The sequence below is a fragment of the Cinclus cinclus genome, chromosome 2, assembly GCF_963662255.1.
Source record: "Cinclus cinclus chromosome 2, bCinCin1.1, whole genome shotgun sequence".
NCBI lineage: Eukaryota > Metazoa > Chordata > Aves > Passeriformes > Cinclidae > Cinclus > Cinclus cinclus.
In genome coordinates this window covers 67914823-68203180 of record NC_085047.1, presented here as the reverse complement: position 1 = coordinate 68203180, position 288358 = coordinate 67914823, and the positions used below count along the sequence as shown (strand labels likewise).

At 40.0% G+C, this 288358-nt stretch overlaps 1 protein-coding gene across 1 annotated transcript; it reads left to right on the top strand.

Annotated features, from left to right (window-relative positions):
* The first annotated feature begins 73284 nt into the window (after nucleotides 1-73284).
* KLF12 (KLF transcription factor 12) lies at nucleotides 73285-196437 on the top strand. The gene is made up of 6 exons (XM_062514792.1): nucleotides 73285-73350; nucleotides 128171-128714; nucleotides 142376-142511; nucleotides 154894-154953; nucleotides 192775-192932; nucleotides 196295-196437. Exons 1-6 carry the CDS (start codon nucleotides 73285-73287, stop codon nucleotides 196435-196437), a joined length of 1107 nt encoding a protein of 368 aa, XP_062370776.1.
* Nucleotides 196438-288358: the final 91921 nt, after the last annotated feature.

The window sequence follows — 288358 nt, the reverse complement described above, 5'->3', positions numbered from 1 at the left end:
GTGAGATCTTGGGTTTTCCTGCAGAAAAGCCATGTGTTTGTCTGGTGGTTGTAGTGCCATGGCCATGAGGAGTTGGCAAGGCACAGTTTTTAAGAAGGTATGATGTATTAGGTTGAAAAGGTAATGTACTTCGAAAGAATATGAAGGTGCAAGTCCTGTGCTTCTCTTTTAGACCAGGGTAAGACTTTGTGTCTCAAGCCATTGGTTCTTTTTCCCCAAGATGTCTTTCACGTTTTATACAAAGTATCATTACTCTTTATGGACTGTGCTTTGCTTGGAGATTATAAAGGTTTAAGGTGGCCTTATGTAGCTAATTAAGGAAGGATGAGCCTAGTTCTACCTTCACTTGGCCTTGCAGGAGGATTTTACCCTGGAAGTAGGAGGTGGGATGCAGGCAGGTGGCTGTGCAGGTGCTTGTAAGGATCAGATCCTCAATCTGCAGGGACATTGGTGGTGTAGGCAGACAAGGACTGCTGGAAGCTGTAGGTCAGTGTGTCAGATGACATGGCTGTGTCTGTGAGCAGTATGTCTTCTGAGACAAAGGACTGAGAGCAGCTAGGACACCACAGAAACCTCCCTGCATGGGCCAAGCAGTGCTACTTTTCTCATAAGGCCACTTGAACTAAGCAGAAATGCTTTGCCCCCAATAGTTCTGTAGATTGTGTCTAACATCCTGAAGGCTGCAAAGCTGTTTATCTCTCTGGATGCTAAGGAAGGATTCGTCTGTATTGTTTTTCAGTGGCTGGTTCTAGCTGGTGAGGGCAGCTTGCTCTTAGCTTACTCCATGCCATGGCTGTGGATTACAGTGGAAGAGGCTGTGAGGAGGCAGAAAGGTTAATGGACAGGAGGAGGGAATTAGGGACCTGTGGAAAGGAAGTTCATATGGAGAAAATATACAGAAAAATAGAAAATGGCAATGTTGCAAACTCCCAGAAAACAGTGGAGACTTTTGTTGGTAACTCACGTGCTGAAGCTTTAAGCTGAAGGGGTGGTCCGTAAACTGCAGAAAAGTCTTCTTTGGTGTTTGCAGAAGGAAGACTGAGAAAGGGCAGCGCTTGAGTCTTAGGGTGGGGTGCTTGTTTTGTTTGATTATTTTTATCGTCCACAGATAATCAAAGCAGAAGGTAGGGTTGTGTGTGGCTGAAGTCAGAGCAGGTATACAGAATTGTTCATTGAGGAATGTTACCATGCCTCAGAAATTGAGTATGAAGGCTTAGGATGGCAAACATAGGAAGATAATGATATCACATGAAGTCTAGTTCTTTGTGTAACCAAATAAACTACATGGATTACTGTGAAGCCAGTCAAGATGGGGACAAGGGTTTACAGCATAAGATGTTTCACTATTGGAAATCCAAAATCTATTGGATTTTTCTGCTAAAATTAGGATTGTTTTTGTGTGAAACCATTGTGCCAGTACAAACTGAACATCATATTGCAGGATTGATTGTAAGATAAATACTTCCAGAGCAATCTGGAGAGAAGACTAAAACTTAAAGACTTCAACTTAGAAGGACAAAGGAATAACTGCAGTGAAGGTGTACAGAGAATTCTTAGAATACGAAAGTAGAAGATAAAAATGTATGAGATGGCGGTGTGATACTGTTTTTATTATTCTGGATTTTTAAATTTCATAATATGATGAGTGTTTTCTGAGTATCGCTCACTGTAAGTGATTAGTAGCCATATAAGGTATGCAAACTCTAAGGGAGAAGCTGGGAAAAAAACACTCTTAGGCCTATTGCTTTTTACTGATTTTCTAGGGCATCACCAACTAAATTGGTAGTTGCAAACACTCCTGTAGAAACATCAAGGAACTTCATATATTCACCATTTTTCTAGCAGAATATTGATATTATTTTTTAGTTTTAGACTCCTTGATGTTTTTAGCACATATAGGTACATTTAGAAACAGTTATGTTATATTTATTTAGCTTTCTCTAAATAAATATTTGTATTTATTAGTACAGTAATTTATAATATAAATATTTACATTTAGTGTTGTATAATACTGGAGGTGCTGAGTGCCTCTCATCTTTGTGGTGGCTCTAAAGCAGCTCCAACCCAGCATGTGTGTCAGACCTCAGATACAGCAGCTTTTACTCTAGGTTGTATTGACTTTTGTGAATAAGGTGATGAAAGAAGTGAGAGATGACATTAGGCACAGATAAAGAGAAATATCATTTCAAGTAGAAAATAGGTTTCTCTTTCTTGCTTCCTTCAGCCTGTAAGGTATGTGAATCTCTGATGTCAGCTAGTTGTCTTACCGGGCCTGAGAGCTGCAAGGTGTTAAAGCTTTCTGGACAGAGCACTTGTGTTATCTATAACCCGATTATGAAGGAAAGAAACAGAGCTATTTCTACTAGAGGTACATGGAGACTACTGTTTTCAACTCCATGATAAGATGTTCTTCATGTTGAAACTGAGTTCACCATTTGAAGTGTTCAAGGCCAGGTTGGATGGAGCTTTGAGCTGGTTTAGTGAAAAGTGTCCCTGCCCGTGGCAGGGGGGTTTGGAATGAGTTGATCTTCAAAAACCTTTCCAATCTGAGCAATTCTGTGACTCTACATGAGAGAAGCTAGTGTGGAGGTAAACTGGAGATGCCAGGTCCTTCGAATCAGAAAGGGCTGTTTGATGTCTGCTGTTCTTTGTCTGTCACCAAGCTGTCATTGCTGAGTGTGAGGTTTGAGCCAGTGGCAGATGGCTTCCTCTGAGAAGAGGAAGGGACGACGAAGAGGAGTTATGGTAGAATTGGCAAAGCCCAAAAAGTTCTTCTTACTGACTGAAAGGAGCTAATTATTTTGGACTTGTGTTTCAGATTTACTTGTTCTGCTCTCAGATCTGTATGACTTAAAAATACATTCACAAAACAACAATCTACTGGACTGGGCATAGGTAAACAGTTCCTGGGAGAACAAAAATTACTAGGTTTAAGAGAGAATGATTCAATTGTCAAATGGCGAGTTAAAACAGCCCAGTTTTAATGTACTCTTAAAAAAACCAACACCACATCTGAGATACTGCCAGACACCCCCTTTAGTTAGCAAACTGCAGAAGCATGTCTGTGCAAAATGGGAAATGTGTTTACTTGGCTAGCATTTTTGAATTGAAACATTATAGGTGTTGTGAAACAACTGCAGAGCGTACAAATGAGCATGTTGTCCAGAAAATCACATTGCAACACATGGGGCGGTTCATACGCTGTGAACTTAGTCACCTCACTTAGTGGTGGTCCCAAACTAATGAATGTTGAGATTTTGTGGACAGGACTTAAGAATCTGTTCTTAACTGGAGCATCATGAGTATTTTTCTGTCTGGTGGGGTGAGATAGAGGTGGGAATGGAGAGGAGGAAGAAGAATCTGCTTCTTACTGAGTTAAAGGTGTTTTGTTTTTTTGAAATTAATCAGTAATTGAATTAAAGCAGGGAAGAGTTGGGGATCAAGGTGAGCGGTTGAGAGGGGGAGCTGCGGGAGGACCAAGGTAAGGGTGCAGTGGGAGGTAGAGTGGCCCACAGCATCTCTTTATCTTCCTAGTGAGTCTGAGAACTGGTTGGGTTCCCACTTGGCAATAGGCTGTTTGGGAGAATAAGCGATAATAACAGAGCAAGGGCAGCAAGACCCAGATTCACTCACTGAATAGCATGGAATGAGGGAGTAAGGCTGTGCTGCTCAGAAGTCTTGAACTACTGGAAGTGCTGTGCTGAAAGTGCTAGGGTGCCATCTGTGTTGGTGAACAAGGAATATTGAAGATATGTGTTGGGCTTTGTAATTCCCAGCTGAAGAGCCTATGCCTCTGCAGGAGTACATCCAGGTTGTTTGGGCAAAGAGCTGCTCTTGCAACCAGAGTTATGCACTTGCACAGCATCTGACTTTTCTGTGGCTCTATCTCACTTTCCACTCATTAGCAGAAGCTTCATCCTTTCAGGGGACCGGAGAGCACACTTCTCTGAACCAGAGGTTCATCTCAGCTGGAGCTGAGATGCTCTACAAATACACAAAGACTGTGGCATAGGGGGAAAAAAAAGTGTGTTAACTTTGGATTTACTGAAAGTTTAAAGAGTGAAGTTTTCACTGTTTGCACAGTAGATAGTAGAGTATCTATTCAGGGAAATAAACCACTTCATGTCAAAATCTCAAATGGCCACTGACGGATTTTTTTGAAACAACTGTGCTTTTGAAAAGTCAGGTTTTTTCAACGTGCAAGCAGCAGGCACGCTGCGAAGTGGAGTTTCGCTTTCAGTTCTGTCACTAGCAGCTTTTTGCTTGGGGCATTAACTTTGGTGTGTCCTGAATGTCGCTACAGCTAAACTGAAGTAGTCCTTCATAGTTTCGTTACAGTGTTAGGATTTCCAACAGTGAAAAATCATCTAGTTTGTAGGTACTCTGGAGCCTTATTTTCTAACTTTTCATAGATACTTAAGCTAACTTTCCTTCATGCAGATTTTCATATTTTATCATTTTGTTTTTGGCTTCAAGTTAAAAAAAGGATTACTTTTTTTTTCTTTTTAATACTTGACAGTTTGAACTGCTGTTTGCTTCCTTTTCGTAATAAAAGCCCAACAGATAAATAGAGGCCTCCATTCACATGCAGGTGGTACCAAAGGAATTAAATACAGACTGCTGCATTGTCTACTTTATTTCCCTGTCTAAGAAAATAGCAAACTTCATTGGGAAAATACAGGAGCTCAGCATTGCTCAACTTGTCGAAGCATAATATGTAGAAGAAACTATTAATTCAAGCTTGCACTTACATTCTTCATAGCATGTAGAATTTCCTCCTGTCTTGTTGCCAGCTGTTCCCTCTTAATTAATCTCTGTGTGTATAATTTCCTTTTCACTTTTTTTGGTGGCGTTGTTACGCTGTCCTTTATTGTTTGGTCTTTGAAATCTAACCAGGTAATTGGGGAGCAGCCTTCTCCAAATTCACTTCCCAGTGGCTAACTTCTCTAGCTGATGCAGTAGTGTACAGCAGAAGATAAAGACTGGGGAATGTGGGAGTGTAAGCAAGGGCTTTCCCTTTCAATCCCTGATACAGGTTGTCTGTGTGAATCTGGAAATGGTATCACCATTCATTTTTCTCTTATTTAAATATTGATGGTAATACTTGAGGGAGATGAGTGTTGCTGTAAAGCTGCTAAGACTGGGAGTTATATTAGGCTAGATTGAGGCAGTCTGAGTGCAGACTAGAGATGTAGAGTTTCAGTGCACTTACTGAAGTGGTAAAATTAGCCTGAAAATGTACCCATAGGGAATCTTGTAGTTGGGTACTGAAAAAGTGCATCTGCTTCTGAAACAGAACAGATTCTGGTGTTAGTCTTCATATTGACACTTTGAAAAATGGGGGTATGTATTTATAGATAAGCATAGGATGTTAATGAGCAGTATGCTTTATAGATGGCTTTCATTAAAAGTTCTTGTGTAAGTAACTGGAGATAGTTACTACCCTTCCACATTTGGGAGGTACTGAGAGGCAACCAAAGAAATTACTACTTTTGCATCATTTTTGTGTTCACAGGCATAAAACTTGTTTTAACATCAACAGAAAGGAGATAGTAACTACCCCTTTCTCAAGAAGTGTTGCAGTCATTTTCATTAGTACAGATTGTGAATGGTACAAGATGTTCTTCACCTTGTGTCACTTAAAGGTTTACAGGTTTTACCAGGATAATACTTTCAGACAGATGAACATGTGCTTCAGGTTTTAGCTCTTGCGAATTGTTGCATAGCAGAGACAAGGAGCTGAAATCTTGGAGAGGCTGACTTTGGATAATATGGGATTTCTGTCAGTGTTTCTACTAGAATGAAGGGAGGAAGAACAATTTTTATCTTTGTCTTTAGATACCAGCTATGTGAGCATGTAGCACTATTTGTGATTAGTGTATCAGAATTCTTTTAAACTGAAATCAGAAAAGTAAAGTTTTAAAAGTATTTTTTCTGTCTTCATACTGAGTTATATCAGAGTTACAGTGCATCCAAATGGATTATTCCTCTTCAGTAAGTCTTTGAGAAGATGTGTGAATACTATAATCAACCTGTTTGCCAAGATCGTTAGCACTGGATTTTTTGTAACTAATCAGTACTCAAAGCACACTTCAATTTTGCTAACAGTAGTGCTTCATCAGAAAGCCATGAAGAGTAACAAAAAATACACGGGTGGTCCCTTCCAAGAGAAGCTGATCTCTTCATTTGGGTCTATCCAAAGACTCAGTGACTGTAAATTGTCATTTGCTTTGAGAGCACAAAAGCTGTTCAGTTATGTTAGTCAGCAGTTCTGCATCATCACAGAGTTGAGCTGTGCTTTTCTTGTTCTGTCAGAGAATTTTATCTATGAATGTGTCATAAATGTTCAGTTTTCAAATAATTTGTTTTATTTGCACAAGACATAGATCAGGATCTACTTACGATAAGCATTTCACAAAGGAATTTTTAAGAGTCTTTGGAGTAAGACATCAGGGAATAGATGAACACAAGCAGACACACAAGAGAGCAATGAGACTGATACCACAAACACCCCAGGTCTTAGCACGTCAGAATCATGCTGAAAGTTTGAGTGTGGATGAATCCTTGTGGCTACAAAATGCACTATGTAGTGTTTGTGTGTGTGTGTGTGTGTGTATGTATATATATGTGTGTGTGTTCTGTAGATATTACACTTACATATGTAGATAAAGATGGTCTTTTCTGTGTGTTTCTTCATTTCATTTTTGCTGTGTTGTATATGAACTGCCTTGCTCTTTTCTGAGTGTTTGTCATTTCAGTACAACTTACGCTTGCGCAGCAAAGGAGCTTGTTCGTAGCAGTGATGGTTCACTGCTCTCACTGGCTCTTTGCCCTTCTTGACCTCCTCTTGTTTTTACTTGCTACTTAGAAAGCAGTTCCTTGCATCAAATCAGCCTGAGATGCATCAAAATTATTTTTTTCCTTAGCTTTTAAAATAATTTGCAACCCGTTATGGTTGGGGTTAGTTGGTTGGTTTGGTTACCTCTGCCCCCTCAATCCTGCCATGTCTTGTCCGTGTTGTTGCCATTCATTTTCCTCCTAACTGGTTGGCATTCAGACCAAAGGATACATACATTCTCATCTGTCATATGTGCTCAGTTTTTTTTTTGTGAAGGAGACAACTTTGTCCCTTACTGTGTGTTGGGTATCTTCTGGTCTGTGTCTTTATTGTGCCTTCTTTTGGAGACTTTGAGTCCTTCTGGACACAGACTTAATTTGAAATTGGGCTTCATGATGAGTGCTCAAAACTGCTCCCCTGCTCCAGCAACCTGTTAACCCCCGCTCATCAGTAAAGGCTGAAAGAAAGACTTAAGACTGCCAGAGTCTGGTGAGGGGAGACAGGAGGCACAGAGTTAAGGGCTTTGCTGCCTCTGAAAGTGGAGTGCTCTGTGCCTGTGGCAGCCACTGTGCTCTTGGCACACCTTTCATTTTGGTGCTCTAGCCTGCTCTGTGCATGGGGAGGGTGCTTGCAGGCAGTACTGTCCTGCTGTTTTTGCAGCCCTCTGCACAGGAGAAGAGTGTTTGGGGTGGAAAAGAGGGTTACCAGCACAGCACTGCTGTGTGAGCTGTGAGAGTAAGAAAGGTGAAACGTGATGCTGTGTGGTCAGCAACTTTGAAAACAAGAAAGGGATGGCAAAGATGGTGCTAACAGTTTAATGGCAACTGGGAGGTTTTTGCAGAAGTCTGGGAAGTTTGACAGTTGTTGATAATAGCATGCAAATCCTTATGCTTAACAAAGCTTTAGCCAGCTATCAAGTGACACTAGCTACTGACATAGTGCTTAACTCTTATGCCATAACATGTATAGCTGAACAGAAAGCGTAAAAATGAGGTTACTTCATGTCATTTGTGGCGGAAAATGCCATCAGAGGTTGAGTGCTTGTTTTTTTTTTTCTTTTTTTTTTTTTTTCTTTTTTTTTTTTTTGTGCATTACTGTGTATATATAGAAAGATCTTCAGGCAAGAGTGACTTGCCCAGGCCTGGTTATTCAGCCAGGGCATTTTCTGTCACGTGCTGTAATTGTTTGGTCCCTCTGGTTCTGTGGTGTTGGTGCTTCGTGTGCCGGAGCTTCCAGCATCCTGTGGGACAGCCTTTGCACGGGCAGGCTTCAAAGCTCACTCCTTCACCTCTGATTCATGCAGCAGCTGGGGCACTGACATTGAATCCTGCTATGTTGGAAGTGAAAAAGAAAGTCAGTTGTTGGAATGTTTTTAGAGAAAACCTTTAACAAGAATTTCCTCAAGGAGCCCAGAACAGGATTTGGTATTTCCATACATCTTTGTGGGAAGGAGTGGTCAGAGAGAGGAGCAGCATTGGGCATGCTAGGGCCAGCATGTATTTCAGGGATCACTTACATTTTCACTGATGGTAACTTTGTTTTTTGAATACATGACTTAAAAATTGGGCAAATAAATTTCTAGTATTTCTTGTGTAGTTTTGGAAGTAAAAATGATCCTGGAGTAGGTGGGGCTTTTCTGCATCTCTGTTTTTCACCTCCGTTTTTCTTTGCCATTCGGTTGTCTTACACAGGTGTGTAACTCCAGTTGAAGTTAGAAACTTGGATAAGTTCAAGGTCAAACCTTTCCAGATCATGACCTCCGCTGTCTGGGGCATGAGCAGGCTGTGCCAGATAGATTCTTACTTGGCAACTGTCTGCTCAGCAGTAACAAATGTAGCAAGGTACTAAAGAGTTTTTAATGCTCACTTTGAGCAAGCTGATAAAACAAGGTGGAAATAAGCCAGAGATGAATTGAATGCAGTTTGTTAATAGTACTGCAGCAGTTCACAGTAGCTTGAGTGTTGCCCATCAGCCTGGTTCCTCCTTCTTCTACTCAAAAGTACCTCTGCTGTGCTGTAGAGAAGTGGAAATACTGAAGTATTCTTCTTTACCTTCCTCTTTATCGTGTCCACTATCGTCAGCCTTCATCATCCTTGAGTTTTTGGCAGCATTCTGCTTTGATCAGTCAGAGCCAAATCCCGCAGTTACTCCTTTGCAGACTGTAGGAAGGTGTGTTGGTGGTGACGGGTGTCCCTCACCACGCTCTGAGCTCGTAAACGTTGGAAGCATGTGGCAGGAAAATATCTAACCTCTTAGGTGTTTACGTAATTTTGACTTAAGAATGAGCCTTAGATGTAACTGCTAAAAGTCCTTCCACTAGTGGTTCTTGACCTGTGTATTCATCCCTCTTTGTCCCCCAAGAAATTAAAATTCTACGTATTTTGTATGTTTTCTCTAGGTTATTTTTTTCCAAGTGCTCACTAGTTCTGTCACCTTGCAGACTGGGAGGGTAAAAGTTTAGGAGGCTGATACAGAAAATACTGAGTAACAAAACCCCAAGAGGGTGCAATAGTTTTGGCATTTGATGTATCTGCACAACAAGGCCTGAGTAAAAGGTGAAGTTTCTTGGAAACTTGATTTACATAACGTGCAAGGGATGGTTATCAGATCAGTCAGGAACTGAGGTGAACATGCATGTGTAAAATTTCTCATTAGTCACTCTTTTCTTTCCTTTTACTCTGAATTCTTGTCCTTCTGTTCCGTAATTTAGTGGAGCTATTAAAAATCAAAACTAATTACTTGCTTTTTTCTTCTTTTTTTCCCCCCTCTGAATTTCCTCCCCACTTCTGATCTACCTCTTTGCAAATCAGATTTATTCTCTCACTCCCTTCATTCACCGGTAAGTATATTCAATCTTGGCTGGGGAAGAGGCATGAAATTGTCTCTTCCTCTCTTCCCTCTGAAAAGTTTATTTGGCAAGTTAATGAATTTCCTTTATTCCCAAGAGCAGCTCATAAAGGGGAGATTTCTTCTCTCAAGGGCAGTGAATGTGAGGTGATTGCCAGAGCATTGTTCTTCTAAATAGTTTATTTTTCTCTGTGGCTGGACCCTCCCCCAGCTATTTTTAGAGTACTGATCAAGTGATAATTTGTGTTTAGGCTTCCTTGAAGTACCCAGTAAGTTAATGCTGATTCGCCTGTGGGTTTGGTATTCTGGGTGGAGCATGAGCAAACTCGTTCACTGAAGCTCAGATGAAAAATGTAACCCAAGCTTTCCCAGGAGGGTTCAGGGATCCCTTAGCCTATCCATTCCACTGTGCAATGTTGCCAGTATTCAGCTGGGCTGTTTAAGGTGGCAAGGAGAAGATAGATCACCATGGCGAAGTGGCTGGATCAGGACTCTCAGTTCACATGTAAGCAGAAGTGTCCAGCAGCAGGGCTGTTCTGGCACAGAACTTTTGGATGACTGGAGTGCACAGCTGTAGGAGGAGGTGAGCCAACAGCCTTTCCCAAGTCTGATGTTTCTGGACTTTGTCACACAGAGCAGTGCATCCTGCGCTTGAGAATAAGACTCCCTGAGATCCACTGTCACCTCCCCACAGCTCCTTCAAGGCTGATGTGCATGTTCTGTGTTCCTCAGAGCACAGGGCAGTTTGGTATGAGGGCTTGCCCATTCTGGCCTGCCTGCCTTGCTGCCTCCCTGGGGAACTTCCTCCCCTCTCCTGCACTCTCACTCAGTGCAGCTGGGTTGTGCCCTGGCTGCTGCTTCTGCCTCTCTTCCCTGCTCTGAAAGCCTTGTGAACCTTGCTCTTGGCCTCTCTCCTTTGCTGGAAAGTTGATGCATCTCCAGCACAGTCTCTGTGTCCTGGGAAGAAGTGTTGCTTGCCTTCCCTGGCCAGCAGCTCAGGTAGTCACTGGCCCGGTTGCAGAGTGTGCTGAGATTAAATAATTCGTGCCAATGAACCATTTCAGAGGCTCATTGTGAAGGTGTGAAATTACTCCTTAGTGGACAGTTCCCAGCCACTTTCCAGTGTTCTTCTAGTAATGTTTTCTAGGTGTTGTAAAAAGTTTGCTTCACCTTGGGCTTGCGAGTGATCCTGCTGCATGGCTGGAGACAACTGAGCAGTTCTATTGTGTTTTGGTCATGCTGACTCTGAGGAACTCTCACCTGCAATAACCTGCCAAGTAATTGCTGTTGAAAATTCTACCAATGCTGTTGGGCTGTCACCTGGGATTAGCTTCTTTTGAATTACAGAACTCTCAGAAGTATTTACAGCAAAGGTACAGTCTTGGAGAATGTTCACAGAAGTCATCTAGCAGTTGTACAGGAGACTGCTCTCACAAGATAGCCCTAAAGCATGGGGGTAAACAGTGATTGTTTTGTTAAAAATAGAAGTGTCTCCTTAGGAGCACTTTCTTGCAAAAGGCCCTTTTAGTAGGGAGGAAGTGAAGGCCTGTGCAGCCATGAGATAGATGACCAGGACACCCTTCCTTGCTGCCATAGTGATGAATTTCTGGCATAAATGTTACAGCTGATTTTAAAAACATTTCCTTGTCCATTTCCTTCCTATTTCATGGTTTCTCATAGCCAATTTTTCTATTCAAACCACTCATTTTTTAGTTTATTTCTGGATATAGTGAGTTAAAATTTCAAAAAGCTTCTTGATAAGTTTGAATTAGAATGAGAATAGGCTCCAAGACCTTGCAGCTTTAGCAATGCTTCTGAAGCATCTGAAGTGGAGTGATGATTGGGAATATGACCTAGGTGGTAGTGAAAGAGTTAGCATAGATTTCTCACATATGCTTAGCTCAAATGGTTTTGCCTTAGAAAACCTCCTGTAGTGCTGATACCCACCAGCATCCAGAGAGATTATCATGACCACACCTGGGCTCAGGTTAATATTTTATATGGGCAACATCTTTGGTAATCTGATCCTGAAAAGATGTGGCATGGTCATCAGCCAAAAAAAGCCTGTTGACCATGCCACCTCACCTGTGAACACAATTGGAGGTTGCTCCTCTGCATCTTGAGGTGCACAAGGAAGATGCTGAAGTCTCCCAAAACACAGCTCTGCAAGCTTTGGTGGTTGGGGCAGATGCAGCTGTGGCAGCATTGGTCTTCACCCTCTCTCTGGAGGCAGGGCTGTGAAGTTGTGATGCATCACAGGCACTTGCACTCTGCATCAATTTGTGCATTGAAATGTAAAGAATTGATTGTAAAATATTGCCCGCTCATTTACAGTCTTGTTGGAGCAAAGCTTACAAATGTCCTTATGGTGAATTTGCTGATAGGCGTTTAAGTTTAAGAAAGTGTACTGAATTTAGATAATCTTCCAGATTATCTTGTACTGTTTAGCAGGCTGAACATCATCACCTTGTGTTCCCGGTTGCTTTGGTGGTGTTTTGAGTGCTTTCAGTCCTGCACGATTTTCTTAACTGTCCTGTTTGGTGTGCCCCTGTAGCTCTTTACATCTCTTTCTAGTCGGCCTCTCCAGAGTACCCTAAAGTTATGGGAGAATAGCAGAAGTGTGAAATTTGGGCTTGCTTGTCATTTTTGGGGTTTTCCCTGGGTTTTCTGGACAGGAATGCTTTTGCTCTGAAGTGGTGCAAAGAATTAGATCAGCAACACTCGGAGCATATCTGTAGCTCATTGCTTTGCTGTATACTTGCTCATGTTTGGGAAGTTATCTTTGCAGTAATAACTTTCAGGTTGTCTTACTTTTGGAATAAAAGATTATGAACCAGATTATACTGGTGAAGTTTTTTACTTGCCAGGAGTAGGTAGATGTTTGAATTTCTCAGATTATGTGTTCAAAAGAGAAATATTTTCTTCTTTTTCCCATGTAGTCAAAATGAAAGTGAACATTCAGACTTGGGGAACAGGAAATAATAAATTATCATTTTCTACCCGGAACAGCACTGCTGTTTTTGCCAACTGACCTCTCTGAGAGAGCCACTGAAGTTCTCAAGCCCATCTGTTTTCATCCACTGACAGAGTGCACCAAGGCAGCTGTAGACACACAACAAGCTAGGGAGGGAGGGTGGGGTTTATTTTTCCTTCCTTTGCTCCCTGAGCAGCAGAAATGTTTTCTTACTCACTGACAGCATCACTGTTTCAACCCTGTCAGGATTTTGGTAGATGGAGTGATCTGAAGCGGGGATGGAAACTTCTCAGCTAGAAGCGTTGAAGGGGCGCCTCAACATTTGTCATCTAAAGAAGCTGGTCTCAGCCTCACATGCATTTGTTTCAGTGCCAAGCTGCTGTTACTGACCGGCTTCCTGGGAGTAGGTGAAACAGTGACCATTAGGGGCTGCAGGCAGAACCCTTAATTTAAACAGCAGAATGGTCATTTTTTTTTTTATGAAGTAAGGGTCAGAAATGCTAAGGTTGTTATTAGCTGACTCAATCCTGGAAGAGATAAGAAAAGTGGTACTACCAGAAGTAGGACACACATAATTTATAATTTATCAGTGTATAGGAAAACACATTTAATGTCCTGCTGTGCAATAAATGTATCCGCTACAGGATCACCAAAGTGCGATAAGATGCTCTGCTTGTTCTTTCAATTCACCTTTTTTCACATAGTTAAGAAGAAGTTGCTTTTGTCCTTTATTGTCCACTTAATCTAAGGGCTTTATTTCCTGTGCTTGTATCTGCGAGGTTAGAGGAATTAATTACGAATAGGAGCCTGCCTTGAGGATTACATATTTGCCACCACAGCATATTTAAAGGTGTACCATGAAGTTCATATTGTGGGCAATTAAAGAAAACTGTTATTTCTGAAACATGAAAATGTGATTAACTGAAGGCAGCCTGAAGGAGTGCGCTGGCAGCCTCTCTGCTGGCTTAGGGAAGAGGCAGGATGGTTTGGAGGTAGGCAGAGAAGTGCTATCTCACTGCAGTGTAGCTAATGGAACTAGACAGAGTTGTGGCATGGCTGCGTTCAGAGGTCACAGTGGTGAGGGATGCCATGATTCAACCTGATGTAGCAAGGAAGCCTTGGCAGGAAGCCGCTGTGTTTATAAGAAGCGGAGTAACCACAACTGCCAGCGGCCTTGAAAGATTCCGCTGTGGCTTTTGCTATGAATAGCAGGCACCGCTGCTGAAAGCTCGGGTTAAAAAAAAAAAAAAAAAAAAGAAAGTAGATACCAGCCAGAGACACTGTGTGAAGGGGACATGAGTTCTGTCTCCCAATAACAATAAAAATTTGTGGTTCTGCACCTGTCATGGTGGTTGTAAGACAGAAAAGGCTTGAAGATCAAATAATTCCAAAACACCAATTATGCTGATGTGTGGGAGGAGTGGGGAAAGAGGAGAGCCACCATAGTTCTGGTTTGTTTCAGTAGACTTGGAAAAGATGAACTCCTTACAGTCTGTTGCTCACTTTATTGGATTAAAAAACCTCTCCTACCAGTGGTTTTGTTCTGCTGCAGAAATCAGATAGGTTTGTTTTTATTTTATAGCGCTTTCTGAAAATGATAGGCTGCATTAGCCTAGCTGTAGAAATAATGTCATAATCATTTGACTGCCACACAAATATATCTCACTTGCAGCCTGACTTGGAATTTAGATCTAAACTGTTAAACTCCAAGTTGTGCAGTATTTTTTATTTTATACAAGAGATGTGCTTTTCTGTCTTAAGGGAAATGCCTGGAAGTTGCACACCTCAGTTAAGGCTGACTATCCCAGTGTGTTTTGCAGTGTAGGTAGATTATATTTATGCATTGAGCATCAGATGTAAACTTCCTAGTCTGTGGCTGTGATAACAAATGAAGCATAAGAGCCAGGATTTTTGGCTGATGTGTTGTGAAACAAAAGTGTCAGTCAGTTTTGCCTTCTCAACCTAATTTATGTGAAAATGGTATAAATTGCCAAAGATAAATTGAGATTTTTTTGGCCAAGCTTTTTGACTGCAAATCTGTTTTGCTACCATGAAGGAGACATGAATTTTGCTTTTAACCTACTATATTATTGCACATGAGAGGTGGTATAAATCAACTTTCAAAAGAAGTTTTGTTTTCTTTGTTGGCTTTTCATTCTGCAGCCTGTTAATCTCTTTACTCTTTCAAGTCTTGGGTATCTTTCTCTGGTGCATTACTGGGAATGCTTAAAAGGATGCTGAGCCGTTGTGGCACCAGGTTCAGTACTGACTTTTGTTTTTTCTCTGTTAGTATCAACTTTTGTGAGATTCTTCCTGTTTTGTAGCTCTGAGCTGGGCTTGCCTTGATCCTTGTAGGGCTGGGTACCTGGTTGCCAAAACTTAGTGCCTTGTGCTGCTTCTACTGTGCCTGGGACATCTATTCTGGCTTTGCTTGCTCCTCCCAGGGAGTTAGGACAAGGGTAGTCTGGCCCTGCCACCCTTTGCTAACCTGCTACAAGGTTATTTGTGATGAATTGCTTAAGCACAGCGCATGAAATCAGTGCAGAAGGGAAGGGGTGGGGTGGGGGGAGTGTAGGGAAAGTTGCTGCACATTTGTAGTTTTGTTCTTAATTGGGTGCTTCTTGGTGTTCTGTATTAGAGGGAAATTTGGCAAAATGTAGTTAGATTTGAACTTCAGTGGTGTTACCTGCTTCTTCAGGAGTCAGGAAAAACAAAACTTGAGCTTAGCTTGGTTGCTGGTGGGTTTGAATTACTAGTATGGCATGTGGGTTGGGCTTATGAGGAACCCTCTAGCTGGGAAGGGAGGAGCAAAGAGATGGAATCTGGCTGGTCTACACCTCATTTTGTAACAGAATAATTAGTCTTTTTACCTGGTACCTTGCTCTTGCCCAGCATTCACAAATAGCATGCACTTATGGGTGGTCTAGATTCCCGATAACTTGTTTAAATGTAGTGGCATTGTCATAAAATATCTTGATGGGTTGCAGAGATGATGATGGCAGTCCCCTGTCTTGTGATGTCTTTGTAGAGAATGTGAAATTTTCTTATATAGGTTGTTTACGTGGCTTTTTGTTTGACTTATCATGTAGTACATCTCTGGGGAGCAGCATGTGTAAGAACCCCTTTCTCTTCCTCTCTGATACCTCTGCTCTTGTGATGAGAAAAATTACTCGAACTAGAGTCCTTGCCACATTGAGACTGTTAATTAACAAGACATTTTCCATGGGAGCTTTGGACTTGATGAATTTGCCCAGATCGCTGTTTACTGTAGAGCACAGCGCAAACCACTCATGCCTGGATGTCTTCTGAAGAGCAGGGATCATTGTAATATGCGTGCTAAGAAATTAATTTTGCAGCTGGCTTGGGTTTTACCTTTGGAACTCCAGTGAACAGTTCCTGGCTGCTTTCTTTTGTTTGTAAATTTACTGGACTGGGGAAGTACCTAAACTATGTAGAGGGGTTTGGTTTGTTTTGTTTGTTTGGGTTTTTTTTTTTTTTTGGGGTGGGGGGATGGGTTGGGTATTCCCCCCCCATTTCTCCCCTGTGATACAGATCTGAAGCTGCTGTGTGTCAGTCTGTAGGGGACTGCGATGCCATTAAATCTATTACACCAAATTAGTCTTGTAATGTCTGCATGGAAGAACTGAAGTTCAGAGTGCTGTTTTGCATTGACTCCCAAGCTTTCTGAAAGCCACAAGAGTCTTAGATTTTTTAGCCATTTGCTTCCAGCCTTAAAGACTAGCTTTGAAACGAATAGCAAACAAAATCTTAACCACTTTAGGACCTTTGCAGTTGGATGCATAAGTTCTGAGAAGACCAGCCTCCTCCAAAAGTCCTGACTGACAATGCAGGTTTTGTTACATTTTTTTAATGTTCTTGTGGTTTGGATTTCTGTCTGTAGACTCCAGAGCTGGCAAAGTTGAGACCATAGGTTTTGCAGCAGCCTTTAAGAGCCCTGTGAAGGAGTCAGGGATGCACTGGAGATTGGACACCCTTTCTCTTCCATGCCTGTGTCTGTCCCCAGCACCAGGGTTTTGGTGGAGCACTTCATCTGGTGAAAGAAGCCTGGGTTTACTTTCTTGTTTCTGTGATGCAAGTCAAGGGATGTGTAACTGGATGCAAAGACCTGAGGGTGCTTGGATCAGGGAAGATGAGAAATCAGCAGGCCCAGAGGACTGATCTGTCTGAGAGATGGGGGAGTGCAAGTGGGTCTGGGGAATGGTGGTGTAGGGGGGTATTGCACCCTGTCACATCTCTAAACATTGTCTTCCAGTGGGAAGGAGGGGGTTTACAGTCCCTGTGTGCTGCTGGCCTGCCTGGAGAAGGTGATAGCTGACTGTGAGAGCATGAATCATTGGTCACGAGAGGGGGTTTTCCCTCCTAAGAGAAATTTGTCAAGTTCTATGATAAACTTCTGGTTTTGGCTGCTCCCACCTGCCTGTCCAGAGCTTTCTATTTAGGTACCTAGCTTCAAAAGGCCTTGAAGAGCTGTTTGTGTTTGGCCTCAGAGACCTAGAACTTAAAAATGGGCTGGTAGACCAAGATTTGATCTTTGGAAATTCAAAGTGACTTCTCTTACTTTCCCTGAAGTCTAAAGGCAGGAATGTGCTATATCTTAAGAGCCTGTGCATGAAGGAGAAAGGTACAACCCATTTGCCAAATCAAAGAGGAGGTGGTCTGATGACAGGGAAGCCCTGGAAAGTAAGCACAGTGATTCAATAAAGTTTCCCAGCACAGATGTTTAATTAAAATGTGAGGGTTTTTTTCAGATGGGAGGAGAGGAAGAAGGTAAGATCTTAGAAGATGTTTTGGTGGTCATGGTGCAAGTCATGATTGAGTAGAATTAATTCAGTGGTGGGCATTTTTGCCTCTTCTGTGCTTCAAAATTGGGCAGAAATCTGTAATCTTTGTCTTTTCCAAACCAAAATCTGCTTTCCAGGCACAGTGTAAGCGTGGGAACTCTAATGCTGAATGGTAGGAGCTTCCTGCTGAAGTGGCTGCAAGAGTTCATGTGGCAATGCTTGTGTGCCTCCCGGGCTCTCCAGGATTAGAGTGTCCAATTTAACACTTTGTCATTAATAATATTACCCACTTTCCTTTTTGAGTATTTTCTGTTCTGAAGAGAGGGACATTAAGTTCATACTGCTTGGTGACTGTAAGTATCTCCTTGTGTTTGGGTCTGTGATGCGGTAGCCAGTTAACAGTTGGGTTATTTTAGAATTACCTACAGTGCCTGAAAGATGAAATAAAGCCTATGTGACTTTCTCAGGTGTTGCCTGGTGGTTGTTATCAAGTACATTGCAGTTTTGTCTTCCTCTTCTGGCTGTTTCCTGTTTGAATGTGGTGGGGTTACAGCAAGAGACTTAGGTACTTTTTTGTCCATTTATAGATCTCAAAGAGTGGGAACTTCAGGTTCTTTTGGGAACGGCAAGAGCACAGGAGGGAGGCAGAGCATTCCTTGTGCAATATATGGAAAGCAATTTTGAAGCTTGGAGCTACATTTCCAGATGCTCAAGTTGTAATTGCCTTAAAATATTAAGGAAAAAGAAAGGGAAACTGCTTTTATGGTGAGAGGTGATTGAAATTAAATAAGCATGTTCAGGGTCTATACCCTACGACAGTTAGAAAACCCTGAAAAACTTGATCTTCCCCAATATAATCCTTTTTTCTAGTCATTTAGAAAACTGAAGATCCACATAGTGTGTGTTAATTTTTATACAGCTAGGCATCTTGGATGAAGTGAGTTGGCGCTTACCTTTTCTTCTTTTTGACTTTGCTCAGCTTCTTGCTACAGACCATCTATTTCCTTAATGATACTTAGACTCATCTAGTTCTTGCTGATCCATCGTCTTCCCTGAGGCCATTATCAAATCATCCATGTTCTCATGACTAAGGATAAAACAAATGTGCAGATGCATGTGAGGGAAAAAAGAAGGAAAAAACTCCAAATCCCCCAAACACTGCAGTGAATATGTGGCTTTTCCCAGGAGAGATTTGATAGACTGAGCCTAAGATGACACATGTTAATTATGTTTCTTTGCATCCTTTTAGAAGATGCTCAAGCGCTGTAGAGCAAAGGACCTGAATTAATTCTTTTTGTTTAAATATACTTGTACCTTTTGCATTTTGCTTTCTTTATGATCAGTGGACTTGAGATTGTTCTATAACTGCTTGATCTTTTTTCTGCCTGAGGCAAACATTTTAAATATACTAACAACATGTGAAACCCTTTTTGAAACTCTTTTTTTTTTCATATTTAGAGCTACCCATGCACAAAAAAAACCCAAACCACCCAACAATAAAACAGTATGTTGTAAGAGAGGCTTTCCTCTTAGTACATTGATCTCTGCAGTTGTGAAACCTTTTACAGGATAATCTAAAATTTCTGTGACAAAGATTTGGCTTCTTAATGCCAAAGCATTTCCTGGATTTTTTACCTAATATTTGCCTAATATCAAGACACTGGCATTTGTTTTGATTTCAGAACAGCTCAGTTTTCAGCGGGAAGAAGTCCAAAGATGTATTTTTGATTCCAGACAAAAAGCTGGAAGGCTAGCAATGCTTTCTTCCTTCTGTGGCAGGCTTCCTATAGAAAGCTGCTGAACTGCTCAACTCTTTTGCACTTTACTGTGTGCTTTGGTAATTTGAAATGTTAATGCTCTGGAAATTATTACTTTGGTAATTTAACTAAATTTGGAGATTATTGCATGAAGGTGATCTCGTGCAGTGTTGATATCTTTGTGATATAAATATATAATTTATATAAATTATATATACTCAGTGCCTTATATTTAAAGGTAAATATCTTAGCAATAAATGGCACTACCTAGAAGAGATGGGTTTTTAATCTTTAAAATTCAAAATTATTATTTTGAGAGCAGCTTACCATTTGCTTGTGATATATCTTGTGTTTTGGCTTTCAGAATTCAACATAGGTTAGTTATGATTCTTTTTCTCAGCCATTACTGGGGGATGTGATAAATACTTCACAGCTGGGCGGTGATGAGAAAGAATTGGAAAATAAGGGAGGATGGTTCAAGGAGGCAGTGGGAGCCAATCAGAGTAAAGGGAACCATAAAATAACCAACAGATACTGATCTAATAATATTAAAGAGCCATATGTCTGTCATGCAGCATGAATTCTTTTTAAAAGGGATTTGAAGTGGTTGCAGGACCTTGAAATTACCAGATTAAGACTTGTTTTTCCTAACTGTGTACTGGAGGCCATGTCTACATGAGCAGGTGATGTGCAGCAGCAGATGGAAAAGAGGGGACTAGTTGTTACTGCAGGCCCTTATCACCTTGTTGGGGTTTGGACTATATTTCTGTGCTGCTGGAGAGGGGCTTCTGGTTTGGCTTCCTCCAGAAGCAGCCTGATCTATGTACGCTACGGTTCTCCTTGGAACCAGGGTGAGCTGATAGTCCAGGCCAACGTGCTCATACAGAGGTGGTCTCTGTTGGAAGGCATCTTCAGAGATGGACACATCTGGAGGGGAAGTTCAACTCTTCTGTCTCTCTTGACTGTATTTGACAATTAGGGTTACTAAATTAATTAGGATGGTTTGGCATTCAGAGCTTACATGTAGTGGAGCTCAACTGCTTGAAGATAGCTCCTTTTGCTGCAGAGTTTGTGGTCCTGTGATAAACTTGTTCTCACTTGTTTTGATGAAAGATTTCTTGCACGCTAAACTTTCTGAAGTTTAGAGCTGACACAAATTTACTTAAAAATGCTTCTTCCTCTTCTCAGACAGGTGAGAGGTCTCACTCCATTTATTTACTCTGAACTTGGTTTGTGGAGGGATTGTCTCTATCTTTATTTGGCTTGAGTATTCCTCAGGGTACATGGATGAATCATTTGTCTCTGTACTAGATGAGACACTTCAGTTTTTTAATGAACAATATTGTGGCAGAGCTTGTGTTTTGGGGTTTTGTTTTTTTTTTGTTTCCTTGGAAATTGCTGCTGCATAGAAGATTAACCAAATAGGATGTAGCTATATAAAAACAATTCACCTCGTGCCTTGCCATGTACTGGAGGATGTCTCTGGGGGTCACAGTGCAACATGCCATATGCATGCTGTCATTTAGGATGTAACCATTCCCCCATGTCCCTCACTTGGGGTCACTGTCCCTTTTGGCACCTGGAGTCAGTTAATTTCATCCTTTAGTGTTCCCGTATCTCCTATGAGCAGAATGTGTTACCTTCTAGTCAGTAGATAATCAGAACTTCAGGTGTGTTTTATAATTTGTGTATCTTGCTTAGTGTGTCATCATATGGACTTTCTTGCCCATCTGATAAATGAGCTGTAAAATTGTATAATTGTTGGCTTACACCATAATTTGTGTTTTATTTGTGCCTTGGACCAAAAGGCAAGGGAAGGCTAACAGTTATGAAGGGTTTAAAATAATTGGACTTAGGTCAAACCCCCAAAAAGTTTATGCTCAGAGAATATTGGGACAGGAATGTGTTTGAGGATTTCAAATGCAAAGACTTGCGCCATGGCTAATTATCTTAAATTTAATTTAAAATATCTTAAAATTTCAGTTACCTATTACATGCAAATTATTGTTTTCTTTGTGCTATTTGCAGGTTTTTGTAGCATGAAAGAGATTGACTGCCCAAGTGGATTAATGCTTCTCACATCTGCAAGTCTTAGTTCAGGTCAAAAGTGGAATAAGCCATACGTGTTCAGAGCAGACATATGCATACATCACAAATGCTGCACAGAGTGGCCTGGTTTCAGGGTTAAGAGCTCCTTTTTCTGTAGGAAGGATTCATGCTAAAATCCAAGTGTTTCATAAGCAGTACAGATTTAGCCTGAATTGTTGCTGTTTTTTAATTATTATTTGGATTAATCCCCGAATTATTCTTATTGGAAAATTTCAGTCAGTCTTTTTTCCTTTTTTAAAAAGAAATTTAAATGTAGGCTACAATTTTGTAGTCGTATAGCCACAGGATTTGAAGGACTTGCATTGTCTGGCACTGCTCCAGCTAGTCCAGCTGTCTTCAGAGGAGCAGAGTAGGTTGGCAAAGTGTGGTGTGAGCTCCTTTGTTAAGTGCATCAGAGAGTGAGAGAAACAGGCAGTAGCTGTGGTGAGGGCTTTATTGTACGAGTACTTTCTGTCTTTTCATCTTGATCTCCTAAAATGCTCTCTTCTTCCAAGGCTTCCCTTTTTTTGTGCCAGGTTTCATGAGGATGTTCAGATGTGGCAAGCCTGGAGTTACTGCTCTGCTGTCTTCTCAGGAGCTGCTGGGGGAGCAGCATGAGGTTCTGTTACATGTTACTCTGGTGTGTGTCATGTCCTGAGATGTCCTGCAAAAATGTTTGGAGCAGGCTTTGTCCTGAGGGTTTCCAGCTGCAGGAATGGCCTCTGAGTATCCTTCTGGAAGGCAGGAGCAGCTTTCTCATCTTTCGGTCATGATGTGTGAGGGATAGGATTTCTGAGACTTGTTAAGACCACTGGTGAGTGTGGGACTGGGACTCTCAGGTGCTTATTTGACATGGCTTACTTGGAAGTATGGATGAACAAATACAGAGATTAAAGCAAGCAGTGAGCTGCAGGTGTGGACACTTCAGCAAACATAGGCGAGAAAAATCAATTTTTCACAAATGAAAGAGGAGGGAAAAAATCAATAGGGAAAGGACTGTTATTTTCAATTTAAAGCCAGAGGACTTAGGGTTTGATCTCGGAGTTTATGCATTCCTGTTCTCATTCACATGTTGCATGGCTCTTTTATTGGGAGAGCTGTAGACTGTTGTATAGAGATCATTAAATATAAATGGTTGAAAGAATGTGAAATGCTCCCCAACCTTATTCATTTATTTACTTGTCTGCCTGCAGATACTTCTCCCACCGTAGTTAACTCTGGTGGATGCTACCTCCCTGTGTAGAGTATTGGAGTGCATTGAGATTTCTGTGCTGTGAAGTCCACCAGCCTTTTCCTCCTGCATGTTTTGACAATATTTAAAGCACACAAATCAGACTGTAGTTATTGATCTGTGTTTGTTTCTTTTCAACAGACTGTGATTCCATCTGTCTACCTGATGGTGTGTGAGTGCCCTACAAAAACATGACCAATATTTTAAGTAGAAATACAGAACTCAACTTTGCAGTACAGTCTGCATGAGGTCTGGTAAATGCAGCGTTTGTGGACAGAACCAGGTGGAATGCAGAGGACCCTCTTGTCTCATTTTGGTGCAGCCTGCTGTAATGGCAGGGCAGAGTGCCAGTTTTTGATGTTAAAAACAGAAGTGAAGCAGTATTTTTGGCTGATTCCTAATTGCTAGATTCCACATTGCCAAATGCGTGTCTATGATCAGTAACTGTGTGAGAGCCGTGCTACCTTGTAAATCCCCTTGTCCAGGAGGTAGTAGGCAAAAGCGTGTACTGATTCTTCTGACTCTTTCTGTACTAAAGCTCTGCCTGCTTGGAAGCCTGTGCTTGCTAGGCCTTTGCTCCCCTGGCAACTCAGGAAAGCAAGCAGAAGTTATCATTAGGAAGGTACTGCCAAATTCATGAGTGATCTGCGAAACTACACATCTGTCACTCTCTTTAATCTATGGTAACTACTTTTTCTAGAATATATTTTTTAACTTAATTGGGATTATTTCTCTGCTGTGTATGACTCCAGCTATGCCAGTGTCAATGTCTTTTGGGAGAAGGACCCTCACCCACTAAATGTTAAGAAGTTCTGTAAAGGTGGGTGGAAGAAATAAGACTGTCCTGGCTTATATCAGTTAATTTCTTTGCTAAAGCAGTTTACTGCTTGGGTGCAAGAATATCAAGAGCAGTTTTGCTGAGGAATGTGTAAATGCCTGTATATGTATGTATTTGTATGTACTCATTCATGAGGATGTAGAGCGTGTGTAGATGGATATGAACTATATCAATAAGGGAAGGTGTGCTAGGCTTATTACATTTAACACCTGGTGGAGGTACTGTGCTCGGGTCAATGTGTAGCCAGCACAATGCTGTGATCAGAGCACATGCTAAAAAGAACTAAAAAATCCTTGTAGATCTCGTGTGGGATGTGACAACTTCCAGAGATGCCTGTTCAGTATAAATTGTAATGAGAGTCTAGGATGCCTTGGGTCCCCATCATTACTTTGATTAGATGCCTAGGGGCAAACAGGCAGACTAGGATACCAAAAAATAATGTGAAAGGTAGGGATTTTCAAATTGAATGGAGGCAGCTAAGTTTGACTCTCGGCTTGCAGTGGGGTGTGTCTGAATGGCCGAGATGCTCTTAAAAGTGCCTCTTAAGCTGATAGATAAGGGCTTTGAAACTAAGCCATAATAAGCATACAGATGGCAAACTAATTACCATGTGAGACCACATTCCCATATTCTAGGACCTGCATCTTAAACCTGATACCTGAACCCCACCCCATCATAAGTTGCTACATTCTCAAGTGTTTGGGGTATTTGAGTGTGTTACTGTTCCCTAATGGGAAATACTGGATCTGAAGGAGGGGTACCCACTAGCTGGGGCAGATGTGCCTGAACCCTCTGGCACATTGTGTCGCTGTGTGGAGAGTGGTGGGAAATCACAGCTCAGTCCTGTGTTGCTCTCCCTTCCTTGGCAGTTTCTTGAGGCTATGCAGGTTTTTGTCCCTGTAACTTCTGATGTGAAGCTGACGCATCTAATGAGGGAGAGTTGTTGCAGGAAGAAGGAAAGGTGGCTTTATCGTTCTGAATTTTTTTTTGGCTGGAACTGAATGAAGATGTGAGAGACAAATGGGGAGGGTGGAAATGTTGGAAAAGATCTTTAAGATCATTGAGTCCAACTGTTACTCTTCATGAACATTCAGATGAACATTTTTAGGGAATTCTTATAATTATTATATGTGTATGCAACTGGTGGGAAGACAGCCAAAGAAGGTGGAAGAAAACAAGATGTTTACTAACTTGAGAGCAGAAAATACAGAAGTGTGCTGGACCCAGAGTGCTGCTCCACTTCTAGGTGAGGTTAATGGTGGAGGGAATAAAAATAGCTCAAGGCTCTAAAAGCAATCCTCAGCTTTAATTGGCTACTGTCAGGTAGGTGCTGGAAAAAGCAAAAACTTCTCTAGGATAGCACAGATCTCTCCTGTGGTGGGGTTTTATCCCTTCCACAGAGGTTGCTGTAGTAGCCAGCAAGTGAAAGTACTTCCAGTAAATTGTTTGAGTTAAGGAGCAACCTGTGTGAAGGGAGCATGCTCCTGCAGAGCTGGAGCATGAGTACAGTAGATGTTACTTCCTCTCTGTCTTGCTCCTGGTTTGCTGAAACCCAGAATAGCCAGAAATACTGGTATAATGAAAGTATTCCTACCGTTCCTGTCACAGTTTTATTATGCTTGTAAATATAGGATAAATGCTTGTAAATATATGACCAGATATGTGTACTGTAGGAGCACAAACATTATAGCTGCATAACTTGATATTCTGCATTTTTCTGATTTTTTTTTTGTCTTCTCATTTCTTTGAGCACTTTTTATCTTTTTCTGCATCTGGCTCATCTTTGTACTAGTGTCCTTTAATTGTCTGATGTTGATGCTTTGGGAGGCTACCTGGAACAAAGGCTAGACAGTGTTAAAGTAATAAAGTAGGTATTTATTAAAGAGGTCTTCAAAGTGTACACCTTGGGCAGTACAAGACCCTGGCCATGGCTCTACCCAAGATGGAGCCCAGTCACAAGTTTTCACACTTCTTTAAGTTTTGGTCCATTTACATACTGGGGCCAATTCTCCAGTTACAGCTTTAGGTCATGAAGGTCCCATCCTCCCTGTTTGCTCTCAGTTCACTCTTGTTTATATTTTTTGGGCTTGGAGCTGTAATGGTGTCCTTGGTTCTCAGGCTGGAAAAGCATTGTTCTGAACTGTGAGGAGAACCTGCTAACACTTTATATGAAGGTTGGAGTTATATACTATCGCTGTACAGAATCTGGAAAATATGAAAGCTAAAATTTAAGACATCAGTGGTTCCTTTTTATGATTCACTTACCTTTTTGTCTCTTGCTCATTATAGCCTCTTGCTCATCATATGCAAGATGCTCTTTAAAAACTTGTAAAATCAATAGGTACAGCTTTTCTCAATGACTTTATTTTACTTCCTGATAGTGGTTAACTCACTCCGTTTTCTGATCCAATTTTTATGTAAGCAGAAGCAGGGAAAACCCCCCCACTATACTTAATAAAACAACTGCAACTGAAAGGACTTTTTTCATCAGAGGAATATTCTGGAGCTTCTTAATGTACTTCAAAATTTTCCATATCAGAAGAGCAATTGTAGTGTACACCATTTCTTTTGTATTTTGTCTCTCCATCTCTTGGCCTGTTCTACCTTTTGCCCATCCATTTTTACTTTGTATATTCTGTTCTTGCCCTCATGTTTATCCGTCTAGTGCACTTTTCCCTTCATTTGTCTGTCATTTTTCTTTTTAGAGAGAAGGTTGTACTGCTGCTGTTCTTCCTGTCCCTAAAGGTAAGTGCTCCTGCTGCTATCTTCCTCTCTTTGTTTTCCTCTGTTAGTGAAAGACCTGGAGGACACTCCTCTCCTCTTGTGCAGCTGCGTTCTTTGTTGCGTGGCTGATGTGCTTTGTCTGTTCATCTTCTTCCTTCAGGGTAAAAGTTTGTGAGTGCCTAAATCCTATTGAAAAATCACTGTATCCTTATGTACTGATGAAATTACTGCCCCAGTGGCTGTTCTAGGAGCTTCAGAGAAGAGTCTGGTCTAATTACAGAGCAAGGCAAGGCAACTTGGTGTCCACTAGGGATGGTCATCCAAGGTATGCATGAGGCCAGACCTCAGTGATGGATTTAGTGACTTTCTCCAGTGAGTATCCAAATGCATGAAACAGCACTGGGAAGGTGGCTCTGCCTTTGCTGCATGACTCGTTGTGCTGTCCCATGTGACTTGGTGCCTTCTGGAAGAGTGAATCTCTTGTTCCTGGCTGGGAGAAGTTAAGTGTGGGTTTTGACCCTCCTGACCCAAGAGGAGCACCTTAGTCCTCTCTGCAGTTTCTGATGGGTGTGTGGTGCTGCTGACCCCCAGTTGCTGCTGCTCTGTTTTTAGCCTAGAAGAATGGAACATTGTCAGCTCTTCTCAATGTTCTTTGGTTGTAGGAACCGCCAAACTGGTACCTTGTGCAAAGGATTTGGGTTTAAGATCAGCCTCTTTTTGGTGCATTAGCAGTTTGCTAATTCTGGTCAGCTCTTAAAAGTGTGGGTGTGAAGACTTTGATCTTGCTGTGAAGTGCCTCTCTCTTCCCATGCACAAAATCCCCATCATGGGCTTTGGGTGCCAGAGCCTGAGGACTGGGTGCCTGTGAGCTTGGAGCTGAAGTGGGGGATGTGTGGACACTGCTGTGTACTGTATCTGATCTTCAGGTCTGTTTGTAGTTGCCAAATAATTCCAAAAAAATGAGGAAGTTCCTTTAGCCTTTCCTTCTAAGCATCATAGTTTGTAGGATCTTTTTGTTTGTGGTTCTGATACTAGAAGGCAGTTGGGATTATGAACAGCTGGCTGGTGGTGAAAAATCATTGGGACAAAGTCAAAATGAAACAGTTTGATCTGTAGTTTGAAGGATACTTCATTGCAAGAAGTCATAAGAAAGAAAAAAGCTTTTAAAATGAAGGTTGAGATAAGTGCTATCAGTGAAAGGGCTTTAAAAATGTTGCAGCTTGCAGTCATAAAGATAGAACATGTATGGAAGCAATTGTAGATAATGGTTTACCTTGAACTGTCCATTTCTTTTTATATTGTTACCATAAAAGTTTTTGATAATTTAAGTAACTGAAAGCCCATATTTCTTTTACCTTCTCAAGTTGTGTGCTGGAAATCCCTGTCTTCAGGGACTGATAAGTCTCAGCTGTAAAAATGTGTTCTGTTGTGTTGAGGATAACTCAACACAAATAGTCACGTTGGGTATAAATTATTGGCTGTAGAAAACAAATGTAGAAAACAAATGAATAGCGAAGATGGAGAAGATCCATTGTACTGTACTGCAAGGAAGTCCTCTATATAACAGAAATTATGTAGTGTCCAGAAAAGGAAGCTAATGGTCTGGATGTGAGTGGAGGTAAGTTGTTGCTCAGTAATACTGGTAGCTTTGAATTACCTTGGAGGGATCAGCTTTGTTAAAGAAAAAGGAAATGTTACCTGTAGAGACTATGCCAAGCTATTCCTAGATGTATGTAGGAGTGTGTGCTCACCATTGGCTTAGCAATTGGGTCCAGAATACTACTTCTCTTTTGCTGGACCTACAAGCAAATCTTGGAGGTTTCATTGTAATTCTATTTTCTTTTCCTCAATAAATAAACACGTAATTGAAATACAACTTTCGTGCTGTTTGCTGTCAGAGGCAATGTATAGATTTGAACATGTTCACTTGTATGGAAGTCAGGTCCTCAAAATCATTGCAGCATATTCTACCTGGTCTCTGATTGTCTGGTCTTTGTTAAAGTGCCTGTTGGCATTGTATCTGACAAATAAATAGCACTCGTGGGTTAATTCAGTTTGCTTCTGAAGTATATCTGTAAAGAGAGTGTTAAGAAATAAAAATACTCCTGTGTACCCTTAATATCCCTTTTTTGATAAGAGTTCTTTTTATGTTTCACTTAATATTTTGGGAGTTACATTAAGGGTTCATCCCAGTGAAGTTTAATGAAAAAATGTATTGGTATCTCTGTCTACAGTAGATGAGTCCTGAGACAATTTCAGCATTACAGGAAAAACAAAGTGATTACAGAGTCAGAGAACACAATTCTGCCGGGTCTTGCTGATGAATTCTTGATATCTCCATCTTGATACACCAGTCTAAAGTTTTGTCCTACATGATTTTAAAAATACATGCCAAAGATGAAGAATGTAAAAAGTTCTGGGAAGTTTTTTTCAGTTCTGCAGTAACAGCAATTTGCATGTTCTCCAATTTGTTCACCAGTTATGGTTTTGATGAGACTCCTAGGAAACCCTGCACCTTGCTGTGCTGGAAGCTGCACTTCTCCTGCTACTCATACTCCCTTCTGTGTGTTAGTTCCAGTGGTGATTTGGCCTCTGGGCAAGCAGAGTTCACTAATCTGGCTGAAAACTAATTATTTTTAAAAGTCAATTGTAGATTTGCCCATTTGGTGACCTCCAGTTCTCCAAAGCATTCAGTTCAGCATCAGAGCTGGGGAACCTCTGGGGAACCAAGAGTCAGTGATGTTGGTTGAGAGTAGGGGGTGGAAAGAAGGAGCTGGTGGCAGCATTGTTTTTAGATGTGTCCCTCTGTTTTGATGAATTGTGCTCTCCACCAAGAGTATGACTGTCTTCTGGTAGAGTTGTTGCACTGTTTTACAGATGAGGAGGCTATGGCTGGGATGGACAAAGGATTTCCTAGGTGGCACAACATGAAAAATGTTGTTGAAGTTGGGGACTAGCTCGTGCTGGGTCTGGCACCTCACACAATGGAGGCAGTGGTTTTGTGTGTGGATAAAGGAAACACTAGGCCTGTAGCATTGCCAGTACATTATCTTCAAGTTACAAATTTCTGATATTAAAAATCTGAACTAGACCAATGCAGGTTTTTTACCTCTGCCTTGGCTTACATTTATGCAGTTGTAATAATTGTCATAAATGCTTTTTTCCTCTGATTTTTAGTGAGAGCTAATATGTAAAACAGTGTTTGCCATACTTCCCTTATTACTTTTATTACTCACCAATGTAATAATTAAATCACCTGTGTTTTCCTCTTCAATCCATGAGCGTGCAACTGGCTTTGCATTTCATTAATAGTAGTGTGACAATGAATGTGTCAATTAACAGATTGTTAAGATGTTTTATGCAACATGCTTTTATCCTCCTACTGTCCATCCCTCCCCTGGAGAATATGGGTTAAAAGTTAAAACAGCTAAGTCTTGTGACTATATTTTGAGAAAGAGGAATCTTTGCTTTTGCTGTTGGGTTGTGTTTATTTCTTTTTTGGTGGTATAGGTTTTTTTGTTTCTTTTCCCTCTTCTGTCTCCAGAGCTGTGTATTTTTGTTAGCAGATGATTTGATAATTTAAAAAATGTGGTGTTTCTCTTTGAAATTACTGTTGCAGTGCACAGATTGTTATGGGGCAGAGAGCTGGATGTTTGGTGTCAGCTCTGGGATTTTTTTTTTTTTTGTTGTTGTTGGGTTTTTTTTTTTTTTGGTTTTTTTTTTTTTTTTTTGTTTTACACTGAATACTGCTGGCAGTTTCTCGGTTGCTGCTGGCTTATAGAGAAATGTTGAATGCTCATTACCCCTGGTGTGATGCTACATGGGGAGGAAGGTATGGTTACTTGCCCTTGGGCACCTGATGATGTAGTCCATGGAGAGCCGTGCTGGTGAGAAGTCATTGCTGAGGGCAGTGGCTGCTCTGGACAGATGCCCAAAGGTGTGGTGTATAGTGAGGCAGAGCTACTTTGCTTCCTTTGAGATATTTCCGAAGGATGGATCTGTCTCACGACCCAAAACCAAGCAAGACCTTCATGATTTGCGGTTGAAATGGGGGCAGAATTTTCCACAATCTGCTTTGTGTTTATTCTTGCTGTTTCTCTATGGAATCAGTTATACCACTGAAAAAAAAATTAAAATTACTGATGCTGAAAACCACAGTTTTCATGTGGAGTTAAGTGTTTTGGAACTGACATACAATCTGGACACTGTTATCTTTCAAGAATGGAGGAAGAATACCATCTGAGGCTGTACTACTTTTGAAATGAAAAGGGAACTGAATGTATCCTCTCAATGCTGTGTGGAGTCTAACTTTAGCATCAAAGTATAATAATAATAATAGTGGATTCCATATGTAATTCTGCTGATGCAATCTGTGGAGTCTTGGGTGACCTGGTATGTGTCCTGGTACTCTGTTCACAGATGATGGGAGACTACAGAAATCTGTTGCTCCTTCTGTTTTGTCCCATGATCTGTATTCTTTGTACATAAAAATATGAAACTTTAAATTTCTTTCTGGCATGTATTTTGTGTCTCAGATGGATCATACATGCTAACATAAACATGGATTGCATAGATTAAATCAATCCAAACTGGTGGAATTTTACTTTGCTTGAAAGTTTATGAAGTCTCTGATAGAGCAGTTGATTTGAGCTACTGAAGTTCCCTAGATGCAGTCTAATAGTATGTACTAGTGGTGGCATGTGATTTAGCACTGAAGTAATGCAGGTCTCTATTTTCAGTTGAAAACATTCTGTCACTTTTCTGGTGTCTGTACGAGCTGTGGCTATAGTTCTTGTTACGCTGGTTGGCATCACGAATATAGGAAACCCATGACACAGGAACTGATTAAAAATACAGTTTGTTTTATGGGAGAGCTGAATTGTCAGTAAGATAAATAATAAACAGTGAGAATTAACAATGTGATTTGTATTTCTGTGAAATAGTGCTTAAATATGAAGCTGCTTCGTTTTTTTGCCTCTTCAGAACCATGAGTATTTGGAGGCTTCAAGATATGTTAGCAAATGCATATAAATAGATACTATATATTTTTGCATACACACTTACCTGCATACTTATGATCAGGTGTTCTGAAGAAAAATTGCATTTGTTTTTGAACAGCTTAGAAGGAAAATAGAATTTGGAGGGGGTTTTTTCATTCCAGCTGTAGAAATGCTAAAATTTGGGTGCAGCTCCCCTGAACTTTGGGTTCTAAAAATTTGTGTCATAAGAATGGAATCTTTCTATGCTCTCAAAACCTACTGTCAAAGTCTTAATGCTTGGAGAAGGCTAATATACACAGGGAAAAAAAAAAAAAACCCTCTGAATGGCAGGCTGACATAGGTTGGAGTGTGTGTCTGTAAGACCATGCATTTGGTCCAGTCCCTGCTCAAAGCAGGGCCAAGTTCATTGAGGTTGCTTCAACCCTTGGGTAGTCAAGTGTTCTGAGTATCTCCAAGGGTGAAGATTCAGTGACCTTTTAGTCAATCTGTTGTAGTTTTTGATAACCTTTATCATAAAAACTTCATTTTCTAATTTCCTTAATCAAAATTCCACTTGCTGCAGCTGTGGCCTTTACCTTGGATTGTGTTCCTGCCTGCTTCAGAGAGGAGTTGGACTCAGGTGTCCTTGCACTGTATTAAGTAGTTGCAGAGACCGCTGAGTTCCCCACCAATTCTTTTCCATCCTGAGGCTTGACAGCTCCAGCTCTTGCTGCCTGGCCTCAAGTACTCCCATGTGTTTCAGCTTGGTGACCTGTCCTAGATGCTGCTGTGTTCATATCTGTTTTGTACTGGGAAGCTCAGCACTGGACATGGTATTCCAGATGTTTCACCGGAGCAGAGAGGAAGGATCATCTCCCTCAGCTTGCTGATGATGCTCTTCCTGATGTAGCCATAAAGCTGTTGGCCTTCTTTGCCTGTATCTGGCTGATGGTCACCTGTTCATCCACTGGGACCCTAGCTCCTTTTCTGCCAAGTGTCTTGTTGGCCCCCAACATGTACTGGGGTTATTCTGGGTTTGGGGTTATTCCTCCCTACGTACAGGACCTGCCGTATTTGCCTTTGCTGAATTTTGCAATGTTCCTGACAAAACATTTCTCTAACTTGCTGAGATCGCTTTGAATGGCAACACTGCCTTTGAGTGTACTCTGCCTCCTCACATTTTATCACCTGTAAACCTGCTGAAACTTTGTCCTGTCATACCAGTTTTAATGAAGCTATTGTACAGTGTTGGCACCCAGAAATTGGCCACTATTGGCACTTTGACTAACTGGTGAATATATCATGAGGCCGAAGTGATCTGGCTGTGCTGTGTAGTCCAGTAATTGGAGGTGAAAGACAATTTATCTGGTGCCTGTGATAAATCATAGTGGGGTTTTTTGCTTTGCTCTAGGTAACAGTTTTAACCCTTCCTCTTCTAGACTGCTTATCTCTTAACTCATTTCTCTGGTTTTATGTGAAAATTCTGTCTTGGCCATGCTTCTTGCTTGTACCTCTCCCTGTACCCTTTGCAATTTTGGAGGCAGGGTTTCCTGTTGGTATGTGGAAGAAAACAAGCTCAGGCTTGTTCACCCAGGAAGGATTCACTAAAAACGACAAAACTGGGGCACTGGAGTGTGAGGAAAAAGGCAAAAATTGATAGATACACCTGTTTTAAAGGCTATAGGAGGGCACAGTCACAAAAGAGCAGTCAATTTCTGGACTCATCTGCTACTTCCCTGAAAAAAACTCATAAAAATATTAGACTTGGAGAAACTAGCAAAGCAAAATAAATGTAATTTGTGTTTTTCTGTTAGTTGTATTTTGCATATCTTTAATGTTTCAAAAGAAGTTTTGTGTAGCACCCTAGTTTTACACTGTAGGGTTTGGAGATTTCTTCCATGGCGGCAGTAAGCTTGATGGTCTTCCCTATGATTAATACACCTATGTTTCCATTTCTGAGGAGTGAAGAAAACACATGCAGTAAAGTGAGTTGCAGCAAACGTATTTGTTTTACTTCTCAGCTATGTTTGAGTAATTTTTTTTCCCCTTCTTGCTATTTCCTTTCCATTCCTGTTAGTCTTGTCTTGTCTTCCACAAGTGTGTATTGATGTTTGTTACTGCTTTTAACAGCGTTGTTGTCACATGTGACTGTAACATAGAAGATAATTGAAAGTTACATAATTGCTCTGTACCAGTGAAAGCTTATGATAATGGATTTACTAATACCCTTTTCAGGCAGTGCATCCCTATGCCACAGTACAGCAGTGAAGCATTCTGTCTGACCATTACCCATCTAAATATCCTTATAGCCAAAACTATATTAATACTGTGTGATCAAATTATAGTAATATTAAATAAATTAGCTTGTAAGGTCTTGCAATTGAAAAAAATCCTGGTATTATTTGTGATGACTCTCTAGGTGTGACTAATCAGATATAACCAAATCCTAAGAGATCAGAGGTATTTAGAAGTATCTGTAGGTATGACTTCTGCATGTGGTTTCCTTGCGAGTGTCTACATTTTCTTGTGTCTTGTTACTGCACTAAAAAAATTTTCATTGTAGTTGTGAAAATAGTGTTGAGTGCATTCACTATTAACATATTGCTAACATACAGACTTGAGTTTAGAGTTACACTCACAGATTTACATTTGTCTTTTTGTACCTTGAGTTGAGATGCATTGAAATTAAAAAAAAATCGCAAAAACAAAAAATAAAACAGAGCACGAACCAAGTACTGATTCATATTTCGCTAGGGATCAAAACCACTTAGATCATCAGCTCCACAGATTTTATAATGACCTAGATGTGCCAGTATTAGAGCTCAGTGGTATCTCAAAACTTCATCTGACTAGAGTTAGCAGTGGCCTTACCTCTCTGGAAAAATAAATTTTAGCCAGGGAAACAAGGGCTTCTTCATGAAGGAACTGCCTTTTGTCACGCCTGTTGTTTTTGGGGGCATAGATCACAAAGGTATGAAGTCACTATTGAAAGGAACTGGAGGAATGATTGCTATTGTATACGGATTTTTTCTTTTCAATTTAAAAGAATTTTATCTCGTACTGAGAAAACATATTTTTCTTACATTCCCTCTTGATCTTCACAGCTAAAACTTTTATCATAGAACTTCATATTGCTTTCTATCTTCAAGTAATTTTGCAGACGTCTGTGATAGTTGATCTGGAAAACATCCTTAAAAGACATTAGTCATATTTTGTGGGGTGTTTTAATCCTAATTGTGTGTTGAAAAGTATTTACTTCAATCTTTACGAGCAATTGAAGTAAGTATCAGAGCTCTGGCAAACTCTCAGCTCCATGCCCTGAATGTTGTTCTGTTTGTGGTCCTAATGGTATGCCAAAGCAGATATTCTGCCTTTAGAATGAATCAGGATGAAGTCTTGGTGCTTTTCTTTGCAGGTTCAGTGACTATTTTCCTGAAGCTTGTCTGTAATAGATATAATAAAGATGGAATGATTTTTTTGAGGTAATCACAGTGGTGTGAATTGCTACGGAAGAGACTAGATGATCTTTTGAGGTTTCCTCTATCCTAGTTTGTACAATTTGTGTGAGTTTTCTATTGATGCCTCTTTAGGTGGCAACAGAGAAGATGAAATTGTGAAAGCAAGAGAGGGCCAGGTGATGAGGATCCTGATGTGGCATACTGCTGGCAGAAGCGGAGGAAAAATTCAGGTACTATTCTAGCTATGCAATCCCTTTTTGATCAGTTCTTTCAGTTTGGGAAAGCTTGGGAAACACAAACATGGTCTTGTTGGATCTTGCCTCTGGAGTGGTTGCAGCTTCAGCTCAAGCTGTAGTCCAGCTGCTTGAAGCTTAAGGTTTGCTTAATATAGTGTAAATGCCCCTCACTTCTGTGGAAGAGAGGTTTTATCTTGGTTCAGCTTGTGAGATTGAAAGGGGGAAGATGACTTAGGTGGGAAACTGAGTCCTGGAGAGGTTGAACTCAACACCATTATGTCTTGTTCTTGTTTCCCCCCTCAAGAGGAGGCATGTTAAGACTGTGTACTAAGTCTTCTGTCTTGAGAATTAGTCTTCCTTCTCTTTCCCAAATCCACAAACAGTGCTAGTGTGAGCACACTGGGTGCAGGATATGAAGAAGCTCATAACAAGAGAGCAGGTAGGGTGGTTGCCCTTTCTGGCACGCTGGTCCTCAGGAAGCTTCTCAAGAGCAGCTTCTGTGAAACTTCTGCATCACTGATACAATGTAGAGATACTTGTTTTAAGGGTATTTACAGGATAGTAGGAAGATGTCATCCCTGCGGCATTAATACAAATGTACTTCTGTATTTAGGTAATATGCTCCTCCTGAACTCATTCAGTAGAATGCTTCCTTGTGGGCTCTTTTCAAATGCAGATAAGAAAAACAGCAATAAAGAAAATATGACATTATTTCTTTTAGTACATGTATTTGTATTACTTGTATTTGCTGACATACTGCAGGTTAAGATGTTTCCAGTTAAGCTTGTGGCTTTTTGGTGAATTTGCTTATTAGGAAGCCAGACCTCTCTGCTTTTCATTTTGAAATGGTGCTGGCTTGTTCTAATCCTTCTCTGCTTGTCAAAACCCTTTAAACTGCTGGCTCCAGTCCATGAGATTTTTTTTTTCCATAAAAGGGGATGACTTAACTATATTTGATGCCCTTAAGATGAGGGGCTTGTTGAGATTTTTTGTCTGTTTGACACTTGTGTTTTAGTGTGCTGGCTGTGCGCAGCAGGATGTGGAAGCAGACTGGAGGAAGGATCACTGGACTGGTCTCACATTGTTGTCAGTTGGTAAGGGAAAGACTGATGAGAAAAGTGGGCTTTCTCCCTGTATCAGGTTGGGAAAGCAAAATAATCTGACTAATGCATGAATGGGATTAAGAGTAAGAGTGGTGGAGCTGGTGAAAGTTACCCTTAAATGTGAGAAGCATTTTCCTGTTCACCCAGGCTGTAAGCTTTGATTTGGTACCAGAGCCTGATGGGCCAGGGAGGGATAGTGTCTGTGTTGAATTAGGCCCTGTTGGGAGAAGTTTGGGTTTTAACCCTTCATGTGTATTCCCTGTGTGTGTTTGTAGAAATACTTGCATGAGTTTCTTAATTTACTTTTTTCCCCCTTTTTTTTTAAAAAAAAAAGCAAGCTGTGAAGGGTCTAGTAGAGCGTAGAGCAGACATTGTTTTCACCTTCATATTTTCTCCCATATCAACTTCAGGCCTATAACACTGATTTTTGTTCTGTTATTTTAAACTGTAAATGCACACTTAGGGGGTTCTTATTTTCAGTGGTTTACTTTTTTATTATCTGTAAGACTTGGTCTGTGTAACCAAAATTTATGATTTTTATTTTTATTGACTTATATTACCTTTTCCCATATATACTGAAATTGGTTTGATTTCCTTCCCCCCCGCAAGAGGCTAAACTTTATTTGGTTTTTCTTATCTTTAATTCATTGCGTTATGAAAATCATCAAGTTACAACCTGCTGCATATTATAAGTCTGAATTAAAGTTAATTAAAAATAGATATTTGTAATGGGTATTTTAACTGAATCTTAATTGTGATAACTCTACAGGATGCAACTCGGTAGGGGTTATCATTAGGATGATGACATTTGCTACTTGTGGGAGTGTAAGTTGTTTGCAGTGTTCCTTATGTTTATTACAAAGACTATTGCAGCTATCTCTGCTTTTAATAAGACTCTTCTCAGAATGTCTTCCAACATGCAGTGAAATTTGCTGTTTGCTTCTGGACCACAGTCAGTACTTTGTGTGTGGTGGTATTAACTGGAGTTTGCTCTTGTGGTCGTGCTCTCACAATTGCTTTGTCTTTGGTAACAAAACCTTTCCAGTATGAGAGTATTGTGTGAGACAGGTTCAGTTTCATGGTGTCTTGGAGTAGGTAGAACCAGCCACCTCTACAGCTAGCAGTGAATTCAAGATACTGGAAACTCGGAATGTGGAGAGCAGAGAATATTTGTACCTAATGAATAAGCAGGAGCACAACTTAGGATATAGAGGAAATAGTAAGCTTTTGTAATAAAAAGAAACCCAACCTTGAAATCTTTCATAGTAATGGATTAAACAGTAGATTGGAGTTAGGATTTGACTTTCTAGTGGGAGTAAAGATGCTTTCAGTGAAACTGAGAGGATTTCTTGTTGGATTAGTGCAATGGTCTGCCCAAGACTGAAGCTCAGGGAAGAGGGTGAAGGGGGAGCTATGGGAAGAGTAGTGATGAGGGTAGGTGGGACAAGTCACAGAGGAGTGTTTGGCTTGCAAATTCTACATCACCTTGTTTCAGATTATAATTTTAAACTCTTTTGAAGTCAGGCAGTGGAACATGAGACTGCTCACTCCATGGGGTGAGGACAGGGTGTTTTGGTTAACAGGTTCACACCCCTGAAGTGTGGGGCTGTGAAGGTTAAGGCACCAGTGCTGGGGTGTGCATGGAGGCAACTGCATTTGAGCTGCAGAAGCTGTCAGTTCACCTACCAGAAGCCTGTTCTGGAAGCAAGGGGGGTGGAAAGGGATGTCCAGTGTTTGAGAGGGGAGTGCTTCCCTCCTGGGCCAGGACCCTGTGTCTCAAGGGTGGCTGAAGGATTCATGAACCTGAGAAAGATGGGAGGATCCTTAAGGCTTGAGATGGACAACTGCAATATTTCTGTGCGGAGTAATATGGAAAGAAGAAACTGTGTCACCAAAGTGGGTAGTTGATAGAAAAGACAGGGCAAACTTCAGGACACTGACAGTGGATGATGGGCAACTGTTTGAAATTGGTAAAGTAGCAGAAGCTATGTTGGCTATCTCTTAAATAATCAGCTTACAGAAATATTTTTCAATAGTTAATCTAATTTAGGACTTGCTCATAATGACAAAATACCAGATGGGTGTATTCTTAGCAATAAGCTGAGAATGGGTATGGCCCCACTGCATCTGCAGCTAATGTGTCTCCGATTGCGAGGTGAACTACTTTAAGAATATGAAGTCATGTATCATATCAGGTGTTACCTGCAAGTCAAAAAATTAATCAGAGGGCACTGATAGAAAAACAAAAGCTTTGTTTGTCAAGGAGTTGTTGAATTTAATCCTTGGGGCAGCGGTGACTCTAGTTGTTCATGTAATTCATGGTATTCTGAGTTGGGATAGTTTGTGGGGGTTATGGATCATGGAGGTAAGGAAAGGATAGTTTTTTGGGTAAGAAGGCATGTGTAATTCAAAACAGCATCCATATTGCCACATTGTTTTTGTTATACCTGGAGTATTTAGGAGGAAGAAAAAAAAAGTTTCTCCTCAGTGGTATTGCCTCTGGTTTTCGCGTCTCTTGTGATTAATTATTTTTATTAATTTATTTGTTGCATTCTCTTCCCTGAGAGATAATTAGAGTCCGCTTTCTACTATAGCAGTGGGAATATTGGGAACATAAACTTGGGGTTGATTTGTTTCACTGGGGTGATGCAAAGTATGGGATCAGCAGCCTGGCCAAGTTCGTGAAAAACCTTAGTCTTTACAATTGTGTGTTTCCCTGTGAAATACAGGATCTTTTCGTTGCAGTGTTTTTCTCTCATTTAGTAAATCAGGCAATGTGACTTTCTGGCCATTCTCAGTTTCTGATTTTTATAATAGTTTTTTTATGGTGGTGTCTATACAACTGATGATCTTTGGTGTACAGGAAACTTAGCATGGCTGGTGTCACCAATTCCTGCTTGACAGTAGTATTTAACCAGCTCAAGTTACTTTTCCTTTTTTCCTTTTTTCCCTCTCTAAGTGCTTGTAAAAATGGGATGCTTTACCAAGTCCTTCTGGCTCCATTGGAATGGTGTCTTCTTAAATCTTAAAATGTAGGGTGTTTGATTAGGAAAACAAAAGAACCCAAGACTGGTTAAAAAAACAAAGCTCTTAAAACTCTTAACCCTTCACTTTGCAGACAGCTAAGTACTGTTTTATTTAAAATTATTTTTGGACAAAAGCAGCTGCTGGACTGCAGTGACAGTGACTCAGGCCCTTACACTGACTCTTTCTGCCCTTTAGCTGCAGATCTGTGAAGGGCAGCTAGTGCAGGTGTAGGTGTCCGTCAGTAGGTGAAATGAACCTGCCACTTGGCAAGAACTTTAGCTGCTAAAGTTGCTCTTCAGCTTATGGTTTCTGGGCTGTGAATGTGAACAATTGCCAAGCCACTATTAAGGGGGTTGTTTGCCTGTGTTGGTCTGCAGAATGAAATGTCACTGGCTTGCTGCATGCAGATGGCGAGTCCTGCAGGCTGATGCAGTCATCTCAGTAGGAGACTGGAAAGTACAAATTACTTTTGGAAATCAGGCTACTTTGGATTTTGGACTTACGTGGTCAGATTTGCAGATTAATGTCCCCCTGGAATACTACATGAAATTCTCCAAAAGGGAGAAGCAAATATATTTCTGTCTAAGCAAGGTCAGGAAAATAATCAGAGCATCTGTGTGTCCTATCAAAAATATGAGGGCTGTTGGAACAAGGAGAAAAATGATGAGGCCTAGGGAGGCTGATGGAATATGATACAGGTATGTGTTGGGTGGATCCCCAGACACACGTACCATTTCCTTAGATTAATGATTGTTTTTGCTGAGCTTTACCATGTATTGGGAACCTTGAAAAGCTGAGATAGAGAGTTTTTGGTGGAAATTCTCTAGGATCAGAAGAGAGATAAATTTTATTCTTCTCATAGCTTCCAAAGGTATCAAGAGCATGAATATGCTTCAGTGATTTTTTTCTCTGGATTTCAGATTGCTACTAAAAGATTTGTCACTGCTGAATCTGGTAGTGAAGCTGCTGCAAGCTGGTCAGTGCCTGATGGGAATGTTGTATTGACAGATTTTGGGATTTCTCCCTTTTCTGTACCTTTTACCTCCAATACGCTGAGAGATGATTATTAGTAGTAATGCCAGTCTGCACTTTTAAGGAAGGGCAGACTAGGAGAAAAGACATTAAAAGTTATTAATTGGAACGCTTGTGGTCAATTGATCAATTTTAGAGTGTACTTTCATATTAAAATAAGACACTCATCACCCACATTTGTAGAAGGCCAGCCAAATAGGCTCCTTACATTGATCAATGGCATCACTGGTGTCATGTACTGCCCCTCATTTAGAGCCTGATTATGTAACTACACAGTCACATAGATACAATGCCGTAGATACCATGCTGTTTTCTTGAAAAAGCATTTTATTGATACATTTCTAATGGAAAGCAAAAGAAGGGGCCTGAGTTGTCAAAAATGCAGTGTTGGAATTTGTTGTGGGTTGTGCATAGGCAGGAATAGGACCTGAACACTATTATCCACTATGTAGAGCAGGATGCATTCAGTTTATGACTTTATTTCTTGGAAGCATAACTCTGAGCCTAGAAGTTGGATTTCTTCAGTGCGTATCACAATTTGGAATAGCATTTGCTTGGTTTTCTTTGCTCGTTTTTTCCTTTAGGGTAATTTACTTTAGGATAAATTGTGGAAGCCCGTCTTGTCTTGCATGCTGTGGTTGTAGCTAGAGAGGTCAAGGCCACCTCATACTTATCGCCACCTCTTGCTCTGGAGAGCAGTTTAAGCAGTTTTAAACTTTGTTTAAGCAGTTGGTGTTTTTGCTAACACATCTTGCAATTATTGATGCAGTGAGGTGGAAGTTGCCTGTGTGGTGCCCTTCTAAAGTGGTGCCCATCTCCCCAAGCTGGGACAAGGTGTTGGCTCCTGCTGCCTACCCAGGTCTCAGCAACATCAACACTAATTTTACAGCTGCCTTCTGGTGATGTATAGACTTGAAGCTTGTTTCGCTTTTTTTCTGCTGCTTGTGGGAACAGTTTTGTTCCCTCTTTTAAAGGAATTTTAATGGGCACTACTTGTCTGTTTTTGCTTATTCTTTAAGTGGCTTTGCTGTGAAAGTTGGCTCAGAGTGCTTGACACTGTGGTGGAGAGCTGTATGATATTTTGTCTGTGGTGGGATGGTGGTTACACAGCCGTTTTCTAACTTCTTTTTTACAACATCTTGCACATTGTAAAAAGGGAAGATATGCTAGGGTTTATATAAGTTACTACATAGTGTTACATTTTTTATTCCTGCTCCGATTTTTCCATTGTCCTGGTGTTCCCTGTGAAGACAACTGTGAGGATAGACTTTAAAAAAAATTGAGTCACACAAGGGTAGTATTTGCCATCTGAGGGAGTATTAATCTGTTTCAGGCATTTCAGACTTTATTGTAGGCTGAACCACCAGTAGCTCTGCTCACCACAGGTGGCTTGACCATAAAGCAGATTTTGACACAGGTGTGCAGTGAAGTTGTCCTCATTCCTTTGGACTTGTAGCATGAGGCCTTAGGGGCTCATCCACCCTCCCTCAGATCAGGTAATCAGGAGGTTGCCTGATGTTGAGAAATATCAGACATGGTCCATACAGAAACTGTATTCCTAAGTGAACTGGTTCTTAAGGTCTGATCATTTAATTTATAAGTGCATACAAGTGTGAGTATTATTTGTTCTTCTGGTGGTCTCTGGGATTCATCAGTGTCCTAACAGAAGATGAAGATAATCCTATAATCCTTGTTTTTTTTTTTTTTTTTTTTTTTTTTTTGACGAGTTAGAATAGAAAAGATTATATTGCAACTTTGAGAAGAGGGAATAAGTACTGTTCCCTGTACCTCAAGTAAAGCTGGCTCAATTCTGGACTGAGCAGAAACCTAGTTCTAGTAAAAGCATTAAACCAGAAATGGGACAAAGGGTGATAGTGTCTGGTAATGCCAGTCTATATTATCAGTGCAAAATAAGAGTAGGAAACCTATAAAGCTAGGACCTTTCCTGTGCAGCATCTATTGTGTCAATCCAGTCATGATTGAACTCCTCTGCTGGAGAGGTTGGTCTTTATCATTTCCCCCACTGCAGGGATATGGAAAAATCGCTAGCAGGTCTCTTCCCTCTTATCCTCCTTGAGTCATAAGCAGTTGTCCTGTGGTTTGCCTTCCTTTTCATTTGAAGTTTGACTTCATTTTTGGTACACTTAATCGCATTTGTTTCATCTGAAATCCAAACAAAATATAGAAACAGAACATACATAATCCAGTCTGAAATTAGGAATAACCATTTGAAATATTTAAATGTTATTTTAAATACTTCTTTCAGATGCTCATAACCCCTTATGAGTACAAATCTTGAATAATCCTTATATGGAGAGTAATACATACTGTTTGCTGAAGAAATGGGGAAAACAAAATCTGAAGGGAAAAAGATGACTTTTTTAATAATTGCAGTTCTTTGTAAATTCAGAAGTGGAGTTAGGCTTTTCATCCAAGCTTTAAAATGTGTGTTTTGAATGATATATTAGAAAGTATGTTTTCTGCACCTTCCTTCAGAAAATTATTTATCAAGAAAACCCTAATTCACCAAAAATTTGTGACTGAACATGTGCCTATTTTTCTATTAATGTATGCACACAAGTGTGCGTGTGTGTTTATATATATTAAAAATACATAATTTTTGTAGCAAGAAAAGGCTCCTGAAGTCCTTTGACATTGTGCATAGGCTGGCTGAATAATGTTTTGACTCTAACCAAGGTTGAACTGTGTGCAGGGATAAGGTGGTGAGCTGACAGACCTTGTCCTGCACTCTAACATGAGCATTTCCATATGTCAGAGAAGCTGCCCAAAGTGATGGGTGAGTGTGTTTATCACTGTTTGTTTTATTTGGATCTAATGAAAAACGGTGTCGTTCTGCTTAAGGTAGAATTTCAAAGGGAGTATCAAGATTTCAGAGCTATCCATTCAAACAACTGAGTCTTGAAGTTTACTACATCTAGAATAAGAAGTCAAAGAGTAGTATTTGGCTGTGTTTTTGTCTGCTTCCTGCAATTTATTGCACTCTTCTAGATTGACCACTGATTATTACCTGTAATTTGAGGACTCCACTACTTTTCTGGAGTTTAACTAAGTCCTGTTCTATGTTTATGATATTATCTGTGTGCATATACATTTTCTAATTTCATTTGTGTATATTGATGCAGTAGCAAGGCTTGTTAAAGTATTACTGAAAAACATAGTCTTTCTCTGAAACTTTAACAGTTGTCAAACCAGACACTTAAGTTCTAGGGGGGAAATATTGTTCTTGGAATTCGTCTTGAAGACTTAGAAGGTCTGGGATTTACCCTTGAAGCTGTTCAGTTCAGAACAATTCATTAATGTCAAATAAAAGACCATGTAAAGAATAATGTTTATTCCTCTAAGCCTCTACTGAAGGACTGTGTAAGCACTTCATGAACTTTTAGTATAAACCTTTTAAAGTGAGGAGCAGGAAGGACATGGCTTGATGGTTGTGTGTTCAGTTGATTAATTGTTCATCCACATTTGGCCAACTGTATGCTTTTTTCTATGGAAACCTGTTGTCAGAATATTGTGGTTTGGGGAAAAGTACCCCAAGCATCAGGAAAACCATTACTATAGGGTCAGGTAGACAAGGATGTATTTACTTGTGCTGCCACGATTGGCATTGAGTGATGTTGAGATTGTTTTGGTTTGGCATGAATGTATTGGAGGCATTGCTCCATAAAGGCTCAGCCAAAGTTGGGGTATATGTTTAAGAGCAGCTGCATCACCCCCATCCCAGACTGCAGTCTCCTCATTTTAGGTGCCCTAGGGACCAAGCAGGTGGCAGAGTTGCTGCTTCTTACTTTGAATTCTAATGTGCTTTAGTACATGCGTGTGTCTCTTCTCTGTGCTAGATGTCATCCTTTGTGGGAGTCTGGATAAATATTTCAGTCTTTAGGAGTTCAAGAGAGCTAGGTATCACCTAGCAACAAGCACCCACTCTCCACCTCTTGCTTCTCTTTTCTGAAAACCAGAAGTTGAAGCATTAATGTAATTTTCAGAAATATTTTGAGCAACTTCAGGTATTTTGTTATGACGTTACAGCAGAGCAACAAAGATGTTGGCATGGGGGCTGGAATGTGAAAGTAACTGTACCTTGTTTGCATCAAAAATTAGCAAAAAACTTCAGCTGGAGATAGAATAACCCTTATGGTCGCTGTTGATGGGATGCATAGCAAGTGATCCTTTGGTGTTGTGAGGTCTGCAGTTACACAACCTAAACTGAATGAGTTATTAGGCTGTACTATGTGGTTCATCATGCAGCTTGTAGTGACTCCTGATGGGACAGTGCCATATGTTGGAATTTAAAATAATTTTTTTTTTGCAGACAGCTTTTTGGCAAAGTGTATTGGATAGTTTCAGTTACAGTGGTACAGCATTTGCTTTACAAAGATCCTGGGGGCCAGACCCAAGTCAGGAAAGGAAGGCACATGAAGTGCTATTGAGGAAGACTTTGGGATATGATCAGTACAGTGCTGGACTGTGTGCCAGCATCTCCTATACCTTATCAGTTTTAAATGTCAGGGACTGTTGGGGGTCTGTAGCTTGTGGTTAATGTATATTTTACCTGTAGCTTGTGTAAAATGTCACTTTATGGAGTTTACGAATGTCCCTGCAAGAGTCAGAAACTTAAGGAAAAAGGACAAGTGTGTGGCTACAGTTACTACAAGGGTAGCTATCCTTAACACTGGGTTGAGGCTAACCTGTGTTCCTTCATCTCTGAATAATGCTGAAACTGAGCTTTCAGTGATCCTGCCTTACCTGATGGCCACAGTGGTCTTGATGAGTTTGGGAGAAGCCGTGCTGTTTTTGGGGAAGTTCGGTGTGACTCGGGGCTTTTGAAAGGGGTTGCAGAAGTCAAAATACAGATCTAAGAGCTTTCAAGAAGAAAAGTGCATACTTTAGAAAGAAAAGAGATGATGTAAGAAGGTGACTAGCCCCCTTATGCCCAAATAAGGAGTTTTTGTAGAGGGAAAAGTTAATAAATCCTCATTCAGCAAATGACTTAACTTTGCAAATGTGTTGGTCTTCTCCAAATAAGTCTATGTTCCCATACCTGTCTGAATTAGAAAAGAGTAAAAACATCACTGAGTAATTTGTAACTGTATCAATGTGAGCATCCTTTAAAATTATCAGTGTGTAAAATATAAGTAGAAGTGATACCACTGCAGACTTGTTTTTTAAATGAACTAATGTGGGTTTATATTGGTGTTTTTATATGAACTAATGTGGGTTCAAAAGTGTTCTATTTGTAGAGGTATGGCTACCTCTCCAGCCCTAGGGGCCTCTGTTTTTCCTGAAATATGCTCAGCATAATTGTCCTGAAACTCTTCTCATGCTCCTTAATGTGGTCCAGGAGCATTGCTGAGCTCCATGGAGGATGGCCATGCTAGTTAGGATGGGACTACCAGGACATCTGATCTGATCAAGACAGGTTTTCAGAATGGACTATGTGTAACCAAATTTATGTGGTGTTTTTTTTTATTTTTTTATTTTTTTTTTTCCCTGTAATAAAAGGAATCTAATTCTTGGTGGCATTCATAAGCTTTATAAACTCCCTGGGTCTGAAACCACTATTTCAAGGTGATAGTTAGGCTTTGGGTAGGAGAGGACATAATTCTGTTTTTGCTACTTAAATTTCATTCTTTCATTTGAAAATTATGGTTTGTGCTTTGTTCAATGACTACTTAGAACCTTTTTAGCTTAAAGGTTTCAAATCAGAAATATTTTGCAGGTGTCTCGTTGAGTAGATTTTTTCTTCTGCTATAAAACCTGCTTGATGCAAAGGGAGGATGTTTCTACTTGGACTTCAATATCTGATTTCATAGTCCTGATAGTAGAAAGTAACATTTCACTGTAAGGGACTGAAAACCAAAGTCATGGTGGTGAATGTGGCAGACTGGATGGTCCCTTTTTGCATATGCATTTTAAAGTCCTTTCGCATGAAGTCAGAACTTTTCAGCACTTGAAAATCAGGCCAAACATTTGCGAAGTTACTAGTTAAATGTCGTTTTCAGAGGAAAAATCTCCTCAAAAGCAGCCTAAAATAGAAGCCGTAGAGGAGAACACCCCAATGGTGCAAAAATGTGGGCAGTTTAGCGCTTGTTAATTGTGCAGACCTGAAGAGAATTAAAAAGCAGACCCAGTTACTTATCATTGTTAAAAAAGTAGCTTTTCCTTGAGGAGGACCATTGGACATGATTTAATAACGCAAAACCAGCTGCAGCTGTGGCTGGTTGGATGGTGGTTTGTTAGTTCTGGAACACAGACCCATGTTTGCTGTGTCACCATAGCCACCGTAACATAATAGGACTCCAGCGTTGGTGTGTAACTTGAAGCTAAGTTGTGTTATAGGAGCATGTGTGTCTGTGTGCATGTAGAGAGGAGTAATGATGAGAAAACCTGGAGAACTGGAAACAATTACAGGTCAAGCTCTGTCTTCCTTTCATGGAGACTCCATGAAGCTTTTGGATACATTGCATTTAATTTAAAAAAAGGAAATTACTAAGTCATTTCCTGTTCAGGTTAGATGACCACATCATGTAAGTCCAGGATATGGAACATGTGCTCCAGTTTTCCCATTTTTGGACAAGAGCAAGGAGGAAAGAGCAGATAGAAACTCAAAGGTGGTTCAAGTGTGCAGTTTTAAAAGAAAAAAATAATGGACTCTACTACATGAAATTTTGAAGTAATCCAAATAATGCTAAGGGAGATTAACAAAAGGGAAAGAGACCCTACAAGATGCACAAGAGAGCACAAATGGTCTACAACAGTTAGCATGCTTACAGGCTATGATATTTAATTAGGTCAGTGTTTGTGGTGATTTTGCAGCTTTTTATAATTCATGCAAATATTTGAAACTTACTTTTGTCCATTAAACTTAATATTTTCTTAGAAATAAAATCTAAATGCATGATGTTCAGTCAGTATGATTAGTAGCACACTGTATGAATGGACTACTTACATTTTCTTAAGGGAGCTTCTTGTCTTCTTTTCACTTAAAAGTTTGTGTAGTATTTGGAAACCTGTCATGTTGTCATACATACAGCAGTCATGAAATACTGAAATATGGTTTAAAATCAGGCAGGTGATGTTCTACTGGTATTTGAAGGATGACCTTATTTTGAATGGTAGAAAAATAATAGCAGATTGTTTATAATAACTCTGACAGCAGATTCAGATTCTTGACTTCACACCATTTCCATTATTAAGAGAGACATATGTAAGTAGCATTTGCTCCCAGATACACGCACGTATTCTGTCAAGGGGTTTAAGACATCATGTCTATTATTTAAATTTTGGAGATGTGAAGGTTTTTTTTTTCCTCCCCCAAGGCTTTTTTAAGAAGTTGAACTGCTAGGTTTGTTTATTTTTTTAAACCTGAAGGAGCCTCACAAAACACAGTATTTGAATCTCTATGCTTTTTTCTTTTATAGATTAACATAGAATAAGATGTTTTGAATAGGAAGGGACTTAATGTTCATCTAGTTCCAACCTCCCTGCCATGGACAGGGATGCCACCCCCTAGGTCAGGTTGCTCAAACCTCATCCAGCCTGGCCTTGATCTCTCTCAGGGATTGAGCATCCACAGCTTCTCTGGGCAATCTGTGCCAATGCCTTGCCACCCTCAAAGTAAAGAATTTATTTCTAACATCTCATCTGCATCTCTCCTGATTTAGTTTGAAACCTTGTCTTGTATGTGCCCATGTAAAAAGTCTTTCTCCAGGTTTCTTGTAGCCCCTTTAGGTACTGGAATGTGCTGTAAGGTCTCCTCGGAGCCTTCTCCAGGCTGGGCAACCCAACTCTTTCAGTCCCTCTTCACAGGAGAAATACTCCAGCCCTCTGTTTGTCTTTGTGGCCCTCATAACTAAATTAATAATATATCTACAGGAAACCCTGGGAAAAAATGTGTATTCAGATTTTGTAGTAGTCTTGGGCAGGCTTTTTTATGTGTTACTGTTGGGATTGTGCATAATATTTCTGGGAAATACAGTTTGAAATATCGGTAAAGAATGTTCGCCCTTGTAGCTGCTGGAAGGTTTACCTGTAAATGGAGGGTACTGGTACATAATGGGCTTAGAAGACTAATTAAAGCAGTTGGGATATAGTGAGCTGAAATAACAGCTCAAAAGTTATAAACACAGAGCTTTGACTAAAATCATTAGTTAAGAGGAAACATAAGGCTTTCTCCAATATACATTTTTGTAGTATTTATCCACTTTTGTTTTAAGTGCTTATAACCTTACTGTTCTTCTGACCTCTGTTTTACTATGGAATAGGTGTCTGTGGTTATATTTTTCCGTATTTACATACCCAACATATTTGAGAAATTATTATACTTCTCAGAAAATCCACTAATTAAATTATTTAATATTTTCTTTTTCAGGATTGAAGTGGATCTAGGAACAAATGGATGACTGAATATTCATATGAAGAGGAAAGCCATAAAAGTTGGTTGACATTTTTACAGCCATATGCATTATATGTGTTAATGCCATTATCAAAAATTTATACTATGTTACAAAACAGAATAGCTTAAATAACTGGCCTGAGCTTTGTATGCTGTATTGTCTTTGAGGCAGGGGACTACTGTATCTTAACAGCTGTGGCTTAGTGCAGTGTTTGCTGACAATACCTGAATGTTCAGCAGAAAACTCAGCAGTATGTTAAGGAAATGGGCAGTTCCTTTGAAGCCCAGTGTTTGAATGGGCTCACACCTAGTGGTATTCATCATTCTTCCCTGCAAGGATGAAAGGAGAATTAGAAGGTGTCTTCCATTAGAGCTACTGACTGTGAAGTGGCAGGCAGATGCCACATTGTTTAGATCTCTTTGAAAGTTTTCTTGGTGCTTTGTTTTCTTGTGATAGAGAGAAGGTTGTTTTACACTGTGCATTTTCTGTCATAGTTAAAAAGGGAGAAGCTATTGGTGGACCTCCATGACTGGCTACTGTTTTAATGCACCAAGCCTTGACCTCTGCCAATCTGGAGTTATTGGTGACTACGAAGGATAATATTTTTCTGAGATGCTATGATGACCAGTTCCCACCAAGGCTGTTGAAACATAGCTGATGCTGCCTGTGGATTTACAACAGAGCAACTGAATTGTATTGACAAATGCAGGGTGTGGTACAGTGGGATGCAGGGCGCACAGTCCAGGGGGATGCTGTGCAGCAGCTTGGCTGAATAAAGCATTCTGAAGACTCTTAATAGTCAAGGAGGCATGTTGTTGTGGGAAGCCTGGTGCCTTGAGAGCTTCTGTCAACCTGTGAATCCCAGTCAGGAGTAGAAACAATCAAAAGCACAGCAAAAAAAACAGGGTTTTTTTTCAAAAGCACAGTATTAGTTCAGTACAAGAAATATAAGTCTACAGTTCTGTTAACTTAGCAAAGTAGTTCAAGAGCACAGAGTCTTACTTTTCTCAGTTTTATCAAGCTTTTAGTGGTTCAGAAGTTTTACAGTTTTGAACTACTGACCTGGATACAGTAGAGTGTAATTCCTTCTTGGGTAAACTTCTTGAGTGCTCACAGCAGGTAGTGGACATGCTGATTCCAACTGCCTCCGAATTCACAAGCAGCATGAGCTTGGTGGGAATCATCTGTGTCTTTGAATTTTGTCTCCTGAAATAACACCCAGCAAAGCAATCTTCACAAACATCCATAGAACATCTGCTTTGTATGCTGCAGGTCCCAGAGAACACCTCCAGCCTCTCAGAGCCAAATTTAAACCCTGATAGAGACAAAGTGGTATTAGTAGCTGTGCAGTAATGTACACGATTTTTTCCATGGAGTCAAGGGCCCATATACCCACATGAAGCAGCAGTTGTTGCCTGCTAAAACCAGAGCACAAAATCTTGAGGCATTTCCCTTTGGTTTGATGCTGACAAGTCAGTGGCTGCTGCCCATACCGGTGTCTAATAGCTTGGGCTGGGCCAGCGTAGGGGCAGAGCAAATGCTTCCCTGCTTGGATCTCTTGGCTATGAATAGCAGAGTGAAAAACTGATACTGTCCAAACCTTACTTGCATCCTTCAGAACTGCGGTGATGAAATTCTGTATCTACAAACTCGGGGAGGCACTTCACTGACAGAAAGTGTGAGAGGGTAAAAATGCTAATCTAATTATTTCTAAGGCATCCCTGGATATAATTTTGTTACAGTGGACTACTCTTGCTGTCCAGGAGATAGCACAGAGCAGTACTAACAGTGTGGTAATGTTCTGTGTTGGATTGAGAAGTAAGGCAGGCTATGTCTTATACATTTGGTTTGGGAAGTGACACCAGGGCAGAAAAAATTAAGTATTTATTCATTGAGAGGGTCTGTTGTGCCCAGAGTCTGTGTGGAGAGGGATGGCTTCCAGATCAAGCAAAAGCAAAAGACTCATGAGAGAATTTGACCTTTTTGCAGGTTTCTGTAATTGCATGAGCGCTGTGTCTCTGTTAGCTCAGTATTGCTGTTCCTCTCTCTGCTTTTGCTTTTCTGGTTTAACACAGAGTGGTGGAATGAGGAAGGAATAACTGGAGAGCAGGGTGACCTCTTGTCAAGCCATAGTTCTACTCTCTCATGCCCTTCTGATAACATCCAACAGTAATTGTGGGGAAACTGCTCAAAATATGTGCAGATAAGGAAGGGGGTACTGAGTTATTTCTTTACATGTTTTCTGTTTGGCAGCCTTTGCAAGTGTAGGATTCTGAATCCTGCTGGTAGTCTTTTATATTAGGAAAGTACCGTGAGTAAATGCTATTACTGAGTAGGGAAAAAGAAATGTGGCTACATGGAGGAATTCAAAATTTGAGGCTAAAAATTCCTTTTCTGGGAAGAAATTATTCCAGAAAGCTTAAGCAATAGAGGAGGAGATGGCTTCTCTGTGGTCACTGTTAAGATCAGTTGATAAGGTTCTGGCTCCAATAGGGAAGAGATTGAATTTCAGCCAGCACCCTGCCTTAGCTTTTTTGTTTTATTGCTCCTCCACTAATCTAGTTTTGAAACATTTTCACTGCTAACATGAAAATGTTGGTGTATTGTTGGGAATGTAAACAACTTGTATTGCACTGTCTATGTGTTACATTGGTATATTTAAGGTCTTCCTTGGTCTGCCTCAAAATACATGTAAACATGGTGTTGTATAAATAAGTGATATCTAATCATATATGCAACTGATGAAGGAAAAATGAACATAATTCTGTCTCATAAAATTAGGTTATATGGATATCTAGCGGAAAAAGAAATATGCAAAAGTAAACCTGACTGCAAATATGTATATTGAATGCATGCAGCTTATGATGCTTCTGCATTTTCCATGATACTGACAGCTGTCTCCAGAGGTTCATTTGTCTGTTGAATCAGATATTTAAAGCTTTATGTTTTTCAGTGTACAGTGGCTGAGTGGGGGTGTAAGGGGGTGAGACTTAGGTAGGAGTTGGCAAGCAAATGGGTAACTGACAGAGAAAACTATAGCTCAAAGGTTCTGGGAAAACTAAAGATCAAGATTTCAAAACCAAGAAAAGAGGACTGAAAGAAGGTCAGAGAGAAAAACCAAAGGGAAAAAGAGGTTGTTCAGATTGGAAGAGCAGAGATTTGGGTTGAACTTAACGAGTGGCCATGGGTACAATCACACCACTCACACCGTGGTTTCATGAACAGCTTCTAGAAATAACACTGGGCAGTCTGGTTGATGAAGTTTTATTATGTTCTAAGTTACTTAATGCTGGAGAAATGATGAACAGCACTGAGTTTAATGGTGTAAGGATGACTCCTAAATTTCAGTGTGTCATGTCTTTAAAAAAACCAAAGCCAAACCAACCAAGAGTAAACTTTAGTTCAGCTGTTTAGAGGAGGGGACTCAAGGAAATGCTTCTTGAACTGTCGAAAGCCCACCCCATTTCAGAAGTCTTCCAAACTCCTTTGTGCCCTTGCCTCACCTCCTATGGCTCCTGCATGGAGCAGGCATGGGCAGGGGCAGAACATGCTAGCTGCTGGCAAAACAGGGCCTGGGGCTCTACTCCATGCTCCACTACAGGGGCTGGGTCATCTCATCTGACTTAAGATCTACTTGTTTTGTGTGGAGTTTGAATTCATTGGACTTCATCTTTTTGCTTTTCCATGTTTTTTAAAGTGTGGTCATGATAAAAAAAAAATTAATGCATTTGAGAATGTTTCAAGGAAGTTTTATGGTTTTATTTGCCTAGTCAGCATAGTGGTAACAGTGTGGTGATGTGTTTGGTTTTTCTTGTCAGCTGTCCCCTCTGTATTGCAAACAAATGCAGTTTTTTTAGAAAGAAATGGCTGCTCCTAAGGGGTCTTTCTCATCTAGCATAATTCAGTTGATTCTTGGAATATAATTATGACTAGAAATGTCAACTTGGTAAAATATATTAATCTCGAGGGAATTACTTTGCACTGACCATCAATCTATCTTTCTGTCGTGTGCTTTTCAGTTTAGATTACTCTCAGGCACAGAGGCTGTAGTTTGATGTTATGTCTTAATTAAAAATGATTATAAATTAGTTGGATAAAACAATGTAACAAATGACTACTTAAAAATGACTGATGTCCCCATTCAGCAAGGCAGGAGGACTGTGAAGTTCTTTTGGCTTCATCTGTTGTCTAGCATTTATCAAGCTAGGTCCCTTAACAGTCGATTGGTGGTTGATTTTTTTAATGAATATTTCACAATGTATAGGTACAGAAATAGAGAGCAGGCAGTTGTCTGGAGCTCAGTAATATTCATAGGACAGATCTGCTTTTACTTGCCGTCAGTGAAAAATGTAAAAACTATGCTGAAACTGTAGAGTGGGAGGAATGCTTTTTGCCAAATCTTACATTGCGGAAAGGGAGGAGCAGCAGTGATATTCTTTCTTTTCCTGTTCCTTACATCAGCAGCCACATACTGCGCTGTCTCTTGCTCCTGTGTTTTCCCACTGGATGCTGGAGGGTTGTGCAGTGTGAGCACTGTAGTTTGCTACTGTAGGCTCAGCCCTGCTGCAAGTGGGGTGAGGTGAATTTGGAGCTGCTGCCCATGGCTGAAATATTGCTGGGGTCATTTCCAACACTGATATTTTCCAAGGAAAAAAAGGCATTAAGATGGCTTGCAACAAACCACTTCAACTTTGTGAGTTGGCATGTAAGCTCTTTCCTCTTCCCCTTGCATTTGCAAAGTTGTGGAATGATTCCTCAGAAGATCCCAGTGTTCTTATTAGGCTTTCCTTATGAACAGCACTACAAAATTTGTGTCTACACAGCTCATTTCTTCATTTCTGCCAGACAGATGCTTTCATAATCCTAATGGTTTCTTGTTTATGGATCCTGGGTCTTGGCTACATGCCATTAATTTCCTAACTCTTTTGGTGACACACATACATGTAGATCATGAACAAATCATATTTAGTTGTTGGCTTGCGATCTGACCTTGTTTAAATAAAATTGGGTTATGGTTTTGAGAATTTTGTTTTTTGTATTTAATTTTTGCCAATGTGGACTGGGGGTAAAATATCCCTGGGATATCCTAACCACGGCTTTTGAGTTTTACATATAAAAACTACAATGTATTTTGGAAGTGTTATTTTACTAGTTGAAGATAGCTGTGGTCTTTTTGCTTGCTCACTCTTGAGAAAGGCATAGAAAGTAGGCACGGGGTTAGTTATACTTGCCCTGTCAAATCCTGGTCTTCTGCAAAATCTCAAGCTTTGCTCTAAAATCAACACAGAAGTCTTCATATGTTATAAATAACATTGTCTTCTCAAATAGTAAGAGCAAACTTGCCCAAAAGGCTTTGGGCTCATGATTGAGAGAAAAGTCTTTGGCTCAATAGTGGTGTGCAGGGTTTCAATACAGTATCTGCACACGCTTCTGCTCTGCTTGGAGCTGCTGTGGAGTATTTCAGGTGCATTGGTTTTTGAATTAAAATCCTTTTTACTAAACAGTTTTTTGAAATGGAGAGAATGGAGAATTGCATAAAAGAGGATGGCAGCAATTTTCATCTGAGGTGATATGTGGGGGAGTAAGGCAGCCCACATTGTAGTGCAGTTCACAGAAGAGTAGTTTGTCTAGAATTGACAAAATGTGATAAAAATGTGGAATATTTTAAATGTTCTTTTCACAGTTCAAGTCATTAAAATTACTAAATGCCATTGTAAAGCAAAGGTAGATCTTGCTGGTGTTGCCTGGATCACTTCTCCATAAAGAGATAGGTGGTGAGGATAGTCTGTGGGTAGTAAATTGTGAATGTAGGGGACAGCTGTTTAGGAGCTTGCTTCAGCACCTACTGACATAACTCATTTGTGTAGAGTGCCTTTTAAACTACTTCTGAAAGTTAATAGTTAACCCTTTATGATCTTATTTAGCAATATGTTAGCATCTATAATTTGTATTACTGCTGTTGATTATAAGGCTTAGGGTGTGGTAACTTCATCTGATTATTTAAGGTCTTAGGGAACCTTTAAATTCAGCCGGTGATAACAATCCTCTTGTAGTTGCTGCTTTGTTTTTTAAAGTTCAAGGATTTTTTTTCTTGGGTTGAGGGTTTTGTTTGGTTGGTTTTTAATTTATATTGAGATGGAAAAAAAAAATCCAAAAAAACTTCCTCTTGAAAAGATCAGCAAGAGCTGAGAGCAGAGTTAGCAAAAACTAGCCTGTGAGCATAAAATAACAAATAGCTTTATAATGTGGGCAAAGACGCCCTTGGTTCCCATTCCTGGTGTTGAAAATGTGTGTTATGTGTTGGTGTTCCCCTACTGGGAGGGAGAGATATGTTAAAAACAGAGTTCCTGCATCTCAAGTGGAGCAGAAACTGATGCCATGGCCTGTTGTTGCCAAAACTTGTCTTGTAGTCTATATATGAAGTAAAATGATGGAAACAGCCTTAAGATCTAGGTGAGAAATTTTCAGGTGAGCATTTCCTCAGTTCTGGCTATACTGGGAAGTGAGCCAAGGGTATTACTGGTTTGGCTTAGATGAGGAAATGCTTCCATGCATGTCCCGGCCCAGCAGGCTTTATTTCACATCATGGAATGGCCCAGGGCTGCACAAGCTAGGTGACTTGGAAGAAACCTGGTTTGGTGTTTCCAAACCACTTTCTTAAGTTCCTTTTTCAGCCTCGACATCCCTTCTGGGGATTAGGCCTAACTGATAGGACATAATCCACAGAGAACTAGTTCACGAATGCCTGGATATGTTCTTTTCAATTTTAGTAATTTTGCTGAAGGCTCCTGTCTTCTGCTAGTCAGCAGAGAGCAGTAAGCATCTCCAGAGGGAAGTTCTTCCCGTGGGATTTCTCTGTCCTCCCTGGAAGGACATCTGTTCTGTCTGTAAGATACAATGGTACAGATACTACGAGTACATGAGACTCCACTCCGCTGGACTCATTCTTCAGCCCTTGGGTTTCCAAAACACCCCTGGGCATCCCTGCTCTTGCAGCCTGACTTCCCTGCTGCCATGCATTCTCTTGGGAAAGAAAGAGCAGTCACCATGCACATTTCACCTTTTAATGCTAGTGCACTTAGTGAACAATTACACTAATTCTAGAAATGACTAAATTTATACTACTCCAGAGGGGAAAGCACAAGGCATTTAATTTCAAAGCTATTTGACAAGACCATTTTGATACGTGTGTTTTCAGAAGTATGACACAAGTTTTTAAAGTGCCTAATGGGGAGAAAAATGTTTAAATGCATACTCTCAGGTTGTCAGTTTCCAAGAAGCAGAATTGTCTTCATTTCTGTTAAGTATGATCCATCAAATAAAACAATTTAAAGGCATATACAGGACTTGCTATTTCACCTTATTTGTTGATGACCTCTTTCTGGTCATTAGTTAAAAACATTTAAGTTTGCATGGAAAAAAAAGGTACTTCTCTTGTGTGGAGGTATTAATATCATGAAGCATCACAACTAATTGCATTTTGGAGTTAGTCTTTTCTTTGTGATGAGGAGGGGAAGAATCTTCTCCATCTGGACAGTGGTGCTGTTTAAGATACATTGAACCAGATACTGAAATACCGCGTGTTCTTGTTTTCCTTTTCCTACATATCTGACAATAAGAATTTAGTGGTAGAAATAAATGCACTTGGACTTTAGTATTTTTGACATCCTGTGGAGAATGTGATGTCAAATAATGGCAGTTTGTCACTTCTCATATTATGGTGTAGAAGAATGTGTTAGAATTCCATAGCTAGCACATAAGGAGAAGACAGTTTAATACTGATAACCACTGCTAACAGACCTGAATAATGATTCCACTGGATGTGGTATTTCCTGTACCCAAGGACAAGTGTCTAAAAGAGAAAACAAGCTCCTGGTATTAATCTAAATCTCAACTCACTCTTGTGTTTCCCACGTGGTGATTCATTAAGTCTTTCTTGTGCAGAGGTCTGGTGATGAGTCGGGAAAGGGCAAGTTCTCTGCTTTGAGGTTGTCACCTTGTTTTGAACTTTGCTATTTACTGAAATTTTTTGGTGTTCAGTTTGATAGCAGTCAGCTGCAGCTGTGATTGCAGTCAGCTGTGATGGACATGTGAGCCTAGCTCAAGTGAAAACTAAAGCCTAGACTTTCAAACACTATAGGTAAGCATGATGAGTTTACACCTTAATTTTTAAGTAATATAGAAGTATTTCAGTATTTGTATTAGAAAAAAAAAGCCTGAACAAGAAATGCACCAAAACACTAAAGCCTAAACACATGATAAAAGGGGTCTTAGAAATAGCGAGGTAAAACCCACTTTTTTCCTTGGGTTCTTTTTTCTTTTAGAGGATGGTACAACCCTCAAAACCTGAACATTTGGAGTTCACTCTGAGTTTCATTTAAAAATCATACAAGCTTGGGCTTATGTGTTTCTGAAATGAGATGACAGTGAGAATCTCTCTTGCAAATTAAGAAGTAAGGAGTGTCTGTTGGTCTTAGGAAGATGAAAATTAACTTAGATGTGTAGGTTGTCTTAAGTGCAGTGGAACTGAGATGATGTTTGCTGAACTACTCTTTGGAGATGTACATAATGGATGAGATACAGGAGCTCTAGGCTGCATGACAGTGGAGTTTATCATAGGATATAAAACAAGTGAATTGCCTTAATAATCTCTACAGAAAGTAGGGCTAATGTTTTCTGGTTTTTTATGTGGAAAAAGAGAGCCAGAGTGTTCATAATATCCTGGCTGTTCATGTACAAGGAACCAAACATTTCTTTTGAATGTCCTGAATCCATTCAGCCATCATACTTTCTTACTGAGGACTTTCAAAGTTCTTCAGGGAGGACAAGCAACATCTCTGAAAATATGTCTTTTATGTAGTATAATGAGATGATAATTCATGGCTTGATATAAGATGCTCATAACAGGTTGGGTAATTGTTCTAAGTGCTATATCCTTAAATATATGGAAAGCTTTTATAAACCAAACATGCCTGCTATTTAGTTCTGTAGTGGTAATGATAATTTCAAAAGTTTTAGAGCCTTTGTCATTTCAAAGTGGGTGCATTTTGGAAAGAAGCTTTAATATTAAAAAGTTGCAGGATTTAATTTTTTATCAAGTCAGTTTACCCACTTTGGTTGTCTTGGAAGTTTCTGTTTTTCTACTTCAGCTGATAATATCTTTTCAGCATGGAAAATGGACAAAGAAACACCGGAAAAGTAAAATACTTAAGTGTAGGTGGTAATAAAAGCACCCAACTCCTGCTGCATGTTTTTCAGCTGTGTATTTAGCTTCAAACGAGAGTCAGACTTCTATGTTATTCAGAATATAAGTGTGCCATTGCTCTTTGATCCGTAGCAAAACTTCCTAACAACCAAGGCTACTTGGCACTTTTGCTTAAAGGGAAATATTTACTTTTGGGCATAGAAAATTTCCAGAAGAGTTAATGATGTCCTTAGGTTCTGGTTTTTGTGAGCTGTATGCAGCTTAAGAATTCTTTTGTATTAATCTTAGTCAATTGCTAGTTTTTCTAGAAGAGCTTGGGCAAGTAACTCATTTTCAAGTGTTGCATAGAAAAAAGATGTATATTTACCTAATGTGAAACCAGGTTATCAGAAAATAGTCATTTTATTGAATGCAGTGTTATGTGAATTTCTGCTGTTGTTAACGAAAAAACACATTTCCAGTGATTTCAGCAGTGGTGGACAATATCTAGCCAATCTACTAGGTATGCTGTGCTCCACTCTTAATTCCCAGTGGCAGGCTGAGATTAGTTCTGCCAGATTTCCTCTAGATACTGGATAGCATTTATTGCTTATCAGATGATGTACGAAGTTAGACTTTTCTTTTTGACAGTTGGGTTTGTTTTTACTTTCCCTGTGTTTCTAGTAAATATGTTATTTTTGTCAAGTCACAGGTCTGTATCAGTAACACACTGCAGTATGGAAGGAAGGGCACCAAAGTGATAACGCATCTGCTTATTTGCTGGTGTCTCTCCCCAGTGCCAGCCTGGTAGGATCAGAGACTGAGGAATCTTTTATAAGAATGGAGTTGTTTTCATCAGAAAGTGTTCTGAAACACTGAAATTCTTCTACCCTGTTGGCTCTGAAATCTCCCACGTGGGGATCTTTAGAGTAAATAAATAAAAGATCACACCAGGCAAATGTGATTTAAAGTGTTTTTTAACTGTTCCCCAAACAGCAGTAAAATCCTAAATATGATATGAAGAAGGCAAACAAAGGGAAAAGTTCAACCTCTAGACTTTCTATTTGGACTATGCAGCTCCGCAGCAGCAGACCCTGTGGACACAGGAGAGGGGGTCTGAAGAGTCCTGATGTCCAAAGAGGTCCCCCCCACCCCCAGTTAGGACAGCTTCCTCATGCCCTACTTCTCCACAGCTTTCCTTTCTTAGGGATGTGTGTGCATTTGTGTCAAATAAGTCTCTTATTTCTAATCCAAACCTAAGTGACCTACCAGTATTTGCCTACACAGAGCTATAGATATAAAATAGTTTGAGCTGGACAAAACCCTAAAGATGCAACCCCCCTGCTGTGGGCAGGACACCTTTCACTATACAGGCTTGCTCAGAGTACCATTCAAGGAGACCTTGAGCACTTCAGGTATGGGGCATCCACAGCTTCTCTGGGAAACCTTTTGCATTGCCTCACCACCCTCATAGTAAATGTTTTTTTCCCTAGTATCTAATCTAACCCTACCCTCTTTCAGTTTGAAACCATTCCTCTTTGTCCTGTCACTACATGGACTTGTAAAAAGTCTCTCTCCATCTTTCTTGTAGTCCCCCTACAGGTACTGGAAGGCTGCTGTAAATTCTTCCTGTAACCTTCTCTTGTCCAGGCTGAACAATCTCAATTCTCCCAGCCTTTCTTCATAGTGGAGCTGTTCCATCCCTCTAAACATCTTGGTGGCCCTTCCCCAGAATCTCTCCAACAGGTCCATGTCCTTCCTGTGTTGGGACCCCAGGGCTGGATGCAGCACTGCAGGTGGGGTCTCACCAGAGCAGAGCAGAGGGACAGAATCCCCTCCCTCCCCTGCTGCCCACACTGCTCTGGATGCAGCCCAGGACACGTTTGGTTTCTGGGCTGTGAGTGCCCATGGCTGGGTCATGTCCAGCCTCTCCTCCACCAGCACCCCCAAACCCTTCTTGGCAGGGCTGCTCTCAGTCTGCTCTAGCATGATTGGTGGTTTTGTTAAACTGTTGTTAATTTCTTAAATATCCTGAATATTTCAGTTACAGAAGTTGTTACAGTTACAAGTTGTACAGATCTTAAAGAGTAAGCATTTACTGCTTGTTCTGTTGTTATAACGTGAAGTGTCTGCTGTCTTCATCTCTTTCTGTGGTACCAACTCAGAAATTTTTACCACATTTTGATGAGCTAGTGAGAAGTGAAGCTGGGCATTTCCATCCGTATTGGCTTGGACTGCTTTGAACCCTGGGAAACATTCCAGATAGTCAGCCATGATTTGCCCTGCATCGGTGTGTATTACTACTAACCTCTTCACAGGCATTTCAAAGTGATGAGCATGTGAAGTACTTACTGGTATTCACCTGCAAAATTTCAACAAAAATTATCCAATCCAAGTATAAACCTTTACATCTGACCCTAAAGCAGTTGTATGGCAAGAATGGGAAGGATTTTTGGGAACCTGTTTTAAAAGGTTTGCTTTGCCTGAGTAGGGTTCTACAGGACTTGATAATTAGATATAGTCATAACAATATTAAGTGTGATGTCTTGAATTAATCTAGTATAGTAGTTCCTCACAGTTGAATGGTGATATGACTTTTTTTTTTTTTCTCTTTCCTTCACAGTTGTGGTGTATTCTGGTTAATGCCTAATTTTATGTTTTGAAGTAATCGATTAATCCATTGATTTTGCAAGTATTCTTTCATGTCGCAAATAAATTCAGAGTTCTGTTCTTTTTTGGGCATGTGAGCAACTGAGAGTTGTCATTACTTAAAAAAAACCCAAGCAGAATCAAACCAAATTCCAAAACCAATAACAAGAAAAAAAAACACTATAAACTTCCAAACAAATGACAAAATATAGACATGAACCACCATCCCTGAATGTTTCGGAGACCATTTTAAACTTAAAAATAAATTATGGTGGAATTTCAAGTGTTTTCACTTAAGAATGGAAAATTTATTCTCCCTGGCATCAAACAGGTGATAAAATTACCAAGCTTTTTTTTCTAAAATTATTGAAATTATGAATTCATTGATGTCTTCAGACACTGTGGAGTATATCTCTACATACTAAAGGCATGCACATGCTTACAGACATTGGATGGAAGCTCTGTCTTGATGGTGCTCAGCCAGGGGATAAACATTCTCAGAAACAGCACTAACAATGATGTAACCTTGGTGCTTTTCGTTACAAAACCCAGATTCTTTTTTTCAGAAGTCCCATGAGGAGTGATTTATTTTTTTTTATTTTTAGAAAAGGTATATTTTAATGAAAAAATATTTCATTTCTTTTTACTTTACATGTGAAATGGTGACTTGGCCTGAGCTTTCAGCATAGAAAGCATTCTTGTGAATCAGCTACATTGATTGAGGGAATCACTCACCAGATTTGTGTCCAGCATCATCCAGTGTCTGATAAACACTGCTCTTGAAACGACTGTGGCTGGAATTTTAGTGATGAGAATATTTAGTAATGTTTATTGAATTTCAGCATCCAGAATAATGATGGAGGTAGTTTGTCATGTTATTAATGTTAGAGGTCCGGGTATCTTCAGAATGATGCAGTACACATAACACTCTATGTCTATACAGAGATCGTTGTTTAAAAATATGAGCAGCTTAACCCATCCAGTTCTTGTGGTGCAAAGTAAATCTAATAAAAGCATTTTAGTCCATGTGAGACATAGCTAATGTGGACAGAAAATCGTTTTCATCATTTTACACAGTGTAACTAAGCCACGTGTTGGGAATAAATATGTGATTTATACATGCACAATTTCTTTTTATGTCCTAATGAGAAATGTTAAATATATTAGTATGACTTGGGGCTTGACACATGCTCCAAAGGCTGTGTATGATGCCAGGCAACCAATTATCTCAGTGCGTTATTTTTTGAAAGCCTTGACATGGGTAAGGTCACCATACATTTTTAAAAGGTGCAGGATGCTAGGTTGATACAGGATGAAAGGATGATACAAATAACAATACTGTGTTAGATCTTCCTGCAGTGCAATATATAATCAGGTGCTCTGACTTCAAGAACACTAATGAGGATTTAAAGATGAAGCGGTGCACATTTAGCAGTCACACATGATTCTGTCAAATGCTTTTGCAAAGGGCACCTCTGAGGCAAGGTACAGTTCAAAAGCAGGCAGGAATGAATAGTTTTATTGTATAGCTTGGTGTAATACTTCTCAGTGGTTCAGTGAGCATAGCAGTAGTTTGCAGTGCGCTGGTGCTCTGCCAGGTGCTCTGCTGTTGTTTGGCTGTGATTTTTGCCAGTGGTGAAACCAGCTAGGAGCAGTATTGCACATGGGCAGGCTGTATCACTGCAGTTTCACTGATCGAATAGTCACTGGAGGAACGAAGGGAGAGGGCTCTGAAGTTGTTACTTGAAGCCCATACTAAGCTGTGTATGCTGTGTTCTGACCATGTCATTTACCTCTGCAGTAAATGTCAGGTAGTGAAATCCTGCAGAAGAACAGACGGTGGCCTACCTAGCTTAAGGTACCTTTTGGCAATGATCTGTACCAGGTACTTGGCAAAAGAATGTCAATTCATTCTGGAGTGCAGCTCTTAAGATGAGAATGCCATGGCTTAGAGCTGATTTAACTTTGATGGTTTTGGCATGTGTTATACATAAAGAAAAGACATAAAAATAGAAATGTGTTTTCTGTTAGAGCAAATGACCATCTACCTTACCTGTTTCTGTTTTCAGTAGTCAATAATGGATGCTTAGGGAAAGGATGTAGCAAGGCTGTTGTGTGAGTAATGGTACTGCCCCAGTACATCTTCGAAGTGTGCAAAAAATCCAGAGTACAGATACTTGTATAACCAGAGGTCATATCTATATTTTTGTGTTTGATGATAGCTCTTGGTAAGCAAACATGTAGAAACGTCCAATTGTTTTTCAACCAATATCCAGCTCATGAGGCAAGCAGACTTGTTATGAGACAGCTTCTCTCTATGTAACTTATGTCTTCCAGTGCAAATCCCATGGTTTCCAGTTAGCGCCTCTTTCAGGTAGAAAGTTGGACTGGAGACCTCCTGAGATGCTTACCCACTAAATTATCTGGCAATGCTAAGAAAAAAACAGCTTGGTGTCCTGGTTTGAAAGACAGGTGTTTGCTAGGGAAAGCAGAAGCCTCCCTTTGAACTGAAAAATGTGATCCCTCCCTCCTACAGATTATTATGATTTTGAAATTAAGAGAGCTCTCAGGCAAAGATATGGGGGTAGGAATAACAGTTCTTTACTAGTATATCTAACAAGACAAACAAGAACAACAACAGCTATGAAATTACCCACAAACAGAACAGTAACTCAGTCCCAGTGTTTTTTGGCTGCAGGCACCTTTTCCCTGAGCTGCAGTTCCCGGTGCTGGGGGCGGGCGGGTCCCGCAGAGCCGCAGGAGGGCTGGGGGTGATGGCAGAGCTGTCCCAGGGGGAGAGAGAGATGGAGAGAGAGCCCTCCGCTCACGGTGTGGGTCCTGGTGCTCAGCAGAGTGCTGGATGGTGGCAGGTTACAGCGAGAAGGCAGCAGGGCAGGGTCTGACAGCAGTGAGGATGGCTCCCGGTGCTGGGATGGCAGGGATGGGACTGAGGCAGCGATCGTCCTTCTTGTCCGAACTCCGCGGGGGAAATGGGGGGAGCCAGAGCCTTCTGCTTCCTCTTCTGGATGTTTGGATACCGAAGGGTTTCCCTCCTCTCTCCCCTCCCCCTTGTCACCAGGGCCCAGTCAACAGGTATCTCAGCATGACAATGGGGAAAATTCCACAGAGGGAAAAGGGAAAGAACCAACCCCCAACACTTGGCTACAGCATTCATTGTTCCTTCAGTTTTTTCATGATACTTCAGGCTGTAAAATGATGTGGTATAAATGAATTATGCATTAGCTTGTCTTTTGCCTAACACAAACTCATATATTTTGTTTATAACCTCCAGTATAATATAACTGCTGAGTTTGATTGGCTTTAGATAGCAAATTTAGTATCTCTGCTATTTAAAGAAGTTTTAATGGAAGTTCAAAGTGTCTGTTAATGTACTGCTATATGTGCTACTTGTATATCTCTTTCTGGTGTTTTCCTGTAGTTTTTATGGCTCTGTCTATAGTTACTCAAACTATTCTTTAATCTTGAAGTTTGCCGTTATTTTAATAATTGGCAGTAATTTTGTGTGGAGCACTTGTTTTTTAAACTTGTTTGAAGAGTTACAATTTCTTTGAGAATCTATGGGAAATGAATGTTGGCAACATTTAAGACTTGTTAATTAGAAATTCTTACACTTAATTAGAATTGCCTTTAAAATTGGCTCTAATTCTTCTATAATTTATTGTTTGTGGAATCTATTTTGGCAGCTTTGTACGTAAGCATTTTGGTCATTCTGTCTTGAGTAAGAAAGTACCTCATGAGTAGTTAGATATTGACTTGATATAGCAGTTGATGCAAGCAGTCTGAGAGCAAAATGTTATTTTATATAATTTAAAAAAATAGTTGGTGGATACTTACAAATTCTTTTTAATGAATTGTGGTGCTTTGTATTTCATTCACTGAGTGACCAGAAGTCAAAGTTTTCCCTTCTTTTGAACTGTGTTTTCCCCTTTTTTAAGATTTGTACTATTTACCAGCTTTAATATTAATATTTTCTCAGGAGTTTCCACTGAAGCGTGCGAGGAGCAGTAAACCTCAAACTATTGTTAAATAAAACAGAGCTTAGGTTGGGGCAAGGTGTTAAACATTTGCAGTTTTGGAGTTTCATCACGGCATGTACCCTTTATTTAAACATGTCAGAATAAGCAGTGAGTTTGTTCCATGGTGAGAAGCATGTACAGCGATTGCTGTTCCTCCATGTGTGTCTAAGGTGCTGGGAAGATCATGGGGTAATTCTTAGCTTCTGGCATGTAGTCTGACTTTTTGATCTGAGCATGCAGTCATTCAGTTTTATTTAATTATTCCTGTGTTATTTTGGCCTGTCCATGAATCAAATGAGCTTTAGATATGCTTTTGCTAACTGACTGTGCTTCTGAGGCTGACACTGTGGTCACAGCTCTAACTGGCAGCTGGAACAGGGCCATTGAAAGAACACTTTGTTTCACCACTTACTGCCTGTGGTATCTGTGACTTTGTACATGATCTGTGACAGATGGTTTCTGAAGTTGCGTCAATTGTCAGTGCTCTTTGCGGGTGTGTCCTATGATACCTGGTGTTGGAAGGTACTACTGCACACAAGGTGTCCCCCTCAAGGCTGCTGTTCCTGTCATGACAGGCTGAGCTGGAAAGGAGCCACTGACTTCTAGGAACGAGTTGTTCTCTTATGGTTGTCATATACTGCTCTGTCTTAATAGTAAAAAACCCCAAAAGTTTTTTAAAATTGCATGTGTAAACAAAGTATATCTGAAATTAAAAATAAGTCTTAGCTGAAATTCCTAAATTTTAGTTGTTACGAAAGGTGGCTTTTCCTTGTTTCCCTTTTAGTTCTGCCTCTATGTTGGAGCTCCCAGATCAGTGGGAAACAAAGAATTGCCCTTACTTACCTGCTGTATAGAAACAATGTCAGTTGTCTAACATTTCTGTGGCTCAGCTGCTAGGAGACACTAGGCATACTTAATGTTGGCATAACCTTATATTGCTGTTGGTCAGAGAATACAGCTTGTAATGTCTGTGGTTTATAAGAAGCCAGATTTTGGCCCCAACTTTCTGTTTATCACTGTATTTTGTTCTAGGGGAGTGAACATGGCACCTGGAGAAGCAGCAGTTTTATTGCTGAGCTGAAGGGTTGAGTACGATCCCATGCAGCAGTGGGACAGATAGTATTATTGGTAGTGTGTTTGTTTTCTTTGAAACACAAATGGCAAGGGCCAGTGTAATTTCTGGAGCAAGTGATAATGCCCAGGCCTATGAAAGTGCTTGTGCAGCTGTTTCACTGCTCCCTCTGGAGCTTTCCGGTCGTAGAGCTGAAGGTGCTGTTGCTTTGAAGTGATGGTCCCTTTGGGCTGCATGGAATGATGGTGCCAAGCAGATCCTGTAGACAGCATCTTCTCTTCTTGGCAAAGAGTAAGGATGTTTGGCCTGCCACGTAGTATCTCGTGCACAAATTTTGGACTAAACTGTGGCTACTGCTACATGCTAAATGTTTCTTTTATTCTCCAGCGCACAGAGTCCATGTTGTATCTGTATGGCAGCAGACTTTGCACCGTGGCAGGCAGGGGAACTGTGCCAGCCAGCTCCCTGTGCTTTCAGCAGCTAATTTTCTGACCAGAGCAGATACAGTCAGAATTCGGAGGAAGATTGTAGTCACTGTGTATCTGCTGGCAAGCTCCTGGGCAATACCATTTAATATTCATTTGCTCAGCATGTACAAAGTAGTTGCAGTTTAGACAACAGTGAAGGTAACCTTTAAGTAACAAGTTGTGCAAATTGGTCTACGTAACACTAGAAAAATGTGTTTCCCCGTTAAATTTTTTTTTGCCAGGTGGTGAGGTTCCTTTTTGATTTTAAGCCTTATTCATCTTCAAACTCTTCTTTAAGCTCTTCTCCAGTCTCAAGGGCAGTTGACATAACATAGTAGAACACCGTTTTGGAAATTGAGCAAGAGTTTTTAAAAAAACCCTTGTCTTATAGTAGTGGTCAAGGAGAAGCAGCAATCTAAATCAGTTACTTGGGCTTTGGGGGGGGCTGGTTGGGGAAAAGTAATGAGTTTTGGCTTGATACTTGTCTGTACTTCAAAAACCCAGAGGAGAATCTATCAAGAGTTTATTTTACTATTACTTATCATCGAGTGTTCTGAAAAGATGTCTTTTAAAATAATTACAGTGTAAAGATAAATGTAGTACATACTTTTTGCACATGTACCCTTTCTTAAGTATGTGTCACTCCAAAATGATGGCTCTTTTCCAGCTCTCTTTTTGCTGGAGAGGTCGGGGGACTTTTTTTTTTTTCTGTTGTTGTTGTGGGACTTTTAACTGTAAGGTTAAGAAAATCCACAGATACTTAATGAATCCATTGATATTCACAAAAATCAAATATTCTGTGAATATTGTATTAGAAGGAAAACAATGAAGCCATTGGTCAAAGTTAAATGTGAGGCTTCGGTGTAAGTACTGTTGGTTGTAACCTATTGTATCTGAATTCTGTAACTTCAGAAGGATCCATAATTTTTTGTGGAAGCACTGAAACTGACGGGACAGCAGAACTGATGTAAAGGGATGTTATGCCATCAAAGCTGACAGGGTTGCCTGCTGAGTTTGAGAAATAGCAGATTGGCCTCTAGTTGCCAAGGCACTCGATGATCTTCTGTCACCTGCAAGCTGACCACATCTCTTCAGTTCTATTTATATTCCCTAAAACTACTGAAACCAAGCTAATAAAAAAATCTTCTAGCAGCAAAATCTGAGATCTTCGTTATCTTCACTGAATATTGTCTTGACTTAAAGTCTTTTTCTGGAGACAGATACGCAAAAGTACGTTGCAAATGACAACATTACTGTATCCTTAGGGATGTGAGTAGTTCATAACTTTGGAAGTCTGCTGTTTTCAAAATTAGTATTCTTTTCTTCAAGAGATCTAGGCAATGGACTAGGAATTTGAAATTATGTGTAAAATTTGCAGATGTTTGTACTGGTATGAGTGGGATACAGCTGGACAGGGTCTGGTACTTCTAGCGGGGGTCTGAGCTGGGGAGCATGAGCTGAAGGCCAACCCTTGCATGTGCCCCAGGCACTGACAGCATCAAGTCACAGCTGCTGTTGAGGTCTGGGCTCTACCTGGCAGGCACAATTGTAATAAGATACCACACTCAGAAGTCTTCCTAGAAAGCTTAGAGCTGTGATGTCTCCTTGTTCACTGGATGCCATGCAGATGAATGTCTGTGTGCCTTGTCACCAAATAAGTTTAATTTTAAATTGATATGTGCTAGAGTCAACCACACCCAGTTTCATATGAAAACAGTGAGAAGTCTAAGGATTTGCTTCACTTTTTTTTTGCACAAATTGTTTTGGCTTTCCTTGAAGTATCAGTAAAACCAAACTAGTTTTCTGGTGAATTTGACTGAAAATACAAGTTCGGAGTAAAATACAGAGCTACCAGGATCTCTGCTTTCTTTATGAACATTTCACGCAGCTGTAGATATAATTACATATGATGAAGATCTTATGGAAAGACATGGGCTGTTACCCTCAGTTCCCTGGCAGAACTCCCAGTTAAGTGATTCTGTTCTAGCCACATGAATGTACTTTCTTTAACTGGTATGTTTCATCCTAGAGAGAACTGCATTTAAGTAAATAACAAATCTCATTGTATGGTGTATAAAGGTCTTCGGAAAACTGAGTTAGTTGACAGGTTTCCATGGCGTCCTCTCCCTATGAAGATTGTTGTGTTTGATAAGAGATGGTAATCCTTCATTCTTCTATTATCCCTTAAAACTAAGAGGAAAAAACAGTTTCACATTTTTAAAAACATTTTAAAAGGTTCTAATTTACCTGGAGTGGATCACTGTACATTTTTTGTCTCGTTGTGTTATGCTGACTCTTGCTTTGACCGATGAACAACTTCAGTGTAGTAATGCAAGCAAAGAGAATAATACAAATTCGGGTATAAGTGTTCAGAAAAATCAACAAGGTAATCTTATTGATAGGGCATATAACTGACATAGGTTACTTCATGGTTAATTCAGTGATGTTTCTAAGATGTCTGTATAAAAAAAACAAGACTTAAAACTTTGTGCTTCTCAACTGTCAAGAACATTGTTATAACAAAAAAATTACCCCAAGAATATAATGATGAATTAAGAAGTTATAACAGGTACTGAAAACTTGTGTAAAAAGAGCTAAAAGATGAGGCAGGGGAAGTTTTGTGTCATAGCTTTGGGACAGAAGGACTGCCTAAAGGTTAGGATTGCCATGGCTCTTAACTGTTCAAATGTTTTCCCCTTAAGCTTGAAACTTTCTACGGTAGATTGAATGGTGAATTTGAGATTGCTTTTCCCCCAACTGATACTTTATTTTTCAAAATCAAAGGGTGTCATATTAGAAGTTAAGTTTGTACAGAAAAGTAAAGGGAGGTTTGGAGTGTAGCTGGGCCTGGGCAGAAGGAAGCTGGGAATGCAGGTGCTTAGTTTTAATCTTTGTTTTTCACTATCCAGCTCTATTGGCAATAAATTAATTTTCCCCAGATCAAGTCAGTTTTGCCTGTGTCAGTACCCCATAAGTGATTTTCTTGTCTCTATCTCATCTCCTAAGCTTTCCTATATTCTTTTCTTCCCTTGTGCTGTTAAGAGAGGGAAGGAATGCAGCAGTGGCTTGGGTGGGCCATATGCTGAGTAGCTAAGGTGAAGTCCACCAGAGTTTTGAAGACTGAATTGTCAACTGAACCTTTTAGTTCACCATGGAAAAAAGCAGAACCATCAGTTTCTCTGTCTTACCAGTGTGCAACTCTTCAGTGAGAGTTAGCCTTTCATTAGTGGTGGCAGTAACAAGTATCATCTGCCTTGTCTCTGTATTGCTTGTGTGTTCATGAGTGAAACAAGAGGAGGAGACTTCCTTTCACAGCAATGTAAATGTTTGTCAATCCATGGAGAAAATGTGAGGTCTGAGTTCTCACTGTTCTGAAGCCTGAGTTTCACTGCTTTGTTCCTGAGGTTGTCTGGGGTAGGGCTTTAGTACTGAGCAGCTAGATGTGAAAATCTTGGGAGAGTGGGAGAGACAGCTATGATTTGGGGTGGGGATATCTGCTTTCCATCATCTTACGCTTAGAAGAAATTATGAAGGAGGTTTAGGGGTGTCTTTGGTAGTGTCTCAGAACAGGAGATCAGTTGTGGCATCAGATCCTCTCTGATTGTTAAAAGTTTGCAGTGTGATTCTCAAAATGTATGGCTTGGCCAAATGGAAAACTTGGCTACAAAACCTTAGCACTTCTCATGGATGGCAAATGTCATAATAGTGTAATTCATAATTAAATAAACACTACTGGGTGCTAAGGGGGTTTGTATCAGGATGAGATAATGAGATTTGGGATTTTGCTTTCTCTAAAGTAGTGAAAGATAATTTGATAAAAAGTTGCAATGGAAAGCCATCCTCATGAAAAAAATGCCAATGATGGTTGTAGAGGTGCTGTGCTGAAAATGTGGGCCTTTTAGGAGAGGGGACAGTCTGGTTATTAACTGATTGCCACAGCTTCTCAGAGGAACTTGTAAGCTTGAAAGCTTATCTGTCTTGTGTAACAACTGCTCTAATAGCAGGTGCCCATATGGACCTGGGTATGATTTGTGTTTTTAATTAATATTTCAAGGGAATAAATGTCCAAAAGTGATTAGTGGCAGGTTCCAGCGGATGGCGCTGAGAAAGAGAGCATTATTTCTTTTAGGATGAATTACTCATCCAAGAGAACAGATGTTTTGGTAAGGTCATGCAGTGTTTGGCTTGATTGTATGCCCAGTCTGCTGTGCATTTTACCAAGGTGGGAAAGGAGTTCCACCAGGAGGGTTGAGGTGTGAGACTAGAAAAGGAAGGATTGTCACACAAATTAAGGTGCTCTTCACCTGAGCAGTTTTGGGGGCTGGAAGTTATCTACCACAGTTAATGAAGACAATTGAGTGGCCTGAATAATGCATTGACTCAATCACATCACCCATCTCTGCTGGTGCATCTCATGAGTCTCATCAGTTAATGCGGGCACTGGAGCAGACTGGCCTCACTTTGGTGTGGATGCTCCGTCTGTTTGTCTGACCTTGGAGGCTCCTGGAAGAACTCAGTTTATATCTCTAGCCCCACTGGGAGCCACGCAGGCCCCTTTGCATTAGCCCACTGTATGGGAACTTTAACATTTATACCTGTTTTGCTGTGTGGCTTTGAACATACTATAGTGCAAACACTGGTTGTGTCAGGAGGGTGATGTTTGGAAGGATCAGCTTTCTGGGTGACTTTGGGCTGAATGTGTCATCCCTGTGATCACACACAGCCTGGATCTACTCGGCAGTGGCCCCTCAGGATATGTAACACAACGTACTTCAAGTTATAAATGCAGAAGAGATCAAATAGTTTGGAAATAATTTACTCCTGTGATTCTTACTCCTGTGAATTATAAATTATCTGAAAGCCAGAGCTGTTCATAGACAGAGTATTTGCTCTTCAGATGAGAACTCGAAAGGCTGCTTTTAAGAAATAAGATTTTTGGAGAACAAAAGGGGAAGCGAACACTATGAAAATTTAGTTAAATGTAAATGTGTTAAATGGTACATGAACTAGTCAGGTTTTCATGATTTATCAGCTTTAAACTTCAAAGGCTCTGTTTAGCTTGCATTTTTAAAACTAATGAGTTTATCACAGCCAGTGGGGAAAAATGGTTCAAGTATATCAGCTGTAAATTGGTACAAAGCACTAAAAGGGACATTAGCCTCTAATCAGATTCTAACAGTTCATTAAACCTGCCTTTCCTCCGTGGAGCTTTGTCTTCCCCCCCTCCTCCTGCCCGAGCCTCCTGTGTAAGTTAGCCTTGTCCCTTTGCTCAGGCTGGTAAAACTTCCTCAGGGACACGATGCAACATCAGCTCATCCTTCTTTGTCTATGAGCTAAACAGCCTAAGGGATGTTGATGATGGTGTATTCCTGGTCTTGCTGTAAAATTCAACAGTGCTGCCTATAAATCATGAAAGCAGAGGGACCTCTCAACTTGCAAAATAGGCACTGGGGGAGCCAGGAATGCCATGGTCGCTCCTGCTCTTTCTCTACTTCAAACCACATCCAAACTGATGGGGGTCAGTGAGACCTGTGATCTGCTGCTAATAAGTAAACAGTGCACTGCCCTTGATGGGGAGAAAGATGTAAAGCCATGAACAATTTCATCCAGCTTATTTGTGGCATCAGAGACCCTTCCTGCATTTTTTCCACCTCATGCCTCAAACACTGAATAAAGATCAAGGTGCATAAAATAATTTGCTCAGCAAACATAGGAGGAATTAGTATTTTTTCCTCTTCTTGTTGTGTCAAGCTTTGAAAGTACAGTAGATGCACAGGAGTATCATGGCATGGACTGAGACATCTCAATAGCTTGACTGATTTTCATTCTCACATATTTGAATGCAGAGGTGTCCTGCTGAAAATTACTTTTTCAGTCTGAAATTTTATAACTCTAAGCTTTTAGATCTTTTTATGAGTGATCTAGATCTACTTTTAAAGAAAAGAAATAAATAAGATTGCGCTTGCTTATCTGCTTCACTGTCTAGTTTCTTCCTGTCCTGTAGTAAGTAACCACAGCTCTGAGTGCTGAAATACACAGGGTTCGAAGTGAGGGTGACGGGGATTTTAAACAGGTAATTTGCCGTGCTTTTGGCACCATGTTGGAGCATGGCCATATCAGTTTCCTGCTTTGCAACATGTTCTTTAAATTACAATAAAGGAGTATATAAAAATAAACAGTTTCTGCAGTATTTATATCCTGGAAAGTGGAGATCCTGGGATGAGGTGTATTGATTGGAAAAAAGGAAAATGTTAAAAGTAGTTTAGTTTTTTAGAACTTATTTTGAAAGCTCCATTCAGATGGACCATTTTCCTTAAAATTCCACTAAAGCAACCACGATAAGAAACTGGACTGTGAATGCATTCCTTATGAACTATGGCACCACACAGTGCTGAATGGATCTGGTGCCTGTGAAACACAGGGAAAATGTTTTTTTCTTTCTGTTCTCATGCAGTTACTGAGGACTACAAGGTACCAGAGCAGAGGTGAGTTTCCAAACAGGGGTGTAGATTAATAACTGACTATGAATGAGTCACTTGTAAGTGATGTGTGGTCCAGTTACATTATTTGAAAAATGAGTGCGATGTCTCTACATTTCTGTAGCACTGATCGAGGTGTCTGGATTTGTAAGGTCACATTCTAGCTTGAAGGATAAAATGTTTTTTATTGTTTTCCAAACTAAATGGCAGCTGAAAACACGTACTTTCAAACACCAGCCCTGAGCCTTGGCTGGAGTTGAGAATTGATTCAGGTTGAGGTACTGTTTGAGATGAAGGCACAAGAGATTGTTTTCAATGTCCTCATAAACTGCTGTAGTAACTGTAGGAATGTTGAATCAGGGGAGCACAGTTGTGCAAATCCTTCTTCAGCTTGAAGCTCTTGGCATAGAGTGCCCATAAGTACATGGACAATGCATTTTATTAAGTTGCTTTTTTAATCTCTTGTCTCAGAGGTGTTTGGAGATTCTCATTGACAAATGCTGATAACTTTATAAGACAATGATAAGAAATTTGAGCAATTGTGTGTTAATTTATAATGTCTATGGGTACAGGCCTTTACTGTAACTTCTCTACATACAAGCCCATGCTTTGTCTACCAGAAGTCCAAATGTTATGACTGAAATCATCTATACCTAAGCATGCTGCCAAAACCTTCAAACTGTTTGACGCCACTGCTTTCTTTTTCAGTTCTAAAGCAAGGAATTTATATACACGTACCTGTGTAATTAATTTCAAATTACAAAGTAGCAATTGGAGATGATTTTTCCCTTGTTGGTTACAAAGACTTAGTTATCTTTAAAGGGTAACTGAAAGTATGATTTACTGTTTAAGCAGAAATAGTAACTTGGTAGCTACTCCTTGATTTTACTATCACATCCTCCTCGTTAACTTCATTTCCGCTGAAAGAAACATACATCTACAGTATCATAGAACTTAAACCAGTGAATTGGAACAGGTGTTTTTTTCATATTTTTCTGATTAACCTTGTCCTTTTTTGCCTTAGGACATCAGCGACTTTGAGAACAGAATGTTAATGCTTGATGGGATGCCGGCAGTCAGAGTCAAAACAGAGCTGCTGGAATCCGAGCAAGGGGTAAGCAGAGGATTGTGTGACCTCACTCTGGGAACCCTTCCCCAGCTTCTCTGTGGTTAGATGTTCCTCCCATTTTCTTTTCTATGTTTTTCTTTATTTCCACTGTTCTGGAGCATATTTTCTTGGGGCTTGTACTGGTGAGCATCTAGTCTGATCTGCTGGGAGCACAGAACAGAACTCTGCAGAAGACTTATGGAAATCATCTGGGATAGCTGACATGCTGTTGGTGTAATTTTACACCTATTAAAAAAGGTGCACTTTAATTAAAAAAAAAAGGAATAGATTTCAGTAAAGGAAGCCAAATTCATATGTCTGGGAAGTCCATATATGTATGTATGTTTACTCCTCTGCCTTCTGGGGCTATTTGCCTTACTGTGGCTGTTTCATCATTTTTATGCTCATCTTAATCCATTTATTGTTTGTGGAAACCTGCTCTCTCTCTCGTGAAATGCACCTGTTTAAGATAAGAGGACTAAAGCTGGTGTCACGTCAACTGCTGAATACAGGACAGAGCATGAATTGGATTTTGAATTTTTTTGCAGAACTAGGTGTTGGAACGATAGTTTTTAGGAAGATGGGAGGGTATTTTCTTGCATATGTGGTATCAGTGATTGTAGATTACAGCAAGGTTATCTGTATTTAATGGATTTTTTGCTGTCATGAAACTTTGTTACTTTTTGTATATCATATGTTGTTCCAAAGAATCCAAGCCACTTTACTAATCTGAGGACAGATGCCTTCAACAAGCAGCCTGATAGGAGCAGCAATGCTATTGCCTTGTAGAGACAGGCTTTTGCCTAATTCTGTTACTTGGCTTTTTTCCCTTTCTGCTCTTTTCTCAGTTATTTAATTGAGAATTTAAATGATATGGAAGAGAGGGAATTAACTTTCAGGATAGCTTAATTTGAAATGGTTGCAAGGAAATGCCAATTATTCAGGGTGTTTTTGAGGCTTTGAGAGGAAGAAAAAGGTTGGCATTTAATCGAGTTCTTGCTTACCTCTGCCTTCTTGAGAGCAAGTACCCTCAGAAATTACTCCAATATGACGTAGTTTGTGGGAATGTAAAAATTGAATTACTGTGTGATCCATGATGATGAAAAGACGGATCCATTCATTTTTTTAATACCTTCTGGATGTTTTGCATTATGTCTTTGTATGTAACAGAAACGTTCCTCTATAGTGTTCAGAAGACAAAGGTTCCACTGGCATTTGCCTTCGTTCAGTTTGAAATAAATTCTGTGCATGATACATATTACTGAGTCCTTTATGAAGATACTTCCTATAACAAAGCATGGGTTGATTCTGGAAGACCTGCTTGGTGGTGTAGGAATTGGAAGGAAATGAATGATCTATATATTTTTTTAAATTTCCTTAGAGTTTCTTTAATAAAATTTTATGGACTTCTGTATAAGCAGAAAATGATGTCATTTTTTTTCTCCGGTGACTGAGCCATTGGACAAAGAGCTCATTTGATTTGGAATTTTATGCACTTTGGTACTAATTAAGTAGTGTCTGGTCAAGAGTCTCTGGCACCTTTATGATTCTTCATTAGGGAACAATCAATAAATACAAAATGAATTCTCCAGTCCACTAACAGAGGAGCTGGCCATTAGAATGGCAATTTTCCAGCAAACAGCTTAAACTCTAAAGAGGGCTGGTTGAAACAGATGTTTGGCATGTATTTCAGAGACTGCTTTGAATATGTAGGTGTTGGTATACATAACAGGGACAAGTATTTGAAGGATGTGATTACCAAAATCAGCACGTGGAGCTATTTGGGAAGATGAATATCATAACTGGGAAGCATGGAGTGGGAACTTAAGTGTGATCCAAACAGTAGGGGTTTGAAATTTTGAGGTCTGTCTGTGTTGCTATAGTGCCCAAAGTCCATAGAGTGGCATCTCCATCACAGCATATGTGTGTACTGGGAGATGTGACTTCTGCTTTAAACTTAGAGAACTAAGATGGCATTTTGAGTCTTGTGAGCATAAAAGTCCAAGGCTTCATCACTTACAAGCTGAACACCAGACAAACTTCCAAAACCCAGGGGAAGACATTTGGGTTTTTTGCTGTTCTGGTTTAGTATCAGTTGCGGGTATCTAGGTTTGCAAGGGCAAAAGTGAGACATTTAAGGGTTAAGGGTTATGAAAAAAAGATTTCATCTGTGATTGGAGAATCATGAAGGCAGTATCAGTTGTGGAGGAGTGAAACCAACTGGGTCTGGAGCACCAGAATGGTGAGTATTGCTCTATCAGACCAGAGAACTCTGAGTTTGCCCATGAGGCTTTAGGGTGCTGTTGTCTTAGAAGGGCTACAGCACTGCTTTGAGTTGTCTCCTGTTTAAGTCTGAGCCCATATTTCAAATATCTTCTTGTTTTTAAATAAAAAAGGATATATGCCTGTTCCTGTAGGAACAGTACTTTTGAGTACTATTGAGTACTTTTCTGCAGGACACATGAACATGTCATCCAAAAAATGTTTTTTCTCTGTTGTTGTGTCTTGGTTAACTCTTCTTGTGATTCATGGCCTCCAAGGTGGGCTTCGCACACAGGACCCTGCTGGGAAAGTTTAGGTATTGTCTGTCTATTTATGAATGCAGGACTGTGTTGCACACCCAGTTGGTGCTTTCCTTGACCTATTGACTAAAGAAGTAGAAAATACCCAGCTTAGCATTCTTAATAAAGTGAACAATGATCATTCCAATAACTTGACAACAAGGAAGTAAAAAAACTCAGAACATTCCCACCTACAGCACCAAAATGGAAGTACAACTGGAGGAAAAAAGGTTTTATACAAACAATACCAGCTTTTAACCTTGAATTACTTTTTCACTTACTTTTTGTGACCTGTAGTTGTTGTGAAAAAATGCACCATGTGCATTTCATTAATAAGAAATTCATCTTCCCTACACTGTTCTGGGCAACTTGGTCTTCACCAGGTTGTCTCTTGGCTATGAACAGTGGTGGTAGAAGTCATATATGATGTAGATGAGAACCAGAACAGAGCAGATACTAGCATCTTCTGCTGTATTTGGATACCAAGTTAGGCAACCAATCCTTTATATTCCCTGGTTTCTTGTTTTAATTTGCAGACTTCAATCTTGTTGCAAAAGAGGCCAAGTATAATGTAAGGTTCTTCTATACCATTTGTGCATAAGCTCCAAGATGTTCTAACTTTTGTGTTATATGTTTTGCTTCATGATTCCTCTGTGTCTTTCACTGTATTTACATGCTCTGTCCAAACCTGGTCTGCTATCACTGAAAAGTTTTTAAGAAGTTGTCTTAAGCAGTAGTATCTCAGTCCTTACACTGCCCAGGTTTTACTTACCTAGAGCAAGTAAAGGTGAATTTAAAATGCAAAAGCAGTAAGCAAAGAAAGTGTAGTCCAGCTGAGATTTTCAGGTAGCCCTGGGAGAATGAAACTGTGTGAGGTACTCCAAGCTGCAAAACAGCCCACTCTGCTATGCCCCATGCACTAGATCCTTGGAGCCTGTGACTGGTGAAGAGGTGAGCAGGACTCTGGAACTGCACCCTGTGTTGGTGCAGTGAAGACAAACCTTTACCAACCCAGATTTAAGATACTGAGTTCAAGTTAGATCATTGTGGGAGAATAGGATTTAGGCAGTCCATAAGGAATACACACCTTATGAGATAGAGGTTTCTAGTCAGATTTGGAACAAAGAGGTATTTACAAGGGAAATGGATTTGCTATTTGCTTTGGAAAAAAGTTAAAACAGTTCAGCATTTTTTTATTGTCACCAATTTAGAGAAGTTTAATGATTTTAAGAGGGCCATCAGCATTAGCAAGAACACATGCTTATTTTTCTAGTGAACCACTGTCCTTAATTTTGCAGAGGAGATTTAATGCAGTCTATTGTTTGAAGCTTCAGGAAGATACAGTGCTGCTTTAATGACTTTATCACAAATGAAAAAAAGACATTACATAAAAGATATCGCATTGCCCTTTAACAAGGCTTCATTATTATCTCCCCTACTGTGGAACAGGAGCCAGCATTGCTAATAAATTGGGAGAATTACTTTAGAAATATGAATTTGCTTATCATTTAATGTTCTCCAGTGACCTGCAACTTTAGATCTTTTGGGCTGCAGTAAAATCTTTCTCAGTTACCAGCTTCAAAAAAGGACAGGAAGATGGTCTCTCCCCATGAGGCTGAAGGTGGTATACTTCAGCAGGAAAAAAAAAAAAATCTTCATTCTTTCTTTGTCTGTGCCAAAAACTATTCTGGAATTAATACTTAACTGTAAAAATGCATGGAAGCTGGAGTAATGCATTGGTAATAGAAAGTGGGTGGAGAATTTATTAGCTGGTGGCAACTTTTTAAGAAGTTAGAATGAATAGTGTTGACTGGTTTTGGTGTGGAGTTTGAAAGTCCTGCTACTCATTGCAGAATGTGGCCCAGTTTCTAAAAATTGGTAAATGTGTGCAACTTAGTGTTCAGTTGCAATTTTTTAAGTATTTGCTAAGTTGGGCTGTAAGCTGTTGATAAAGGAGATATAAATGTGGGACTTAACATCCCACAACCAATCTTCAAATACAGAGAATGATGAACTGCTAATTTTCATTAGTTTCTTTGTTTCCAGATCTGCAGTGTCATCTTTTCCTTTGCCTGCATTTTGTCCTCTCAAATCATCACTGGGGGATTATATATCTCTACTCTGAATTCTCCTCCTAATTCTTCTTGATCTGTCTCCATTCAAATAACTTATCGTGACTGAATTATGAAAAGAAATTATTAAAGTGACAAAACCCTTTAACAAGTCAATATTGTTCTGTGTCTTTCATAGCCAGCCAAATTATCTTTTTGTCTCATATCTGAAGAATGCTATCCGTCCTAATGTTGTTATATGCATAAACATGTTTTACCTCAGCCTGGATAATGCTGAAATAAACCTTTTATTTTTAAAAATTTCCAAAAATACCTATTCAGTTGTGAGAGTAGTCTCAGTAACAAAGCCTGCTCCATGACTATATGGGGAGCTGTTTTGCAGTGATTCATTCAGCTTGGGTACATTCTTTGTATTAGTAAAAGAAAGAGCACTTCTGATATTTGCTGTTGTCATTTGTGAGTTTCTGCTTCATTCAATTACTTACTTGTTTTCTGAAGTGTTTAGCATGACTGATTTGGGGAAACAAGTTACATATGGACAGTGCACATGCATCAATCCCTTCTGCAAAAAAAGCCCTTCTTACTTTCTGTTGGTTTTGTTCATCTTGCAATTGGCATCACTCAAGGAATTACAAGGTGTTAGAATCACAGCTGGTAAAATTCAGTGGTTGCGTTGCAGTGCCATAAATGTAGAATAGTCTTCAGAAAGAGGTCAGGATCTGAGTCCAGATCCAGTAAGGACCTAACCTACAGAGCATGATGCAAAGCCCTGTGAGATGTACCCAAGGGTACGTCTGTATTTCCTGAGCACTGCTGAAGGTTGTGCTTGCAGCCCAGAAGGGTTATGCCAGTTGGAGTAATTAAGTCAAATCAGTTGTCACAAGCTGATGAGTACTGCAGGTGTTGTTCCATGTTGAGTGGAAGTTTGCATAAAGAAAAAAGGTACCCAACTCCTACATATTTGCTGTCATTCTGGCATTCTTGCTCAATCCTTGCCAGTGACTCAGTGACATTGGGGAGTGTAGAGTCAACTAACCACTGGTCCAAGAAAAACCTACCCAAAGGGAGAAAGGGAATAGTTATGTATGTCCTGCAAGTCATACTTGCATGTGAAGTCATGGATATCCTCTATTATATAGAGATGGGGAGTGCAGGGAAAAGATCATGGGTGCTGCTTCTGATTAGAGTGGGTGACCTGTATCTGTAATTCATCCTGAAACATCTTTACTACTTCTGGGATCCTGGCTGCCCACTTCTGGCATGTCTCTGCACTGTTGCATTATCAAACACTGAATCTTTTCAGGGTCTCCTATTCCTTACTCCTTTTGAAGTCAGCTCATGTGTAGAGAGCCGAGGGGTTTTATCATCGATGTAGGTGTGGTTTCCTTGTTTATTTTTTGTGTTTCTCTTCTCTCCAGGGATCAGACCCAAAAATACTATAGAAAGGTAATGGATTTAAGGCTAACAGGAAATGATAGCTTAACCAGCTCAGCACACTTGCGAGGCAATCTTCTTGCCAAGCTAACCAAGATTGCAGACTAAAAGGAAGGTGGGGTTATAAGATGTATGATACTGTCTGAAGTTCACACTAAGTGAAGTATCCCAGATCCTCGGAGACTTAATTTACTGACCACTGTCTGCATTGCTTTCCTTTTCTAGGCAGCTGAGTTGACTGTTAGAACAGCAGAGAATGCGCTCATTTTTCTGTCGGGTATTGTTTGTGGTCTGTATGGTAGGAACAGGGGGATTTTCACTTGTGGGTGAAAACTTAGTTTGTGTGAGGCTATTGTACCATTAAAGGGTGGTCCCACCGTATCTAGGTTTAATTACTCAGAAGTTTAGACAGTCTTTTAATGGTGTTTTTCAGATATTAGTGGCTGTGCTTTTTGGGAATTCAGCAGCAAGTGTAAAGGAACGAAGCAGAGGAAGATCTCTGCTCCATACAGCTTGTGTTTCGCCAACAGTGCAATGCCCAAAAGAGATTTCCTAAGTCTGTAGTAATAGAAGGGCAGCAATAAGATGGTTTCAGTTACAAGAAATTTAAATTTTTATGAAGAACTATATAGTAGAGGAAAAGGATAATACTTTATCTGCCAAGACTGGAGAAAGTTTCATAGACTATCTGGGATGTTACCCAGAAACTGACTTAGCTTAATGTTGTTACAGTTCCATAGCAAAAATACAGTTACAGAATACATCATCTGTTAGATACATGAATTTATAAGGTTTATGTGCTTAAATGGATGAGAAAAATAATGTTGCCTTTGGGAGAGGAAAAGTTGACTCTTTGATTGGAGTGTAGTGCTGAAGTTCATTGCAGGATTGTACTTTGGTTGCCTTCTATGCCCAGTCAACTATTTTGTGAGCTCACCTTCAAGCCAGTTTGCTTTTTTGGTGACATATGACCTCTCATCTTGTTCTGCTACCAGAGCTTATGATGAGAATCTCCTGGAAGCTGAGAAACTGGACATAAAGAAAAACAAGTATGATATATACAAGCTGTGTAATTGTCAGTTACTGTGGATTCCTAAATCTACATTGTGGGTTGAAAATAGATTTCTTTTTTCAAGATGTGAAAGGTGAACATTTCCATTACTGCACTAAAGATGTTGTTAAAAATGGTTTAAAAAAATTGCAAGAAAAATTTTAACCATTCAAATACCTGCAATTAATGTAACTCTCCCTGACAACCCAAGTTCCCGTGACACTCGTGTACGCTTCATTTCCTTCTCTTTGGGGAATCTAATATTGACAGTTTAGCTGTAATTTTGCTTAAGTTTGCAATCCTAATTGAGGAACCAGTGAGGTACAGATTTTTGCTTTTATGCATTGTGCCAGAAGGCTATTAACACTGTAGTCATGGGAGCTCAGAGCATATATCAGCTGGAATACAGCACTGTATTCTAAAGTCCTGTTGTACCTCTGCCTTGAAACTGTCACAGGTCTGTGCTGTTTCATGTCACAGTGCAGTGGAATTGAGATACAGCAATGAGCATTTTAGACTTAATGTGTGAAACTATTATTGGCCTATGAAAAGCTATTACTCTTCTAGTCTGGTAAGTCCCCTGATTGGGCATCTGAAGTTTAATTGAGGTTGAAATAGCAGTGAAATTCAATAGGTTACAGGTGTGCATAACCTCTCTGTTCCTATCAAGAAACTGAGGAAGGTGAGTTAGGTAATCCTGCTTCTCTCAAAATAAAGCTACCTTGAATTACTTCTTGTTTGCCTCCGTCTATGATTATATATATGCATGAGTAGTGCAGGCCTGCTGATGTATGGTAACTTTTGTGGTCCAGAGCTCTTGAGTAAAAATGTTTCCCGTTGAAATGTCTCTGTGAAATAATTAATCACAAAATCTTTAAAGTTATTTATCTAGGAGAAAAGTTAGTAATTAGGTTTAATTTTGTTTTACTCACAGATGAATTTAATTGAATATTTTTGTTTGTTTTAATGCTGATGAGAGTAGTCAGTTCATTATGACAGTCTGTATTGTGCTCAGGAGGGCATGTTGGTATGTTCAAAGTAGAAATGAGGTGCAAGTGACTGGGCTCTTGTCCTTTCCCTTTGTTTTGACTTGTGTGAAGTGAAATCTTCTCTCTTCCTGGCTTTCAGTTCAGTAATTGCTGTACTTTATTTCTTTAAGGACTCTTGAAGTGAGAAGGATTGTGTAAGTGTGCATTGTTACTATATTTCTATTATATGGTGGCTAGCCTAAGAAAAATAAGAATAAGCCAGTATAACTCAATAATCTACAGTATCGCAAATACTTCAGCATCATGAGACAAATGCCATTATGTTAGGAAAATACCAAAATTATTTTAATCCTTGATGTTCATTATGAGAAAGGATTACTTTTACTTTTCTCTTGTCCGTTGATGTTCTGTTAGCTTTTTTTTTTCTGTTGGAGGTTGTCTTAAACATCTTTTTAATGTATATTTTATTCTTGTTCTGTATCCTGCTGGGGAAGTACTGAACGAGCTGTATATATTTTTTAGCATCATTGACTTTTTTCCTTATTCCTCTCTGTGGAGATGAGTAGTCCTTACATAAATTACTTTGAGGTTTCTGTTTTCTTGAAATGTTGTTTGCTTGTTTTTAAATTCCCTTCACAATCTCCTCACTCTCCTCTTCTTCACACCCCCACCCTGTTTCACATTGTGAGGATGAGTATTTAATAAGCTGTTATTTAGGGGGGCATCTGCTTTCAGACATCTTTTTACAGATATTGTTATTGCTTGGTTGCATCACTTAAACGTATCAGAAAACCATTGGAACTGCAGGCAGGAAAAGCCAGCAGCAATCAGAAGTGGTGTTTGTCCCCCCTTGCTGGCACAGATTGCTGCTCATGCTTCCCATTGCCCAAGGATGGAATCCAAGCAAATAAGTATGCTAAGACCCAGCTCATTGGGGTGGGCGGGGAGCAGGGAAGAGGAGGAGAGGTGCTGAGGATGTGGTGGAGGGAGGACAGGTGATCTTCCCAAGCAACTCTTGTTCATGGAAAGGATCAGGTCAGATTAGCCCCCTCAGCCCCATCTCCTCCAAATTGCCTCCATTCCCCTGGTTCCTAGAGGGAACACCAGCCACGCAGATGTCACATGCATCCTGGCTCCTTTGGCTCTGTTGATGTTGGTAGCTTGCTTCCTACTTTCATGATATATGCTAGAGACTGATAGTGGTGCTGAGACACTGACTTTGGTCTTTCTATGTGGTGTTGTGCTTTAAGCTTATGTCATTCCATTAATTCTTTGAAGACAGCAGCATCACCCTCTCCTGTCTGGGTTACAGATATGCTTGGCTATGTTTTTAATATCGTAGGTGCCCCTTCATGAGATTTTTCCACTTTTCTTTGATAGCTCTTTGCTAATTTCTAGCACCTTTCACACATGGTAGAGGAAGGTGCTGCAAAGATATCAGCGAGCTGTCCCCCGTTTCAGCTACAAACCCACATTTTCTGTGTTCATCCTTGTATGGCTGATGCATTAGTAGAAGTTCTTGTTGCCTTTGATATTCCCTGCTAGTCTGAACTCCAGCTGAGCTTTGGTTTTCCTAACACCACCCCTGTGTTCCTGTGTGTTATTTATGTGTTAATCCTTTTCTTGCTCCTCTTCCTTATACTGCCTTTTTGTACTGGAGTTGCTTCATGTGTTTAATGTCTCCCAAACTGGTCTCCTAATGCTTCTTGGTTTTTTGAGTGGTTACATATACTAGTGCTGTACTTTGATCTCCTTAAAGACTTTCCAATACTCCTGTGCTGTTTGACCCTTTTAGAGGTATCTCCCATGAGACCCCACTTAGCTCCCTGACAACTCCTCTAGTTGAGAGTCTAGATTGACCTGGAGTGGGTGTTTGTTAGCACCATTCTTTCTTCACTCTCCTCTTATAACTCCATTTCCCAGAGGTCATCATACCTGCTGATTACCACAGCTCCACCTGTTCTCTTTTCCACACCAACAGTGGTCATTTTGGTTTTGTCTGTGTGGGATGCTGTAAGACCACAGGAGTGATCACAGTGAACCTGATGAGAGGTTCTTCTTATGCATATGCTGGCTGCTGTTATCATGTACTTCTAGAAAGTACAGGCAAAAAGCAAGCATATAGCAGCAGTGCCCTGGTACACCTGCCTGTACCTGTTGCTGTGCACTGGGGACCACATGAGCAGAAGGTGACATTTAGTATTGGAAATTTTCACTGCTCTTTGAGCCTCGTGGAGATTTTTCTGATAACCAGAGGCTGTGGTGTAGGTTTTGTAAAACCCAGTCTTGCATCTGCCTGTTGCCATCCTGAGACTGCAGTAGGAGCTTAAGATGTAGTGGTATAAATAGTGGTGTCAATGAGAGCATTTCCTGTGACAGACTCTTGATTTATGTTCCCATTACTTATAGTAGAACTGTTTTCTGAGGAGTCTATATGATGAGGTGTCTGGGGAGGGAAGAAGCTATGGTGTTGAGAACAAAATAATTTTTCTTCCTTCAGCTACTGAGTATTGTGTAATAATGCTATGTGATAACTTAATGTTACTATAAACCTTATGTTTAATAGAGTACTTAGGGCTTTAATACTAATATGTTGTTCTGTTGTTGAGTAAAAGCACTAATGTTGTTGACAGCTGTCAACAAATAGAAGGTCCCCTGTGGAAGTAGTAGTGGTCTGAGCCATGATTTATATGGCAGAACAGCAGTTTGGGAACTCCTGTCCACTGCAAACTCCTCTGAGATTGTGCCAGTGCAGAGATGCACTTTAAGCTAGAAGAAAAAAAAAATATGGGAAAAACTGAAACTCCTTTTTCCTCTCTCAATTCAGGTTATTTTGCACATCCAAATTAAGGTGATTAAGTAAACTAATTGAAGTATTAGATCTGCAACATCCAGAGTTCTGTGTGATCTGAAGGTTAAAACATGCTGTGCAAACATGGCACAGAAAAACATCATTGATTTTCATAATAGAAAACTTGTAAAATAGAATAGAGAAATAGAATTGAAGCTGGAACAGTCTCATTGGCTTCTGAATAGTATTCATTTTACAGAATAAGCTAAAAAATCTGAAGCGAAAAGGTAAGTGTTGCTTATGTCTGGTCTTGGAAAAGAGTATATAGTTTGATTTATTGAAGCTTGAGTTTCTTTCCTTTGTTAAGTTTTTTTGCTGAATAATCATTCATAGTATTGATAGGATAAAGAATCAGTTTAAGATGACTGTTAACATAAGTGTGTAAGTTGTTATTATTGAATACTCAAATATTAATTTGTTCTTACATTAAAAATCCATAAATACTTCCAGTCTAAAAAGAGGTCGCCTTGAGTTTTGTAACAGTTTTTCTGTGTAGATTGTGACCTTACTGTTGTCAGAAAGAACAAGTATTTCTTAAAGGCTAAACAGTAAAATAGCTGCCTGCTCTAGGAACTTGGTAGCTTTAAATAGGTTATGGAGAGACACTTTTGGCTTCTGTGGAATTGATATTTGCACCTTTGTCAGCAAACCTCAAGCTCAAAAAGAAACAAAAGAGTACTCCAAGTATCAGAATCATTAAGGTTGGAAAAGACTTCCATGATCAAGTCCAGTCTTTATCTAATACCACCAAGTACACTAAACTGTTTCTCAAGGTGACACATTTACTGGTTTTTGAACAGTTCTAGGGATGGTGACTCCGCCCCTTTCCTGGGGATCCTGGCCCAATGCTTAGCCAGTTTAAGTGAAAAAGTTTTTCCTAATATTCAACCTGATAAAGTAAATCCAAATCACATATGCACAGTATGAAATACCTGGTCCATAGCAGAAAGCATGCTGTGGCCTTGTTTTTGAAAGGTGCTGAATATTAAGCCTTCAGTAGAGAATGTAAGTATCTGCTTAGCTTTTAAGAACTGAAGGAGTTCTGTTACTTACTCATGGCACTGGCTTAGGGCCAGGGTGTACCATGCAGGAACCTTAAATCTATAGAAAGTGCTACCATAGTCTCTAGAAATCTTTAAGAGTCTTTAAAATAATTGGAAGAAATCAACTGGATTAAATGTGCTTGGATTTTAAGACAGAGTAATGTATTACATGTTAGGTAATGCATTACTAAATGATGTTTGTTCTTAGTTTTGTTTAAACCCTGCTATTAAGCTAATATGGAGTACATCTACAACAAGGAAAGTTTCTATGAAGTAGTGATCTTTTAAATATTCTTTATGGACTAATTTTATTTGTATCAAATGCTGGGATGAAGTGTGTATGTGAGGGTTTATTGTTGATTATGTACCCTAATTTTTTACTATGTTCCTTGCTTTTACTCATGATTTCTAAAACCACATACTCTCTGAAACGATAAATGTTTTTGTTGTTATCCATCAGTCAGTGGTGAGTACAAATTGCATCAGCAAATGTAGTTGGAATGCATCCTCTGTTAAGCTAACTTTCTGTTAAAAAAATCCATAACATTAGATGAATTTGCCTTACTAATTTTAAAATAAGGGAAAATATATTTTACCATCTAAAAGATGGATGACGGAGGTCAGTAACTAAGCCCTGACCAGTTCTCTGGTGTGTTTAGGAGTTGCTGTTTACATTGACTGTGTTCCTGAACTGTAGCTCCTCTGCATAATGTCATTGCCAGAGAACACAATGACTGTGCACACCCATGGGTGCCAGATGCAATTTAAATAAAAGCCCATGTGAAGGAGTATGGTATAGGCAGTAATGGCATGAAAGGGTGAAGAGGGATCAGTGAAGCTCTCATTCCTCGGGAACTGAAAGTAGACAGAGGGATAGAAATTCATGGTGGGAATATGTTGCCATGCCAACCAAGTAATTTTTCTAACAGGAGGAAGCTGGTAATGAATAACTGCTGAGTGGGAACTTTAAGAGAAAAACATGCTCTGTGCAAAACCAAAAGGTTACATTTTTGATAATCGACCTTCACCATTCCCCCTATGAAATTCTGCACTGGCAATCTGTCTGTTGGAGCTTCCTGCTGTCCTGTACCAGACCCTGCTGTGCCCATCTGCTAATCTGGGAAGTGTCTGCCTGCGGTGTGGTGATGGGTACCAGTCCTGAGCCTGTGCTGCAGGCTGACCCGAGCCCTTTGTGAATCGTTTCTCAAGCAGCTGTGAAAGCCAGATGTGGGTTTCACCAGTCTGTCTCCCTTAGTAGCTGTTTTGGGTGTTCCCTTAAATCATTGACTAGCATAATTTTGTCTTTCCTATTTCTTCTAACACAATGTGAAAATTCTGCAGAGAGCTGGCATCTTTAAAAATTACTTCTTTCTAAACCCTGATAAGCCATGTGTTCTGGGACTTGGACATGTGTTGTTCATGTTTTGTTTGTAGGTCTTTATAGCCTTCTGATTTTACAAAAGAAGGAACAAAAAAAGACATTGAAACTTTATCTAAAACGCTGATTTTTCTTTTTGTTTGTCTGGCGTTATTGCAGGAGGATTTAGTAGTGCAAGGCACTTGCATTGCTTTACCTCCAGTGCCCTTAAAGCAGTGTTCAGCTTACGCTGTGATCTGTGTTTAGATGAGTGCTCCCACTGTGAGGGTTTGTGCACTTAGGGTGGTATGAGCCACCTCTGGGATCAGAAGCTGCCAGACATATTAATAGGGAGTACCTCTGGATAAATTTGCCTCTGCTGAGTTCTGAGCTGCTGCAGCTAGGCTGTTGCTGCTCCCTGGCATGGCCCGGTGTCATGGAATCATAGGATGGTTTAGGTTGGGACCTGAAAGAACATTTAGTTCCAGCCCCCTGGAGAGGGCAGGGATACCTTCCACTAGATCAGGTTCCTCAAAGCCCTGTGCAACTTGGCCTGGAGCAAATAGCTGTTCTGTCCACCTTGTGTGGATGCCCTGTGCTCCTCTGCTGCCTCCTCTCAATTCCCTCCTCCTGTTGTGTACATGCAAATCTCAGCTTTCTGTGCTTTTGTTTTAAACTATGCCCCCTGCTTTTTTGGACAGGGTGCAAGGAGTGCTTACCAGCCTTAACAGGATGTAATACTCCTTATAGTAGTACCCTTAATATTAGTTGTAGGGAAGGCTAGGTCAGACATTTGAAGAGGTTCTTCCCACCTATTTCCTTCCCCAACTCTGCAACTGCCATCTCTGAACTGGTGCTGGTAGCTGTGGGATTGCTTAGTGAGCCATTTCAGCCTGATAGTCTGACATAAAAGTAGTTTGAAGGGAATGAGTGAAAAACCCAACAAGATTTTGGCTTTCTTAGGAGTCAGGCAAGTGCTGAAGTAGTCTCAAAGCAGTGTGGAGGAAAGGGAAAGAGTGATAACACATGCTTGGATATGTGCTACCCTAATTCATGGCTCGTGCTCTTAGTCGTGCCATGTGGATGAAAGGCTGTTTGGGCTTTGCTTTTGCAGTTTGCAGGTGCTAAGTGACTGAACAAGGAAGGCATTTTGACTCCAGCAAAAGACAGCTAAGTGACACAGCATGAAAGAATGGAGCTTCCTGATATCACAGCCTGTACTTATTAGGGTGATTTGGAGATTTCCCTACAACTCTGTTTTTTCTGATGGAATCTTCTGCTGGTTGTTTTTGAATCTGTTTTTGTGAGCATGAGAGATTGCATGTGGAAAAGAAGAGCAGTTCTCAGACACCGTGGATCTGTGTCTGAGCCTCATCCTTTTATAGCACCTCTATGTAACCTGTGCTGTTGCTGGTAATGGAGTATATCAACATTTGCAGCCACACAAGGATCAAGGCGTTTATGAGGGTGATGTATCTGTATGCTAGAAGTCTTGGGAGCATGTCATGCAAAAGCAAAAAATAAATTAAAATGCAGTGGCAGAGATCTCTTAAGATTTCTTGCATCATTATCTCACACGAAACAGTAAGATTGTCCTGGCATGACTGAACAAAAGCAATAATGTGAGAATATTATTTTGTCGACCTGCTGATTATCCCTGGACATTTCCTGAAGCAAAGGCATCCTCAGCAGTGAGTTCTTTTGTTTTACATAGTTTCAAATACAGTCATTTCAGGGAGGGAAGCTGGTTCTTCTTCACATTTTCTCTTTCAGTGTGTCCCATAGATGGGATGTGTTCATCTCTGAGTTAGTGAGACTCCCTAAGTGGATATGATTTCTCCTCCAACTTCTGTTCGCTTCTAGAAAACCTGATGGATAAGCCCCTGCGCAGTTGACTTGGAAGTTTACACTGGAGAAACATAAAGACTGATTCTTTCCTTATTGACCTGGAGGAAGAAGGAGCTCCATACAAGTTATACCCTCTCTTCTCACTGTAATGAATCAGCAATTCCAGCTGTCCATAGAACCTGGAGACTGCACAGCTCAAGATGCAGCCCATGACATAATGTCATTCTGTCTACAGTCATAGGTTTGGTTTATGTCTTGGGGATCGTTATTAAGGAGTAATAGTGAAGTGCTGATAGGATTCAAGAACCGTCTTGTCACGGCTTCAATAGGAAGGTTGGACCAGATGACCCACTGTGGTCCTTCCAACCTGACCCATTATGTGATTCTGTAATCTTAATATGTATCCCAAGAAAAGGAACTTGAAATTAATAAACTCCCCATTTTTGTGAGAAGAGTTTTGTCATCTGAAAGTGGTGCACCAAACATGAAATTTCAGTGTTTTAACATGGATAGAGCCTATTGCTAGTGGAATGCCTTCAAAATTAAGGTCACTGGCAAATAGCAGAAGGTACTTGTTCGGAACGGCATTTAACATTCAGTGATCAGTATAGAAAATACTATTATTGTTTGGACATTTACTGTTACATACAGCATAAAGATTTTGAAGCAATTGCGACCAGAGTATTCAGTTTGTGCCTTATGTTTTCAGTATATGCACAGTGTTCTCATTATGCATTTCTCTTCTCAGTGTTTTGTTTATCTATCGCACTTTCTAGAGATGTTTCTTAAAATTCACTTATCAGTTTGGTCTAGGCAAAAAGTGGCTAAATTGAAGCTTTTAAAATAGCCCTCTACGTATGAGATACAGATAAATGTATTCATTTTGGTTGAGCTTCGGTTAAAGGCTTGGTCTAATTTTGGATTCAGAGTGCATCTCCTCCCAAGTAAATCACGTACTTTACAGCTACCCACCACTTCAAGTCTGACCTTGAGGAAGAACTTCTCATCGTTCTCATAAAGCTTAGGGAGGGGAAGAGAAAAGAAGGTTGAATTCTACTGGGCCAAGGGAAAGACTCTTGTCATGAATGCCCAGAACATCTTAATCTAGTCACATGTTAGGTGGAGAACTTTATCTGAGCTCAGTTGTCAGGGAAGAATGTATGGAGGAGAGTTTATCTGGGTTAACCAGCCTCTAAGTCAGAAAGGATTTAATACATGAAAAACAATTTCTTCCATTGTGCCCTGGTAAGAACAAGTCTTTGCCTTTTGCAAAACCCAGGTATTTGTTTTGTTGTTCCATTTGGGGAGTGATGTGAATGCTGCTCTATAGGATGTGCAAGGGACTTTGTGTCCCTAATAAGAAAAAACAGGTTTTCATCCAATATATCCAGTTTCATCTATATTATGTTACATTAACCCCTGTGTCATGTTTCCTCAGTCTAAAAATCATGGTTAAAATACGGTCATCAACCTGTGTGTTTCACTACTCTTCTTAAATCTAAGTGCAGCTCTTTTTCATAACTCTTGATAACTTGTTCATTACTTGGTGTCCAAATGGCATATGACTGAGTACACGGCATGACATCTAGTGGTAATGTCCACAGAGGACCTTAGCTGATGCTTTAATCTTTGTTACATGGGCATGTGGTGAAACATACTGTGTGTTAAAGCAGTTTATGGTTCTAGTCTCGTTGTGTGGAGTGAAATGGTAGCAGGAGCAGGCTGATTTATTTAGAATCCTCATAACCACCATGGTGAGTCAAACCAAAGGTCCATTTGGCCACACACAGCAGCAGGATCCCCAATAGGTGAGGAAAACAGGGAAGATGGAAAAGGTCCACGTTGTGTGATCCTTCCTTGGACATAATGATCAGGCAGCATTTTTAAGGTGATTTTAAGCCCATTGCTATACTTGAACCATTCTATGTAATAGCCACTCATGAACTCTTCCCAGTAAAACTGTTTAATCCATCTTTTAACTCATTTATGCTTATGATATCTGGGACGCCTGTGGCAATGTGGTAGCAAATGTAGGCTACTTCTTTTCAGTTATTTTGCAGCTGTTGTCTGCTAATTGCATTAAGTTTTGTGAAGAACAATTTCCATGTCAACTGCTACTTCGATGTTTATCATAGGACTTCAATCATCATTTTCCCAAACCTAAGCATATTATCTACTTTATATATCCTTGAACGTTCATGTCTCATATCAACCTTGTAAATGTATGCTAACGTGCATTTTTAAATATATCAGGTTCAGTGTTCTTCTTCAGTAAGTTAAGTATTTGAATGTTAAAAAACAGTGTCTGAGCTAATCATCCTTAATTTCTAGAACTGACAAGACAAAAATCCTTTGACCCCTTGATTTCTCACCACTGGGTAGCATGGGTATGGTAACCAGTGCAGGTTTAGGTGTCAAGAACATGAATAGCATTAATAGCTCCAGGATAGATGTGCCACTGGCCCAAGCTGGGGCCAATTAGAAGAGGTGGCAATGCTTCTGTTAAGATTTAAGAAGGGAAAAATAATAAGAAAATTATGCAGCCAGTGAAGAGTAGGGTGAGAATATGTGGGAGCAGTACCTCTGCAGAAACCAAGGTCAGTGGAGGAGGAGAGGAGGATGTGCTCCAGGTGCCAGAGCTGAAGTTTCTCTGAAGACCAAAGTACAGACCATGGTGAAGCAGCTGCCCCCCTGCAGCCTCTGGAGATCCATGGGGATATAGAGATCCACCTGCAGCCAGTGGAGGAGATGAACACCAGAGCTGGTGGGATGCCTAGAAGGCAGGTGTGCCTGCATGGCAGGCCCATGCTGGAGCAGGATCCTAGCACGGACCCATGGAGAGAGGAGCTCGTGCTGGAGAAGGTTTCCTGGTAGGACTTGTCACCCTCTGGGGGACCAGTGTTGGAGCAGACTGTGCCTGAAGGACTGCAGTTTGTTGAAGAGTCAACCATGTTGGAGCCATCTGTGGAGAACTGTCGTCTATGGGATGGACCCAGTAAAGAAGTTTGTGGAGGACTGTGTCCTTTGGAAGGGACCCTGCACTGGAGCAGGGGAAGGACTCTTTGTTTTTTCCCTGAGCAGCAAGAGGAAAAATGCTTGATGAACTGATTGTAACCCACATTCTCAGTCTCCCTGTGCTGCTGTGGGGGAAGAAGTATAGCTGAGGAAGGGGTGGATTTAAGATTTATTTTACATCTCGTTACCGTGTTCTGATTTTTTTTTTTTTTCCCAGTAATAAATTCGGTTAAAATCCACAGTTTGAATCTTGTTTTGCCCATAATGGTATTTGGTGAGTGATCTCTCCCTGTCCTTATCTCTAGCCATGAACCCTTTCTTGTATTTTCCCTGTCCAGTTGTAGAAGGGAGTGATAGAGTGACTTTGGTTGGGTGCCTGGCATACAGCCAAGCTAAACCCAATCTATATTTCTAATGAGTTTTCACATTTTAGGTTTTGGTTGGCTTAAAACAAAAATGTTACCAAAAATGTTCCAGCCCCTGCCCAGAAACAGGAAAGTCCTGAATGGAGTTCATTCTTGAAAGATGGGAGGTTATTACCATTTTGCCCACGTCTGTCTTCCATGCAGCATTTAAAAGAGTGGGTTACACTTAGTATATCGGAACCTGGCACCATCTTGAAGGAAATGTTTTGTTTCCCAAGAGAGCTGCTGTAATATAATGCATTGACACCAGGACAGCTACATTTACATGCCCAGTTTATGGGTTATGCTTGTATACGGACGGGAAAGGTTAGCTCTCCCACATGCACTTTGTGTCGTTACCTTGTCACTCAGTTTTACAAGATCATTCTCAAGTCTTTGTAGATGGGTATCAGATATAATAAATACAAGGAAAGTCTCTGAAATGTGACTTAAAACCCAGAAATGCCATATGTTAAGAGTTCTTTAAAGGGCCAAGAATACTGCATATTAAGTAGCATGACCTTCAGTGCCAATCTCTTGATGTAATTAGCATCAGTCTTCTCACTTAAGCAACTTCTGTATGTCAAGTGGCAAGTTCTTTCCCGGCATGGTGCTGCTGAGTGTGAAGCCCTTTTGCCTAGGCAGTATAACTCTGCATGTTGCGCTTTGGCTGTTGCTCACTTCACTTTTTCATTGGTTCCAAGCTTGATTGGATGGAAAGTATATTTAAAAAAAAAAAAAAAAATTCTGTGATTACTTTGAAATGTTAAAAAAAAAAAAAAATCCCTCCAAAATAATGGGATTGTATATCTTGTATCTAGGAAATGCTAATTGGCTTTATTGGTTATTTCTTTAAATAGATGCACTGTTCTTTGCAAATACATTGTTACATGGCCAGAGACTATTTGATGTTCAGCTAAATGCTGTTTGATTGTCGCTATCGCATTGTTCCTAATTGGAGCTACATTGAACCTAGGATCTGCAGAGATCTTAGTTTGTCTTTTCATTAAAAAATTATGCTATTTTTGACCTGGTTATCTATGCCTGATGTTTATAAGGGATCATTTGGATGTAATACAGCTTAAACCTTGTGAGTTTCCACTCACCAGCTGTTTGTCCTTAACTTCTTCAGCTTCTGAAGTGTAATTCTACTTTTCTTCCACATGAAGTTTGTCCTTGGCTTTACTGCCCCATCTTTGGATCCATTTAGTTTGGTGGATGTGCTTTTCATGACCATGGAGCCTCATCCTTCTGGCACTTCCATGTGAAGGAGGATTTCTGGAAAGGTAGTCTGGCAGGACAAGCAACATGTTTCCTGCACCCTGCTGGGAACAGAAGTGGAGCTTATGGAGGCATTGACTCCTCTACACTCCTGGGTCTTGGCTTTCCATGGCGTGGCTGGTAGGTATATGGGGAGTTCAGTAACTTGAACTTGGATTGATTGTTTCCTCTATGACATGAATAAGAAAGCTTTGGTATTACTTGAAGTGTTTTGAGTGTATCTTCCAGAGGAAATGGAGCATTGATCAGTCACCCGGTGATGGTGGAATAATGAGTACAATCTCTTGTCTTGTTCACTGATGGCTGGTCATCATGAGCACTGAACAAATGGAGGGCTTTGCCCAAGTGATAGTGTGCAATCATGTAAATTAAACACAAGGGAAACATTTTAGGAGCAGTGGTACAATGAAGTCGTCTGTGTGTGGTCCTGTTGATCCCAGGGGGATTACTGAGAGAAGGCACCACTGAATGTGAGTTGATGATACAGGAATCTGGCTGCTCAAGCAGATGTCAGTGCCCCTTTGTGTTGCCCTGAGACCCCCACTTCACTTCATTGTCACCATCCCATGGTATATGCCAGTACTGCTGCATGCACACAGTATCCACCCGCCGTGTTGTCTTGGCTGCATGTGGCTCCTAGCTTATTACCAGCAGTAATACTCCTGGTGCATCAGATTGAGGAATGGATATACAATAAAATTATTAATTGATTAAATGATTAATTTTCTGGGAGAAAGGTAATTTTCAGTCCACCAGTTCCCTAGTGCTGGTGTGCAAGTCTCTATGGCAGCATGAGGGTGGAGGCAAGTTGGGGGCAGGGGGGCAGTGGGGTTATTGCCTCTTGTAATATCACGTTTTTATATTATTTTGTACTAATGTGGTGCAAATGCTACTCTTGGTTAAAAACACCAAGGTGATGAGTTAAGTCCTTACCTGGTGGTAGCTAGGCCACTTGTTATAGGAAGATTTCCAGCCTGAAGGCCTGTTCTCCAGTATTTATAATTTTAAAGATTTGCATGAAAAAGAATATCCCTTTGCTTACTAAGAGTGAGGGTTTTTTTCACTGGAGGGAATAAGGTCAAGAAATAAAGATGTAAAAAAGGAGAGAAATGGTTGCCTTTTATTCTGAAAATAGGTGGTTTTAATTGTTGACTGAACTCACTGTTACTTCTGGGCAACAATCACAGATTTTCTAGGGTCTGTGGAGAGATTTCCACAGATTTATGTGAGTCAGCAGTTCAGAAATAGAACCTAAATTGCTGTTCACACTCTGGACAGCCTGACAAAATTACTTTCTTTTTTATTTTGAGGTTACAAGGTACTAGAAAAATACAGAAAAAAACCCAGAAAATATTTTTGCTATAATTTCCTTTATCTGAGAAACTCTACTTGGAGCCTTTTTGCTAACAGATAAACAGTTCATACTAGGTAAGAACCAGCAGCAATAGCTTTGTATTTCCTGCAATTCTTTTTAAGTCTATTTTTCTATGAGTTTCAAGTTTAGCTCATTTTAAAGAGGTTGCCTGTGCTTTTTGGGCAGCAGTCTTAATGATTCTCTTCAAAAGTCTTATCATCAGATACTTGGTGACAAAAATTAATGTTGCTGTGGAAGCCAATAGGGAGAACTTCTGATTGATCTTCTGTTCCAAAGTTATTGGCAGTATGAGATGCTGTCAGAGTAAGGAACATTTTCAGTCACATCCTCTAGTTTTGGAGAAGCAGGTAAAATGCTGTTAATTGTGAAAAATCTTAACTTTCGAGCTTGGATCCCTCACTCTTCTGGAGTCCAAGTGGTTCATACCTTAGCAGAGATTAATTTCTTCATTTATATGAAATAAGTAAATTGAATACTATGCACTTGGCTGTGTGGGTGTGTTTTGGATGAGATCTTAAAAACTGAGATCCTGTTTATTCTGTTGTGGGTGTTAAAGATGCCCCTGTTATGCTATGTGCTGTTTATAAGTTACTTACTGAAGTCAAGATATGCATCTACCCTTTGAGATTACTGCATTTCAGCAGTGTTAAGTGTACATAGTTGGAAAATGTTTTGGGATCCTTCAGAGCAGTCTTCAACATGAGACTGTCTGTTACACACATTTATTGTGCTGTTGCTGTAGTGTTCCACACCATTTGTCATTACTGTTTATTGCATTCATGGTGGTTACCACATTAATCACATAGTTTCAGAAAGTAATAATACGTTGAATATTTTGAGCTGGCATGGTCTAAGTTCTATCCAGACTTTTATAATGATGCGAAAAAATTCAGCTGTGAATTGTTCCCTGGCCTTCAGAAAATGCATTGGTGATTGCTGGGAGACTTGACTTATCCCTGTTACTGAAACAAGCTGCAGATATGTGAGACTCCATGGAATAAAAGCCATGTAACATCAGACAAGTATTCAGTTTTCTGGAAGTCCAGGATTTTACCCTTTTATGTAGCATTTGTGACTCCTTCTTTGGAATCTCTCAAAGTCAGACAAAATTAACATTTATAATAATCCTGTTGGGTGAGTTAGGCCATAATTTGTACTAATACTCAAAGAAAAGCATAATAATAGGTTAATACAGAGGTAATGTGTGAAGCTAAAGCCAGCTTGGCCTGCAGATATTTCCATGGCAACAGAAAGGTCCCTACAGATGTCTTCTTTCTAAACCTGATGCTGTTTATTAAAGGCTGTCTGTAGTACAGTCTGTAATTATCTTTAGCTAAAGAAAGGTTGTGAACGTGGGTGTACTGCTTTGCTGATGCTCTCTGACTGATTTGTTTAGCACAGCTTTGAAATACAGTTACAAAAGAATATTAAAAACCTGAGATCATTTAGCAGTTTCTCTCTGCAGGTAAGCTGAGACTTCATTTGAGACTGTTGGCTAATCCGAGTAAAGTATCTGAACAGCAATACAAGGATGAGAGTTTGACATGTTGACAAACCCTTTTGGCACTGTAGTCATTAAAGGTAAAAGAACACGAGTAGCATACTGGACAAATTACAAAATGCAGAGCTGCAGAGAGTAAGGGATGTAGTGTACATCAAAATATTGTTTTGTAAATAGCAAAAAGCTTCTGTAAGTAAAGGGAGATAAAGGAAACTGTAAGACTATTATCTGGAGGAGAAATTGAGAAAATAATTGAAGACAGAAGAAGTTGGAATAGTAATCTACCTGTCTTCTTTATTTACAAAGAAGGTTGATTTGGATCAGCTACTTAGCATGGTTGAAGCTAACAGCAAGGTGGAAGGAGCACAGGTGAGAAAAAGGAAAGAAAGGTTAAAGAATGCTTCTGAATTACGAGCATTCAGGTTTGTAGTAAGCTTAAGATGGAGTTTATTCTTTTCTATCCTAACAATTAATTGAAGCAGTTTTGAGTCCAAGAACAATTACCTTGTAAAAACCATAAAGGACAAGGTAGTATGTTCTTAAAAGATACAAAGAAGGAAGGTCTTGTGATTGCAGACCATTCAAACAAATTTGGCACCATGAAAGATGCTCAGACACATAACTCTTCAAAAGCGTGTGCTCGTGAATAAGTGTAAGCTGATGTTTTATGACAGTTTTGTAATAAAGCACATAGACTTTAAGCCTTCTAGTTGGTTACAGTACTAAGGACAAAAATGTAATGATAGAATGTAGTGAGCTTGTGAAATGGACTTTATGAAATTTCTGCTTGAGATAGAATGACTTGATGACACTGTAGATCAGCTGGGGTGAAAGAACAGTCCAAGTGTTTCTTCTCAACTTCAGTAAGGCTCTGATTGGAGTTACATGCAACTTCTCAGAAACTATCTGGAAGATTTACATGTATATGAAATATTACTATGCGGATGATTGCAAACATACACATGCATGTGATGTGGATGACTGCAAACAGATGAAATAGTGATGGTAGTCTGTCTCAGAGAGGGCTATGTATCTGGTGGGGTTATCAAAATACAAATAATAGGATGCAGTTGAACATACAGGATCACATAGGAATGTGATCCTGTGGACAGGAACACACTTCAGGAGCAGGAACACCCAGAACAGGTTGCTCAAGGCTGTATCCAGTCCATGTGTGCATATCTCCAAGGATGGAGGCTCTACAGTGTTGCCTGGCAACTTGTTCCAGTGCTTGATCATCCTGATAGTACAAATGTTTTTTTCCCTTATGTTTAAATGGAATTTTCTGTGCTCCAGTTTATGCTGTTGCTTCTTGTCCTACTGGGCACCACTGGGAAAGGTGTGGCTCCATCTTCTCTACTCCCTGTCATAGGTATTTGTTACAAACATTTAAGATCTTTCCAAATGCTCTCTCCTTGTGGATGTACAAGTGTTATGGTTTAGGAATGATATTCTCTACTTTAGTGTCCTCACTAAAAATGAGTGCTGCTTGCTCCCCCCATTCTCTCCCTCCCTAAGGTGGGCTGGAGAGAAGAATTGGGAGGCACAGAAGGCAAAGGTCATAGGTAAGAACAATTGTCAGGAAATAGCAGTGAGATAAGAAAATGAACAGTAATACCAATATTAATAATAGAAGTGTACAAAAGACAGAGTGATTCACATGCAAGAAATATTCACCGTGAAGCTCAACCTGACCCCAGCCACGCCACCACAACCACTCCCTCCAGCTTGGAAGTGGCATTATCTGGCCACTCCTTCCAGCTCAGAACTGGCATTTTGCAGCCACTGTCCAGCTTGGAACCAGCGTTATCCAACTGCTCCTTCATGTACAGAACGGGCGTTACCCAGCTACTCCTTCCAGTACGGAACTGGTGTTACCCAGCTACTCCTTCCAGTACAGAACTGGTGTTACCCAGCTACTCCTTCCAGTACGGAACTGGTATTACCCAGCTACTCCTTCCAGTACGGAACTGGTGTTACCCAGCTACTCCTTCCAGTACAGAACTGGTGCTACCCAGCTACTCTTTCCAGTAGAGAACTGGCGTTACCCAGCTTCTCCCTGCAGTACGGAACGGGGGTTCTCCAGCTGCTCTCTTCCAGTGTGGAACCGGCATTACCCAACTGTTCCCTCCAGCTCAGAACCAGTTACCCAGCTGCTCCCTCTGGCTTGGAATTGACATTATCCCAGCCGTTCCCTCCAGCTGGGAACTGCCACTGTGCTGACTTGACTGGAAGGAACCCCTTCTCTGTAGAAGAGACTCCCTTCTCCCCTTGCCCCGGCAATGATACGAGGTGGTATAGAATAAATTTCCATGTCCTGGCCATGCCCCTTACTCTCTACTGCAGAAATTAAGCCTGTCTTGGCCAGAACCAAGACAACAAGGCTGCAAACTTCAAGCTGGACTGCAAGCATTATAGAATTAAAATTGGAAAGCTGGAGGTAAGATCCAGAATCAATTAAGAGGAAGATCAGTACAGAAAAATAACAGATCATTTTAGACTTGGAAATAAAGTCAGTAAATGCATGGCATAAACTAACTGGATAGAAGAAGTCTGATGGATAAACATTAATTTAGTCTAGAAAGGAGACAAAAGGCAGTGTCCAATTTTTTTAAAAGGCTGTTCATAGGCAGCAAAATAAATATTCCATTTTCTCTGAGAGTATGATGAGGTTTCATTTTCTCAGGAAGAAACATGTGACTTTGATGCTAAGCTATCTCTCAACAGGTCATCTTCTGAGGTTGTAAAACTTTAGTTCTCAAAGTTTTAACATTAAGTTGAACAAACCTTTCTAAACCTGTCTGATTCAATTTCTAGGACAACAAAAGTCATTAGTTTCTACCTTATTAGCATGTGCAGTCTTATATTTCTTTGCTACTGTAATCTTCTACAAAGGGATTTTTTCATTATTGTGAGGGGTGGGGTATCCTTTGAATGTGCTTTAGGATGTGTCTGTCACTGTTACGTTAGAATTTGGGGTTTTTATGTTTTGCCTGGTTTTCAGTTAGGAACTGAAGCAAATGTGAAAACCTGTGTCAGCTGTCAGAATTAGGGTGATCCTGTATCTGCCGGTGGTGTGCGCGTATCTGATTAGGGACCAACTCTGTCATTAGTAGAGGAAAACATTTAGCAGTGGTCCGTTTTACAGTGTTAATAAATTATGCCCTCATGAGTTTTGCTCACTTGTTTGCCTAGAACTGACATTTAAAATTGTAGCTCAGTCAGAAGATGTTAGTTGATATTCATGGTAAGGTTCACATCTGCATTTGAAATGTAGTGATTTTGGCAGCTAGGTAAACAGCGAGTAAGAGGGGTGGAGAAATGCAGCAAATAGACTTGTGAAACTATTTTTTTTTAATAATATGGTACAGTGCTCTTCTGTTCATATTGATAGAGAGGCATTTTGCATATTGCTATGTGGTACATGATCTCAGCTGAGATGGGAGCAAGAATACACCACACCAGTAACACAAAATTTGCTAAAAACAGAGGGACGTCTCTGTGTACCGTAAGATGAGCGTATCAACCTTTGATTTATTGCTAGCACTCAGCACAGCTTTGCCAGTGCCCAGTTAATGTCTGAAACTTTCAAAAAATTGAAGAAATTCTGACTGCTTCTACAGAATTTAAAACAAAGTAACTCAGACATAGAAGACAGAAGGTACATACAGTTGAGCAAGTACTTACGCTTTCCTCTTCTTTTTCTTTTTGATTATAATTTTAGCATCTTCTGAAGATTATTTTATTTTATTTATTATTAAGTTAATTCTGGGTTAGTGTCTGTGGGGAGAAGAGAAAAGCAGTGGTCTTGCAAACACAGGGCTATTCCTTGAGTCTTGTAAACCAGAGCGTTTTGTTTCACTTATTTTCTCAGAGCCTTACAACTATTTTGTGCTTAATTGCTGCTTGCCTTAATTGCAGGAAGGTTCCTGGAGGGGTTGTCTATTTTATTTGAATTAGACAGTGATATTTGCACTGTTCTAGAAGTGTGAAAGCAGAGATCCTGATGTACTTGCTCGAGGCTAGTCAGTCTCTGAGTTGAATGATAAGCTGATGTATTTACTTTTTAGCCATGTCTCATGCTGAATACACTTTCTTAATGTTGTAAGGGCTTAATCATCTACTAGTTTTTAATAAAAATGAAAACAAACCCCCCAAGACTTTATTTGTAAAGCTTTTCTTTGTAAATTAAATGGAGAATGAAGGAGGCACTTGCCTCAGCCTCTATGCTTTTATGCAAGTGTAGATAAAGTGACTGGTGCAGCTATAATCTCTGGCATCTGTAAATGAGGTAACATAATGCAATTAATACAAATAAGTCTTTCCTTCCTTAGTCGTGTTTGCCATGGGAGTTTGGATTTTGTATTGCCTTGGGATGTAGAAAATTCTCTCACAGGACAGGAGCCCCTTCTTATAGGAGCTTGTCCTGTTTCTGGCTCCCTAAGCCTGAAAGAAAACCTGTCCTTTATTCTGTAGACTAATCAGTGCAAAAACGTGTCTGTAATTTGGACACATAGCTATTTCAGTTTATTTTCCAAGTGTTCTACACCAGAAGAGCGGCTGAATCTTTATTGATTTAAATACCCCATAGCTTCCATCACGTATGGAAGGGTGCAGGAGGGCTTTTCTGAAAGATTTTGGTGTCTCAAAAGTTGTACTGACCAAAGCCAAGGCATTTTAATGTTACACTATGTGCTTGCTTGCTTGCTTGTGCATCACAGGTGTCGGAGAAATACATGGTTTTTATGCCCTGTTTGTATGTCCCAGTCATAATTATAATAAAATAGGGCAGTGGTATATTTGGTGTGCCTGTTAATGTTAGTGTGAAGTTTGCATTTTCAGCTCTGTAGGAGTTAGAAACATATGCCTGCAAAAAGATGCTAGAGCAGTGCTGGAGTGAACTGGGGGGTCTGGGACACTGGGCTTGTGGACACTTTCAAATCTTTTCTTAAATAGTCTTTGAGAACAAAAATACCATGACGGGCATCGTGTTTCGCCTGATTCTGATCTGCTGTTATGTTTTAGATACTTAAAGCAATGTGGTCGCTGCTTGCAACTCAAAACAAAGTAAAGAAATCCCATTATTTTTCTTTGAAGTGCTGTGTTCTGCTGTTTTGCACACTCTGTGCGTGTCCAAATCAGAGAGCTGCTAGGTGGCATTTCACCATTCCCTGGGTCAGTTAAGGTAACTGTGTAGCTTCAAGTGTTGCAAAGAAAATGAGCTTCACACACTTGCATTTAAGAGCTTAGATAATTTTGAAGTCGGTTGGAGACAAGCTTGATTTTTGAGGTATCTTCCTGTAGCAGTCATTGTAACAAGGTTCTGAATGGTGTCAAACTCCAAGGCAGCTGTTGCCTGAAAGAACTGTGTTTATTACTGCTGGGAAGTAGTAGTGAGAAGGAGTTTCAAAAGAAATTGATAGTTAGCCAGCAAGGGGTCAGAGTTGAAAGTGGGAACAATGAGAGTGCTCTGGAAAATATGCAAGTTTTAGAGGTGCAGGGAGATAACACATCAGTGAGCATTGCTGTACCATGTGTGTCTGAGTTCACAGTGTGCTTTTTGTAAGCATGTCCACTTTACAGTGAGCGGGGTTCAAATGTCAAAACTCAAGATACATCTGTCTATAGGATTCTAGCTATACTACAATGAAAATTTAGCTTAACCATAGTAAAAACAGCCCCGAATATTGCCTAATGGAAGGTATTGGAAAAATACTGACCACTATATTTCACTTAAAAGATTTCATATAAGCTTGCTATGCTGGAGGAGGGGGGTGGGGGAACATGAATAAGGAGGAGAGCCCTAAAGAAGGAATCTGAGTTGGAGTGTCTGTCATGATACTGTTTTCTTTTTAAAAATAAATGGTCTTGGTTTGTGGTGGTAGAATACATACATCTCACATTGCAACCCATGACAGAAACCCTGCTTGCTACTGAATAGAAAAAATAAAGATGTCTGTGGGGTTTGTTTTCTTCTTTGCTTGCTTGTATTTTTTCAAACTTTCCAGATTGAATGGGGTGTTAGAGGACCATGTTCTCCTCGTTATCTAACATCACATTTGACCTGGAAAAGTTTAGAGACAGTAAACAAGCATAGTCCATGGAAGTGTCTTGGGTTTAGATTGCCTTTATAGACAAGTTTCTGGATTCTTGGTATATACATTTGGTTGAATTCACTCACCAGGGCACAGGCAATATCTGAAGGTATCTGCTGTTGAATTTGCAATATTTACATTGTATATTTCCTGACTTCAGATATTGAAATTCATAATCTGCCCCATGCCTGTGGTTGTGGTTAGAATATTTGTTTATGCACGCAATAAAAAAAAAATCCATCAAGACTGTCATCTAATTTTTGTGAAGTTTTCAGTTTCAGACTAATAGCTCTTTTTTTGAGATCAGAATAAAACCCTGTTGCCCACAGAGTGTTGCTAGTGATTGAAAACAGCTCCTAATTTAAAAATTGGCTTATCCTTGATGCAGAACTTCTAGTATCAAATTTAATCTCTCTCCTGGTGTTCCAGTGTTTGGGCTAGCATGTCTGGGAAAAAAGTCCAAGTAAATTTTGGAAGATGTTGCACAATAGCGTGAATCAGTAATTCTGGACAAGAAGGTGGTTTCAGGGCCAGCAGTGGGGAGCTAGTGAGAAGATCTTGCTTTTATTATGGTTTAAGTATGGAGTGCAGGGTAGAGCAAGGAGAGGCTGTGCCGTGTGATCTCTGTGGGTGGCAAGAGATAATGTTTAATGTGTGGGAATGGCCTTCAGGGACATAGTCTTTATAACGGTATCTGATTTAAAACTAAAAATTTGGCTTGCTGCAGCAATCTAAGATACCTTGGAATTCTGTGCCCTCATGTCTGCTCCAAGAGCCACATGATGATGTTTGATAGAAATGGATTTAGCTGCTGTTGTAACTGGCAATGCCGTGTCTGTTATTTCCCTCAGGTTTGCTTTCTTCTTTGGCCTTTGTATCCCCAGATGCCTTTCTGAGGCATCTCCTGTGAATGCAATTCTTGTCCCTCTGTAACTGCAAATGAAAAGGAGTTGGCTATAGTTGCCACAACTTCTGTCCAGTTCTGGTGAGAAGATAGGAGTAATGTTCATGCCAGAAACTTTGTTCCATTCCTCAAAACACATTAAATATTTCAGTTACTTCTGAAATTTCTTCACTTGGTTTTTAATACTGAGTTGGGTAGTGTAAAAGAAATATAAAGCCAGTAAAAATAGGGTCTGTTAGGAAAGGAGATATTTAGATCATGTCAAGATGATCAGAAGTGTGTGAAGAAACATGAAGCAAGAAAATATTAGACCATGCTTCTCTCAGAAGGCCTTGTAGATGACTACATTAAAGTGGCTGACGGTTCACTAGAGAGCTGACAATGCTCCCACTTTGTGGAGGGACGTATCCTGTTGGACAAAACCACAAATGTGGGCTGACTCCTAGGAAATAAACTTGTGAACTTGCATTAATTACTGACGCATTCTCTTTGAAGACTACTGGAATACCCAAAGGAGCAAACTGATGTAAAATTCATGTCAGAGTTTTCTTTAAATGGATCCTTTCCTAATAACACTGTAAATTCAGTGAATTATGAATGCTGTGTATGGGGGAGGCACATGGATGTAGCACAGAGGGAATAGACCTGAGATGAGGGGATGTCCACATTTCTTACAAACCTCTTTGGCCAGGAAAGAGGAAGCAGCACAGGAGTATTTAACTCATGTTTGAGATTGCCCTAGAACCTCTGCATTTGAGAATTTTTAGGTGTTTAGATGTGTTATTTTAAACTTGCACATTGTAAAAAGTATGATTAATGCAACTTTCAAGTATAAAAAGCTTTTGGAATTGAGGATGGTTTATTTCTGAGTGTGTTTTGCTTCTTTATTTGCAATGATTTCAATAACCGTCTGAAGATTAAACTTTCTTACTTTATCTGGTGGATAAGTCAATGGCAGGATCAAAACACTGAAAAGCAGGATCAGGAACTGTTTGACCTGTCTTGAAGATTGAGACAGAACAAAGCTTCTTAGATTTCTTCTGCTTGCATATATTTTCCCTGTTACTTTTCATTCACCTTTTAATTGATTTATTTCTGTTAGCAGAAATTCTTGTGCCTTGAGTACTGACTAGCTGTACAAGTTGGAAAGTCAGCTGTGTCGTACAAACCTAAGAATTTTCCTTGGAAATGCAATCATTTGGTAACCTTGAGAAGATTCCTCAAAGATGGACCACATTTCAGTACAGAAGCTTTGCAAAACTATGTTGTGTTTTGCTTTCAGGTTTTCCAAGTCTTTGAAGAGTTTTGACAGTGCTGTACTTCTGAGTCTCAGCTGTGCCTGACCTGAGATCCTATTTGGGGATATCTGAAGATATGAGAAATGGGGTTTGTGTGAAGGACAGACTATTTCAGTTGACTGCAATTTTCGTGGATTTTAAACAAGCACTGAATTTGCCCTGGGACATACCCATAGGTTCTGGTGAAGGCCATTTTATCCAAGTTAGTCCATACACCCCAGTACAAAAATGATGCAGAGGGTTTCTTGGGAAGTATGTGCTTCTGACTATTTCCCCTTTCAGTAATCTGTGCTGCAGCAGTTGGGAGGCTGGAGCAGAATAACCTTCCATGGTTAACTGACAGAGAAGAAAGAAATGGAAGGAACCATTATTTTCCTGTCAAGATTTCCTTGAAACAAAGAGGTGTGGAATTATGCATGCTGAGGGGTGTCTTTGGTACTTTGATTAACAGCAGAAGCCCAATTTCGCCATCAAGAGCATTCTTAATTATAAGCCCTGTTGAAAAGGCTTCCTTGAACATTGAAGAAATGATATTACAGAGCACGTCTGTCTCTGCTTAGGTGATCTGCAGGCATTTTGCAGGAGTGTTTTATTAAGAACATTGGAAGTACACTGAGAGTAAAAGAGGAAACTATAAATATGTTACTTGTTTCACTTTAATCACAGCAGAAGGCATTGCATCACTGAGGAACTCGAATAGCTGTTCCTGGCTTGAGTGTGAGAAAGCTTCCTGCTTTGCTGCCGTAGCAAAGCCTTATATTCTCCCCCTGCAGCTGGTGACATAATGTGTATCACAGGGTCTTCCTCAAATAAAAGACATCCATCTTGGTTATTTCATGAGTCTGCTGATTAAAGAGATTTTATTGTAATTACTATGACTAAAAGGCTGCAGCAAAAGATGGAAATGTTAATTTACAATCTGCTTGCTGACCAGGTGTCATGTGATAATGGACTGGGACAGACTGTGGTTTGCAAATGGACCTGAATATCTGGTGCCACTAATTTGAGGTGGCAGATACGGTGCCATTATCCAGGTTTGAAAAGGGAGGAGTTTGATTAACTGGCTGCAGCACAGCAGCGGTTGTGTGACAGGTTGGTTGAGAAATGATCACCTTTGGTTTTACACTGGTGGCAGCCATGTACATGGTGGAGGAGGAGAGGGAAGAAGCAGAAGGACAGATGAACAGGGCTTGAAGGTAAATCTCTGCCCTATAGTAAGCAAACTGTGCTCCAGACCCACCACAGTGCTTACATTTCCAATTTCCATTAAACAAAAGGGATTTACATACCTATCTAGATACGTAGATCAGCTCTTTAATTCTGTCTCTTAAATATGTGTATGTAGTCACAGACGTTATATTTTTCCAGCTGTAGCATTAGCCCAACTCTATTTTCAGAGGCCTTATAACTCAGGATGCAAGATGTCAGGCACCCACACTCTGATATTGTGCCAAAAAATGTGACCATTTTATAGATGTGGACTCAGGTGTTTCAGACACTAATAGTGGTGGTAACCTTATAGCTGTTTGAATGGATTTTACTGTTTCTATGGAAATATTGAAATAGAATATTCCACAGCAGGATAGTCCTTCCTGAAATCACCCATCTTGGGCTATGTGTCCTGTTAAAAAGATTATACTAATGTGTAAACTTACAAAACAATTTCTACATATTTTAGTTATGTATGTTACTGAAACCTCATGTATAGGTTAATTTATTTGCAGTACTGTTGAGTCTTGTTACAGGCTCTTAGTACATGCCTGTACTGAAAATTAAATTGTAGCTGCCTTGAACTAACAATAAACAAAAAGAATATTGATTGTTCTTATTTTGGAAAGTGATACTATATTATGGAAAGAACAGTTCATGATGCAGAACACCTCACTCTTGGTTACTGTAAAAGTAGTGATGCATCTGATAGCATAATGCAGAATTTTAGGGGTTTAAAAAAACATGCTATTGTTGTGTATGATAATTTCGGCATAGAACTTTAATTCAGATTCAGGATAACTGATAAAGGGGTGTTTAGGTAGACAGTGTTGCTTTACGGAGTGATGCATGACATGTTTCTGTGATATCCTTTAAATTATGTATGATTTGTAAGTGATAATTACAGTTGTGCTCCAGTGGTGACAGTGGAAAAGAGGAGCAGCAATAGCCTTGTGGTATTAGCTCTGTTGTACACACTGAAGGGTTGCAGGCTGGAAGCAACAAGTGTGTGTTGTATGCTAGGGATTTGTTTCTGGGAAATAGTCACCACAATATATTGTATATTCAGTACAAAAATGTTTATTGCTGGATGTCGTGAGCGTCTACTGAGTTTCTGGAGAAGATACAAAAAATAAGAAGCCAGAGCTGAAAAAAGGCATCTTAGTGATTGGCCCCTAAGGAGCAGATTCATGAGCACAGCTTGAAATCTAATGGGATTAGAGCCAATGTTATTAGAATTCACTCTTTTTTCTTTTGATCTTTGACAGTGTTAGGACAATATTAGGCTTTTGGTGGTGCCATAAGGAGAAATGAGTTGGAAATTCTCAAACTAAAATATTTATTGGAATATCGAGGGGAATAGTAATAAAAACTGGCTAAAAAAGGAAGAAGTGGTGCTCATTAGTGTTTGATGGCTTTTTTCTAAAGGGTTTGCAAAGGTGAAATAAAAACAGATGAAAAATAGATACTCAGTGATGTCCATGTTTCATAGAGATTTTTTTAGCTGTTCTGCAGATTACTGAGTAGAAACTCTGAGTCAAAGAATAGACCTGGCCTCAAAAAACTTGTCTTTATAATACGTGTCTTTATACTTACATCTTTATATGTATAGATAAATTGTATAGTATGCATATAAACACATATACCTTTCTGTGCTACAGTTACATTTAAATATTTTAATTTATATTTTATACTTTTTCTATTATCTCCGTATAAATAATAATTGTTGTTCCACTCTTCTTGTTGGATCCCAAAATGAACATGTTTGGGTTGGACATTAATATAAATATATATAAAAAACACATATATAAAATCATTGTCACTTGTTGATGTCAGTTTAAAGTCAGAATGAAAAGGATAGAGTAACTGGTAGGTAAGGCAGATGCTTAAATTATGAGGTGCCTATTTTGGGGTGGCAAAAGGAAATCTGCTGCATTTGTTAGGGATTCTGGATTCCACCATAGCAAAAGCACTGGTCTCACCCATTCACCACCCCGAAGCATATATGATGTGTTTATTGACTTTGTCACATCTCTCAACGCTGAGGCAAAATGCCAGTGGATCTGTTATAATTTTATTAGGATGTCATTTGTGATACAGCTGATATGCCACAGAAAATAGTTGCTGACCTAAATGTAATTATCCTGTGACTGAGAGCGCTGCTGTAGTGGAAATTTTTGTTCAAGAGATCATGGAGGATGTACCAAAAGCCTGGGTCAGTCCTTGAACTAGTGTCAGATTCTGAGTTGAGAGGCGGGGAGGAGGAGGGCAGTAAATCTTGACAATGCACAGCACTGCTGAAGAGCAGGTGCACTGTAGTGCCAAATAAAGATGCTGCACCTCACTGCCATCAGTGTGGGTTTGGAAGGTAGCTGCAGTGCCATTTCTGGCCCGTGATGACATCGGGAAGGTCTCCTGACCCTGGTCCCAGGCAGCCTGTGGTGAGGCTGCCAAGGGCTTTGTGGGCAGTGTGACTTCGGAGACGTGCTTTAGCTGAGCGTATGAAAATGTTGTTCAGTCTTTTTTTTTCCAATTTTTGCACATTTATTCAAGGTTTGGACAGAACTTTGAAGTATTACTTGATGTGACTTGACTTCAATTTCAAGTGGCTCACAGGGAGGGAACCTAGCTCTCTCCCTTGATGCCGTTGTTGACACCTTGCATGCCTTCATTGCATCCTCAGCCTTGTTTTCACTAGGAAGGAAAAGGTGATTCTTATTGACTATAAACAGACTTTTGGAGATCTCCTGTCAAGTAGTCCCATAATCCCAGAGCTTGATGTTTGGCTGGAAAATGAAAGTGAGCAGTACTGCACAGCAGCCTTTGGCTGTAAGATCTTCTGATCTCTCCAAAGCAGTCTCTTGACATGACTCTACCAGGAGAGGTGTTCATTGTCCTGCCATCAGCCCCTTGCATAAAAGAGGTTTTCTGTGCAGTGGATATACCAGCACTGTGTGGCTGGGATAAAAGCAGTGATTCATCGCCCCAAAATAAGTGCTGTGCTGGTTATAGCTGCCAAATACTCAGTCATCAGTTTCCTCCCCATTAAGCATTTGCCACCTCTCTGACTGTGGTGTAAGCAGATGCAGGGTGGTGAGAGTTAACCATTGATGAAGTTGGTCATTGCTGGAGCCGGTGGTGGTCTTGTAGCTGCCCCAAGGCTTTTGGGACATGTGAGGCCAGGTCTGCAGTCCTTGCCATTTTTAGTAGTAATCTTGGTAGTTTAAGCAAGCAAAAAGCTACAGCTTATTGTTCTTGAAGAAGAGTTGAATATAGTTGCCATTAATAGAAATTAAATGTGGTTTTCATGTTTGTGGTCTTCGTCAGAAATTGTTATTCTGTAAAGTGGACCAGTTCAATTTCAGCAACAAACTGAACTTGGTCTCAGGCACCTGTGCTATTTAGTAACCACACAATTGTTGCATTATCTTTCCATGTTTTTTCTGTAGTAACAGTATGTAAATCACAAATTGTATCAGGTTACATTGTGGCTTTGGTAATATAAACTGAGACAATATTTTAATTTTCAGTAGTTTTATGATATACTGTAAAGTAAAAAAGACAGCAAATCTCATGTGCCCTGATCATTCTTTCTAATCACACATGTATTTTTAATTTTCCTTTTCAAAAATAGCTCCATGACGAATGCAAATAATGAGCCTTACTTCATTTTATCTAAGTAATGCATTACTATAGAGATATTTTTATTGTGCTGGTCACTTCGGAGTTTTCTGTTGAGAATAAGTTGAAACACTTCACTGGTTTCTGGTATTAAATATGCTTAAAAACTGTAATTCTCTTGCTTGCCTTAAAGGTAATACCCTTCATGGAAAAGCCAAGCTGAAGTTAAAATTCAGGATTCTGAACGTCCTTGAGGTCTAATGGGTTCTAAAAGCCTATAAACGATGCCTCATTTAAAGAAGAAGAAAAGAAGTCTTTCTGAAGCATCTTGTTGTCAGCTGTGCTTTAGTTTGCATGAGTAACATTGAGCTATTTGTGCTCCCTACTGTGCTTTTAATATTTTTACTGCAGCTTCATTCTGACCCATGTGTACCTTTGGCCAAAAGTTAATCTGGACAAAATTAAAGGGGTATTGGTAGATGGAGGAAATCAGGTTTTCTGAATGAGATTGTCCTTTTCTAGAGATACTTTGCTTCCCTTCTTTGTTACCTACCCACCCTGCAGCTTGAGATCTACAGTTAAGAGTTAGAAAGGGGGTGATTATGCAGCTTCCAACATGAAATCTTGCTTATCCTTTGGAATGTTTTAATTAGGGTGAGCAATCTCTTTTTTCACCATACAGGTGGAATACTAGAAAAATGACCAAGGGATGTGTTTTCCTACCTTAGTTTTAGCCCATTTCAGTGCATGTATGTAGCTGGACCTGGTAATAAGGGGAAGCTTTTTTAGGTGGAAGCCCAGAAGTCATGCTGTGGGGACACAGCAGCCCTGCTCAGCTCAGGAGCTCTCTGACCTCTCCTGGCTCTACTGATTATACGCAAAGATTAATTTGCCATCGCTCACCTGTGAACATTTTCATTTTAGACATTGAGATGCAGGATCAGGGAATATTAACCTGCCTGAAGCCTGTCTGTGGTACACCATTATGATGGCGGGTCCTAGTGGGTTTTTTAAAATATTCCAAGTACACTCTCCCCAGATATTCATGCTTTGGTCTAACACATGTTATGATAACAATAAAATCAATTTGACACACTGCGTTTGCTATTAGTAAATTTTTTGGATTTTATATTGTGTAATGTAGGTTATTGGTTTATTGACTTAAGCTGTAGTGCTTTATTGAGTTTATTTGGTTAACTTTAAGTGAACTAAAATTCAGCTCTTAAAATTTACGGCAAAATTCCAAGAAGCATGTTGACCCATGAATACCATAAGAAGAGTTATATTTGATAACTGACTCTCAAATTTTTGTAAGCTACATACCTGTTAAGGAAGGAGGTGTATCTGGATTAATTCAATAGCAGTAGCATACGAGAAATACCATGTTGTGTTAATTTAAACAGATAATACATTCTGGGTTTAAAGCCATTTTATTCTAGGATTTAAAATAATTTATTTGGATATATCCTTTTGCTTGAGAAATGGAGTTCAGTGTTAGTTGTGTTTTCAAGATCACCTTGCCCAGAGGTCTCTTTCTGTGTTTGTATGTTGAACACTCCTCTTTAGGGCAAATGCAAGACCAGGAATTTTAAAAAGAGGGCTTGCTTTGCCTAATTTTCTTTCTTAGATCCTCCAGTTATGAGCTAGATGAACTAAAGGTGTTAATCTATTTAATTTTTTCACTCTTTCATGTAATTTTTCTTTTTACTCTCCCTTAGTTTTTATAGTGTTCTTCATCATTAACAAAAATGTATATGGAAGGAAAATGAGTGGCATACTTCTTACTATTTATATACCATGGGTTTGACCTTTTTGACAGATCTGAAATATTGAAGACAAGACCCAGAAACATCTGTTCCCCAGGAGGATTTGACTGCTTGTTTGAGTATAGCCTGACTAGTTCTTTTACTGGACAAAGCTAATCTGTAAGGGAAATACTGGAAATAATGCCTTGCATCATTCACAACCTTTCATGCAGGAAAGACCTATTGAACTCAACATGAACTTAATGAGACCTTTCCAAGCACCACCAGTTGCTGTATTTGTTGCCTTTGTTGTACACAATTGCTACTGCAAGTGCTGCATTATCATCCTAAGAATTATTTTGGTATCTTGAAAAGGTTATAAAGTAAAGTAATTTTCTAGAGGTGACTGTTTTAGCCTCACAGTGATAAACATATCCCTGCATGGTAATATCTGTTATTTTAGGATGTAACGAGGATGTGATTTGAAATATCATAATTGTGGTGTGTAATCAATATTTCTAAGATCGGATGTGTTAATATTGTTCTGTATATAGAAGTATATGGTAGGACGGTAGGCAAAGGATGGTAGGGTGGATGGCAAAGTCAGGTAGGATGAAGGCAAAGCATGAATTAAGTTTTACTTGCCCAGCTTCTCCTTCTCTTAGATTTACATTTTTAATATTGCTATGAAAAGATTGGTTGTTTTGTCTTACTGCCATTCCTAAATCTTTCATATTTAGGCCCATCATGACCATCATTTTGAAACAGCATTGATGCCTGAAGCAGGGTTCAGTCTGCAAATTCTGGCCTAAACAAATGTTCTTTCTCTTTTGGGATCCTCAGTATGAATAAATAACCTGATTTCCCTCAGTAGATTCACACATTAGGTTTTTTTGAGGTTTTTTTGGCAGGCAGCCAGCTCTATTGTTTTAACTATCAGCCCTGTAGGGGGTCTATTTTTAATGGAGTGGATTGGTTGGTAAGCTGGCTTTCTTGGCCATTTGTGAAGTGCTTCTCTCAGAACAGGAGTCATTAGTTGGTTCATCAGCAGCCCTTGTCACTAAGCAATGCCTGTGTCACAGGACTGGTAACTCAGCTGATTCACCATCTAATGTTATGCCAAACACATCATACATCATAAAATGAAATTAGCTTCCTTTAATCTGCAAGTGCATCAGCTTTGTTATATTTCTTCATGTAGCATAGTCACTGTAGGAAGGTCTTTGGGCTTGTACAGCTGGCTTTGTAAAGACCTTTCAGTATGATAATGAACTTCTTTAAATTTAGTAAAATGCAGTATCTATGACAGATAGTAACTTAAAACTGTTATTTTAATTCCCTATGAGCAAGCTCACATTTCAAAAAGGAGAGAAGGGGCAAAAAATGGTGATCAATCTTGAAATTAGATTCAAGTATAATAAAGCTATTGATTATATCCTATACAGGCACTGGATTAGTTAGTAGTTAAATATAAAGGGCTGTCTAAACTGTAAAGTCACTAGGTTTGAAGTTGAACAGCGTTCAGAAATGCTTAGTGCACTTGAGGAGTAGTCCCTTGTGTATGAAAAGTTCTTGTTACCGTGAAATGTGATAAAGTACCTCATCTGTCTGTGAAGACCACCTCAATTTATATGAGCTGTGAGCGCTTCTATTAAAGTCTTGTGATGGGATTATAAAACCTTTTCACAACACTGTTGTGTTAAATGATGCCCATGTCAATGGTGCCCTAGCCACTTGGACACCTAGTCACAGGCAAGTATTAATATTTTCTTATAATTCACTACACAGCAAAATAAATGGGCTTTTAGCATTTATTCCTGAAGAGGACCATCAGTAGGGGTTTCAGTGACAGAATTCAAAAGTGAAATCCTTAAATCTTTTGCTTGACTACAAAAATTTGGAGAAGTGTCACTACTTTTAGTAATAATATATTACATTTCTTAAGGCCTAAAATTGTGTTTTTGTGTTTGTGGGCCCCTTAAAGGTAGAGCAGCTCAGTGCTGCATGCATCTAATCAGGACTAGGAACAGAGATTGTGTTTCTCTCCCATTGAGGGTAACTGACCTGGTGGTTGAAATGTTAAAACTTCCACTGCTGTGACTCAGACTCTGCTTCAGATGCCCTGAAACACTGTATTTTAAAGTACAGAAATAGCAGGTAATGTTCCTGCTCTCTTTTTTACTAAGAAGCATGGGTCACTTAACCACTAATGATGTGGAAGACCTGGGTTCAGTTTGCACCCGTGCCTGAAGGGATTCAAGTCTGTCTCCCACACATACAAGGAGAGCTCTGTTTATGAGGCTTTTCGTGATTTATGAGATGTAGTTATGAGGCTGTTGTTCTGAGATGGGATCTTCTGATGCATCCACTTCAAACTGGTCTGCTTTACAGATTCTGAGAGTTACAGGACAGCAGTGAGAGAGAGAGAATATTTTGATCAGTTTACTTGCTAGGGAAACTTTCAAGGTTTGTGCTCGGCAGGATTTTTCTCTTAACTGGCTGTGCATTACCAGAGAGGTAATTCATGATACCTTGAGTCTGTGAAAGACACATGATTTTAGCATCTAATTCCTGCTGTGTGCTACTTGCAGTCTACCCACATACCACAATTTAGCACGTAAGCCAGAGGCTGCTGACAGTAGTGCTAGAGGAAGACAGGCTTACACCACTTCACACATTGCGCACAAAATACACTTCACTGATTTCATCCAGTGATTATCTAAATAATGTGGAATCAGAGCTCCAGACTCCCTCCTCAGAGTCACTATTTTCCTATAAAATGCAAAGTGAGGGTTGGTGTGGGACTCTTTGTTTTCCCAATGGAACCTTCCTTTTTCCAGAGGAACATCACTGCTAGAGTCTAGTGGCAGGTGGTGAGGGTGCTGGGTGGCTTAGCCCAGCACCAGCTGGACAGGCAGTGTGATGTTCTGCTGCCCTGAGAAACCACTTTCCTGGTAGCTAAGTTAAGGGTTTTATTAAGTGTAATGGGGCTTTTTCTATCAGGATTTTTATTTTCTTTCTTTCTTATAAAGTTAATCTGAAGCATGTAACTCTCTCTAACATGTAGGAAACCTTCCTTGCCATCAAAATTTTCCATACCTGCTTCAGTTTTTCTTGGGAAAATTGGCCTGTTCACAGTTGGTAGACCTGCTGTTCTTTGCTGGTGCAGCAGTTATGGTGAAGTTTCTTGGAAGGTACACAGAAGATGAGCTTTTTGACTTGGCCAAAATATCTGTAAAGACGGGCAGTAGCTGCCAACCTTACTCCTGTGTAGTGGATTGCAAGTCAGTGGAGTAGACAAGCTGTTGAAACAGCAAGGAGAGTACTGCATAAAGGTATTACGTATACTATGAGAGCACGATTTTCATTTATTTATATCACTGTACCTCTAGAAAACCAATTTGGTGGGTGGGGGAGTGGTTGGCTCTGTGTCAGCTATTTCTGTGTTGTGAAAAAACATTTAGACCTGGTCCAGAAGAGGGCTACAAAACTGAGCAGCAGACTGGAACATCTCTCCTATGAGAGAAAGGCCGAGAGAGGAGTTGCTCACTCCAGAGGAGTACCATGAGAAGCTCCAGGGAGACAATATTGCAGTCTTTCAGTATTTAAACAGGGTTTATAAAAAAGATGAATAAAGGTCTGTGGCGACAGCACAAGAAACAATGATTTTAAACTGAAAGGGCATACAATTAGACTGGACATAATGAAGAGACATGGTGAGTTTTATGGTGAAGTTGTTGAGACTCAGTGAGTTTCTCAGAAAAGCTGTGTATTCCCCATCCTTGGAAATGTTTAAGGCCGGGTTGGATGGGGCTTTGAATTACCTGGTGTAGTGAAAGATGTCCTTCCCCACAGCAGGTGGGATGACTGGATGGTCTTTCAAGATCCATTTCCCAACCCAAGCACAGCAGTAGAGGTGAAACAGAGCGAAGTGTTGAGTGTACAGGCATTCTGAAGGAGGTACCTGAGCTAATCAGCACAGTAACGCTGTGGCCCTGCCACAAGTGGCCCCACAGAGGAACCGTGGCTCTCTCTATGCTGGTGTTGTTCAGTGTCAGAATCTGTCTTCTGTGTTGCTTGAAAGCAGAAGGCTTGAATTTTTGAAGCAAAGTTGTGAGATGCCAAGCCATTAATGGAACAGCTGCACTTTACAGCTTTTAGTTTACTCCTGTTAGATTTTCATGCCTGTAACGTGCAATTACATATATATTGAACTACAGATACTCTTCTAAATTCAGTGGTAAAAGAGCCCCTAAACCATAGTGTGAATTCCCATATTGAATTTGTAATATATTAAGTGCTGTCAGTACTAATTAGTGCTGTAAAATAGCTAAGCATAAGACCCGCGTGTCAACAAGAGTAATAGTGACTGTGTCTCAGAAGAAGCAGAATTTTGAGTAGGCCTATTCAGAGATGTATTTAGTGTGCTCATCTCCATTTGGCTGGGCATAGTAATTACAGTGAGTGGAAAAAGAGAGTGATTGAATTTATAATATTTTTAGGTTACCTCATGCACCTCTCCCAAAGTAAATAAGCACACTGTGTTTGCAAGTCTTCCTTCTGAATCAGAGAACCAAGGCATTACACATGTAGGGATCAGCTCTTGCACTTTAAACAATTGTGCTCCTCAAACAGTCAGGAGGAGTATTTCAGAATGTTTGGTACCTTTGCATCCTACCCTTAAGCCTTGACTGTTGAGAAGGGTGAATCCGTGTGTGTGTGTATATCTGAAAATGCAGCAGTCTGTTCTTGGAACCAACAGACACACGCAGTTATGCACCTTCCTTCTATGACTGTAACAATAACTTCTACTCGAATGTGAGTTGTGATATCAGTGATGGGGTAAAACATCAGCTCCTTAACTAGTAGCAGGTGTTGTGTCCTGTTCGGTCTAACACGAGGAAGTGTGACAGTGCTTACCCTGATGTCACTGTTCTGATGTTGCACAACATCTCCTTGCAGGCAGTCCATTTATGCCTGTATTTAAAATGAATTTGAGAATTACAGAACCCTTTTTTTTTACCAGCACTAAGCAAAATATGATTTTTTTCCCCTTCTGTCCCTCTGCTTGCAGGAGGTGCTTGTGTGCATCTTCTGCTGGTTTTGCATAGGTAAGTAATTGCACAACTGCCAGCACTGTTAACTTGTGCCCTCAGGGGTACTCTGGTCCACCCCAGCCACTGCCAGTTCCTTCCCATGAGGGTGCCAGAGCCTGTCCCTGAGCTCAGTGCCATCCTCCACACTCCAGGATATCTCAAATGGCACCATGTGCCTATGTCTGGACACCCGAGTTGAGCGCAAATCATTCTGATTAGTGAAAGAACCAAGAGAAATCTTTGTACAGAATGTGGTTTTGTTAGCAAAGGAAAGTGGTGAGGAAAAGGCAAGGAAAGAGGATTTAGGTCGACCAGAAACTTTTGGGAATTGGTTTCAAATGCACTAGCTTGTTGCAATCAGTAAAGCAATAACAAAAAGATCAGAAGATAACTGATCTGTTCTTTGCCTTCAGTTTAAATGGGTCAGTGTATATCATTAACAATGGTTCATTCTAATACTTACTTCTCCCTCTCATCCTTTATTTTTAAATAAAAGCTTCTACTTTGAAGTAAAACTACTTACTCTGTTGAAAAATAATTTGTGCACCAAAATAAAAGCTTTCTCTTTTCCTTCTACATTTCTTTTCACTAGCAAGAGATATAGCTTGTGTCTGGTTGCCCCTGTCACCATGGGTAGCACATAAGTTTTCTTTAAGTTAAAATGTATATCTCTGAGGGGGGCTGAAGAGCATTGTTCTGCTTACAGTTTAGTTTTAGGTGTCTAATATGGCATTTTATATGTATTACTTGTCAAAACCCCCATAGTTTTGTTTCTAACAGAATTTAATTTTAGGTATAGTCATATATTCCCAAGTTGATGTAAGCTTAGGAAATGAGAAGTTAGGAAGTGGCTCTTACAAACACCTTCTTTAAAAGTTGATGTTTCTTCGGTTTAAAAGCAATTAGTTGTTCAGAACAAACTTGGAGTGATGTCATCCCTAACTAATAACATGGTGTTCACAGTTTCATATTGACTCTGTTCTGGGAAAAACAAGTAAATACCCAGTTTCTTTTGATGTGTAATATTATCACTATAATATTGTTAGCTATTAAAAAAAAATCAGTTTGAGTTCATTTTAGTTCAGTTGCTAAGATGTTTTAAGATGCTTATTGTTTTAAGATTAAAAGTATAATGAAATATTGAGTGTGCACAGTTGTCTCAGATTTCAGATGTGAGCCTTTTCAAATAATGGAAGTTGCTACAGATACGCTTTGCAGGCTTTACTTTAGAGCAGTAGAAGTACTCTGAATAATGATACTTTGTTTTGTGCTTTTTTTATTTATCCCTTAAAAGTCAGAAAGAATAAAATAATATAAAGAGGATTTCATAGTTAGAATCATTTAATTTTTATGTTGAGTGTTGCAATCTTTTGGCTTTACTGTTACAACTCTAAATTTGATATTGTAGTGTGGGAAAACCTCTTGAGAGTCTTCCCTAAATTTCCCCTTCTGTAAAGTGGAAATGTAATGTTATCCACATCTAAAGGAGATTTCTGTAGACAATAATTTTGCAGTAATCAGTAAATGATTATTATTGTCACATTATAAGAACTGAAACAAGGAAATTTTCATGGTCAGCTCTGGACTATTACATTAAATGGTCTGTAGTGGAGTGTTTGTCTGCTGGTCCATGGGTGGTGTCAGTGGGTTGTCCATCTCATAATCCATATGCTGTTCTACGTAGCCTTTAACTGTAAACTTCATACTAAGACTCAAAGTAGGTGCACAGAGTGAGCTTGGTTTTTATTCTTGGTCCTTTCTTCTGTAACAGTTCCTACTGTGATGTACCAGGACAGCGAATTGAGTCAAAATCCATTCCAGAGGCATTATGAATTAATTTTCCAAATATACATGTTCATAGTTTATATGACTGTTCACTTTCAGGGAAAGTGAAAAAGTCAGAAATAGCCATCCCAATTCTACCTTCCCAAAAGCCATGCTAGAAGAGCACTGGTGAGCCTGAGCGATGAAGCAGTCTGCCTTTGGGCAGCATTGGGAGGAAGGCTGTCTGTGCTGATTTTGCTCTGACCCTTAGTGGGCCATTACTGCAATATGCATTTCTTGTCTTCAATTTTTGTGGACGCATTATCACAGAGGGACAGACAAGATGTTTCACCAGCGGATTTTGGGGATGGATGTCTGCTGACAGCAGAGGAATGGTGAACCTCAGCAGGTTCAGGTCCCAGGCACTGGTGGGGCATTTTGCTTTAGTGGGCACAAGCCCTTCTGTGCGGTCACTCCAAGCTTGACCCACCTCCTCCTCTCCAGGCTGGGACATTCCCTGACATCTATCTAGTCAACCCCCACAGCCTTTCCAGCCAGCCCCACACCCAGACATATGAGCATTATCTCCTTCCCACCCTCATCTTCCTCTTGTAGGCCTCCCTTTTTTATCTGAGGTGACATCGGGTGACTTAATGCTTTGTTCAGGATTTAAATTGCCTGTTTTCTTTAATTTGCAGACTTACTTGACATGACCCCTTGGAGCCCAGGTCCCTTTGCTGGTAGTATCTCAGTCTTTTCAGCCAAGATTTACTATGTAGGTTTCCCCTTTCAGACAGTGTCAGACCCAATCTCTGCATTTTGTCTGCCTCTGTAAGTATTTATTTTTATAGGCAGTGTTATTATTTTCATAAATTTGGTTCTTTTTCTTTCTTTGAGGCCAGCTCATGTCCTCCTCCGTGCTGCCTGCTCCCACAGGAAAGGCAGCAGTGGGGAAGCAGGCAAGGATTTCAAGGGGGTTAATGAAACGCACTGCTTTCACCCAGGTTAATGAGTTTGGAGCTACCCACACTGGGAGTTTGAGAGGTTTTGGATATACAAACTCAGGCCATGCTCCCTCATTACCAGTGAACAGTACCAGCCAGGTTTGTTTTACTAGCACCAACAATAAGTTTGAGGAACAGAACGCAGAAAGTGTTAGTTTTAGTGAAACTTGATTTGAATGTTTTCTCTCTGGAGTGAACACTTTTCAAGCCACTGAAGGGGTTAATTTCAGTCAGACCTAACTGTACCTATCTCTGCCATCTACTTATTTTACTGAAGAAATGTCAACTTTGAGTGCAGCCTCAGGTGGGAGGTCAGAAGAACAAAATGAATTTAAACTTCAGCTTGAAGGATAGTAAACAGAAGGAGGTTCATTTGGGAATATATATTTTTCTGGTGTAAATTAAGATGAACAAAGATAAGTGAGGACAGACATGGAGAAGCTCAGTTGCAGGGTATGGATAACACACTAGATGTGAGTTTCAAGCACGGCACCTCCATCACCACCACGGACGTGCCCACTAGGTATACAGGAGCTGAAGCAGTTAATGGAGACCTTCATAGCTCAGAGCAAGACTGAGTAATAAGGAATGATTGCAGAGAAGTACCACCCAGTCTTTTGTGCCTTTTCCACATCCGCTCTATTTACCAGGTGCACAGAAGAGTCCTCTTGCAGTGTCTGGCAATGCTTGACCAAGGAAGAATGACTTGGAAGTGTAAGATCAGTTTTTGAGCGCTGAGTTTTGTCTGGAACTTGGTGACAGCTTACAGGTGGTTAAAGGGTATAAATAATAGTTTCATGCATTGTTTCTAATAGTCCTTTTGCTAATGTATTTATGCATATTTCAGAGTAACATGCAGGGTAAGAAAATGTATATCAAAACTTTGCATAAAAATTTTAACTTAAAAAAATGTTGGCTGCAGATTTTTCTTCAGGCTTTCATTGTTTTTCAGTCTAAGTTGGATTATGTGGACATATTGAATGCTTTTATGTTAGTTTGAAAAAACCCACAATATAGTTTGAATATTTTCACCTAGAAATGTAAATGTTGCTGAGTACTTTTAATAGAAATTATTTTCACTGAGCCTGATAATTTGATCGACCTCTCTATTAACAATCCTGCTTGGTAGGTACTTGTGGAAAGTTCCTGATGTGTTCCATGTCAGACAAAGTAACTAGTCTAGATTGACAAAAGAAAATTCACTTTAAAATCACAGTGTAAGTCTAGTAGAATTTTTCTTATTTTTTTTTAATGTGAACATCAAGAACTCAAATTTATTAACATTTTGGATAAACAGAATTATAAAATTCTGATTTAAGATTGGGCTAGAGAACATAAAATGAAATCAAAATTAGAAAATAATCCCAAAAACATGGGGGGAGGGTTTAGAAGGGGAGCTGCTAGGTGATTGTATGCATTCTTGTTCTCTAGAATTTTATAAACTAACTTTTTAAAATCCCATAATTTAATGGGGGTAATATAATTTTTTTCACAGTATTTTACCTTCCCTTTAAAAATTATTTATGGATCTGCCATTTATTCAGAAATTATTTTCACATCTTAAATAGATCAGTACAAGGAATACAAATATATTACCAAGATTCCTTTTAAGTTTAAGCAAGTAATAATAAAAGCACTACACCTTTGTTACACTTGTTTCTCTTCACGAGTTGTGTCACAGTAATGAGCATAAATTTGTTTCTTTCTTCTTTTGACAGAGCTTTCTAGTAACACTGCTCAGATATAAATAAAACATCTAAGCTGAACATCTAGTGTTCTGAACGTGTTCATAGTTAAGGGAACAAAGGGGTAGGTTTTGTTGCTTATCAAAAATATTACAGCGGGCCCATGTAGAATTTGAGGTACTGGGAATTTATCCTCGTTTTCAAGATATGTATCTGTTTTACTTTTAACATACAAGATGGTACAGGGGCTGATTAGTTTGTTTGGTGTAGAAATCTGTAATCACTGTTTTTTCCTTCTGCGCTGTTACAGAAAGCCTTTGGTAAACCTGTCAGTTTTGGGACAGGAGAGTTGGATGCCAAGTAATGTTAATGCTTATTTTTTGCAAATGTATTGTAGAAAAATAAGTAATTTCATATTAGATGTATTTGCAATTTTTATTAAACATGTTTAAAAATTAATGCTGTTTGCATAGAGATCTCCTTTCATTTTGAAGCATGTTTCTCCAGTCCTAATTTGAACTGTTACTAAAGCTTGCAGCATGTGGTCCTTTTTTAATGTTGAAGTAGTAGTGGAATAGCATCATAGTGTGACTGATCTGAAGAAGTTAGAAGACAGTGTTGACAGCCTTGGAGCTTGAATTCTGCTTATGTATTTATGAACGTTTGGCTTGCATTTGTTCTACCCACTTTTTAGTTAATTCTCTTTATTTTGGGACATCTTCTGTAGATTTTGCACATTTAGCAACACTGCTAACAAGGCCACCTGTGCCTCATAGGATATGCTAGGGGAGTTTCTTTTGCCTCTTCAGACTCACAAAGAGAATAGAAATACTATTTTTAGGCCTTGAGGGTTGGAAACATCCTCTTTGAAATCAAACTTCCAAGTATTATGCAGAGATAATAATGCATTAAATGAATCGTGAGTGTTTTAAAGTGGGTATCTCCCAGTCTCTCCTGTTGAATCAATTCCAGTTTGGTTAAATGACTTTTCATTGAGCCTTTTTTAATTTTAATAATTCCTGGACTCTACCCTCTGTCTTTTTCAGCTCCAGTTGCTGCTTTTTATAAAAGCTTCAACGGGAGGCGTCGTGACAGAGTCTGACTCAACCTTATTCGGGAGTGCCATCTCTTGGGGATCTCTTTTCTTCCCTAGAACACAAATTTAACCTTGACCTTGAGCAACTGTTGTTAAAAACTGACAGTAAGACGCATTTTAATTTGTACTTCCAAGAAGGAAGCAGAAAGGTCCAGTTCTCTTGGATTTTGCCCTCTTTTTCAGCATGACCTCCTGTGTTTCTCCAGTGCATCTAAGCTGCGCAGTTCTGTGAGCCTGAGATAGCCTACAGCAGCAGTCCTTGAGCTAAAAGACAGAAATTCCTGTTCACTTGGAGCTTTAGCATGTGAAAACAAAATTTTAAGTGTTTTGCTCAGTTTTAGTTTCCAGCTGTGTACGTGTTTGTCCTTCTGCCTTTATATAGCTGCCTGTCACCACTGTACTGGTGCACCCTTCATGTGCATGTTAATAATAATAGCCTCATCTCAAACTGAGCATAGTTGAGTCTTGGATGTGTCATCTTTTCAGAGGGATAGCAGAGTGTTTCAAGTAGAGTTTGTATTGCTTCTTTTTCTGAAGAGTATTTTGTTGCTTCAGTTAAAGTGGAGATTTTCAGGCAGAAGCAAATCCTGTGAAGGTAATTTCTCATGCCGGGAAGGAGTTTTGAAAAATATCTCTTTCCTGTAACTTTGAAAAGCATTCACTCCTAGATTAGCAAAATAAGCCCTAAAAAGTCTCTAAGGAAAGTGCTGCGTGTTTTAGGTTATGTAGCCATAACCTACAGGGCTTTTTGAAGTCCTTAGGCTGCTACTTACCCAAGACAGCTGCAGCCTTTTGTGCTTGGCAAGTGCTCACTTGGGGTGGGGCAGGACAAAACCTGACATAGGCAGATAGGTTTCATGGCCAGCACCTACAGAACCGCAGTTTCAGGGGCAGGAACTTTCTATCCTATCACGAAAAAGATAAGGAAAATACTCCATTTTAATTTTAAAAGCAAACTGTGTGCAAAAGATGAGCACACCATGTTCTAAACCCAATCCACTTGCTCATCTCACAGAATTAGAGTTGTAAGCACATCTGTGTGCTACATGCAAAAAGCAAAATTACTCCTTCTAGAACACATGGGTTTGTCATTTAAATTGTATTGGTTTTCATTTACTGTGAAGTGTTAGAAACTCTGCACAGCATTTCTGGTTATTAAGGTTTCACCTTCCAGTGTGATGACCAGAGCTGAAAGCTGCTCTAGCCAGGCACAAGTTCTGCACTGCCTGCCCAGGAGAAGCTGCATGCCTGCACTGCCGAGCCTTGGCATTTTGGTGCTGCACTGGCAACGATGTGGTTAAAATTGTGGGTAGCTTTTCAGATAGAGTATGATTTTTCTTATCTCAGTCTTCTCTAACACTGACAAAACATTTATCATCTCATCTAAAATTGCTCCTGCTAGAGCAGAATGAGGTGGGACAGCATGATGAAAATGAAGAACGGGTTTTGTGTGATTTGACTGAAGAGTTAAACACTTAGCAATTTATTTTTTAACTTCCTGTCCTCAAAGCTAGCTTATTTTATAAATGCTAAATTTAGTCTGTTCTGTTTCCATCATCAAGGACAGCTTTTTTGGTATGCTTTCTTACAAAATGTTTGACCTTGGGAGATTGCTGCCAGAAAGGAAGACATTTCAAAAGCTGACAGCTGATTGTTGGAGGTTTGTAAACTCTGTTATTTGGGCTCAGTAGAAGTCCACAAAGACATAAAGACTCACTCTGGCTTAGTACCCTGTGAAGTTGGGAACTGCAAGGTGTTACAATGAGTTGCTAACAACAAAATGGTCCTTGCTTTTTCTCTGGTGTTAACCTCAGCTGTGTGGAAACTATGAGCTCTTCATGGTTTCCTTAGGATGGGAGAAAATGCTGATACCCAGAGGAGTTGCCATGAGTAGAATAAGAGTAGAGTCAAAAGGGGCTGTTGCAAAATTTCCTCACAAGTAAGTTAAGAGGAGGTGGAATTCAGGGGGCTGGAAAGAAGATGAAGAACTGTGCAGGAAAGGATGGCTGCCTAGCAGAAAGGATGTTATGAGCCACAGTGTCACCATGTTTCACTCCAGGTATTGTGGCTTGTTGTGAGATAGACTGGTTGTTTTTCCATTACAGTCTGGAAATAAGGAGTAAGGAATGCTTTTTTTATTCAGCCAAAAAAAACCACTTTGTGAATAGGGAAGTCACGTGTTATATTCCTGGTGGTATTTATTAAAGACAAGCTAATGAAACAGCACTGGAGAGAATACTGGTGTACAGCTTTAAAAAGGCAGGCACAAAAAGCATGAGCCAAAAGCATTGATTAATAGAGGCTGCAGCTTTATTAAAAAGCCTTTTATAGCAGGGAGCCATCCTTACCTGCCTTCCAGTTCTGGCTCACCCTGGATTTGAGTGGATGGTAAACAGCAAAAGGATGCAACAGCAAAGTTGCAGAGATGTGTTGCTGAGTTTTCCTTCTGAGTCCCAGCTGGTGGCAGGGATGAAGCTGTCCCTCTCCATTGTACCAGTGGGCTGGGCAGTCAGATGAGGGAAGCCACGTGGAGATGTACCCCTTGATATTGTATTTCCATGGTCTGGGCTGGCATCCAGGGCAGCCCACTGAATTACAGGGACCTTAGGATGAACCCTTTCTAAGCCACCAAGTGTTCTGAAAGCTGCCAAACTCTCAGCAACAGAGTTTAGACTCCTAAAACCAAAATGAAGTTTGCAAAACCAGCACAGATGCTTTTGGGAGCCGGACAGGAAAAGCCTGCTTCAGATGCCCAAACTAGCAATCCTCTGAGCCCACACCACTACAGGAAGCCCAGTTCACTAGATGAGAATGGAAAGACAGTACTAGAAAGATGGAAGAAAGGAACACAGAACTATTTGTTTCTCAGTTGAGCTGACAGGATGGCTGAAGGTACACTGAATATCATAGCCACAGCTTTATTATCTTCTCAGTAAAAAAATATGTAGTTCCATTAAGTAAAACTAACAACAACACTCATTGTCTAGGGAAATGAACAGTTATTTCTAAGTAATAACATCTGTGGGAGATGCTAAGAAAGTGTTCTGAGAATTCAACCATTGCTTTTGGCTTCCTTGCTGCTCTTCCCTTAGTTCCTAATTCTGGAATAGCTGTCATCATTGGGAGAAATTTACTTATACCATCCATTTTCAGAAAATAATGATACATTTAATGTTCAAAGCTTTGATTCATATGCTGATTAAATAGAGTTTTGGCAGTTTAGATAAAATCTGAGGTAACGGAGAAACATCTATATACCACTTGTAGCTCACTGTAAGGGAGTGGGAGTTGTTGGGGTAGATCTCTATGTTTACCACCAGCAGAAGAAAATGCAGCACTTGTTTATAATTTTTATCTAAATATGAGATATACAAACCTGTTTTGATAAGGATCCTGCTATCTTTTGTAATGTCAGCTGACAACAGTCACATCCTGAATTGACCAAAGAAAGGGCATCCTTAGTCTTAGAGTTTTGTCAGGGAAAGGTATCTATGGGAGGGCATACCAGTTGTCATTGTGTTTGTAGAAATTAATGAAGGAATTGTAACGGTTTCGAGCTTAGTTTCACTACTGAAGACTAAAATAATAATATCAACTGCTTTATCATAGTTCACAGAGACTGTGTGGCCTCTCCAGCAGCTCTGAACAAGATGAGTGTACCAAGGTAAAGATACATGGAATATAAGGAATGCGCAAACAAAAGTAAATGTAGAAGAGCTGTTAAAAGAGAAAGTGTTTTGTATGATAATCTGAAGTTATGTGGGGTTTTTTTTTCTGAATTCCCAAAGGAGTAGGTGTAATTGCTATAGTGACACAAAGTCCTGTTCTTAGCACAACCTAGAAAAATCTTTAAGTCATGACCTGTGCTTAGTCTCAAAGACCATAGCTCTATCCACAGAAGAAATACTTTGTGTGGTATTTGCTACAGGAGGCTTTGGGGTTCTTTCCTTTTCTTGTGAGGGACCTAGTATTTCTTGCTGCAAAGGCAGGTGGGACTTGGGGAGCAGATGCACTCAGTTTGGCAGTGGACTGCTTTTGAGGTCTGTGTGGATCCCTTGAGTCCAGTCCCTTGTGACAGTGGGTCAACCTGATACCTGCCTCTGGCACTCAGGGAAAACCTGGGAGTAAGGCAACATAGGGTTTCTTCCATGGTGGATTTATCTACACTCTGGATAGAGGTGACAGCTCATGCTGCTTCCACGCTTGTGTGCCATGTGCATGAGGGGATCTCTCATCTCTCTTGCACAGGCTGATGATATTTATCCCTCTTCTCTCAAACATTTAAGATGCTGCCTTTGGCCTTATGAGGCTGTTCAGGTGTAGCCTGTGCAGTGTGTCCCTCTCCACCTTTGCTCTGGTACCTGTCTCTTCAGTTCAGCAGAACCAGTCTGTCTGCCCAAGTGCATATAGATGAGACTTGTCAAGATTTGACAGATAAACTTCTTGTGCCATGTATGTTTATGATTTTGTCTTTATGATGGCATGGTGGGGGATCTCATTATGGACTGTAGCCAGGATGAGGTGTTTCAGAGGTAGTTACCAGGAATCATCACCTGGTAATTATGGGCAGGTTTGCCTTCTTGAGGAAGAGCTTTACATAGCCTTGTCACTCATGGCTGGTTATGTGCTTTGAAAAGTAACCTTTTCTTCACTTCATGTTCTTTTTAGCAGAATTTCCCACTGTCTTTATAAAAAGGGATATTTTGCTTTTGTTACTTGTATTACAAGAGAATAGCAGGATCCAGGGTCCAGGTGAATTCATTATATAGATGGCGGTCCCTTTATTTTAAATTGATTTGTGTATAAATAGAGGAAGAAAACATTCCAGGGATGTTCTTGCTTTCAGATGGGGGGAAATGTCAGATCCAAGAACCAATCTAAATCAGCTAAATAGGTGAGATCTATCAGAACATCTCATCTTTCAGCATGCCAGGAATAATATCCAGTTAGGACCTTATCACTGCAGTTTTCAATGTAAGTGTTTGAATTTTTTTCAATAGAATTTCATTCTCTGTTGAAACTTGACTCCAACTCAGAACAAGGAGGGTTTTCCTTGGCAATACTTAACGTAGTTGATTCTAAAAACCCCAGAGGGAATTCATAGCTTGATTGATTGTTAGTTTACTGACAGTAGATGCATTAAAGTATTTCTAGCTTAAATATTTCTGACTTAATTATTTTTTGATACTTAGTTAATACTATAATCTAGAGATGAAGTTAATGCATTTAGAGCAGCCTAGTTTGTATAGGGAGTAATTGTTTTGGGTCAAGTGAGGTTTGAAGGAGCAGTGTTTGGTGTTGGGGTTGGGGTTTGGTACTTCACTGTGAATGCCTGTCTGTAGAGAAGCTCTGCTGCAGTGCAGTGCCATGGAATTCCTTAGCTAAGGAGCTGAGAGCTGTGCTTTGTCTTATGACCAGGTTATCGATGGACATTTCCATACTTGCTTTGCCTGGTGAAAATTACTTGAAAAAACATTGTTAAAGACTGGTTATTCTCAAAATGGAAAGATACATCAAATGAATTTCTCTAGGGATCTGTCTTTGGTCTAGCAATATTCAGAAATTCTATTTACCTCTTTGATGACAGAAGTAAGGGAAAACTATAAAAGTAGCAGATGGCACCACTCTAGAATAAATTGTGTCCAACCAGCTTTGAAAGAATTAATCTAAAGCATGGAATTATTTTGTGAAATCAGGAAAATTGTTCTCAGTTAGTGTGGAAATAATAATAATAACAATGGAAGTCTATCTAATGGGATGGCTCAGCATAATGAACTGCTGTAACCATTGCTTGCTCTGACAGGACAATCATACAAATGCATGGCTCTGTACTGACTTGTAAGTTCATTATCCATGGCCATTCAGAGTGCAGAAGTGGAGCGTAAAACTGAAGGACTGAGGGTAGCATAAGGCACCACCTTCTGGAAAGTGTTGTAGACAAAACTTCAGAGATCACGTAAAGAGCAAACAAGTACTAAGGCTTGTCCTTTTAAAGCAGACATGTGGCAGAAAGAAGCAGCCAGGTCTGCCTAGTCTAGAAGAAGGTAAATACGTGGGGGGAAATTACAGTCTTTGAGCATGCAGAAAGTTGTTTGAGAAGTAGCAGTAACCATTTTTAATTCATGTCTGAGTGATGATTACACAAGAGAGTAGTGCTGTGGTTTAAAATTAGATTTTTGAAAAAAAATGTTCTGTCAATATAAATAGTTACTACTGCAGAAAATACTAAAATTTTTGTCATTGGTGACCTTTCATAGTGCAAAGAACCAGGATGATTTTGCACTGTTAATCCTGACACTTTCTAAGAAATGGGAGTAGAATTTTCTCTTCTTTTTAATATTCTGTTCAAACAGAAGATGTCTGTGCTTTTTAACACGATTCATACTTTAAAATTATGAGCTGACCCAAGAAAAGGAAACAAGTCCTGTGGCTTTCATGATCAAGTTGAGTGGTGCGCATTAGCAACTGGGTGTACAAGCCATCTTTAGCCACATGTGTAACTATGTCCCTTTGTTCTTCCTCAACAGTCTCCAAACGTCCACAACTACCCAGATATGGATGCTGTACCCTTGTTACTAAACAACATGAAGGCCGACCCCACGGAGGATTCATTATCTGCAGATCATTTCCAAACACAGACTGAGCCAGTGGACTTGTCAATAAACAAAGCCAGGTCATCCCCTACAGCAGCTTCATCTTCACCGGTTTCCATGACAGCATCAGCCTCCTCCCCTTCTTCTACTTCTACTTCTTCTTCCTCTAGTCGGCCAGCTTCATCCCCCACAGTAATAACATCAGTCTCCTCAGCAGCATCTGTACCATCAGTATTAACTCCAGGTCCTCTTGTGGCCTCTGCATCTGGTGTTGGAGGCCAGCAGTTTTTGCACATTATCCATCCAGTACCACCTTCAAGTCCCATGAACTTGCAGTCCAACAAAATGAGTCATGTGCACCGTATCCCCGTGGTGGTACAGTCGGTACCTGTTGTCTACACAGCTGTGAGATCACCTGGGAATATGAACAACACTATAGTAGTACCACTGCTGGAGGATGGGAGAAGCCATGTCAAAGGTAAGGTGGAGACAATTCTCTGCATCTGTGACGTCTCTGAAACTGGTCTTGTATAAGAAAAACATGCCAGCAATTATAAAATTGTTAGTTTCCATACTTACTGTGTTGTTGCTGAAAAGATATACAACTTACATGATTGGGAAGAACCTTTGAAAGACTTATCCAAGATGATCTTTGAAGTAAGTAAGTTTTTAAATGAAGACTGAGTTCAGCAGTGGTGTTAGATGCTCAGACAACTTATGGCAGGTTTTGTCCTGAAAAAAATAAGTCCTCCTCAGAAGCTGGAGAAGTAGAATAGAAAAAATGTCAATGTATGACATTTATGACAATATATAAAACATCATAGATGAACATGGAAAACTCACCAGGTGTTTGAGATTTAGCAAGGGGAGGAATGTCAGAGAGATTGTCCCCCAGCAAGGAGAAAGCAATCATCGGGCTCTAGGAATGTATGAAGGAAAGGCTTGTGGACCAAAGAGCATTAGCAGATGCAGAGAAGTAGGTTTTATTAAGCTTAAGGAGTGGCAGTGCAATACTTTGAATTAGGTTTCTTCTTCCAAATTAAACAGCAGAAGGGAAGGAAGTCACCCAGAGTGTTTATGTTGGGAATGAATTTTGCAGACACAGGACCCGAGAGGCGCATGGAGGTGTGAAGGAAGAAGGACGGATACACTCTTGAGGTGTCCAAAGAATACAGAAAGGGGAGCTGGGAGGCAGGAAAGAGTGAGAACCCAGCAGTTACGGAGGGAGCAAAAACTTGTTAGAGATGGTGAGATGATGGGTGGAGGAAGGAAGGAAAAAACAGATGTGCCCAGAAACTTGGAAAGCACAGCTTTATAAAGGGGGGATTAGTGACAGAGATGGGAATATGAGGAGAGGAATGAGATGCTCATTTCAAGGCTCATTGCATGTGAGTGAATAAAATATGGTAACTTTCCCCTGAAATGAGGTATTGCTTGAGGCAGAAAGGGAGGGTATTGACAGTTAACCTTACTTTGGGGCTTATGAGACTGCAGGAAATTTAGTCTTATAACATCTCTTGTGTTCCTAATTACATAGTGAACAGGTCTCAACAACTTGTTTCTCACCTCAGTTTTCGATAAACTGGCAACTGTGTGTTACTGCACAGGACTACAGTGACGGGTCATTCAGATGTTTAGGGGCATCCTGTTGTCTGTTAGTCTGTGATTCTCCTACTGTTCCCTCACTATCCAAGTGGGACTGTGCCCTCTCAATAAGCTTGGAGACAGGAAATTAACTCACTTTTGATCTGAGTCTAGTTGTAAGCTGCGAAATGATGGTTTATTACATTTCATACAGTGATGTAATTTTAGCCCTTTGTGCCTTTATGTTAAGAAATTATTAATAAATCCAGAACTTTGTACCATGTAGCCTAAGGGGGAAAAAAAACTCAAACAAATAGAAAAAGGAAAGTTTTAGTCTTTATTATTATTTTGAAGCTTCAAGATGCACCTAACCGTGAGCTCATTGAGAAACTTTCCTGTCTGTTATCTTTTCAAAGGTGCTAGTTGGCTGTGGTACTCGTCTCCTCTATAGGAAGCACCTCCTGATCTTGTAAAACTGGAACTTTGCTACTCCAGTTTCATCAACAAAATTTCAGAATTTAGTGCGCTGTAGGGATTTCAACCCATGAACTCCATGTATTCTGACCTGCCCTGACAGTATGGCCTTTGTGCTCTAATTGGCAGATGTCATTAGCCATTAGCCCCTGCATCATCTATTAATGTGCAGTCAAAGAAGAAGAAGGGATTAACACTTCTTAAATTTATTATTTTTTTCTCATGAGTTGTACTCATTTTGTTGTCACTAATTCTTTTGGTTTAAAAGTTCAGGTTAATTTGAATAAATACAAAAGAAGTAAATCAGGCAGCAATCCACTCTAGGTAGTAATCTTTTATCAGCTTTTGATGGAGTGTTTTTCATTCTTTATTGCAAAACAATATAAACAATTGAATGCAGTGATATCACATAAATTAACCAGTTAAATGATTTTCATATGTGTGGAGACTAAATTCCCTTCAATGATCATCAGCTCCTGTGCCAATAACAAAAAATAAATATACACAGATCCTAACAGGACATTGTTGTCTAATTTAGTTAGTTCCTAATCCTCTACCAGCTGACGGACAAATGCAGGTTTGGAGTCATCTATAGTCAAAGCTTTCAGCTTCTATGTGAACACTGATAATTTTCAGAAACAGAAAAATATGCACACTGAAACAGTTGTTCCATAGAAAGCATCAGCAACATAATCCCAGTGTTATTCCTGCATTGGTGCTAATTCAGAGACCATGTTGATAATCCAGGAGTGCCAGTTGGGAAGCACTTAATGTTATGTTTTGCATTAACCTTTATCTAAGCCCTTTTCACACAATTGAGACTAAGGTGCTTTCCTGAAAAGAGATACTTCTAATGCGAAAATTAATGAAAATTACATCAGACCTGAGTTCAGACTCCTGTCTTTCTAGGTTTCAGGTGCTGAGGGAAACAAATGCAAGGAACAGGGCATGGACAAAAGCTTTTTCCTTCTTATTCCCAGTTTTGTTTTTCTCATGCTGAATTTTCCTCTTCCTTCCAGGTTTGACTAGAACCATTTAATTGGTAGGTTTTTTTGCAAAACCTTCTCAGGCTGTCACCATCCCTCTAACACTGTCTCCAGGTATTTTGCTCAAGTGGCTTTCTGCTTCCCCTGATGCTCCCCAGTCCTCCTATCACTCTCACTCTCTCAGGCAAAACTCTCCTGCTGGCTGCTTTTTAAGGCAATCCAAGCAAATAGTTTTTCTTCATGTTTGAATTCTCTCTTCCCTCCGGCACAAGAAATGACTATCTTGTCTTCTCTGTCCCATTCTTTTTTTATTTTTTCTACTCCTTCCTGTCTTGCTGACTGCTCTTTGAGTGCATTTCAGTGCTCTTTCAGCAGCTCCGCTTCATCTTCCCCTCCTTTTCTCTTAATATTGTCATCTCCTCCTCCACCTGTGTCGGTCCTTCTCCATGGTGTCATTCATCATGGCGTTCTTCGTCTCACCATCCTTCAGAGGAGCCTCAGAACTCCTTTTCTGCCTCCCAGTTTGCTGTTAATTTCTGCTGTCTATCCTGCCTGCCTCCTCTCTTCACTATTTTTTTTTTTTGTGTAAAACTGTAGAACGTCAGTGTTTTTTAATGACATGAACCTCATGCTTGGTTTGGATCATTGTTCTTTAATTTCAGCAGATATCCTTGAATACTACTGGCAAATCTTGTCCCTCTAGCAGCAGGTTTTCCCAAATACAATATCCTTAAAAATTGTTTTCTGTAGTTCAGAGGAGTTACTGCATTCATTGAAGAGCCTTTTAGAAGCTCATTGCTGATGAGGGTGCATGAAGGGCTGGTGCAGCTTTGATATTTCTGGGGTTTTGGAATCAAATTTATGGCTTCTCATTCTTATGGGTTTTTGTGTTTTTGGAAGACATAATCACGTGCAAAATTCAGCAGTCAGAACATTATAAATTTAAGTTTGCCAGATGAACTTTGTCTGCTGCAATAACATGGGCGTGGACTATTTTTATGGTATATCTGTATATAGACCTGGCAAAAACACAGGTTTTGTCTTCCTGCACATGCTATGTTCCTCACTGTGGAAATATTAATAAGTAGTAAATGAAGTATCTTCTGCTGCAGATTCTTTGTGATTTAAACCAGGTAGTACCATTAGATTACATTATCCATTGCCCTTGTTTTTTTTTAAGTACAGCCTGTTATTTCTGCCTTCTGTAAAGTTTATTCTGCAAAAGAAGATGCAATTTGTAGTACAAAGATAGAAATTGAGAACTGTTCCATATGTTTAAAGGTCAGATTACAGTGTCTGTTTGTATAAATTACACTATGGAAGAGACTTCTAATTAAAACAAGTAGCATTGCTTTTTTTTTGTTTCATGTGGAGTGATTATCCTTTTTGTGTTTTAGTAGACAGTTATTCTGGATTTGAATTGCATTGAGGCTGAGAGTTTCTATAGCTACAATTATTTTGTTGTTATGCACTGCCACAAAGTCTTTTGTGGCAGTGCATATTCCAGCCTGTCCACCTCCCCCCTGCTGCCCCCCAGAATGCTGAATCTCTCTCCCCCTGTTTGGTTGGTTCAGCTGGAAAAAATGCTAGTGGTTCTGGGAAAGCAGGAACAGGTTGGCAATGGCTGGTCAGGAAGAGGAGCAAGGCAGAGGAGAGGCTTATGTTCAGGATGGGATCTGTGCTCCTGAAGATGATGCATATTATTTAAGAGCTACAGTAAACAGTAGTTTTTGCAAGAATGGAGAGTTAAAACACAGGCTATAAGATGTGCTGTGGTATTTGAAACCAAGGAGGTTGATTTAAGACAAAATGGATTAGGTTAACCATAGGGACTTCCCTTAACAGTCTTCTACTTAAATTTCCAGAAAACTACTACTTCTAGTGATTTACTAGAAACATACTTAGGTTTTTTCACTGTAGGAGCAAATGCACTTTTAAGATTCATCAATATGATTTGTTCATGTTGATGTTGATTGTTCATTTTCATCGAGGAGGGATTTGAGAAAGGGAATGAGATAGAGGCATATTCCAACTAGACTGGTGAAGCCCGGGATATGTGGGATGAGTAAATCTATTCTGACATATCCTGAGTCCCTGCACCTTTTGGAAGCTGTTAGTTCCTTGTCTTCCATGCCAAGAATGCCTCTGGCCCTTTAGTTCTGAATTCTCACCCGGGCAGAGCTTTGATCTGCTTGCTTTTATCACATGAATTTGGATCCAGCCGAAACACATGCCTAAAACTTCTCATTTATTTTATCACTGCCTTTGGTTTTACTGTGCCTTGGACCAACCTGCTGGAAGCTTCCTGATTTCTAAAATACCTCTGGCCTGTTGCAGTGTGTAAGTTGCAGTCTGCTACCATTGTGTAGTAGTTTTGCAGTATTTTATTTAATACTAAATATATTCTGTCCTTATTATTTTCCTTGTGTACTTTTGATGATAGAGTATTTGTATACCGGATGCTCAACAAGATATAAATCTCAGTAGTCTTAATAGTTTCTTTTTTTGTGTAGATGAGGTCTCCTGGCATTGAAATAGCTTAGAAAGAGAAAAGTCTTTTGTTTAAAAAATGGGTTTGTATGTTTATGTACTCAACACAGTGACAGAGATGCTTAAGTATGTGCATATATTACATCCATGCAATCCATCTTACCTCTGTATTGCTCCATATAGCTCTTCTTTTTCAGGTTTATGGCAAATCATTTGACTGTTGAAATTATTTTAAATATTGCCTTTGATTGGATCATAGCAATTAATATTCTCTGCTAGATTAGTTATACTGTGCATTCATTGCCAGTTCTCATTCTCTGTGAACCATAACCATGCTAGGTGCAGTTAACTGCTCAAGCCATATAGTCCCATAAAATCTTAATAAAATCTGAAAACTGTGGAGTATGGGTAATCTTGCTATAAATTGTAATAAAAATTACCCCTGTAGACTCTATATTCTGACCATTACGTTCATGGATACTGCTGCTTTGTACATAAAGTTTTATGAAATAAATCGACCAATTCTGCTGCCCCTACCAGGCATCAAGCTGTTTTGATCAAAAATCTGATAGGTGCACTCAGAGCATTTTTGTGATACATAAAGCATTCATAATGAACTTTAAATAGGAAGAAAAAATGATGTATATGTGTTTTATACAGTATGAACCAGCTTAGGAGAAGGAAAATCATGAATAGCATCATTCACATGCACTTGGTAGGTCTGTAAAGACACAATTTTGTTCCCTAGAACACATTCAATAAACCTGAGTACAACACAGTCTCTGAGGTCATAATTTTAATTAGCTTCTGTACATCTGCATCTGAAAGTGTTGCTTCCACTGTTAAAAATGCATAGTGATATCTGTTGCAGTCTTTTTTGATGCTCTCCTGCAGACCAAATCCATGCTGGTGTCCCATCCTCTCAAAAAAATTTCCAAGAAGGGAGATGTTCATTTGTTTTAGACATCAAACTGTGGTGTGAAGCTGCACTTCCACAGTTGTAAAACCTATTTTATAAGAGTAACCAAGAAGGATGGAGATGAGTTTTTCCCTCTGCTTGGTGTTTGATCCGCCCAGATGCATTTATTATCAGAGACATTTGAGACAGTTTGATTTTAAGAAAGAGCAGAAGACTTGCTCTTGGCCAGCAACTTTCTTGCAATGTTTCAGATTCTGAACTACGCTGTATGCCAAAATTAAGAGTCCAAAGTTATGGTTTAGATACTGCAGTGTTCATAACTATAGTGTTTCTGATGCTGGCAGATTAATTGGGCATTGTGCTGAAATGTGAGTGCCATACAGTTAGCCATATTCCATCCTTCTAGGAGTTCGACAACAAATGTCTGTTTGTTACTTCAGTCCTTCATGCTCTGCAGACACAGGGACAGACGTGTAACAGCAGTCCTAATGAGATTCTTGTAAATGTTAATTTTGACATGTGAGATAGTATTTGGTTTTCCATTCCTAATGGAAGTAAGTGCAAAGCAGCATTGCTTGCAGCTGGAGATGATCTTTAACCTGTTGTATGCCAACAGGGACTGAAAACAGCTGGAGAGGAGTTTATTGGAAACAGCAAAGGTGAACCTTTCTGGCTTATTTGAGGCACCCCATGTTTCTGCTTCATTTAAACTTTCATCACAATAAAAATATGTGACTGTTTCTGAGACCAAGCCCATCACCAAGGCGTGGATGAGAGCTGGCAAGGCAGGAGGGGCCTCCCCACCATCCAGGCTGATGTCTCAGCTGGCAGAGGTCTTGGTTTCACTGCCCACTGCAGAGCTGCGTAACCCTGCTTCTGACAAGCAAGTCCTAGTGAGTGAATGGCAGGACCGGTTGAAAATCACATTATGAACAATCATTTTGATTAGCAGGTTGATAAGGCATCCTTCAGAGAAAGCATGGTGGGGAGTTAAAAATGTGAAAGAAAAGCAAACAAGATGAAACTGGAAATCCTTTCAAAGAGCATGAACAGATTTTTAATTATTTTAAGAGAGTAACAGCGATTCTTATTGTGGTGTGGTGTGTTGGCAGACCTACATGTGAGTATGTTTACAAAGTAATGAGAAGTTAAGTAAATGCAGAAAACTGAGTTTTTAAGCTGAAGTGATGCAGAAGTATTTCAGGATACGTCTGGAATTTTCTCTCTGGTTTGACACCAGCAAGCATCGTCTCACAAAGAGTCATTTCAACATCAGTTAATTACTACGTGGCTTAGCTATAAATTGAGGCAAAACTCCTAATGGTTACTTAGTTTTCTCCTGCTATTAAATATTTCATTCATCTTTAGCCCAAGGGGCTTATATTTGCCTTTAAATCAAAGATAGGATGTAGACATGAAATTATTTCTAGTTGGTGTTCATGAGCCTAATGAGGGTGTGACTTTTCATCCCTTTCACTCACAGGAAATTTGACTGGGGAAAGTAAATCAGGTTTCAGTAACTGAGAACTGCCAGTTGTGACAGCAGTGTTGTGGTGTATGGCCCTTTTCATGCCACCTGCAGGCATCCACATTCAGGGCTTCTGACAGTGCTTGGCTTTGCGACCAGGTCAGAGCACTCGAGGTGTGTATCCCTGATCAATCACTGAAAAGAAGCAAAGATGTTAGGACATACCTGGCTGAAGCCCAGATATGACAGATGGGGAGAAAATTTACCTACTATCCTAGTATCAGCAGCACATGTGGGAGGAGGGGTGCTGGGCTCTTGTCAGCCTGGAGAGATTTAAGTCCACAATCCCTTCCTTCCCAAGAGTTTCCAGAATGTGGGCAGGAGCACCAGATTAGAGAATGAAGAAGAAGAAAAGTCCCCTGATGGTGTGGCTGTGTGCTGAGGTTATTCCCCCTGGGGGATGGAGGCTTGATCTTGTTCCAAGGGTTCATCTGCCCTTAGCAACCGACAAGCTGGATCCTTCCCAGAGATTGTGCTTTCGTGACATGGCTAATCCCATACCATGTCAAAACCAATGCAGCCGTGTGCCAGAAAGCACAAATTCATGCAGTGCTCATTAAAAAGCTCCTATGCAAGTTTAAATCTCTTCCAGGATTGTAGAACAGGCAGTTTTGTCCTCAGAAGCAGGATCGGGTATTGTCTGACCCCACAGCCAGAATTAATTTTAAAGTCCTGAACTGTTCAGTTTGACAGAAATAGAAGCAAGCTTATATCTGATCCAGATCAGGCTTTTTCCTACTGGCAAGTGGCAGCTGGCAGATAGAATATTAATGATGATAGACTTAAGTTGTGTAGTATTTACTGGCTGGTATGTGCCTTATCAGGCATCCATTTGCACATCTTCCCTTAAAACAAGTGCAGGAAGAGAATTTGCTCATAGCGCCCGGGGGGAAACTCCTTTTCGGTACAGTTTGGCAAGGGCGCATTGAGAAGCGATTGCATGTATTTGTGTGCATCGTGAGCAATTCACTCCATTTTCTGTAGCAAAAAAGGATCTTTGTTTCTTGAGGCTAACAAGGATGGGAAGCACCATGGCTGCTTGCAGCCTTCAGCACTTGCAGATGTTCTTAACTCTCCTGGCTCACCAGTCTATTCAGACGGAGAGCTAACAGCTTGCTAATGTAGCTCCTGTGCACTCATTCAATGGCACCTTTGTTCCATGTAAGCAGCAGTCTCTGACTGGTTTCTTTTTGCTTGCCTCTCCTTAACCTCATTCACACTTTACAAAACCACCAGATAGCTCTGTTGGACAAATCTTACCTTTCACGAGGGTTGTAGCAAGGGCAAGAAAACCAGTTAAGGTTTAGGGCTTTAGCTTTATTAATTAATGTGTCTGCCTCTGTTTGGGAGTATTTGATTCAGTAAGCCAGACAGATCCCTTCTGGACCCATGGTCCTGAGTTCAAGGAAGAATTTGATTGTTAGGGCAAGGTACAGCATGAAGGGAGGTTAAAATGCATTGGCATGTTTTATAGCTTTCCTCCACCTTTCTTGTGAGTTGCATTCTGTTACTCACTTGTCCTCCACCTTTTTTTATCTCATTTGCTAAACTATCTCTTTCTTGTATCTCTTCACCCTCTCCTGTCTGATGTTCATTAGGACAGTAATTACTTCGAATTTAGTGCTTATGAAATGAGGCTAGTATTTATAAACCTTGTTGCCAGGAGTTGGACAGTTGTTCTTAGATGTCGAAGAGAAAGTCAAAGCTGTTGACATAAGTAGGAGTCGTGAACTCTTACGTGTAACAGTCCTGTGCTGCAGCTTGCACACTGCAGAGAATGGTGAGGAGGAGATATCTGTTAGGCTTTTGGCCAGTTAATTATTCACACGGCTCATTTCAGGGAGGAGAGTAGCTTTAAAGGCTGTTTTCCCCTAGCAGCTGCAGCCGTGCCGATGAGAAAACTGGGCAGTTTACACCAGCTGGCAGCAGCAAAGCTCAGCCTCCTGGTCAGTCACCTCTGCTCCCGAGTGCCTCGGCCACCCAAGTCTGCAAGCTGGAAGGAAGTGACAAACAAAGAGACAAAAAATGATGTATATGTGGGTTGACATAAAAAGTAAGGGAATAATCCCTAGAATGTTGTTTAATTTCCTTACAATCTTTAGTTAGGTTTTCTGCAAATAATATAGCAGTGCTTGAACTACCTGCCTTTGAATTTACCCACTGATGCGTTTCCATTCCTCACTTTTTGTCCTCTCCATACTATTGTGTGGCAGCACCTCATGATGTGCTCAAACACTGGTGTCTGATGGGGCAAACTGTATGCAGTGGGTACAGTAAATTGTCCCTGGGTAAAAAAACTACAGGCCTGTTAGTACAACCTTCGTGTATGTGCTAGAAGTGTATAGAGTAAGATTTATTCACCAAGCAGAAACAAGGAGAAGGTAATAGAGAGCTTTCATCCTGGCACATTCCTGTAGTAATCTAAAATCAATGCCAAATGTCATAGGAGTCTCAATACTATCTTAAGAACAAGCAATCTGCAGTAAAAATGAAACAACATGTCTTAAAAAGAATGAAAACAAGTAAGATTGTTCATATACCTTTATACCATCTCTTTTTATGCTGGCATATTCATGCTTAAGTGATCAGAATTCACATATAAGAACTGTATTACTGACTAAGTTATGTAACCAAAAAAACTTTCGTCATTTCACGTTTGCTTTAGCTTCAGAGCTAGCTACTTAAAACTTCTGCTGTAGTGCAAGTCAGATTAAACCTCAGCTAACATACATAGATTTTGTTACAATTTTTAATTCTGTGGGTGAATAATCAGATTTCACAAATGCATCACCTGTAGCATGTTTAAATATTGGGCAGATACAAGTATTTTTGTAATGAGATTCACTTTAAGGGGAAAAAAACAGCTTTTCTTGGAGGGCAGTAAGGCACTAGAACAGGTTGCCCGGAGAAGTTGTTGATGCCCCATCGTTGGAAGTGTTCAAGGTCAGGTTGCATAGGACTCTGACCAACTAGTGTCTAGTGGATGGCATCCCTGCCTATGGCAGTGGGGCTGGAACTAGATCATCTTTAAGGTCCCTACAAACCTAAGGCTTTCTATGATTCTGTGAAAAGGCTGGAGAATTAATAAAATACATAGTAATCTCAATCTTTTAAGAAGGAGCATTAGGGAGCAAGGCAGAAGTAGCATTTCTTTCCAAAGAGTTTTGTGGGGCTAAATCAGGTGACTAGATGGTTCAGTTGCTTTTAAATAAAATACTAGATTATCCCTGGTGCTAAGGTTGAGGTTACTCATTGAATATCATCATGTTTTAAGTTGTGATTTTAAGAAACATAGTCAGAATGGTGCTCGTTCTGTCTAAAACAATTAAATGTTTTGAACAATTTCTGAGTTGTTGTGTTTGTCTCATGTAGGTCATGGTTCACTGTCAACAGCCTTTGCTTTGTTAAGCAAAAGGTGTTTACCATACATGATGGAATAATAAACAGTCCAAACATAGCCAGCATTACTGAGGCACCTGACTTGTGCCTGTAGCAAGGTAACAGTAGTAGTAGTAAAGTGCAACTCTAAATGCACTGTGGTTCCAGAAGGGGCTGTTCCATCAGCTTGCTGAACATATTTAACAGTATCTTCCTTATGAAATTCTGTAACATAAAGTCCACAGCTGAAGGTTGGTTTATAATCAGTGTTCTTTTACTCACAGGTGGTTTGCAACTAAGACATAAATTAAAATTTAAGACTGACTTTCCCTCGATTCATCACTCATTTGTGGAGTGCTTCCTTTTCAAGAGCCCAGCTATTCATCAGTCCTACTGTTATGGCTGCACAGCTCCTGAAGTATCTGCAGCCCTCCCATTTTTCATTGTAACTCAGTCCCTTTTGTAGAGTCAATAAACCCTGTAACATGAGAAAGATGGCAAAATGACAGATTTAACTATGACTTTTGGTGGTGGTCCCTAGATGTAGGCCCACAGAACTATTCATGATCTCTGAAGGGAGCTGTGATACCTTTTGGCCATGGCCAGCTCTGTGGTTAGACAGAGTTGAGTAGGAATGAGTACCTTTATCAAAAATCATGTTGCAAGACCCACAAGAAAGTGTCCTATCTCTGACACTGCAATAAAGGAGAGCTCCAAGCTAACAAACTGCAACAATTAGCTCTTTAAATAAATAACCATGAATTCCCCTATTTCACCAGAGCAGACAAATGCATTTTTACACAAATCTCTGCCTGTCTTTCCCCTTCCTATGCCTCCCTTGCAGGGTCAGACATCTCTCCAGTTTTGCTCTCTTCTCCAGCTGATTTCAGTGTCTCTCAGCACTTATTGATCCAATGTGGTATTTCATGAGTAAGGAGAATTGTCTCTTTTTCCACATCCTCTGAAGTTTGTCTATGCCACAAGCAACCCCCAGTTCTTCTCAGCACAATCCCAAGTCAAGGTTGTGCCCTGTATTTCCCCTCTATGCCATCGCTTGGTTCCCTCCCCTATCCTGCCAAGTTGGGCTTTCTTCCTCTCTGAAGGCCAGCAACCAGCATAAGAGGGAAGGAAGGTCACCTGCCTTTCTGTTCTCCTCTCCTTTCCTATTTCTCTTTGGCAGAAAAGCTAATTCGGGTGGCCATCTGCCAGGTGCACACCCAGCTGCTCTCACTCCTCCTCCTCCACAGAACAGGGAAGATAAGGTGCAAGAGGTCAAGGCTCCAGATAAAGGCAGGGAGATCACTTACCAGTTACCTTTACAGGCAAATAGGACTCAGTGTGGGGAAAAGTAATGTATTGCTAATTAGAAGTAGATTAGGATGGTGAGAACCACCATCCCAAACCCCTTTTCCAGGACCCTGCCTCTTGATTCCCAGCTCTTCTCCCTGCCCATCTTAGGAGGATGGGGTCTGGGTGCTGTGGTTAGTCTGTAATTGTTCCTCTCTGCTGCGCTTTCTCCTCACACCATTTCCTTGCTCTACTGTGGGTTCCCAGTAGATGGTAGTTCCCATCAGGACAGTCTCCTTCAGGGACCTGCCCCATTATGAAGAACCTTCTCCCCTCCATCTCCTTGTACGTTGGTATCTGCTGGATTGTTTCATATGATCCCAGGACTGTTAGTATTGGAAGGGACTTTGGAGATCAACCAGTCCAAAACCCCAAGCCAGGGTCACCTAGACCAGGTTATACAGGAACACAGCCAGGTGGGTTTTGAATGTCTCCAGAGAGGGAGGCTCCACAATCTCCCTGTGCAGCTTCTTTCCATGCTCTGCCACCCTCGGTGTAAAATGTTTCTCACACTTTCTTCCCTCATTCCTCTCTTGGCCAGTTGTTTTGCCTTTGCTGAAACCTGTTTTCCCCGACACACCTCCACTGTGTGCAGGGCTCAGCTGTGCCCAGCAGTGGGTCAGCTGGAGCAAAAAGAACCATCCATATCTGGCTTGGGGCAGCCCTGGCTGCTCCTCATACAAGTCCCTGCAGCTGTCACTGCTAGCACCTGGGCACTTACTCCTTTCTCATGCAGTATGGTTACTGTAAGCTGTGGATAGGTAAAACAATCCTCCAGTTCCTGATCTTCAGATATATGTAAGACCTGAAACTGGGTGACTTTTCACAAAAATTTGTTAGCCCCGCTGACGCTGGTCACCTGAATGTTGGCTGCCTGTGTGAGGTTACACATAGTGTGAAGGATCCTTCAACAGCTGACAATGGCATTGAATTGTGTCACAAATCAGGATGACTGGGGTTTTAGATGCCTAAATTTTAACTGAGTGGAGTGACATGGGTTTCATCTTGACATCTCATGATGAGCACTCAGAATCAGAGATTGCTCCTGAAATCTTGCTTTCAAATGTACTCAAGTGTTCTGTGTTGTACAAAGCAGATGGAACCTTTTCCCTTCGCGTTCTGAAGCCAAACAGCATAGTTACTTGAGGGTAAAATGGGTTTTTGTTGGATGTGGTATGTGTAGTTATATTTCAGTACTACTGAGTGCATTGGTGTAGCCTCTCTGAATTCACAGACCTGCATGCCCCTGGAAGTGTTCACACCCAGCTGTGGCACCACTGGGTGGCATTGCCAACCTATGAGCTGATCTGGGAAGCTCAGCACAAGCAGGGCTCTCCAGCCAGAGCAGGCAGATGTGTTGTGTGCCTGATGTTGTTCTGGGACAAGATTAATTTCAGCACACTCATATTAATCCATTATATGTCTCTTTCCAGCACAAATGGACCCCCGAGGCCTATCTCCCAGACAAATTAAAAGTGACAGTGATGATGACGACCTGCCAAATGTGACCTTAGATAGCGTTAATGAAACTGGATCTACAGCGCTCTCCATAGCCAGAGCAGTACAAGAGTAAGTATCATGTTCCCAGACAAGATGAGTGTTGGTGAGGTGTTCCCAGGCCCATGGAGGCACTGGTGCTGTAGAGGTGTCCTCCCTGCCAGCACCTTTTCTGTGGAGCTTTATTCCCTTTTGGAAGAGATGACTGTATCTCTTGTCTCTCTCATGCTCTTTTCCTCTCTTTCTCTTTGCCCTCATTATTAGGTTGAGTTTCAAATTGAAATTGTTTCTTCCCCTTAATATACTTGGAAAGCTTGCAGTGGTTTTACATCCTCTCCAAAGAGAGACCAGGTTAGATTGCCGCTCAAAAAACATGTATTTTTTCCTCGGCTGAAAGCAGCATCAGGAAATTGATTGTAGTTGCTGTCAGATAGGAACTAGCAACATTTCTCCTGGAGGACAGTGTCATTGGAAGGAAATTACTGAGGGACTTCAAACAGTTTTTGCATTGCTATTATTTTTCTGTGTACTTTTTCTAACTGGATTGACAAATAACTTCTTAATTTAGTGCCCACACTGCTTGTTTGAAAAAAAAGAAACAGTTTATCATGAACATTAGCAATTCTGTAGATGCATGAGCTTGTTCAGTCACTGTAGCAGCTGGAAGGGAACCAACTGTGAGGTAAATAAGTATTAATATCCCCATTTTATAGGTGAGGAAAATGAGGTTATGCATAAAGGTCACACTGTAGGTCTGAAGCAGAGCTGGAAATAGAACTACAGCCTCCAGGCACTGGAGCCTGTGCTAGACCCACAAAACACGTTACTTTATCTGAGAGGTTCAAAATATGGGCATTCTGGACATTATTAAATAAAAAATGTGTACAATAAAGGCTATTAGACATTGCTGTTGTATAAACAATTATAGGAGCATTTTAATGTCTTTATATGGTATCTAAAAACATTTTGCTTTGTTTTCCTGGACATCAACAGCTGAAAGAGCTGACATTTCTAAGCCACATTTGGGGAGGGACTGCCTTTGAGTTTTTTTGGGTTTGTCTTTTTTTTTTTGCATTTTCACCAGACATATACTACCTCATCTTCCAGCCAAGCACTGTAACTGTGAATCTCAAACCGATATTCTTAAGCAGAGAGAGAGGTGTTTGTGAGCAAGGCAAGACAAGGTGCTGGTTCTGTGATGAGCAGGCTCCCTTTCTAACAGTGATAAAGTAAGGAAAGGTTTCTTCGCCAGTGAGGCTATTGCTTGATAGACAGGTCCCATATGTATTTTCAATTTCCTAGTCACAACACCAGGCCCTGAAGCGTTAAGTATTTTTCCTCAATTTATAACACGCATAGTAAGCCAGAAAAATAATAACGTCATGATTTTGCACTAAATGATTTTGTACTAATTACTGAAGAAAGGAAGTATAGAGCACTAGCAAATAATTTTAATATATGACTGGCAGGCAGATACTGTTCTCTGTGATAGATATTGCTTGAACACTTAGAGAATTGGTCAAACCGTGGGAAGCTTTTTTGACTTTTGTATGATGCATTCCACAGTTTGTGAAGGTAAATATGTTGAGTATTACTTGGCTGGCTCTGGAGCTTAAAAATGAAATTAAGAAATTTAATAATATAACATCAACTTGTTCTTGTTACAGGTTTTATTTAAACAGTAATCTGTTAGTTTATTTCAAAAGCCCCATTAGGAAAATCTTATTTGGCTGTGATCTGCAATTTGTCATCTTTACTTCATTCTCCGTCACGGACACCACACATACAGCTGCTGAGTTGAAAAGGAATGTTGGCACTTCATGCCGACTGCACCCAGTCTATTTCTTACTTGGTCTGCAATATTGTGCCCTACAGGCAGGCTCTGTTTTGATTTCAGGCATCTAATATGTACCTTAACATTTCATGTTTAGCAAAGGAATCCACTGAAAAAGAAGCTGTCATTCTCCATTGCCTTGTTGCAGAGAGGGAAGTGCCTCTGAAGCCTTCCAAGGGGAGATCCTGTGTGCTCAATTTCAGCATCTAAACTTAGCAGACAGGAATTTCCTCTAAGGACATAGAAAGGCACCTACAGTTCTGCTGAATTAACTGGGTGGCATAGGGACAAGCATAGAAAGAGTTCTTCGTCAGTCAGTAAAGCGTAGGTTAGAGCTTAGTGCCTGAGGGAGTCGGACTGGCCCTCGAGTCTGGACAACTGTCCCACAGAGTCTGTTCTTTTTTTCTAAGTGAGCCTGTAAGCTCTTTCTGGCAAATAGTTGCCCAAAAAATAACTTCTTTCAAAGAGTGGCTGGGAAGTATACCACAGTACTTCCAAAGCAACGACAGCATCCTTTTCTTCAGTACCAATTGGTGGTGTACAGTCTTGTCTTTGTTAAACACAATACCAGTTTGTAGCTGCTTGGTAGCAAGTGCAAGGAAGGCAACAGCTGACCTTTTCCCGCTTATTTTTCAGGACATGTTTTAAATTATTCTACGTAAGGATTATGAATATATATATACGTATAAATATTTGCCTGCTGCCATCCATTCTCTAAGAGCGGTAAGGGGGTTCAGGCTCTGGGGATTTCAGTATCTGGTGGTGGGCATTTGCTTTGGGTTGATCCTGTACATCCCCTTACACGGTATATGGGGCTGTGAGGGATTGCTTCAGTGCCTTGCTCTTCCTTGCCTCCTGCCCTTCCCTGCGTGCTGTCTGGGGGCTCAGGATTCATCTTGCTGGTGTGGGTATCTGCATCTGAGCCAGTTACCTCACTCCCTGCACACGGGCCAGGTAGCACTTGGCACGTTCAGGCAGCAATCCTTGTGCCCTATTCGAGCCGTCTAATTTAGGGACAGAGAGAGACTCCAGCCTGTGAGCTGCCGTTCCTCTCCATCGCCCACGGGCAGTGCAGACAGCTGCCTGGGACACACGTCAGCACTGCAGATCCCTGGTGCCGGGTGAGCCACGGCAATCCACAGCGCCTGACTGGGGAGCTGCTGTGCCAGGAGCTGGGAGTGACAGGATCATGCTGAGCACTCCCACATCTTCCCTTGCATCTCAGTCTGCCACGTTTTAACCACAGGGAAATCAACTCATCAGTTTTTGGGGGAGAAACTGTTGTTTTAATACAGCCATTTTAAAGCTTGTTATTGTGGAAATGATGCTTACCTAGCTGGGTCACAGGACTATTCGGAATGCCTATTTGAAAGCTTTGCTTTTCAAATCCTTTTAAATTGGATGGCATCTACCTACCTTGCTGCTCTATTTCAGGTCCACTGTAGTCTTACAGGAACAAATATCTTAGGAATAAAAATTGTGACAATGAAACACTAAGAGCCACGTGTTTGCCGTTAGTTCTTATTTACACAAACAGAATGTAATTTGCTTGCATATTTGTAAAGTGACCAAGTGTGACTATTTTTTCTCAGGGAAATTGCCTTCTTGCTGCAATCTTTATGTTGGCTGAGCTTCTGGACTTCTATCTTAGTAGTTCTTTTGGAATGAGCTCATAGTTCTCCTTCAGTTGAACAAACCCAATCAATAATGTAAAGTTACAGATAAATAAAGTCATTATTTCAAGCAGGGTACTTCAGTGAAATTTCTTCCTGTGACAGTGCTGCTTTATGGAGGTTGCTATGCCTTACAAAATACAGACTAAGAATAATTTATTAATCTCAGATAATATGCTCTGGCTGATAATAAATATTGCAGCATTATGTAGATTTCAGCAGGCTTTGCATTGTAAGCAGCATTTCATCCTTTTTGTGGCGTGTTTTACAAACTCATTTTGACATGTAACATCTAACAAAGAGCAGATTTGCCTTTTTATGCCTGACGCCACTGATGCTTATTACACAGGAAGAATAGCATTAAATATTCAGAGCGAAATCTCAGATACACTCCAGAAATCTTTATGAAGCCAAGGGAGGAGAAGGCATTAGTCAACCCCTAGAAGACCAGTAAAACTTTTTTAGGGTCCTTCACAGAGGCAACATGCTGTTCCCTTCAGCCTCGCAGCCTTTCCATCCCTAGGCAGAGCTGATGCAGGATGGCCTCAGGAGCCATCTCCATGGTATATAGTAATGCTAACCCTGAACAGAGCATTCATCTCCTTATTTCCTGCACACTTGTGTGGTAAAATACATTATTTTACAGCATGCAGCTCTCCCTCCCTGAATATGCATAACTTAAGATCTGCTTGCAGAAGCTGAGAGCAGAAGAAGGAGAAGGCAGAGGGTGATTTTTAGCATCAACTTTTGACCAGTATGTTGGTAAAAATCCAAAGCTGCGGAAATTTCTCTTTCTCTCTAGACTTACTTTCTTCCTCCTTAGGTGTTGTAAGTGAAGGAAACTCATTTTTTCTTTCAAATGTCAAGGAAAAGAGGAACTGTGCATATAAACTGATTATGCTTCAGATAGTATATTGTTTTTCTGGAGTAAGGGAGAGACAGAAACTTCGGAGAGTAAATCCTGTCTACTTGTAGTTATAGCTGCAGTTAATTCACAGAGATAGGATTTGTCATTTGTATGTGGCTGTTCTGACCTTTAACATTAATTCCTCTTTGTGCTGAGCTGAGTGCCTTGGAGTGCTTGTATGAAAATGACATTAGGGACCCTACCACTGTTCTCTTTGGCTGCTTTACATGATTGATACATTGATGCTAATGTGATCATCTTACTTTGTTTTTAAATTCTCTGGCATCTATTACTGCAATACAGTAGGAGTTAGTTTTGGATACTGCACTAGCAAAAAAGACATTCCACAACAGACAGACAGCATAGCCACCATACCAATGTACTGTCTTAAATTAGTACATGCTTTTCAAATCTGATTTTTTTTCCCCTGGATCTCTTTTTTTCTCCCTCCTCTTCTTCAATGTAAATCAATTTCTCTGGTTTACTTTTTCTTTTGAAGTTTTTATCTTTATTTCCATCAGCCATTCATCTTCTACACTGGTACAGTTTCTTTTTCTGCTTCAGTTGCAATCATTACTACTGTTATGCTATTCATTGTAGGGAACTTTCACCTAATTTTTTTCTTCTACTTGCTTACAAAATACTTTGTCCCGAGTCTCCAAGAAACATAAGCAAGGGTGTTTTCAGCAGTGCTTGTGTGAAATTTGCTTCCCTCTTCTCTGGTACATCTGCCCGCCATGAACGAATGTTCATTTTCAAACTTGCACACAATTGAATGGTGATTTTACAGATGGAGAATTGGCTTGTGCTCATCCAGAATTTCTCAATAAAGGATTTTTTTTTTTCACTGAAGAACTTTAATTGATTTGAAGTAAAATTGTGGGAATATATCAGTTTCAATTTTGCTTGTCTCTTGAAGAATACCCAAGTCTGGGATGCATTTTTCTATTGCAGCAAGACTTTAGAGCAGAAGGTTGCATAGTTGCTGCAGTTGGAGGGAAATTGGACCACACACTCAGAAAGAACTGCCTATGGCCCTCTGACCTCTCCACAAGCTGTAACACGGTGAGGCTTCTCCTTGGCCTTCTCCAGATCTGTTGTGCAAACTGAACTGACTTGCTAAAAACATGGAGAGGCATTTGTGCGGATACGTAAGCGAAAGACAGTGGTGGCATAGAGCCCTGCAAGGCATCTGTGTTACGGCTGGTGCCCCCACTGTGTCATTATTTCAGGGATGATTCTGTTCCAGTTTTGTTTTATTTTTTGTCAGCAGTCTCAAGTAAGTATCCTGGGACAGACGAGAGTAGGTTTCTGCAGTGAAAGGTGTTGCTGGGTTGGATGCTGGCTAGTGACCCAAGGGCACTGCTGAGCTGGCAGAATGTGCTGTGTCTCAGCTACCTTAGGCAAATTCTGGGCAGTGCTGGACAGTCTGACTGGGACAGAACCTTGCAGCAAAGTCCATCTCTCACAATGCAAGATATCTAAAAGTTAGGCTCAAGTATTTTGGATTTCTTTAGTGGAGAAGTATTTCTAGGTTTAGTCATCTTACCAGTTAAGATCATCTGCCTTTCAGAAGGTGTCTGTCTTCCCCAGGAGCTGTAAAGAAACCTGGACAAGTGTTTCAGGGAGAGTGATAAAACTTTACTTTAAATTACTGAAGTTATGTATGAGGAAACCCCCTCCATGTTATTTTCTAAGGCTGTGCTGGAAGTCTGACTTGAGAAGAAGCTGAACTAGTGCATCTAAATTTGACCTGTGGCAACTACTACAGGTGTGCTTTCTCCTACCTATGTGCACTCACTGCATGCAGTTCAGATGGCTTGTTGAAGAAGTGCTGACTTCTACAGTATGTTTCTATGGCATTTTTTAAAGTTATTTCTAGCATTATTACTACTAGTTATTTCTAATCTGAATTCTCAGCAACAACTGTTTGTATATAAAAATGAATTGGCTAAAGCCCTTATTAAGGACTCCAAGAGCTTGAAAGAGCTGTATACCTCTGGGAATTGCTCTTTAGGCACTAAGTATGAATCTGAGGTTTCAATAACCCAATACACCTGTATTATTCTAAAAAGGTTCTCCTTTTTAAAAAGTGTGATGTTTGACAAAAGAAAGGTTCAATAATTTGACAGTTGAGCAGTAAAATCAAAGGATGCCATCCTGTGCCTGCACTAGGATTTTTTGGTGTGAAAATTTTCTGCTCTATGTCCCAAGGCCTTTTTCCAGGATAACAAGATTCCCCATCAGCCAATGATCATTAGAAACAAGGGCTAGGTGATGGGAACTGTAAATCAAAACCAGCTTCTGTAGAGAAATTAGCATCACTTCTTGCTTTGAAAGGGCTGTATTGCTTAAATGGAAGTGTGTCAGGAGATAGGGGCATTGTCAAGTTGTTCCCTGAAGAAAGCTAATTTGAAAATAAGAGTGCTTTTACCTTGGTTTACACAAAATCATATCTTCCTGTCTCCTCTCTAAGAATAAGTTTCTATGACTGTTGAGTAGGTCACTCTAGAGCTTTTACCACACCGTTGCTAGGAGTAGTATTCTCCTTTTGAGGGAAATACTTAAATTAATTGCAAAACAAGCTTGAAGAAATAAGGAATCCTGGTTCTGTTAAAGTCCGAAATCCTGTTTGTATTTGCCACTATCATTGTCTAATGTTTAGTCCTGAAAGTAAGAGAAGTCCGGATGCTGAAAAAAACAAAAATAACTCAACACTTAGGCTATTTAGGGAACCATTATCTTGCAGTGGAAGAGTTACTTGTAGCATGTATTGGTTCATTGATACCTTCTGTATGTCTCTTTCACACTTCCTTCATCTATCATACAGAAACTTTCAAAGATCTTGGTTTCCCAGCTTCAGTTCAGTGTCTGTATTGAATTCACATATAAATGTCTTCTTAAACATAGGTTAAATTTGTTAATTAATTTAAATTTTATTCTAAGAAGTGCCAGTCATTTCAAGGTAGTTGTCAAACTTTGCCATTACGGGAATTTTACATTTCCAACCATGTTCACACAAACATGCTTTGGAATGAAATGCCATGAAACAGCAGCGTATGATTATCATTCATATAGCATTTTTTATCTTTGGAGTGCTTTGCAAACATTAACTAATTAAATTGTACAGGTCCCCTGTGTGTTCAAATATTATAATTATCCACAGGTTAGTGACTTGCTCAAGGCCATGCAGCAAAGCAACGAATGAGCTGGGATCAGGTACATCTGCCTCTTACTCCCATGCTTAATCCACTAAAATGTATTGCTCCAGAGTGAAACTCGAGTCATTAGTTGTTAGATATGTGAAATGCATTTTATGGATAGTGAGGCAGGCATTCTTGAGGCAGGCTTGAAGAGCATGACACCAAAGAATGAATTATAAATAACATTATTAATTACTGCTACCCAGTTAGCAGTTTATACACCTGTTTGGCATCTCTTTCCCCAGTGATTTAGTTACTCCGCTTTTTGTTTTTTCTTTCTAAATCAGCACAGAAAGTAGTGGCAGAGAAGTGTGCCTTAAGAAATTTAGAGCTATAAAAAAAATACTCATAGGTGTGGATTGGCTAGCAGAACACTACTGGGAAAAGCCACAATAAAACTACCTTAGTGAACTGCTACTTTGATTTACTGATAAGAAAAAGAAAGAGCATGTTGTCATGCTGTCACTTGAGCCAAAATTACTTCTTGTTTCATTATATAAATTAGATAAGTTTTTATCTTTCCTTTTCCTTAAGGCAGTTCCTGTGATTTTGTGACAGACATACATGCAGCACAATTAAATCTTAATAGCAATGCTTGCAGTGATTTATGGAAGTATGCCCTTAGTGTTTAGGTCAATGCATGCAAAAACACAAAGTTGTGTAGGTCATGGGTATGTAAACTGCATGTAAAGGAGAGAACTATTAAGAGGGGAACACTGTTTGGCAAGGCATAATTGAATGAGCGTGTAAATACAGGGATAAAAAATATATAACCTACTTTTTTTCCTTATTATTTTCCTTTCTCCTGCATAATGGGAAAAGACTGTGGTAGGTTTTCCATCTATTAGTTCAATCCTCTTTGACTAGTAGTGATTTCACCACAATCTCATTTCTCACAGCAAGTTCTTTTTAGGCTGGAGACAAAAGAGGAGTGAATGGAAGTTCTTGGAAGATGGATATGAAGAGAGGTTTTTTTGTGTTGAGCCTGTGTGTCAAGGAGGTGTCACTGTCCATGTGTATGACTTAGAAACATGAGCATTACTATTTTGAATACATTACAAAAAGTATACTTGGACCTTACAGCCACCACACATGAAATTATTCTAGTCAAAATAAAGGAATTGAAGGCTAAAACAAGGAGCAAAGCAGCACACTGACTGCTTATTAGATATTATAGCATCTAATACTGAAGTAATTTTAGTCAGGTTTCAGAATCAAACTCTGCACCTCCATCATTAGAGCAGTGACAGAAGATGTGTCAAGCATAAGTTTCCTGGTCATATTTTTCTTTATTTATCCTTGTGAGATATACTGAGTTACCACAGGATAAAGTAGTGCAAGGAAATACAAAAGCTGAGGCAGGCAGAAAATAAGGAAGAGACTGAGGTGGATCTTGTCTAAGCTGTGTTGCTAGCTCAGGGGAGCATGGAGCAGGCTAGCAGGCACTGAGGCCAGAGGCTGCCCTAAAATGTACTCACCCTAAGGCCTATATACAGGATTTGCTGCTAGCTGAAAAGCCCAGCATTGCAAACAGAGCCTGAAAAATAAATTAACCTGGGAATGATCAGAAGGTGACATCAGGCAGTATAATAAATACTCTGTTTACGTACTCATTAAAAGTTAGCAGTCCCAGCCTTGTCAAAATATGTCCCTCAATTATTTGCATGAAAAGTACAATATTTAGCATAGTGCTGGTGTAATGCATCTTGAATTGGGGATGCACAATACTGTCAGATAGACATATAAGTCACCATGGTATTTCTCTTAAGAACTGATGAGCACTGATCTTTCTGTAATCAGTTAATTTGTCAGGGCCAAGGAGTCAAACCACTGATAAGTAAGTTCACAGGAGGAGCTATAATAATGACCAAAATCGCAGTCATAAAAGTTTCGAAAGCACAATAATAGGGTAATGTTGTATAAATAATTGTTTGCTGAAAATTATTTACCAAACTGGACAGGTTCTACTTCAGAACTCTTTGCTGTCTGTATCACCACATAATTTCTGAAGTCCTTTACCATTCCTAAAGCAAAGTCAGAACAATAGAATGTTATTTTCCTTTTGTTTGAGAAGAACTACACGTACATGCAGTTCTGTAACAGATACATCCTGTCAATATGCTTGTCAATGTACATAAAGGTTGCACTATCCCCAAATGCTTGCAACACACATGAAGTACTGCAGGTACCCAGGACCAAGATGAGCCACAACAGCACAGGCACTTGAGACAAGATGCAGATTTTTCTGCTTTGTGGAAGTCTGGTGGAGGTGTTGTGAGGTTCTGAAATAGGTGATTGGCTCCAGCAGTGTGGCAGAGCTTCTGCTCAAGGCGTTAACACTCCCACAGTACAGTCAATGAAAAGTTTAAGGCTTTGAAGTTCAATGGGCAGAGCAATCAGCTTCCTAGAACTGTCTCTACTTACATCCTGGGTGAGTACTTGCCTGTGAGTTGTCTCTGCTCTCTGTGGAACTTGGAATTCTGAACTGTAGTAAACTACATTATTTCCATTAAGGTAGTTTGGGGGAAAAAGAAAGAGCAGTTCACATTCCCAACTTTCCGTTATGGAAATGAAGAGATCTGGCTCTGAGCTTATCTATTTCTGCCTGTTGTAACACCCAGATTGTGCTGTCCTCTTCCCATTGGCCATCTCCATGTAAAAATGTCACAGTCAGCAGCCGTGCAGCCACCCACCTATGGCATAAAAGCCTGGTGGTTAGAGCAATGCCTAGAGGTTAGAGCTTCCTAACTCAGGCAGCTGGATACATTTGTAGATACCCACTCCACCGGGAGTGGTCCTTTTCCTCTTTATTCTATACTTGTTATTTGGTTTGCAAAGTGACTGTTACAGATCCTTTTTATGCTGATTACGTGGTCTGAGATGTGTTTTAACCATTTTCATAGTACAGATAAGCTTCAGGTTCCAGAGGCAAGGGTTAGGTCTTTCTCTCCATGGTTTCTGGGTTGGAGAAGAGGCTGGGTGGGAGGCCACAGCCCTTTGGCTTTTGTGCCAAACAGAGAAGCATAGTAAGTTTGAGGTGTCACTGAGGTTGGTTGGATGATACCTGAATGTCTTTTGCTTCAGTGCCTGGATACTGTAGGTTCTAAACAGAGTTTCAGTTGTCTGCTTAATTTTCCGCTGTCAAAAATTCAGCATGCAAATACTTAACCTCAACAACTGTATTTTAGAATGCCCTGTTGCTTAGTTGTTAAAAAGGGAACTTCATGAAAAGGAGTGTCCAAAATTTAGACTTAGGACTTCTAGGTATTCTTGTTTATATCGCCTGTGCAAATAAATGATTTTCCAATAAGACACAGAGATGATTGCAAATTAATTGAGACAGAAGAAAACCATTGGTGTTAATGGTTTCCAGTAACTATTTTTCCAGTGCATATTGCTTTCAGCTGAGGGCTGATGGGGCAATGGAAATTTTGTCACAGTGCTTTTTGATTAGGTATTGACACTGTTATAAAATAAAATCTGTATCTCTTTGATAATGTAGCACAAGTACCTGATACATATTTCTGAGAAGGAAAAGAATCTACATGGAGAGTGGAAAGACTGTGGGGAAAAAACAGTGTTAGGCAATGATAGAGCTAATAACTTACACTTCAAAAATTCTTTACAGTGTTTTGTCATCTAAGCAGCATATTTCTGTCATTATCAGAAATGTAGCATCTAACAAATGGCAAAAAACAGTAAAGAAAGCCAGTATTTACTATACACTTGAAGCGGGGAAATGCAACAAGTTCGAAACATGCAGTGCCAAATTTTGAGAGAAAATTATTATTTGTAAGATTATTGGTAGGTTTCCAAGGGCCAGTGGAAAATACAATTATATAAATCAAGCAAAGTTGTTCTGAAAATTTCCTTTTCACTTTCAACAATTCCTATGCCAACCTAGACATTTTAATTGAGCATTATAAAAGATTCAAAACATTTTCAGTGCAAATGCGTCCAACTGCTAGTGTGCTAGAGCTTTTTTATGATTCATATTGTTATTCTCATATTTTTGCTAGTTTCTTGGGCATTGGCCTCAGACTACTTTCACTGTACATTTGAGGTCTGAATCACAGAGAGGACTAAAGGAGCTTATTCATGTTCTTGGCTTTCTCCAGGTTTTTCTGGTTTTTTCCTCTAACTTGGTGGAACTTTTTCGAAAAACCATCTGTATGAAGCTTCTTGTTTGAGCACATGCAGTGGGTCAGAATTTGTCAGTGAAAAGGAACATTTCACATAGTCCAAATCTCAACCAGCATAGGTGTTTGTACAGCTATTGCACTGTGGTTTTGTGTTGGTCATTATTCAAAATAGTATTTTAGAAGATTGTCGATTTTCCCTGGAGCCCCAGTTCTAAGTAAAAATGTTAAAGCCTAAGATTTTTGGTGTTGTGTTGGGAATAATAGTACTGATGCAGCAGAATTCTGGGAGCAGACATTCCCTGCAGCCACTGTCTCCTCTTTTTGCCATGTCTGCCTGCTGTAGATTCTCATTAGAGTTTACTTCTTTGTGGCTGATCATTTTTTAATAAGAAAATACGATCCATCATGATCCAGAATTACCACTGAGTGACATATGGGCCCTTAAGCTTTGACTTTGCTCCCATGAAAATTGGTCACAGAGGTCCTAATAACTTACTTATCATTAGCTGGGACATCTGCAGAGCAAATTCAGTTTGAGAAGAATTTTGAGTGAATGGGGAAAATCCTAAAGTGCCTTCTACACTGAGGCTATATGCCTCGCTTACTTTGCAGTAAGTGTTCCTCAAGTTTTTCTAAGTCCCCTTCGATTATTTGGGGTAACTTAAAATTCCTAATTGTCTGTGTTCAATTTCCAGAGAGAGCATGTGGGGCTGTGCCAGGTCAGCTGTTAACCCTTTTCGTTTTTTCAACTCCAGGTATGAAGCATTTTATTGTGTATTATATAATATTCTGTTTTATTGATAAAGTCTAGTAGCAGTGCTTTTCAGGTTTCTTTCCCTCTTTATGTCATGACTGGGGGATATGTGGAGCAAGGCAAGATCTGAAGTTGACTTTTGCAATTGCTTTTTTTTATCTTGGGGTCAGAGGGTGGTGGGAAAGCTGCAAATTTTTTTTCTTCTTTTTTTACAAATCCAAATGTTTAAAATATGACAATGGAGAATACCTTGTCTAATGTTGAATAATACAGTTTAAAGTGTTCAAAGTAGTCTACTGATACTAAGTAACAGAATCAATGTGCATCAGTGTAGTTCACGTTATAATGGGTCATTGCCAGTTACCATGAAGCAAAGTTGAAAAATGTAGGAAGAGCTCTTTGTAAACATCTCCCTGGTTTTATTTCAAGGAGGGCAAAATTTTAAAACTTTTCTAAGTACTGTGCCTAGTAGATGCCGTGGTTTTGGGCGCAGGGGGGGATGTGACTGGGTGGCTTCAGCAAGTGTTGTGATGCCATAAGGACCCTTTGGGTTCACCCCACTTGCCCAGGTAGAAATTATGTCAAAGGACAGAAGGATGTACTAAAGCTGGTAGGGTTCCTTCCTGTTTTTGTGGGATTCATGGCTGTTGCTTTAGTGAGTTTAAAAATACCATGCAGTCAAAGGTCCACTCTCAGTGTGCTTGCTTGCTTGCCTGTCCTCCTCCCCTCTTTTGTTTGTTTTGTGCGCTCCTCAGAAGATTCCTTTGGAGTGATGTTTATTATGGAACAAGTGCAAATCTATCAGCTCACTGTTTTATCTGCTCTTAGTGACCTGTGTGCCCTCTGTCTGTAGAGTACAGAAGAAAAAATATATTCAATATAAGCAAATATGTTCAGAATAAATCATATTCTTCACATTTATAAGTACAGCTAAGCTTCATATTAAAATTAGGAAGAAGGTATGTTTAAGAGCAATTACACTTTCAAATTGCTAATGAGTAGTCAAATGCCGAAGTCATTCCTCAAGACTACTCCTATCTCCAGTTTGCAGTTAATTACACTACAACTGCTATATTTATATTAAAAATTTGCAGTATCTTATTATTCAAACATTTTCAAAATAGCAGGAGTAATTTCTCTATTAGAGCTAATACAAATCTTTTAAGGTTTCCTTGGCTATGAGATTGAAATTATATATTTATTTTTAAAATCCTTAGAATGTTCTTTGATCTGATTGTATTATCAGTGCAACGTCAGAAATTATTCTGAAGAAGCTACTAGTCTCTCAAAATGTTGTGTTTCTAAAATATATGCATATTTCAGATATAATTTTTGATGCAGGCTTCTTTAGCTTGCATTACATTAACTGTAATATTTTGCATATTGGCTTCTATTCTGCAGGAAGCATTTTCAAGAAGGAAACTTACGTTTTTTCTCTTTGTTAATGTTGTCAGTATTTTACTAAAAAAATTCCTTATGAATTTACATGGTATTTAAATACCATAGTAATGAATATGAGATCCTACTGATGAGGCTCCTGAAAGACATGCATGGTTAGGTGTAGATGAAGATGGCTTAAGTCATCTCATGCAGCAGTTCTAAAGTGCTGAAAGTTAGTGTGCTCTGACAGGAGTGAGATGAGATTGAAAGTTACTATTTGGCAAGACAAATATTACCTCTTATAAAAACAGAAATTTGGGAAAGAGCTGTAGGGTTTTTATGTCTTTTTAAAATAAAGAACCAAGTTGATCAAAGACATTTGTCAAACCTCATGTTGACCTGCCTGTAGATTGAAAGGTGGAAATAAGATAAATGAGATTAACATAAAAGTCAGTGCATTATTTGAAAGTATGAATTCTTATGGTGCATTTAAAACTGCTGACAGTGCTAGGAGTCTTCCTCACAGCTGGTCCCGCTTCTTGGGGTATGGCACTGTTGGAGTTTGGAACAGTAACTGCTTGTCAGAAGTGAATTCTGCTGCAATTAAATGCAGCTATATGAGTGGGTATATTTCATTTGAATTAAATGTCATGCCTACCCAGGACTAGGTATTTTTCAGCTTTGTATTACTAAGCTTATCTTGTTCCACTAAATTGCAAGAAAGTTATCCTTTCATAAAATTGCACTCAAAATTAAGGTATCCCAGTTAGGAAAGTACAGAAACATTCTTTGCTACTTCAATTTCTTTGTGATGACAGAGGAACAGAGTGGATCACCAAGTCTTGAAGAAACATTTTTTGTAGGTTTTTCTTTCCCATTTTTTCTTATTGGGTTAATCAAATCTACCAGAAGTTGTAAGTTTTTCTTAAAACCAGTTCCACACAAATCTGCATCTGCTGATCTCTGTGGATGGCCAGAGGCTGGGATGGTTGCCTGAGTTCATGCACATCTAACTGTTCATTTCCTCTAAAATGTGGAGCATTTTGTTCTGACTGCCTCCTCTGATCCACTGGGAAAAAAGTGATAATGTGTGTGAGTTTCACGTGTTGGGGGCACAATGTGCCTCTTCATCTTTGCTGTCTCACAAAGGGTACTGCTTTTGCTCTTATATAATCTCCCCGATCTTTTTAGCACCTCGTCCACAGGCTCAGCCAGATGGGAGATGTTTGGCAGCTGGAGGACCCAGATGCCAAATCCTGGAATACAGCTTTACTGCACTGGCAAGTGGGTTCATGGCTGGCTTCTTGGCTTGCACCTCTGCTAACTTCTTGGCTACTGTCTAGCTGGCAGCTGTGGCACTGCCTCTGGGGCTGTGTTCAGGTCAAGCTGCTTTGGAGTTGGATGGCTTTCCTGGTCGGAATTACTCTGCTGGACACCATTTTCACCTTAGTTCACTTTGACTCTCCACTGTTCAAAGATAAACGTTTGCAATGTTCTGTTTTGTTCCTGACATTTTCAAGACTGATTTGCAGAAGTCCTTCTCATTTGTCACAAGTTCAAAAAGAAAATAAGCATTGCAGTGCAGAGTACACTGCTTTACTTGTTAGCATTCTCATTAGTTAGTAAGAATGTTAAGGCCCAAGTCTGTACTTGCAATCCATCTCTAGGACCAGATTGTTAACTGAAGAGTACAGGCTTTAAAGGATGTATTTCTTATGTCTAAACTTTGATTGCTTTCAGCCAAAAGTGAATCTAGCATCTGTCAATCAGGAAAAAACCCCCATAGATTTGCAGAGGTAATCTAGTTCATTTGTAAAGAAAACAGGATAGAGAATAATGATGTGGATAATAAATAGGAAGTTACTGGTAATAATTAAAACGTTGCCAGCAGAAAATGCTTGATCTTCTCTTTGCTGTATTTGGAATGTCCTCATTTCACATTTTAGTTTTACCTCAGGTTTTTTATTGGGCTTTTTTGTTAGTTTGTTGTGGGTTTTTTTGGGGGTTTTTCTTGTTTTTTATTTTTTATTTTTTTTTCATAAATGAGGTAATCAAAAATTAATGCATCTAGGATAGCCAAAGCATTTGAAGCAATTCCCTAATCTACACATTTTCCTTCATGCAGCTCAGTGCATAAACATTACTTTCAATGGGAAGAACTGTAAAATCAGGAGATCACTGACACTCTGCATATTTACAGTAAAGTTGAGATTAGTCATATCTACTGTGAAATTTTCATTTCCTCTCTCAGCTAGAGTGGGACTATGTTGTACTACACTAGAGGCACTGGTATCTCTGTTACCCTCTCAGAAAACTTTTTTAATACTTGAGTGAGTAGCACTTGTACTTCACTATTAAATGAAACTTCTACCTGTATATTAAGATTAAGCTTTGACGCTTGATCTGACCTCTGAGGAAAGGCATTTGAATTCCTCATTATAGTCACTAGAGGGAATTGCATGTTGCAGTAACACCAAAAAGGAGTCCTTAATCCATCTAGTTTAGGTGTATACTTTGCTGATGTCCTAGGGAATGTACGTGCTTCTCTGGAAATACAGTCCAGTTACATCAGATCAATCATTATGGACTGTATAGAGAACCAGTAGGAAATAAAAGTATCATTTTCCTTCAGAGGTAGTCTCTGTAGCTCTTTCTGGATTATAATGGAGCAGTGATGAGTCCTTTCTCAAACAAGCTAGCAATTTTGCCCGTTATGCAGATGAGCTTCATTAACTATCTCATCAACAGAGTAGGAGACCTGAGGTGTAGGTTCTGAGCACAAGCTAGTCTCATTGGGATCCTTGGTGCAGGCCTAATCAGATAAGATACGAGGGGACCAGTGGAATGTCACCACCCTTCTTGCTGAATATGGGCAGTTGCATAGACAGGAACATGGAAGTTAAGGGATGGAGAAGGAGAGTGGGTGAGAAGAGCCTGTATCCTTACCTGAACATTGACAAGACTGAGGCTGTAGGCTCCATTCCCTGAGCAGCATTATGCCAGAAACAGTTGTGGGTAGTGAAACAGACCTTTCACTGTTCCCCTCTAAATGCTTAGTGTCTGGGTTTCTAGTGTGGAGCCCGGATCCTCCATTTCTGCCTAGCCTTTTAGCCTTGTGGGTCTTGCATTCCTGATTACAGAGCAGCCTTACTTCCATAGATACTTAGGCAGAAAACCCTGCATCCGTATAGCCAGATTATTCGTGGTGTGATGCTCCTCCTCTGGGTGAATTACCTGGCTGCAGGGCTACAATACAACACCTTGCCAGTGTCACCACCATCAGAACTCTGCCTGCCTTTTGGGGCTTCTTCACGAGGCACAAAGTTCAGGAAGGGCTCTGCTGTAGGTGGAAAATGGGCAGGTGCCAGAATGAATATGTGTGAATATGTGCTTAGTGTTTGGTACCTAAAGGAGCTCCATGTTAGCAGTGAAGGACCTCATGGGTTTGGGGAGAGTCTGTGTAGGACTCTTTATGGGACAGTGGGTGAGGATGGGGTTGTGGACGTAGGCAGACATTTGTGTCTGCCTCCCTAATCAGGGCTTCAGCGTGCATGTTTTTACACTTCACCACTTTCCAGACTTTCCAACTGAATGGTGTTATTTCCTTACTTCAAATGAGCAAGCTTTCAGTGCTTTTTAATGTAGAAGAATTAAAGACATTATTCTACCAGCTAGACTGTTCCTTTTCCCTGTTCACCTATTTCTGCCCTTTTTTCATCTCAGCCACAACTTTTGCCCCATCAAAGAAATTCTTGTCACTTTCTGTGTCCTATGGGCTTTGGAAATCATATTCATATATAAGGTTGAGCTTATTATTTTTTTTTTGTAAAGCATCTATGACTGTTGTCCCTTATACATTCTATTCAAGCACAGAAACAATGTGTGCTGTTAAAAAGGGAAAATAAGCAACCACAAAGATGTTTTTCCCTTCTCTTGCACCTCCAGTACATTCTGTAGCCCAGTTACTGTAATTGTTTTTAAACTTTCTTTAAACATGCATACTGTCAAGAGATTGCAGTAAAACAAATGTTTCTCATACGGCAAGTGAGACTGCAAGGGATGAAAAAAAGATGACCGAGCAAACAGAAAATCCCATGTTTTGTTTATCAACTTTTTTTTTTTTTTTTTTGCCTAATGGCAGATTCTTGGAGAAAGGATCTGTTTACTTCAATGGAAGACTAGCTTAGGGTTTGCTGATTCCCAAGGCAAAAAGAAGGCATAGTTTCCAATTTGCAAGCTATTCAGTGTGTGTGATGAACTGAAGTCATTTGTGGATTTGTATGTTGCGTTTTGACGTGATTAAATGTTTTAAGTCTATTGATTCCATGCTGGGGATTAATGATACTGAATGAAAGAGCATCAAAGAATAAAATGTGTTTACATGCTCGATTAAAATACCTTTTAAAAAGTGCCAGAGTACCTATTGTTGGATAGGAATGCAATAAGAGAAGCTCAGGACCAATCACATATCCTGCATAAATAGGAAAATGCATTAACTTCTTTAGGCATAGAAAGAAAAGCAAAGATTTGATGAGGATTGTCTGTCCCTTTCTGAATGCTTAACACTTGTGTTTGACTTGGTTTTTTTTGGAAGAGGGGATTAAAGAGGTTTCATTATCAGTTACCACAGATCTGTTTTACTGAATCAATCAAAGCATGATGTTTAGCTGCTTGGGATTAATGAGATGATCTTTTAACTGGAGAACTTGTTGGTAACAGCAATGTTAATAAAGGACAAGACCTAATGATACTCAGTGCAGCTGTGGACATGAGATACAGTAAGGATGGTGTTTGCTGCTTTGAATTTGCATTATACTTTTAGATCTGTTTGCCTTAGCATATTAGCTCAAAAACATACCATTCTATTAAAATGTTCATAGTGCTAATTGGTTTGTATCTGCTCTCTGTAAGTGTTCCTAATGGCTGTCTAGATTCATGGGTTGTATCTGGAACTGCAGTTAGGTGTCACATTCTGTTTACCAATATAATAGTAGATAGAGGTGAAAAAGACCAGTTCGCTTGTTAAATCCACCCTGTTGCAAGCACAATATAGGCTTTTCCAATTGTATTAAACTGTTAGCATCCCTTATGTCAGCCAGAATGCCAGGCAGAGAATTTATTTGTGGTGTATCTGGGGAGAAGGATGCCTTAATGATCAGGTTAGCATGAGAAATACTTGATGCACATGAAATACTCCCTACTGAGCTAGGGAGAAGTTTAAATGTGCAATTTAATGCAGCTGAGTAAATGTCTGACAAGACCAACTCCAGCACCCATTTGTTCTTTCTCTCCTGATGCTCTGATCTGGATTAGCATATGTAAGATAAATTCAGCATCAGTCCGATATACCCTACAATTCATTTGTCTCAGAACAGGGTTGAATGATTGTCCTGGGTGTGAGGCAGGAGGGGGGGGGGGGGGGGGGTGGGTTGACAACATGCAGTTGTTTTTTTTTTTTCCCTCCCATTTCTATTGCTTAATACAAGACCTGAAGCCCTTGGTTACAGAACAAAGTGTCTGAGCAGTAACCAAGCTTGTGCAAACCCAAGAGAAGAGTAATGACTGTTCCTCACAAGCTTCCTGCCTCAGTGCAGGTGCAGGAATCAGGAGGGCCTGAATAATTCATAAGGTGCAAATTAGCCCCAGCTTGCTCCCACTGCTCGAATTTTGCTTCTGCTTACCTACCTAGTTGCTGGAAAGAACAGAATAAAGAATGTTTGGGAAACCAGGGAGAGAAAGGCAAAGAGTATTACAGTTTAAAGGCCAGAGTCACAGAGACTGCTGAATGCTGGGTGTGTTTGAAGGCTCGGTGCTTGTTGAGGAATTGGACTCTACATTAATTATTCATAAGGTTTTTTCCCAGGAAGAAGGAAGCTCTGGGGACTCATTCCATTGCTCTTGGAAAGGGAAAAAAAACTTTCTTTTAAGAATCAGGTTTTTCCTGCTTTTATTGTTACAGTTTCTAAAAATTATTGGGTTAAAAAAATGTGAAAAGTTCATTTAAAACCTGTTAATGTATTGGGGACAGTAAATATCCATGGTGTCACTCAACTCAATGGTTCAGAGAATTTTGATGAGAGATCTTGGGTGTTAGGATGGTTACTGCTTTGAGTAAATATGGATTTCAAGGGTTGGTATGCAACTAGTTGGATATGGAAATGCAGTGTGCAATTAGCTTGTATTTTTATCATTTAAAAGGCAGCATTCCTTGTTTTAAATAGTTAGTGATGGTTACGTTTTCTGTTGGATTACTTATCTGTTTTTCTGCCCAGAAGACCAAAATGAGAGGCAAGTAGTGTTTAATCTTTCTACTACACAGCATTGCATCTCACCCAAACATCAAGTAAAAGGTTTTGCTGAGCACTGTTGTGGAAGAAGGGAATTCCTTACACAGCTCTTGGAACAGCTTGTGTGTCGCTGTGCAGTACTGAGAGGAGCTAGCCTGAAAAAGGAAGGTTGTTTCTGCTACATACCTGAATATCCCTTTGACATCTCTCATATGGGAGGTGGAAACATCTGACAACTCCAGCAGGAACAAGGTAACTAGTTTTCCCTACTGGCAGGTGTTCAGATGGAGAGAAACTCTCTTAATGTTTTTCCTGTGTTGAATATGAGAAGAGAATAACAACAGAAAAAAAAGCTTCCTTTTAGTGGTTTTGGAGGTTTTCTGGTTTTTTCATTTGTTTTGCCTTTTTGTCCAAGATTCACCCCTTCTTTATCTTTCCCCTTTACCCTATCCCCTTTTGGCTCTCACGTGCGGCAGCTAGATCACGTTGCCATCATCTGTTTTTGTATTTCCCTCATTTGGGTTGCTGGAGTAGGAGCTGGCTCTCATTTCTAGCTGATTCTGTCATTTCCGCTAGGCCCCAGCTTGGGAAAGTGCCAAGACCAACAGGTGATCCTTGTAGCTGCAGAGCAGCAGGAAGAAGGCTGTGCATGGAGGAGGCAGTGCACCAGAGGGGCTGCCTGGCCCTGCTCCATCTTGCTGTATAATTAATGCCCCACTCCCCACCCCCTCATACTGAGCAGAAAATCTGTGCAGAACAGCTCAGCTGTAGGGAAAATGGTAATAAAGAGTCCTGGAAGAATACAGGCTGTGTAAGTGCAGAGATGTGCTCCCTCTTGGGGAGAAACTGTGGCTGGTCCCCCGTAAGGAACAGGGACAGAATTGTATTAGCTTCTGTAAAGTAATACACACTCCATCAACCAGTGCAAGAAAGTAAGCATTTCAATAAATTTCAGTGTTATGCTCATGGGACTTCTTACTTGTATAGGAACTAGTCTGGAATGAGGTGATAATTTAGTTAAGCTTTTCTCTACAAGGAGTAGCTTGCAAAGTCACGTGGAAATTATTTGGGCAGAGAGTTAACTCTGGTTGGGAAGGACCACCTTAAGCTGCAGGACTGAGGGCACCTGGAGCAGGAGCCATACAAGCGCTGCATTCTCTGAACAGCACTGATGGGGAGGCACTGATGGAGGTGCAGGGCTTTACAAGGATGATCTTTAGGACATGTGAAAAAATTCCAGGAACTCTTAGGATGGCCTAATTTTTTTCAGAGGAAACTCCCAAAGGACTGTTTTTTCTTTTTGCTATGAAAACAAAGTTGTATTTAGTAGATGACAATGGCTCAGCAAAAACAGTTTTAAATCACACCTCCAAGGCTTAGGTTAACCCCTTGGCATTATACCATGATGTGAGATAACGTGTCCCTGAAAACTGTAACTGCATGTTTGTATTTGTGAAGCAGGCTGATATTTTCAGATAGACACGTGTTAGCTTTAATCCGTTGAAATATGGATGGTATCTCAAATTCTTTCTGCTTGGTATATATGGAAACCAAATTGTATCTTCCACCTGTGGACTCACTGCTAGTAGTTTGAAAGCTGAAGGTTTCATGTAGACAAGGTTTACGTTTTCTGTGTGCAATTCCATAGGGAGCTGGGCTCTCTCAGTGCACCACAGCACATTCCCACAGCAAGGGGAAGCTGTGGGGGGAGCAGGGAACTGGGAAGCGTGAATCAGTTCCACCAGTGAAACTGAAGTGCTGCAGCAGATCTTCACAGCAAAAGCATCACCTTGGCTGGCTGTTCCTGCTGTAGAGAAACCAGAAACACAAACAGCAGTGAGATCAAACTGTTATGAAACATCAACATATTTAGTAATGCTTCTAGCAGCTATCTGTCTTCAATCCTTTTGACTAAGCCAGCAGTGGTTTTTCTTTGTGTTGTGTTCTGCATTTTGTCAGCCATCTGATGAGGAGGAAGTGAGGGGATATATTGCACCTCAGGGATATGTTGCATACATGCAAACCTAAGGGTGCTGCAAAATCTGAACTGGCAGCAGATTGTTCATGAATACACACTTCCCTTGGACATGTCTCCCCATGCTAAAGGGTGCACTATTGCAATGGTGCAATGGATGTCTCAGTATTTTTTCCCCCTTGTATCCCTTCCTTTCTCCATGCTGATTTACTGCTTTTGCCCCCTACCAAAACCTCTGGTATATGAGGCTGTTAGCAGGGAGTGAGGTGTTTCTGTCAGCATTTTGTGAATTTTTGTCTTCTCTCCTCTGTGTCTTGGGAGACCATTGTAATCCCTGCATTTGCAAACCAGAATAGTCCCTCTGGCAGCCTCCATTGTTGCTCTTGCTTCCCCTTGGGTTACAGGACTAGGGGGAGTGATTGCTTTCTAAGATGCTCACCCATTACTCTAGTGACCACTAAAAAGCCCCATGGGCATGACAGGATGTCATGGAACCAGAATCTTTTATCTGTAGGGTGGTGAAGGATCCTGGTGACTGTTCCATCCGGAAGCAGCAGTACCAGTTGGAGAGGCTGGAAGAGTGAGCAGGGATACTTCCCACCTGCATTTGGCTACAGTACAGCCTGGTCTGGGCGGAAGCTGTCCAAAGACTACTGCAGGCAGGAGAAAAGCATCCTTGAGCAGCCTCTGTGAAGTCGAGTTTTCCTGTGCCTTTGGCAGGCAGCCTGAAGCAGATCCATTCCTTGTGCCAGCCCTGTGGAGCGCTACCCCTTGTGGTTCTCCCTCCCACTGCAGTACATACCTTACTATTATTAATATTCTGGAGGCGCCAGCAGCATTCTTTGTTCTGGATGGAATGTGGTTGCCCAGAGTGCAAGGAGCTGTGTGGCCATTGTTTTAGTATTGGTAGATGGATTTGGTAATGAGTGCTGTAACTTGCCCTGGTCGTTTTTATTTAATTCCCCTTCCTCTATTCTCCCTCCTCCATGGGCTGTCTCCAGTGTGCTCAGCACATGAAGGATGCTGCAATCCCTTTGGCAGAAGAGAGGGAAGAGCTCTTGGGACACCAAGGTGCATAATGGGGGCAGGCTCACATGGCATCACAACACTTCAGTGGGAATAGACTACACATTCAGCTGCACATAGTGGCCTGAGTGGTTCCCTGAGTGTGCAGAGCCCCTCCGTGTGGGTTGTTGGTGCACTATGCAGTGTGTAGGGAAAAGAACTGCTCCTGTGCATTTGGCCTACTGTATCTTGGCCCCAAGTCATGGACTCTATTGGGCCATCACTGTAATATCATGAGTTTCAAAATCTGTGGCTGCTGCTGCTGAATCCTGAATAGGCATATTTACTTTGGAACTGCAAAACTTCTAAATCTGTCTGCTTTCAGGCTGCAACACCTTCACACTAAAAGATTAAGATTAGCATGCAAGCAACCAGAACTTCTGGAAAAAATCAGTGGATTTGGAAAACATGCTAACAAAATGTCCTGTCACAGGGATTTCTGTGAGCTCAGTGTGGAATAAGGAGAGGCAGCGTGCACTGAACCTCACGTCCCCCAGATCAGTAACTGTTTAATGTTATTCCTGTAACCTGTATACTTCCTCCTGTTACACCACCTCCTCCTGTTTTTCCACCCTGTGTAGTTCTACTGTTTCACTGAGTATTAGCCCTTTGTAGCACATAGTTTGTCTTATTAACTACTTTGTGAAATACCTAATGCTCTTTTGGGTGCCACATAAGTAATAATAATAATAATAATAATCATAATAATAATAACTTTCCAGGTGTAATATATCAAATTGTGTGGTTTGTTGCACAGGCACAAAGTAGAGGGGAGGGCTTCTGAATGCTGATAACTCAGCTGTAAGATAAGCCTCTAGCACAGGAAGGGAAATGCTCTCTTTTATTTATGAGTACACTCAGAAGCAATGTCTGCCTTCCAGTGTACCCATGCTTTTTAGGATAGCACATTTTACTTGGATGCAGTATTGCCAGGGGTCAGTATTAATCAGGGCTAAATTGCTTACAACGCAAGGGTAATGAAACATTCTCATTACACTCCAGTCCTCATTTTCATTGTTAATTCAGTGCTGTTCAACTTTTCACTGGTTTCTCCCTTACAAATGTTGCGGTGAGACAGCCAGGCTGAGCCATCTGCTGCTGGTGCTTGAGAGGTGCAAAAAGACACCACAAAGAAAATTGATTGACTGCAGTTGACTGTATTAGAGAGAGACCTTATTTGAACCGGCAGTAACTGGAGGGAAGTGTGAACTGGCTTTAATTCTTGAGCAGACCTTTGAATATTAAGGATGTACACAGCAGTTGGAAGGATACATTCAGAGTCCAGTCATGTTCGAGATCACATCCCCTTGGCTTTCTCATTGTTGCTGTGGCTGTTCACAGCTGAGGGGAATTCTCTAGCTTTTGGATTTAATGTTACATACGTAATTGGGTGGAAAATTAATGTAAACTTAAAATAATTCTGTTTCACAGTCATTATACTCCTTAGTGTTAAATTATTAAGCTTTGTGTCTCTGGTATCTCCCAAAAGCCCTGCCATTACCGATTGTCTGACTGTCTTTATTAGCTTATATATTTTCCCTAAAAGCAAGGCCTCATGTACAGTGTAATTATCCAGCAGTACTGATTAATGGTATAATTCCCTTTTTCTGCAAAACTGCTGTGTAAATTATTTTCATTTCATAAAAATTACTTGTCGGGCAATTTTGTGGAAGGTTTTTTGATTTTTTTTTTTTTTTTAGGTTTTTATCCACCCTCTCTATCACTGTGTCATGGTAATAGCATTAAACACTGTTGTGTCTGAGCTTTTTGCGAGCATTAAATGCTACAAGGATTTCAATGGAGAAAATTAAAGTAGTTTCCGTGCTATGGTTTCTTCTACCATGAGACGTGATGAAAAACTAGCTAAGATACCCTGTTCTGAGAAGTGTTTTTGGAGGTACTTGTCTCAGCAGTGAGATGAAGGAGACTTGTTCCTTGAAATCTCTGTCGCTTCTCAACCTTTCAGATTTCCTGTTCCTACTTACAGTATGTTTTCAGAAACCTCAGCAGGCTACATGTCCTTTTATTTTTTTTTTTTTTTTTTGCTGCTCTGCCTTCCCCTTTTGCCTTAGCAGTGGCTCCTTACCCTTCCTCTAGCCTCTCTCAGCAAGACTGAGAAGCCCTCTCACCACTTTCCCATGCCCTTAGATACTTCTTCATTCTCCCTACACCTGTTTCCTGAGTTAGATGATACTGAAAAGATTTGTGGCATGTCCTTCTTGGCCTATGAAATGTGCTTGAATAGGAAGTGGTACTGTGCTCATCAGCTTGTCATCTGGGTTTGATGTGAACAAAACAGTGGGCAGTGTACAGTGAAGAGCCCTGCCTTGCTGAACTGCAGGACAGCCTGATATTGCAAGCTGAACCTTCTCATTTTTGATGAGTGTGTTGCCTTTGGTCTGCTGTTTTTAAAGCTGTCATTTTAAAGCTGCCATGTATTTGTAAGCATTCCAGGTAATGTGAAGGTCCTCCTAGTCCTGTTGGCATAAGAACTGGCAAATCTTCTCCTCTGATATAGAGTCCTTCATTGAAGCTGGCATGCAAAAACTGGTTTCAAAAGGGCAAGTTTCACTTGTGCGTGTAGAAACAACTGACCAAAGTCTAAAATCCTTCCTACTTAGGTCCAAGTAAACCCATAACTTGGGTAGCGTTTACCAAAAGAGCAGAGAAACAAGGTTGTGATAGGGGTATTCTTCCTCTGGAATCCCTCTATCCATCTTTTACCTTACAGCATTAAAAAAAAAAAAATCGGTAGTTTCAACCCCTCAGCCTCTGAGGCTATTACTTTACCTTAATGTTTAATATCCTTATATGGCCCTGCCCTTTGTGAACTTGTCTGGTCCTCATTTGAGCTCATCTATATTCTCAGCCGCTGCAGTATCCAGTGGCAGTGAGCTCTAAGTTTGTGTTATGTGGAAAAGAAAAAAAAAAACAACAACTTTTTTTTCCCCTGTTCAATTTAAGTCCCCAGTTCTTTGAAAAAACGAGTGAATAATCACTTCCTATCATTACATTCTTGGCTGTGCAGAACTCTACTATCTCCCCTCAGTTATCCCACAAATTTGGCATTCACAGGGTAACATGGTTGTGGGCCAGCTGTCAAAGAGGTGACTGAAATCGTTTTCCTGGGGAGCCTTTTCCACTCTGCACTCTCTTCTTGAGACCAAATTAATCCTAGATCTGCTATCATTTGAGTCTGTTACTAAGACTAGGATAAATTAAAGACGCGTGCTTACCATGGGCTGCTCTGTCACTTGTAGCATTCAGGACATCACTTCTTTTGCCACAGATAGTTACAAAGCATAAAACTGCTGAAATACCAGTCATTTAGCTGCTCTCACCATTTGTTTCCAAAGAGATGGTAGTTTGTGAAACTCTCATTTTTAGGTACAGCAAAATTACATTTGTTGCTTGTTCAGCTGCTTGACCTGTTGGCATATCCCTATAGAGCTCCTGATTTCTGCAGTGCCAGGAAGAACTGGGATTGCTGTGCCTGTTGGTATAATTATTTCCAAATATCTCTTTAGCTTGTCTTTCTGGAACTAATTTGTTGTCTTTTTACATTACTTTATGTCTTCTTTGTTGTTGCTGTTTAATCCTATCCACCTGTGCTTTTGTACATACTTTTGCTGATGCTGATTGCTGCTGTGAGCTACAGCAGTGAGCAGATGGAGTCAGATGAATCTTTTACAATTTAAAAATGTTTATTTAATGTGTTTAAAAATGAAAATGTGTATTTTGCTTTACATATTTCCACGAGTTATAGACTTCCACCACTTCTGTTAAAAGTGATCCTGTTACACTTTTTCGCTGGCTCTTCTAGTCTCAGTGACCTTAACAGCCAGTATTTTTGTTGATACATGGCTTGGCAAAAAAAAAAGGCTGAAATAGCAAATGGACTGTCCTCTCTGATGTGTTTCATAACTGTTTTACATTAGGCATTTGCAATACTGATTTTAAATGTTTGATTATACTCAAAGTCATTAGAAATATATTGCATATATCTTGGGAGTGAAAGAAGTAACCCCCTCAATAAACTTCTCCCCCTTCTCCCAATTCCACTATAACATTGTGACTGACAATATTTTTTCTTTATTAATTAGTTTTATAGGCATCATTGTCTTTAAATCTCCCTAGGCCTTCAGGTAAGGGTGGCTGTTGATGGTAGATTTTTGCAGGACATTAGGGAACATTGTTCAAAGCAGCATAAACCTACTGTATTTAGTAGACTTCATACTGCAGAAGGGATTTGCATCAGCATGTGTACTAAACAGAAGCTCTACTTTAGCAGTCCTTTTCTTAAAATTGGGGGATTTAAAAAGAAAAAAGACAAATCTTTGTTGGTTTGCAGTAAGGCTCTGCTTAATTGTTACAGAGGTAGGTCTATAAACCATACTAAGTCATAAAGGTCACAGCTTCTGTGAGAAGTTTCTCTATTAATAGTCTATAAGTATTTTGTTTCTGCCAAGCTAGTGCTTAGAACCAAATTAGTCTCTCATTGCAAGTCTGATACATTAAAGGGTGTATCAGCATGCCCTGTTTTGCCTCCAGACAGCTTCCACTGTGCCCTGCTCTGACTGCATTTTCATGCACACCTATGTAAATATGGGTAAGCAAATGACTTAGCAATTTATTGAGCAATCATAGAACTTCTAAAGCAAATAGGTCTTCTTTTGTTCCTTCTCCATTCCATTTTCTCTGTTCTTAACAATATTTTGCAAAACACCACCTTTTTTCTATCAGCTGTGTGAAAACAGTTGCCATGATTTCCTAGTGTCACCTGTTGCCTTCAATGTAGCAGCTAAAGATACTATACTATGGATAAATAAATATTTGGTGCTTCTCTTGATATGACATTTTTCATCAGTAGAGTTCATTCTGCATTTACTGGAATGAGGTGGACTTCTCCATCCTATTTGAAAACATTTATGTCTAAGACTAATGAGGTGAATTGTCCCAAGAATTGTCAGTTTCTCCCTGGGTCTGTTTTTCCTTTCGCCATCAAAGGAGTCTAAGCAAACCACTTAACTAAGCTAGAATAGTAAAAGAACAAATGAATTTTAAAGAGAATAACAAATGGACATGTAAAGATATCATCCTGGAGAAAAAAATTCCCTCTTTGAAAATTATTATGTGAGTTCTAATCCTAAACTGAGCACCCAGTGAAGGTCAGAAAAACGGATGAGTTACCTTGAATCACACACACCTTTACATTCAGTAGGTACATGGAACTGTGACTAAGGACTTCTTATCTGCCAAATGCCACCCTGGTTATCAGAGATTTCTGATTTTTAAGGATGCCCCAATCACCCGTATTTTTTCATTCCATTCTACGTTTCTATTCCATTTCTACTGTAAAAAAGAATGCAAAAAAAGAAAGAAGACAGAAGAAAAAAATTGGGCCGTTAATTATTCTGCGTGTCATTCCTTTCTCTGAAAAATGGTGATAACATTGTCCATCTTCCTTACTTGGGTATTGAGAAAATAAATTCATAAATCTGAACTCTGTTCAGATTTTATGTTGATTCTCATAGTAAAACCAATGAATTATAGATAAACCTGATAATAATTGAGAGTAAAGGGAAAATGGAGGTTTACTGCTTTGTTTGCTCTCTTTTTGCTCTCTCCAGTAGCACAAAATTGAATTATTACTGTAGTCCTAAGGGTGAGACCACTGGTGATTTCTCCTGCTCTCATAAATTGTGTTGGGCCCTTGAGATGCAGTTTTTAAAGTGGCCATGGTTCAGTTGCCATTTCAGAATTGAATTGTGTTAGACCCAAAAGCAAAGATTTTGATCCCAGTGGTGCAAATATACTCATGCAAGCAAGCCTTGCACCTTCAGAGAATGCCTTTCATTTTCATGGGGTCCCACATTGACACAAGTTTGACCGTTTGGATCCAATTGCAGGGTTTAATGTTCAGATACACAGTTGCAGGGGTTTTTTTACCCACACACAACACAGGACTATTTTTGTCAGTGTTGGGTAGTTGGGGCTTGCTCCTTAAAAAGCATTGGGATAATGTGAGTGTGGTCTTGTAGAAGATGTTCTGTGTCTGGGATGTTTCAGTTGTGATGTGACAAGGAAGTCAGGTTTGGGGATTTATGTGAGTGGAAGTCTTCATTTATTGAGTTAATGTTTGAGCCCTTCAGCAGTGGCACAACTTGGTGATGTCAGTTCCTTTCCCAAAAGTAGCAGGAATAATGTTGATGCTCTAGAGAACCACAGTAAGTGCCTTCCATCTGTAACTATTCCAAAAGGCTGTTCCCTCAGTGCTTTCTGATGTCCCTGTGTGTTCCAACCATGGCCACACATGTATGTGGGAATCCTCAAAATTCTGATAGTGTCTGTGAACTTAAACTCCAGTAGCACAGTTTTTAAAACCCACTTATGAGAAACTGCATGGAGGGGACTGATCCATCTGAACTGGGATTGTTTGCCCAAATAAAGTGTCTTGTGTGCTCAGGGGCTCAGGGAATCAGCTCTAAATGCAGCAGTTCACAAGTATTAAGGAATTATGCATGCGTGGACCTCCGGAAATCTCTGTTTAAGGTATTTCTGTGTTTCAGTTTCATTCATGTGAATGTTGGGAGTTGTGATTGTGTCAAAGTGCATGTGAGAAATACTAAGGAGCTGGAGGAGGTACAGTATCCAACCTAAACCCGTTGGGGAGAAGACACTAGCAGCAGGATGGGGCAAGGGCATACTGGCCAATACTAGTCGCTGAGTGCCAAAGCTAAAGGTAAATATTAGGAGAATAGGAGAGGCGTTCAGACAACATGTTTTTCCCTCAGCAGTAGCTTTCTTTATGTGTAAGGTTTTATGATACATAAAGTAGCCTCAGCTCATCTAATATACTCCTCCAGCATAGTGTCAGTATACTGTGTCCAAAGAGAGAGATTTGTAAAATTGTTCAGTGCTTTAAAGCCATATTGTTTAGGTAGGTGTTTTACCCATTCAGATTCATTATGAAATGGCACCTTTTTGTTCCATTTCTTCGCTGTCTCTTTTCTTTTTTTTCCTCTGTCCTTTGCCCCTTCCTTTCTGAGGGGCTGTTTTTACCTGAAAAAAGCACTGTTTTCCAATATTTCTCCAGGTGATTGAATGGGGGGTGGGGGTGGGGGAGGGAATATTTTCTTTCTTTTTTCCTATTTCAGGCCTCAGTTATTCTGTATGCTTTGAAGAACCTTGTAGCTTAACTGCAGGAATGGCCTGATTTCTTTTGCTGAAAATGCCTTCTGGTCACCTTCCCCAAACTGTGCAGTTTGGAGCACTGAAGTTTCTGTTTTAGGGGAAGAGAAGGAAGTATGGGATTGTTTGGAGGGTTAAGGAGCAAAGACTAGGACACTAGGGAAGAAGAAAACCAAAATCTAAAGGAGGCTGCTGCCATCTAGAGTCGAGACCTGATGTTGTTTGCCCCTTCAGGAGTGGCATTCAAGTAATGTGTATGTGAAAACAGTAGTAGAGGAAACTCTCAGCGCAATGGAACTGCTTTCTTTGCTTTTCATTTCAGTAGTAATAATAGGAACTTATAAAAGTATTTTTTTTTATTTTTATTAAGTGCTATTTTTGTTTACATGGAATGTGATATATTAATTTCTGTTAAAATGTTGTCATCACATGAGGATTGAGGCTTAACATAAGGTTAAAAGAAGCTCCTACAATACAAATACAATGACTACACGATTAGTGGAATTGACAAAAAGTCTTGGCTAAGATGGGTACAGATAATTAAAAACATTCCCTTCAACACTGCATTCGGCATGATGCAGTTTTCATTCCTGTATATAATATTGTTAGGATATGCAGAAATACCTAAGTTTTAGGTTTTTTTCTTTGAAAAAGTTTAATTTTATAATACAGTATTGAATGCCAAACTTTACCTAACGTCCAAGCTGAGTTGTAGAGGTGTTCTGAGTTTTCTTTCAATTTTAAGTACAAACTGTGTAACAAGGCAATAAACCTCAAAGTATGTGTATAGCAAGTAACCAAGGTGGTTGGAAGATAAGCTTCTAAGGTGGCATGGCCTCTTTCTGGCCAACTTAAAATATTTTGACCTGAATTTTAAACCCTTCTGTGGCTGCATTCCTGTAATTGTGCTGAAAGCAAAATAGATTTAGAAGAGTACACATAAAAATGCTGTGAAAATTGTGGCCTGTATTAGGACTTGTTAACACAACAAGTGTCTTTTGGCTTGTTCTTGCTTGATTTAAAAAGTCTGATCAGTACTTTCCAAGCTGATGGCATTCTTTACAAGGGCTTGCAGAGTCTCCTGGGAGCATGGATAGGAAGGCAACCTGTGTGTAAAAGGGCGTATACAGAGGGGCTGTTCCCAGTGAGGTGTTGCAGGCCTTTTCTGATCTCCTTTGTGCCCTCCCTCTCAGATTTTTCTGCAGCTTCAGCCTCTCAGTTCTTTGTGTAACACCATATTGAGAAGTTAACACGCACAATAGGAGGCAGCTTAATGGGGTTGATGGAACAGTGCAGGTGCACAAAAAGGATCCAGCATGGAGCTCATTGGAGTAAGGCTGTGACTTTTGACTCAAAAATCAAAAAGAAGAGCTGCTTGTTTAGTTGTCTTACACTTTTCCCCCTCATAATTGCACTTAGAATTAATGACCTTAGTCTGCATGACTTGAAGACTTCCACGTTGAACTGGGACAACAGCAGACACATGTTCTCCTGTGTCATGTTTGATGCCTTCACTTGTCTTTGTCTCCTTTGCTGCTCCCTCTGCTCCTCATTGTCTGGTTTCACAGCCCCAAGGGAAGATCCAATGATGGATCTTTCTGGGGAGAGGACATCTCTTGCACAAGGCCAGTCTCTCCCATCAAGGCAGCACCCTTCCAAATTCTTGACCTTGCAGGAACAAACGAACACTGTTGATGAGACCAGGTACCTGTGCTCTCCTGCTGTGGGGCAAGCAGAAGCTCATGTTTTCATGAAGACTGGGAAGCAAGCTGCCTCCTAGCACAGCCATTACATAAAGCAGCACTTCGCATCCAGTTCCTGAAATGATGGATCCCATTGCATGCGTGTAGGAGTAGAAGATGGCATTTCAAGCAGACTGTCCTGACTTGAATATATGAGAATGGCTCATCCTTAATGTATGGCTTGCAGGGTGGTGGACCAGCCCCATTCTCCTTGGTGGGTTGTAGATGGGGCCAGGAGAAAAAGGGAGAACATGGGGTGGAGCAGAGCAGGACTGGGCTCAGCATGGAATGTACAGGCTTGAAATACTGTTCCCAAATATTTGGTTCTGTGTGCGCTTTCAGAAAAGATACCTATTGGCATTACATCTTTTTTATCATTATGGGATCATTATGTCTTCTTTTTATCTCTGGTGCATCCTGCTTCCAGAGCCTTGATATAACTGTTAATTAGAAAAAGCATTTTGAGTAAGTTTGCATATTTCCATTCTCTGTATATTTCAATTAGCCTCCTTTTCATTTGTGTCATTGAATACTCTTTTAATTTTCAGCTATTCAGACTTTGACCTCTCAGTTTTAGTCAATTAAATGTGTAAACACACTCTGTGCTTGGGGACCGCATTTTAGCTAGATATATAGAGGCACTTGTGTCTATACATGCAGCACTCCCTAATTTAAAATCAGAGAGTGCTCTTTGTCCTTTCCTTTGGTGCTGGCAGCATTTCTTTGACCTACGAACAGAAAGGAATATGATTCCGTTTTCATGGAAGTTCAGCTTAGGATCAAGCATTTCACATACTTTGATAAATCTGCTCAGCTAGTTTTTAAAAAGAGGGCTGTCAAAAATCGCTTTATGCTTTTACTCTTCCTTTTTGTTCTCAGTTCTTTGAATTATCCTATTTTGAGTCTTGAAAATGACTTCACATTCGTTAGCAGTTTTGTCTTTTTCCATTTTCTCCCAGTATGCGCTTGTCTTGTTACGGCAGCGTAGACACAACTATTAAGAAGAAGTTAAATTCACAAAGTACGTGAAGTCTTTTTTCTTTCATGTCCTTTGAACTACTTGATCTCTGTATTTAATTCTCAAGTCTAAAATGAAACTCTGGCACTGTATCTTTTTTCTACCTTGCTCAATTCTCCACGGCTCTGAAAGGGGAATTAGACATGAGACACATTACTCATACTATTTTTCTTTGTAGCTGCTGTAATTAAAAAGATTCACCAAAAACTTTTTGAGGGTTTTGGGAGGATTAAAATTCTCTGCTTGCTGGCCTAACATGATTACTGCCTTCTCAATCTCCTTTTCCTGCTTCTGGTTTAATAAACTTATACACTAACACAAGATTGCTGTTTACCTTCTTATTTGGGCATAGACATCTCAGAACTTATGAGCAGGACCTTGGTTTAAAATATAGGTAACTTTGTGTTCTCTGACAGGTTGAACATTTATTCATTAATAAATTCATTGCATTCTTTGAAGTAAGAGCTAACAAGTAAAAAATATGGAGGGGAAGAATACTTCATAGCAAGTATTTACCTGGATTTTAGGTTTCTGCATGTTTGCTCTGTTCTTTATGCTGACCACCCATCCTCATTTACAGTGTTTTTTCTACATGGCATCCACACAATATAGTATCACTAGATTATACATACAGCATGTAGGTCTCATCCTGCATTCACTGAAAACATGGCATTAGTTCAGGGAAGGGTGCTGCATTCAGTACACGTACAAATCTGAATAAAACCTGAGAGGAGCAGCAAACTGCTTAGATTGCTGGAGGGTATAGCTGAGAGGGCAGAGTAAAAGAGCTAAATACATTTGGCTTGACTAAACAGCAGTTCAAGGCAGTGCAGCCTCATGTGCAGCCTCCATCGGAAATGGAGGGAAGATGGAACAAGAAAGAATCAATTAAGACTGTACAGCAAAGTCTTACATGAAGGGAGTGACAGCAGATTAATTTAGTCAATTTAGCCCTCAGTTTAAAAACTGTCAGCACCTTATTTTTGCATCACAACATATGGTGGGGAAAAAAACCCTTTAGGTTATTTAAGAAAAGTAAAATAATATAAGGATCTTCTGTGAGTGGCCATTGTAAATGGGAAAGAAGAAAGCATGGCAGTGAGCTCTCAATTTGTTGGGTGTTAAATTTGAGGGAATCTCCTAGTCCTATATAAAGAGTAGCATGTGTGGCGCTGCTTCTTGAACAGTTTATATTACATCCCCCTTTCTTCTGTCAAGATGTCCTGGAGGACATTTGTTCTTACAGGTGCTGTCCCTATGCAGCTGCCTTCAGGAGAGAGGATGAGGCGTCAGGTGAAGTGTACGTGATTCAAAATTCTGCTGCCTTGCAATGTCTTGTCTTTGGTGGGAAAAAGAGCATGGCCCATGCTGTGTTCATGGCTCCCTGTACTCCTATCATGTTAATCTGTGTTTCTGTATCAGTTGTCATGCTGATAGTCCTGGCAGTTTTAGTTGTAGACCTAAACCCAGGCAGAGCTGCGAAGGGAGTGAAGGGGGATGGCTGAAATGATGGCTCCATGGCAATCACTAGGAGGTTATTAGCCAGTTTGACCAGAATTTTCCCTCGAGATAATGATGTGTTAGTAGAGTTACCTTCTTCTAAGTTGACTTTGCTGTGTTCCATAATTTGAGTCATTAGAGACTTTACTATTTTAATTTTTTTTTTTATTCTAATATTCAATGAACAGCTCTTCATCAAGATGCCCTGTTAGGTTTTGGTTAGCTCAAGTAAAAAAATCAATTGTATTACTGTGTTTCCATTTAAATAGGCACTACTGTCCTTGAAATGTCAAATAAAATATGACGTGTCAATTACTGTATGTCAAGCACATGATAGCTTTTCACCCACTGTTGATTTAGTTGGGGTTTGAGGTGTGCTTGATGTATTCAAATGGTGATTCTGCAGATTAGTGAATGTCTTGAAAACAACATTGAATGGCACACAAATCACAGAACCACCTTTTTCAGGGACTTCTGCCAGAACATGAAGTAGAAGCTTTGTGTTCCTAAGAATATTTGGTCTATAATGGCTCTTTTGTCACAGGGTTGGGAGCCGGTAGTTTCTGACAGGTTTGCCAGCAGAGCAGAAGCTCTCTGGTCACACAACTGTTTTATTCAATTATTTTTTTCATCATTACTTTAGAAAAAGAAAACCTAGTACTTTCCTAAGAGATATTTTTGAAATCCTATGTCAGTATTTGGCTTTCATTTTGTCTGGCTGTGTGTGTATGGTGAAAAAGCTTGAAGTAGCACCATAGGCATCATGACCATATTAGTGTCAGTAAGAATTTCTCCTAACCATATTCACCTAAAATGTGCACTTACTTGATGGACAAAACTTCTACCATTGCAGACAGTAAGTAGCATTTCTCACTTACACCCCAGTCAGAAATGAGGACAGGTTACTTTCTGACCTTTTCTGCTACATATTGCAGCATTTGCTGGTTGTGTTCAGTGCTAGGTTTTATTATTTTGCCTGGAAAACATGTGCATTCATACAGCTACGTGATTCAGTCAGGTCCCAAAAAGATGATACAACATTGATGATGTGGTGGCAGGAGGAAGAGGGAAGAGGAGGAAGGGGTAGTATGCCCACAGTTGCCCCCACAAAAATGAGAGGCTGAAATAAAAGCAGCCTGTCACAAAACCAGAATAGCACTGGACAATTTCTTTCTTATTGCTCAATTTTTTTGTCACAGAAACAAGACAGTGAGATTTACCATCCTGGTGTGAAACAGAGAGCAGCACACTGTGCACCACTCTTGACTAATATTCTGTGATTTTACATACCCTCTCCCTGCCTGCTTTTTCCAGAAGACATTTGTCAGGCTTCTAGTACAAAAAGATGCAAGAGGCCCACCTGCGAGGCCATCAGCCACTGAAATGGTTAAAGATACTTTGAAAATGGCTATAATTTACTGAACATAAAACATACTGAAATTCAGACAGCTTGTTTTTGTAGGAAAGACCCTAACAAGAGCAAGAACTAACTGGACAGGGAACACAGCTGTTTAACACTACCTGGAGCAAGTACGTTACCAGAAGTGCTACAGCTTCATTCTCTGCCTGCTATGGAGTGAGTGCATGGCAGGAGAGGGACTTTATTGTGCCACTAGATGCTTCTAGGTCACACTTAATTAACATTATGACTGTTAAAATACCCGTTCTGTCAGTATGAAGGACTACCTACGTGTGTGTAACTCATGTGGTTGCATTTGAGTGGCCAAGTGTGAGATGTGAATGAGAAACAGATTTTGTGGTTGCTGTTACAGCTAATATGAAACTCATTCTACTTTCCTACCCAGGCAAAAGGGGGAGAGAAGGTGGCCTTGGAAATGGGAGCTTCTAAAGAGGATTTAGGGATGTAATTGACGTGAATGGCTAACCAAAAAAATACTCCTGAAAAAAAACGCTTAGCACATCAAGTTGTGTTTCCAGATTGTGCTCTTGTGTCAAACACTTCAGTCTGCAACAGCAGTCCTCCTCGCTCAATTCCTTCTGTATAGGATAAAAGTATGTAACGGGGCAATGAAATGAGAAGTGGGATGGAAATGAAGAGCCGTGATCTTTCTGCGCCTTGAAATGTGTTTCTTCATATCTGAGTGCATGTCACAAGGTGCCTTGAGCAAGCACCCTCACATTCAAGGCAGTGTCAGCAGGGACACGTGCCCAGAGTGGAGGTGGCTCCATGGGGCATTGGGATATGGGACCCCATTGCCAGGGTGAGATTCTGCCTTGTCTTGTTGAGGCAGTTGCTTGCCCTGACCATTGTTGTCTCATCTAATCACGTGCTGAATGCCACCCTGATGCCTCCCTCCATCTGCCTAACACTTCCTCTTATTTACTGCAGTTACAGCTATGCCATTCTGTTATGCTGGAAATTTTGGATTTGGTTTTGGTTGTTTTTTTTCCTGTGCCTCTTCCAAATGAACAATTGTGACAGCAAAATGCTGATAATTACCCCTTTTTACTGCATGCAAAGGCTCCAAATGTTTTAGGAAATTATGGGTGTTTTTTGATCTTTAAAGTTCTGGTATGTTCCATCCCATTTAACAAAACAAAGCAAAACAACATATGTGCGGAGTTGAGTTTTGCTAGATTTTAACAGACTTTGATTTCTCCCATAAAAGCTTGAGTGTAAGCACACTAGTTGTTCTTAATTACTACATTGGCAGCACTAGCTGATGCTTTATTTCGTGACTGATACTGTTTGTAAAATCTCATGTAGTAAACAGGCAGAGATTTTAACAGATTAGGAAGGGGAAATTGTGTAGAAGTGGGTGTGGTGATTTTCTAGTTGTTTTTTTCTCCCAAGTGGAAATTTAAAAAGTAGAACTAAAAGCTTAAGTCCTGATGTGGATTTAAGTTATTAAGCCAAACGTCCTGTTAGTGAAGATTTGGGAGAATAAATGTTTTCAGGGAAGTAACAGGAATTCCAGAGACAAATGAATTGTATCCTGGGTCAGCACAACTGGCTTTGGGCTAATATATGCAGGAAAACTGTGACAAAAAGGGACCACTGGGTCCTAGACCAGTGCTGCTGAATGCACAGTTAAGATACTTGAAATTCAGAGCACTGTCTTCCAGCCACTCAGATCTGTTGACCTGCGCTAATGAGCAACATGCATAAATTAGCAAGGTGAATGGAGTGTCCCATTGTTGCTATCCCTTGATTCTCAGCACTGTAGGAGATGCAGTTGGGAAGGATATGACAGCTTCCCAGAGAGCAGATTCCCTTTGCTTCTTTGCAAGATTTCCTTTGTAACATGAGGGTGTTTCCAAGTGTGAAAATAAATTATAATGATGTTAATGTGAATAGTAAATACATCAAGTACTGATAACAGGACCATGGAATTTTATGTAGCACTGAACAGTACAAGGGGCATAATGAGGATGAAGGACATCTGATGTCCATTACTAAGGTGTTTTCAAGAAATTCTGCTGGTGACAGGATGATTTTTCTGCGTAGATGGAAACGTTTCCTCGTCCCTGAGACAGTTTCAAATCAAAGGAAAAGGTTTGCTAACCTGAAAAAGGGTGGATATTTAACCTCCTGTTAAAAAAATGTTCATTTAACTGCTGTACTACATGACTGTGAATTCTCTATCTTTTCCTGGGCAGCATTGTTTCCAAATTACTAACCTAACTAATTCTTGCGGGATGAAGCAAAATAAAATTGCTTTCAAAAAAGCCTGCAAGCATGGAATTTTTTCCCTGATGCTAGTGTGTAGGGAAGGCCCTAATAAAAAATCAGGCAGTTGCAAAGCTTGTTCAACTCTATGTTTTTATCCTTTCCTGAACAGAACATGAAATATCTGTTGAAAATAGCAGAATAATTTCTCTCAAATAATTGAATACTTGACATCCCAAGGGGATACATACGCCCTTTTACCAGTGGGAAAACATTCCTTGCCAACAGAATCCATTATGATTTGTTTCAAAAAACCTGAAGAGGCAACTTCATTTAAATCTTACCCAGTTTTGAATCCCTGTATAAATTCACGTATGAAGTAATCATGAATATAAACACGCCAGTCTTCAGTTCAGCTTTTGCTTTAGCAGAGGTAGAGCATACTTAGAGGGAAATCTTGACCTTTATTTTGATGGTAAAAAGCCATTAGGATTTTGTTCTTGCCTTTCTAAAGAAGATAATTGTCATCCTCAAGATGTTTGTAGTTTTCCCTGACCAGGGAATAGCCACAGTGAGGGCCACCTAGTTTTTCAAGTGGATGACCATGAGAGCAAGCCCATGAAGCTACCTTGACCCAGTGAATCCCAGAGGAGTGGAACTGCTTGGCTGCCAGCCTAATCAAGGCTCTTGGAAAAGTCTTACCATGTATTTATCAGGAAAAAACAGACTTCGTACTTTGATTGCAACTGGAACAATTTCTGTGACAAGCAGATGTGTTAAACATGTATTTCTTAGTACTAAATGTACCCTATGGCCATATGCCTGCTTACAGAATAAATTTTGATCTTAATCAAATCTTGCATTGCTCATGAGACTTGAGAGCCTAAATGCAATTCTGCCTTGGTGAGAAAGTGTTAAGAGGATCAGTTAATGAAAACAGTACTCTGGTTTCTTCCTTCTGTTGGGAAATCCTATGTTTGACTCCACTGAAGAGAATGGGAGCTTTGCCAGACTTTATGAGGCGTATGTCCAAGCTGGGTATCTTTGTGGCTGCTGAGCTGGTGTAATGATAAACAAGGAATTGTTGAAATTTGGTTTTTTGGTATGTGTGAAAAGTACATTAGTGCTCTGCTGCATAATTAACTACAAGCAGAAAAGCTTTACTTACCACAGGCTGACTGTTAGCTGGGTGGAAATCAGGTTGATTTTAATAATAGAGAGAAGAAAAGGAATGTTGCCTACATGATGCAACAGATCTTTGCAGGGCTAAGTAAAAAGATGCAGTAACTCTTTCAGCTCATAGATGGTAGTCATTAATTCTCTCAGAAGTTGTATGTCTGAGTGGTTTCTGCAGCGTTCACGGACACTTTCCATCCCAAGGTACAGATGAAGCCACCAGAAATCTTTCAATTACTAGCAAATACAGAAGCTACAGCTGTGTAAATTTCTACCTCTGTAAACTGTGGCACTAAGTGACAAAATCTGTGATTTCCTAGGGAGACAGTTCGCAGCTGAGGAATTGACAGCAAGTCGGGGGGAGGAGGGGGGAAATTAAGGAAGAGAAGTGACAGTCCTTGGGAATGGACTATTAGAAGCTGGGCCTGGTGAGGCCCAGAATATGGCTTCAGGTGAGATTATTGCTGTAAATAGGTGTGGAAAACCACAGGTGCAAGAAGAGGTGGTGGGGTCTCTTCATATTGCAGTAGTGTGTTAGTACTCTATTCATGTACCAGGACTTCACTGTACTTTGTTTTGCAAACACAAAACAACCATAAAGATGTGGCAAGGATCTCGAAATCCGATTGAAGGAATGCATCATTGATATGTGTGGCTGTGAAGCCAGGTCCAAGGTAGCATATTGAACACAAAAGCTGACTTCTTGTATAAAACAAATGCATCAGGATTCCTTGTCAACAAAAATGCTTAGTAACACAATTTTTATGGCCCCTGATGGGTTGGGTTTAGATTTATTGAATGTTTTTCTCTTGTTCTTTTATTAAAAATTCCTTTCAATAGGTGAGGGTGCTCTGGAAAAACAAAACAAGCAAAATCATAAATCTCAGAATTTATTGATTAGAAAGTACGTTAGGACAAGAAACCCAAATCCCTGCAGTATAATCTTGCACTCGGTAACTTTTTTGTCCCTCAAATTAATTAAATTATGTAGTCCCTTTTTTCCTAGACAGATCAAATAAGTATGATAGTTACGTTATCTCAGTTATAGATGAATACTTGGCAATATATACTCTCACACAGGAGCTTGTAAAGGGCTGTGTGGCATAAAAAAACTGGTCTTCTGAGATGGCTTTCTGTTGGGGGTAGCAGGCTGTCTTTACACATATATATATAAACACCAAAATGTTTATATATTCAGTGTGTTCAACTGTTTAGTACTTAACAAAATCTGCTTTATGACACACAGTATGACAGATGACCACCCATAATTGTATTACACATAGGTATCAAGGGTAATCAAATGTTTAACTTACCAATAATAACCCTTTTTAAAAGGAAGAAAGTAAAAGGTCATTCACATGAGCTTCAGTCCCAGTGGAAACAATGTCCTCGTTTAATATCACTGACTTGACAAGATGTTAGTGGCAATTTTGTCAGCTAAGGATACAGAACAGGGAATTTTTAATCATCACTGCAGTGATCTGTTCCACATTTGTTACTCTGACTAACGAGAGGAGGTGGATGTGCAGGCAAGAGTGATCATTGTTCAGTCACTGGGATTCACTACTGTATTGTACAGTGTGAAGAATCAGAAATAGAGATAGGAAAAGAAAGTGAAATCTGGGAAGCAAGGTAGAACATTCAGGAAGTCCTGCACTAGAAACTGGAGGGTCTGTGCTCTTTGAACAAATAACCAGAACAAAGGTGAAAGACATGCATATATGTACAAAGTCATCTTATTTCCATAATGAAAATTTCAGCTCATCCTATGTTTGCAGCAGAGTAATTTTTAATTCCCTTTTTAAATATTTTTCTGCTGAGATTACCAGTATTGTCAAGGCTTGTTTGCAATACATGTTGCCAGAAAAGTGTGAAGAAAAAGTATGAATCATGAACAGGATAGGTAGAAAGCATGGCCCTGTGATCTCAAAGCTGAGTTGTAGGTTTTCAATTACCCAATTTTCTGCTCTGTTTGGAAGGAAACAAAAAAGAGAGAACAGACACAGACACAGACAGCATTTATGCAGGATCTGTCTAGAGGGAGAGTTAGTGTGGCTGGTGCTGGAGACCCTGTGAGTGATCACTGCTGTTCTGCCAGCTCTAAAAGTAGGATGAAATAAGATGCTTTTTCTCTGCTAAGCCAGATTCAGCTCCCAGGTCTGAACTAGCATGCATGAAACGTGTGTGACATACAGGATTTCAGGAATTACTCCTAATTTCAGGAAGATACACAATGCTTTGTCTTCAGATCCAAAGAACAGACCATTGCCCATGCACCTTAGTCCACTTGCAGGTTCATTGTGAAGATACCTTTCCTCACTGCTTGAGGTTTCCTTTTTTTCATTGATTTTCACTCCAGTTCAGAAAAACATCAGGCTAAAGCAAAGTAAGCTAATTCTGGAGGGTTTTCTTTAAAAAGTGAAGGTTTATGTTAGCTCATGGTCACTCAGTAATCTTTCATTATAATGTGTAGATACATGTACTTAGGAATATAAACACTTTGCAGGAATTATTTAGAAGAAACAAGCATTCATTAGAAACTCTTTAGAATATGAGTATGGCTGAGCACAGGAACTCATTGTCCAGAAAAATGCTTTTTTGTTGGGTTTGTGTTAACATGGGCTTCGACATCCAGAGCAGTCTTTGCACTGTGTTCAGCCGTCCTGATGACCTGGAAGGGTCAATATTTGCAGCTGTGTATCCTCTGTTAGATGCACATGTTAGAAAAAATACTTCTAAACATATGTAAACTGCTGTCATGTGTCACCTCAGAATGTCTGACAAAATCTAAGGACAAGTGTCTCACTTAATATGGACTCATATTAATGAGTCTGTATTAAATCCATATTAATATGGACTCATATCACTTAATATGAGTCCATCTGTCCAAACCAAGGGAAAGGCAGAGCAATGAAACAGAATTATGTTTAATATTACTGAAAATGTTAAGTCTGTGTGACATGATAGCTTTCATGACATATATGTATAACGTGATAGCCTTCCTCTCAAATGTTTCTAAAACCTTTACAGGTAGAAACAAACTCTCTATGCCCTGGCATGTTGGGAGAAACATGAAATTCATCCTTGTTGAGGAGCATCTCAGTAATTCAGTAGGGCTGGTCTGGGAGTTGCTGTTGCCCACGTTTGGCCACTGCTGGATGTAGTAGTGCAGGTTGTCATACAGCCATGAACTTTCTCAAAACCAGGAAGAAGCATTTTAATAATGTAGGCAATGTCTAGGTACAAAGTAGTTAGCATGTAATTCCTTTGCTTTTTTACACAGTAGCTCTCAAGGGTAAAACTTTGTCTGTTAATAAGGCTAAAATAGATGAAATTGTTTTGGTGGGGTTTTTTTCCGTGACATTTCAGAGTTCATCATAGATTTGATTCATGAGTTTTCCCTGTCAGAAGTGCTTTACAGTCCTCCAGTCACCAGATATGGGAGATGTGCTGGAGCATGTCATAGATGCTTACTGGCCCAGCTTCCTTTCCTTAGAAACCCAGAAGAGAGAAGCAGCGTGAAAAAGGAAAATAGGGTGTGCATTTGGGTCTCAGCCCACTGTGGAGCTGGGACACACCTCAGAACATGAAATTCTAAGAGCTGGAAAGTGCTCCTGGATCCCACAGCATGAATATAGATCAGGAGGATCAAACAAATGTCTCATGCCTCAGCTTAACGCAGCTGATAACAGAAGTGATGAATAGTTTTGGTAAGGTGTGCCATGATTTACATTAGTGCTTTCCTTAGTAGACCCCAAAGTTCTTTCCCTTTGCCAGAAGTTTGTTCCATGTATAGTTGTGCTTTCACTTCCACCCTAGCTAGAGCAATGCTGTGACACACTCAGGTTTTGCAAGACAGCCCAGCAGTTCAAGTACCTTTATCTGGGCTCAGCAGTAAATGCCGCGGATAAAGTCAAGGTCAAAGATGTTCAGGGTGTTTTGTTTGCTGACTGCTCAGGTCAGGGGTATAACAGCTTGGGAATGGCCATATGGAGCTGGAGCAGAGGATCCTCTTTACCAGGGCACTTCCTCTGGCAACAGCCAGCACTGGACATCCAGTTCAGAGCATAACAGGAGAAACTTCCTGTGCTCCGACTCCCATCTGCCCATCTGCTCCTAGTGCAGCTTCGCTCCAGCTCCAGCACTTTCTGAACCAAATGTATTGAAATTATCTTTTGTCTCTGCCTTGTTTGTCCATGTAATTTTCCCATTTAATATGCATTGTTTGTGTATGCTCCCAAATTCCTCCTTTCTTTCTTGACAAAAGGTATAATTTTCAGTATAACATCAACTTAAAGTACAGTGATTGAAGTGACTACTGCTAATAAAAAAGTAGCACATATTTTCCTTTTATGATCACCTTAAGTACTACTTGATATGTTTTAATGTCTAACATTCCTAAGGCAGCTGTTTGCCTTTCATGAAACATTAATTAGAATCTGAGAAACAAATAGGCGAAAAATACGTGCGTGTACATACATACGCATGTGCATCTGTTTATGAACAGGGGACAGTAACAACTTTGTATTTAAAAATAAAAGGTAAATATTTGAGTGAGTGAAGATTTTTATCAGGAGATGGCCCTGATATTTTAGCATTTTATAACAAAATGCCTACTATGTTTTTATATAGTGAGATTTTGACATCTGACTACTAGAAGATGTTTTATAAACTGTAATGAGAAATAATCCATGTCATATTTTCTTCATGGTATAGTGTGTAGTGTTACCACTGTCCTGAGTGGGATGGTAACATTGCATGACCTACCAGAAAATGAAATTACATTATGTGAAAAGCTGCTACAAAATAAAGTAATTGAGGGCTGGAATCTGGGATATGTGCACAAAGCTGCTTTTCAAAAAAGCAGAGTACCCACATGTCTGTTAGTGTGAAACTTAAGGTTTTAACTAACAGAAGATGCTTTGGTTTAAGTGACATCATCTTCATGAATGAGTGCTGCTGTGAATGTGTTCATTCACAAAAGTGCCAAAGGAGCCAAGCAAAGGTGTTGGGACTGTGGTCATCCCTGCTTCTGGGGGTCCTTGATGGGGAGCTGCTCTGAGAACCAGAGGAGGAGTGGCAGCTGCCGTGGGACTGTGTGAGCATGCTGTTCAGTGTGCTCAGTGCCATCCCACACTGAATCCAAATCCTAGGATTTAAAAAAAAGACGTCTGTAGTTAGTCACTTTTAACAGCTCTAGTTTCTATAAATGTTAAGCAGCCAAAACCATGATGCTTCTTTCTGCAGCCCTGGTTCCTTTTGAATGCTGAACAAATACTAAAGATCCAAGGATTTTCTTCAACTGCTCATTACCATCTAAATGCAAGCGTGTTGTACTCTAGTTTTCTGCTTTTATTAAATTTGCCTGCACTTCTAATCATTATAGCTTACAGGCTGACCCAGAAGTTTTGCATGTCTCATAAAGTAAAGATTTACATTGCTAGACTTATACACTGTTTGAATATTTGAGTATTGTATAGTGACATATTTTTCTCTTTAAAAACATACAACCTGTAAATATCTGAATGTCCAAAATTGAACTGAGTGTGGGATATGAGTGGTTCTGTCATGCATTGCCAAAGCACATTGTCAGCTCATAGTTTTTCAACATGGTCATATCTCCCAATTTTTGTTTTCAGCCTATCTATGTGTTTATTTTTCTGTGTGTTTTACACTCAAATATTACAAGAAGCAGCTTTTCTGTGGAACATAAGCTGGATTTTCAAGTTGTTCCTGATGTTGATTGCTTATGTCCATGTTCTCGATTTCTTCACACATATTCTAAATGTACATGGAAGCTGTGGTAATCACAGCTGGTTGCCACTAAAATGAGTGATGACACTTCCTTAACCCATGGGCACAGGTTCCTGTCCTCTGCCATATGTCAGTGCAGGTACTTGGCAGACTCTCCTACTTAGGGAGTCAAGCTACCACAAGGTTCTCAGATTTTTTTTGGCAGAATTTTCTTTTTGTTATTGTGGATCCTGCACTGGCTTGCTGCAGAATAGGCAAGTGCTGGTGCCAACGCAACAGAAAGCAGTTCTGGAGTGGGACTATCTTGATGTGCCATCTCAGCCAAATCCTTACTCCAGCACCCAGGGGCTGGGAAGGACAAGAGGACCACAACTCTCCTGGTATGACCAGCTGAGCCCCTCATCCAGGCTGGGCACATGCTGCACAGTCCTGAGCCCCATCTGGGTTTTCTTCCCACAGTAGCCAGAGTGGAGGGGACATGGCTGATATGTCCTGGGTCTCACCCCAAAGGGAAGAGAGCATCTGCTTTGAGCAGCTAATAATGGACTATTGTTAGGGTGCAGCCACAAGTCTCTAACTACAGGGCCAGCCAGGGAGAAAGGTAATGCAGCCTAACTGCTGTAGAGGAGAGACTTAGGTAAGGTGACGGGGACATTGGGCACAAACTGTTGTGACCTAAGGTCTTTGGAGGCAGGCAGGATGCATAGCCAAGAGTCTGAGCTCATAGTGGAGGGACCAAGGAAGAGTAAAACTGCTAATCAAAAGGATGAAGATGCAGCACTGGGACGCTGTTTGGGTTTGTAGAGCAAAGAGCAAAGCGTGGCTCGCAGCACGTCCCTGGCTCCTTGCTGGCCATGTCAGCCAGCCCTTGGCCAGCTCACCGGGATGCCAGGAGCACCAGGAGCACCAGGAGCTCGTGCTTGGGTGGCCGAAGGTAACCCCGTGTGTTTGCCGCAGGGTGAGCGCACTGGAGCACACTGTGAGTGGGGAACAGCCAGCGTGCAGGGACCTGTGGTGTGCCACGAGACTGAGCACAGTTCAAGGCTTTAATAAACAAACTGTGTTCCCCAGGCAGCTGTGCTCGGTGTATTGCTCAGAAGACACAGGATCAGGGTAAAGACACCCATTACATGTGGTTTTTAACACTGTTACTGCCTGTGCCAAGAGCTATTCACAGTCAGCACAGAACAGAGGCAAAACACCTAGGAGGTCATGGGCAGCATTCATAGAAAGGAAAAATAATCCTGCCGCCAGGGTTGTTATAATCCACATGTCATCCAGTGCAGATCGCGTTCAGCAGAACATGATGGCCATCTAGTGGCGAAACCCCAGTCGGTGTTAGGCTTTGCAGACTTCTTTGTATCACAGACACAAGAACTTGGCCACGTGTGAGTTGCAAAAATGCATGTTTTCACTTCTGACTGGAAATAACACAGGTGAATTTTTATAAGTCACCCTAAATGTTTGCATTGGTTTTATTCGTTTCACCCTGTCAGCCATACTGACTACAGGTGTTGCAGCCGCTCACAGATGCAGCCAGCAGTCTCCCAGGATTCCCATTAGGTGTAACAGTTTCTACACTAACATGGAAATTACACTGGCTTTAGAAATGACGAGGTGCAAATAAATAAACATCAAGCTGACAGGTCAGAACCCAGTTTTCTTCTTTGTTAATTTATCTTTCAAACTTCATGCTTTGGCAGTAATTTAATACATCCTGCTGAGCTGTTCAGTGTGGCATCAGTCCTAGTGCAAAAGCCCACTTTAGCCTTAAAGGCTGCCTGAGGTCATGGCCATTAACAGAAGAATTGACAGCTCTTCCTCAGGGTACCCTGATAACTCTTGGCTGGTAACAGGTTTCCAAGTCTTCCTGCTGTGCAATTACAGGAGGGGACACTTAAATTTGAAAGAGACTGCAACAAATGGTTTTGTTTGGGGGAAGAGGGGCACTGTGGTCTTTTTTTTTTGTGCTGTTTTTTTCTTTATTTATTTTATAGAATTTTAAAATGCATTTTAAACAAAAAGGAAAAGTAAGTTAATTGAAAAAAAATAAAAGCCTGTGAATTCCCTTTTGCATACATTTCAAAGTCTTTATCTACCATGGTGCCAGCAAACATTAGTTTTGGGAACCCTGTGCTGACCAGAGACACCTGGCACAGTCCCTATGGCCTTCAAAAGGCACAAAATATGGTTTTGAGGACTTCCCTTCTGCCTGTCTGGACAGTAAGGGTATTTTATGGAAATTGCTTGAGAAAGAAGAAGGTGTCCCTTTCCCTGTTTGCATGGCAAAGGGAAAGAACATCAGCAAATCATCCGGACCTTACTGTGAAAGGGACTAACCTGAGGAAGCTCAAAAAAACATGTTATGATTTTTTTAGGGTCTTGGTGATTATCCTTAGTCACACAACTTTTTTAAGGCTAAAATAAATCTGGTGGTGTCAGGTATATTCTGGCTGCTTTTCCACCAGTGAACTTGTCTGCAAGGAGTTGAAGTGGCAGAGGAAAACCACCTTGGACATACACTCTCACTTGCCATGTGGGTCTCCTCTGCTGGTTAGTTTGTCATTTATGTTGCGTGGCTGTGAAGGGACAGCATGAGGTGACATTTGCTGGTTCTAGCTGACAGTAGCTTTTCCCCTTGCTGTGCTGAGCAAGCGATGACTGTGAAGCTCTCAGGGGATGGTGACAATATTCATCACCTTCTGTGGCTTACTCAGTTTTTTTCCCTCCTGCGGGATAAGTAGGATCCTACACTACAGAAAGATCCTTTCCTACAGAAAGATCCTTTCCTACAGAAAGAGGGAGCAATCCAGTTAAAAAGCAGCAGCATAGATTGTGTGCCACCTTCATGGCACTGCTCTGTGCCATCCTCTTCTGTATAAATATCCGGGAAAGCACAGAGCAGTTCCCAGCAGTGAGATCATTTTCTCGTTTGTGACGAATAGCTTTTTATGGGGTGCTGACTCTTCTCAAGGTTCATTTTATCTTGGGGCTGGAAATTGCAGCAGCATTTTAAGCTTTATCCTCCTCCTATTTAAATGATCTGTACTATCTGAACAGATCTGAACGCTCTGTTGCAAAATAGGGTTTTAAGACAGCTCATAAGTTCCTTGAAGCAAAAAGGATGCACAGATCAGGATTAAAGATCAGTATTACCTGGTTTTGAGCACTAGATTTTGTATGTTCAGTATTGAGCTTTAACATTTAATTTACACATCTGCTTTTATTTCAGCTGGTGAGATGTGTAAAAAAACCCCCAACTGGAATAGTGAAACCATTCTCAGTGAATCATCTAATCCAAGACCTTTATTTGTTCTGAGATTCAGATACTTAAACGTAATTCCTAAGCCATTTCTGTGAGAGCCAGACATATCTGTATTCCAGTCATATAGTTAAAGTGCTAATGTTTCTTGCTCTCTGGGGGACAATTTTTTGCCAGCTAATGTTGTTACTATGACTCTCTGTCCACTTCTTTCTCCGTTTCAGGATTCTCTGCACATCTGGTTACATGCATCATATTATAGGCAAAAATAATTATTCTGGATAATCTCTTGCCTGCAGGTGAAATACGAATAAGTGTTAAAAGAGTACTGTTCAGAAAGAAAGTACTTCTTCCCCATTAGTCCTTCAAAGTAGGTTTGTACTGTGAAAATATTTAAACAAAAATAAAAATGCGTAATTTGGACTGCCACCAATTCAAGGTTTAGAGGTTTGTATTCAGAGAATCAGAACATCAGTGAAATCACATGCTAATAGTGTGAGATGCTTTATGCAAACTTCTGACCCTGTATAAATAGTCCTCAGCAAGTTCTGCAGAGCTCTAGGAGTTCAGTGTATGCCATAACAGCTATAGCTGTACAAGAATTCCTCCAACAGGAGCGGCAGGTCAGTGTTAAAAGAGGTGTTTCCCAGCAGATACATCAACAACCGTGCTCCTTTCAAATGCTCGCCTTAGTACTGTAGCTTCCCCAAAGGTTCATGCTTTTTGTTCAGATTGATCTTAAAGTCTAAGAGAGCAGGCTAATGAATCTGTAGCTCATTTCATTTAAATGTCAATAAACCTGGGAAGCCCCAGAAACCTAATGAAGGACAGAGTTGTTCCAGTACTTAACTAAACAGGCTGGTATAACTGTGGGTGACCATGATTGCTGTGCAATATAATCGTAGTGAGATTGATAGGGTGATCACTTAATAATGATTTATGGCTGGGTAGTATAATTACTGGTAGTCAATGAGGGTTTGAATCTTGGCCTTCCAACATGATAATAGTTTATCTAACCAAGCCAAATGTATTGCCAAATTGTGGCAAGGCTTTCTTCAAGTATTAGGTCCAACATGCACTGTACTTTGAAACTCATGCAAGATTACTTTAATGCTGTGTTTTTAATTGCTTAAAATTAGGGTAACTGATAGGCTATAGGACATTGCTGTAAATGGAGTATCTTTGATAAACATTTATGTGTTTCTGTGGGGATTGTTCTCTGGCCTTGTTCTAATAAACTTCATTTATCAGTGGTCTGAAAGAAAATAAATTTCATTGGCTTGCACATGATAGATTGAGAGTTGTTAAATGAGAAAATGGAAAAATCACTGCTACAGGGTGATCTGGATCTGTTAGCAGTCTGTATTCAAGCAAACAACAGGTGTTTGGCCTAATGCAAGGATCCATAGTTCAGATCTGGGTACTGGAAACACTTCTGCATAAAAGGTTTCAGGCTTTTTATCTATTTAAACTTGTCAAAGAGAAGTTCTGGAGGCTATATATAAACTTGTTTAGAAAACAGTTCAGTGAGCTTGTACCTGGACACATGTCAAATAGAAATAGAGCTCAGATAAAGTCAGGCTGCTTTATTATTGGAGCAGTATTTCAAGGATTATGGTGGGTTTTTTGGGCAATACTCACTTTTAAATCAAGACTTCAGTTCCTTCATACTGCATAATATGCTCTAGTTCAAGCACTAATTGTGTCAAAATGTAGAAAGGGAAATAATTAATTGTTTATGTCACTTCTAGCACAGTCACTTCTGTTACAGCTGACTTTTGGGGGCCTGGGATATACACCACTCTCTTGCTTCATTCTTTTGCTTCTGTTCTGTTTTTCAGTTCAATTTCACCGTTCAGTATTGAGAGCACAAGGCGCCAGAGGAGGTCTGAGTCTCCAGACTCCAGGAAGCGGCGCATCCATCGGTGTGACTTTGAAGGGTGCAACAAAGTATACACAAAAAGCTCCCACCTGAAGGCTCACCGGAGAACGCACACAGGTAAGATTTGCTGGTGCTGTGCACAGTGGTTAAGAGGAGCAGGTGCCTTTCTTTCCAGTTTAGGGCACAATGAGCTTGTCATCCTGCACTAAGAGCCAAAGGCCTGTACTGTTATTCACAGGCCTTTCAATAGCAGAGATGTCTGTGACTGCATTGGCGCTCCTGTGCAGATCAGGAGTGTGCTTCTGAATGGAACTTCCCTGTCACCCCTTCTTGGCAGCACTTGGCAGACTGGTGTCTGCACCAGCCAGATTCTTCTCAGACGAAACTCAACAGAAAAGCGGCCTCTAGGGACACGCTTGCTGTGCTTCTACAAGCAAAGGGTGGTCATTGCTTGGGACCAACCACAGCTAGTCCAGAGAAAACCCTCAAGAGCATGAAGTGTGGTCATGAATCTTCAGCAGCATTTTTTTCACTCTACACACCTGTTTCTTTTGAAGCTACTTGCTTTTACGGATGTAGCCTTTGAATGCCAGGAGCTCCTGAAATCCTTCAGTTCAATTCAAGGGTAAACTCAAGTCCTCAGTATGTCTTTCTGGAGGCTTTCAGAGGCACCTACCCCATACTGGAGAGGAAAGTCATTACTGTATGAGAATCAGTCACACTAGATCCCTATAGCAGAGATGCAGGAGGTGCCTAGAGCAGCTGGGTCCTATTCAGGGGTGACCATACTTAACACTGAATCAATACCTGGCATCCTTACTAACTTTATGGGCTGTTGCGAGTCTGTATGACTGGCGTGTGAGGGTAGCTGAAGCAGTGATGTGTAATAGGTTTAATTTTATTGTGGATAAACTGGGGAGCAGCAATTCGAAGTTATCAAGAGCAAGTCTAAAAGGGGATTGATTGGATGGCTAGAAAGGCAGTGGACAGAACACTCTGAGCCTCAGTGCTATTCCTTACTCTGATGCTGATTTGTTTAAATTAAATTTATTGATCTCTCTGCTCTTAATGGACTTCAGCATTCCTGCAACTCCTTGGAGGAAAGATGGTGTTTATCCAGCACATAGGACAATGTTGTTCTTTGCTGAGAAGCTGTTGGTGCTTTCTGTGATCTGATGTACTCTAGATAGTATGAGATACTATTTTAGAAATTTAAGTGGAGACTTCTCCATTTCAGCCGCATCTCCATCACTCTTTCCAGTATGTCTTCTGGCTGGTAGGACTTCTGAAGGAGTTCTGAACAAGGCTCCATCCTAATATCCCCTACTGAAACAATCTCTATAAGGTTCAAGTTCCTTCCTTAAACAACAGAAATGTTATGGTGATCTGGAAGTTCCATTACAATTGCTTCCAGGCCAATTTTCCTGGTTTCTTCACATCTTCCCATTAAGAAGAGCCTTCTGCTCTCTCATTATTTGTCATGTCTTGTCTCAATTATTTTTTCTTCTTCCCTCTTCTTTTCCATCTTAAATGTGGTCTTTCATCCATACTCTTCCAATATCTTTTATATACCCTTACCCTGTCACCTTTTTCTTGTTTTACCTCTTCTGTCTCAGTCTAAGCCTGCTCTGTCCCTTTCCTTCTTCCTGCTTGGATTTTCCATATTGTTTCTTTTCTTGCCTGTATTGCCCTTTGAGCCTTACACGGCTGTACCAGTTTTAAAGACAGAGAGCCCAGCAGAGAAGAGTCTTAGAGTGTTTGGTTTGAAACAAAAATACCAGTTATCTGCTTACACCACAGGGAAGTTACTCTTCTCTGCCAGACTGGCGAGCAGCCCAGGAGTCTAAGTAATTATCATGTGAGTTACCAAACTAGATGTGGACAACCTCTGAAATGTCACACCCAAGTCAGCCCAGAAACAGAAAAGGCTCTTTTCTTCCGTGACATTTTCAAATACTGAGAATTACATTTGTCAGACATCTGTAATTCTTCAGTGATCTCATGGGGCAGAGCAGTGCTTGCAGGTAATGCACCCAAATCAGTGTTAGGTAGTCAACACCACTGAATCTCAGGCTGTGCACGTAGGGTGCTCAGAAGTAGGCACTGAAGGCTTGAGAGAATGTAGGTAAATCCCATTTTAATCCTATATGTAGCTCTCCACCAACATAAAAAGAATTTGTCTACCTGTTGTATTTGTAGGATCCATGTCCTCAGCTGTGGTTCCCTGGCAGCTGGGTGTCAAGGCTGTGCTATCTGTCTGGGATCTCTGGGTAGTCAGAGAAGAGGGATTGGCACCTCTGGGGCATGTTATTCCCTCTACAGGTATAGCCGGGGATTGGCTTGCAAAGGTGCTCGTCTTTTCACTGCTGAGTACAGGGAAAGCCCAGATACCTGCCAGGCTGTGAGTTGGCTGAAGTGAATTCCCACGCCAAAGTACAGCTGCCTGAACTGTTTCCTGTAGTCATGCTGGAAGTTGGTTTATTACTTCAGGGAAAAAGAAAAATAACATCGAATCAACAACCTTCATTAAATAGTCAGCTGATAACTGCTTTATATTGACATTGCAGCAGGCACGATGAAATAAGCGTAGTCTAGAAAAACGGTCAGTGCTGAATTTAGCCAGTGGATCCAGTGAGAAAAACCATGTCATGCTGTTAAAATTGAATGTTTTATGGGACCCTTCAGAGGTCTTGATAAGAAGTTGGTATATTCAGACTTACATGTAGCATTGGCCATGAGTGTACTCTGTGTACTAATCTCATCTTGCGTTTTTTATCTTGGCCTTTACTTTTGCTTCAGGCAAAAGAAGTTAATTATTCACGTATGACCCACAGTAATTAGTGCAGTTTTGGATAAGTATAAATGAAGTATGACAGCTATGCACGCAAGAGTGAGCAAGTTTCAATAGGAAACTTTCTGAGAAAAGATCACAGAAACTCAGCATTGCATAATCTGTACCTTTTTTTTTTTAGGCAGGCTGATCTTGCTTACACTTGTTTATGTAAGCAATATGTGTTTGAGAACTTTTCTTTCCTTTACTCGATTATTTTAAAGATCTTTTCCAACCTACATGGTTTTCTGTGCATAGCCACTGAAACATTCACAGCAGTTTAGACACAGGAGGAAAAACGTGGTATTAGACAGGATGAACAGATTTGTTGGTTGGAAGGTATACTTCGCTTCATTCTAATGAAGAATGGAAACAGAGCATTATAGATGGTAACAGTTGAATTTAATTCTCTAGGAGTAAGTCCTAGGTTTTTTAAGTATGCTCTCATCTAGCTCCTCAGTGTCCTCAAAACATAGTGTGCTGGTGTGGGCATGGAGTCCACTGGGGGGCGGACTTGAATTATGTATTGTCTCTCTGACTGGGAAAACTGCAAGTGAAACCTCTGATAGATAGAGCATTGCATAAATCACATAAGCACTGGTATTAAATTTCTCTTTCTAGTATCAGCTTCTTGTTGTTGTTTTGCCAGATCATCAAATAAAGCTATCAGTAGGTATCAGGTGTGATGGAGAGCCTTTGGGGCTCTCAGGCGTCCTCGCAGCTCAGGTTTATCAGCTCTTTTTGCAAGGAGAAACTGTGAGAAATTGGCTCGCTGGACTTGCATTGAGTTAGCTTCTGCTTCAGTGAACTTAAACAAAATTACTAATGTGTAAATCCACAAAGGAATAATCTTTAAAAATGACAAAACCAGCAGCCATGGGTTGCATTCCCTGTTTGTGTTCATCTGTGTTGCGCTTGGCGCACAGGTGCTGGTGTTGGCCCCAGGAATAGGGAGAGTGTAACTGCTGTTTCCAAGGGGTGCAGCCCCTTGTGGGACTCACTTTGCTGCTTTTACTTTGAAGATGGAGAGGGAAACAAATCAGAATGTAATGTTATGATCTGTAGTGGCTATTTCAGTCCTTTTCGGCAATACTGAAGTTGCCATTAACACTTCCAGTAGGACAGCTGAGTCCTACAGACTGAATAATACAGGTTCTTTCCACTATATGAACATCTAAACATCTGAAGTTGCTCATGGTTAAATCCAGTTCTAGTTCATCATGACTACCCCATTACCACATGGAGAAGCCTAAGAAGTTTAAAACATGGTGTGAATCATCCTGAAGAAGTCAACAAAGAAAGAAGATGCCTGCTTTGAGGTTATGCAGGACATAATTTTAGTGTCTGAAACACAAGCGATTTGTTCCTTGTCTCTCACAGGATTTTAATTTACAGTAGTAATAATCTGCAGTCTGTATTTCTGTGCAACCTTATTTCAGTTGTTAGTTAAAAATTTCTGGAAGAACATGACAGTGCAGCTTTCTGGGGTCAACAGCTGCAAAAGCGTGGGACTTCCCAGGTGGCATGAAGTGGGAATGGATTTAATCCATGGGTATAGGCACCATATATCCACAGGCTTGGCTTTGCTCCTGCCTTGGTAGAATGGAGGAGGCCAAGGTCTGTAACCAGAGCACTTTGGTGGGACAAAAAAGATACTGGGCTGCAACTGCTGCTCTTCATCTGTGAGCCCCAGTCAGCACTGGGTATGAATCACCCTTCTCAGTGCTGCTGCTGCTGCAGTAGAGGGGCTGCTCTGTCAGGCTCTTACAGAGCCAGGCTGAATATAGCCCCCAGGCCAAATGAATTTTTTTAGTGTTTGGTGCCTTGTCCTTGATCAACGCCTATATCATACCTGAGAGATGAGAGCAAATACCTTTGCCACAGACGTAATGAAACCTATTTGTCAGTGTCAAGGGGTCTTCAGCAGTTTTACATGGAGACAGTAAACATCTCAGAAGCACAGATCTGTACCTGAGAAAATGACAGTGTTCCCTCCCCAAGATGTTCTTTTGTAGCTGGATTGAGACACCACCCTAAAAGAGAGAGGACTAGTGAGTACATGGGTGTTTTATTTAGTCTGTGCTTTTTCAAACATTGCATTCCTCTCACTCACTGTTGCTCCATATATTATTTTAATATGAAAGGGCCCCTGTCATTAGTCTTTGTTCACATTTTCCTTTGAGCGCTTTCAGAGTGGACTTAAAAAGTCAGAGGCACTAGAAAAGCTATTTTTGTTCTGTAGGTTTTAAAACTCCATTCATTACCTGTTGTTTTCTTAAGGTCTCTTTAATGCCTTTTCGTAACTATAAGTTCCAGAGAGATATTTACAGATTTGTAATCCCTTATTTAGACAAATATTGGGAAAATGCAACATTTTTAAAAATAATCTGTCTGGCTTTTATGTGAACTGTGTAGATTTTTGGTCTAACACCTCTTTGTCACCTACCCTCCAGACTCACTCTTCAAAACCCCAGCTTTTCTTTCTCATGGCCTGTGTTCTCCTTATCCCTGAGCTCTTCCTGTACTATGAAAATCTGTCAGGTGAAAAAGTCTCCAGCAGCAGGTTCATATGCTGTTTTAGAAACTGGGAATTTAAATAAACAAAGCCAATCTGAAAATTAATTTGCTTTAAGTAAAATAGGAGGTTCTGTTTGTGGTGGGTGATGCTTTTACTTTTTAAGAAATACTTTCTTTTAGTGTTTAAAATTTACTGCCAGTTTCAATAAACAGTAAAGCTTACCAATGAGAAAACGAGTATATTTCACAGGAGTTCTCCTTTCTAGCCTTTCTGCTCTTTCTTCATGCAGGTTCTCTTTAGAAGATAAACAGATTATTTAATGAATAAGACCTTAGCATATTCCCATTGATGTGGCTGGCTTCACATTTCAGAGCAGAAATATATTTAAGAGCAGATGTCTCCTGGTGCAGTATGTGCAGAGGTGTAAGGGCAGGCTCACCTGAGCCACCACAGACTAGAAAGGTGATGCAGAAGTGGGAACCTCTGGATGTAGTGAGATAGTTGTCTGAGTCCAACTAGTTACAGGCAGGTGTTCATACCAGAAGGAGCTTGTACATCCAGTTCTCTTCCAATAGCTGCTCTGTGGAAAGTTAAATGATTTCATTTCTGGCACATTTTTGCAAGCTCTGAATTCACCTTACACACAGGGAGTCATTCCTCTGCATTGTAGGTCTGATGCTGTGCCGGTATGGAAGAGTGCCCGTGTGGTTATTCTGAGGCACTTTGATGGGAAAGCAAGTCTGATTGCATCTGTGATTACTTTCAGTCTCAAGGTTATGAAAAATATTTTCAACAGTGCCCCTTGACTTTGTAAATATGGGGTGCATATGTGTTTTGTCTGTGTGTGGCACGAGGGAATAATGATAATTTCATTATGCAGAATAAGATTTTTTCTAAGCCAACCATTTAGTACTTAATGCTCTACCTCCAAAGAACTGCAGTTCATCTAAGGTCTCTGGCATGATTGTGGTCTACCATGTGTAGCCCTGAAGTGCCATGAAGACAAGAAAGATGTCTTTACTCCCACTACTTCCAAAACACTTTCCCAGATGTTACACCCAGACCCAGGAGTAATAAATACACAGTACAGGGTTTCCAGCTCTTGTAGCCCACTCAGTCCCCAGCAGAGGGAACAAAAATTTGTTGCTGGTGATACCCCATGTCTTTTGGGAAGTGTGTCTGAAGTTGCTCGTGCCCATCCTGTCCTTGTCAGGGCAACCTTTGATTGGAAACAGTCTTTGAGACTGAAGAATGCTCAAATCTGCAAGTAAGTGTAATAGAAGCATTTTTTAAAAATGGGGGTTTTTTCAGGTTTTCTTCTTTTCTGCTTTTTTTTTTTCTTTTTTTCTGTGCATAAAAGTAAAAAAGAGGTAGGTCATGAAAGTAAGTGTTTTCACTCTTCACTTTTTTGCATATAGGCTGTTAGAAACATGGGTAAATTCTACAAAAACTTCTTGTTTCATTGGAAAGTAAAAAGATCTGATGAAACCTGTGTAGTATGAGGTGTTAGTTTCTGCACTTCAGTGTTTTCCCCACATAGGATATTAAATAGTGGTATTTTGGTCACGTTAATGAGCTTTCCCCTTATCCCTTGTCATGCATATTTTTGTCGGTTAATATTTGTCTTTAGTATTATATATATATATATATATAATCTGATTTTTATTGTGATAAAAATTGGTATATCTTCTTTTGGAGAGTTTAGTTCCATTTCCAGCTCACTTAAATAGGAGCTGGGTTTTTTAATGCTTTATTTCTATACACAGCTCAGCACACCAGTGCCCATCCTCTGCTTGAGCCTGACTTCTAGCACAGTGCAAACACCAAATAATCAGTTGTGTAAAACTGTGTGAGACAAAGCTCATCCCTTGGAGCCTTTTAGTTGTTGTTTTGTTTGTTGGGTTTTTTTATTATTTCTTTGGCGGGTTTTCTTGTTGGTTTGGGTTTTGTTTTTTTTTTTATTCAAAAAAAAAAAAGAAGGTCTAAGTTTTATACTGAGAAACATGAGTATTTCTCTTGATGAGCATGGTGGAGTAATGCCAGGAGGAGTGACAGTACCAGCATTGAAGGCAGATGGGTAGGAAAGTGTGACTTGTTTGGTGTCTCCCTTGCAGTTGTAGACCACAGTGGAGGAAAGTTGTTTTATTTGGGAAAGGCCGGACTGAAGCCCAAGCCTGCAGCACCCCAGTTGAGGAGAGTAAATGTGCAGGTCTGCTGGCACCCTCCATACACTTGGCTGCTGATGGAAGTAGGGATCTGTTGCATCACCTTTCCCAAATACTTTAGTGAGTGAAGACTGCTATAAGAAGTAAAACCTCAGTCTTTTCCCACAGCACTGGAAATTCAGTAGTCACATGTATTTGCTCTGTCAGTTGTCAAGAAGAAAACCTCATGTCATTTTCCACTATAGATATATCTATAACATACATATGTTAAGTATGTATGTATATGCACTTAACATATACTTTAAAATTTATATATACACGCCATGTCATGCAGGAAACAAATTTCAGGAAAGTTAATAAAACTATATTTTTCATGAACTGTTGGGATTTGGTCTGGCTCCTGGATTCAGGTGCACAGGAAGAGAGGCCTTTTACATTTCCAAATGTTTCACTTTTTCTGTTTTTACAGGAGTTAAAATTTATCATACTGCATCAGCAGCACCCTTGGCAATGTATGTAACTAATCCTTGTCCTCGAGCATTAATTCATTCATATGTCACATAGTACTTGGTAGGGCCCATTCTGTTCTGGGGCAAAGTCTCTGAGAACCCCAAAAAGAGAAAATGTGGAATTTGCTTGGATTCCACATCTTTCTTCCTTTTCTGTGCATGTGGTTACAGAACAGACCAGAGACTGATATAATGGGTTTGCCTTCTTAAATTACAGCTAATTGAATTTGTGATTTTAGTCCCAAAGGCTTTTTTGCTGGGATTTGTGTTTAAATAGCAACAGACTGGGGCAGCTGTATCCCTAGAGTGGTATGTGGGACAAAAGTAGTAGAAGGAAAGAAGTAGGGTTGCCAAAATAGTACTGGTCTTGCAGAGGGAGTGAGAAGAAGGGCCAGGATGGCAAACAGGACCAAAGCTCATCAGTGCAGTGAAATGAAACCACGTTTGTATGTTTTGATGTGAGAAAAGGACTCCCACCTGAATTATCACAAGTGGAGTTTGTAAATAATGAGTTCGAGGGCTGCCAAAGTGTAATGAAGTTCTGTCTCTTTTTCTATAGTGGAGGTTGTCACTGTGTATTTGAACTGAAGAAATTGTTTTGTTCCGGGTTTCCACATGAAGAAACCATGTCCCTGTGCTTTGCCTAAGTCAGACCAAGAACAAGAAATAAAAACCTGAACTTCAAGACGTGTCCCAGGCAGCACAGTATGTTCCTGTTCTGCTAGTAGAAATTGTTTTGCCAGACTTGCTCAACTGATATGAAACTAATCTCTTCCTGGAAAGATATTTTATTTTTTATTTGCATATTTTGACAATACTGAAACATAAAAGTCAAATTGCATATGTTCACCAAAGAGAGAGAATGAATTAGTAACTGCATTAAGCAAACAATTGAATTAGATTTTTGCATTAAAATTATTGAAAATATTTCAAAGTTTTAAAGGGTTTAAGCTAAGATCTAGCTCTTTCATTACAGAAAGTAAGGTGTTCCTAATGTGTAAGCCATGGCCTTGCTGCTTACTCTCGGCAGTTTTGGGAAGGCTGATGCTCGCTGGTTTGGTTTTCCTACCTGCAGAATGGACTTGATATTTGTTACACAGTACTACTGTGAAGAGGGACTTTTATGAGGGATTAAGTTTTCAAAAAAGCTTTATAATGCACTTCAAAGTTGTAAAGTGCTTTATAAGTGCTCTGTTTTTTCATTAAAAAATTATACTAATAAAAATATCACATCAAATGCAAGAATTGTCATTTTTACCTTTCCCCCATGTCTGAAAGCTAAGCTCCCCTTTTCCTTTGGGAGTGCCTGAGGATGTTCATTATCAGATAGTGTTCTTGCTGTTAAAGGATTCTTTTCTGCCTGAAATTTCTTATTTTTAGTAGAAATGCAAAATCTAATTAGCCATTTGTGGTTTTCAATGTATGATTTCTTCTCCTGGAGTCCTGTCAGTATGGGTGCAGTAGGACTATCCCATATGCTCCAGAAAATTCTGGTGTTTACATGAGAGCTGAAAACAGCTGACATAAATACTACACATTACATATATTGCATAACATCCTGTAGCAGAAACCAAACCAGGAATCACCAGAAGATGCCCTCTACCTCTGCAAAACTGCAGAGCTGTTCGCTTTGACTAGAAAATGTAGCATATCAGACATAGGCAGAGGCATGGTTACTGGCTTATTTATTTTCTTCCAATTTGTTTTGGGCTAAATCCTTATGACCTCACTCTATTTTTTATGGGGGGAATACTTCTCCAAAATAATGACAGTAGAAACTTGGGGCATAAAGATATATATATAATCAGAATTGGGCATGTTCCACCTATTAAACGGTGCAAATTTCCCTAAAACCCATTGTATTTTGTGAATGGGGTAAGTGGTGTCATCTCTTCCATGCCCCCATCCTGTCCGTCTGGAATTACTACACAAACCTATACATCAGGTTTTGTTTCCATGTGCTTTCTAACTTTGTCTTTCACAGGGTGATGAAAGCTTTAAACATAGAAAAAATCTGACTAGATCTTTACCCCTGAGCAGTCCCCTATGTTTATTTCCTTGTTGTCTCTTATTTGGAATAAAAGTGTTAGTAACATTTCAAAACATTGTGTGCCACTGCAGGAAGGACCTGCAGAGAAGTGACATAATAACTAATTATAAGAGTCATGGTGACAGTTCCATGTGCAGAAAAAATGGATATCTATAGGGAAGATATCTGTAGGGAAGAGAATGTAAATGAGAAAGGACATGGCACTTACCTGTAATAACAGAAAAAGAGAGTTGATGCCAGAGGAAGAGAACTGTTTACAGCTTGAGCACTGGGATATTTTCTGTCCTGGCAGTAGACAGTGTTACCTCATGGTTGCCAAGAGCCTGCTAAACTGATGGATAAATGAAACTTAAATAATACACAAATGAAAGGAACTGCAAGTGCACAGGGAGTACATGGGGCAGTTGCAGTAAATAAGGTTCCTCGCCTAAGGAATGAATATAAGCCCAGCTCTGTTTCCTGGAGTTCCAGAACAGTTTCCCTGCTGGCAGAATAACCCATAACTATTTACATGGTGGTTTTGTGGTGTCTTTCTTTGAAACTTCTGGTCTGGCATCAAATGCTGTTGGTACCAGCTAGTTGATGGGCAGAGGCTAACTGCTAGGAACGTCCCACGTGGGAAATTCTGCATGGCACAGAGCAGTCCCTGCTCCTTTCATCTGTTATGTGGCATGTCTTGGGCTGGTACCTACACAAGAGTTTTATTTTTAATAAGGAATGCGTGAATGTCATCGAGTTATAGAGTAAAAGTTCAAGAAATTTATTTCCCTGGGGGAATGGTCTTCCAGATGTCAGGATGCATGAATAAAGATATGGGAAGACAGATGTTGGGCTGTGTGAAGGGTGAAAATTTTTGAAATGGCTGAACAGTGGTCATTATTCATCATTATTAATTCAATATTTGAAGAGTTCTGGAGGATTTAATGAGCTGCAGTTGTAGCCATGTTCTTAAGTGCCTAAGTGAGAGGAGTCATGGTAGGTTAGGAAAAATAATATGGTAAAAGTAATTAAACTAATTTGGTTTGTCGCATCTTGACTACAAAAGGCATGGTTTTGGAGGAATCTTAGAAATAGATGTTGTGCTAATAGAAGATTGAAAAATTACTATTCCCATTTGCAGTGTTGACTCATCCCTTCAAAACTTCGTAATTAACTCCCCCAAGTAATAGAAAATACTCATTTTCTACAGAGAACTGTCGATAAATACTTTTTCATGCTCCAGGGTCCTGCTTGATCTATGCAAATAGCTGTTGTGGTGTACTGTTCACTCTCTATGTATTGCAGGACAAAGCTGCAGAATAGTATCAGAATTTCTCTGTGTTTTGGGATATTTTTGTCCACTTTCAGGACTAAACAATAGAGCTCTCAAAGGCACGTGCAAAAGTAGAGGGTCAGCAAATGTTCACAGCTTCAGACATCTATTTTTAAATTGATAGGTACCTTAAAACTTCACACATTCAGAATATTACACTAACAGGATTTCCTCTTCTTCCAGTTTTCCTTTTCTCCTCCTTCTAATTGCCTCATGTTTTTAGTCTCTTTCTGCAGCTCTTCTTGCTTCCAATTTCGCAAAACTGTCTCCTGTTTTGACTTCTTCATTCCTGTGTTTCTACCACCCCAGGCAAAACTCACACAGCCTCCATTTGCTCCTGAAAGCTGAACAAAATTTTGAGTGTCTGGGTGCATGAGGAGTCAAAATGTGCCCATAGTTTAAGCCAGAGAGTTTCTTAAACACTTAAAGTAAAGTGCTTGCACAGAGGCAGAAGTGTCTGAGTCACAATGGTTGAGTGTTTGACTTCAACTCCACTGCAATCCAGTCTTGAAATGCAAAGAGAGAGAGGGAGAGGGAGAGGGAGAGAGAGAGAGAGATAGACAGACAGACAGACAGACAGATATATATGCACTGCGGTTAAGTTATTCCAGTGTTGTCCACATCCTCATGCACTGCTCTCTGGGTTGCCCTGCTTAGGCCCAGCTCCTCTCTGTTGGTCACACCGAGGATTTCAGCCAGGACTGCTCAAGCTCTCATCAGGCAAAGCTGGTGTGGGATAGCTGACACCAGCTTCTCAGCTTGTAGCAAGTCTGCTCCTATGGTCCTTTCTCCGTCATTTGAACTCCTGGGTCTTCTGGTTTTGACAAACTCAGTGGTTAGTCTTCATGTCTGGGATGACACCAAACAAAAGTTTAAGAGTTAGTAGATGAAGGGAATATTTTTTCTAGCCCTTGGGCTTGTGCATTTAATGTAGCTGTTTAAGAGAAAAGTATTAGTACTATTCTTTCCCTAAAAATTAGACTTGCATAAAACGTTGATTAACTTTAATGAACAATCATATCCTTCACAGTTGTCTTTACAGTGGCCTTTTTAAGGTGTGTGTGTGTGTGACTGTTTTCATATTAGTGCTGCTTTGGCTGTTTTTTTCTTTTTCACTGAATGTATATATTTAATTGAAAATAATGAGAGGTCCTCTTAGGTTGAGCTCGTAAGAATGATTCTCTTTCAATGGAGTGAATGCCTTGCAAGGAATGTGGTCAGTCCTGTCTCTTTCACATAGCTCTGTGAGGGCTGGGTAGGCAGGACTCACTGAGGAGGGAAGCTGGAAGCTACACGTGGGAACTCCAGCTGAGTGATCTGCACTCACATCCTTCCCTCAGTTGATTTCATTTCTTACCTGACATGATACTGTTTTAATGGATGAACTAAAAAAAACCTATTTCTCATGCAAACAATAATTTCTGCACTGGGCACCCTGTTTTCTGCTGAGGGAAGGAAGATGTAGAATTCTGTGTACCAAGGGGAAGGATTTAAGGGATATCTTTAATATCATTATTTGTGATCTGTACAAGGGGATCAAGTGCACCCTTAGTAAGTTTGCAGACGTCACCAAGTTAGGGAGTGTTGATCTGCTGGAGGGTAGGAAGGCTCTGCAGAGGGATCTGGACAGGCTGGATTCATGGGCAAAGGCAATTGTATGAGTCAACAAGGCCAAGTGCTGGATCCTGTGCTTGGGTTACAACAACCCCTTGCAGCACTGCAGGCTGGGGGAAGGGATGGAAAGCTGCCCAGCAGAAAAGGATGTGGGGATGCTGGTTGACAGCTACTGAACATGAGCCAGCAGAGTGCCCAGGTGGCCAAGAAGGCCAATGCCATCTTGAACTGTATCAGAAACAGTGTGGCCAGCAGGGCCAGGGCAGGGATTGTGTCCCTGCACTTGGCACTGGTGAGGCCACACTTTGAATCCTGTGTTGAATTTTGTCCTTCTCATGAAAAGCAGGACATTAAACTGCTGGAGTGTATCCAGAGAAGGGCAGTGGAGCTGGTGAAGCATCTGGAGCACAGATCTTAAGCAGAATGACTGAGAGAAGTGGGGCTCCTCAGCCTGAAGCAAAAGAGGGTCAGAGAGAACCTTTTTCCTTTCTACAAATACCTGAAAGGAAGTTGTTGCAAGGTGGGGGTCAGTCACTTCTCCCAGATAGTAAGCAATAGAACAAAGGGAAATGGCTATCAGTTGCACCAAGATAGATTTATATTGGATATTAGGAAAAAAATTCCTCACCCTGGTTGTCCAGTGAAGGAGTTGAATCTCCATCCCTGAAGATGTTTAAAATTTCAGGTGTTTTTAAGTAAGAATCCAGAACCTAAGAAATATCTGCTGTCTGACAGTGTCTGTGGCCAAAGAAGCCAATCAAGGCAGTGTCTGGTGAGCAAGAGAGTTTAAAAGTGTGTTGAGGGATGGGCAGGACAAGGGCTGTACTTGGAAAATGTTGATCTGGTGTGATGAGTGTGTTGGAATCAACCTGCCAAGTTGGAGGGGGTACTGCTATATTTGTACAGTCACTGCACCAACTGTTTGTGGCAAGAATATCTACGTAAGACTGGTGAGCACATTTTGTAACACTGTCATTGGCAAGAGTGTGCATCCCTCCATCTGCCATGTAGCCTGTCCCTCTCACAGCAGCTGCTGGATTTGAGATGCCCAACACTGTGGCCACTTGGTGGCAATGAGCACTATTTGGTGCTCTGTGTTTGGTCGGGGAGTACAAAATTGTCTAGGCTGAGTTGCTGCTGGTGCAACTACAGATTGTGGACAGAGCCCTGACTGCTGGGCTCTTCCCACAGCAACTGTTTCCCACCCCCATCTGACATCAAAACTGCAGCACAGCCCAGGTGGTGCACAGGAGGTATGACCCAAGGAGCTCAAATGTTGCTGACAACCTCGCTGACATGTCGTGCTGATGTCTGTACAGCACTCAGTTTCCTTACAGAGGCCATTTCAGCTGGATTTTTCAGGGCTGTTTGAACTTTGTGATGATACTCTTACTTGAGGATTTTCTTTTGAAACCAAGGGCTCTCCACAGAGTGTTTATTGACTTTTGAAGAGACGCAAGGAGGGAGGTTCTGCCTGTGAGAAAGCAAGTGTTGCGTCACTGGTTCATATAATTGAAATAGTTTCTTGCAAGCTGCTCATGATTCATAAGAGATAATAAATAACTGAAGAATGATTGTGCCTAACAAAGGAAACAGTTGTTGCAGAGATTTTATTTTGTTGTCCATGTTGTGATTAGCTGGTTTCAGAAGGGGAAGTAAAATTTTAGACAGAAAAAAAGGAAGATAAATACAGACCTCACACAGTTTCGTCAATTTTGGTTTATGCTGAACTGTGGGATCAAGGTAACTGCCAAGAGCATTTCTATAGACACTGAAGGTGTCACTGAAGGTGAGTGATAAAAGTCACAAAGAAGTCTAGCCTAAAAACATGGCAAAAATGGGATTTTAAACAGTTTGCTTTATGCAAGCACAAAATCCTGTTTGGCTGTATTAATCTTCTCCTCTGGCATGATACAGCATCATTCTTACCCTTAAATATAAAGCAAGATGGTGAGATTTTCCAAAAATCTACATTAGCTCAGGTCTGAGCTCACTAAAGTAAATGGATATTTATGAGCAGTGTTGTGCAAGTTGCATGGCTAAGTACATTTAAAAATTGCACACCATTCCTAGTACCATTTTATGCAAAATTAATTTTGCTGAAAGTAAATGCAGTAAATAAAGAGCAGGTTGTGCAGATATAATTTTTATGTTTCATTGGGAAATTGTAGTTGATTTTTACCAGATTACTAAGAAACATCTTGGAATGCTGTTTACACAAATATTCAGAAACCTTCATAAACATTGTTGAATAATGAGAAGTCTGTGTCAGCCCATGGTAAATTGCAGAGATATCAGGTAATCTGGTCACTTGGGGAGAAAGTGTAACCTGACAAGACGAGGGTTGCAAACTTGTATGGTAATCATGAGAATAATTACATAGCCCCGTGTCCTGATGTTAATCCTCACATCACTCCTGCAAGGTAGGATCTATATTACTGCCTTAATCCTCTTGATTTTCTTAGTCATGTGAATGCCACAGGAATGATAAGTCTCAAGGCTCTTCTCCTTACATTCAGCAGATCCCAGTACCTTATAATTGTGTAACTTGGCATCAAGCAACCCCTAGGCAGTGCGTGTTCATGGGAAGCGTGCAGAGGGGATTGTGGGGATTAATAGCAACAAGGGGAAAGTCACAACCTGTTTTTCCCCCTTCCTCTCTTTCTTTTGTTTCTCCCAGGAGAAAAACCCTACAAATGTACCTGGGAAGGCTGCACCTGGAAGTTTGCTCGATCCGATGAACTGACGAGGCATTACCGCAAGCACACGGGAGTGAAGCCATTCAAGTGTGCAGACTGTGACCGCAGCTTCTCCCGCTCGGATCACTTGGCGCTCCACCGCCGCAGGCACATGCTGGTTTGAGAAACGCTACCTGTTCCAGCCGAGTTTAAGAGCTGGGTCTCTTAACTACCCACAGTGAATTCAGCAGGGCTGAATCTCCCTCTACAGTGTTAACAGGCAGAGCTTTCCCTGATGTCTGTAACAGAAAATAATAACAAATTTTAAAAAAAGCAGGAAAAGAAGTGCCACTCTTCTCCTTGCCATCTGAAGTTAACAGTGTCTGCCCCTCAGCATGGCTACCCCCTGAAAGTGTCATCACAATCACCTGGGAAATAGCAGCCGAGATGCTACAGGAATGGGCATTATTTTACATGCTGCATCCTTTGACAAAAATGTTTATAGCTTGTATGTTTTCTCAGCTGCCAGACATTCTGGTCCTGAAAAAATCACTGCTGATTGGAGGATAGATACCACGGACTGATGATGATGATGATGATGATGATTATGATGATGATGATGAGAGTAAGACCGCTAGATCTGTATTATGCCATCTTTTCCCCTTGTTTCCAATACCATCTGGCCGGTGTCAGCACTGCACCGGAGCTGTGCTACAGACAAGCTGCGTGTGAGCAGGCAAGAAGATTCTGCTGGAGAGGTCCCACTGCCGGAGCTGGAGGGTTGCTTGATCAGACTTTTGCAATAATGATGGTGGCATTTTAATATCATACCACAATTTGTCATTATGCCCTAAAGGACACCAGCCATTTAACCTTTTTCTTTTATCTTTTTTCCCTTTTTTTCTTTCATTGTTGTTGTTGTTGAAGTCTGTAAAATAAGCAAAGGGCAGCAGCATCTCTGCTGAAATATCATATTAAGTATCTGTATTTTACCATGGACTTACTTAGATCCATTTTTTGATTTGTGTAGAAAGAGTCCATCTTAAAACTACTACCCTATTCTCAATGCGCCGTTTTTTTTCATGCAGCTATCCTCTTCCCCACAGCCATTATTTGAACCCAAGGAAATAGTCAGATCTTGTACTTGCTGGTACCAAGGTTAGTTGGTATAGCCATTCATGAAATGGAAGTGAATTTACCATCAAAACAAAACAGAAGAAACGGCTGCGTCTCTTGCAGAGAAAAAGCAATAATGAATAAATGGCTCTTGAGACAATAATTTACTCCACACCAAGAGAAGTGGGGGGTATGCAGAAACAGCATGCAAGATTTAAGCATTTAAGTTAATCTTTTTGCTGGTGTCACTGACCTGCTAGGTGCCACAGTTAAGTAGTTTTATTTCCTTTAACATAATACTTGTGTCTGGAAAGCAGGAAAGATAAAGGAAAGAGTTGAGGTAGTAGATGAACCATAAGTAGGACAGAGAAATATTTCTGCAGTGGTGCTCTGCAAGACATTATATTTCTCCCTGGGAGTTAGGGAATAACAAGATTTTGCCAGCTGTCTAGTATGATATAAATGGCCCTCTGTATGGGTACCAGTGGCTGACTCTGCTGGGATTTTCAAACCAAGCCTTTTCAGATTAAATAAAAGGAAATTCTTGATCATTCCCATACAGCCCTATAATTGCAAACCAATTTGTATTAATTGAATTATGTAGGAAAGAGAGAAACTCTTAGTCATCAGTTATTCATGCAAACAGAATAGTGTTTTTCTGTTTTCTTTCCTCACAAGGATCTGCCTATTCAGCTAAATTTGACAAAGGGGAAGCTTGGCAATATTTTCCAAGTGTTGAGATTTTCATAGCTTAGAGATGAAAGATGTAAACATAAAGGTCTTTTGCAATGCATTTAATTATGAATATTTTGTTCCAGGAATTGCGCAGATTAAATTTGTGATGCCAGTTGTTTGTTTTTAAATATTTTACTATCTCAGTTAATATCAGATTCCTGAAGTAAATGTAGTAATGTTGGGGGAATTCTGAAATCAAGGTAATCTTTAAGAAAAAGCAACATCCAGAGTACCCATACAGATGCAGAAGCAATTACAGTTAATTGAGGATTAATATGACTGGGATAATACCTTATAATAGCACTCACAAGACCCCAGAGCTTGATTGTCTTTAAATATCCTTAATATTCCCCAGTATGGAGAGTTTATCAGCTCTCTGAAAGAACTTACTACTGTTAAAGGTCAGGCTTCCCACTGCCGAGTGGTCAGCAGAGAAACTCAACACAAATTATTCACAGCCGTTGTGGGAAAAATGCCTCTACCAGTTCCCATTGACCATGTTGGTGGTCTACTTCCATCAAATTCGATGACATCCTAGAACCCATCTCCAAATCAGGGACAGAGCAGGGCTTTTGGATAGACCACAAGGCATTGCAGGGCAGCAGAACTGTGTCTTTACCAGCAGCATTACTACTGTTGATTTAGAAAACTGGTTATCAAAGTATTGTGTGTGAGGTGCTTCATGGATTATGTCCGAGGTCTGGTTTTTGTGTACTTCAATATCATCCCCTTAAATGCATTTGCCATTGCTGGCATTTAGGGAAAGAAGTCAGGCCAGGTAGAACTCCATTGATAAAATTTTTTTCCTGCCCAAGAATATTTTACCAACTAATTATTTGAATAGCAGTAATTCAGTTGAAGAACCAACGGCATACAGAAGTCCTTTTGGGATCTGTGATTTTTTTTTTGTTTTCTCTCATAGAAAATTATGTTTGCTTGAGCATAAACTCTTACTGGGCATTCTGTTAGCATACAGGAGGATGTGATGTTGCTCTCAAAGGCAGGGTGCAACTGGGAGAGATCAGTGTTCCTCTTTAGGCTTCCCCTGTAGTCAGTGAAGACAGAGAAACAGCAAGAAAAATGGAGAGGTCTTAAATTTTAGCATTCAGCTTTGAAATGGCTTGTGGAAGAGCATATGTGTGACAGACCCTGGAGAGGCTCGTCTCCCAAGGCTGAGGTTGGTCTGTGTGAATCCCTGGATTTTCAGCTGGTTGCCTGTTACGTCATGCATTGGAAACACTGCAACAGAAAGAGGGTCTGGTTTTATTGAAAGAACCCCAAAGTGATAGAGGGTTAAAGCAGCACTGATGCCAAGGGACACAGGCACAGAGTGTGGCAATGGTAGGAGTCAGAAGCCAAAAGGTAAAGGAGTGTGTGCTGCCTTTTGTTATTTCTCAGGCAGGAAGTACATCCTCAGCCTCCAGCACATATGCAAGGGCTTCTCGTGCTGCTGTCACCTGTAGACAACTTGTGCAACCAGCAGTAGTCCACCACTGGGTTTCAAGTCCACAGTATGAGGTTGATGAGGTTCTCATTCATACCAGCACCTGCAGGCTTTGATTCCAGTTACTCTGTGGGATTATTTTCTGGCCTTTGTCCCCTTCAGAAGTATTTTAAGAGAAGTTACTTGGTAGGATGGGGGTGTTTGAATGTGGAGCTGATGTCCCCCAGATCCTCAGTGTGTCTTTGCCTTTATTGACTGTAGTTCAGACCTGCTAAGTTTCTGTGCTCATGCAAAGACCATAGGTAATTGCTCCAGGGTAGTTTCCTCAAAAATCCTGGTATCCCACCACAGGTCTGTAATGTTTCATGGCTGTGTGGCAAAGGCTTACATCATGTGTAGCATGCAGAAATACCAGATCTCATCCTGACATGATCCAGTAGGTCCATCTTCATTGAACAGTTAGAATACACAAATACACAGTGTCCCTTTCCTTCAGAAAGACATAGATTTCAGTCCACCATGCTGTGACATTGCATATTACAGCTTGCAAGGGAAATTATGCCATGAAGTGTCAGATTTCATATATTTTCAGAAGTTCTAAATGAATTTGTCAGGAAACCTCAGCAGCCAGCATTTTAGGAAAATGTAATGAGCAAACACCTTTGATACAGAGCTTTTAAAATTTCTAATAATGTCATTATTTTTTGAGCACCCCTTATATTCTGCACTGTAAAATTGGCTCATTTAAAAAACAGTTTTTACTTGGGGATGAAGATGCAGTATTCCTTAATCTCTCTCATACTTACATAATTAGTTAAATAGTTTTAGACTGACTTGTATATATGATTATTTGCTGCAGTAATGTGTAACAAAATCAACAGTGTTGAAAATTACATCAGTGATGTTGATGTTTGGGTAAATTTGAAGTGCAGAGCATGGACAAAAAACTGGACAGCCGTTCTCCCCTTTAATAATAACAGTGATCATAAGTCCGCTTTTCCATTAGCCACACTGAAAATGTATTCTAGTTGCCATTTATAAATTTATCTTCTGATAATAAATGCTGTTTAATGTAAAAAAATCTCTTTCTCCTTTATTGAAGGTGGGCATCTCAAAATTAGAGTAAGTGAGACTAATAATATCCCACTTACTTTTTAGTTTTAATTTGGCTTTGGAAAGGTCATTGTATGAAACTACATCTTCCACAGCAGTCAAGTCTTAAGATCGTTCAATAAATCCATGCTACTCCCACATGTTCATCCTTACCCACATGAATGTGAACCCCAGCACTTCCAAGTGTCTCTGCCCATGTGCAGGTAATAAATAAGTTTACTTAAAATTAAAATTTTGGGGAAAAATAACTCAAAAAAAAAAAAGAAGAAAATCAAGAATTTAGAATAAACACTTTATGGAAAATACTACCTTTAGAAACCAGCTCATGTTGTTGTGTTATACCTTTGCCTGTGGTATATGACTGGACAATTGCACAACGAAATTGTATTTTCACAATTTTGCTATAGCATAGCAGTTGCTGTGTAATGCATGCTTGTGAAGTCATGCCCACCGGAACACTGAAGAGGCTTAAAGTCTCCACAGTAAATCAGGTTTTGGCATAAAAATGTAACTGCAAGGATACTGCATCTTTACAAATCAAAGTAACTTGAAAGTATTTTACTGTACTTGGAACAGTTAAAATATTCTGTAATATACATGACAATGGAGAAGTATTTTCCCACTCACAGTTTTACATGGGGTGTTAAATAGCTTAAATTAAATACATTTTTAAACAATCCTTACCTTCAGTTTTCATCAGGAAGACTGTTAGGATAATGCCTTGCAAAGCTTAAACACGAAACCCAAGAAGTAAATGGTTCTGTTTTATCAGAGTGTGTTTTCTCTGCAAAATAGTGGCCACTTCTTTGCTGTTTTGCAGATGGTGTGTGATATAGCTAAGTTATACTGAGTCCTTCCATGTCAAATAAGTAAATGCGCTTATGTCTTTGACTGAATAAAGGAAAAAAACACTTAAAAAAATGAAAACCATATGAAAGGCTTGGCAGTTTGTGATTTCTTTTTTTCCTTCTGGCATTTTACAATGAACTGCAGATACAGGAGTGGGAAACACTCATATGATTTTGTTTGTTCTTGTATTTCCCCAACTACAGTGCATCCTGATTAAAGGTTGCAGAGCTGAAATAGGGCAGCTGTTTTTTGCTGATTTCGGGGGAGTTAAGTCTTCTAGATGCAGTAACATGTCAAGAATATCCATTGTAGCAGGACATTTGAAACACACATACACTTCAGTGAGACAGCCTGAAATCTATTTTAAAGGTGAAACAGAAACTGAAAGTGCCTGTAACTAGAACTGATGGGATGTTCCTATACTTTTACACAGCAATAACTTAATGGGATTCTGTTAACAATAAGGTAAAAATGAAATTTTACTTGGAGAACAATAATGCAGCACAGAAACAAACACGAAGTGCCATTTGTATGTTCACATGTTGAGATACCGTGTTAGAGGTTTTAGTTATTTTCTCAGATAACATCTGTCATATATTTGTAAGAAGAAAATAAATCTTAGTTTACAAATGACTTGTAGCTGTGTACCGATTCTCAGTAGGTGTGATTGGAGGTCATTGTCAAAGCAGTGTTTTAGGGAATTTCTTCCCGATTTATGTTGGATATGCCTGTGTATCCAGGGTATTCTCTAGTGAAGTAATCCAAACCCAGCAATAAGCCCAATGGAGCTTTTTTTAGGGAATATGGTACAACAGGGATTCTCTTGAAAAATCCTCTGCCTTCAACTCTGGAAACACAAGAGTTCATTCACCTTATGTCTCCTTTCTCTTCATCATGTTATACTCATAGTATTTAATATCATCTTGGTTGACTTCATGAGTGGACAAAATATATCACTTCTCTTTCTTTTGGGGACAAATGAGTGAAAAATTGGGGACTGTCAGTCTAGGGACTGTTTGATTAGCAAACAAGAAGTCAGTATTCCTAAAATGAAGTGTGGAGATTTTTATATTGAGTGGCCTAAACATTTGCATCAGTAGACTAATTGATCTTACCAGAAAATGGCCAGCTGTTATTCTTGCACTCTTTATTTTTTCTCATTTTTTTTGTAAATATTAACTACTGCTAATGGATTCTTGAAATAGCAGCATAGTGCCAGCCCTCATGCTTCTATTTTTAAAAATTAATTTATTGGAAATCAAAATGTAACTTTTCCTGATGCCTTTGCCAAGGAAGATTACTTTCTATCCTCTGAATTTTTACCTGTCATTTATCTAGGCAAAATTTAGTATTTGAAAAGTCCTGCATTTTGTCTAGACTTCTGCTGCCATCAGTGGGTTGTCACTGAAGTCTCACTGAGGCTCATACACAGATGAAAGTGCAGGTGCAAAAACAAAAAAAAAAAAAAAAAAAAGCATGTGGACACACATGTGACGATTAGGTATTCATGCACATGAGTTAATTATGTGGCAAGGTTGCTCATTCAGTAACAAATGTAAATGTTAGCCACTGTCAGAAATAATCCCATTACAATATGCATATACTTATTCTGTTGTCCTGAGTTTAGCTCCAGATATTAAGCACATAGAATAATACAACTCATGCTTGGGATTTCAGGAGAACACCAGGGACTGTGTCATCAGGACAAAGGAATCTAGTTTCTTACCCAGTACCTGAGCCCTTCTTGGAGAGGAGTGTTCAGTTCTTTGTTCTGGAGCAACAACACTATGAGGGGGCACCCTTAAAAAGCTGCCATTCCAGCCCTGCATGTGTTAGTTCTTCAGTAGGAAAAGGGCACCTTGTCTTCACCATCCCAAAATGAGACAGGTTTTTTTTCCCTTCATTCTGAAAAGCAAACTCTGAGTAAGGGTTCTTTCTTTTTCTATTTTTTTTTTTTTTTTTGTGGGGGGAAGGGGTTTAGTCTGTCTTGTTTTGGTTTTACTTTTCTAGATTTTTTAGTTTTATTTGGATTTGGTTTTCTTGGGGTTTTTTTGGTTTTTTTGGGTTTTTTTGGGTTTTTTTTTGTTTTGTTTTGTTGTTTTGTTTTTTTTTTTTTTTTGCTTTGCCAGCATTATTCTATAGCAGCTCATGCTCACTGACTTTGAATTATGAAATAATTACCCTTGTGGTAACTTCTGCATCATTCAAGACAGAGTTTTTCATTCCTCCAGAGAAACAAAACTGGGCATATGAATTTCAGCGGATATGAATTTCAGCTATTGCAAAAATAAGAATAAAAAAATTTCTTGAGATCCTATTGTCCGTATGAATGAACAGCAACGTCTTTCCCAGTTCAGAGTCAGATGTTTCAGTGAGCCAAGTTGCTCTCAGTTACAATGGAAGAGATGGTTCACGCATTGACTTGCTAAACCTTGCTCTGTGCTGTGACCTCAGCATTTGAAAAATAGTAATTTGGTGTCTGATATGGGACCACAGGCAATGGCTTTGATAGATTGTCATAAGCGTGAACCATAAAATACACAAATAGGTTCAGATACCACTTTTCTCCCTCTCCCTGCCTTTCTAGATACAAAAGAGCTTTGGAAAGACAACTTGAGCCAAATCTTCTTGGCTGAACTAATATTTTTCACAATTCAGAGTTGTCATATCTGGTTTCAGACTTTTTCACTGCTCATTTCCATCTTTAAAACATTTGCATGGTCTATTTCTTTCCTGATTGTCCTATACATGGCTTCCTTGATAATGTAAGTTCTTCACTGAACACCTACACAATATGCTCTCTTGACCCTCTGTCTGTCCTTACAAAGTTGTATTTCCCATTTGCACATTTGTAGAATATACACAGAGATAGTTAAGTTTCATGTACCATCACCCTTAAGACCAACCCACACACAGGCACATGCGTTCATACACATCAAGGGAAAGAGAGATTTGGACACTGCTATCAACATGTGGGGTCAAAAATACCATTAAATCAGAAAATTCTTACAGCTGTGTTCAGGAAAAAACAACAATACTGAAAAATATAATTCTTCGCCAAGTTACTTATGGACAAAGCAAATTCCCCGCGGCATTATTTGAGTGAAAACCTAAGGATGGGATTGTATTTGGCCCCAAATTGTTCCTTCTAATCAGGTCATTACCGTTGTATGTACCAATGAGTGTTCATTTGATCCTCCTGTGTAAAAATACAAAAACATCCCGTAGTTTACCAAGCAATTCATTTGGGACTGAAGCTTCACAGCAGTGGAATTAGTATGTACAGCACCTCAATCTTTTTCCTAGATAAGATGCAAAAGGGAGGGCCATTATCGGATACCCCATAGAGATAGTAGTGTCAATAGAGCTCCTACATTTAAAAGGAATAAAAATACCAGTGCTAGCAGGCAAACATATTAGTTTTTTAGACTTTCTTTTGCCTTCTTTTCAAAAGCTTTTAAATACAAAAATTACTTTTCTTCAAAACTTAAAAGTAAACTTCTGAAGATCTAATTTCCCGATAGTTTCCTCTGCATTTATATACTATGTAGTGTTTAGGCAATGCCTATGTTATAAGTTTATTAATATTATGTAAGTGTTGTTCTTGTATTTATGTATAGTGTATGTATTGTAAATATACTCAGAGCTTTTTTTCCTCTTACTGTAAAAAGGTGATTTTTGCCCTATGATAATGTAAAGGGAGTCCCCTAATGAAATTCTGTCAGAGGATGATTATTCCACTCTATTCTCAAAGATTTAAATGAACAAGTGTTATCGTTTTAAATGGTGTCTCAGACATATTTTGTTGGTGCATTGCTTTTCTGTATTCAACTTTCCTATGAATTGAGCTGTGAATTGAAATAGAGTTTAAACCTTTAAATGTATGCATTTGTACAATTATCTGAATGGAGGCATGAAGGTTAAATAAAGCATTTTGTATGGAACAAACCCCCTAATTATTAATGTGGATGACTCAAACCTTCTGGAATACCTAGTTATGAACTTTTTAAAATTAAATCTTTGTTTTCTATAAACATATAGTGATTTTTTTAATGGAATGTTTGCTAAAGAAATGGATTTTACTTGCTTTTCTGATTTTTTAAAAGCCACCATAGAGAGTAGACATTCTTTGTCCTTTCACATAATTTGTGCAACTCTGGCAAAGCTGGAACAAATAAAAAAGCACTCAGCAGTATACACAGGAATGTCCTGGGATTATATAAAAAATATTTTGCACTACTATAGAATCTGTTTTCTCCAAGTACTTTAAAAGGGGAACTTTTTGCTTCTGCCCCTCTCCTTCCCTTGTGTGTGGGGAGGCTGGTGCAGTTGATGCAGAATCTGTAAGGGACCTGTGCAGCCAGGAGAGGGTTTGTTCACTGTGTGCTCCTGAAGGGAAGGAACAGCTGCTGGAGGAAGGCAGTGGCACGCTGGAAATTGCAAGTTCATACCTGAGTGAAGAGAGCTGGCATTTGTGATTGCTCCTAGGGACACTGAGGCCTGTGGGCTTCTCCCTTGTGTTTGACCATTCCATGAAAGAGCTTCCTTTATCTTTGAGCAAGTCAAGGACTACTGGATGTAAAGTCAGAGGCTTGAAGGTGCACATCACCCTTATTGGTGAAATTTCTCCTTAGAATTAATTTTCCCCTTTCCCTGGATTCCCATCAGCTTACTTTTAACCAGTATGCAGTCCTTTATCTAGCAAAAGCCATAGTGTTACATGGTTACAGACAGAGAAACTAGTAAACAAAGTCGTTTGGAGACCTTTGAGCCTTATGATGAGATGTTTCTCAACCAATTCTGTGCTATAACAGATCTTCCATCTCTCAAACCAATGATAAATTTAAAAATCAGATAGTCACACTGGCCCTTCCAAAGCACTTCTGCTTTCCACACAATAAGTTGTTTGTTCTTTCTCAGTGTCCTGTGTGTGTTTAATTTCATTTTTTTCTCTCAAGAGTGCCATAAGTATGAAATGCATCACTGCCTGTTTAGTCTGACCTCCTCAGTGAACGCCCACACCGTCCTCTGCCCTGACCCATGCTCTGTTCCTGAAAAGTTATTTCTTCCACTTGTGCAAACAACTGCTCAATTGTCATCTAATTCCTCCCCCTTTTTTTTCCCCTTTGTTATTGAACAGTGCTCTTGGAATGAAAGGTTGGCACATTTATGTTAAGTACACGTCTGGCTCTCTGTGAGCATGACAAGGAGTGGCCTCTGGTAACCACCTTCAACTTTGCTCATTGAGTTACTATATCAGATAAGCTCAGCTCCCTTTCTATGTGCAGAAGAAAATCACATCGGCATCATCCTTGAACCCAGGGAGGTTGTCAGCCTCTCACATGGAGTTCTGGCAGTGCAGACTTTCACCCATGGATTTAGAGTGCAAGGCCTCGTGTCCAGCCTCTAACAGGGAAGCTCGTCCATATGAGAGGTCTGTCTGAAAGATCTGCTCGCTGCACTGTGACCCAGTGGCATGAGTTTTTGGTTGGGAGTTGAAAGGGCAGTGCTAGGGGAAAAACATGTTGGTAGTCGCCAAGAATTTTTCCTTTCCAAAGTGAAGTTTGCACTGTGGTCCAGGCTGCCACAGATAGAATTGTTCTCTTTAGTAGTGCCTGTGGTACACACTGTGAAAACCTGTCCCTAAACAACCCTCCCATCCTAGCAAACGAGGCAAAGTTAAACCCTTTAAACAGACAAAGAGCTAAAGGCATTTGACTGAGGCTGGAGTGACTCAGCCAAAAATGCCAGAATCGCAGAATGTTTGGGGTTGGCAGTGACCTCTGGAGGTCATGTGGTCCAGCCCCCTGCTCAGACAGGGACACCTTGGGCCAGCTGCCAGGATGGTGTCCATGGCAGATGGCTTTTGAGAATCTGCAAGGATGAAGACTCCACAGCCTTGCTAGGCAACCTCTGCCAGGGGTCAGCCACCCTTACAGAGAGAAACTGTTTCCGGATATCCCTAGTAGCACCCGACCATTCGTAGTCCCTCCCTCTCACTTGGGCCACTAGACAGAAAAAGCTCTATGGTTCCGGTTTTGACCCAGTCTGTAACTAGCTACGGTTTTTATACCCATAGGTATTTTCTGTGAGAGGGCCCAAATAGCAGCAGTAGCCATACCCTTCCTGTTGAAGTGTACTCACAAAGGCATTTACTGCCTCACATACTTGTCTTACCAAAAATATATAGCCCATAATAACTAGACCTGCCCCTTACAAAGGAATGAATAACCAGATTTAGCCAGTAAGCTGAAACATGTCAATACATTTTATCCTTTATGTTTTCATTAGTATCTTTGCACAACCTTGCTCACAGGTGCACTGTGCCCTTTCCTGGTTATCTTTCTCATTTGCTGGGGATATTGATCTATAAAACCTCCTTGTAAAATATTTCAAATAAATTCTTTGTTTTTTCTGGGGTGACTTCTCTACACCTGTATTTTTTGGCCTATGCAGAATATTAACAGACAGAAACTAACAATAAAGTCCAGAAACTACTGCAAAAGCAAACAGTGAAACCAAGACGCTTGCAAAGCGCTATAAATCTCTGCTGAGCTCGGGTTGCTGTTTAATCTTTATATACAGGTACGTCTCAAGGTTATCTGCTCCTGAGGGGTTCTCTGGAGGCTTTTGTGATTTGTCATCTGCTCAGCTTCTTATCAGCCACAGGTATTTCCCCTTGTAACATTTATTATGGGCTCCCCTCCATGTTTCTTTAAAATGCAATGCCCTGAAGAGGCTCTGGTATGCAGTTTTTAAGGAGTTATTAAATCTCCCTCTCCCATGATCAACTGGATTGTAAATGTGGCACATGTGGCATAGCAGGTGCGGCAGCACTGGTGGCTGAACACCCTCACTGGAACTGGATGGAAACACAGAAGCCTGCAGCTGTGGAAAGGAGTTTTCTGTCTCCATCTAGCAGTCTCTGTCTGGGAGAGTACAGTTAAATACTTCCATTGAATATGTTATGTATGTGGAAGAGAATCTACTGCAAATAGCATAAATAAAATAACCATTGTGGTAGCTTAGCTAAGACATTGTGTCTCATTTTGAGGTGGAAAATATCTCAGTCTTTTCCACTGGGATGATCACGGCCATCCTGCTGTGCCATTCCATTTCAGCCAGAGCCCTGGCTGCTGCAACAGCTTGTCACATTTCTGAGGAGCTGGCAGACATGGGAGAGGGATAGTGAAATTCCTTCATCAGCAAGATGACAGGGACCCTCTCTGCTCATGGCCGAGGCTGGGACAGCAGAGGATTTACTGGGAAATGGCTTCCTCTCCTGTATGCACAGCCTCATGGAAATGTGCTGCCAAAAGAAAGAGCTGTCTGATGTGGGAAGCAGGATGCAACTATCGTTTTATCCAGCAGATAAAACTGCTTTAATTCCTCGTTTATCCTTAAATACCTGTTTTGTCTACACTGACATCTGAGTTCTGACTGCTAGCACGTATAGGCATGCAAGTACATGCTTAGTGCATATATCTGACTAGTGCATATATATGTGTACATATATATGTGTGTATATGTATATATGTGTGTACACATATATATACATGCACACATGCATGCACTGTATGCATGTATGTGGGTATGTACTGACTAGCTCTTTCTGAAGGTAGTTGGGGCACCAGGAGCTTTACTGGGAATATATTTAGGATCCAGGTGTTCACATAGGTATGCAGCAGCAGGGTAGCAGTTTTAAATCCCTTTACTTTGAGATGTCAGAGCCAAAATGGGTGCCACATCCTTAGAAGTGTTACAGGCCAGGTTGGATGGGGCTTTGGCCTAGTGGGAGGTGCCCCTGCCCATGGCAGGGCAATTGGAACAAGATGATCTTTAAGGTGCTTTCCAACCCAAACCATTTTATCATTCTATAAAAGGTCAAGGGAGGGGATGAATGCTCAGACTCCTTCTATGCCTGTCCTCCTCACATAAGCTGCTGCCTTAAGGGGTGCTCTAAAGCCCCACGTGCCCCCAAACCTGGCCCATTCTCACCTCCCGTACTGGCAGCAGGTGTTCACCCCAAGCCTGGACTGCAAAGAGCATCCCATAGGAGACAGTGTGGCTTCCCCCATGGTAGAGGGGTCCAAGGTCACCTGGACAGCCTGGGGTCCTGGATACAGCACCATCACCTCAGCACCCAGGCGTGGACAGAGGCAGAGCCCCAGGGGACAGCAGGGATGTGAAAGCAGAGGTTTAGCCTTAGTTGTTCTGGGGGGGTCTGTTTCACATCCAGGCTGGGGAATGGGTCTGTAGGTAAGGGATGTGAGCAGGAAATGGGTGCTGCTCCTTTGCTCCTTTGGAGCCCATCTCATTCAGTAAACAGAGGTCTCATTCAGTAAACAGAGGTCTGGTACTTTGCTGCTTCCAGTGGGAAGGAGCTTTGTGGAAATTGAAAACCCTAAATTGGCTGAGATGAAATTGATCTCCATCTGCGCAGATTGGTAACATGGCTGTTTCAGTCTGCTGGTGAAGTATGCAATCTGTTTCTGAAGTGTTTTTTAAAAAAATTAGAAAAGGCTGGAAGAGGGTTTTTGCAGGGCTTTTTTGGTTCTGATTATTCATTTATTTACAAAAGATCATTTAGACCATCTGTGGCTTTTCAGTGTAACTGAGAGAAAACTCTGAGCTTCCCAGGACTTTACAAGTGTGCCAAGAAGGCAAGGCTGTGAAGGCTTTTGGAGCTAATAAAACAAAGACAGAAAAGCTGCTTGTTGTGATGAGGTGGGGGGAGGAGAACACAGGGCTGGGGCCTTTTTCCTTCTTCAGCCTTGCTTTGTTTCCCATTTTTGTTTGACATTTGTAATCAAAGCCTCAGCACCTTTGCTTTAGTTATAATAACTTTACTGTAGTTATTACATGAGCCTCTGCAGATGTACACACAGCCCAAGTTTTTAGCCTCTGGCACTGACCACTCCCCAGACAAGATGCTTGTTCCTGTACCACAGTACGTGTGATTCTGCAAGTTTCATTTATCACAAGGCAGCAGTACAGACACAAGAAAAGTACAGCAGGAGCCAGGGGCTCAAGATGAGGTTTGGCACACAGTACATCAACATCAGAAAAGACTTGTTCCTTCAGCTTTCATCACTAACAACATCTGGGAAGATGAATGTAACTCAGTCACGGTTGCTGCAAATTAAAATAAATGAATAACCCGCCAAGTGTGGGACAGAAGTGCTACATTCATGTGTTTTTGTGGGAAAACTGATGTGGCCCTTCAGGATTGTCAACTTTAGTTTCATTCACATGGATGGCCATGTATCCACAAACTTTAAGAAGCTTTCAGGGCTTAAAATATTTTTCTTGACTATCCTAGCAGGAAGGGTTTTAGTAGGAAGTAAGGATGGCATTGATAGCAATTTCATGCTTGAATTCAACTCAGACCAGTAGTGAGCAAATGGTAGTTCACTGGCTGTAACTTGCAGGAGTGATGGTGATATCCAGTAGATCAATAGCCACTTATCAATGACACAGTGGAAGGTTACACCTTGCTATAGGAGCCAGGCATGGCCTGATAAATATATGAGGAAATATATCTCCTGAATAACTGGAGAAGAGAAGGCTCCAGGGAGATCCTATAACAGCCTTCCAGTACCTTTATGTAAACTGTGGAGGGACTTCTTACAATGTGATATGACAAAGGGTAATGGCTTTCAACTGAAAGAGACTAGATTTAGTTTATATATTAGGAAGAAGTTCTTTTCTGTGAGGGTGGTGAGGTACTGGAACAGGTTTCCCAGAGAAGCTGTGGATGTCCCATCCCTATAAATGTTCCAAGGCCAGGCTGGATGGGGCTTTGAGCAACCTGGTCTAGTGGAAGGTGTCCCTGCCCATGACAGGGGGCTTGGAATTAGATGATCTTTAAGGTCCCTTCCAACCCAAACCACTCTATGCATCTGTGAAAGTACTTTTTTCTCTGAAGTAGCTGGAGTCTGAGATGGTGTTTTCAGATGTAGAAGGAGCACAGGATGCAGAACTCAGGCTTTCACAGTATCCTTCTGCAAATATTAGTGCTTTACTCCCAGCCACAGAAAGCACCACCAGTCACTGGTTCCCACCTGGGTGACCAAGCCTTACACCACACCTCTTAACCCAAGCAGATTGATTTTCTGGCCTTTCTGCAGGCCAGGTACAGAGATACAGATGAGTCTGTTTGAGGTTGTGATCTTTAATTCCTTCCTGGCAAGGGGTGGTGGTCATGGGGTAGAAGGCAAGCAACTACAGTATGAAGATGTGGTGAGGCACCTGTAGAATGAACCAAGGACTAAGGCTGAAGTGAAATGTAAAGTCAGGAAAAGGAATGAAAGGACAAGAGAAAGTATCAATAGCCCTGAAGCTGAGATGAGGGTGAAGTATGGTTATACAATGATCCCAAGGGTCATGGTTAGGGGGAAAGAAATGGCAGCAGGACATCAGGACTAAGATACAAGACACTGAATCAGACAGTGCCGAACAGAACCATTTATACTTTCATTGCACCTTTATCTGTACATCTCACATAAAGGTGTTTAGAAGTGTATTTGCAAGCTTTGTAATAATTATTGACGCTGGGTGTATTTCTCCTCTTTTACAATATGGTTCCTTACCCCCAAGATTTAAACTAAACAAATACAGAAACACACTACAAAAACTTGTACAAAACCACTCAAAATATTAATTGCATCAGATTTTCCTCCGTCTTCATTAGAGTAAGACTAAGCATTTTGTATCTCCTGTGAAAATCTAGGCCTTCCCATTATTTTTGTAGTATAAAACCAGCATCTCTAATCACAGTGGGCAAGACCATGAACCATGAGCTTAAAGGTTCAAATCAGCTTTAAGTGAAGCAAATACAGCAAGAGTGGCATTTACTTCTTTAGGACAGGCATTACAAGTTAACTGAGAGACCGGAAGTTGGGCTGATTCTTGAAAAACATATATAAAATTAGTTTAGGTCCACAAGAAATGTTTTTGTATTTGAAATTATGGTCTAGTCCAGTGTGAGCTCAAAACAAAAATTTTAGACATTTCTAGTGAACTTTAAGGAAACGTCTTTGCATTGCATCTGCCTGGAAATACTGAGCTTTTCTTTCTTTTTTTTTTTTTTACTGCTAACAGAAAATAGTGAAAGTTGACAAGAGTGTGCATTCACTAAGAAGCTGCCAGGGATTCATAGAATCCAAATAATTGACACCCATTAGATATCTGAAAACCTGCATGTACTCATTAAGCAGGCATTTAAATGTCTTGCCTGGATCAGTGGTCCTCAGTGAACCAACACATATTCAAGAGAAACTCTCTTGTGGTGCAAAACTGTTGACCAGTGTTCATCTTAATGTGAGCAAGTAGACTGTGCCAGCCAAGACAGGCAAACAAACAGGAATTAAAGGCTGATTTCCATGCCTCTCCTGGGCATACTGTCTGCATAAAGGGCAAAGATGCCACAGATTGAAACTACAAAACGGAGAAGGGTGTGTATCATTTTCTTAGTCTGTGTTTACATGTAGAGGTACATTATCATATTTTAAACGTACAGCAGCAATAAACTAAAAAAAAATAAAATAAAAATAAATTTAAAAAAAAAGTGGTGCCCCCAGTGCTTGACTGTAGCATGAGCTTGAACTCTGGTGGGTTTATTGTGTATGCTTAACTGCAACAGTGACATATCAGCAGTTTATGGACTGGAAAACAAGGCCATTAAGTTCTTTTGGCACTGTCTTTCTTACAAAGAAGAAGGTCTGAAGAAAGCGAGTTACAAAAATGTGTTTTACACTGGAGGCCCATTAGCTCTATTGATCGGAGAAACTGCTTTGCAGTTTCAGTCTCCACCTGCAGTATTGTGTGTGAGGGATTTATTTTATGCTCTGTTCATCACAACAAACAGACCTCCCGAGTAGCAATGTGTGTTCTTAGATAATTTGGGGGCTCTGAAGACTTGAAACTCAGATTTGGTCATAATTATTGGAAGGTCACCTAGGAATTCTGGAGAAGATTGTTTATCCTGATTCCAGCCTGCTAGGTCCAAGAAAATACACTTAATTCAATCCAGGTGACTTTCCATTAAATATAATCTTGTCTTAATTGGTGCCACCTTGACCTCTACTTGTGAAGTCTGTTTCGTGGTCTACAAGTCTAGCTTTAAATGCTCAAACACACATTTCTCCATCTGATTCCCTGTGATTTCATTATGATAACAACACACTTCATAGCAGGCTCTCCATGTGTATGAGATGCAGGGAAGGTTTAGTAACAAGAACATTTCCAAGCAGGATAGATGTTTTCTCAAGTTGCCGGCCATGATGGTCTCTGTTACCTGAGCCCAGCTCAGTTATCACGAACTTCAGGATGTCCAAGGTTAAGGGATCAGTTACTGATTCTAAGGCCCTGCTCCCTGGGGCAGCTCATCCCACTCACTCTCCCCAACAGAGAGGCCACAACATCCAATTTATGGGAATCATAAAATGGTAGGTAGGATTCATGGGCCCAGTGAGTTCCAGTTTACGTCTCCAGTAAACCACAGCTCTTTCCTCCTTGAAATAACCCTTTTAGCCTGGAGGCCCTATATCAGGCATGAATTCACCCCAGTGGGGTATTCCCAGAAGACCTCATCCTCTCTTAATGATTTGACACTTTAGCACTGCTCCAGTGAGAGGAGGAACAGGAAGGTTGAGATGTTCCTACAAAGTGGTGGGCTGAGGAGCATTAAGAACCGCAGCTCAAAGCAAATGCCTTCCCCTTGGCATGAAGATTTTAATCTGATCTGGCATTTCAAGCTGATGAAAATATTGCTCTGAATTTCCATTTCTGACAGTGGCAGAGAAACAGAAGCTCCTTTATTTCACCAGAAGCCGCAGTTCCCATTCTGGGAAGAAATACAGGAGTTAAGTAGCCCATATCACAGGCATTAGCCAAGTGGGAGCTTGTCATATTTGATCAATTGCCGGTGGCAGGAGATTTTCTGTGAAATGTGGTAAAAAAAATGTACTCAACCACTGACATAAATTAATACACTAACAATATTAAACTTTGGCTCCAGTAGTGGCTGCTGCTTAAAAGGGCTTGAAAAACTGAAATTCTGAATTATGTACCAAACCCAGGCCACCGACTCATCTGGCAACATTTACAAATGTCATATCAATGCTTTGCCAGAAAAGGACAAAGGCAAAACGCTGACAGGACCCAGCAATCTTGGAAAGAGATAGAATTTGGATGGAAATTCATGTGGAGTGCTTCAAGCAGGTATTATCTGGATTGACCTGTAGGTTAGTGTTTCAGGTACCTTACAGAAGCAGGAGGTTTGAAAACTTTCAGGTAAATTGGATTAAAATCAATACTATTAATCAAACTGCACCATGTGTCATAGGGAAGCCAAGCACTGCTTGATACTATGCACAAACATATTCATTGCCAAGATGATATAAAGTGCACTTTATATGCAGAAGACAAATATTTTGGCTTTTGTTCAAAGCTGCAACTTCTGAAGTCATGTGGCATCATGAGATGCAGCTCCCATTTGAAATTGGGACAGGAAAAGATGATTCATGGGGTCACAGAAAAAAAATATCTAAATTTGGAATTGTTCAGGAACAGAGAAGGCGAAGAGAAGGAACAGATTTCTACATCATTATTGTTTTAAAGTAAAGTTCCAAGTTTGAACCCTAACATGAAGATTTTTATAATGGTATTGATAATGCTACTTGACGCCTTGGACTAACAGGAATAATGAATACCCTAGTGCACTCTTTTACAACAAGGTTTTCATACTGCTGCTCAGGAACAACATAGAGTTCCTGAAGCAAAATCCAGAATCTTCAGCTTCCTGATGGTGTTATGGGATTAAGCATGTGCCACCTTAAGGCACCTGGCTGGGATCTTATTAGAGAAAAGGGAGGCCTCTGTGGCAGTGGTGAGTGGGAAGAATTGTGAGACCTGTTAAATCTACCTAAAAAAGACACAAAGAGATTTCAAGGTCCTGGAACAAGGGTCTCTTGAGCAACAGTGGTGCTGATTTTTAGGGTTTATTTAAGGGAACCAGTTAAAAGGACAGACAGTATTTTATGAATGTGCGCTGTGAATTAAATTTCTTTTTGGAGAGCTTAGGCAGAATGAAGCAGTGATGGGCAGAGTGAAGGGATGGATCGGTAATGCTGCACATCATATTGATAAGGCCAAACTCCTCTGCAGATTGTGCCAGTCTGCTATCCTAGTCTATGACACAAATAGTGACCCAAAAACTCATCTGTGCCACTGGACCTCACCGCAAGACAGGCATCAGTCCCACCATGACTGTCTCTGTTCTTTTAGGAGAAATAGGTCACCATTTCACCTGAGAGTGCTCCCAAAGTTTGCCCCAAAAGCCCATGTGGACATGTTGACCTCACTGAGTTGTAGCTATGGAATGTGGTACCAATGCTTAATCAGAATCTGGAGCCAGAGGAGCAAGGCATGAGTCCCCACTGGGGAAAGGATAGGAAGAGAGCTCGTACAAAAAAAACCACTTCAGGTTTTGTGCTGGGTCCAATCCAGCTACATGCTGATACCATGGTGAACCCCAAGCTAGTCCAGAACTGCTTTATCTTATCTGAAATAATTAACAAACTATTGGCAGAACCCTCAAATACATACTTTGTTTTCTTCTTTTATGTTCAGCTGATCCAAAGAACACCATGTGCACAGAAGAGCATCATTCATTATGCAGGTGTATTGTTCCCCATTTAACAGATGTATTTCCAAAGGAGTTGAATTCACCTGGTGTTTTCTTTCACAGTAGCTTTGGCTTCCTTGGTACTATGCCAAGAAAGACATCTTTGTTTGTGCCCTTCACTCTAAGTGGTGTCAGCAAATTACTGGCAACAGCACATATTAGTGTCTTCATCAGAGTGAGAATTTATGATGTCACCACTAAATCCACCAGGGACATTACAACCTTATAATTCGTGGCTAACTCTTGAACACATGAAAGGAATGGCAGTGTGCCAGCTAACAAAGAATAATTGCCCTACTTACTTTAACTGTGATAATTTGCTTAAATAATAAAAATATGCTGGTGCAACACGAAGAAATTAATGCGCTGATAGACACAAAGGAGAAAAACATGTAAGTACTAAGCCATATATTAAATACCAATCTTTCTGGTAGCGTCATTCTCAATTTCTGATATTTTAAGCTGATTGAAGCTTTGATCAACATTTCCACTTCATTCAGTGAAGAGGAACATGGCAGCATTATTTAAATTTCATTTTATGGCCCAAAGGATGGTAGTAAGTCATGGCTGAAAAACAAACTGTATATGCAACATGTTGCAGTAATTGCATATTTTTAATGCCAAATTAATTGACTATGCCTGAGAGAGGATATTAAGGAAATATTCCAGGAGCCTAATTAATTTGGAAAGGAAGAAGAGACCACTGATGAGAGGAATTGCTAAAAACAGGGCCCCAGTATAGATTTCTGGATTTTTCACTGCTCAAGTCAGGGCCACCTTTTCCTTAAACTTTTTCTCAATGAGAAAAATACACTTGGTTCACAGTGGAGAATTAAGGCACAAACAGATTTCTGTGTAACACAAAGCAGTCATCTTGGCATTTACACATCCATGTTTTTTAATTTGGAATGTATCCATTAATGAATCAAAATACTTTTTTTAGTGACAACAACAGGAAAAAAATCTTTCCCCCCTCTTTCTCTACTCTTCACCCTGAAAACTCTCTTTAAAGAATGTTTTCATTAAAATTCAGCTTTGATGGAACACTTTCTGCCAATACAAATGAGTGTGTTTTCAGTAAAACAGACTTTGGTGAAACAAGATGGAGAGGAGCTGAAGACATTTGCCCTATTAACCCATACCTAACATATTAAGGACTGGAAAGGACTTTGTAGTCAAAAAGATTTGTTTTTCAAAAACATCACACTTAAACTCAGAGGGACGGGGGAGAGAGGGATAAAGGAAGGGGAAGCTTGGTGCAAGAAATCATCTATACAGGCTACAAAGGATGCCAGACAAAATATTAGTCTTCTGCTAAGTTATACAGGATGATATGAAAACACTTGTGTTTCTGAATGGCAACAAAAGAGAAAAATACTGATGAGGAAACCGAACCTTCAAAGCCAAAGCTAGAGATGTTATTCTATGCTCCATGGTAATCCCCAGCTGACACCATCTCTCTGGTCCCCAGTGCCAAGGGACAGTAAGCTGCACTGATTTCACCACCACTATCCTGCTGCCTATGAATCAGAGGCTTTGTATTACCGCCAGGAAAAAGGAACCTGTTGAAAGAGATGTGCTCTGTAACCATGGCAGTCATCAAGAGGGTTACGGATTTTAACCACATTAGTGAGTGAAGCAAAGCAAAGCAAACTGTCAGCATAAACCTGTGAAGGGGAAAAATCCAGAGGGAGGCAAACTACTGCAGTGGTGATATTTCCGTGATTATACAAGTGTGGAGAACAGTGCACACCTTGTTATATGACTTTTGAAAGTAGTTATAATTTGTGCTCCTTACATTTTGGAAGATGTGTACTAGCATAGTCAAGAAAAGCCATCTATACTTAAGTGCAGTAAGATGAACACACAGCCAGACCAGACACTTCTAGTTTCTTATCCAAAACTCACGAAGCACAGATTTTCCTGCTACTTTTATGAGCCAGCCAGAAATATTAAAAGGATTGTTCCACAGTATGCCATGGCTTCCCTGGAATACCTGAGTCACTTTGTATTCTATATACCTTTAGTTCTTTTAGTGTTCAGTCTGAATGTCATCATGTTGAGATGGGATTTATTGCTAAAAATATTTTCCTTATGACTCTTTCCTAGTTCTTGTTTGACAGTGATAAAACTAAACTGACATATGTTCACTGTGTGGTAATGCACTTAATCCACTCCTTGTCTCTGGAGTTTTATAATCTGTAGGCTTCATTGCATAAAGGAATGGCTTTTACAGTACTTCAGTCTTTATAAAGCAACCATTTGTGGATTAAGGGTGTCTTTCCCTACTGATACATGTTGGCACACCTACTTCTAATTTCCATTGTATAAGCCAAGAGAGAGTTCTGCTTGGTAATAACATGTAGGTATATTGATGCAGGTGTACTACATCTCAAGGGTTACCCGAGGCCATCTGAAAACTAAATCTGCTCTTGAGTGTCTGGAAGGCCACTAGCTTGATGCACAGAAGACTTTCCTTTGGAACATTTAAGTGCTTTATGTGCTCAGGCACTGCCAGCATGTTTATTATCCATCATCATGCCATGACAGGGTCAGGGTGCACATGAGGAGGTCAGGCCAAGCAGACCTGAACAGACTTTTTTGCAGGTGGCCTAAGAGGAGCTCAGGTGGAGAGGAGGTGGGATTTTGTATTCACAGCTACAGATGTAGCTGTGGCATGTCTTGTCCAAACAACACTGAGTGCATGTACATGTGTCTAGCTCAGGGAGGAAGCAAAACCTATGGCCCTTTATTTAAATAAAATTACCAGTGGCATTGGGACTGAAGAACATCTTGTTCCACAAACATGAAGAGCACAGACACAGAAGACATTTGCTCAAGCAGCTTAAGAAAATACTGTACCAAGGAATCATTTCCATTGCAGGTAAGTGCTTTGGAATGCTGAGGTATGAAATATTAATCATTTGACCTGATGTCTCAAAATGTACATGTTTTTGAATAATCCACCTCAAATATGTGGCCTGTGTCAATCCATCTGTTCTTAATGTGGCATTGGATACAGAACATGATCCTGGTTCTTGGATTTGATTCAGATGTGACCAGAAACACAAGTGAATGATTTCTCTATTTGGAAGTATAATTTCTAAAGGTCTGTGCACCAACACTGCTGCATCCAACTGAGCTCCCCCTCTTTGTCCGCACATTTTGATCCCTGACACAAGCACAGCCTACACCTTCACCTGTGTCTTCAAGGCAACACACTCATACCTAAGTACCCTTTTTTTTGAGAGCCTTGCAGGAAACTGCATAATTTATGTATGGCATAAAATGCATTTATGGTCTTTCACAGGTCAGCTTAAGCAACAAAAAAGGCAGCAACTTCCTCATAACCCACTGTGAGTAAAGAGGGTGGCGCCGGTTTAGGAGGTGGAGGTGCTTTTGAGAGCCTTTCAGCAACCTCCTCAGGAATCATTGGAAGGCAAGATCAAACCTGTTGATTTACAGGCCAAATAGTTCATAGCTGTGACACATGCTGCAAGTGGGAGATTATTGCAGCAGAGCAGCTGTGGTCTCATGATCTCTGACTAGATTCTAGGGCTATCATCCTTGTTCCATCCAGACTAGGTAGGCTGCACACACTGTGTGGGGCAATGAGTCAAGGAGCCTGCAAGGCCTCTGAATAAAATAGGATGATGAGAGAATATCACAGCTCATCTCTAGGTGAAGTATTGTGTGGTGATCACCATGTGAGCCAGAGACCAGCTGATGAGGACTGTCTTTTCTGTGTCCCCAGTGCTCTTTCAGCAAGCTGCAGTGACAAGGACAGCTGGGTGTGGTGTTGCAGAGAACAGATAATTGCTACCTTAAACCTGAGCTTCCTCATGTTCAACAAGGGAATGAAGATCTAGCTCTTTGTTCAGGCTTTTAGCCAACTTCCCTCTCAGATAAAAATAACTTAAGAGTGAATGGCAGTTTCAAGCAAACTGGCAGAAGTTTCTACTTGTTTTCCTTTCAAAACTGAAGTGCTTCAGGAGTTCACAAGATGTTTGTTTATCAAATCAGGGAATTTTTCTTTCTAATAAAAAGTTTAGGAGAAGCTCACATACTCGGAGTAAATAAAATGAAACAAACCAAAGAAGTGAGAAAAATGACACTCTATGTATTGAGGAATGCAACTGATCCCCGAGACTTCTTTCAGCACAGTGCTATCTGTCTGCCTTTTGCTGTACCCCTCTCTGCATAGCCAGCTGTACCCTGAACCTAACAGCAAGTCTGTGCTGCTCAGAGGACTTCCAAGAGAACCTGAAGAGACTGCATTGGTGTGTTACAGGCCTTTTTTCTCAAATGCAGATGAATTAGTTGTGTTATTTTCCTACAAGAACTTGACTGTCAGTCAAAATGGTGGCATCAGTGCCTGTCCATGTCTAACACTTTGCTCTGCAAAAATTGTTATGTGGAGGGAAGGGAGAGGCAGGAACACCTCTTTGAGTTTTCTTCATTTCAATAAAACAACAAACTCTGGAAAAGGTTTATATGCACGTTCCCACACCTTCGCACATGTTTAGTTTATATAGACAACATATTGTAATCAGCATCTCTTCTATTCGTCCTCCCCCATCCTTTCCCTGTAAAGTGACCAGAGGAGTACCTGCATTTCTAATTCTTTAGTATCCGGATTAATTCACAAAAGCATTGTTTCTTTCATGCAGGAAGGCTGATTTGAAGGTACTTATGGAGCCTGTTTGCACTGGGCCGGATGTTCAACACACTGTAATTTCCAAGTTTGGCAACAAAATCCTACTTCAGGGAAGGAATTGCAGCTCACAATGACCAAAAGTGCAGTCGCACCTCGCTATTAAAAGGGCCCTTCTTTCTAGGTGACATTCCACAGAAATGAAAATTAGGTATATCTTTCTTTATGAGGAGGACTCTATATTGTACAAAAGTACTCTCCTTGAGATATTTTCCAATATCTGCTTGATTATAACGTTCTATTTAAACAAACTAGCAAGCCTGTCAGAAATGGTACTTATTGCAGGGCAAGAGGCTTTTGACCTTCTGTGTAATTATTCCCAGCTCACCCTTGGAAGTCTGCATTACTCTAAGCTGAATTTGTGGCATTGTGTGGTGCAAAAAGGAATTGAATTGTATCCATTAGTAAATTTGAACTGGAATGCACAGTAAATGTCAAGACTCTTAATTGAGCTTTCTATAATGGCTTCCAAGCTTACTAAGGAACTATCAAAAGCTATTAGTTATGACTAGGTAAACATTTTAAGGATATTTTTTCCAGAAGACTCTTTACTTCTATTCGATGAGACTTTGTACATGACTTAATGTAAAGCTATGAAAGAATAGAGGTGTTTGTAATAAAATTAGTCTGAGGACCTTTATGAGAACATTCAGGGCTAAACACTCACAATTTCAAAGTCTGTAAATCTTCCTGCATTAGTCTATATTATAGCAAAGTCTTTTTTTTTATGCTAAAGTACCTGAGATACAGTCTTACCTATGAGTCTAGACTGTGCCAGATTTTTCCTTGTTAGATATCTCTCTCCTCATCAGCAGTATTAAGTTGACCATGGAAGCAATCTTCCTTTTTATGTGAAATCAGTGATGGACAATCTGCTGCTTTCTTTTCTAGAGCAAGATTTTCAAAGCTATACAACAGTCTTATGAAAGATCTGGTCAAGAAGAGCATAAAGAAAATTTCTTTCTTTGCAAATCTCTTACCCAACATTTAACTGAAAGCTAGGCAGAGGGCAAAGACTGTGGCTGCTTGCAACAGCTCCTCAAAAGCCGGTGTTATCTGACCGACAGTAACACATCCTTATCCAAGACCTAGAATCTGTTCAAAGCCAAAGATAAAGCAGCTGGCTGCTGCAGCAAGACTGGTTAAGATACAATGCTTCTGCAGCCAGCAGCACAAAAGGGAACAATGTGTTCAGCGTTAGATGTAGGTCAGATCTCAGCTCACATAACCACATACACATTTAAGTTGCACAGAGTGGAAGCAGCTTGCAGGAGAAGAATGAGTTTAATTAAGTGCAGAGCAAGACCTGAAATCTTATCAGTGAAGCCCTAGTTCTACCACCAGTACCCACAATCTCATTTAGATATTCAGAAAAAGTGTATATGAAGCCATGTTCCATGGCACTTTGGGTAACTTTTGAAATCTGATATATAGCAATAAGGAGCAGCAGCAGCAGAAAAACAACAATGAATAAAAACAAACAAACAAACAAACCAACCAACAACAACAACAAAAAAACACCCACAAAGAAACAAAAAACTCCAAGACAAACAAAACCCCAACTAACCAATCAACCAACCAACCAACCAACCAACCAGGCCACTTGCTAAGTAGTTAAGTAACTTGAGAGGTGTTGGTACTTATACATCTGGACATCAAAGTACAGGGTCAGACATTGAAAATTTAATATACAGCCTCCTGTGCTTTGTGTGCCCTGTGCTCCTGCACACACAGGGATGACCAAAGGGAGACAGAAGATGTAGGAAAGTACGTGTAATTTATACTGCCTGAATCTGTGCTCAAGTGCTTTAAAAGACAGCATGCTAAAAATGTCTTCATTCACTGTTCTTAACAGCTGCCTCTTTGTGGTCATGAAATAAATTTATGCTGATTAACCATTAGAAAAATATGCAGATTTTAGTAGAAGATAAGTGTGAAATCAAGAGATAGCTGTTTGCAACTGGTTCCTTTTTTCCCCAAATGGAAGCACCTATTAAAGCTGTGCAGTTAATCTGAACAGGGATTGCAAAATTAGAGATGTTGTCTTAGTGACTATGTGTGATAACATTCTTTTAAGAATGCAGTGAAAGATACATTAGAAACTTTCTGATAAAAAATCCAGACAGCAAGATCTTCACAGGCAGTTTTTTAAATGATTACTCAAGATAAAATGTCAAAAGCACCTGACAGTCATCAAGAAACTTGCATCTTGATTTTTATATAATCTCAAATAATAGTGTTACAGGAAACTGAAATGTGTATTCAAGAGGAAGACATTTTAAAAAATATTGGTTTAAAAAGGTGCCAGCACTGCTCATTGTTATATAGTTTGTTCACAAAATTAATTCAGGTTGTGGGTTTATTGATATGAAGAGGTAAACTCTAGGTAGAGAGGAGGAAGGATGAAAGATAACCACAATAAAGGAGAAGGGATAACTGCCTCTATGCCACTAGAAAAGTCAGAAAACAGAGATAAACAAAAAGCAGCATGAGATGATGCCAATGATGACTTATTTCTTTTTCCAAAGAGAAATATTGCCCCACTAATTCTTCTGCCAGTGTCCTATCAACATGATATCTGTCCCAGTGCTTTGTAGTACAACTTATTTATCTTTTTGAGGAGGTGCTGCACTTGAGGGATTTGCCTGTCCCATCTCAGGTAGCTGGGCTGATTCAGTCACCCAAATGTTTGTCATTGTTTTATCTCATCACTGTTCTACCACCACTCTCCTGATTTCAAGTCCAGTAAGACAATAACCTTGAATACTCTGACTGTGGTGGCAAATAGCCATATCTATGACCAACCAGTTGATCCTGAAAGGGATGACTCACGTCCCCATAATATTGTATTTATGAAAAACTCACAGGATTTATTAAGATTTAAAAATAGTAGGAATTATGACAGAAGGATGAAGCAAGCATATATTAAAAAAAACCTTTGTTCATCAAAAGAACCTGCCACCTCCCAGTCAGGAACCTGACCATCAGGATTAAGGCCAGGCATTGCAGCAGTTTGTCTCTCTTGCCTGCTGTGTAGTGATTCCATGGGGCTGCTGGCTATCACCTCTCACTCCCTCAGCAGTGCCTCAGGCTGCTCGGTAGGTTGCACACATGCTGCTCATAGACAAATGTTGGCTGCTGGGTGGCCTTCCTCTTCTGTGCCTGGTCTGTCAGGAACTCACTCCATTAGGCCTGAGGTTTACAGGAATCCAGGGAATCACATGCCCTACAGTGTTCATGAGAAGTGAGTATGGCTTTCAGGGGGGAAAAAAAGGAAAGGAGGTTGCAAATCCATGGAAATCAACCAAGCCTGTGAGGAATTTGTGGTTTATTTACTGAATTCATCCTCCCTGCTAAGGAAAGAGTCAAACACTGAGCTGTCTGCTCTGGCTGCAGTCACACCTGTAAGTCAAGAAGTGCTTGAAAGCACTGATGAGCACTGCCATCACCTGTACTTTTGTACCATTGGGGGGGCTTCTGACCTGTGCTAGCATTTTTCCAAACAACACCTGGGAATACTTGAGAACTTAGCATGGCCCACGGACCCTTCTGAACAGGTAGCTGGATGCTGCTGTCCTGTTTTGGGGACCAGGAGAGTTGAACAATGTGGGCAAGAAGTGTCCCATGCCAGCTGGCATCAGTGCCAGAAGGTGGTTTCAGGGTAGATTTTTAGTGTATTAATGGGCCATTAGGTCATAGAAAGACTTCTCAGTTCTTCAAGCTTGGTGGCTCATGATCTCAGCAGTAAGTTAATCCACATGTGTTTTTAGAAGTTGAGGCAGTTTCTATTTTATCGCACTTTATTGAAAGCCGGAGGCTTTCTAAGGGCTGGGAGTAAGAGATTTAGGATATCACAGAATCATACAATATGCTGAGTTGGAAGGGATGCACTAGGATCATCAAAGTCCAACTCCTGGCCCTGCACAGGACATCCCAAAAATCACACCATGTGCCTGAGACCATTATCCAAATGTTTCTTGAACTCTGATAGGTTTGGTTCCCACTTTCTTGGGGAGCCTGTTCCAGTAGTCAATCACCCTCTGAGTGAAAAATTATATGTGAACCATATGTTAGGACATATATAAAAGGGCATACACAGCTGTGAAGGGAAACAACAAAGGTGAGAGGTTTTGTTTTCTTTCCCTGTGAAATTTTGAATTAAACTCATTAGCTAGTTGTGATGGGAAGAGAGGTGTGCACAGAGACCCATAGGCTGGGTGATGTGCAACTTGTCAGCAAGTGGTTGTGGGCAGGAGAAGTGATAAGATGTGTGTTTATCTAAATGTGCCTATCTAGTAAAACCAGAGATGTCCTAGGGTATCGCACCTGGCCTCTCCATGCTGCCTCTCCATGAAGGCAAGGGTCACCCACAGGCCAGGCTTCACAGCTGCTGATCCCACGTGGTTTTCTACCTGCCTATGTTCAAAGTACTGGCTTGAATCTTAAAGGAATCTTTGCCTGGAGTAGCTGGAATATCTGCTGTCCTATCTGAGGAAGCCACTGAGGATGAAGACCTTGATGTCTCGGTGGTTGATAGTGGGTGTAGGGAAGCATTAACTCTCTCCTGCAGGCACCTAATTTTGCAGCTGAGTGCCAACACTTAACTGGGATGCCTACCTGTATTTTGGATGCATAGCTTAGGGCAGACAAATTGCAGTGAAGGAGTCTAATAAATTGCTTTGTCACAAGCATAACCAAAGCAGTAATGGGCTCTGATTCAGTGGAGCAGGCAAAGTTCTGTGGAAAACAGCCAGTATGATTTAGCACTGGCTGTAGAAGCTCCTTGATGTTGTTTGCTAATGGTGCAATTGTACTTTTGGAAGGACTACACAGAAGAGTAATCACACTGCTTTACAAAGAAGATGAAGACCAAAGACATTCATAAATGACTCAGTGGAGAACTGAAAAATGGCTACACAGCCCTCGTGGCCATCTTCTCTCCTCTATAGCAGAAGTGTGGGAGGGTATATCAGACAGGCAGTGATGCTTCCTTTGGAATTTAAAAGCCTGGGCTAAGGCTTCTCCCTGTTTTTGCTATACTAGTATCTAAAATTCATTTAGGGGACTCTCAGAGAGACCCTCTTTATCTTTGAGCACATAGAGCCTTCAGCACAGTAGCATGCTGGTAGCAAGAAACCTCAGTACTCCTTGAGGCAAGCAAGAATTTCCTGGCACAAAGTGCTTGAGCACCCAGTCCCTGAGAGGCCATGGATTAATTGATGCAGTCCCTAGCTCCTTACTAGCTACCACAGAGGCAGGAAATGCTTCAGGAGAGGAAAGCTTTCCTGTTGTAAAAGCCGACACTAGTGATTAAGGTGACATCTCCTCGAGTCCTCAGGAGAGCTCAAAATTCTTTCATTACAGCTATCTGAACGAAATCCAAGTAACTGTGTAGTATTATATAGCAAACACAGTCATCTCCAATATGTCATTTTTTCCCCCCGTAAACAGCTGGAAGACAAAATTACTGGCAATCACTGTGACATAGATTTTGAATTTATTATATTACCTGGGTGAGCTTATAAATAGCAGAAGAAACTATAAAAAAATAAGTCCTATTCATGTACACAGGACAATCCCAGAGAATACTGCTGCATGAAACAAAGGTAAATAATTTTAAAAACTGGATTTTAGATATTTGGGCATAGCAGGATAAACAAAATTCATAATGTATTGTGCAAAATTACATCATAGGAACAATCATTAGCCTTTAAATTATTTTTTTAAACCAGCTTAAATCAATAGCTACTTTTCTGTTTGTATCATTTTTGGTTTTTTGTGGGTTTTTTTTGTTTTATATTTTTGGGGGATTATTGGTTTTTTTTTGGGTTTTTTTTGTTTTTTGAGGGAGGACATTGCATGACTGTGCAGGTACCCAGGTACAGGAACAGAGAAAAGATCTTAAGGGTTTGGCAGGTAAAAGCTGCTATAAGCTTCATGTATGTGCCTCTCCTTGTATGTTTCTGAAATAAAGAGATTTGTGGTGTCTATATTTTTGACAGGACAACAAAAAATAAGACCTGAGTAAATGAATCTGTAACTTGTTTCCACCTGCAAAGAGGGCCTCCCCAGACTGAGCACAGTGGAAGTGACTCACAATCACAATTAAGGAAAAATAGGTTTCTTATAAGTATCACCTGTCTGATCACCAGGAATCTGGACTTAACAACCCAGGCCTGCGTTCCTAAAATAGGTTATCTATGCTGATGTCAAGATGGTGAAAACAGGACAAATAGAACCACCTAGGAGATATTTTAGTGAGTCCTTCTCTTCCTCCCATTGGCTAGTTCCATTTTCCAGCCTGGTGGAAAAAAGACAATAGACCAGAAATTTCTGCTGTATGCTTCATTTTCCTAGGGATTGAGGATATTTAACTGGAAGATCAGGTTCTTCTCAGAGGGTCATGCATCCTATTCATGTAAGTGATTTTGATTAAACTTCATAAATTATAAACAAAAGAGAAGTCTAAGAAGGAAAAGGTGTTGGGTGCATCTGACCCAAAAGCAAACAGAAGCCTCACACTTGCTCAGCCCAATCTGACTGAGCTCACCAGACTTGCTGAACTGATTTTCTGTTTGACCTGAAAGTTGCCTTACTGTTCACTTGCCCCAGCATGTCCCAAAACACTGGTCTGAGTGGTTTCGGGGCTTAGCTCCAGTCTAAAACATGCTGAGATAGAGAGTCTCAGAGCAGAATGTCCTGATCTAGAGGTTTCAAAGGGTGCTGCCATGCACAAGTCTAACACGTGTGCTGACAGCAGGCACTCATTTGCTCATCACCTGGATGAGCATTTATGACTTCTAGACCCTGGTGCCTGCAAGTCAAGAGCATTCAAGAGCTGCACTTGGAAGCATCACCTAGAACGTCAGCCAGATCTGTTCCACTTATAAAATGATTGTTTTATTTATAAGATATGCATATAGAAAATGTAAATTTTCAGCAGCTGGGACATAGTGACAATTTATTCGGGCAGCTGCAAGCAAATGAAAAAATGTCCAGACTTACTTTCTGCTCTATCAAAATATGTTAACTGTGTGAAGGTGTCCCATTTTGCAACAGTGTATGCAAAATGCTCTTTCTTATATATTGCTTCTGGCTGAAGAACAAGTGCAACAGGAAAAACAGCAGTGTAAACAATTCCATTTAACTACATTTATCTGGGCAAATGCACAGAAAAGTCTGGACAAGCTTTGGCTTTCTGAGAGATTCTCAAACTTAGGGCCAGAGTGCCAAGATTTCATTACTCTTATGCTGAAAGAGTTGTTGCTGTGCCCAAAAAAAGTTGGAAACCTGCATCCAAATACTGAGAATGAATTTGTACTTAGTACTACATTCCTCCATTGGCAAGGAAAGAATGAACTGGGTGATGTAATAACTGTTTTCCAACTCAAAGTTCTACTAGACAGTATGTTTTCTTTGATATTAATTGTGATTTCTTTTAACGACTTGAAGAGTGCCTCAGGCTTTGGCAGAAAAATGCCTTTTGTTAATAGCAGTATTATTAATTATAATAATTGCATATTTCGATAAATGTTTTATACTGTGGCATATTTTGGTGAAATTTGTGGCAATTCCTATTTCAAACTTGGTGAAAAACTGCCCAAGACCATGTGTTGGCCCAACAGTTTGTGGAGACAAATATGGAAGTCAAATTTTGTTTAAAAACTTGACATAATATCAGAGCACAGGGTGCCTACTACTTGGGAAGTTCATTTTCTGAAATTTCTTGCAAACTGGAAATTCCAGAAAAATAATTATATAAATGCATAGTAACTAATTAACTAATATAAAAGAACTTGCAAGAAGTTTGAGGTTTTGATTATTATACTTTTTCTTCCTCAAGGGATCAAGTATGGACAAATGCAGAAATGTTGTCATAGTCTCTTCAAACAGGTTGGATCCAGCTTTAGTGAGTGGGTCTTGTTGCACTGAGTTACAGGATGAAAACTGTCTAATCACCCAAAGTATGTGCAGTGACAATTAGGTGAGAGAGCAGGAAGGATTGTCATAAATATTGCAGGAGATAGGGGACACCTCATGCAAGCATCCAAACTTTAGTGGCAGTGGAACTTGCTTTGTACATGTCTGGTGGTTTCATTAAGAGCTTTGGGTTGTGGATTGGTATTTGCCAAACACACAGTTTGAATTTAGTAACTCCCTTCTTCTGTTTTATCAGGGGAAGTAGAAGGAAGCAGAAACTGTGCCAAAATTCTGCACTTGCCTTATGAGTAATCATATGAAAAAACAGATCAATAGAGCAGTTACTATTCTGTTTCACTGCTGAATTGTAATAGAGACTTTAATAAAACTTATGCCTTAGAAGCCTGTTATGGAGAGATTTGTAACATTCAGAAAAACCATAGAAAATATTCCAAGGGTAAAGTACTCCAATCTGAGACAAGAGGTGCTAAGACAAGGTGCTAAGACATGTTTGTGAGAAGAAGAATGCCTGTATCAGATGTAATAGTAATTTGCAGATAACGAAGCTGTGTCTCATGAAGGAAGCAGGTTGGATGTGCTCAGCAGCTGGTTTTCTTCTCTGCCTGAAAAGAGGTTTTAGGTTGTGTCCATTGCATTCCACATGGTGGATGAAACAGAGAAGTTATCATCTGTAACTGCAGAAGAGGGATGGAAGCATCTGCTGGAGGGCTTGCATCTAGAAGTCATAAGGAAATTAGCCAAGATCTTTGAAGACCCACAGTAAATTTTAGCAAAGCTTGGAAAACTGAGGGAATTAATGAGGATTTAAAACCAGGACTCTTGGTAGCGGTTCAGTTTTTGAAAATGATGAAAGTAATGACACAGGTAGCTATCAGATAATTATCCTGACAGTGTTGGTTAGAAAACACAGGGCCATGGGTTTTGGACTTCAGAACAAAGGGTTAGAGGCCATAAGTATTTTGCTTGGAAGGTAGGCTTTTCTTGTTGTCTTTCATTCTAAGTTGGCAGACAGTAGTAACTATACTGATGTCACATACTTGGATTTCTCAAGGCATTTGACGTTCTATCAATTATGTTTTGACTAAGAAACATGAATTATATAGAATTAACACAGCATAGCACATAACAAGTGTGTCATTAAGTGACTCCTGGAGAGATCTCAGGCACTTGTTACAAGGGAAGAGCAGATCTGCTTCCAGCACTGACTTCTAAGCTGGCACTGTTCAGTGTTTTCATTAACAACATTGATGATGACCATACAGAGTGTTTTTGAGTGGGGTTCTTAGGCAACACAAAGTTTGTTGGGTTAAAATAATATGGAAGATAACACAATAAGGGCAGAATCAACATTACTGTCTGCTTAAGCAGTTACAGTTCCATAAAATATGTTTCAGTATGGACATGCACAAGGCCTGTAGAAAAAATTCCTTGCACAAAATGGTGGGTTCACTAATTTTTTTGATTATAAGTATTTTATAAATCCGTTATTATTTAGTCTTTTAGTCTTTTACTATCAACTTAGATGCAATCAGGCAACCATAGTTGGGGGGGGTATCAATTTAGATAAGATGTGTGCACTTCTGGGCCCCACAGTTGAAGGAGGATGGGAAGGTATTCAAGTGCATCCATAGGAGCACATAGAAGCGATGAAAGGGCTGGAAGGAATGTCCTCTGAGGAGTGGCTGAGGAGTTTGGCCTTGTCTAGTTCGGAGAAAGGGAAGCTGAGAGGTGACCTCATTGCTCATTCTACAGCTTCCTATGAAGGGGAAGTGGGGATGGAGGTGGTGATCTCTTCTCCAGGGAACCAGTGACAGAATATGTGGGAATGGTTCAAAGCTGCACCAGGGGAGGATCAGACTGGATATTAGGAGGCATTTCTTTACTGAGAGGGTGAGCAAATCCTGGAACAAACTTCCTAGCAAGGTAGTCAATGTCCCAATCTTGTCAATGGCTAAAATGCCTTTGAGCAATGACCTTAAAAACAATCTTTATCTTTTGGTTGGCCATGAATTGGTCAGGCAGTTGGAGTGGATAATTGTTGTATGACCCTTCCAGCTGAAATTATTCTACCCTATTCTACTCTATTCATGGTGAGCTGTCTAGTTACTTTTGTTCCACCATGGTCCATAAAGGAAAGAAAGGAAAAACACAGTCCACAGCCCTGATGCTTCTAGCCTCAGTAAGTCAACAGACTGACTCTCACACTGGAATCCAGTTTCTGGATTGGACCACATCCTTAGCAATACTTCTGACCCTGTTCAAGGGACTCTAAATCCACTCTCATCCTAGTTAAGCTTCTCTAGTTTTTAACTTCCAGGAAAATGCATCTAATGTCAAGGCCAGTTTGCCTAAATTGAACTTTAAGCCGTTACCTCTTGTCAAGCCTTCGGCAACAAGATTGGAAAGCATGCCATTATCAGGACTCACACTAGCACACAGGATAAACTACCTCTCCTCTTTTCAGTGAATTTAGAAAGCTGTACATCTTAACTCTTAGGATAGGTTTGTTTCCCAACCCTTAGGTCTCATTTATAGCCACACTAGTATTTCCACATTCTTCTTGAAATGGGGATTTCAGACAGGTTTGGTATCTATATCACAGTAGCAGCCTTGTCAAGGTTCTGTGCACAGCCTTGGCATTTCCTAGTTTTGATGGGATATTCTAGTTTTTGATGGGATATTCTTGATTTTATTTCTTGGGGTCAATGGCATTTTTTTGTCACAGGAATACTCTGAGATTCAGTTTTTCAAAATTATGAAATATTTTTCATGGCTACATTTTCTATGGAGAATGGTCAAGACAATAGAGTAAAACAGAACTGAATTTAATTTAATCAAATAGAATAGAATAAATTCCTACATCAATCATCTAGTTCAATTGCCTGAATACTTCAGGGCTGATCAAAAGTTAAAAGCCTGTTGCTAAGTGCATTGTTCAGAATTTGAACTTGTTAAATTAATCACTTCTCAATGCTCCAATCTATCTAGATCCCTCTGCATGGCCTCTTGTCCCTCTGGAGAATTCACACCACCTCCCATGCCATGGGGAACTCCATGTTTGTTAACTTTGTGACAGAGACTTGGAGTGAATCTCATATGCTGCATCATCAGTAGGTTGCTGAGGATGACTTCCCACTCCTTTTTATTCCGCGTTCCAATACATTTTTATGCTTATGTACTTCTTCCTCCCTCTGAATCAGTGCAGCTTCATCCCAGCTGGAGAAAGGGCTGCCCATCAGTGTTCTCAGGGGCAGCAGGTGGCAGCTTGATCTCTCCTGCTCACATGCTCAGGACACAACAAATCACCAGGTCTGAGTCAGTGCTGGCATCATTAGGGCTTTCCTGCTCCGTACCTGTGGGATCTCTAACTCTGCTTGATTTAACCCTGGCACATTTAAAATTAAATTAATTTTATTTATTTATTTATTTATTTTTGTCCCTCATTTTGGGACAGGACCTGAGGACTAGAATCTTTAATAAAAATGGCCAAAGCAAAATTGCCAACACATTGATACCATCATTCTGTAATCATCTGCCATGCTATCTTTCCAGCCACTTCCAATCAAGAATATTTCAAAGTCACAAATTATGATGAAGTACAGTGCACAGCTGTGGTCTGACTCTCATACAGGCTTGTTTGGCTATGCTGTTTCAGCTATGCAAAACTGAATAAAGAACAGAGACCAACTGCTAGTGGTGGAAATAAGTGAATTATTTCCTCTTATGATTTAGAGGGCAAAATCTTCAATGTATTTTTGCTGGAGCCCTCTGAATGTCACTTTAGTAAATATATACTGTCAGTATGAGTGATTTTGGCTCTTGTGTTTCGTGAGGTAATAGTTTACTTCATGGTTACATATGAGCAATCATGATAAAGGAAAACACTTAATACATCATCATGGATTGCCCACAGTCTAAGGCAGAACATTACATCACCTCATCCAATCTGATGCACCTGGGACACTGAATGGGCTTGAGCATTTTAGAAACACCAAAAGATCTGCTCTCTGAGCTTGGACAGTACTCTGAATTGTGACTCCTCCTACACGCATGACATTATCCAAACTTCATACTATTTGACTATTATGTGAAAGTGAAACAGATTATAAATGAAGAACAGCATTGGCACAAAGTGAAGATCAAGTGGTTTAACACACAGGTTCTCGCCCAGCTATCACCAAATATTTCGTTCAATTTCAATAAACTGGTCAAGAGACTGGCAGCAGCTAAAAGACCTGCATGGCCAGATATACTTAACTGAATTTCTGAAGAAATACATTTATTTATACATATATATATATATATATATATATATATATATATATAAGTATATATATATTTATTTATTATTTTTATTTTTATTATATCTGGACTTGGGATGTGAAAGAGAGTAGATTTTCTGAAGTCAGCTGAGACCCTGCAGGCTGCATCAGCAGAAGAGGTGATAGAAGGACAACAGGTACAGTCCTTCTGAGAGTAGCAAGTTCCTCTGCTGCAAGGTTCTCTGAGTGTGACAGTAAAGCTGGACAGGCATTATGTTAAAGCTGGAGTGTTCCACACAAGTGGACTATACATATTTTTTGTAATGGTGGCTTGCTAAGTTTTATTTTCCACAGACTATATCAACTCAGTTCAATTGCATGTTTTTCCCCCTTAAATATTTATTAAAGTCATGTCCACCTGCTGGATTATTTTGCCTGGTATTGAAGTCAGGAAGACACATCTATAATTATCAAGTCACTCCAATTACCCTTTTGAAGTGTTGGCAGAATGCTTGGTTGGGTGGGGGAGAATGTTATTAACTCTAGTGCTGTTAAATTTCTGATGTTTCTGATTGCTCCTTGTCTTTTCATTTTACTACTCTATTGCCCAAGAAATGTATGTCTGTATATTAAGAAATGCAATTTGTTAGGTTTCTTAATTACTGGTATGGTAGAAAGCACTTCCTCTTCAGAGGATGATATGATGATATAATGGAAGAAGATTTAATGACTTATTCTCTATTTTTGTGCTTTAGGAAGAAGTTACATGTAAGAATTTTGTATGTTTCTTTAAAGTGCAGTTGTTCCAAATCTACTAGAAAGAAAGAGATCTTAAAAGTTTACTCCCCTACTATTTTTATTCTGTTTTCTTAGTGTTGTCCAAGTTATGGGGTTATCAGTAACCCAAAAAATAGCATGTCAGCGTTAGATGTTGAGTGAGGATGTACAAGGAATGCTCTTGGGTGATCATAGATCATCTCAGGGCAAATTTAGAAAGTGTTAAAATTAATACATATTTCACCTTCAGTCTTTTAAAACGGCTGGGTTATAGCTACAATGCTTAACATCTCTTCCCTATCATTCCCAGTCGTTAGCAAGTATCACCTGTCACGTTTTCCAGTTCCTGCATTACACCATGCATTTCTGCTTCTCAATGACTGTGAATTGCCCCTCTTCGATCCTGAACTGTTGAGACAGCTGGTGGGAACATCCAAGATGTCAATTATCTCATATGCTTGGCAGATGAACAAGACCTTTTCCAGAAGACCTTTTTGACAGACTCTTACTGAAGTTGTCATATCCCCCACCTGACCCTCATCTTACTACATTTGCTTCTGTCAGAGGACTTTGCTATGTGTTTTCCACAACTTATCATATAACTCATATTCTTAGAGATGAACTGTGAAATTAAACAGATGGGATTGCAAACCCTCAAAATACCAGGAAGCAGACATTTTACATGGTTGCTATATAATCATGCAGAGATTCTAGTGACATGTGAGATTGCTTGAGACTTCCAAATCTTTCAAGAACACGTGCAAAAGAGGTGCTGATTTTTTGTTTATAAAGTAACATAAATCTCTATTACTGTAACCCATATTGGGCTGCAAATTCAACCCTTTAATTTTAAAAATTTACCTTAGGGAGAACTGTTCATCAGAAAACTTCTGAGTCATGTAAGGCACAAATTTGAAACAGAAAAATAGGCCTACAATAAAAGTCATTAATAGTTCTGCATTGTTTTTTACACCCAGTGAGAAGAAATAATCAAGTCCTACCACTCGAGAGTACAGGTGCCAGCTTTGTACCCTTCTTCTAGGCATGTCCCAGTAATAATGAGCATGACTGATCACACAGAAATTTTATATTTTCTAAAAGCTCTCTTTTGCACCAAGTAGTTTTGATGTGCGTGGTACCTATGCTTCTCTTTATGTGAAATATTCCAGGCATCTAGAGAAGGTACATACATTTGATACTGGTTTTAAAAACTCATTAGAACAATATCCAATTCCTATGGTAAAGAAGAATGCTTACCTGAGCCTCCTGGCCAAACTCCAACCCCACTAATTATGTTTTACTGAAATATGTTATCACCTGAAGTTTTACTTGGATGGAATAGAGTTTTTTTGGTTGTTGCTCCTTTTACAGAAAGGTTTACTTTGGGGTAAATAGTTCTGCTTTGAGGTGTTAGCCCTTGCTATATTTCATTGATAGGTTTAAAACAGGGATTTTTTTTTATCTTTTTTTTTTGGTAGACAATATAGACCAGGATGCTTCAGGCCTTTATCACACCTGGACAAGATATTTAGGCTGTTTTGCAGGTGAGGATGTAGAAAAGCTCCCCTGAGGATTGATACTGGCCACATTGACTGATGTGTTCAGCAGGTTGAAGACCCAATCCAAAATCATGTTTGGCTTTGCAGATTTTTGGACATACTCAACTTCTGCTTAGAGGCTGCTTCTGGTGGCTGTTACGTGTGGAATCAATTTTATATACATGCTTCCTCCTGTTAACCAAATGGAATTAATCACATGCCTGGGGTTGAAGTATGGGCTTCTATGTTTCTAAGGGGACTTGGAATACATTTTTTGTACTTCTGGTTTTAAGTGTAAGTGTATTAAAATCATACTTCTTCAGGAATATTTTAATGCCTCTTAGAAATCGCCTCTGATTTTTTTTTTCCATGGCAGAAAACAGTTTTTATTATGGTTTCTGAAGACCAGACCTAAACATATATTTAATTTCACTCAGAAATTCACATCCCAAACACTATAAAACTGTAGAAAATTCAGTAAGAAAATATTTATATCCACATTCTGGCTCTATAACACAAATATTTTTTCATCATTAACATTCCATGTCAGGTTAAAAATCAAATTGCATACAATATATTTATTTCCAAAGTGCTGAATATATTCCTTTTCAAAATATTTTCAAATATATTGTAACTATTTGGATGAATCACAGAATTTCTTTGCTTTTTGGGCTAGCCAGAAATACTATATTTATTCTCTCTTGCTTACACTGGTAATCAAATTATTGGCTGTTTTTCAGAAATATTCATTATCCTGAAGAGAGCTGTGAACAGATAGCAGAAAATTTCCATCTTGGAGTATTCCTGCTGGCAGGGTTGTTAAACACAATCACCCAGCTTATGGCCAGGTATGACTATGAGCCTGTCCAGAATTTCTGTGGCCCTCCCAGTAGCTCTGGGCAACATCTGATGCAGCCCATGCTCCCTGTGACCCAGTGCTGTGCTAATACAGCTCCTGCAATGCATGAATTCTGAGGCTGTTCCTCACCAGCTTAGGGCAGAGTACAGCTGTTCATTCTGCTCCTACCTGGAAGGAAGCCCCTCCAGGCCTTCTGTAGCCAAAAGAAAGATTGTCACATTTATCCCAAAGTGACTCCTTTACCATAACTTTCAAATGCAATACAGTATGTGAAATGAAGCAGTTATAAGACACAGTTTGGAATATTCCAGTCTAGATGTCAGGACATGTGGGTTTTGCTGCTACCCTCCTGGTGGTTCTGGGCAAGACATGCCCCATGTTTTGCCTTGGATTCTTTGGCTTTTCACTGAGGCTAATTACAATTAATGTTTGCTCTCATTTCTGAGATCTACACTCTTTGGCCAGCAAGTTAAATAGTGCAGCATTAAGTGTGAGGAAGTCCATGGAAAGCCAGCTGTGGGACACTCTCCTTTCCCTCACTTGTGCCTGTGATGAAGCTTCTCTCCACACCATGGCTCTATCTTTTCCTCCTCCAATGAGTAGTTTGGGATTGATTGTTAGGTATATCGGATCCAAAATATTTACTGAGAACTGGTTATTTTCCACAATCTGCCATCCTTTAGTAAGAATCTAGTTGCAGTTAGGGGTAGGAAAAAATCATCCTAAACTCTTTAGCTTAGCCCATTATTGCTCAAACACCAATCTGTTCCAAGATGAAACTTCAACTTGCCTGCTTTGCAAAACTGCTTAATATTATATGTTCTTCAGTTTTTTAGATTCTTCCTTATTTACCTGAAAGGTCCCAAGGCACTTAGGTTTAGTCACCTACGTGTGGTCAGGATCATCTCTTCCTGTTAAATTACTTCTACCCGTAGGTAAACAGACATCTTAATGCTGTTGGTATTCCCTGAAAAAACCTTTCTTGTGGTAAAAACTTCACTCAGCATCATTAGGAAGGGTTGTCCTTGGTGGTTTGTATATATATATCAGACAGTTCCACCTTTTTGCAAAATTTCTTCCTCCACTATACAAGGAGGGAGAGATTTCAGTTTTAAGCATGCAAGAAGATTTAGACTTATTGAGTAAGATCCTGAGGCTTGCAGACAATGAGATACTCTTTCTGAGCCCAGTATTTGACTTTCTACTTTCACACTGAAGCCAGGTCACTGCAAAATCAGGCATCCAAGAATTTTCGAGCTGTGAGAACAGTTATGTCAGAGCCTACTTCTAGTCTAGAGACTCAATTGCTCATCTGAAGTTACTATAAATTTGTTCTTGAAGTTTCTTAGACATTACTGCTCCTTTCCAAGCAAGACTGTTCTTTGCCCAGTATCTTTTGTGACAAGCAGATACATCTGAAGGACTTGAAGAGGAGCTCTGGGTCTGCAGCACATATGTTGCTTGTAAACATAAAGAGAGCTTTTCTTAAGAAAAGTGTCTGCACAAGCACTCTGAGCAGGGCTATCTGGGTTCACCATGATTGATGCTGTCATTGTACTGCTGCTGCTCTTTCTCCCCAGGGAAAAAAAAAAACAAAACCAAAAAACTTAGAGCAGCAAGAAACTGCCATAATCAATAAAGATGGCAGAGAAACCCTGGAGGATACATGCCCAAGAGGGATACATTTCAGGTGACTGTCAGTTATCTGCATATATTGTATCCAGATTAAGGATTATGTGGGTCAAGACCACAGGATCATGTAAGATGATTCAAGGTCAAGTCTTTAGTAGCTCAGAACTGGCAGTCCCCAAACATGAATATGTTGCATCTTAAGGCTGGCTCATGTGCAGAAGCACCATAGCCACTTCAGTGTGTCCTATAACCAGACTAACAAAACTTGCCAAACATGAACTAATTCAGGGCAGAACCAGCTCAGCTGCCCCTGCTTCATATTCCTGGGATCCAACCATGTAAAAAATATGACACATGCTACACCACCAGTTCACACCTAGAAGGGGTTATTGGCCTTGCCTGACCCGAGTTACCTTTGTACAGTCATTTTGTAGCCAGTTAAAGGACCTCTCTTGGTCCTCAGGGTGCTGAAAAACATGGATACAGAGGCACCAGAGATGATTCTCTGGCTGGTTTTTTGGGTTGTGTTAGTGCTTTGGCTAGTGCTTCTATAATCAGATGAAGACAAACTAGTTGAGTACAGCTGGACATTTATTACCATGTATTCAGGCACTGTGATATCCAGGTTCTTCTTTAACCCTCAGTAGCTCAGATAATGAGGAGGTGCTGGTATATTTGTTACAAAATCACATTTTAGATAATCTACAGGTTGATGTTCCTATGGCTATTATACATCATGTTGAAAATAGAAACTTACAGAGCAACTGGTCTCAGGGCAGGCTGAGACTTGATGCTTCTCACCAGAGGGGGCCAGTCTTGGAGGGTCTTTGTCTGGAGTGCCCCAAGTCTGGATTTCTGAGAGCAAGAAAAATTACCAGGTCCTCAGAGCCATTTAAAAGCAGACTGGAAAGAAAAATAACCTTAGTTTGCACAGTCTCACAGTTGGAAAGCCCTCAGCTGACTTCTTGGGGGCAATTTTCTTTCTTTCTTTTTTTCTTTTCATGTACATTTCTTTGAAGTGTTTTTCATCAAAGCATTATTGTATATTTTGGGAAGTATTATTGTCCATGTGTATTTTCTTCCAATGTAACTATAAATTTCTATTCAAGTATGCTCAGAAGCTGTTTGCTGTCAGAACATGAAATCAACTAGTAGATAAGCATACATAAAGGTGGTTATTTCCATAGACAAATCAAAGGCACATAAAAAATGAACAACATTCTTTGAGCCTTAAACACAAGCAGAGCTATATGGGTGGCAGGATAGGTGGTTTTGCCTTTTAAAGTGTGTTTCCTTAACATAAGTTTGAGTTTTGTGTCCACAAAATTAATTTGCATCTGACTATTTATGTTCTTATCTTTTCTTCGCAAGAGTTTACTCATGAAACTCCATGTCATATCTCAAACTGTGATAGATCATTAATTTTACCTGCCTAAAATTTAGACAGGTAGTGCAAAGTGTGTAATTATCTGATTTGACAGCTAGTGGAGGAAGAGAAGCAGCCTCCAACAGTCCTCATCTCATATCTCAAATATATGATATCCTATATTCCATATCAGTCTTAAAATTCTAAGAAATGAAAGCCCTGACCTGGTGGGTAAAGCAAGAATGGAGACCAACTGTCTTGGATTAAGAGCATGAATTTAAGATGGATAAAATTAACTACATTAAATCCTCTCCAAAAGCATGGATGTCTAACTGAGACTAGCTTTAGGTTTATTCTAATAAATAATTCACCACAGCAGACAGATCAGTGCTTAACAGCAAAGGCCTTGCAGCTATACTTTCTTCAGGCAGTGCTCTGGGCTGAACAGCCCTGCTAGTCTCATGCATGGTTCAAAGCTGTGTGAAGGGCCCATCATTTGGTTTAGCCTTTACACCCTTCCTTGGGGGCAGAGAACATCGGGCGGCAGCTGGAGCAGAGTCTCTGGTTTAATTTCCTTTGGAAGGAATCTAGTTTGTCTCCCCCCAGAAATGCCTTGCAATGGTGCCAACACACTGGGTTACGACTGCAAACCAAGGTGCTTGAGTACAACCTCAGTTTTTTATTAATGTCTGCTAACAAAGACTGCTGTTGGCCGTTAAATTTCAGTGAAATCAATGAGACTCACCAGGTACTGAAATGTTTCCATGCACATTATCCCAGCTGCAAACCATTATAAACATACTGATAAAGGTTTTCTATTATAAGCATATTGATAAAGGTTTTGTATCAAAATGACTCCTTAAGCATGATTGTGATCTAAATGAGAACTTACAAGCAAATCACAGGAGACTATATTAAGCAATTTAAGCCAACAAGGTAAGGACAGGCCAACATCTTCTTCTGTTTTTTTTTTTCATTACTAATTTTCTACATACTTGTTTATACTTACAAAGAAATTTCCCCAGTCATTTGTAAAATGCAGGTGTTGATAAGCTGCCGCTACAATAGGTTTTCTATGCAGCAATTCAGAGAATCACAGAATGGGTAAGTTTGGAAGACATCAGCGGGTCATCTGCTCCAATGTCTCCTCTTATGCCTTATCCCTCCTGCCCCGTGATTTTTTGAAAAATGGTGGGTTTCTAAAACAGCAGCAACAAAGACCAGAAGAAATAGTTTACCTCATTTCAAAAAGAAAGGAGAGACTTTTGGGGCTGATTCATCTGCCTGAGATCTGAAGTTCCTTTTGGACATGACACAGTTCAATTCAGGATCAGGATTTTAATGAATGGCACTGGTAGTTAACATCTGTTAACATCAGGTTTTCTTCTGCACACCTGTGCCATGTGATAAATCAGTTGCTTTTATAGTCAACATCCATGTTACATGAATAGAGTCCTGCTGTTACTTTGACTTGGTATTCCACTAGTTAACAGACTGAATAAAAAGGGTAAACACTACATGAATCAAACACTGAGAAGACAGAAGAGAAATATTTGGCTCCTGCCAGCAGCAAAAGAATCCATCTGGGAGGAGCTCAGAGTGTTATGGTAGAGGCATGACCTGTATATAAAGGAAAGTCAATAGAAAATTTTATTATGGCAAATTTACTAGTGGTTTGGAACTGACTACACTGGTAGAATAACTGGGGAATGTGCACTGAATAATATTCAGTGAGCCTTTGGCTCACATTGTGTTTTTCAAGCTATCCATACGCTATTAGAAAAATTAAAGACACCTTATTTAATCAACAGTATTTCATGCAGGGTTGAGAAGATAATGGGGAGATGTGGTGCAACACTGACCCACTCTAACTCCAGGCAGAGTGTGTGGCATCTCTAAAAGTTTTCCAAGCAAGGTGTATGTACCTCATCACATAGTAAATATGTAGAAGACTATTGCTTAATTTTCCTTACTGATACAAGAAGAACAAACTTCCGGCTTCTGCTAATGTAGCCATAAAACATTTCTACATTTCATTTTGGACTTCAAAATGCATTTTTGATTAACATTCTAAAAGTATACAGTTTCAGTGACCTTTCTGCACTGAAATCACTTACTGTTCTTTTGTCAGAGGCAAGTGGAACACTTATAAAATTTACATTTTGTTTTGCATGCTGGCAGGCTGTTTTGCAAAATATCCTCAGGGCTAATTGCTTAATTATTAAGTTCATAGAAGAATATTATATAAAGTCAGGCAGAACATGTCAGTATGCAATTAAACTGTGGTCAGTATTTTGGATCATGTTCTCAACTGCTCTAAGGTACAGGGGTGTATGCAAATGTATCTCTGTTTATTTCCACAGAGCCTGGCCCTTTATATTCTTCAGCAGTTCTGAGTCACCAGGCACAAAATCCTGTTCTTCTCTCTGCAGAACTGTGCTCCAGACTACCAGATATGTCCTGGGCACTGAAATACATGAAATAAGTGAAAGTTCTGCTGAATAATTGAGCCGATAAGAGGAAGGAATGTTTTAAGAAGAAAATGCTCATAGCTGGAATTGCAATCATTGCAGTTACTGTGAGCTGGTCTTAAAGCAGATAGATTGAACTTTAATCAATCAGTATGTTTTTTTCCAGATGGCCATAAGTATGTGTTTTATAATCTGCATTTTAAGGAGTGCTTGTTTCTTAACTCCTGAGGTAAGAGTAAATTAAGACATAACACACTGAAATCAATTTAAAGAATACCACCTATTTTCTTTCCAATATATAAATAAGATAATGCTGAGAGATTGTGACAGCCTGCTTTTCTCTGTTTCTGTCACATGGACTTACTGAATACTGTGCTGCCAACACTTTCATTACTTATTCATATGCAGAAAAGCCATGAGTCTCTCAGGTCCGAAGTTAATCAGCATTGCTCCAGACTTTTGCCTTTGTGTCTTGGATGCCAGATAAGAAAACCAAAAATTTTAAGAGCTCTGGCAGAGGCTTTGGACTTCAGGGGTCTCTGATTGCCCTCAGTCTGCCACTAACTCAACTTTTGGTAAATCCTGTCTGTGCTACAGCTGGATTTCTCTGATTTGTATTTCCAGACTTGGTCAATCTAGAAAGTCCCTTGAGATACCATAAAATATCTTTCCTTGGAAACAAGCTCAACTAGAGGCCAACTGGCCACCTAACTTCACTTTCTACTGGGGCAGAGTGCTGCAACTTAGTCCTTCCATCTCTAAAACTTTGGTGATGCTCAGTTGGCCTCAGAGCATTGCTGGAGCCCAGTCTGCCTTCCTTGTCTCCCCACACAGCAGATTGCTCCAGAGGGTGGATCTCAGCTGCAAACTTCAGGATCAGGCCCCAGCTGAAGCAGACACACAGCAGCCCAGACCTGGCAAAATGCACGTCCCTCTCAGCAAGTTCTATTATCCGCCCTTAGGAGGGAGCAGATCTGGAGGGAGCCTCAGTTGTATAACACCAGTATTAGCAGCAGGATCAGAAATGCCCTAATTCCTGGAGTAATTTGGGGTTGTATAATGCAGTGAATGAGCTCTACTTTAGCAAATGCTCTGGAGCAGAAAGGAGGCACTTGGGGAAACAGGATGAAATGCACTGTGACTCGAATGGATGCAGTGGATTAAACGGGATTTTAAAACAACACAAGCATTAGTTGTAGTAGCAGCAGAGCCTACCAGAAGGTGCTGCTTCTCATTCTCTGTGGAAAAAAAAGAAGAGCAAAAATACACCACAGGACAGTGGGAATCTTCAGAGCACCGAGAACATGGCATTTGAGGTTTAAAAAGTCTGCAAACTCCTTTTTAACAAGGTTGAACCTTTCAACCACTACTACTAAGTGCCTTATCTCCAATGACATCCCCACTAAATTAGAGTACTGCTTAACATTTTATTATTTAGTATCTAAATAAGTGAAGCTGTTTTCTTTATGCCCCTCTTTCAAGGGAAAGCAATAAATTCAAAGAGCAGGGAAGCAAAGAAAAGGGTACAAAGGAAAGATTAAAAAGAAGGCTTTTTCCCAGTATGAATTTAGAACCAGTATGTTATATATGAATATACCAGAGTGCCCTTGAAACACAAAGGAAAGAATGAAACCAGCTTATCCTCAATATGACAGAAGCTCTTCTAGGGACAGTTTAGATCCAGACCATCAGAGTCTTCTGAAAATTCCTCCTCTCCACTGGCTGTACAAAGAGTGTAAGATAGGTCTGCTCCTCACTCAGGCTTCCGTGTAGGAACCTAAAGTAAGGTAGGATGAATCTGCAGCTGGATGATTATGTGTTCACCTGGGTGAACCCCATGCAATTTGCCTCTGAGGACTACAAAACAAAAAGCAGTGCAGCAGGTCAAGATGTAGCTGCAACTGTAGCCACAACTCTCCAGAGAGCTCTTTATGTTTTTCTTACTTGGCAATAAATGTGTGGGAACAATTTGCTTTCTTTCTCCCTCTACAGTTCTACCTTTTGATTTTGTTTTCTTCAAGGCACTGTCAAAAGATGTTCCTTCAGGACAGATCTGAACCACAGGCACCACTATGGGTGGAAAAATAATAAAATCTACATTAAATTAAAAATCTGATTTGAAAACAGCCTACCAGACACATACTTCAAACTCAGCTTGCTGGATCTTTGCAAAATACATCCTGGGAGTTTCAATGGGTAATGAAAGGCTCAATATTATTTTTCGTTTGTTTTGGGGTTTTTTAAGGACCTCTAAGAAATGTATAAAACATTAGTTTATCTACTGGGCTGCCAATACACCAACCCCACATATACAGCACTTAGGAGGGAAACATCCCTGTAATACTAATGCAGTATAACTGATATTGTTTCCTTCCTCTAAGTTACTATGGAAAATCTTCATGAGTGAGCAAATTCTTCCTCAGACCACCACATTCTGAAACTCAGTATTAGAGAAATGCAAAGGCCATGAATGGAAACAAGACTTGTTTGCTGTATTTAATGTCCTGCATCATGCGGCTACTCACATGCATTTGTGAAAGAGTATTTGTGTGCACAGAAATAGCACCACAAGGAATCTTGGCAGTGCTCTTGAAGGTTTTTTAAGTGTATATATATATATATATATATGTATATATACACACATATATACATACATATATTTGTTTCGTGCTTCTTTAAATTGCCACCAGGTTGAAATAGGAATGACTTTTGTCCACTTTCCTTCTTCTCAACTCTTTCTGGGTATATTATTACCTCATCTGTTTTATTATTGTACCTTGTGTTCTTTTCCTTCTTCATTACAGTCTGTAAAAAGCTTTTGGGCTTATTGTTAATTTTTTTTTCTCTCTCTCTTTTATTTTTTTCCCCCAGTCTTAATTGTATATCTCTGAAAATGTGTTTCTGAGGTTTTAGCTTTGGCTGCAAGCACAGTAGTTATATTTATGGGTCTACCATCAGTTTGCTACAGTTCAAGTAATTTTCTGCTTTTTGCTTGTTATGTTTTTGCCTGGACTTGATATACTTTATGAGTTTTTCTGCGATATTGGCTTGTATATCTGGCATAGATAATATTTTGCCTTGCTCCTAATATCCTATCAGAGACCCAAAGAGTAATAATTTTTTCTTCCTGTGTAATGTTCGGAGATTATTTTTTTAAATGAGCTGGAAAGCTTTATTAGTTTACCAGAAATGAAAGCTTGTAATGAATCCACATGGAATTCTTTAATCATATCTTTGCTATTTTTTAACTGTACCTTCAAGTGGAATGTGTTTATATTTGCAGAGGAAAAAAAAAGTTCTCTTGTTTAGCATTTCTGTATTATGCAGGAATTTTTGGTGCATGAGGTTGCTCATCATTTTTTCCTAAGTACAAAGAGTGCTCAGAAGGGAGAGGGGAGAGAGGTGAGAGGTGTTTTTCCAGCCTGAGAAAGATGAAAGAGCTGCTCCTCTTTGCCATCAGAGGTTAAACTTCTGGCAGACTGATTTGTGTGCTGTCATGTAGACCTGGGTTGCAATGTTATGGACGACACAAACAGCTTAATATTGCACTGAGGCTTTTGGCAAGTAGCTCTGCTTTATTAAACTTTCTTTCTGTGATAAAATTCCAAGGGAATTTTTGTGCTAGAAGGTTTTTACCTCCAAAAATTAGTAGATATTCACACATTTATAGAGTGTTTTTACATGGAAAGCATTTCAAACAAATGAACACAACAGGAAAACACACTTACGCATATTTGCTTGTACCTGAGCTCTTATGGAGGCTTTATAAAGTCAAAGGTGAACTGAGCCCAGCCATGCTTGGAGCTGCAACTCAGACTGAGCTGACTGTAGCCCAGGATGGTCTGGGTGATGAGTACCAGCCTGTAAGGTCTGCTGGGTGAATCTGCTCTCTACAGATGGGCTGTAGGCACTCCTGGGGAAGGATGCTCATCACCTGCTGCTGTGCTGCTTCTTCTACACGCCCTGCATGAAAGCTTGATGAATGCACAGCCTTTACTAGAGGCAGGTGTTTTAGAAGACTATGAAGATACTCAATGCACTGGGAAGGAAGAAATATCTTGATTTGTAGAAAGATTTGTAGAAAAGCACCTTGAAGTGGCACAACATAATGGTAAGGGAAAAGGTCCTTGAGGGGCTGGGGAAATTTCAGTTCTAGATGTTAGACATCGTTATTTAAATACTGGAACCTAACAGATGACAAATCTGGTTACAGGAAGGTGAGCAATAGGCCTGGAGTTTTTCAGGTGATAGATGCCTTTCATAACAAAGAATTAACGATTTAACAAAAGATCTGGGGGCTGTCTGGTTAAAAAAATCTAGGCTAAACAACCTGAATCCTGCCACTTTCTGATGTGCAGAGGAGGTTCCCCTTCTCTCACACTGTTTTCAGCTGCCTTGCAATTGCTTAACACAGGGAGTAGCCTTAGAGCATCATATTGTTATGAATTTTAATGCTTACTGTAACAAATAAGATACATTTATTTTTGAAAGCCACATAAGGCTTTCTTTTAAGAGTCCTACTGATTTCCAGGTTGCCCAGCTTGCTTTCTTGGATTATGGAGAAGTTGCTGTGTCTCCTTCATATGGCAATGTTTTTTCCCCAATTGCTATATGGAGCTCTCATCATTGCCTTTTGTTTGTTCTGAATTATTTTCTTTCTTCCTAATGCAATCTACATTGCTTCTTTTTAAAATTTTCTTTTTATTATTTTTTAACAATTTAAGTGGGATGATCTTGCCATCATTCTCTTTGTTTCTGAAATACATTTCTACAAAAAAAATCATAAAGTAACTAAGAAAAAAAGAAAGGACCGTTAAGACTGAAGTGGGATCAAATCAGAGAGAGAAAAGCAGCATCAGCTCACTGAAAACTTTTATGTACTCCCACGCTTCATACATTTTCTCAGGAAGGCTCAGTGTAGAAAGCATGCAACTGGTAGTAAAGAGAAAGGAGGGAGAAAGGGAGGTAAGGAGGGAGGGAGGGAGGGTGGTGTGAAACTGAAATAGCAGATAGCCATGGACAGCAAGCCAAGTGCCAAGGGCAGCCCTGCACCTGAATGGTTGCCAGAAGACAATGCCGACAGTTCACAGAGGTTCTGAAGGTCTGTGGTTTGCTGCTGAGGGAGAGCTCTGGTGTCTTTTTTTGTGTGGGAGGAAACAATAAAAAAACACCATCAGAGAGCACCTGCAGGTGAGTGAGGGCATCTCATGGTGGAGGTAAGTTGTGAGGCTCTGCTCCATTCTGAGCAGAGCTGAGGCTTTAGTCTAACAGCCCAGCCGGTGCTGCAAGCTTTGGCAGAGTCAGTCTTGCTCCTTAAGCTCCTCAAAACTCAACTCTTCCTACAAGCTACATAGGCACAGCAAGAGGCAATTGCCATGAGCTCTTGCTTTAGATCAGGCTTCTTATAAGGATGTGGTTGGTCCATATTTAAGTTTTCATCTCTCTGAAAAAGGTAGAGAAAGCCTTTAACTTCTGCTCTTCAGTTCTGTCACACTTCCACATCAGTAGGGCAGGGCAAGGCAAATCCCTCTTGTATCTATCTGGAGCTTGAGTAATGGTGCTGAAATTAGGGTTTGTCATAGAGAACACATCTCAAACAGCTCATCTGAGCTCCTAATTTGGTCTAATACATACCCTGGGGTCTCTTCAACATGCATTAAATACATATGTAAATGTCTTTTCATTTTTCTGACTTCTATGTCACATTGCACAAGCTGTCTCAAAAAAAACCCGAGAAGTGCAAGTGTTTAGTAGGAGCTGCTGACACACTTCAGAATTCCAAATAAAGTGTTTCTTCAGAGAAGTGTGAGAAACATGACTTCTGCCCTCCTTGGTGTCTCAGTACTCGGTCAAAGACAGTTTTAAAGGACCTTGATTTTCAGGAAGTGCTTTTAGCACCAAGATCTTATATGCTAGCTACTTGAGCAGCCTAAAACATTTAAAAATCCCTATATATATTTGAAAATTTAAATCAGGAGCTGATTTTTTTGCTGCCTCTTTTTAGTCAAAATGTGTTCTTTATTTCTTTACAGGAGATGGATAGTGCATTCACACTATGTCTAAATCATGCAAGGATTTTTAGATTGACCTCCCTGTGGACGTGTTTTTCACTTATATTGAAAGATTTCATTTATCATGTCATTTGCTGTATCAAGCTTTTTCACCATGCTACTCAGGGAAAAATCAGCATCTTAGTAAAAATGGCACACTATGTCTGAGATTTTTGCCTGCCAAAAGGAAAATGAGTCAGGTGACACTGGAATAAAACAAAGTTTTCCTTTTTAATTAAATTGCTAAAAATACTCTAACTTCTAAAAGGTGTACATTCTAGTGCTGTTATTACATATTTGAAAGGAGAAAAGGGACAGGTCAAATCATAACACTGTGTGACAAAGAGAAGGAATTTTCTGTTCACTTAGGCCACGTTAAGAAATTTTTATTCCCCGGGATCTCATAGGCCATTTCCCTTTGTATTTTAATACTTGATTAAAAATGAAGAAAGGAACATATGCTGGAGGGATACAAACACTAGGCTATGTAAATGATGGAAAGCCAAGATGAGATTAACAGATGGCCAGGCATGAGGTCCTGTTTTAAGACACATACCATCACATTAAGCTACTATCCTTCTGAAAATGTAAATTCAGTCAGTGAAAGAATAATGCTCCCTTGTTAATTTTTCTTCACTATGTATATGGAAAGCCTTTTTATTTCCATTTATATTTCAGTTTTATTTTCGTTGTAAAGTAAGTATTGGAGATAGCTGAATAAGTGTCCTCTGGAGATGCCTCTGGAGATGCCTCTGGAGATCTATTTTTATTATTTCTGTCCATCCATACAGCCTAGAAAATCCTCAGAACTCACTTCTCTATCTATCAACATAATGGAGGGAAAGAGAAAAGGGATTTAAGGGTTGTGGCATGAATTTGCTACCAAAGATAAGTGACACATGGCTTTTACACATAATTATTCTTTTTCCTCAGCATTTCTGACTTCTTCATTTCCATCTCTGTTGTCCTGTGTGTGGCCCTGAACTTTGCCTCAGAGTTTCTCTCACCTTTTTATTTTCACCTTCCTCTGCCTACAACCCCATCTCACTTCTGTGTTGTGCTCTCTGAACTCCAGCTTCCCAGTCTTCCTCTTCTCCAGAATCAGCACTTTTCTTACTTTTTTTCCAAGAATGGAAAATGGGGCTGCCCTGATGAGAGAAGAGGAGGCACTCTTTGATCTTAATGTAGGACCCACCTTGCTCCCTCTGCTTGGGCAGGTTTTGTGCTCTGCTCAAAGATAAGGAGAAGCAGCCCTAGGAAGAGCCTCCTGACTGACCACACACCACCACTCCTTCAGAGGCCTTCTTATCCACTGAACTGGATATTTCTACCTTCCTTAATTCCCACCCTACCTCAGGACAAGGGGAAGCAAGTGGAGATGTATATATACCCCCTATACCTGGGGAGCTGTTGCCTCAAAATGATCTCCTCTGTTCTCCACTCACTCTTTCCCTTGCTATCAGACAAAGAAAATAGATGGAGGTTGTTTACCTCTTAAAGACATACCCAAAAGCCAGAAAGGGGTGTTCTTCTTTTGCCTGTAGCCTTGCCTTTGATGGCACCCACAATAAAGAGGCAGTGTCCAGAGGTTTTTCTTGGTCCCTTTAAAGGAGGGTGGGATGGAAAGAAGCAAGGGTTCCAAAATCTATCCATGAAATCCCATCATCATAATGGAAAAGGATATTTGGAGAGCTGCTTCAGGTTTAGCAGTTCATGTTTCAAAAACCCCAGCAATCTGGCTAGAAACATGTCTTTGCTGTGAGGTGAAGTCTGATTTCTGTACATGAAGTGGCTATTATAAGCAGGCAGACAATAAGATCCATTGTACATGTATATTTTCCCAGCACTGCTACAATCCCACTGCACTTTTCCTTTACAAACAGTGACTAACCTGTAGGTCTATGTGCCTGCAAATGCTTTTCCCTGCCTGCAAATGCCCTTTTCCTTCCATGAGGCTCAGCACACCTTGGGAATGGGGTACAAGTATGCAAAGTGTTGGGGCTGTGTCTATGCCATGAATGTCTCCAGACCAAACCCTGTGCCAAGGCTTGGTTCCTCTGTGTGCTGCTTAGTGCTGGATCCCACGAGCAAATTTCCTTGGCAGGAGCTAGCTGGAGTGCTCCGGACCAAACCCAGGGAATAAGTTACTCCCTGTGAGGAGCTGGAACATCAGGAGACTCATGATAGAGCTCAGTCCCTGGCCTCCTTGTTTTTAGCAGTGTCAACATGCCATAAAAACTCAGTCCTGCACATAATTATTTGTGTAAGAGCCATTTAGCCCAGAGAAGATCAAAGACAGTGTACTCCAGACAGCCCAATATGCCCTAGTCCCAGAAGTGTCTCCCCAGGGATGGGAGTCTGCAGAATCAAATCCCTCACCACTTTGCAGTTTTGCAGCCATTTTAAGTCTGGAAATCAACTTTTTTTTTACAGATTTCCCTTCAAATGCACCTCTAATGGTTCTGCACATATTTGTTTCTTCATAATTGTTGGTTTCTATAAAGCTAAATGTCTTCTCTCTAATTTTTCAGCTAGAAATATGTGGAGAAGATCTGACATGGGTAGGGCTAGTAATTTTATAAAGTCAGCCTTTAATTTTCACACTGTGAGGAATCTGTGAGGTAAGCAGTGTCTATTTAAAAAAAAAAAAGGAAAAAACCCATGAGCCTCTACTGTTTTTCAGGTATTGTTCCAAACATTTGTAGCTAGGATATCACCATCATAAAGTCCTCCTTTCATAGTAATTTAAATAGACTTTGATGTGTTTCAAATGGCCAAATAAGCTGATTAATAAGTATAGAAGTAAAAAAGGCCATAGATATTCAAATGTAATTGAATCATGGAGTTTAATGTAGAGTTGATCCAAAGTTTACCTTAGGTTGGATGATTCATGAATTGTTTTATTTTTTTTCTTTTATCTGTGAAGTGCTGAAATCTTTACTGCTAATAATAGCTCAGTACAATCAAGCAAAATTGTGTTTCTTGGACCGTAGAACTTTATGTAATGGAAGAAAGTAAATTTCCAGTAGGTAAAAGAATCCTTTTCCTTCCTTATGATTTTTCTTTTTTTTTTTAATTGAAGTGGCATTATATTAGATGCTCTGAGGCCTATTCATAATTACAAAACCTGATTTTCTATTGTTCTTCAGGGTGCATTTTAATACAATAGCCCTCTGATGTGTATAAATATCTACATATCCTAAAATGATACTGAGTGATTTTTAATTTGATAGGCAATCTAAATATTGTCAACGTGGAAACTGTATTTAAGAACCTGAATTAAGATAAACAGTATAGTACAGACACCTCCATGTATTTAGGAAGACAAGAAAAGTCAAGTCCCCCTTGGGACTCTACCTGAAATATTCTTCCATACAACAGAAAGTACAGAAAAACAACTGCCAATTCTAGAGAAAGCTGCAGGGTTTACAAGGTGGCTGTAAGTAATTCTGAAACATTCAGCATACAGTAAAATGAAGGCAGAAATAATGGAGAAGCTGTAACACACACAGACTACAGAAAATGAAATACTATGAAGATCTGATCACCTCTGACAGACCCCTAAACGCACCAAACAGATGATACTTGAAGAGGCATTGCTTTGGCACTAGCAATGGCAAGGCCTGGAGCAAGGCAGAAGTATAGCCTGTACTAAAGAAACAGGAGCTGAAGTGACACTATTCCTGCAGAAAATGAGAGACCTGGAAAAATGCGACCGTGGTGGGAATTATTGCTCTCGTCTGTTCCTGCTTAATGGAGATGGTGAGTAAGGAGGGAGGAACTTAGAGTTTAACAACACTTTTACCAGAACCCACAGGGCATGCCTAACACAGAGTACAATGAAACTTTAATATCACAGGAAACCTATCCAGCAGGTGGAATGTGGGAATTTTAAGTACTGTGCTACATCCCATCAAAACAGTGCAAGTGTTTTTCAAGCTGTAACAAGGCACCAGTATTTGCTGTAACCTGGTAAATTGTAGAATATTCTCCAGATTCACGGAGAATTCTCAAGCTTACAGCACATACAGAAGATGGTAGCTCCGTACTTGTACTGGTGTTTCAGGTGCAGATCCAGAACCATGTAAGAGAATATCAGTGGTCCTTGTTTACAGGGTCTGATCCAGAATACTGTTTTCCACTTCCTTTACTGTCCTACTGCTGAAAAGGGAGAAAGGGAGGGACATCTCATACTGCAGGCCCATTTGAATTTTAAGCCTCCAAACACACATTTCAGTAAACATTATATGAAGTTAATTAAAATAAGTCTTTCTAACTGAATTTTATTTTCTACACAGGAAATATTCCCCTGAAATCAAGGTGTGTGGATCCATTCTGTTTTGCAAGCTAGAGTACATTTTAAGCAATCATAATCTCCTTTCCTCGTTTCTATAAGCCCTGCACTGAGTAATTCTTAGTTCTCTATTGGATCACATCAGCAGGCATGACATGATGTACTGTACATGTCAAATGCATTTAATTTTTTCACACATTCTGTGGGTGGCTGAGAAACCTGCACATTCCAGGACCTTGAAAATCCTTCTTGTTCTGCAGAATGGGAGGGCATTTTTTGCGTTATTTTTTTACAAAAATTTTTACAGCTATCATATAGTATTTACACTGAAGGACAAAATTATCTTAAAGGGACAAGAGACTAAATCAGCCAAATGCAAAGAAAAAAATAAAATATATCAGGTCCACCCACTGTTTGAATGATATATTCATCTCCTGAGGTATACAGAACAGGTTAAAAACAGGAAAGCAGTTGTGCTGGCACAGTGAAGAGGCACATTCATGTTCTAGGCATTACAGTTTTGCCAGCAAAATACCACATAATTCTATAGCTGATGCTTCACATTCAGCTTAATCTGCAATACCTTTTTTTAGCTACAGAATCAGCTGCCTTGGTCACACAAGGTTAGGACTATAAGCAGCTCCAATGAACTCTGGAATGTATTTTCCAGTAACAACATCTGGCTATTGAAAACTCCACTGACAGCTGCATTGGTGGCTGTGAGAGGCTATCTTCAGGTCAAACTGCTGTAGGGCTGGCTGAGCCCTCCTTTTCACCAATGAGATTTACTCTTTCCACTATTTTTCATTTGAATCTGGATATTATCAAGCTTTTAACCTTTCCTTGGACTCAAGGAAAACACACTCATATTAATCTATGATGTAAGGATATAGTTGAGCAATAACATAATTATGCTTGAACAGTTGAATTTAGTTGAGCTCACGAAAAATAATTTTGCAATCTTTCTCTTGCAATAATAAGTCCAACAGCCACGTGTACACAATCTTATGAATCAGGTCAAGCAGCTAGTTCTGCTATCCAACACATAGCTCCTGTAATAATTTTGTCCCATCTGAGAATTCCTCATTTCTCCGTCTTCCAGGAGAAAGAATGTTATCTCTGTGCCTTGAGAAGAGAGGTTTAGTCTCAGTATGTATGTTTCCAGAACACAAGGCGGGGCTATCCCATATATTTTCTGAGCTTCCCACCTTAACTTCCTCTACCCCACTACTCGTGGCAAGGTGTGTGTGCTACCCTTGTGCTTCTCCCCACATATAGTCACACCAGAAGAGGACTCAGGGGTGGAAGAATCAGGTCAGCCTCACTCCAAGCCACAGCTGGAGACTGGATATGGCAATGAAGTCTCTGAAGTCATCTGAAAGAAACTGACTGCTTAATGGTTGGTTGGCTGGTTGGTTGGTTGGTTGGTGGGGGCTTTGTCTGCAAACCCAATTGACTTTTACTGATTTCAGGTGTCCCTTACTTCAAGAGTTTTAGTCCATTTCTCTAATCCAGCAGCAATTGCTGAGTATTGCTAAGCTCAAGCCACAGACAATAGAGCTCATGTAAAAGGTGAGAAGGGTGTGCAGGTAGATAGAGCCCATACACTCCAGCTGGTTTTTCAAAAGTGAAGGTACTACTGGGACACCAGTGGGCATGTATGGAGAGTTCAGCTATATCTGAAATAGTATTTTCTCTGATGTGTTTACAATGAGAATGTTGATCAATGCCTAGAAAGATGTCAGTCCTTTACCAAGAATTTGATTTGCTTTGACTTTGGCTAAGTCAGCCCAGAAAAATGTTTCACGTCTTTCTGTTTGTTTAGTTGTGTTTATTTCTAAACTTCTAATTGCTCTGACATAATCACCTGATTAGAGATGATTTCCAGAGAATGCAAACTGAACTGCCAGGTAGCAGTAAGAGTTCTTTCCAACAGGAATTAGGAAAGATCATTGGAAATATTAGTGGTTGTGTTTATAGGGCTTAGACAACTTCTTTCCAGTAGTCTTTAAGGTATGATTAAATTGTTTTGCATAACCAAGAACTGCAGGAGGACTGCTGCTTGTGAATACTTTACTAGGAAATTGTTTTAGCTAGAACATTACTTTTGAAAATGTTCATTTGCCACTTTTTCTGGAAATGTTCACACCCAGCCCTTGGTGGGTTTTAGTGTTTGCAAAGGTCTCAATCAAACTTCTACTGAAATTAATGGAAAAAATGAGAGCAGTGGAAAAGTCTCTAAATATAATCAAGTGTATCCTTGCCTACTTGCTCAGAAGATTTAACTGCCATGATTCATAAATGAACCACAGAGGAGTACAACAGATAAAATCCTGTCCTATCTGAAGAAAACTGGGCTATCAGCTAAAAGGCAGAGATGACGCTGCCAATGCAGCCTTTATTTGCTTCCCCTTTATTCTCCTCTACTTCTGTCATCCTTCCCAAAACTAATATTCATTGCAAATTAGATTTTAACTCTGAATAATAACTCAGCATTATCAAGGCTTAATTATAATCTCACTTTATATTTACTATTGATTTTGTGTAATCTTGATATACAGAGAGATAAGCACTAGATCATTTTGCCCTGCTTAGGTAGTGTACTGTTGAAATCAGTGGGAGCAGGAGTTGGTACTTATCCAAAGCTTGTTGAAGGAAACTGGGATCTTTTCATTCATTTGGACAGCTTTCACTTCAGATTTTGCGGAGGACCAAAGGGAAACTGGTGCTGAGGTACAAAAACCTTTTTCCCCCTTTTCTGGAGCAAAATTGAAACTCAATTTGTGAAAAGTTTTACTTTTTTTCTTTCCTTTAAACTCAATGAGGTATTTTAAAACTAGACTGAAATTTAATATTTCCATTGATAATCTTTCATACAAATAAAAAAGAGTCATGTTGTAAAGGAAAATTATTGCAAATGAAAAAAATGGATTTGCAATACTGAATTTAGGCAGCATTTGTATCTGTCAAAAACATTTTGTATGCTACTTTATTGTCTTTGAACTTATTTCCCATGGGAGTAGCTGTTGCTCAAGAAAACAGGTGTTTCAGTATAATACCTGGAGGGCATCATTTAAGTAAGTTAAAACATTATTTGTTTAAGGCACCCACTCAAAGTTTCTTGCACTCTGTTTTGACACAGTTCAGCAGAAGATATTTATTAGAATTTAAATAGTCTGTGGTTCCTAAATGCAAATGCCCATGACTGCTACATAAATCTGTTTAGACCTGCTAACTATTAAAAACTGAACAAGGACATCTCCTTTTCCATGGTCTAGCTTAGTTTCAAAACTCTGAAAGAAAAGGGCATCATGCCTTTGGTTTATCCAGTCTGTAATATCAGACTGAGACAATTGCAGTCACATTGGCCGAGGTCCTGTGAGCTGTGCCCATTCTGTGGAGGGTGCTCACATTTTCACCCTTGGGGAATCAGATTTCTCTTACCTAACACCAGCATCTCCAACTTAGACAGAAGTCTAAGGTAATCACTGCACTTCTCTTAGAAAATAAAAAAGGAGGACATTTTCAAAGGGACACTCTTCACCCCACCATCAGGTGAAAGGAATTTCCAGTTGAGCTGCCCAACTCTTGGTTGATGACAGAGAGACCCTCTTCACCTAGCAGGCTTTTTGCAGCCAGCTTTTTATGTGGATGGTGTTAAGAGAATTAATCCCAGAAATGTAGTAATGATTTATGGGGCGTGCCTGCACAGGTGGATTTAGACAGCCCTGAGTTCATCCCATCCACACTCCTGCTCAGTCAGCTAGCTCTGAGGAAAGGCAAAAATGAGCTCAGGTCTGCCTGCACCTGCCTGGGTAAATCATGCCTTTGCAAGATGAGGTGTAAGTAGCCAGTTACTGCTTTCAGCTGCACCCAAAAAAATCTGCTGGTCATTCATGGGGGAAAAAAATTAAAAAAAAAATTTGAAAAAAAAAAAAAAGAAAATATAACTGAATTACATCAAAAAATGCCCTCTTTTTGACCTTGAGTGTGAAAAGAAGAAATGAAGAAGAGAGGAGTGGTGTCTCATGAGATAGAGTTAATGAATATGTGAGACTAGGATTTCTTTTTAAAGTCCATTAAATTCTAATTGCTCTGAAAGGAGCCAAGTTCCCTAACAGCAGCTTCTGCACAGTGGCAAGTGCTCTTCTTCCCATGCTCAGGCTGCTCTTCTCTAAGTGTAGAGCAGATTCAGAGGTGTCTAGGGCATGAGTTAAAATACTTATTTTTGAAGCTCTCTTCATCTTCTCTGTGTGCTGGGAGTTCTATTTTTATGGTGAAAGTAAGCACAGTAACACGAGTGCTACTTTTTTAATGGCACACTTGATGCACTTTAACAAGTTAAGCATATTGAATGTGTCTGGTGATAAAATTTGTGAAGAAAAATACAAAAAATGTTTGGTTTTTTTTGTTTGTGCCTAAATATGTGATTTTAAAGCTGGCATGTGTGCTGTTTTAAAATGTTACACTTTGCTTTTTAGTATAGAACTTCTGCTTTTTTTTTTCCATTGGAGATTAGATGAAGACAAATCAGTTCTGGAGACAGATCTCTTGTTATTAGGCTGTCTATCATTAGAGTTCTGGTTCTCCTAACAGAAAATAATTCTCTAGGTTAAATAAATCTTGATAACACTATACCACCTTATTCCCATCTACCTCTTTCAATATTGTCACTTGATTGGATGGATAACACTAGTGAGGTCACCAATGCAAGAAAAATTGTTGGGTCATCCATTGCAAAACTCTTTAGAAATATAGAAGTCGATTCTCAGAACTCTCTGTTGGTAAATATGACTTTTTCTTTTTTCTTCCAAATATGCAGTCTGAAAGCAAAATATTGCTGATTTCCATTAAGAACTTGGACTAAAAATAATTTTATTTTGAAATTTTGACTAAAAATAGGGGTTTTTTAAAATTTTCACCTTGTTCTTTACTTATATATTTTTTGAGTGTCTGGAGTTTGGTATCTCATCTATTTTTCTCTCTATTCCTTGAATATCTATAGTTTTATGTGCCTGTGTGTAGATGAGAATTTACTGCAGTGTGTAGTCAGGAATCAATGTATGGCGAATCTTGGCTGAGTTATTTTTTCTTTTTTTTTTCTTTTACAATGTCAATCTTCCTGTGTCATCATGAGATAGAGATGTCAGTGAAAAATTAGTCCTGTTTCTCTAGCTTACACCTCTAACATGCTACTAATTTTAGGTTCTTAGGGAGCTTACTCTCTATAAGTAGGTGCTTATAACATCAGCAGAAGAATGTAGGTACTTTCAAAGTCATCCAAAAAGAATTACTGTCCATTTAGTTTTAGATATCTAAGTCAGGTGCCTGCTCTTCTCTTTCACTATGCAGAGAACTTCAGTGTTTGCAGTAATGATTTCCTAGATCTCTGAAAATTAGTTGACTGAGCTAGACAGTGGCAATCCCTTGCAGAAGAATTCATATGACCTGTGCTGAAATGTCTGCATTTGAGGTAGTTATATTATTATACATGTGACCTTTATCAGAAATCTTCCTCAAGTGTTGCATACTAGGATATTTTCACTGATTATAAAGGATTATTATCTCAGAAGCAGATACCAACAGAGTGTAGCCATTAAAATTCAAAAAGAATAATACCACTGCTTGTAACAGTTGCCTCTGTAGGAAGGCTTCTGAAAAGGGCAGGCTGCTCATTAAATTAGGAATCATCCCCTCTCAAGTTTTCTGAGAGTCATTGTGTGAAAAAAAAAAAAGAAAAAAAAAGTATGGTTTGAGACATACTTAAATATTTGAAATGCACCTGCCAAATCCAGTAAATAGTTTGAATCAAAAACTTATGTGGGGTCCATCAAGATTTCCACTTTCATTCATATCCCTGCTAGTTACAGCTGTCTTGTCAGATTATTATTCACTGTATATTTATCTTATGTTACCTGAAAGAATCTGGTTTTGTAGAATAAAGCAAAAGCTGAAGAATATTCTTCAGTTTTACTGGAAGATAAAGGTCCTCCAAGCACATTCAGGATCTTACCAGGTAAGTTCACAATGAGAAAGAAGCTCTTTGTATCTTTATCATAAATCACAATAAATACTTTGAAATAAGATAGGAGATCCTCAGCTTCATGTGACTTCAAATTCTGTGTTACTAATTAACACTGCTAAGAATAAAGGCCATGCAAAGAGCAAATCCCAACATCATGTGCAGTTTCCTTGTTATCATGAGCAAATAGACTATAGAATGCTTGTCATAAACTGATCAAAGACTTTTCTAAATGGTTAGGTTTCTTCCTTCCATAACTTTTCTTGTAAGACTCACAACTTTTTCATGGAATCTTAGAGTCATAGAATGGTGTGGGCTGGAAGGGACTTTAAAGATTGTCTTATTCCAGCCCTTCTGTGAACAGGGACACCTTCCACTAGGCCAGATTGCTCAAAGTCCTATCCAACCTAGCCTTGAACATTTCAAGGGAAGTGGACTTGGTTTCTTAGAATCCTTCTTTTGTTTTCTACTCTGAACTCGTTTTTTCACTAATTTTCAACTATCTGCTCTATTCCAACACAACAATTTAGCTTGAAAGAATTCTTTTGCCTTCTTATGTTTGTCTTTGAGTGTTAGGAGAGACCATCCATTTATCCTCTAAGCCTTCAGCCTGACTAGTTAAGGAACCATAGACTTGGTTCCACACTGGGGGACTTAGCATGTTAAGGCCAGACAAATTTTTGGTCTTTCAATGCAAGAGTGGAAATCCCATGTGATGCCTTTCAATTCTTTGTCCAAGGACTCAGTACAGCCCAGTAGTGCTTATGAATGACATTCACTCACAAGAGCCAACATGTTGACAGCTAAACTAACTCCAAAAGACACAGCAGAGGGAGAAGTGTACCTGAGATTCTCACCATGATCCGTACCATGGTATTCATATTTTTGGTTTTACTTTTACTTGAAATACCTTGTCTGGTACATCCTAAGAATAACATGCTAACCCATTGTCTTCAGAGATCTGAGTTCCTAGTTCAATTGAGAATCCAGTCAGGACATACTGGAAGATTTATGCACACGGCAGAAGTTCAGACTTGAAATGGCAAATATGAATTGGTATGACTGAAATTGTTCACAGTGGTTGTGGATTATTTTGAGATATGCTGGGGTATTAATGTCATCTAAAATCTCAGTTTTAACACTGTCAAAAAAAAAAAAGAAAGAAAACCTTAAGAGAGTTAACACCATCAATGTTCCATTATTTTAATAGTATTATGTCATTGCAAAGAGTTGTTCAGGAAGAAGGATTTAAAATGTCTTTATTTTAAAAGCAAAAGCAGGGAGAATCATCACCTGTGTAAATTTTACACAAAAGCATCAGAGCAGGTTAAGAAATCATACAAAAGTAAAACAGACAAAAAGTGACATAAAATGTCATACATAGGAATTCAGATATTAGAAAAGTTTCGTTTCATACAAACAAGGTGTTCACAAAAATTATTTTGATCTATTAGAACAGTAAATCAGCTTCTCTTAAATGTTTCTCTTTCAGTCTGAGTCATATTCCTAGGCCACTAAGAGAACATACCTAGATTTTTGCACAAAGTGTGAAGGCTGTTGTCATCTCAATTTTGAAACTCCGTGAAATCATAATTGCAATTATAAGACCCAATATAACTTTGTTATTAAGCAAATAACTAGTTCAAGCCTCCCTGAAATCTCCTCCACCCAACAGTGTACGATATATTAAGGTTTTCACATTCTTTGCCAGATTTATTTGGTTGTCAGTTCAGTTACTCATGCAATTAAGAGGTGCTAGTAAGCATTACATTTGTGCAGGAAAAAAAACCCCTATTTGTGGGCTTCACTCATTCATCACTATTTAAAGACACTTTTTGGAGTTTGGTTACATAGCAACATTCCATTCAAACTTCCCCAGCGGCAAATTTGCTGTAGTTGCCAAAAATGTATCATTCAGCAGTCATGGTGGCAGTTAGATAGGGTACCCTGGTGAAATAATTTTGTTTCAGTGTTCTAAATATTTGTGCCCTCGCTAATGTAAAATTCAAGATCTTCAGTTGCTGGAAAATTAATCTAAGATGCTTTTATCCATATGCTCCTTAAAATATTTTCATTAAAAAGAAAATATTTTTTTCTCATTGCAAAGACCCATTTGGTATTCTATGGCTGTCCAAATACCACTGGCATGGATCAGTAAATATTGTATTTAATTGTGTTAAAATAATTGCATAGGAATAGAAGAAAATAGAATTAATCCTTTAATAATTAGTCAAGATATATTTATTTTTTTCTTGTAAAAGTGATGTACAAGCAATATTAATTTACCTTACCTATCTCCAGGGCATCAACTCCGTATATGAGTCTAGTGAACCTTCGATTCCTCAGATGCACCATACCTTCAGCAGTCTCATCAGAAGACTGCAAGACGTTTGGATTCTGTTCAATGTCAGGTCAACACAGACTTTTTAGACCATCTAGGATATTAGGGGTGACACTGGGTGCTAGTGTTTACGCAACTGACTTGAGACCCAGACAGTTAAATTGTCTTTTGGGGTGAGATTCAGACATCAGCAGGGATATAGACATATGCCTATGTCTACACATAGGCATACCCTCCAACATGTGAAAGCAATTTAAGCTCTAGTCAATCCAGTGAATTCAGCTGACCAAATCTAAACCTCCACTGTGGATGCAATTGAATGGCTCTCCTGACCTTATTAGTTCTATCAAGAGTCAGCTCAGCTACGCAGATGTAGAAATTCCATTCCATATAAGCTGTTCTAGGATCTTCTGCCTGGCTTCTAGCTGCCAGTCCAGAAGGGTTTGGGGTTCTCATACACATATCTATCTGCCAGCCCCAAACTATGTCCCAGGTACCTAGAATAATCTCCTCAGCACTCCTGAAAAGATAGATGAATCAACCCTCGAATCATTATTTACCAAAATGGGAACTCACACGCCTATTTCATGTGTAAATAATTAGACTTGTTCAAATTAAATTTCCACAACATGATTGATTCCTGACAGAGTCAGCCAAGCCTAACCTCATTACCTTGTATGTCTCTAGAACCAGCAACTGCAAGAGGTACCTCCAATGGGAAAGTCAGACTGTTGGAAAATCAGGGATAGTTAGGGTGAGATGCCCTCTTCTCTCCCTCAACAGTCCTTCACAATTTATGCAGAGAGCTGAAGATCCATGTTATCCATAAATGTTATAGGCACTGCAGACAAACAAAGGTGATCCTAAGGTGAGGAATTGTGTGAGGCCTATGGACAGAAGAAATTTCTCAGAACTGTTTTTAAGATTCCAGGAAAAAGCCAACAATAATACATGCTGCTAGGGTTAAGTGATGAGAATTTAAGAACCAGGATTCAGATGGAAGACACAAAAAATTCATTACTTAGGGGTCACACTTATAGATTTTTGTAGCTCAAATACTACAAAGGTAAAATGGACAGGAGGAGGGGTGACTGTGCTGGTATTTGATTTTATGCCTATGTCGTAAGTTTAAATATGTATGAAACTTTAGTCAGTTTTTTTTTCATCTAGTCTATGAATGAATAAGGCACAATTACAAAATAATCCATAATTTTAGCACAGAACTGTATTTAGATGTATATTTTGCAAAGAAAAAGATAAAGACACTGGGAATTCTCATTTTGAGAACTTCCTTCTGTGTGGGCTAAACAGATACAAAGCAGATAGTTTCCTTTCATTACTGTGTAGGACTGTCATTTAAGGCACAGTCTGAATGGATATGGAACAGCTGTTCTTTAGTTCTCCAGACTAGAATCTGACAGCTAAAATTCAGTAAATCAAGAGCTCCAACAAAGTTAGGAAAAAACTCCTATGCTTAGTGCTTTGACTAGGGCTAGCTGTTCATAAGAGGGTATCAGGCCTCAGCCCAATGTACTAGGGGAATACAGATTCAAAGTCTCTATTTAAGATGCTGGTTTCATGGGTCTTCATTTGTACCTCTTAAAAAGCTTAAAAGTTCTTAACCCATTATTTGTAACCCTGTCCAGATTAATCTTAGGTTAACAACATGATACAATTTAAATATGTTCTTATCTTATAAAAAATAGAAAGACAGCGGTAATATACAACTCTTTGACTGGACATCAGCTGTCACTTTGGTTTTGTCAGATAGTGGGAGCCAGAACAGGTCAGAACACTGGAGATCTCTAGGATCCACATCTCTGGATCCTTTGATTTCTTTAGCATACAATCTTTTTAAGTGACCCATTTGTTTTCTTCTACAGATCTAAAGCCTTTCCTACCTATTATTTATATCTCATCTTGAAGGGGAATTAATAAGATTATTTCTCTACGCTTGGCTGTGCCTTAAACCAGTCACTCCATCTTCATCCATGTACATCTGATCATTATGTCCTGACACTGTTGTTTTAACAATTCTGAGTTATGACTGCTATATTGCCTAATTTAGATTATTCCTGAACAAAAAAAGGTCTGAACAGATATTGAACTGCTATTGAACAGACTCAGATCTTAATTACAGCAAGTCTGAATGTTTAGACCACTAAAATAGTTTAAAACTGAGTACATTTTCAAGCAATAAATACATTGAATAAATTTTTAATTCCATATAATATTTATATTCATAAAACATGGGAAGAAATTGTAAAAAAATTCCTCTGTAAAAAAAGTCCTCTGTTCCAGTGGCCCTAAACTTCGCTTGCTGCAGCTGTGGATAAACATGTGTAACACCTTTTTGTTCCTCAATGCACTGAGCCGTCTCATGTGCTTCTGTTGTAATATCCTATAGCACTGACAGGAATTACACGAACACAAAACATCACACCCAGGATGCACTGCAAAACCCACCATTCCAGGCACTATCAATGAAGATTTTTTACATCAGTGGATGTAAAAAGGAAACTTTGAGACCCAAAATATTACTCTTTGCATTAAGTTAGAGCCAACTGGTCTTAAATTCTATCCATAATCTGCTGAAAACATAGAAATCAGCTTAGTTCTTTCCATATAGATTGATTTGATAGAGTCAGTAGGTGCCTATATTCACAGGGGCATATAAGCATATCTGGGCAGGATTTTTAACTAATAACTATTTAATTTGCAAAGAAGTTTGCTATTATTAAACATATGTTAATACCAATGGATAAACTGGTTGATCTCCTTTTATAAACTGCCAACCTTCAGTGATATTTTATGGGTTATTTTTATGAGTTTCATCACAGTGAAATGCTGGTTCTTCTTTATAATCCGATCTGTTTTACTGACTCACAAAGGGTGGAGCAAAATGTCAAAGTCTTCTGGTCCTTCTCTTAGAACTGTTTGTAATACTGAGTGATTATACATTTATCTGCTTATGAACATCAAGTACAACATTATGTGAACTCATGATCCATAATTACCATTGCAAAACTAAATTTAAAGTACAGCAGGACAACCTTGACATGTAAAGAGACAGAATCCTCTGGATATGAGGATATACAAATAGAACTCTAGACTGACATTAAAAAGCGTGTGTGAGGAGAACCCCAACCATCATATCAAGAAGAATAGAATTTGGCCAGAGGTCATGGGCTCTGTGTAGCAGTTGCTAAATATTGCCTGTCTGCTGTAATACAGGAGTACTTGTATTAACTGTTTTGGGATAGAGGGGAAAGGGATCACGTGTGTTCAAGTCTTCTTTGTCCTCTGTTGATTCATGGAAGTGAGGAATTTCAGTTTAAATGATAAAACTGGGAAACAATCCACATTATTTCCTTTTCTGTCAAAAAAGAAAAAAAGCAACAAAAGAAAAAAGTATATAGAGATACTGTGTTTCATGGGGCTTTTGTATATTCATGTCAGAGAGGAGTCAAAGTTTTTTGAGAGCCTCTCATGGGAGTCTGTGCTATGTATCTATGCCTTGAGGACTGCAAGAAAACCCCAAAGCTCCTATGCAGAGCTTTCCTAAGATTTAAGAAAGTGCTCTAATTTTCTGTAGGAATGATACAGGAGACTTTCACAATCAACAAATAAAAAATGAGAAAGCCCTGCTTCCATAAAGGCTGGTTATCACTTAGCTTTCAGGTACTTTCCTGTCCTGTCATTTCACATATATCTGGTAAAGACCCTTACCACCAAGTTATTACTCAGTTTTTTAGGATGAGCCTTTTCCATTACTCCTTATGCAATTCATAGTAGTAAGCTTATCTTAGCATCTAAGCATTAATCAGAGAAGAGACCTCAGTGAGGTCTTATTAATCTGTGGTAATTGTACTAAGCATAGGACCAAAACTAGGGTAGTATTTTATTTGATTTTTCTCACTAGAACCAATTGAGTTAAAAATCTCAATTGCAGCAGGGAAGGGAGGGAAAGAACAGGAAACAAAAGAATAAATGAAAATTGAGATCCTGTTATAGTCCAAATTTTGGCAAGGAAAACTGTCACTTTCTAAGTGACTTGGGAGCCCAGATCTTGTAATTCAAAGCAGCAGATTTTTAAAGTCAGCTAGATAGACCAAGATTTAGATAGAGACATGAGCTCAAGATTTTTGAAAGCATGGAACAGCCAGCAGAATATAATTATTGAAATCAGTAGGAGTTTGTTCTGGAAATAATGCATTGTTTAGAAATCAGCCAGAGCTGGGCTGTCAAAGTCCACAGAACTTTTTGATTGTCCATGTTCTGATTGATCAGAACATGATATAGCAAGCTCCAGTGAGTTGTGCCCAATCATTTTTGAGGTACAATCCTCAAACATAGAGTAATTGTTTCCCTGTAACCCATTCCATAATAATTCCAGAGAAACTGAGTCAGAATAGCTGTTATCTTGGCACTAAGATACTCTTTAGGGAGGTCGAAGTGAGTAGAACACTGATGGTAAGACCCAAACCTAAGTTTTTCTGAGGGGTCTGGTAATTTAACCACTATGCTATGGAGGGAAACTGCAAAATCTTTCTGGCTTTCTCAGATTTCTTGGTCTTCTTTTCTCCTTACACAAGCAGCTTGATATTGTGAAAAAGCCTCATGTCCTGAAGCCTCCAGGAGAGGTAAGTGGGGGACAGTGTAAGTTGTCCTAGCTTTTCCTGACTAATGTGCCTATATGCAAATTAGTTGTCTAAATTTCTAATAGGCAAAAATTTAGTGGTGTTTTGGAAAAAGTTCAGCTGACCAGATGAACATTGTCATGTTGTCTTCCCGAGAGTGATCTACACTGACTAGGTCTCAGCAAGACTGTAGAACCATTCGTGTAGACTCCCACATTCTACGTAGTCTATTTCAGGCCACGTACTTTGGGAAGAGCAGTGCTGTTTTGTCTCAAGTAAATGCAAACCTACCCCGCATTCAGCAAATCTAAACTGTTTCTGAGTGTGTAACACTTTGAATATCTAGGCTTGCCATCAGTGAAAAGAAACAAGCATCATCAGAGGACAGCTTAATTCTGGAGTGAGACAAATCTCCCTCTGGAGACATGTGTCCCTTTTGACAAGAAGGGACGCTATGTTGAATAGCATCTAAGCAGTATGAAACCAGCCTTTCCAGTCTGGAGCTGCTGTGTTGTGGCTTGCTTTGGACAACCTCTTCTTAATGGTTACCTTTGGCTCAAGGGATCTGTGCTTATATTTCTGTGCTGCTGTGTACACACAGTATGTACAGGTGTGTAGGTGGGTATAAAATACAAGTGTGCTGTTGGTGAATCTACTGGCTTCAGAAAACATGACTACCAAGGAAAATGAAACTTACTGTCTGAATTACATAGCTTTAACAAATAAAATTAATGGAAGTAAAGTGACAACTCTAGCCATTTGTCAGTAACATCTATGAAGGCCTAGATTTAATGACATGATATATCAATTTAAAAGGGACATAATCCATGATTCAGAAGAGGGTGTACCCATGATCACAATTGTTTACATTAATAAACGTCATCTTCAGCATCTATTTGAACTCTAAATGCTCTGTTACCCAGACTACCGGAATAAACTTTTTAAATCTTTTTAGCCCCAGCTCTTACAAGCAAACCTGAGAACTTCATACCACAGAAACAGAGGTAAATAGTCTAAATTCTTCAAGACAGTGTGAATACAGAATGAAAGTTTTAATGAGGACGTCAAAATTTCTAACTGCACCAACTTGAAGAGGACATTGGGTAGCTACATAGTAATTAAGACCAGTCTTGAAAAACCAGGACCTGTGATCTTTCCATTTATATTATTCCCTCAAGGACTAAATGAACTGGCCTGCTTGAATTTCTAATGTGGAAGAACGTGGGTGCGAGGAGAGAGAAGTCACCACACCACGGCAGGGCATGGGGAGGCATACTTACCCTGGCAGATCTGGGAGGTCATGGTTTGTCAAAGCCTCAGGCTACTACAGCATACCTCAAAAATGGACTGAAGATGAGTCTGATTTTCAGGGCGATTGCATGGAGATAGACACCTTGCTGTAAGCAAATTTAAAAGAGTTTATTGGAAGACTTTAAAACCAAGGTTGAGACCAACTATTAGGATCACAGCATTTCTGTCTCACATGACAAGTTGCCTATTTGATGTTTCATCAAAGTCCAAGTTCTGAGACAAAGGGCTATCTAAAGTTCTTTTTTTTTTGGTTTGTTTTGTTTTTTTTTTAATGATAATTTAAGACATATTGCCTTTTCTGTATATGGCAGATGCAGAGAAAGAGACACCTCCAGAAGGTGATTCATCTCATCATAAGATAGGCATCCAAGATAGGTCATACAATTTGCCTTTGGTGGTGCTTATTTTCTCCTACACTAACTATAAAAGAAGCCTTGGTTGACTAGGTCACATTTAGGTGTCCAATTTTCAGACAGCTGGAAGCCATCTGAAGGCACTGAGAGCCTCAGTAACTAGACCAGTTAGCCTGGGCTTTGTGTTGAGTTAATGGGATGCACATGGAGTTTGACTTCCTTGAAGACTGAGCAGAGCACTCAATGACTGAAAAAGACTGCATGGGCACACCCTGTGAGAGGGAATTCCCTGAAGAGAGAATGTTTTATCCTATCTGCAGCAAACCTTAAGCAATAGTGGCAAAAATGCTGTAAAGTGCTTGGGAGAAGTGATGAAGAAAACAGAAAGATATCTCCCAAGGAGCAGAATTTCTTTATCTCTCCTGACCTCAGTATGAGGAATAGCCACAGGGAAAAAGAATTCTTCCATGCATCTACCACTCTGAATAACGTGAAACCAATGACAATGAAATATCTGCAATTTCCAGGCACATTTGGCCTAGGGGTTCAAATGGTCACAGCAGGTTTCCTTCATCACTCCAGTTTTTACAACATGCATAACAGACCTTTATTCTTCCACTTCGGTTTATGGCTTCTCGTACAAGACAATGAATACTAATTGTTGGCCATGTTTATGACAGCAGTGTCCCCAGCAGTTGCCAGATGAATGGACTATCATCTCGGACTTCACAAGCCTCTTCTAGGTTTCATGGTTTTGACAGCTAAGATTTATGACTTTCAGGTTTAACTCTGAGATGCACCTGCTTTCCCAGGCTTTGACTGACCAGAGAAAGAGTGGATGGACTAAGCGAACGATGTCTTTTTAGTGGACTTCATGCGGAGATGTCAAAAGATTCTCTAGTGGAGGCTGTGCAGCATAACTGGATAGCTTAGTGGTCATTGTGCTGTGCGGAAAGACTTGGTCTGGATGATCCAATGCACTTTAAATGACTGCTTTTATATTTCAGACCATAAGTTATTTAATATATGCAGTCTAAGGGGTAACCACAACAAAAAAATCTAGACAAAAAATACTGTGAAATAACCTTGTAATCATCAGGCTGAAAAAGATAAGCTTCCTTGACTGGTCAAACGTGAGTGGGATAAGTGGTCTGGCATTTTTGCTCAGCTGCTCGTTTGGGAGCTCAAACCCCAGCTTGATAGTGCTGTCATATGAACTAAGAGTAGCTGGGAAGACACACACCACATAATTAGCTGAACCATTGAATCTGGGTGCAGCATGTGGAAATGAATGCTTCATCCATTTCCCTCATGTTCAAGGAAAACATGGACTGCTTTGTGCATAACCGTTCAGCACAGTTTCACTCAGTGTTTATTCAATGCAGACCAGAAATGCTGGGTCTGCATTGCACCCTGAAGTATGTCTGGATGCACACCATGCACTGTCACTGTGGCAGGTCTGATAGATTGAATTTATTGCTTCAGAGCAACATGCACACTTAGTACCCAGATGCCCAGAGCCCTTTAAACAGTCCTACCTAATTCTAGCAGGTGCTGCCATGAGATTTTCTTCACAATGTTCTTTGACTAATTGCAGCCTAAATTGACCCTGAAGTAATTTTAAATGTATCTGAGACAGATGCACTAGAGGTGTATGTGACCTAAACAGTCAATAAGGAGAACCAGACATTTCTCAGAATGCTGAATCACCTTCCAGAAGTGTCTTACTTTCTTTGCTGACCCCCTGGGGGCCTGGAACAATAAAGTTTCTGGCTTGCATTCTTCAGCTAAAGGTGTTTTGGGGGAGGAATTCAGGCCATACAATCCCTGGTACAAGAGCACAGAACAGGCCAGACTGCATTCCCTTGAGCAGCTTTCTCATGGAGCCCCATGGCGCCTGGCTATGAGGTCTTCACCAACAAATAGAAGAGACCTGGTCCCAAGTCAAGTGATGCTATTTGCTTCCTTTCCCCTCTGCTCTAGGCTGGCTGCCTCTAGAGCTGGTTTCTTCCAGGCAAAAGCAACTGGAACAGCCCAAGAAGAGACCAGTCGCAATTAAACTGTGAATCATTAATGCTCAAGCTTGGTCAATGGCCCTAGCTGACTTTTCCAGTCTTATTATTGCTCTACACACTAATATTTAGATTTTTGAGAAGTTCTAAAAATAGCACTCCATTAGTCTCTGCCATTATTAGTCAATGATGCATTTGCACCAACAAGGATTTATACTTTGGGTTCTTTAACAAAATACCTATCAAGCCTTCCCATTCACTCCTCAGCTACTAGTACAGATAATTAGTCTAATTTTGAAAATTATTGTTTATTTGGACAACATGCTTTAACATGCTGCCTCCAGCTGGACATCTGAACCACTCTAGCACAGGCAGGTACTTAATTCCCCCCGCTGACTCTTTTTGACTCTTTTAATTAGTGTTATGGCAGTATGTATCTCTGCATCAATCATAAATTTTAGAACATTTTTAGAATTCTTTGGGGAAAATGGCAAGTTTGGCACAAAAAGGCAGCCAAGAAACCATTTTGAGAAACCCTGCCCTTATGCTGTAGCCCAGTGTTACCCTTCTACTGTCACTGGCAGATGGTTCATGAAATATTTATCGAGAAATAATAGATAATAACAACAACATTGACAACAACAGCTTATTTATACACATCTTCCCACAAGCTATTGAATGAAAACCTTTTCCCCTGTGAGGATAGTCAGACAGGGTACAGGCTGTCCAAAGATTTTTTGCAGTGTCTGTCCTTGGAAGTGTTCAAGATCCAGCTGACTGTGGGTCTGTGCAACCTGGTCTGGCCTCAGAGCTGCCTCTGCTTAGTGCAGTAGGTTGCCTTTTTTTTTTTTTTTTTGGTCTAACTCCTGTATTTGCATACTTTGAGTGCTGTTTCCAAATTGATAAGAATTCTTGTCAGAATCTTTCTAAAAAGTAAAGCAGCTTCATCTGGGTATGTAAGTTTGTTGTTGATTTCAGTAGCTTCATTACAGCAAGCCCCAGCCAACTTCAGTTTATTTCCATGTCAGATGAGGTATCTATACTCCTTTATTTTCAACACAGAAGCATTGCCTGTATTATATAAATGTTTGTATTTTACTGTTTATTTATAGACTTGTTGCACTGAAGTGGTTCTGTGTTTTGTTCCATAGTTCAGTGCTTGAGTCATTAGAAATTGTCCATTTGATTCAGATTTTTTAGCCAATTATTTAACTACAAATTGATCTGACACATTCACATTTTTGCACATTTTTTTCTGAGTCTGGAAAATATTTCAATGGGAATAATCACAGGCCCATCTTGGATTCATTTTCTTAGTCTCTACACATAGATAAGAATCACACATTCAAAATGCTACAGATAGTGAACATGACTGTTATAGCTAAACATGCTGTTTTGAGATCAAAGGTGAAGTATATATGTCACCTGGAAGAGACTGTTTTATAATTGCATGGATAAAGACTCTTGAAAGGAATCCTGCTTATACTGGTATACTGTTATTGATCTCTTTCATTGTAAACGAGTCCTCTGGGGATAGGCAAATTACCCAGCATGATGAGGGAAGATCCCTGCTTCCTTTATCTCTTTGTCTTTATCTCTTTTACTTGTGCAACTGATAAAAAGTAACCCCTGATCCATGCAGCCTAGTGAATCAAACAACCTACAACAAGGGCAGTGTCAGCTGCTCAGCTCCCTGAGCACAGCACAGGAGGACATTCTGAATGCCAAGATTTTGTAAACATCTGGAAAAATTAAAAGTTGCCTTATCACATGCTGCCTGCCTGTATTCACTAATGTCAGGGACAGAAATCTCTGTCCATTCTCTTTCTGTACTGAGCTGCTGCTTGGTGCTGCTATCACACACCAGATGTGTTTCAACCCAGAGGTATTTCCAGAGAGTTTGACATCAGGAGCAGAATGTCTGAAACTCACACAGTGCTCTGTGACTGTTGTGTTCAGTAGCAAATCTGTGTTTATGGGGATACTGTCAATCATCTCACCATACTGGCCCAGATGATCAAACTCACGGAGGCTGAGGGCAGAGCAGGAACTCTCAGTATCCCTCTTCATCTGTAAAATGCCTCACACTTTAGTCTGTAGTAGCCCTACAGTGTGATGTCCATGCAGGATTAGGAGGATTAGCATCACAGAAAATCATATCTTTGTAATTTAAATGTCTTCATATAATTTCAAGTGTTTTCCATGGTGCATGAAATTCAGAGAAATCTGGAATTTGAACTGACACTGGCAACAAAGAGATCTAGTCAGCAATTTCTACTCACTTCTCAATTAGATAAAAATCATCATTGTTCCATCTGAGTGAAGAGTGAACAAAAAGCCTTGAGTCACCCCCTGCAGTGTTAGCTGTCAAACTATCAATGAAATATTTCAGTCTGTGCCTCCGCTTCTTAACCACTTACCAACTAACAGTTCAAATTCTTCTTTTATTTTTCATGGGCCAATTCTTCTATCCCTTACCCAAGGTCTAGTTGGAAAAATATAGTTAAAAGGAGTTTGAACTTGTACAATCAAGTTGGTTTTGCATTACCAAAGTATTGGTAACAGTGAGAAGTGTATTAAATAATAACTCTGTTGGTGTGCAGTTCAAAAATTACTTGGTAAATACCTTTTCAAATTCTTCTAAAAGTAGCAAAAACTTTTCAAAGTCAAGGGAAAAATTGTTTATCCCTTTGATATCTATCTAACCAAGGTAAAAAGGAAAAGGCAAGAATCTAACAAGTGCTGAATAGAAAAAAAAATTCAAGAGTCTGCTTGTGACCTCAGTGTGTGGTTCTTCTTTGAAAAATGATTCTCTAAAGTTTTTCCAGTTCTCATCCTCTACTCCAAGGTCTGTCCCTCTTTTTGCTCGTTATTCCCAGTTCTAAAGGTTTTGTGGGCTAACTTAAAAAAATTAAAGAAATCTTTTTAAAATGGGCATTTTTTTCCCTGATTGCAGTCCAATGGAAAACAACCATAGGCCTCCCCAGTTGGTTTCCCAGCTCCAGAAACATGCTTGCCAATTTGTAGTTTATGTAATTTGCACTTCAAAATGTGGGCACATAACCTCAGTGCTCTCAGAGTTGTGGGAATAAACAGAATTTCTCCACAAATCTTCAGGGGAACTTTTAATCAAAAGTCTGCCTGGGGCCGGATGTTATCATGCAACATGAAGAAGCAGGATTGTGATAGATCTACTCCCAGAAAGGTTTAATCAAATCTGTTCAGTCAGAGTGCTCTACCCTTGAGTCACTGATGGGCATAGACAATGCAGGAGTGTTGCAAGAACGTCCTTAAAGAAGCACCGCACTCTCATTATGTCCCTTGCATGAAAAGTGGACAGTACAAAACACCAAGCCCTGCCTGCTTCTACTCCTTGGGTGATGGGTGATGTGTGCTCACTCCCCTTTCTAGCTCCCATTTCTAGCTCCAGAATAAACAAGGTGGAGTGAATTCAATATCCTTTAAAAGTCACATGCATTTGCATGTGCCTCTGGATAGTGTTTTCAAAACTCGTTAACTCCACAAATGAAGAATAATAAAAATATTTACCCTCATCAAAAGAGTAACCCTGAGGAAAAATCCATCAGAAATGGGACACCAACAATACAATTTATTTTTTTCTAATTTTGTAGAGCTGCATATGAATTTGATATTTTGAGTATTTAACTAAACATATATCAATACTACCGAGATCTAATCTGAATCTCAGTTATGCTGGTTAATGTTTTTGAATCCAGCAATCTGTTAACACCTTCAGTCTGGAATTTACCCAAGCTTACACTTTTTTATCTGAGATAGTGGAATGAAGGCTCATGTCTGGAAGAGACACTAAAACAACCATTTAGCAATTTGCTTAGGATGCCAAGGCATCAGAAAGAGATCGACAGGGAAAAGTGGCTTAAGAATTTACTCCTCAGAGCAAAGGCAGTGGGACAACTTAATTGTGGTACTGAAAAGCACTGATTTTTTTTTTTTCTGGGTTCAAAAATGAAGGAGCATTTTATATAAGGTGGTAAGTCACAAGAGTGAGGCACAAAATCTCTGTCACCAGGTTCACCCAGAGCTGTAATAGCCTGAGCAGTAGGACTCATGGTATTGATCACACCATGTCCTTGTTCAGCAGGACCAAATTGCCCTAAAATTAATAGGAAGTTAATTTTCACCACCTGGTTGTAAAATTAATTAAGTGCACTGGTTGGGCAATGACTGGAACAATATTTATTTTAAGATTTCCCACTATTTCTTAAACCAAAACTTCTTCTGCTTAAAATACATGGGACATTGAACTTCTAATAAATATGACTGTGTTGGAATGTAGTTACACTACTTCATATGTATAAGGTAGGGGATTATTTTGAAGAAGTAAGAGGACTCAGGGTATTACAAATGATTTCTCAGTTCAGTAAAAGAAAACATAACTTTTAGGAAAATGATTCGCAGTAACTCAGGTTTTGGTTTTCCTCCTACAGGAAAAGTACAGGGTAAGTCAGGATAGAGCTGAGTAGGAATTCTCAACAATTCAGACTTTCAGCTGAAAATAGCGATTCAGCTAAGGAAAACTTAGCCTGGAAAAGATTTGGTTTTAACAGTTTTTTTCCTACCCACAGGCTTTTAGGAATTATTTTCAAAATGTGTTTTTCTGTTGCTCGTAACTTTGGGAACAGTAGTAGAGAAAAATTAACTTTTAAAAGAAGAAAAGATGAATCCACAACAATTTCTAGAATAGAGCTTGCTCTGTAGGAAAGCTTCTAAGAATTAAGTACCTTCTTCTTGTTGACTCTACATTTATTTATTTTTAAACACTTTTCCAGATACATACAAGTAATTGTGGAGCCCTTCGGAATACCAGGAGTGTTGCTATGGTCCCTGCTGCCCCCTTCACACAAAAAGCCTCACTAACAATAGGAAGTACTCAATGCAGGAAAAAGGGAGCTATCCCAAGCTGTACAGGGCAACCACCAGAGACACCAAAGCTTTATGCCTTCACCTGTCTGTTCACAGACAGGAGAGCCTGTGAGAAGGCTGAGGGGAGACAGTTTCACCTGCAGTATTTTAAATCGTTCTGAGAGGGGTAGATTTACAGTACCCCTTCAGGCTAGTGTAAAGGAGGTGTACTATCCTGCACACAGGGAATAGAGATGTTTTACAAATTGTAAAATCAGGGAGACAAAGCCAGAGCAAAGCCAGAAGTGAAATCTAGCCAATCTTGCAAACTGCTTGATTATTCTGTCTCAGAGTAGGAGCTGAGACTTCATCCCCTGAGTGAGCAACCTTTGAACTCATCTTATGCTAAGTTTCAGACTGCATTGATGATGGCAGTAAGTGTAAGGAGTACAGGTTTCATCAAAAGTCTGAGAGCACACATGAAAGCACAGCAATTACAGAGGACAGGAATGAAGGGAAAAGCATTGACTTGCTGTGTGAATGTGAAACAGATCTTGTATCTTTCATAAATATTTACAAAGTAATTAGAAAAAAGGAAAGAAAATACACATCAACAAATGAGGCACATCAAAACACTGTCACTGAGGCTTGCATTTCAAAAAAAGTTTTAGAGAAAGAGAAGCACAGCTGTAGTCTATAGAAAACTTCATTAATGTTTTCAAATCACTCATAGGATTTAGGTGCTGAAAGGCATGCTAAATTGGGATTTATACATAATCAGATCATTGAAAAACACACAAATGGCTGCCAGAGAAAAGTACAATGTTCACTTTTGAAATTACAAAAAATCCTTTGTTTCAAAGAGTGAATTGACTAAAGTTTAGTTTCAGTGAAGCATGTTTTTGCTTTGGGTGTCATTATTTAGTTTGGCCCCCTTGCCAGAGAAACCTTTTTACTGACTGCAGTTCCTTCAACTGTTGTTTTTATTCTCCGGCAACTTAAAAAAAAAAAAAAAGAAAAGAAAATATCAAGGCTGCATCAGATGCTTCAAATTTACATGAGAGCTGCTCTGTTTACCTTTAATTTTGAGATGGCAGTGGGGGTGAATTGCACGGGGCTTGATTTTTTGCCAGGATTTCTCAAACAGATGTATTTGAGTCTCCTCTCTTAAATAATCTGGAAAATCAGGTTGGACTGGTTGAATCAAAATGCTGGCAAGTGGGTAAAGAAAACATCCATCCATCTATCCATCCAGGCACCTCTATCACTCCCATCGCCGTGGTATCTGCACACCTTCAGCAGCAATGTCATGCAGCAGCCTCAGATTCCACACACCACCAAACATGCCCTTGGCAAAAGTCCAGCAGCTTTGCCAGAGATAAAGGATTATGGATGTTATGCCTAGGCATACTCAAGAAAGGATTTCTGCACTTTAACAGCAGTTTCTGAGGTTTCTATGGTTAAGATATTCAAGCACACACATATCCTAAATCTTAGGACTTAGCAATGATGAATAGCTCTGAATGTGCTCTTACAGTACATTCATTGAAGCCTTGTGATTAGAGAATGAATAAAACACATTTCCTTTTATAGACAGGTGGAGGTAGGAGGTACTTTTTCATATGGTTACTGGGTAAACTTGTTTGTCATAATTTTCTTTTTTTATTTCTCTCTCTCTTTCTCTTTTTCTTTTCATGTGAGAGCTCTGTCTCAACACCTGTAGAGACAGGAATTATTTAGATCGGAACACACTCCAGGGAAGGGGGAGGAAATGGGGACAGAACTGAACTCTGTGTTTGGACAGCCACCCTGGCTGAAGGTAGTTCCCATGGATACAAAAGAAAAATACATTTCTCTGCAAAGAATGAAGTTCCAGTAGATAAAGGGCGTAATATATCCTGTACAGTGAGAACAAACTGTGATCCTACTGAGTGGCACAGTCCATAAAGAATATTTGAGAACAACAGGGCAACCCCAAGCTGTATCCAAGAGTAGCATGATATGAAAAGGTCTGAATAAGAACCTTGAATAATTTTTCCCTGTCCCCAGCCCAAACTTGGCTATTGGCAATAAGTTAGTTTACAGGTACACAAACAAACAGATAGGATGCTTCATGGGATTTTATATAGCATGTATTTTGTAATGATTTAAGAGTTAATTTGTTGCCAAGAACCAGAGCAGGAAAAAAAGGAGTATCAAACTTTTCAGTATGTTCAGTATGTTTATAGAGATGTGCAGAGTCTGAAGGGTTGGTCCTTTGCACCAGTGCACTCTGAGCAACCACTACTGTTCTTGCAGCTCCCATCTTCCTTGTGTTCTACCAATTCAAGAGGCTATCTCTTTCTTCTATTCTATACAGTTAAGCTGTGGAAGTACTTCCCACAAGATTCTGCAGATGTGGGATCTTGAATTTGTTCACACAAGATTGGTGGAACACAGGATACACAAACACTG

What these genes read in the sequence shown, in the direction of transcription:
- KLF12 (XM_062514792.1), top strand. Translation starts at nt 73,285, where the DNA reads ATGTTAATGCTTGATGGGATGCCGGCAGTCAGAGTCAAAACAGAGCTG. An exon ending in TGGGAGAAGCCATGTCAAAG is followed by an intron (nt 128,715 to 142,375) that starts GTAAGGTGGAGA and finishes GTCTCTTTCCAG; the next exon opens with CACAAATGGACCCCCGAGGC. An exon ending in TCACCGGAGAACGCACACAG is followed by an intron (nt 192,933 to 196,294) that starts GTAAGATTTGCT and finishes TTGTTTTGCCAG; the next exon opens with ATCATCAAATAAAGCTATCA.